The sequence below is a fragment of the Balaenoptera acutorostrata genome, chromosome 1 (assembly GCF_949987535.1).
Source record: "Balaenoptera acutorostrata chromosome 1, mBalAcu1.1, whole genome shotgun sequence".
NCBI classification, from domain to species: domain Eukaryota; kingdom Metazoa; phylum Chordata; class Mammalia; order Artiodactyla; family Balaenopteridae; genus Balaenoptera; species Balaenoptera acutorostrata.
Window position 1 is genome coordinate 12,620,841 of NC_080064.1, and position 280,108 is coordinate 12,900,948.

General features: G+C 46.8%; 7 protein-coding genes and 1 pseudogene across 18 annotated transcripts; 3 read left to right on the forward strand and 5 right to left on the reverse strand.

Annotated features, from left to right (window-relative positions):
• Nucleotides 1-31,385: 31,385 nt before the first annotated feature.
• ARHGEF19 (Rho guanine nucleotide exchange factor 19) lies at nt 31,386-49,332 on the reverse strand. Of its 2 annotated transcripts, XM_007174993.3 has the most exons (19): nt 49,145-49,332; nt 48,757-48,913; nt 48,349-48,439; nt 47,710-47,841; nt 40,750-41,193; nt 40,047-40,328; nt 39,764-39,872; nt 39,612-39,688; nt 39,031-39,293; nt 38,047-38,207; nt 37,787-37,939; nt 37,412-37,541; nt 37,192-37,266; nt 36,928-37,017; nt 36,591-36,751; nt 34,489-34,647; nt 34,090-34,169; nt 32,390-32,494; nt 31,386-31,973 (listed from the first exon to the last, which is right to left on the reverse strand). In XM_007174993.3, the coding sequence occupies exons 5-19, from the start codon at nt 41,162-41,164 to the stop codon at nt 31,816-31,818; spliced, it is 2,418 nt and encodes an 805-aa protein (XP_007175055.2). In that variant the 5' UTR covers nt 41,165-41,193; nt 47,710-47,841; nt 48,349-48,439; nt 48,757-48,913; nt 49,145-49,332; the 3' UTR covers nt 31,386-31,815. The 2 variants fall into 2 exon arrangements, with proteins under 2 accessions (XP_007175055.2, XP_057392029.1); XM_057536046.1 differs by lacking the exons at nt 47,710-47,841; nt 48,349-48,439; nt 48,757-48,913; nt 49,145-49,332 and having other exon boundaries at nt 40,750-42,328.
• A 10,139-nt stretch (nt 49,333-59,471) lies between these two features.
• CPLANE2 (ciliogenesis and planar polarity effector complex subunit 2) lies at nt 59,472-66,477 on the reverse strand. Its single transcript, XM_007174994.2, has 6 exons — nt 66,316-66,477; nt 65,813-65,935; nt 64,327-64,479; nt 63,600-63,724; nt 63,162-63,298; nt 59,472-62,922 (listed from the first exon to the last, which is right to left on the reverse strand). Exons 2-6 carry the CDS (start codon nt 65,922-65,924, stop codon nt 62,673-62,675), a joined length of 777 nt encoding a protein of 258 aa, XP_007175056.2. The 5' UTR covers nt 65,925-65,935; nt 66,316-66,477; the 3' UTR covers nt 59,472-62,672.
• An 11,320-nt stretch (nt 66,478-77,797) lies between these two features.
• Nucleotides 77,798-169,358, reverse strand: FBXO42 (F-box protein 42). Of its 5 annotated transcripts, XM_057549789.1 has the most exons (12): nt 169,096-169,358; nt 158,468-158,547; nt 138,668-138,772; nt 124,698-124,964; nt 121,461-121,577; nt 111,415-111,549; nt 87,574-87,727; nt 86,645-86,755; nt 85,201-85,297; nt 84,663-84,719; nt 83,868-83,984; nt 77,798-83,352 (listed from the first exon to the last, which is right to left on the reverse strand). In XM_057549789.1, exons 4-12 carry the CDS (start codon nt 124,945-124,947, stop codon nt 82,237-82,239), a joined length of 2,154 nt encoding a protein of 717 aa, XP_057405772.1. In that variant the 5' UTR covers nt 124,948-124,964; nt 138,668-138,772; nt 158,468-158,547; nt 169,096-169,358; the 3' UTR covers nt 77,798-82,236. The 5 variants fall into 5 exon arrangements, with proteins under 5 accessions (XP_057405772.1, XP_007175057.1, XP_007175058.1 ...); XM_007174995.2 differs by lacking the exon at nt 138,668-138,772; XM_007174996.2 differs by lacking the exons at nt 138,668-138,772; nt 158,468-158,547.
• On the reverse strand, nt 97,999-98,805 carry LOC114236813 (ferritin light chain-like). Its single transcript, XM_057549805.1, has one exon. The coding sequence runs from the start codon at nt 98,583-98,585 to the stop codon at nt 98,058-98,060; it is 528 nt and encodes a 175-aa protein (XP_057405788.1). The 5' UTR covers nt 98,586-98,805; the 3' UTR covers nt 97,999-98,057.
• Nucleotides 169,359-170,614: 1,256 nt separating the features above from the next.
• On the forward strand, nt 170,615-171,714 carry LOC103010751 (40S ribosomal protein S3a-like; annotated as a pseudogene).
• Nucleotides 171,715-185,907: 14,193 nt separating this feature from the next.
• SZRD1 (SUZ RNA binding domain containing 1) lies at nt 185,908-212,899 on the forward strand. 5 transcript variants are annotated; one of them, XM_057527738.1, is made up of 5 exons: nt 185,948-186,022; nt 194,181-194,238; nt 206,020-206,069; nt 207,817-208,071; nt 209,705-212,899. In XM_057527738.1, exons 2-5 carry the CDS (start codon nt 194,236-194,238, stop codon nt 209,805-209,807), a joined length of 411 nt encoding a protein of 136 aa, XP_057383721.1. In that variant the 5' UTR covers nt 185,948-186,022; nt 194,181-194,235; the 3' UTR covers nt 209,808-212,899. The 5 variants fall into 5 exon arrangements, with proteins under 5 accessions (XP_057383709.1, XP_057383715.1, XP_057383739.1 ...); XM_057527746.1 differs by having other exon boundaries at nt 186,007-186,022; nt 207,820-208,071; XM_057527726.1 differs by lacking the exon at nt 194,181-194,238 and having other exon boundaries at nt 185,908-186,022.
• A 610-nt stretch (nt 212,900-213,509) lies between these two features.
• Nucleotides 213,510-236,446, reverse strand: SPATA21 (spermatogenesis associated 21). Its single transcript, XM_057530921.1, has 9 exons — nt 236,414-236,446; nt 235,525-235,991; nt 234,694-234,782; nt 231,529-231,666; nt 229,242-229,313; nt 229,006-229,123; nt 215,172-215,347; nt 214,179-214,356; nt 213,510-213,662 (listed from the first exon to the last, which is right to left on the reverse strand). The coding sequence occupies exons 1-9, from the start codon at nt 236,444-236,446 to the stop codon at nt 213,605-213,607; spliced, it is 1,329 nt and encodes a 442-aa protein (XP_057386904.1). The 3' UTR covers nt 213,510-213,604.
• Nucleotides 236,447-253,965: 17,519 nt separating this feature from the next.
• NECAP2 (NECAP endocytosis associated 2) lies at nt 253,966-268,514 on the forward strand. Of its 3 annotated transcripts, none has more exons than XM_007174998.3 (8): nt 253,966-254,096; nt 257,033-257,133; nt 259,416-259,520; nt 259,606-259,687; nt 260,670-260,778; nt 263,008-263,185; nt 266,361-266,445; nt 267,260-268,514. In XM_007174998.3, the coding sequence occupies exons 1-8, from the start codon at nt 254,005-254,007 to the stop codon at nt 267,306-267,308; spliced, it is 801 nt and encodes a 266-aa protein (XP_007175060.1). In that variant the 5' UTR covers nt 253,966-254,004; the 3' UTR covers nt 267,309-268,514. The 3 variants fall into 3 exon arrangements, with proteins under 3 accessions (XP_007175060.1, XP_057408957.1, XP_007175061.1); XM_057552974.1 differs by having other exon boundaries at nt 268,275-268,514; XM_007174999.2 differs by lacking the exon at nt 266,361-266,445.
• The last annotated feature ends 11,594 nt before the right edge of the window (nt 268,515-280,108 follow it).

The following is a 280,108-nucleotide window of genomic DNA, read 5'->3' on the forward strand; positions in this document are numbered from 1 at the left end:
TGTGCTGAGACAAATCTGGTGGGTGAATGAATGAATGAATGAGTGATGGGTCCAGCAGACCTGGACTCTGCCATTTAACCAACTGTGTGGCTTTGGGCAAGCCTTATAATCTCAACTGCCACATCTGTAAAATGGGCATAATAATAATAATGGTTTCCACCCTCCAGGACTGCTGCTGGGATTAAACGAGATTATACGTTAAACCCTTAGTGCAGTGTCTGGCACAGGGTGAGTGAGCGTTACATTTTAGCTACTGTTACCTTTATAATCAAAAGTCACTTGAAAAAGCCAGCTGGGCACTCCCAGGCAAATAAATCGTCTCACCCTGGAACAGACCTCAGCTCTCACACTGGGTTATAATTACTTCCTCACCTTCCCTCTCCTTTAAGCAGGGGGCTCCTTGAGGGATAGAAGCCCAGTTTTATTCCATCCTGCCATGCCCCATGGAGACTGGCATACAGTAGGTGCTCAGTAAATGTACCTAGTACCACGCAGGTACTAGGACTCCATCTTTTTCAAAGGAACCCACTCCCCAGTTGCAACCGCAAAGCGGGACTTGAAGTTCAGCTTTTCAGGCGAGGTTTTTGGGGTGAACTTGCCTGAGCAGAAGTGTTACTGAGCTCCCCTTCGCCATGAGATGGTCAGGGAAGGGGAACTTAGATGTGGGCTCCCTCATTTGGACGGGGGCAGTGTGGGAGGAAGCCCTCCCATAATTGTGGGGCTTCCCCCATCCCCAGAGTTGGGTCAGAGGATGTGCCGCTTCCTTTGGGACTTGCTCAAGCTTCCTGGGATCCTTTGAAGTGGGTTCCCTGCAAATCCTGCCTGTGGGGCCTGGATAAGGGGCGGAGCCTCCGGGTGGGGTGGGACCTCAGTCGGGAGGAGTGGCGGGAGTGAGGTGTGTCCCTGATCAGTGTCGCTTGGGCGCGCATCTTCTGCCTGCTTCGCACCTGGATTCAGAGCCCCCTTCCTCCTGCTCTTGGCTCCCGGACGACACCCCTCATTCCTCTTGGCCTCCTTTTCCCCATCTGGCCACATCCTCTTTCCCTTCCAAACTCAACTTAGGCACCCCCCCCACCCCAGAAGCCTTCTCTGATCCCCGGACCACTGGCCTTTCTCCCTTCTCTGAGTGCCAGTCCTTAACCAGGTGTTTTAAAAAATCAAAGTAGGGACTTGGGTTAAGACTCCAGGCTCCCAATGCAGGGGGCCCGGGGGCCCGGGGTTCGATCCCTGGTCAGGGAACTAGATCCCGCGTGCTGCAACTAAGACCCGGTGCAGCCAAATAAATAAATAAATATTAAGAAAAATAAACTATTAAAAAATCTAAGTAAAAGCAGAGCCCATTTGTTGAGCCCCGATTATGTGCCAGGCCCTGATCTAAGAGCTTTGCAGCACCACCTCATATATACACAAAAGCACTCTGAGAAGCAGGGATTCTACCCCCATTCATTCTACAGAGAACAGAGTTTCAGAGAAGTCAGAGTCACTTGCTCAAGGTCAGGAGCCTGAGGGGGCAAAAGTATCTCCAAAGCCCTTGCTGGGACCACCCGCCCTCCCCTGACCAAGTCATAGCATGGCCACTGAAATGGAGTCTTAGGAGATCAAGTCCAATCTCTGTATTCTACAAAGGAGGAAACTGAGGCCACAGAGGGGAAAGAACTTGCTGGAGGTCACAGAGACTGCGTGAAGACTACAGCCCTGGTCTTCTGACTCATAGCTCAGTGTAAACACCTTCTCACTAATTACTTCTCTCTCTTTTTTGGGGGGGGGGATGGGGCATGAGGCATGTGGGATCTTAGTTCCCCAACCAGGGATGGAACCCGTGTCCCCTGCAGTGGAAGCGCGGAGTCCTAACCACTGGACCACCAGGGAAGTCCCACTAATCACTCCTCTTGACCTTCAAAGGCTATCAGCTGCAGGGAAGGTGCCTCATCAAGACCTTTGGCATAAGTGAATTTGGATACAGGAATAGGGCAGCCCTGCCTCAGGGCTTTTGCACCTACTTCTCCCTCTGCCTGGATCACTCTCTCCCCCCACTCAGTTTTCAGGGCTGGCTCTCTCACCTCCTTTAGCTGACCACTCTATTTAAAATAAAAGAGCAACACCGGCCCCACCCCTGGACTCCCTACTTACTTCCCTTCCTTGCTGTTTTTCTCCATCTCACTTACCACCCGCTGCCATGCTCTACATATTATTGTTTATTTGACTATTGTCTGTCTCCCTCCCCCACCCCACCTCCATTAGTGTGTCAGCTCCCAGAGGGCCGGGCTGCTGCCTGCCTTCTTCATGGTGTACCTGCCCCAGCAGTCTGGCCTGGAGCTTTGTGGCATGAAGGAGCCCACAGTGTGGTAGCTTCACAGCACAGTGTGATCTGGGCTAGCTATTTCTGTTCTCTTTCCCTCACTTTCCTCGTGGGTACCTTGGGGGGAAACAGTGGCTCCCCCACTTAGAGAGGTATGAAGATGGCCCAGGCTACCATCTGGTGCTCAGACACACCCAGAGGCCCAGGACGCATTCCAGAGACAAGGACTAATGGGACTAATGGGGGGGTTCCTGCTGCTGCAGAAGGTGGGGTGGATGACCAGGGGCCCCAGTGGATTTACCTGAGTTCCAGGATCCTCTGCTGTGGCCCTGGGGTGCTCAGACCTGCCAGGTGCTGTTCCTACATTATCTTATTTCATCCTCACAACAGCTCCTGTGAGCAGCATGTTCCCCATTTCACAGACAAGGAAATTGAGGCTTAGACAGATGAAGTGACCTGCTCAAGTCACAAAGGCAGGATCCGAATCCAAGCCCGTCGGGCTCCGTGGCCCCCAGTGCTAACCAAGGGTCCGGAGGTCACTCCTGTCCTTTCTCCACCCTGGTCTGCTCCCTGCTCTGTGTTCTGAGGGTCCCCCTGCCAACCGGAGTCCCCTGTGCCGATGTGGCGAGGAGGATCCGGCCGTGGCTGGCAAGGGGCTGAGGGTACACTTCTGGCTTCCCACGGCCACCATCTCCTGTGAGGAGCATCACCTCTCGAGCTTCTGTTTTCTCCTTGGTCAACTGGGGATAAAAATAATACAATACCCACCTTGTGGGGGAGCCATGAAAGTGTAAACAACTCTCTCGGCACAATGCCTGGCACATGGCAAGTCCTCTGCAAATGTCAGCAGTGATCATTTTTACTGCTGACACCGTATTTGGGGGCCCAGGTGCACAGTACCTGCCAGGCACCACCCCCCTGCCTGAGTCCTGTCTGTTTGGCCTCAGACCTGGTGGAGGCTCAGAGGAGGAAGGGAGGAAGGGTAGGAAAGCTGCTTTGTTTGCTTTCTGAAAACCTCCAAGTCTGACCCCAAGCCCCTTTCCACCCTGACACCACTGACAAGCACACAAGGCTTCATTCACCGGGAACCCTGCCCTAGGTCCCCTTCCCACCATGCCCTGGATAAACCCAGCAGGACCCTACTAGCCCCTGAGGGAAGGGCAGGGACCCCACACTCCAGGCCTCTATTCTCATGCCCATCACCAGGCCTGTGCGCTCACATGTTTACACACACACTGAGAAGTACTGTGAACACAGCCATGGCCCCAATACTGCATATGTCTGAACACACACACACACACACGCACACACACGTCTCCAGGGACGCAGGTCTAGGGGGCTCGGTAGGGACAACCTTGGGACAAGACAGGAGCTCCTGACCCACCCCACCCTTGCCCCTGCTTCCTGTCCTGTCTCCCTCCATCCGTCTAGCCGTCTTCATTAACCAGTCCCAGCAGGGCCTTGGTCACTCCTCAGCTATCCTCCCCATCCATCTACCCATCCATCCACGAGTCCATCTGTCTGTCCACCTGTCTGTAGCCAGCCCAGGAATGAGCATCCATCCTCACCCAGTCCTCTGCATCATCTGTGCCACAATCTCCCCAGCAAGACCCTGTCCCCTCTCCCAGCAGGGTCTCTCATCACTCGTCCACCCCCCACCCACCCCTCCCCCACTCCTCATCTGTCTCCCTCATCTGTCAGTCTGTCTGTCCCTCTATCCATCCTTACTTCCTTCCTTCCTTCCCCAATGGGCCCAGCCCCTCACAGCCCTCTCTGTGTCCCATCCATCACTTCCCAGACAGCCCTTCCCAGCCACGTAGTCACCTCCTGGCAGCTCCTGTCTGTCTATCTTTCCACCAGCCCATCCATCCATCCATCTGTCTGCCATCCCATCCATCATGCCCCAGCCACTTGTCCAAACTTGCCACCATTCACATCTTCCCTGGTTGGACCCCCTGAGGTGCCCCCAGCAAGCCCTAGGTAGGGTGTGTGTGTGTGTGTGTATGTGTGTACAGACACACACATGCTCACATCGGTAGATAGCTCTGTGACCTCTGACACGTATTGTGTTGAATCCTGTGCTGAGCATGAGGGGACCAGAGACTTGGACACAGCCCTGCCTTGAGAAGCATGTGTGTGTGTGTGTGTGTGTGTGTGTGTGTGTGTGTGTGTGTGTTGAGTGTGTGTGATTGTGTGTGGAAACTGGGAACCTTGGTGGGGACCTGGAGGGTGGTGGGCTATTTTACTGTGTATTCTTCCTGTTGCAGTTGACAATTTCACCATATGCATCAGTGACCTATTCAAAAATAAGTACATAATATGAAAAAAAATCCAACCTCTATTCTTATCTCCTGACTCCTTAAGAGGTACTTGACCAGTGCCCCCAAGATTGGGGGCCCAGGCACCCGCCATCCCTGGCGTCCCAGACTGGGGCCACCCATCCATCTCCATCCAAGGGCACTCTCCCTCCTCTCCAGCTTCCGAGAGACAGAGACGCCCTAAGACAGAGGTGGAAGCTGCGGGAGAGCCCGGAAAAGCCCGGAAGGAGCCCGGGCCACGTGGAGAGGAGAGAGCCGGAGAGGAGGCCGGAGAGAGGGGAAGGCGGAGCGAGACAATAGCCGGGGGCCGAGGGGGTCGGGTGTCGGACTCCGGTTCCCTGAGGGGCCGGCGCCCACCTGCCCGGGAGCGGGGCAGTGAATTAAGGGGCCCGGGGCGGGGAGTTGGGGTGAGGTGGGGGGCGGCACGGCCCAGCATCCCCCGCCCCCGCGCCCGTCTCGCACCCCGCCCGCCCGGGCTGCCAGCCCCGCAGGTGCAGCCTTTGAGGGTTGCCGCGTGCAGTTTACAGCCGGCCCGAGCCCATTCCCCGCTGCGAGGAACCGCCTCTGCGCCTCGTAAAGGGGTCGGGGGCCCGGGAGGGGCGGCCCCCGTCGCCATGGAAACAAGGGCGGCCCTGGGGACGGCGACAGGGGACGGGGCATCCCGGCCCAGGCGCTCCGGTGCGGTGCGAGCTTTGCTCGTTCTTGCCTTCGAGTCCCAGCCGCTCCTCCTCCCCAAGCCTCATCACCCCCGCCTTTAAAAGTGGCCTGGGGCCTCACTGGTGCTTCACAGCGATAATAATTAGTAATAAATCACAGCGAGATTCGCTGAGTTTTATCTGTGTGCCAGGCACTAGGTTAGTGCAGCACATCCATTTCCTTTTGTCCTCGCACCAGCCCTGTGCCGGAGGCAAAGGAGAAAACTAAGGCTGGCAGAGGTCTGCTCCAGGTCTCACAGCTGGAAAACTACCTCCTGGTTCTGGTCTCAGTTTCCCCATCTGTAAAAAGGGAAGGTGGGACGGGGTTCACCAGCTGACCAGCCAAGGGCAGGAACTAGATCACAGACTTGTCTGGGGGTGGTGGGTCTGGAGGGCTGCCTGTAAAATCCTGACTTCGAAGGTCTTTAGAGGGCATGCAGGCTCCGGTTTGTCCCAGTGCCTGCGAGGCACACCCACTCTCCCCACGTGCCCCACGTGAGTCCCGCCCCTGTGATCCCGAGTGGGTCTCTCCAGGCCAAGCCCCTGGAGACTCGAGAGAGGTTTGAAGGGACCCCCCCAGCTTCGACATTCGGAAGAGACTTAGGTCATCACGAGGGTGACTTGGTATACTGCCTCCCCCCTCTGACTGGGTGTTGGGGGGAGGGAGGGTAGAGGGGGGTTCCTGCCTCTCCCATTAGACCAAGTGCTCCTAAGGGCCAGTACACCTCTGCCACTTCCCCAGGTCTGTGGTCACCAGAAATGTGCAGACCCCAGTGGTTGAGGTGGTTGACTATGTCTGTCCATGGCCGAGCACATCCCAGGGGTCTGCCCCAGCCCCTCCCCCTGCCCCTGAGATCTGGGCTCCACAGGACTGTGTTCCTGGTGAGGAAGCTGCAGGCTCCACCATGGAAACAGACAGCCTCGTCCGAGACCCCCAGACCCTTCCCCAGCACAGGCTTGGAAGGGGAGAAACGGGCCCAGGGGCCACCTCCCAGGTAGTAATCACACCAGAATTATCATCCCTTCTGCTTAGGGAGCTTCATGCCCAGCACGTAACCAACAGTGAGCTGGTTATTTTCACGCCCATTTTATGAGTGGGGAAACTGAGTTCAAAGAGGGACAATCACTTGACTAAGATCACCCCCTGAAAAGTGGCACCCCTACTCTTTCCCCTCACACCCTGCTGCCTCTCTGTTTGTCTCCCAGCACACCTCATACTGACTTGGAACTGACTGTTGACACGTCATCCGTCATCCGTCATCCGCAGTATTGGGTGAGCACCTTGAGGGAAGGGAGGGAACAAGGTTTGGTTTGGTTTTGCTTTGTTTTAAATCTGAGGCCCCAGTGCCCAGCTCAAAGCCTGGAACAAAGCAGGTTTGTGGATCACAGCTGATCGTATCTGTTCTCTTCCACATGCCACGTAGGTGCTGCTGCCCCAAGTCAACCCAACCAGTGCTTACTGAGCATCTGCTGTATCCTGGGCACTTTACACATGTCACACTTGGTATAGATCATCTCATGGCATCCACCCCCTGCCCCGTGACCTCTCAGTGACTATTTGCACTTCCCCACTTTACAGATGAGGAAGCCAAGGTTCGGGGCAGTTGACATTTGAAGCCAGATCTATGTGTCTCTCACACACAACCTCCCCCTGGCCAAATGGGCATTAACCCAGGAGAGAGGGCAGGGGGCACTGAGCCTGGGCACCCTGCCTGGGGCATGGCTGACTTAGGGGTCCACCCCAGAGACAGAATGCTGCTGGTGGGGGGTGAGGGTTCCCTCTGCGGTCCTGGAGACCCTGCCGCAGTCCCCCAACTGCGTGTACTTGTGCGTGCACTTGTGTGAAGGCTCACAAGCAAGGGTGTGTGGGCACATTGCATATGAGTTGGGGGGGTTCTAAGCAGGGCCGTGTGGGCTCATGTGGGTGCCCACGTGAGTGTGTAAGGATGCGTAGGTGCCCACGTCTGCGTGTCCCAGAGTAAGGGAGCGGGTGGGGGAGGGAGGTGCCAGGCATGCGAGCTGTTATGATCCTCATTTCACAGTTGAAGAAACTGAGGCTCAGGGAGGTGAAGGGACTTGCTCAGAATCATACAACTAGCATGTCTGTCTGCGTGTGTGCACAGATGTGCGTGTCTGTGCCCGGGTGTGTGTGTGTGCATGTGTGCGCGCGGTGGGCAGGGTGGGGTGGGACGAGGAGGGAGGGCTGCCTGCAGCTCCAACCCTGTAATAGAGGCTCCCTGTCTCGCCGGGGCCTAGAGGAGCAGCGGTAGTAACTGTTTTGCACAGCGGATCCACCTCATGTCACAGCCCGAACCTGTGCCTCGGGGCCAGTCTGGCAGAGACCCCCCCTCCCCAGCCTGGGCCTGATCTCAGGCTGATCCCTGGTGAGGGTAGGGGTGTCTCTGGGCCCTGCCCTGCCTTCCTCGCCTCCAAATTGGCCTGACCAGGCCCAGCAGGTGAAGGGGTTAGACTCCAAGCAGGCCTGCTAGTTCGCAGCCGTGCCCGCCTGCCTTCCTCTGCCCTCAGACTGTGAATCCCCCAGGGGAAGGGCACAATAGGTCCTCCAGCAGTTGGCGGGGTGCTTTTCCAGGAATGGCCTGTGTGCCCTCTCCTGAGACGAGGAGCTCCCTGAGGGCAGGGGCTGTGTCTCTTTCATCGGAGGAGTGATATTCCCAGGGCAGGGGCCAAGCCTTCCCCCATCAGACAGGGACCCCCGAGCCCAGCCCATCAGCTCAGGGTGCACATCTCAGAGGACGCCCCACAGACACGGCCTCTTTCAGCCCTGGCCTCCCAAACCATTGTCATCTGTTCAAGTCCCCTCCCCCCAAGCCTGAGAGGGGAGGCAGGGCAGGGGGCAGCAAGTCCTCAGACCCGGTTGAGGCCTCGGACAGTGGGGCATAAACTGGCAGGCAAGCTGGGAATCAGACCCACTGCCCCTCTCCCACCCCACCCTGTCTCCTGCCCCCGCCCCGGCTCCCACGGACTTTGACCACCCCTTCCTTCTCTTATCAAACACCACCAAAACCAGCCATTGAAACTCCTGGCCTCCTGACCCCGTCCCCCATGTGCCCCACCCATCTGTCCCATCCTGTCTCCCATTGCCCACAGCCCGCCAGTTCCGTTCCAAGGGAGACCCGGCGGGGAGCAGAGCTGGCACCGTGAGGCCAACGTCCGAGACGACGCTAAGTCCCGGCCCTTCTTGGCCCAGGCTCTTCCCACCACCACTCTTGTTTCTCCTGGGTGCGCCCCCCTCTGCCCTCCGGGTGCCAGTGTGGGGTGGGGGTGGGGGTGAGGGTGGTGCCCAGGGGCATTGCCCATAAAGATAAAGGGAATCTGAAGGCAGGCACCGCCAGGAGATCAAAGGCTGGCCTGGAGGGTGAGGCCAGCCAGCGGAAGTGACTTGTCCCTAATCAAGAGCAAATAGCACTGAGGAGGACGTGGCGGGGCCCCCCCTTTCCCTTCCCCCTCAGGGCTTGGAGAGACCCTCGCTGATCCCAGCAGAGACGGGAAACTGAGGCCCCAGAGCGGGAGGGGCTGGTCCAGGCGCACGAGGCCAGGCCTGGGGGAACAGGGGATCCCTCCCGACCGCCCTGCACAGTAAGCAAGGCTCTGAGTCACAGGCCTGGCCCTGCCCTTTGCTCACTAAGGACCTGGCTGCCCCTCAGTTTCCCCATATGAAACATGGAGGATAAGGATATTGAGTCAATTTTATTAGAGGAGATACGAGACCTGGCAAAGCAGCCAGCACGGCGCCCGGCATATGGAAGGCGATACGGAAAGCACAGATGCCCCCGCTCGGGTCTGAAGTCCTCACTCTGGGCCCTGAGCTCCACTGACCCAACTCCTTTGCAGGGAGCCTCTTAGCTCCCCACGTGGGACTCAGCCCGACTTCCCCGACTAAGGCATCTCCCCCCACCCCCCTCCCCCTGCAAGGGAAGCAGCGCTTCCTCCTCCCCTCCTGCCACCACCTTCCTGGTGACGGGGGTTTGCTGGGAGTGACAGGGCTGCGCGGCCTGCTGACTCAGCGCCTGGAGCTGGGACTTGCTTAACAACCAGCACAGGCCTCGGGCAAACAGAGCCGCGGGCCGCCACACCCGCACCACAGGAATGCAGTGGCATTCCTGGGGGTGCCTGCAACTGGGGGGCAGGTCGGCACCTTGCTCTGCCACCTTGGCACCGGGAGGGAGGAGGGGGCCTCAGACAGAGGCGCAGGGCCTTACAACCGCCCAGGCCCTGGGGCCAGCCCGCTGGGATCCCAGCCCACAGCTTGGTATCTGAGACCGGGGACCAAAGTGAGGTCATGAGGCTTTGAAATCTTTACGAACTGTGTGACCTTGAACAAGGCCTCTCTGAGCCTCAGTTTCCTCATCTGTCAAGTGGGGGGAAAATGATTCTGGTGCAATTGCTGTGAGGATTGGATGAAAGAATGCAGGTCCAGGCCCTAGCACAATCCTGCCTCACCGAAGGATTCAGTGAAGGGTGCTCTCAGTCATCAAGCCCACATCGCCATGGCAGAATGAGGAGGTCTTCTGGCTCTGGGGCCCTAGAAGGAGAATGAGGCCCAGAGAGGGATTTTTACCTCCCTGAGGTCACACAGCAGGGTAGAACCTCAGGGCCCAGCTGCCCATCGTGATGCTCCCCTAATCCTGTACACCCACCCAGAGCCCTCACTATTGAGACCCACACTCCATTCTCTCCCAGGTGAGTCTGAGTCCCAGGTCAGCGAGGACCCCCAGGCCCCACTCCTCACACTGGCCGGGGGCAGACCTGGTACAGGAGGCTCTGGGTGGGGAAGCCCTGGGCTTTCATCTCCCCTCATCCTGGCACTCCGTCCTTGTGCGGTCCCCTGTCCCTCCTCGGCTCTTCTACCAGGCTGGGCAACGTCCAGGCGGCACTGCAGCCCCCGTTCCCCAGCGCCCCCCTCAGGCGCTCCGGGGGGGAAGCTTCCAGGAGACCCCCTCTCTCCTCCCTTCTGCCAGCTGGTGCGTCCTCCTCTCTCTGCCTGCCTTTGTCCTTTTCTCTGTCTCTGGAAGAGGCCACAGGACAGGGGTGTCTTAAGCACAGAGGAAACTTGTTTCATGAAAAAAGCCCTGAGTGGGAGCTTGGTCACCTGGATTTGAAGCCTGGTTCTGCCTCCGACTTGCTCTGTGAACTTGGGCAAGTCCCTTCCCTCTCTGGCCTTCCAATTCCCATCGTTACCTACACTGCCGGTGGCCACGAGGACTATGTGAGATCAGGGGGTGCCCAGCACATAGTACGGAGTCCCATGTGAGTGCCCCCAGCTCCTCCCCAGCGCCCCCAGCCTCTCACTGCCTCCTTTAATCCCCCCAGATCTGCCTGCCTTTGATACTCCTGTCGGTGGCTGAGCCAGGGTTCTGAATAGGAAGCTGAGGGCTCCCAGGCTGCGGGGAAGCAGGCAAGGGCAGAGCCTGCCAGGCCTGCCCACGGGAGGGGCTGCGGGCCCCTCGCCATTCACCACTAAGCCTGGATCCGGATGCCTTTGTGCCAAGAACAAAACCCCAGGGATCAGTTGTTCTCAGACCTGCCTCTCTCAGCTCCGGAAGGGACAGGAGCCTGGGCCTGAGGGTGGAGGGTGCCCCCTCCACGGGCCCTGGGATGCCAGGGGGCGGCTCCACACCCCAGAAGCTCCCCACTGTCCCAGGGTGTGGGGCTGCGGTGGGTGAGCAAATCCAGGTTCAAATCCCACATTTTACTCATTAAGAGATTTGGGTAAGCGTGTTAACTCCTCTGAGCCTCGGTTTCGTGATCTGTAAGGTGGACGGATGTTATAATGGCTCCAACCTCATGGGATGTGAGGATTAAATGAGATGCTGCGTTCAGCGCTTGGCAGTTTCTGGAGCCCTTTAGGTACCCTACAAACGCTAGCTGCTATCAGACTAGCTTCACTCCTGCCTGGGTCCCTGGGGCTTAGGCCAGATCAAAATTTGGGGTCTGAGTGCAAAATATGTGCATGTGAGATGGAGGGGCTCTGAGCAAGCCTGGCCAGGTGTGCTGGGAGACAAGGCCCCCGACCCACCCCACCTGCTCTTCCTCGCATAATAACCTCCATGGTCCCCATGGCACACGGCTCACTCCCAGCCAGGTGCCCTCGACCCAGGGCTGCAGGGACCTGCGACGTGTCCCTAGAGAGGAGTGGGGGGAGGGCCTCTGAACATCTGGGGATGCGGCACCCCTGCTGACCAGGCCCCAAGTTAATGCTGAGCCTGAACCTGTCCCTTCTCCGGCCTTCCTCCTGGCCGCAGTGCCCCGCCTGGCCCTCGGACTCGGGCCTCATGGTGGTTGGTTGCTCCCAGCCCGGAATGACCGCGAAGCTCTGGCAAGGGCAGCCCCCTTGGGGGGATATCCGGGAGAAGCCTCAGGGGCCCTGCCTGCTCAGGGGTCCCTCCTGGGCCCCTCAGGCCTGAGCCGTGCCAGGGGACGAGGCTCTGTGTCAGAGGTGGCTGAGAGCAGAGCCCCAGGCAGCTATGACTTGAGTTTCCCAGGCAGGGGGCCAGGAGGCCCGTGGGCACACTCTGCCTGGGGCCTGGGCTCCGGCCAACCGTCAGCAGCAGAGATTGTTGGGTCGGTTTTATTTTAAACAAAAAAGAACTTTGAGTGGAAACATGTGTCTCTTCTTCTCCCCCTCCCCCTCTCTCCCTCTCCTTCTCTCTCCATTTCGTTCTCGAATATTTCTCTTTTGGGGGCCTCCCTTTCTCTGTTTTTCTCTCTCTTGCTCTATTTCACTCTGCCTCCCTGCCTCTGTCTCTGTCTCTGTCTATCTCTGTCTTTCTATCTCTTGACTTCTCTGTCTTTCTCCATCTCTTTCAGGGGTCGGGGGTGGTACCAGACTCCCTCCCTTGGGGTGTGGCCCAAGACCCAGCATCCCACCCCTCCCTACAGGTGCAATCCCCAGGGGGTGCCGTGGAGGGCTGAGCCCCCTCCCCTGGTGTCTGAGTAGCTGAGGCTCCAGGACCCAAATCCTCCACTCTCCTGCTGTCGGCCCCTCCTCAAACCCCGGCTTCCCCCAGCTCTGTCCCTCTTGTGTCTGTTTTCTATACCAGGCATCTAGACAATCATGCTGCAGCTTAAAACAAGTTTTCAACCACTGGTCTGGTCCAAACCACCCATTTTGCTGCCAGAGAGAATGGTGTCAAGGGGCGGGGGCGGGGGTGGGAGGGACCATGAATTGCCCAAGGCCACACAGGGAATTAAGGGCAAAGCTGAGCAGACCCAGGTCCCCACCCGCAGGCAGCATCACCTACATCTCAGGAAGGGGAGTGTTCCACCCCCAGACTCACCTTCACTCCACTTCTCAGGGCCTGGGGCTTGCAGGAGGGTGGTCACCAGCAAGAGGGAAATTGCAGGCCTTGGCTGGTCACCCTTTCCCCCCAGGACAGCCATGTTCTTGGGCCACTACCTTCCAGCCGCTTCCGCCAGTCACCAGGTAGCAAAAAAGAGACTGGCCATCCAGGGACTGGGTCCAGGTCCTAGCTCAGCCTCTGAGTCCTTGTGCGACTATGAATATGACCTTTCCCCTCCCTGGCCTCAGTTTCCCCATCTTTGCAGCAGAAGGCTTGTCTTTGCCATAGGTCCCTTTCTGCCCTAATATTTTGTTGTGTTCTCCTGTTCTTTACAAAGAATCTTTTAGAACACCTGGCCAGGAATGCAGTCTTCCCTCCCAAAGTGAGAAGGACCCTTCTCAACATGATCAGCTCCCCTTAACTGCCAGGCTCACTGCCCCTGGATGCAGGCACCTTAGATGCCAAAACCAAGAGGAGAGATGCAGAGTGGGGCATGGCACCGTGGTCTGGTACCCCATTGTCAAAGGAGGGCTCCCTTGGGTGCCCAGGGTCCTGCCAGCACTCAGGTAGGGATAGGAGGGGCTGCATGGGTGGTGGAGGGGAATTCCTCCCCCCTCCCATGGTACAGGAATTAAGCCAGGGTAAAAGGAGGGGATTAGCCAGACTCGGGCAGGTGAGCCTGTCTTTCCAGCTTTGGGCAAACTCTGTTGTCGCCACTGAGCTGCTCTGCCCACCCCCTTGCGCCACCCGTTTCTGGAAGTGGCCCAAACAGAAGGGCGGGGGGGCTTCATGGTCACCTCCACTGGGCAACCCAGGAATCCTTGGGCCGGGAATCAGAAAGGAAGGATAGGCTGCCCAGGAGGCCAGGGGTGGGAAGGGGATGAGGTGCCGGTCTCCCACAGCTGAGGCTCCTGGCTGCCCTCTGGGCCCCCTCAACATGCCCCAGCCAGGGCTGGAAGGTGGGACCTTCCACAGTCCCCCCCAGTCTTGTTGATCTCCCGGCCTCTGGGTTGGAGCGTAGAAACAACCCATTTCATCCTCACGACAGCCCTGCAGGTAGGAACCATCAGCACCTCCACTTTACAGACGAGGAAGATGAGGCACAGGAAGGGGAAGAGGCTGGCCTGACGTGCTAGAGCTGGCTCCTTCTGGCTCAGGGAGAGTGGGTTGTTAAAATTTCATGAATTTTGTGAGCCAGGTTTCATGGGTACCTTGAAATAACTGTGAGTGGAAGTATCTACACCACAGCAATCAGCAAATGATGCAAACCAGAGCATTTTTTTTCCTCCTTTGAGAGGGCCAGTTGGTAAACATTTACCAGCTCACCACTGGCTGGAGGCCACAGCTTTTATAATGTCTCAGGAGGGTCCCAAGTTTAGAAAGTTTGAGAGCTCAGCAAGACTGCTCCCTTGTCTCAAGATCTGTGACAGGGCTTCCCTGGTGGCGCAGTGGTTGAGAGTCTGCCTGACAATGCAGGGGACGCGGGTTCGGGCCCTGGTCTGGGAGGATCCCGCGTGCTGCGGAGCGGCTGGGCCCATGAGCCACAATTACTGAGCCTGCGCGTCTGGAGCCTGTGCTCCGCAACAAGAGAGGTCGTGATAGTGAGAGGCCCGCGCACCGCGATGAAGAGTGGCCCCTGCTTGCCACAACTAGAGAAAGCCCTCGCACAGAAACAAAGACCCAACACAGCCATAAATTAAAAAAAAAAAAAGATCTGTGACAGATCTGAGCTTGTCTGACTCCAAAACCAAAGAAATTCCTTCCTTCCTTCATGATGCCAAGAGATAGCTTCTCTTTCTACTCCACCATGAGCAAGAGACTGTCCTGGCTGTCCCTTGGGGGCAGCGATTAAAGGTACTGCAGGGTTCAAGGTGCTTGGCCAGTATGCCCTGCCCTCTGACACCATGCGATCAATTCCATAAACATTTACCAAGCACCTCACTTAACCTCCCTGAGCCTGTTTCTTCAGCTGCAGAATGAGGCTCATCCACCTGACAGCATTCATTCATTCATCCATCCATTCATTCAGTTAGTGGCTCCCATGTGCCAGTCAGGTAGTGTCTTGAAAAGATTGGGATCAGCATTCCTGCTCTGAGCCGTGGCTCTGCCTCTGCCGTCCTATGTGACCTTGGGCCTCAGCCTTCCCATCTGTACTTTGACATCGTCTGTAAGGGTTTCTTCCAACTCCCCCCCCACCATTTCAGGGGGTGTTGCAGGGTCCCAGGATAGGCTGTTGGTGAAGCAGCTGGAAGCGATGGTCATCAGGGTAGCTAGCCTGGCTGAGGACATAAAGGCAACAGCGGCTCAAGCCCTGGAGACAAAACACCCATGTCATTTACACCAACAGTGGTCCGGGTTTCTGTCTACTTGAATGGAGAGTTCAGAGAGCAAGGAGTTGTGGGATACTCAGGCAATACTGCCCGATGGGGCAATAACACAGTAACAGCGAACATTTGATGAGCACTTAGTCTGCATCAGGGTCTGTGCTAAACACGCGCTCTAGATCTCATTTAACCTTTACAGACTCGCAAGGTGGGAACTCGTATGACACCCATTCTGCAGGTAAGGAAGCTAAAGCCCAGAGCGGGGAGGTGACCAAGATCACCCATTTATTAAAAAAGTATTTATTGATAGCGATTTATTGTTTCATAGGGACAGAGTTTTCAGTTTGGGATGATGACGAAGTTCTGCAGATGAATAGTGGTGATGGTTGCACAACGATGTGAATACACTTAATGCCACAGAGCTGAATACTTAAAGATGGGTAAGATGGTCAATTTTTCATTATATGTGGTATATTTTACCACAATAAAAACTCAACTAAAAAAGTATTTATGGATCTCCAACTATGTTCCAGGCATTATGCTGTATATCTTGGACACCAGGGAACAAAGCAAATGATTACCTCTGCCTTCGTGGAGCTGACATTCTATAACAGTGCCGTCCAAGAGAACTTTCTGTGGATGGAGTGATGGTTGGATGGCAGTGTTCTATATCTGCTCTGTGCCATGTGGTGGCCACTAAGCCACATGGGGCTACTGAGCACTGGAATTGTGGCCAATGCCCCTGAGGAACTGGCTTTAATTTTATTTCATCTCAATTAATTTAAATGTAAATAGCCACCTGTGGCTAGTGCCGACTGAACTGGAAGGTACAGTTCTCAAAGGTCAGTCATAGGACAGGTAAACGGTAGAGCTGGGGTTAGAACCCATGTTTGTCTAGCCTGGCTTTGTCTTCTTCAAGCTTTTCTCCACTGTGTGTCAGCAGTGTGGGCCTCCTGCATCCGAATCACCAGGGAAGCATGCCCCGAATTCAGATCCCCGGGTTCTCCCTCAGATCCACTGAATCAGAAAGTCAGAGGATGGGGCCCAGGAGTCTGTATTTTTTTCGAGGTTCCTGGGTGATTCTGAGGCACAAGAGTTTAAGTTTGAGACCCACCACACTACTTGTTCAAGACTCCCAGCTGGGGAGGGTTTGAATTAGGTCTGACCTGTGCTGGGCCTCCTCAGCCAGGCCTGGGCCTGCCCAACCTGGCTAACCCAGTAACTTGTTCTGGCTACCAGCCTGTGATTCCCTGAAGAGCGAAAAGATTTGGCCTTTCCATACTCTCTGCGGAGGAGCTGGGGAGGGCTCCTGAGCTCCCTATCTCATGCCCCAATCTCTGGGTTCCCCAGTCAGCCAGCTCAAGGCTCGGGCCCTAGCTGGTGGGCAGCAGGAGAGACAGGCTTGGCCCAGCTCCCCAGGGCAAACCAGCCTGGTCAAGTAAGGGGAGGAAGGAAGCAAAGCCAGGCCAGGGGCCAGTGGGGACAAGGGTGGGAGGTGATGCGGGCCTCAGGAATTTGAAAACAAACATTTAGCCAGCAAAGGAAGAGGCTGCTGTTGGTTGCTGAGCTAGGGCGGGCCCAGTTCCCTCCCTCCCGAGGCAGGGGTGAATCCCATCCCTGCTGACCATGGCCCCTGGCTGGAACCAGTGCCTGGGGAGTTTCCACTCACCAGCAGGATGGGAAGGTCTTTTGGGGGGTGTGCCCAGACACCAGAGCATCCTGGCTGGAGTAAGGAGAGGAAGCAGCAGAGAGCAGGGTGCTGGCAGTACCCAGGAGGAGGCCCAGCAGCAACAAGTTGCCTCATCAAGCTTTTATTGAGCACCCATGGTATACCAAGAATTCAGAGACTAAAGCACTGCCCTACTAGAGAGGGAAGCAGGCACAGGGGGAAGATAATACTGAGGGAAGCCCAGGAGCCTGTGGGCCCTCTACAGAGCAAATCAGAGAAGGCTTCCTGGAGGAGGTGGCACCTGAGCTGAACCCTGAAGGACTCATTTTGCCGGGGCAGAACAGAATCATTATTCTCACCCCTCCCTTTCCCAGAGCTAGCACTCAGTGAATGGATGAGTGAGTGGCCAGCAGATATGTGGAATGAATGAATGAATGAATGAATGGACAACCCACCAAATAATGTGAAGTCTGAAGTCTCAAGGTCCGGATGGCAAAATCCAGCTTCCCACCACTCAGCTATGAACTCTCCTCCTAGTCCTGGGGCTGTGCTCCCATTTGGTATCCGGAGACTCTGGAGCCAGCCTGTATGGGTTCAATCCCAACTCGGTCACTTACCAGCTGTATGACTTGGGATAAGTTACTTAACTTCTCTGTGCCTCCATGAAATGGAGGTAGTAAGACAGCTTACTTTTGTGAAGACTGAGTGAGTACAGACAAGGAAAGGGTTAGAACAACGCCAGGCATGTAGCGAGAGCTACGTAAGTGTTTGCTAATATTATTTAGGCATTAGCTTATTCATTAATTCACTCACTCACTTATTCATTCACTGATTCACTCTATTCAATCCACCACTCCCTTCCCACTCCTCCCTCTTCACTGGTCATTTGTTGAGCAATCCCGGTTCCCAGGCTCTCTCCCCTTCCTTCCCAGCCCCCCTTGCCAGTCCTGGATGGTGCCCACCACACTGCTAATTACATAACAACTTCACTAATTCCTCCCAAACCCGAAACAAACAAGAAGACGCTGTCTGGAGCAGGGGTGCCGTGCTACAACCAGAACCAGGGTGTGGGCACTAAGCCTACAGCATGGGTTCCTTGGCCGGGGGCCATCACCTGGAGCTGCCCCGGAGAGGACCAGGCCTCCCCCCCGATTCCCCACACAAGGCAGTCTTGTCCGCTCTCCTCTTGGACAGGCTGGATTCTTCCAAGTCCTGACCTCGCCCAGATGGTGGCCTCTGGCCGTGCCCATTCCCTGCCCACACCTCAGGCTCTGCTAATGCCAGGAACCCAGAGCTGGCTCAGGTGGGAGACGGAAGCTCGAACCCATTTCACCAGTGAACCATGGAGCTGTATGATGAGCATGATGATTGATGCTGATGGAGTGAGGTGGGCGAGCAGAAGATTCCACAGCTTCCTTCTCCCCCACAGGCCCTGGGAAAACAGGTCATGCTGGAGGAGAGTCTGTGAAAACCATTCATTCCCTGAACACCTCTTGCCTGCCGTCACCCTCTGGGCCCCTTCTATCCTTTGAACAGTAAGGCCCAGTGGGGTGACAACCTGCATCTCATCAGTGAGGAGGAGACTGAGGCTCAGAGAGGTAAAGGGACTTGCCCAAGATTACAGAGCCGGTAGGTGTGGTCCCGGAATTCAAACCCAGGTCTCCTGACACCCCCTCCTACTCCAGAGCGAGCAAGTCTGGCATCTGGGAAGTTGGAGAGAGGCTGGTTTGGGGCATGAGGTGACGTTTGGGCTAGAGGTTGGGGCAGGAGAGAAGGAGAGCGAGAGAGGCAGGGCTGGTTGCCAGGTAGGAACAATGGTACAGGGTGGGTAGCGGGAACCTGGCCAGGTCCGGGGCTCCTGGGCAGGCCCTGCTGGGCCCTGGAAGCAACAGGTTCATCCCGTAGAGCTGCCAGGGTGATACCAGCCTCAATCTGCTGACTCAGCGATTGCATTGGCCTTTTCCTGGAAACCAGCAGACTCGGCGGGGGTGTCCAGGAGGGAGGCACCTGTTTGGGAAAGGGGGGGTTTGGGCCCCCCGTCCTTCCCTGTGCTCCTCCCCGAGCCCGTCCACATATCCTCACCTCCAGGTGCTCTAACTGCACGCTTGGACCCCAAACCCACCCCCACCAGCCCGAGTGGATGCGGGGCTGAATCCAGGGTGCCACTGGGGCCCTGAGTGACCAGTGCCACCGGCCACTACCTCAGCCGAGAAATACAGCCTTCCAGCACATGTCCACCCCTGCCTTCGCAAAGCCTTGCTTCACCCCACCCTGCGGGGGGCAGGTGTAGACAGGCATTGAGGCAAGGTGGATGTGACACCATTTGGTGCCACTCTTCTTTGGCGGATATCAGTGCCACTCTGCCGTGGGTCACAGCTTGAGGGGCATCAAAGTCGGGTTCGAGGCATCCCACTGCCCGCTGGGCACAAGACTTTACCTGGGGGGTCAGGAGCACCCCCAGTCCACAGGCAGGAGGAGGGAGGGGCAGGGGGCCCAGCAGGGCCAGTCACAGGCACTTGTCACGCCCTGGAGGGGATAATAGGATCAGGGGCCCAGCTGCTGAAACTGCATCATTCCCACACCGAGGCAGGATGTGAGCAAAGAGAGGGAGGGCAGAGGCTCCGGGAGAGCCAGGCAGAGAGGCTGAAGCCTGGCTGGGAAGCAGAGAGGGCCTGTGGGCATCTCAGTATCTTCACTTCTCTCTGAGGCTCGGTGGGCTCCTATTCATACAGGGGTGTGCTGGTGAAGGATTAACAACCAGCTCTGACGTAGGGTGGCGACAGGGATGGGGGGCAGCTGGTTTCAGTAGTGTAAATACGCCCAGCATGGCTAATTTCCAGCACCAGCTTGACATCACTGAACGCAGAGCTGGGAAGAGCTGCTCCTGAGTGCCCGTCTGAGTGAACCGTGGTACGACACTGCCTCACGCTCCCCATCCCCATCTGCCCACCTTGCAGAGCTGCTGTGAGAACCCTGGTGACTGGTGGACATGCATGGGCTTCCCGAGTTGGGAATTGCTGCAGAGCTGGGAGAAGGTGGTTGTTATAACAAAGGGCTTCAGGGAGTAGGCCCTGGGTCAGGTGGGTCTGGGTTCAAAGAGGCTCTGCTTCTTATTTGCTGTGTGACCTCACTTCCTCTCTCTGAGCCTCTGTTTCCTCCTTTGAAAAATCTGGAAGGTATACATAGAACCTGTTTGGAAGGTTGTTACAGGGGTTAAGGAGGTAAACAACATAGATGAAATGACAAACAACATTTAGTGCCTGGTGGTGGTGATTTTACTGTCGCATTATGCAGCCAAGAACTTGGCATAAAGATTCAGACATCCCAGGGCCAAGTGGGTGGTCTCCAGAGCCTCTGGAGATAAGCATCTTTCAGTCTTAGGAATTCTCCCTTCCCCTTTACTCCACCTTCGGGGCAATCTCAGAAGGAACGGGCTCTGAACCCAGCTCAGACACCCACTGCCCACATACATGTATTCAATAAGCCTTAAGCACCCCTGAGTGCTTGGCCCATGCTGGGACCGCTGAAGGAGTCAGAGTGCACGGCCCTCAAGGTGCCGACCGTCCAAAGGGAGCATGGAGAAGGTGACGTACCCTGTGATGCTGATGCCGTGGATTCCAAGGCTATGGGGGCAAGAAGAGGGCTCCTGACCCAGCCCTGGAGTCAGCGGGGAGCTTCCTGGAGGAGGGTGTCACGACCAGCCACCATCTTGCTTGTCAGACGTTTTCCTCTCAGAGCTGAGGTCAGGACTGGGCATGTGCTCCTATTTCCCAAAGGCTGTGCCATCTCTTGCCCCCTGCCCAGCCCGCTGCTCTGTGCGCCTACCCTCCAGCACACAGCTAAGCATCAGGAGGGCTCAAGACCCAGGGATGTGAGAAGTGGGCAGGGCACCACCCTCAGGACCTCTGGGTCCCAGTCCAGGGCTCTGCTGCCCTATAGTGGCAGGACTGAGAAGTACTCTGCTCCCTCTAGAGCAGCGGTCCTAACCTTTTTGGCACCAGGGACCGGTTATGTGGAAGACAATTTTTCCACGGACGGTGGAGATGGCGGGTGGCGGGAGATGGTTTCTGGATGATTCAAGTGCATTATATTTATTGTTCACTTTATTTCTATTATTATTACATTGTAATATATAATGAAATAATTATACAACTCACCATAATGCAAGATCAGTGGGAGCCCTGAGCTTATTTTCCTGCAACTAGATGGTCCCATCTGGGGGGTGATGGGATACAGTGACACCCGAAGTGTGTTGCTTATGTCCAGTCTACTAGGTAAGATGAGGCTTAATCGTCACTTGCCACTCAATGATAGGGTTTTGATATGAGTCTGCAAGCAATTGATTTATTATGGTCTCTGTGCAGTCAAACCTCTCTGCTAATGATAATCTGTATTTGCAGCCGCTCCCCAGCGCTAGCATCACTGCCTCAGCTCCACCTCAGATCATCAGGCATTAGATTCTCATAAGGAGCGCGCAACCTAGATCCCTCGCCTGCGCAGTTCATAGTAGGGTTCACGCTCCTATGAGAATCTAATGCCACCGCTGATCTGACAGGAGGTGGAGCTCAGGCGATGCGGAGGGCTGTAAATACAGATGAAGCTTCGCTCACTGGCCTGCCACTCACCTCCTGCTGTGTGGCCCAGTTTCTAATAGGCCACAGACCGGTACTGGTCCATGGCCCAGGGGTTGGGGACTCCTGCTCTAGAGGAAACTAGTTAATGAACAGCAATCACTTTTTAAAAAAATGATGATGATGATATTCATCACTTTACAATTTGTAAAGTACCTTCTCGGTCAATCATAGGCAGCAGGGGGAGGGTGCAGGATACTGGACTGAAATCATATGGGATTTAAGTCCTGAGTCAGGTTCCAACTGGTTATGTGACCTTGGACAAGTCATGTCACCACTCTGAGCCTCATTCACTCTGTAGAATGGGTGACAAAAATAGGGTTATTGTGGGAATTCCCTGGCAGTCCAGTGGTTAGGACTCCGTGCTCTCACTGCCAAGGAGCCGGGTTCACGGGACATGACCAAAAAAAAAAAAAAAAAAAATTAGGGTTGTTGTTAGGATGAAATGACCTTATGCCTGGCGCATAATTTGAACTGAAAACAAAACCACCATAATTGTTATCATAATAACACTTGCCCAGTCTGCCATATATCCTGCATATATCATAATGCTTTTTGTAAAGTCCTTTTTCAAACTGTCACCTCCTTTAATCTGCATTATCATTCCAATTTAACAGGGGAGGGAATTGATCAAAAACAGGAAGTAACCTGCCTAGAGCATCATGGCTTATAAGTGGTAAAACAGGACTCAAAGCCAGGGCTGCCTGACTCCAGCTCCTGTGCTCACTTCCCCACACCCTGCTTTGGAAACTCTAAAGCACCTTAAAGTTTCCCGAGTCCTTATTGCCTGATTTAAATAAACAGGCACAGCCTCTGCCCCCTTCAGCCTCTTTCTCCACCTTCTCCCACACCCACACCAATGCCAGGTGGGCCTAACAGCTGACCCTTTCTCTCCTTCCTGACCAGGTCCCTGGCCCTCAAGGCAGCTCATGAGCCAAGGGCTTGAGAGTGGCTTCCAAAATTCATCGTGTCCATACTCCTGCACCCCACCCAAGCAGATGACTGTTCATCCTGTTCTTCACGCTGCTCAGGGGAGGAGATTCCATAACTCCACTTCCTCCACCCGCCCAGGTGTTTGTTACAGTTCCCACAGCTGGGAAGTTCTACTTTATGTCTAACCAGAGTCCTTCCTGCTGCAGTTTCAGCCCATTTCCTTTTCTTCTTCCTCTGAGGAGTGTCAGAAATATAATCTTGGGAGGACACTTGAGACCCAGAGAGAAGGACCCTGGAATGGGGAAGGATCACTCAGGGACAGGAAGTGAGAGCTGAGCCCAGGTTCAAATCCAGGTCAGGGCAGCAACAGTGGCTGAGCTGGTCTCCTGGTGCCCAGGGCAGCCTCACCCACAGCCTGAGGACACCTGTGCTCACCCCCTGCCCCACTGCCACCATGTGGCTCCTAGCAGGGGGGTGGTGTGGGAACCAAGGGGCAGAGCGGGTGCGAGGGGACACAAAGAGCTCAGGCTCAGGAGTCACGTGGAGCTGGGTTCGAATCCCCTCAAGCTCCTCAACAAACACTTGCTGAGTGTCTCCTCTGTGCCAGGCGCTGCATGCAGCACTGAGGCCACAGCCAGGGTCCCTGCCTTCGTGGAGCTCACAGTCCAATGGGGGAGTGACAGTCAACAAGTCAATAGATAAATAAACAAGGAATCCCAGAGTGGCAAGAGGGGAGGTAGGGAGACCACGTATGCCACGGTGATCACGGAAGGTCTCCTGAGGAGGTGGCATTTGAGCCAAGTCCTGAATAACAAGAAGGGGCCAGACCTGAATATCTGAAGGGAGAACACGCCAGAAGGAGTGAGCAGCCAGGGCAAAAGCCCCGAGGTTGGAATGAGCTTGTAGTGTAAAGACCAACTAGAAAGATGGACAGGGCAGCGAGCCTGCATGGGGTTCTCGTCTCTGGACTCACATGGTGCCTTTCTCTCTCTTTTTTTTTTTTTTTTTTTTTAAGGATTTTCTTATTTATTTATTTATTTATTTATTTATTTATTTTTGGCTGTGTTGGGTCTTCGGTTCGTGCGAGGGCTTTCTCCAGTTGCGGCAAGCGGGGGCCACTCTTCATCGCGGTGCGGGGACCGCTCTTCATCGCGGTGCGCGGGCCTTTCTCTATCGCGGCCCCTCCCGTCACGGGGCACAGGCTCCAGACGCGCAGGCTCAGCAATTGTGGCTCACGGGCCCAGCTGCTCCGTGGCATGTGGGATCTTCCCAGACCAGGGCTCGAACCCGTGTCCCCTGCATTAGCAGGCAGATTCTCAACCACTGCGCCACCAGGGAAGCCCCTCTTTTTTTTTTTAAAGAACTTTTTTTTTTTTTTTTTGGCCGCACCTCGCAGCATGTGGGATTTTAGTTCCCTGACCAGGGATCAAACCCACGCCCCCTGCAGTGGAAGTGTGGAATCTTAGCCACTGGACCACCAGGGGAGTCCCACGTGCCTTTCTCTTTGAGTGTCAGTCTTTTCTGTAAAATGGGATCAACAATACCCACTTAACATGAAGATGGACATACAGGCCTTATCCCAGGGCTTGGTAAGTGGTCAGTAAATGGTACCTGGTATATATATATATATATATTTTTTTTTTTTTTTTTAATTTATTTTTGGCTGCGTTGGATCTTCGTTGCTGTGCGAGGGCTTTCTCCAGTTGCAGCAAGCAGGGGCTACTGTTCCGTTGCAGTGCGCAGGCTTCCCATTGCATGGCCTCTCTTGTTGTGGAGCTCGGGCTCTAGGCGCGCGGGCTTCAGTAGTTGTGGCACACAGGCTCAGTAGCTGTGGCTCGTGGGCTCTAGAGCGCAGGCTCAGTAGTTGTGGTGCACAGGCTTAGTTGCTCCGCGGCATGTGGGATCTTCCCAGACCAGGGCTTGAACCCGTGTCCCCTACATTGGCAGGCGGATTGTTAACCACTGTGCCACCAGGGAAGCCCGGTACCTGGTATTTCATCATTGCTCTAATAACAGGTTCATGGGTGGCATCCTTCAGGGTTTAATTTCAACACCATGCCCCAGACCAAAACTATCCACACCATGCACACGGGCTGCTCAACCATTCAGTGAGGTGTTGAAGTGTTTTTGGTCTTGTCCAAGTGTACTGCACTTCACAGTTTATAAAGCATTTCCTCCCATCCTTCCATTGCCCTGCAGAGTTAGGTGGCTGTGGAAATCTTTGGAGTCACTGGATGGCAGAGTGTCTGTCTGTCCCTGGCCCACAGCAGGTGCTCAAAGGATTTCAGGTCCAGGTCCTGCCACTCCTGCCTCCATGATGAACTTTCAAATTCCAAAGGCCTTTCTTACCAAACTTCCTTCATCTGCAGAAAGGATCATTTTCCAGCCACATAGATTTCTAATCCTGGGAGGTTCTGAATCACAGCTAAGCTCTGTTGGAATCAGAAGCTGAGCCTCCATGTAAACCCAGAAAAAATACTGGAGCAAGAATGATCCTTGGACCCTCTCACATGGAAGCAAATCAGGAGCAGGCCAAAGTCAAGGTCAGGTCAAGGACTCGAGCCACTGACTCCTTCTCTCTTCCTGACAGGAAACAGCTTCTCCTCAAGCCGCTGGTTCCCAGAGGAGGGCAAATCCTGGGTCTCTGTGCTCTGCTGTGTCCTTGTCCTGCCACCTCCATTTCAGCTTTTCAAGTTGTAGCTTGGGTGACACCACCTCCAGGAAGCCTGCCCTGATCCCTTGTAAGAGCTGGCTGCTCCCTTATTTGCCCACCCACAGCCCCAGGGTTCCTCCTACCAGGGTAAAGTTTCTGCTGAAGTTTAACTCACTGGTATAAAGTACACAGATCTTGAGTGGTTAGCTCAGTGGATTGTCCCCAGATGAACAGCCTGTATAAACAGCATCATCAGACTCCTCCCCAACAAGTTACTAGTCCTGCCCCAGGGCATCCCCACCCTCACCTCTACCCCTCAATTAGTTTTGTCTGTTTCTGTACTTTATACAGAAACAATTATCTAAGAAGTCCCCTTTTGTGTCTGGCTTCTCTCTCTCTTTACGCATAGTTGCAGATGGTTTATTCTCATTACCGTTCCAATGTGAACGGTAATACTCATAGCATTCCCGTGTGTAACTAGACCAGAATTTATCCATTTTACCATTGATGAGCATTTAGGTAATTTCCAGTATTTTTGTCAGTTAATGAATAGTACTGCTAAGAACATTTTAAATAGTTCGTGTTTTGGGGGGCACATGTGTACAGATTTCTGTTGGGTGTATATGCAAAGAAAGAAGCAAGGGACCTCCCTGGTGGTCCAGTGGGTAAGACTCTGTGTTCCCAGTGCAGGAGGCCCAGGTTTGATCCCTGGTCAGGGAACTAGATACCGCATGCCACAACTAAAAAAGATCCCGCATGCTGCAACTTAAAGAAAAAAGATCCCGCACACCGTAACGAAGATCCCACATGCCGCAACTAAGACCTGGTGCAGCCAAAATAAATAAATAAACAAACAAACATATATATATATATATATATATATATATATATATATATATATATATATATATATAAAACCAACAACAACAAAGAAAGAAGTGAAATTACTGGGTCATAGGGTGGGCATGTACTCGGCTTTAGCAGATGCAGCCAAACTGTTTTCCAAAGTAGTTGTGCCAGTTTACACCCTGCCAGCAGAGTAAGAGAGTCCCTGCTGCCCCACGTCCTGGCCTACTCTCAAAACTGTCTGGTAGCCCCCGCACTGCATCTGTTCACTTGTCTGTCTCACCGATTAGGGTAAGAGGAGGCTGTCCGAGCCCACCTGGCCCACAGGAGACACAAATGAGAGAGAGGAGAATGAAGGGGATTAGAAAGAAGCACAGAAGGGGACTTCCCTGGCAGTCCAGTGGTTAGGAGTCTGCACTTCCACTACTGGGGGCCCGGGTTCGATCCCTGGTTGGGGAACTAAGATCCCGCAAGCCACATGGTGTGGCCAAAAAATAAACTGTAACAAAATTAACTCTAAACAGACTGCAATAGGGCTTCCCTGGTGGCACAGTGATTAAGAATCTGCCCGCCAATGCAGGGGACACGGGTTCAAACCCTGGTCCGGGAAGATCCCACATGCCGCGGAGCAACTAAGCCCGTGCGCCACAACTACTGAGCCTGCGCTCTAGAGCCCGCGAGCCACAACTACTGAGCCTGCGCTCTAGAGCCCGCGAGCCACAACTACTGAAGCCCGAGTGCCTAGAGCCCCTGCCCCGCAACAAGAGAAGCCACCGCAATGAGAAGCCCGCACACCTCAACGAAGACTAGCCCCCGCTCATCACAACTGGAGAAGGCCCGCGCACAGCAACGAAGACCCAATGCAGCCAAAAATAAATAAATAAAATTTTTAAAAATAAATAAACAGACTGCAATAAGTTAAACTACATTTAAAAAAAAAAAAAAAGCACAAAGAGGGAGAGAGGGAGAGAGAGGAGGAGGGAGAGAATGAACAAAGAAAGGTGAATATCTCTGTGCTGTGGGCTCTATGCTGGCTGCCCCGGAGGTAAGTGCCTGCTGGGGCTGAAGCTTTGGCTCCTGGTTCACCCTGAAACCTCATTGTGCCCTAAAAATGAACAATTGAATAAGTTTCTTTCTCAATTCATTTCAGGATAAAGTCTTCTAAACAATAGGTTCAGAGTTTGGGAACTATTGGGAGGGGCGGAGAACAGCAGGATCCCCTCAGTCACTGCAGAAGGGGCTTGGCACTGGGTGAGAAGCCTTTGAGATGAGCTCCTGGAAGCCCATGGCTTGGACACTGGCTGAGCAGACAGCCTCAGGGGCCAAAACCCCTGCCCCAGACATGCCCACCCATCTCCTGTCCTGCCCAATACCACCCCCACCTCCCTCCGTCTCCTGCAGCAAGCAGGGGCAGGGCCCTGGGTCCTTGGCCAAGGCCAGATGCCAGGGCAGAGCCTACTGGGCAGAGGTTCCACTGAGAGAGGGGCTCCCCCAAGATGACTTGCCTGGATATACCTCCTGAAGTAGACCCCATGGGACCCTGTGCAGCCTGCCTCTCTGCCCGGCAGCACGGCCCCAAAGAGAGCCACCCCCCACCCCCGCCAGCCCCCAGCAGCCTAGCCCAGACTCCGGTGTCAGCCAGATGTGCCAGGGCAGGTTGAATGAGAAGAGCTTGTTTCCTCTGCTTTGCCAACCTGGTGCCAACCTTGGCTATCGCCCTGCAGATTCAGCACTGGAAGAAGCAGAGAGGCCGTTTGGTCTTTACTCAGTGCAGGGAAGTCCTGTTCCTGGACTCTCCGAGTTCCTTAAATCCTCAAGAAACAGAGGCCTCGGGCTTCCCTGGTGGCGCAGTGGTTGAGAGTCTGCCTGCCAATGCAGGGGACACGGGTTCGAGCCCTGGTCTGGGAAGATCCCACATGCCGCAGAGCAACTGGGCCCGTGAGCCACGATTACTGAGCCTGCGCGTCTGGAGCCTGTGCTCCGCAACAAGAGAGGCCACAATAGAGAGAGGCCCGCGCACCGCGATGAAGAGTGGCCCCCGCTTGCCGCAACTAGAGAAAGCCCTCACACAGAAACGAAGACTCAACATAGCAATCAATCAATCAATCAATCAATCAATCTTTAAAAAAAAAAAAAAGAAAGAAACAGAGGCCACACCACCTCACAAGGGCTCCCATGTCTTTATGCCACTCTGACAATAAAAGCCACCATCTTTTGCAGTTTCTTATGGACCAGGCACTGTGACAACCTTACATACTGTATTTCACAGTGGCTCCGTGAAGTAGGTACTATTATCACCATCCCCATTTTGCAGAGGTGGAAACTGAGGTTTACAGCCATTATGCATCTTGCCTAAAATCACATTTTGTGTGTGTGTATATATATATTTTTTTTTTTTTTTTTTCCTACCTCTGTCTGATGAAAGGGCCTAGAAACAGTGACACCTCAATAGCAATGAGCACATCCAGTGCCCAGATCTTAGTTTCTAAACACCACTCTTCAGTAAAAGGAACCATGCTCCTTAGAGAAATGGGTGATTCTGGTGCTGAGAAAGGGAAAATACAACATGAACCTGGAGCATCTTGTGCCAGAAAGTAAGGAAATGCTCAAAAAGAAAAAAAAAAAAGGATGGGGGATGTCACAGACACAGGAGCTAATCTGACAGAGTACCCAATGGCCAAAGCTGGAACAATCTGAACAATAAAATAAATAACTTAGTATTGAATTATAACCCAAAGAATAAGATAGATAAAGGCATGGGTCCATGCTGATAGAAATAAATGTGGTGGTGGGGGGGAGGTGGGAGGAGGAAAAATCTTCCTAACAGAAGAATTCAAAATAATATATGTAGATATAGCTTCCAGGAGGTGGAGTATGGCTTCCCCCCAACTTGAGTGTGGGCTCCACTTGCTTCAAATAACAGACTGTGAAAAGGAGAAAATAGTAACTTCACAGTGGAAAAGGCTGGCAGACTCCAACTCAACCATGTAATCAAGGTTAACACAACCAGTAATAAGTCACGGGGACACCATGTGCCTCCCGGGATGATGTGACAAGAAGGGCACTTCACCTCCGTGGTCTTCTTCCCCCAAACCCACAACTCCTGCTCAGTCATGAGCATCATACAAACCCAAACAGAGGGACAGTCTAACAAAATACTGACCAGAACTCCTCAAAATTGTCAAGGTCATGAAAAACAAGGAAAGACTAAGAAACCGTCACAGACTAGAGGTGTCTAACGAGACATGACAACTGCATGCAATGTGGGAACATGGACTGGCTCGTGGAACAAAAAAAAGGACATTAGTGGAAAAACTGGTGAAATCGGAAGAAATTTTAGAGTTCAGTTAATAGTCATGTACCAGCGTTGGTTTCTTAGTTTTGACAACTGTTCCATGGTCATGTAAGATGTTACCATTAGGGGAAATTGCATAAGGGGTATACAGAACTCTCTGTATAATCCTGCAACTTTTCTGTAAACCTAAAATTATTCCAAAGTAAAAGCTATATTTTTAAAGCTCATACAGGGGGGCTTCCCTGGTGGCGCAGTGGTTAAGAATCCGCCTGCCAATGCAGGGGATGTGGGTTCAAGCCCTGGTCCAGGAAGATCTCACATGCCACGGAGCAACTAAGTCCGTGTGCCACAACTACTGAGCCCACGTGCCACAACTACTGAAGCCCGTGTGCCTAGAGCCTGTGCTCTGCAACAAGAGAAGCCACTGCAATGAGAAGCCCGTGCACCGCAACAAAGAGTAGCCCCTGCTCACCGCAACTAGAGAAAGCCCACGTGCAGCAACAAAGACCCAACGCAGCCAAAAATTAAATTAATTAATTTAAAAAAATCATACGGGGGACTTCCCTGGCAGTCCAGTGGTTAAGACTCTGCACTCCCAATGTGGCCAAAAAAAAAAATCATACAGGATATAAATGTATGAACCAGCATTCAAATTCAAATATGTCTGTCCCCTTAGCCCATACACTCCACCTTCCCCGCACCATCTCATGTTAGAAGGTCATTCCCAAAGCCTTCTTCATGGGTCTGAGCTTCTTCCCCTCTGCCCACGTTTGCCCTCTCGGACCACCCTAACTCATTTGTTTCCTTTGCCCCATGACCTCCTCTTGAGACATGAAGGATGCTCCTATCCCCTCAGGTGTGTACACATCTCCAAGCTCATTATTCCCAGGTCCTTCCACTCTCTTGGGTGACTTGGGTTTCAGTGAATATTGGCCTCCCTAGCACCTACTCCTCCTTTGCAGCAGCCATCAGATTCCACTTGGAGATCCATGGGGTTCCAGAGAATATAACCTGGTTCCAGAGATAAAGCACATTACTTAGGCTAGGTCTATTAGCACACACCATCCCTTGGCCACTGTGATCAGCCCAGAGGTAGCAATGTGACCCAAGCAGGTCTAAAACATCCCAGGACTTTGACAGGGAATGCTGGGACAAAGACGATTCTCTTCTTCCATGTTGGATGTAAATGAAGAAGCCCTTGGAAGCCTTAGGATGAAGACAATTATAGGGACAACAGAGTAGAGAAATGGAAAAAGCTGGGTTGTCAGTGACATCAATGAGCCACTGGATCAAGCCTTGCCTGAAGCCCATCCTGCCACTACACTTGTCAGTTGGCTGAGAAATGTCCCCCCGAAAAGATATCCACATTCTAATCCCTGGAACCTGTGAATGTTATCTTATAGGACAAAGGCAGAGGAGGGGGGTTCTTTGCAGATGGGATTTAAATTAAGGATTATAGGATGGGGAGATTATCTGGGTGGGCCCCAAATGCAACCACATGTATTCTTTTTTTTAAAATTTATTTATTTTATTTTTGGCTGCGTTGGGTCTTTGCCGCTGCGCACGGGTTTTCTCCAGTTGTGGAGAGCGGGAGCTACTCTTCGTTGCAGTGACCAGGCTTCTCATTGCAGTGGCTTCTCTTGTTGCGGAGCATGGGCTCTAGGCTCACGGGCTTCAGTAGTTGTGGCTCGCAGGCTCTAGAGCTCAGGCTCAGTACTTGTGGCGCACGGGCTTAGCTGCTCCACGGCACGTGGGATCTTCCCAGACCAGGGCTCGAACCCATGTCCCCTGAATTGGCAGGCGGATTCTTAACCACTGCGCCACCAGGGAAGCCCCAACCACATGTATTCTTATAGGCGGGAGGCAGAGGGAAATTAGACAGACACACAAAGAAGGCAATGTGACCACGGAGGCAGAGATTAGAGTGATGCGGCCACAAGCCATAGAATGCTGGCAGCCACCAGAAGCTGGAAGAGGCCAGGAACAATTCTCCCCTAGAGCACATCTCCTCTACAAGACAGAGCACAGCCCCGCCAACACCTGGATCTTGGCTCAATGATACTGATTTCAGACTTCTGGTCAGAATTGCGATAGAATAAATTTCTGTTGTTTTAAGTCATCTAGTTTGTGATAATTTGTTAAAGAAACTGTAAGAAAAAAATCCAAGAACTAATATATTCTCTTTAATATTTAAGACTATTTGAATCTGATATTTTGTTAATTTTGGCCAAAAGCAGTCTAACTGATATACAGCCCCTCTCTCACCCTCCTCTGGTTAAGAGGTGAACTCTACAGAAGGGCGAATCCCCAGTGGGAGGTAGCCAGAGACCCTCCTGATCTTTAGCTGGGGAAATAGGGCTGGGGTGGAGGCAGCACCAAAAGGCTCACAGACTCCAAGCAAAGGCATTACGGGACTTTATTTACAGACAGGTCACAGCAACCAGGGCCCACACAGGCTCAGGCCAGAAGACTCCAGATACATATACATGTACAGGTCCCAGCACCCATCAGCACCAGAGCCATTGCCAGCCAGGTCCCTGCCAGAGGGACCAAGAGTCAGGCAGTGTCAAGGGCAGGAAAGGGAGAGGGCCCCAGTCCTTGCCAGATATCAGAGGTCACAAGTTGTGGCCTCCAAGCCAGAGGAAGAAACTACCCTCGTCCCTGAATTGTGGACACTGAGGAACATGAGGACAGGGGAGACCCCTTCCTGTGTCCAGCCTGTACTCTCAATGCCAGGCCTCGGAACAGAAGTCCCAGCGACAGCAGCTTGGGGCATGGAGACACTGCAGGCCCCCTCCAGACCTGTCCAGGAGCCGGGCGTGGAGCAGGTGTCCCAGGCCATGGCTGCCCATCACACGGGGGGCTCCCCCAGTTTGCTGGTGGCACTTGTGATCCGCTTATTTTCCCGGAGGTTTCGGAGGCGGGCACTGAGGCTGCTGATCTCTTCCACGTAGGCCTGGGGCACCCACCCTTTCTCACCATCTGCCAGGCGGACCCCCTCCAGCCAGCCTAAGGGCACATAGGCCAGGAGTTGCATCAGTGGCATCAAAGGAACACCTGGGCTAGGTCTGCGAGGAAACACCTAGGCCCTGATACAAGCCTCGTCTGCAGCCCTGGGGCCGAGGTGACATGATCTCAGCATCCCCCAGATCCAGGAAGGAGCATGCCTCTAGCAGACTTGTAGATGAACTTCTGACCTGTTTTTCCTGACATCCTCTGAGAAGGGATTTCCCACTCTCCCTCACCAGTTACTCTCAATCCTAATCTTTGCAAGCAGGAAGTTCCTCCTCTTGTCTAGCTTGATTCTTGCATGCTGTGGTTGATCAACACTTGCATAACCTTTTTCCTGTGCAGTCTTAGCTATCTAGCTACTTCCTGCCCACCGAAGCCCCATCAGGGCAACCTTCCCAGGAGGCCCCTCTCACCATCACTGGTCCGGGTCCTCACTGCCAGGATGTCAGTCTTCTCCAAGGTCAGCTCGTCTGGCTGCAGTGCCTTGTATGTCCTGACACACTGAACCTGGGGGCGGTCTGAGAGCCCAAGGGAGAGTGAGGGAGTCCCCAGGGTAGGATGGGGCAGGGGGAGGCAGGGAGAGGCAGCAGGAGCAAATAAGGGGTGGGAGGGTAGCCTCTGCTGCTGCTTTTCCTCTGTCCACCCTGGCCACTCTTTTCTCTGACCCTAAACACAAGTTCTAGGTGAATCCAGTCTCTCCCGGCTTCAATACTGCTTCTGTGCCTGGGCTCTTATCTCCCCAGCTCAATTCCATACTTTGTTCCTGACTTCCTGGTCTAACTGCCCCCAGAAAGCCCCCACAAAACAGTAATGGTCCCTTTGTATGCCCCCTCATGCTACTCTGGTGCCCTCTCCAGTCTCTCCTTCTCAACTGAGATTCAAGCCACATCACTCCCCCATTTATAATCCTCCAGGGCTTCCCGCTCCTCTTGGAATAAAATCCAAAGTCCTCCCCACAGCCTACAAAGCCCTACACAGTCTGGTGTTGCCCCCCTTGCTAACCTCCTCACCTCCCTCATCTTCCCCTCTCTCCTTCGCTCATGAAGCTCAGCCATACTTGTCACCCTGCTGTCCCTCAAACACTCTAGGCTCCCTCCTGCCTCAGGGCCTTTGCACTGGCTGTTCCCCCTTCCAGGAATGATTTTCCCCAGATCTTTTCATGGCTGCCCCTCCCCATCCTTCAGGGGCCTTCCCTGACCACCTTCTTGGAGTGGGAAGTTTACCTTCCAACCCAAACAGGACCTCTAGCTCAAGTCAGAGAATCAGCTCCAGTCCAGGCCCTCAGCCCCTTCTACCACACTAGGTGGGCTGGGAGTATCGGGAAAACCACAGGCCTTGGGGCCAGACCAGCTTATTGGCTGTATGACCTTGCAGGTTACCTAACATTACTGGGCCTCAGTTTTCTCAGATAGGAAGAATGAATCTACCTAATAGGATCGTCATGAGGATTAAATAAAATAAAGGCATATACAAAGCCCCTAGCACCCTGGCACATGGAAGGTACTGGGTGGAAATGAGTTCCCTACCTTCCCCTTCATTAGCTTAGCCTTAACACCCTCTCTCAGAAACCTTCCAAAGCTACCTGGTACCCACTATACCAAGATGCTCTCTGATTGGGCTGCACCCTAGCTTACCAGCCTCATTTCATACCCAGAGAAGCCTCTGGATCAACAGAGCAGGTCCCTCATCCTACCACCCCCACCCCCGTGCCCCAGCCACTCTGGTTTCCGTCCTCTTTGCAACTGATGCAAAGCTAGAGACAGACCTGGGTTCCAGTCTCAGCTCTGCCACTTAATAGCTGAACTTGGACAAGTCACTTTACCTTTCTGAATCTGTTTTCTAACTTGTAAAATGGGGACAAAATGGGAGGATGTAAAAGGCTATGCCATCTCCAGGGTGCTACCTGTGCACGTGGAGGTTGGTCTGTCCTATGTCAAGCCTACCCATCCTTCAAGCTTTCACAGAGCTGCCCCTGCCTGCCCCAGGCCAGTTGATCTCTCTTCGCACTAGCCCCGCTGGCAACAGGACACCCAGGATTGGAGGAAAGGGGAGAGCAATGAGGTACCCAGCCCAGGGAATGTGGCTCTAGTGGGGGTAGGGGGCAGGCTGTTACCTTCCCCCTCGCTGATGGCCTCCTTGTCCTCCTGGGGGCTAGAGGGGCACATGGCTGAGATCCATCGCTGCTTCTCACTTCTAGGGAGAGGGGGGCTGAGTTGTCACAACATGCAAAATGCAGTCTCCCAGGGCCAGGGTGGTAAAACCGGAGCTGGGAGAACTGGGTACGATGTCCAGACCTGGGACCCAGGATCAGGTCTTCTCTACCCCAGAGCCCATCCACGGCCCTGTTCCCAAGCCGGTGCCCCACCCAGCTCTGAGCGTAAGAACAGAACAGGTGCAGGACACCCTGGACGCCAGCTCTGCCCATGTCCAGCCTTATGCCACCATCCTGAAGCCAGAGATAAAGGCCTTGTGCCTGCCGGGGGGTCCTCTCCCCATACCCAAGCCCACTCACTCTGTCCGGGCCCTCAGTAGGAACTGGTGCTTCGTGTGCTGCCCATGGAGGAGTTGAAGGAGGAACACGTGGCCAGGGATGCCCTGGAGCTTCAGGCTCAGGTCCTTCACCTGCAGCTCAGCCATCTTGGCGTGGACAAAGACAGCGAACTTCCCCAGCCTGCAGGACCAGAGGAGGCGAGGTCAGCCTGGCCCCCACCCTCAGGACGAGGCGAGTTCTGATTGGAAGAGAGGAGAAGGGGGTCACCTGTCCCTCTAGGACCCTCCTCAAGGAAACTTGGCTGCACAGGGCACCGCTTCCCTGGCAGCCAGCAAAGTCCCTAAAAGGAACGGGGGCTCCATTCTTGCTGGCTCACTGACAGAGGTGGAAGGTGATGGAGACCAGTCCCCGGCCGCCAGGCACACTTTCCACTTCTCTCTGAACCTCTTCCTGGAGGCTCTGTTCCAAAGAACCAACTGGGAAGCTCCCCTGATGAGATCTATGGACTGTTTTGTGTCTGACTCTCTAACCGGTAGAGAAGCTGAACTTTGTCTCATTTGCCGCTGTATCCCAGCGCCCAACACTGCCAGGCCCACTGTTTGGGTCTGATAAACCCCTGTGGGAAGGATGGGTGGGTGAGTGGGTCAAGGATGTTCCATAAATTCCTTCATCTCAACCCACCTAAACAAAACCAGTATCTCCTACCCCAAACCAGGTCCCTTCACTGTTCCCTATTCCAGTGAAAGACGCCACCAAGTTGCCCAAAACTTGAGAAACTCAGTCCTCATTCTCACCTCTTTCCTCCCTCTCCCCCGACACCCAACCAGCAGCTGTGTTCTATCTGTCTATCTCCTTATTGTCCCCAGAATCCAGTTATCCCCAAGCCCATTACCACTTCTGGAGCATCTACTCTCATCTGGGCAGTTACAAGAGCTTCTGGTCTCTGCCCTTCCAGCCCATTCTCCAAATTGGCCAGGAGTAAATATCACTCCTCTGCTTAACTCCCCATGTTCCCTATTGCCTTCAGAAAGTCTAGCTTCTCTGCCATGACTTTCAACATCCCAACTTCCTTCTCCTGCCCTTCCCCTCTACAAATCCAGCCATACTAGGCTTCATTGTCTCCCAAACATACTCTGCTCTTATACCCTTCTGTGACTTGGCTATATCCCCACAAATTCCTCTACCTGAAAAACTCCTACTTATCCTTCAAAACCCAACTCAGATGTTCCTTCCTCTGTGAAACTTTACTGATTCTCACCCCACACCAGGGGATACTACAGTATACTACCCCCTTCCATAAAAACCCTGAACAGGTGGTTATCAGGATGTATTTTCACTGGTCTGAGAGCTCCTACACACTTTGGAGGGCCCAGTACAGAACAGGGATTCAGTGACGCTTCACTGAGTGAATAAGTAAATCAGCAATGAACTCTTTTCACGGCATAAGATGTCCATCCTTTTCATGGCATAAGATGTCCCATCCAGCCTTAAGGCTTACTTCATTCCAGAAGTCTCTCCCTCATCCCAAACTTATAATAATCAAGGCTAATACTGAGTGAATGTTCATTGTGTACCAGGCACTCTGCTAAACTCTTCACATATTATTATCACATTGAATCTCCCTTCTATTTTACATATGGAAGACAGGATAGTACAATATTTAAGAGCCTGGGATCTGGCATCAGACAGACCTGGCCTCCTCCTGGCTCCTGCACTTACTAGCTCCATGATCTTGAGAAAAACAAGGGAGACTACTTCTCAGGAAGATGATTAGAGGATTAAAGGGAACAATCCACATAGCATGCCTGGAACAGAATACGCTGTCAGTAAATGTTGATTATTATCATTATGACTTAGGGAAGATTGGGACTCTAGGGTTGTGCTTTTAATCTCTGCTCCAATTAGCTGAAGCTCAGAGCAGCTTCAAAGTTCTTGGCACACAGTTCAGCCCTTGATTCTCAGGTCCAGAAGATGGACTTGCCCTAGCTCTGCCTTTCCTAGGGGAACCTCCAAGGCTCAGGGTGCCCTGGCAGCACAGCCTGTCAGATGGACTGATTGTGAGCCCATTGGTGGGGAAGAAGAGAGCTCCACTCTCATCTACACCCACCCCCGCCCCGACTCACTCTTTCCTCCGGGAGAGCAGCAGGCAGTCATTGAAGAGGTGCAGGTAGACCGCCTTGCTGGACAGCTTCAGCTTGGCAGGGGGTGCTGCGGGCAGTGGTGCCAGCTCCACCAGCTCCCCGTGCCGAACCAGCCAGCGGGCCTGAGAGATCAGCGGGAAGATCTGGGAGGATAGAGGAGGCGAGGGGGAGCACAGGTCAGGCCGGGGGCAGCAGGGCAGAGAGCACAGGGCAGGCGATGGGAGGGCTGGACAGTGATGAACTGGCTTGCAGCCCCCAGGGAAGGAGGAGACAGGGCTGCCCCTTCGCGTGCCCCATCCTATCAGCTGAGGTCATGCACCTTGCCCTCAAAGTGGATCTTCTTGCTCAGGTGGATGAGCTCCTCTGTCCTCTTCATGGACTGCACACTGGCATTGCACTCTTGCACCAGCTGGGGAGACCGGAGGTGGGTCACCTGCAGCGCCCCCTACCCCGGCTCCCAGAGCCCAGCCTCAGGCTGCCACCTGGGGACCAGAGACTCTGAAGGCTGGGGCTCCTTTAGAGGCACACAGGGATTCCGGGGAGGCCCCTGGAAGCCAGACATCCCCTGCCCTGCCGAGCTCACCTCCTTGAGTGCATTGAAGGCCTTGGTGGCCATGTCTTCGTCTTCTGAACCCTGTGCTGTCCGCTTCAGGATGTTCTGGAGGGTGGAGTCAGCGCCATGAGGCAGGCTGTGACCTCTCCCAGTGACCCTGCCCAGCCGTGGGTGCCCGGAAGGGGCTGTGGAGGGCACAGCAGCATCTCCCCCACCCAGCCCTCCCCACAGCCCGGTGCCCTCTAGGTACCTCCACCAGCATCTTGAGGCGGGTGATCCTCTGAAACGGCAGGATGAGGAAGGAGGTGAGGGGCAGACGCTGGCACACGGGAGACTCCTCCAGGCGAGCCAGGATGCTGGGGAACTTGGGGTTCTCCAGGCTGGAAAATGGGGAGAGGGGAGGGTCTGCGATCACAGGTGACCCTGAACTTCTGGATCCACGACTCCAGCCACCCCATTTGTCCTTGAGGTGCCTTCTCAGGTCTAGCCTTCTCCTGGCCACAGAGCCCTTTTCAGGTACCCCTCCCCTCCCAGGTCACCCTTCCTCACCCAGTCCTCTGCACCTACTGCTGCCTGAGACTCCCCTATCCTCCCCCACCTCCCCTTTCAGAGCCCCCAGCCCTACAGCAGGCGCTGGTAGGTGCGCTCCTGATAGGCCTGGTTGGTGACATAGGGCAGGTAGACGCGGCGGAAGGCCGGACAGTGGTGCAACACAACATCGCACACGCTGAAGCGCAGGACATCGGCCTCCAACCGCTGCTCCAGGTCCTGTAGGAACCTGAAGGGTCAGAGAGGGGTCAGGGCCAGCACCAGGATGAGACCCCAGATATGGGAGCCCAGGCTCAGTCCCTGACTCCCGGCGAGGCCAGACCACCACTCCCTCACCTCTCGCTGGTGCTCTTGACCTCAGGCAGTTTGGAGAACAGCCACTGCTTGTCCTGCACCCCCAGACACTCACTCAGCTCGGCCGAGCCTAAGAAGTGGCCTACGGCCACCGACAGGCTGTGGATGTATGAGGCCTCGGACGTAATCAGCTCAAATTTGGCCTGAGTGAGGGCGGACGCAGGGTTGAAAAGGCGGAACCAGCCCACGCTGAATGCGCTCGCTTCGCCCACCACGCACACCCCAAGCCCTGGACACCACCTCCTTAGACGTAGCTGCACTCCCCTGTCTCCTCCCCTTCTCTAGCCTCACCCCGGATCTGGCGCCAGATGGGGTTCGGAGACACGCCTCCTGCTTCGTGCGATTGTCCAAACCCTACTGCAGCCCTGGTTTGCGCCCCTAGCTCCGCCCATCCAGCCGGGCCCTAGTCTTCTGGTGGCCCTGCCCCTCCCTGGTGCGCCCTCCCATTAGCCCCACCCTCCCGCCGACCCCGCCCCTGCTCTTCTTCTCGCCTGGTCCCGCGCGCACCTTGCGTTTTGCTCTCTGCATGGCTCCCCCCTCCCAGTCCCCGCTTTCAGTGATCTCTGTCATAAGGCCCAGCCTGATTCCGCCCTTCCTCTGGCCCTGCCCTATCCTAGGCCTCGCCCCGTTGACACCGCCCCTCCATCGAGCTTCCACACTCGCCTTTGGCTCCAGGGATCCTGCGTCCTCGCTCGCATCCAGCCTCACCTGGTCGTGTTCTAGACTCATCTTCCCCATTGACAGCCCCTCTTTTGTGGCCCCTCTTTCCCCGCTGGATCCCATGCCCACCTACTGCAGTTTATAGTCCCGCTGGCCGGGTACCCCTGCGGCCCGGGGCGCCGCAGAGTCCGCGGACCACCTACTCCTGACCCCGCCCCTTATGTTGCCCCGGCCTCTTTGGGCCCCAGGACCGCCTCCCACGGCTGGCAGTCCCGCCGGCCCCGCCCGCCGGGTCCCGGCGCCCACCTCCTGCAGTTTACAGTCGCGCAGGCTCAGCGTAGCCAGGACGCCGCTGCCGCGCACGTCGGGGATGTCTTGCCACAGCGAGAAGGTGGAGCCTCGCGCCGAGCGCTGCGCCCGGAAGGAGCTGCTCGGGGAGAGGTTGGCGCGCGGCGGCCCGGGCCCCTCCTCCGCGCCCTCGGCCTCGTCCCCCGGGCCCTCCTCCTCGCGCTGCTGCCGCCGCAGTTCGCGGGCGCTGGCCACGTCGCTATATTCCTGGTAGAGGACCGCTGGGCGGGGAGAGGGGCGGGGGAGGGCCGTGGGGCGCCCGCCAGCCCTGCCCGGCTCTTCCCAGGCTCTCCCGAGGGCCCGCCTCACTTAACCAGCCTTTCCGATGGTTCGGATAGCGGGACTCAGTGAATTCATTAATTCACTCACTCATTCCGCAAACACTACTTGAGCACCAACTCCGTGCTAGCCCCTGTGCTGGATACTGAGAGTTCAAGTCTCTCCCTCTCACAAGAGCCCTACCTCTCAACTCTCCAAACCCCAGTTTCCCAGTACACCAAAGCCCCCAGACCCTTCCTCGGTGACCCCCTCCCACGTACAGTTAAGGAGGAACCGTGACCGGCGACGCTCGCTGGCGCTCCTGGAACCCGGAGCCGGCTCTTCCTGCGCATCTAGCCTAGGAAAGGGAGTGTCAGGGCCCTTCTTCACCTGTACCCCGCCTCGGACCCAAGGCCGCGGTGGGAAGTGGTACCTGGGCTCGGGCCAGCTGCCATGGCCCCCGCTCAGGTCAACAAGAGCCGGCATCGCCATGGCGTCCACCCGCATCTCTACACTGCGCGACTCTCTTCCAGACGCTTTCCCTGGAGGGGGCAAGAGCTGAGGGAGGGTGGCCCCAAGAGTGGCGCTGGGCACCGGGGCACCACCACACTCCAGCTGACCAGGCCCCAGTCTCAGGTATCCAGTGAGCATGAGCTGTGCCCCACCCCGCGTCTGGCTCTTGGGCTGTTCTTAGGGCCCAGGGGAGGAGGCTGTACCTTCCCGGGCAGCTCCAGGGCCTGACCCTGGGGTCAGTGCCCTGGCTGCTGAATTCCGTCCCAGGCGCAGGGAAGAGTGCAACCGGGTCATCAGCTCAGAGGCTGAGAAGCGCCTCCGCTCAGGCCCCTCGAGGCCCACTCGGGTGGGCCCAGGCAGCTCCAGCGGCCTAGGCTCCCCTGTGCTCGGGGCCTGTTCTGTCGCCTGGCTTGGCTCCAGGAAGACAGCATGGGCCTCAGGGCTGCCAAGGGCCTCTTCTTGCTGGTACACCCGCATCTTGCGCCCTGCAGGGGGGGTGGGGTGAGAGAGCATAGGCTGGCATCCACTGGGGTCTCTCCTCTCCTCGCTGCCACTGCTCTGTGGCCCTGAGCATCAGGGGGACGTGCCTATGAGAAAGGCCAATGTTTTTGCCAGGATCTTTCCCCAGAGTAATGGGATCAACAAGAGGGGCAGAGAGAAAGCAAAGTGCCTGACTGCAGTCGGCAAAGGGTGGGCAAAGGACCGGGGAGCCCAGGCCAGCCGCTCACTGTGTAACCTCAGACAAGTCACTTGCCTCCCCTGAGCCCCGGTTCCCTTATCACTAAAATCTATCACTTGTCCCACCTATTTGGTGAATTTGGGGGCTTAAGGGTCCTAAAAGAGCCACCCAACCTCTTCCCCATCCTCTCCACCAGGCCACCACCCCCCTCACCCTGACTGACTCACAGGCTGACTTCTTCTCCGAGCCATGGCTGGCTCGGCGCTGTGGCTGTAGGTGCTGGGGACTCCAGGGTCCCTCCAGAGCTGGGGACTGGGCACTAGGACAGTGTGGCCAGCTGCCAGCCCTGCTGGGCCGCATTCCCCCACTGGTAGAGGTCTCGGTGTCTGGGCCTCCTGGGGATGGTGGCCATAGCAGCCCTTGGAGAGGAGCAGGGGTCCCCAGAGACCAGCGGCTGCCAGGTGCCTGCAGCTCCTCTGGAGCGACGGGGAAGAGATCCAGACACACAGGGCTTGGGGGCTGCAGGGTGGGCAACTCCACAAAGGACAGACTCTCCTGCTGGCACACAGCTACTGGGCGGTGGGCAGTGCCAGGTGGCCCAGCCAGATGGGACTGGAGGGTGGGAGGTGGCCCACAGTCCATTCCTCCTTTGCTCTGCCACCCACCTGGGCCTGCAGGGGAGAAGGCATCAGAGCGAGACACAGGACAGCAGGGCTGGCCAGTAAGCACCATGTCCTGGAGACCTGGACAAAGCCTTGTGTACACACATCTGTACAAGCACACACACACCTTATTATACAGAAACAGCTAATGCTTACTTGGCACTTACTGAATGACAGGCCAAGTACTTTACACATCTTATTTCATTTAATCCTCACAACAACCCTGAGTTGATGCTATTATTAGCCCCTTTTTATAGGTGACGAAAGTGAGGCACAGAAGTTGTTATTTGGTAAATAATGGAGCCAGGATTCAAACCCAGGCAGTCTAGCTTCTGAGTCTGTGCTTTTAAGCACCTTGCACATTTCCTAACTCTCACTGACATGCAATCAGACATACAGATACACATTGTCACACAAACCCATGTCTGCTCCATGCATATCCACACACATTTTCTTCCAAGTATACACATTGACATACATACTTTCACAGACATTTCTAATTCGCAGGCTCACACATTCACACACACTTTTTTATACAAGTACATATATTCACTCAGACTTTCACAAACACATGATGACCCATCAGATATTTACATATCCACTCAAGTTTTCTCACAGTCCTGTTCCATTCACAGTCACACACCATGATGCAGATACAAACACACAGGCCCAGAAATTCTTGCTTTGGTGTTACCAAACCTCCCCTCCCGTGCCCAGATTGTAGCCTTTAGCGCTGAGTGGTGCCCACACCCATGCCAAGCTGGCTGGGAGGGTCACACACCGGCAGGCGGCCCACCACACAGATCAGACTGGGCCCTCCCAAGAGACGGGCAGGGAAGTGCCCCAGCCCCTCAGCTTGGGGTGAGGGAGGGGCTCTTCCCTACCCCAGCTCCCAGCCCCAGGATCGGGCCAGGCTGAATGGGTCCTCTCTGGGCAGGACATCGTCCCGAGGGAGGCTGCCGGAGCCTCAGGACAGGTCTTCTGATCAAGGGGTCTGAGCCCCCCAGCCCTTGCCCCGTGGCCCTTTGCTGGCTGCCCTCCTGCAGCCCCTCACCTCTCCAGCCAAGGCCCACTGCTGATGTTGTTCGGCTGCTCCGGCAGGGGAAGCCCTCTCTCTGTCCAGCTGGCTGGGGGAGATCCCACCCAGACAAAGAGTTTGATTCATCAAACCCTGTGGTAAGGCAAGCGGGTAGGGAGGGAGGGAACAGGCAGCGGGCTGGGCGGGGGCCTACCCTAGCCTGGCCTCGCTGTGGGCAGGCTGGGCAGCGAGGAACCCCCCAGAGGCCCCTTCAGGCCAAAGGGGCAGTGCCCAGCCTCACAGGGCCAGGAGACCCAGGAGACAGAGACTGAGAGACCGAGGGACTGAGACCTGGAAAACTGAGACCCTTTAGACAGCAACCCCGAAACCAAGACCCCAAAGCACTCAAAACCAGAAAACCACAGACGCTGAGACATTCAGGGACCCAGAGATGGAGACACAGAGACAGAGACACTGAAAATTTCAGACAGACCAGATATTCAGAGACAGATGTGAAGCCTGGAAAAACTCGGGGAGACAGACGGGCAAATGTTTCATGCCCCGCAGGATTGCCAGTCTCATGGGGAAGCCAAAAATGACAACATTTACAATCCAGGTTGGCAAGAGCCAACCCAGAGGAACCGTCAGATTAGGGTGCTGGGCTCCGCTCAACCCGGGCATTCGAGGAAGGCATCCTGGAGGAAGTAAGAGTGAACTGTTCTGGCTGAAATACCCAAGGACCCAGTCCACAGAGATAGGGAGAAAGCCTCGGCATGAGAGAAACAGTGACAGTGTCAGTGACCCTGGGAGCGAGGGCAAGAGGGGAGGACCCAGTGGAGGACAGCTGGATCTGTGACTGGCTCCCACTCTCCGCAGTCCCTCAACCTGCTTCCCCCTGCTTTCTCATCCCCTGCCTGGAGTACAGGTAGGGTGGCCGCTCCTGAGGAACAGTTACTCCTCCAGACCCTCCCCACAGGGAGCAAGTCTCTCCTTATCTGGTAAATGGGACGGTCATGCTTCAAAACGCTAATACGAGAATTAAGAATAATGCAGAGGGACTTCCCTGGCAGTCCAGTGGTTAAGACTCCTTGCTCCCAATGCAGGGGGGCACAGGTTCAATCCCTGGTCGGGGAACTAAGATCCTGTATGCCTCACGGCGCAGCCAAAAAAAAAGAATAATGCATATCAAGCATCTATCACATAGTGGGAGCTTTGCAGTTGATAGTCATTCTTCTGAGTGTTATTAGTTTTTCTCTAGTCAGAGGGATGGCTTCGGCCATCACAGAGTTAGGGAAACTGAGGCAGTGAGGGTGAGACACACCCTATTTTGTAGGAGCATGTGGCAGGAGACACAGGGGACCACTGCCCACCAGACAGGTCTCTTTCTCTGCTGGAATCAGAAGTCCTTAACACAGAAGTCCCACTTGCTTTTGTGGGTACACATGTGCAAGAATACACACATGCCTCTGCTCCTTTGTAATCTGGGAGATTCTCTCCACTTGGGTTCTGGAAGCCCCTAGAGGGCAGGGAGGAACCCCCTGCCCTTGTCAGTTGCAGGGATAAATGAGCAAAACGTGGAACCCTTGGGGCAGGAGCACCCCCAATTTAAAGAAAAAAATTTTTTTTTTGGCCATGCCACGCGACATGCGAGATCTTAGTTCCCTGATCAGGGATTGAACCTGTGCCCCCTGCCGTGGAAGCGCAGAGTCCTAACCACTGGACCACCAGGGAATTCCAAGGAGCACCCCCTATTAAAGCCTCCGAGGAGAAGGCTGGGTAAATGGAGGGGGTGTGTAAGGCTTCCTCAGGGGACACAAGGCTGGAGGCAGGTCCCTAGGGAGGAAGTCAGGAGTGGGTCAGCCTCCACCTCCGTCCGGGCCAAGGGACAATGAGAATGACCCATGTAGCCAGGATGCCAGCCCTGTGGCCTTCCATGGATGTGGTCCACTCAGCCTCAATGCTGGGGACCAAGGAGGGGCAGAACTATGTTCATAGTGTTTATAGCTTATCTCTGCTAGAAAAAAAAGAAAAAAAAAAAAAAACCTCAGGAAGAGACTGGCCCCAGGTAACAGAGGGACATTACCTGCCCAAGACATTGTCACAGGATACTCTAGTGCCCACTAAGCAAGGGTCATTCTGAAACCCACAGGGGAAAACCCCTGCCAACATTCAAGGCCCTGCGTTGACACTGGCCTTAGGCAAATCATAGCCTGTGCCTGGGCCTGAGTGTGCCCATCTGTAGAGTAGCCCCTAGGGCCCCTCTCAGCCACCCCATCTAGGAAACTTTGGTCATCATGAGTATCTCTGCAGACAGAGAAGGATGGGCAGGGCCAGAAAGGGTCCCATCCAGTGAGCACTGCTAATCACATGGACAATGGGCCCACTTGGCAAGGCTGGCAGGGAAGGCCCCTGGACACTACTATGGTCCGGAGAAAGCACCTCTGACCTCCTGTGCCCAGCTTTTCCCGTCCCCCTCCCTGGTGCCCCCTGCCCTGCTGCCCGAGGAGTAGGGCCCTGCCAGGGCCCCTCTTCTCCTTAAGGGGCAAGGCCAAGTGGGAGGTCATGACTGGAAAGGGAATCCAGGCCAAGCAGGCTGTGGAGCCCCAAGAGGCCATAAGTGTGTGGGAGCCAGGATCAGAGGCCAGGCAGGCTGCACAAAGGACTCACTTGGGAAGACTGGCGGGAGGAGGATGGGGTTTTGCTGGCAGCCAGGTGGGGCCCTACCTCAGCCAGGGAGCTCCGTCCAGCCTCCAGCACGGTCCAGGGCTCCAGGACACCCTGGGAGCTCTGGGGTTGCAGCCGGGTCCTCAGGGGGCGATGTCAGCATGGCCCCTGAGCCAGGCAATGCAAGCTCCCGGGTATTGTGTGGGGCAGGGAGAAGGGGAGGCAAGGGCGGAGGGAACCTCGCGGGCGGGCAGGCGGCTGTCTCAACGTGCCTGCTCCCCGCCCCCCTTTCCCAGAACCGGTTTGGCCAGTCTGAGGTACAAGAGGGGGGCTGGAACAATGGGAGTCCTATGCCCAGGAGAGGCTCTGAAGGACCCCAGACCGACATCCTAAAGATGGGGGAGGCACTGCTTTTCCTCCCAGGGGACAGACAGGTCACCCCTCTTCTGGAGCTTCCCAAATGTGAGATGTGCTCGGGGGGCTTCTTGGGGCTGGGGGGCATCCTGGGAGTTTTGCAGAGAAACTCCCAAGCCTTGGTCTCCTCAGGGATCCTGAGAACTCTGCAGTGTGCTGATCCTCTGAGCCTGCTATAGCATCTATAAAGGGATCACTCATCTCTATGGTTGGGAGACGGAAATCGTGGAAGGTGTGATGTGACACACCTGGCACCATCCTGGCCATCCTCCCAGCATCACAGCTCCTCACGAATGATCTATCCTCCCCTGCTACCTGTAGTGACCCACCCTCACCATCTCCAACAGCCTCCTCCACCAGGCTTTCCGGACTCTAGTCCACACTGAATGAGCCCTCAAAAAACCAATTCAATGTTCCGAATGGATAAAGAAGATGTGGCACATATATACAATGGAATATTACTCAGCCATAAAAAGAAACGAAATTGAGTTATTTGTAGTGAGGTGGATGGACCTAGAGTCTGTCATACAGAGTGAAGTAAGTCAGAAAGAGAAAAATAAATACTGTATGCTAACACACATATATGGAATCTAAAAAAAAAAAAAAAAAAAAAGAGGTTCTGAAAAACCTAGGGGCAGGTCAGGAATAAAGACGCAGATGTAGAGAACGTACTTGAGGACACGGGGAGGGTGAAGGGTAAGCTGGGCCGAAGTGAGAGAGTGGCATGGACATATATACACTACCAAATGTAAAATAGCTAGTGGAAATCAGCCGCATAGCACAGGGAGATCAGCTCTGTGCTTTGTGACCACCTAGAGGGGTGGGATAGGGAGGGTGGGAGAGAGACGCAAGAGGGAGGGGATAGGGGAATATATACATATAGATGTATATGTATATATGTATATGTATATATATGTATAGATGTATACGTATAGATGATTCACTTTGTGATACAGCAGAAACTAACACACCATTGTAAAGCAATTATACTCCAATAAAAATGTTAAAAAAAAAATTCAGATAGCCCAGTGGTATGCAATCTTCGCATGCCTTTTTTTTTTTTTTTTGGCCACACAGTGAGGCTTGTGGAATCTTAGTTCCCCGACCAGCGATTGAACCCCGGCCCTGGCAGTGAAAGCGCCCGAGTCCTAATGGACCACAGGGAATCCCCTTCGCATGCCATTTATTTGAGCAATTGGTAATTGCCAGACACTTAATATGAAGATGTATACAAATACTAATACTCATGTTGCTAATAACTCTTATTGTACACTCACTGTGTGCCAGGCACTGTTCTGAGCACTTCACATAAAATCATTTAATATCCACCACAAGCCTACAAGATAGATACTGTTACTGCTCCTACTTACCAGATGAGGACATGAGACTTGTACATGTTAAGTACATTATCCCATTTAAATCTCTCATCAGCTCTATGAAGTCCCTATCTTACAAATGATGAAATTGAACTTGCCCAAGGTCACACAGCAAATAAAAGTCAGAACTAATATTCAGACCCAGGTCTGTGACTCCACCACCAATCTGTGTCCTTAACTACTGCCCAGTACTGCCTCCCCAGGCTTTGGGGAGGATCTGGTGAAAAGCGTGTGAAAGTCCATTGGGAGGTGTCTCAGCTGACCTAACTATAAACACTTTTATTATTATTGACACGCTACAGGCCTTGATGAGCATACAGGGCAGGAGGTCCACGCCCAGACCCTAATGAGCTCTCCCTTACCAACCGCTGACCATTCAGTTCTGGGAGGTTAGGTCCCTTCACTCCTTCATATCCACTTTGCCCCCCAGAGCACAGTCACATAATGAGGAGACACTGCACAGAGTGGTTGGGGACCAGGTGTCCGTGGAGAGGTGGCACGCTGGGGCGCAGAGAGGTTTATTGTCGGCGTTGCACGTAGAGCGGGACACTGGAAACATGAAGAGGGTGGCAATGCAGGACTAGGGGTCTTCACAGAACCCTAGCCCTCTCATCCCAACTCCAGGGTCGACCTTGGGGCCGCTGGCCAAGGTACTGCCCAGACCCCTAGCTGGAAGCAGAGGACCCCAAAGGAGGGAGGATCCTGGGGGAACTAGGGTCTTGGAAGGGCAGTCTCTCCTCACTCGACCCTGCGTCCTGAGCTCTGGGGACAGCGCCCTTGCTGCAGTGGACGGAAAGCAAGGCTAGGTCAGGCTGAGCAGGAGGGCCCTCCAGAGCAGAAGCGACAGTGGTGGAAACAGTGTAAAAGAAGGGGCGTGGCATGCGCGGAGCTGGATGAAGAAGGAGGCCAGGCGAAAATTTGAGGGCAAGCGGACAATCCTCCCCCTGGGCGAGGCCAAACAAGAGGGCGGGGCAAGAAAGCTGAGCATAGGCCTGGGGGCAGGCAGAAGGGCGTGGTCAGGGGGTGGGGCCAGGGTCCGTGGGCAGCGCTAACCGAAAGTAGCGTCTCCCTGTTGTCCTCCAGCGCCTGCTTGGCCAGGTAGCGCTCGCGCTTTATCTTGGTAGCCAGGGCGGCTGGCACGTCGGGCACGAGCCAGGCGATGAGGCCCAGGAAGAACACCACGTGCTGGGGAGAAGGAGGGGCCAAAGAGAAGGACTGCTTTAGCAATCTTAATCTGCCGAGAGTTTATACTAAGTGCAAGGCACTATTCTGAGGGTTTCTGGGTATTCATTCAGTTAATCCTCACAACAACTCTAGGAGGTGAGTAAATTACTTCTCCTGTTTTACCTGTAAAGAAACCGAAGCATAAAGAGGTTGTCATTTGCCCAAAGACACAGAGGTATAATTCGAACCCCTTAACACTAGGGACCCTGTTAGAATCAGAGCTAGAGAAAAAGGATCTTGAGCAAAGCTGGAAGGAGCTCCAGGGCTGTTGCCAACAGATACTAATAGTAGTAGTCGTGACATTAATTCACTGAGCACCCACTATGCTGTGCAAGTACTTGCCACTGAATCTTCATAGCGACCCTATGAAGTAGATCCTATTCTGTGATATACCCCATTTACAGCCAGTCAGCCGCACAGCCTGAACTTGGACCCGGGTCTGTCCGACGCACAGATGGCTGAGCCTACCTCGAAGGCGATGATGAAGCCCAGACGCACAGCCAGCAGCTTCCAGTAGAAGAGGGTGAGATTCCTCTGAGCGTCGCGAAAGCCCTTGTCCCTGGGTTGAGGAGGGCGCGGGGTCCCGCGAGGTTCTCGACTCCGCGACCGGCACTCCCAACCCTCCCCACCCTAGAGCCTGGCCCTGACAGGTTAGCAGTACCCTCAGCCAGCCCTGCCCTCTAGCCCGCCCCCTAGACTCAGCTTCCTGCCCTCCCAGTTAGGCCCCGCCCCACCCCTCCCACAAGCTCACTGCCCCGCCTCCAGATTCAGCACCCCGCCCCCAGCCAGGTCCAGCGGGTCCGCAGGCTCAAGGCCCCGCCCCTCCCAAGCAGGCCCCGCCCCACCGCGCTCAGCCCAGGCTGGTGGTTCTCCCACCTGCAGGGCGCGTGGTTGCCCTAGGCAAGGTAAGCAGGGGGTGCGGGCGCCAGCATGAAGTTGACAAAGCCGCGCAGCTGGCTGTGGTGTTCTTACTGGTACAGGAGACGTGGCAGGAAGTCCGAGGTGAAGGCGATGAGGAAAGCCTGCAAGGGGCCTTCACAGGAAGGCCGTCCCGCCTTTCAGGGCCCAGTCTCCTAACTCATGCCGCCCAGGTCCAGTCCCACTCCCGCAGGCAGGAGCCTGTGCCCGAGGATTCTAGCCTTCTGCCCCTATTTCCCAATCTCTCACCCTGATTTCCAGCCTCAGCCCCCATTTCCCTATTCCCGAGCCTCCTCCCAGTCTCTGATCTTCATTTCCCCCTCTGACCCTGTATTCCCCTCCTTACCCCCCTCTCCTCACATTCACGATGACAGAAAGGTAGGCAATGGCTTCAAGCAGGAGCAGCCAGATCCCAATGCCCTGGGTCCGCTCAGCCACCAGCCGCCAGTACTCGCACAGAACTTCTGGGTGTCCGGTCGGATCTCCACCCAGTTGCTGAGCAGAGCAAACAGGGGTGCCGGTGGGAAGGCTGCCACGAAGATGGTGATGAACCTAGACCGCAGCACTGGAGTTGGGGAGTGTCGGGCCTGGGGTCACCTCCCCTGCTGGGCCAGGCCCCCAGGAACCCTGCTGGGCCAATGCTCACCCATCTCCAGGAATTCATCAAACTGGCCCTTGAACTCAATGAGCTCATAGTCCTGCTCCCAGCGCCGCTGCTCCTGCCTGATCTGGGTGTCCTGCAGCCCGGCCAGGTGTCTCTTCTGCCGCCAGGTCTTCAGCTTCCTGGGACCAGACAACGCCATTTCTATCCTCCCACTCCCTTAAAGATAGGCACCATGATTATTCACACTTTACAGATGAGGAAATGGAGACTCAGAGACCTGGCCCCAGGCTCCCCAAGTTGTAAATGGTGCAACCAGAGCTCAAGTCCTGTTTGTTAGACTCCAGAGTCCAGGGCTCTTAAACTCTGGGCTTCCTACATGGCCATTCTCGGTCTCTGAAAGCCCTTCCCCAATCTAAAATGCTAATAGAAAGCCCTCCTCTTTCCTGTTCAGCATATCATTTAATCCACTCAACTCTCTTGGAGAGGTATTATTGTCCCCATTGTACAGGTGAGCAAACTGAGGCTTAGAGAGAAGCAAAGCCAGAGCTTACAGGAGGCAGAACTAGGACTTATGTTCCGGGGTCCTGACCCCCATGGGGGGGCAGTTTCTGCTTTGCTCTCATATAGGCCCCCTGCCCCAGCCTGACTAGGCCCAACCCCCAGATCATCCCCTGCACGCACAGCACAATGAACTCCTGCACGTTGCTGACCAGCTGTTTGCTCACTGTGATGATGAAGAGCTGTTGAGCAAGCTTGAGAAGGCAGCCTCCAGGCTTGCTGTGATTGGCAGACACACAGCACCTTACTCAGGGCTTAGGGGCTGGCCCCCTACTCCTTGGAGGCCCCAGAGGCAGATCCTGCCCTGCCAGACCTGACGGTGTGATGCCCCCCACCGTCCCTCAAGAGCTGGCCCTCTAAGGATACTCACGTCCTCATTCCACATGCCAAGCAGCCTCCCATGCTCACCAGGGTATCCCACAAACCTGTAGGCCCACCACATCTGTTGGCAATGTGCCCTCCCCTTCTGGAGCTAGGCCACAGCTAAACTCCACGCTGAGGCTGACCTCTCTCCCCGCCCACCCACTGAGAGATAACTCTGGTGACTGGGCTGCTGGGAGGCCTTGTCCCACCGCCCCCAACTAGGCTATGTTCCCAAGGCCTGTTGGGACCATGGCCCGTATCTACTGCTCAACCCATGAGAAGTCAATTGGGTATTTCTGGCCCAGGAAGAGGGAGTCATGCTGCTGGTGGGGGGAGGGGTGGTTCTTTTGGTGATTCTCCCTCCCATTCCTGCCAAATGACAATGGCAATTACACATTAACACCACCTCCTGGGAGTCTAGCCCTTGAGGACTCCTGACCCATCCTTGTTAAAAACTGGAAGCTCCTAGAGGGAAGGCCCAGCTCTGGTTCATTTCTGTGTCCCTAGCATCCAGTCCAGACTGCTCAGTGGAAAGGCTACCACAAAGATGGTGTTGAAGGCAAATGTCAGCAATGGGATGTTGAGTGAATGAATGAATGCAGGTGTTAGAGTTTCACATTTACCCAATGATGCATTGGTATATTACAGTTGAGAAAATTGAAGCCCAGGGATTTCCTTGGTGGGGCAGCGGTTAAGACTCCATGCTCCCAATGCAGAGGGCCCAGGTTCGATCCCTGGTCAGGGAACTAGATCCCACATGCATGCTGCAACTAAGAGTTCGCATGCTACAACTAAGGAGCCCGCGAGCCACAACTAAGGAGCCTGCCTGCCGCAACTAAGACCCAGCACAACCTAAATAAATAAATAAATATTTTTAAAAAAAATTGAAGTCCAGGGAAATCAAGGACCAACTTCAAGGTCAAGACCTTGGTAGAGACAAATCTAGAGGCTCAAGGATGCTGCCACTCTGCTGGCAAATCATTTGAGAGTCGACAACCTTGGTGCGGGGTGGGGAGTCCTCACCTGCCTTTGAAGAATGCCACAAAGAAGGGAGAGGAGTAGATGGACTTCCCTGGCGGTCCAGTGGTTAAGACTCTGCACTCCCAGTGCAGGGGGCATGGGTTCTATCCCTGGTTGGGGAAGATCCCACATGCTGTGTGGCATGGCCAAAAACAACAAAAAAAGAAAGGAGAGGAGTAGAAATTGACAAACTGGAGGATGAAGACTTTAAAAGTGAAGGCATCTTCATGGAGGGTCTGGGCTCTGTGCATCTCTGGGCAAAAGGCAGAGCTGGTCAGAGTTTTATTGAGTGTAAGGGGGCAGGCCCAGCCCATTGGGTCAGCTCATATGCTTCTGTCCCCAATCCACCTTCCCCTAAGGCTGACCATGCCCCCCTGGCCACCTTCATCTGAGGATGGCTGAGCAGGCTGGGGACACCAAGGTGGGAGCTGCAGGCTCTGAGATGCAGGGAGCCCTGCCTCAGGGCTCACAGTTCCCAAGTGATGCCAGGACACCCCTGCGATCCCCTGCTCTTACTCATCCCACCTGGTGAGCTGCTCAGCCAGTGAGGTATAGACCTGGCCCAGGAGGAGGATCAGTACCAGGTAGAGCACAGTGCTGCTGATGTTGGCAATGTTACTAGCCTAGGCAGAGTGATGGCCATCACCTTGAGCCCAGCCACGTGGAGAGGCAGAAGGAACTTGAGGATGCCCCCGTTGTGCCCGGAGTCTGAACAGCGGTCCTACCCTCCATTGCTCCAAGGGGCACTCACTTGGGTCATGAGCACAGAGTTGGCCGTGTGGAACATTGCAATGCTGATGATGCCGCAGTAAATGATGACAGACACCAGGAAAATCATCACCACACAGAGCTGGGGGCCAGCAGGGAGAGCTGTCAGAGCTGGAAGGCAGGTCCACCAGGTCACCAGCCCACCCTGCAGGGCACAGTCCTTCCAGAGCAAGGGCCCAACGCCCCCTCACCATGATGAGGATGGCTGCAGAGCTGGTGAGTAGGCAGGGAAGACGGGTGCAGGGTGGGAAGTAGGGCTCCTTCAGGCCTGTCACTGGGTTCTGGGCCATCTGTGGGGCCAGGGCAGCAAACTCTGGATGTGGGCACTCGTATCAGAGGGGGCAACAGAAATGTGCATCCCAGGGCCCAAGGGTCTGGGTGTCATGACCCTGGGGTGGGGGAAGCCTCCTGCCTTTTCCTGTTTGCACAGGGAGCTCTGGAAATGCAGGAATGAGGTCTGATTCATTTTTGTTTCTGCAGGGCCTTTTTTCCCTAGGGCCTGGCTAAGAGCCTGTGGATGGATGGATGGATAGATGGATGGATGGATTGGCGGGTGAGTAGACAGAGAAGTAAACAACAAATGGATGCACATGTGGGAGAGGGCTAGATAGTCTGAAGGACGGGTGGCAGTAGGTGGACAGGTGGGTGGGCAAACTAGACAGGCAAATCTCTATAAGTGAGTGCACAGATGTGTGGGTAGATGGGCAGATGGATGTATGGATGGATGGATGGCTAGGTGGAGGAGGACATGAGGGTGTGGTTGGATGGATGATGGACATGAGGATGGATGGGTAGATGGATGGATGGGTGGATGAGTAGATAATGTATTAGTTATTCAATAACTACTAACTGACCACATACACTCTGCAGTAGATACTGGATATGACATGATGAACAAACTGGACAAAATCTAAGTCCCAACAGAGTTTACAGTCTAGTTGGGGAGATGGACATTAGATAAATGAACACAAATATGTACTTGTGAATAACTCCTATGAAGGAAAACTGGTCTTCAGGGATGGTCACTCAGAGGAAATGACATTTTAGCTGGGACCTAAAAGATAAACAGGTGCTAAGTAAGGGGAAAATGAAGGGGAAGCATTGCAGGGGTTGGGGAGGAGACTGTGTGCAGAGGCAGGGCCACTCTTTGAGTCACATGAGTTGTATAATTCACTGCTCTAAGAGATGCCATTCACAATGACGTTGTTACTTCAGTTTTTCCTTCCTGCTTTTTCAGTCCTCCAGAACCTGTTTAACCAATCAATACCTTATAATAAATCCTCTCTGTTGAAATAACTAGTCTGGTTTCTATCTTCTTGTCAATCCTAACTGTTGGATGGATTACATTATGGATATTTGGACAGATGGATAGGTGGAGAGATAGATTTGTGATTCATAGATTCACCCATCAAATGTTTAATGAGCACTTTCTATATGCTAGGGGCTGTTCTGGGCCCTAGGGAGACAGCAACATCACACACAAGGTCTCTGGAGCTCACGTTCTAGCGGCAGAGGACAGACAAAAAACAATAAACAAGAAAATGTAGTGATAAATGCTGTGATGAGATTAAAACAGTGATAGGGAGCTTCTTTAGATTGGGTGATCAAGGAAGGCCTCTTTATTTTTATTTATTTATTTATTTTGGCCACCCCCCTCACAGCTTGTAGGATTTTAGTTCCCCGACCAGGGATTGAACCCAGGCCCTTGGCAGTGAGAGAGCGGAGTCCTAACCACTGGCCATCAGGGAATTCCCAAGAAAGTCCTCTTTAAAAGGGTGACATTTAAGTCAAGATATGAATGACGAAAAGTAGGCCATATAAAGTCTGGAAGAAGAAGATTCTAGCAGAGAACAGCCAGTGCCAAGGCTCTGGGGTGGAAATAACCCTGTCCTATTCAAGGAACAGCAAGGAACCAGTGGAGCTAGTGGAGGAGAACTAGGCAGAAGCCAGATCACACAGGGTTGTGGGCTGCTGTGAGGGGCTTGGATAGTTTTCCAAGTGCATATGAGAACCCACTAGAACGCTTTGAGTAGGATAATTCAGGATGTGATTTGTATCTTCAACAGATTGCCCTGGCAGCTGGGAATGGATTGAATGGGGGCAAACATAAGAGCAGAGAGATATATTGGGAGGCTACTGCGGGGGTTCAGGTAAGAGAGAATTGTGGTTTGGACTGGGGCTAGGGGGTGGGGAAAGTGAGGGTGGCAGTGGAGATGGAGAAAAGCAAACAGATTCAGGATCAATGATTAGATGTTTGGATGGACAGGTGGATGGCTAGATGGGTGGATGAGTGGAACGCTTCTCTCCTTCTTCCCTGTTTCAGGAAGAGTTTCTCTTTGAGCCTCTAAATGCCTCTAGTATTTAACCTCACCAAACCTTATATCATCCTGATGTCAGGGGAGGGTGGAAAAGTGACCCAGGAAAATTGTAGGGAAGAGCCAGATTTGGATCCTGGGATGCTGGATTCCAGAGTCTGAGCTGTTCCCAGCATGCCTTATGGCCTCTGAGAACTGCGGGAAGCAGAGTTCTGGGCCTGGAGGGCTGAGCTGGGCGTCAACTCCTCTTCCTGGAAGTCACTGCAGTCCCAGTGGTGGGCCAAGGTGGTACTCTTGTGCTCCCAGTGCTCCAGGAAGGTCATGGCCCAGAAGGACAAGAAGATGCTAAAGAACACAGTTCCCAGATGGTCAAAGAGATAGCCCAGCTGCAAAGGAGGGAGAGAGGACACACTGCAGAGGACACACTGCCTTCCCAGCAGCTAGGCCCAAGGTGCTGGGTCCCAAACACCTACCCATTCCCTTGCTCTCTTCCCTGGCTCACCTTGGCCATGGGGCAGATCTCGGAAATATTCCATGTGGCACAAGTATCCATTCCATGTGTCACAAATTTTCCATGTGGCACAGGGTGAGCACATGAGGAAGGAACTCCTGCTCGCACAGATCTCCTCCCTATGAGCAAAGAGTACCCCATCCTGGGAGGGTCTATCCTCAACCAGCCAGCTGACCCAGCCCATGCAGCTCATCCCCCCAGCACTCCCAGTCACTCACGCTGGTACATTTGTGGCCATGGTGACTAAGCCAGAGGTAAAGACCAGGGTACCCAAAAGAGCAGCAGTCAGCAGCCAGGCTGTATAGGTGACAGAATGCGGGGGGACAGAATGCTCATGAGCCCCCATCTCCGTACTCAACCCCAGCTCCCAGCCCTCACCCCCAACACCAGATGCACCAACCAGGCAAAGTAGATAGCTACCTTGTCCCCAAAGTCCTCCTGTATGTGGTGCAGGGGCTGGTACTTGTGCCAGCACCCTCAGCAGGCCCAGTATGAATAGAGCAATTGTCGAGGGTTGAGGTCTGCACCAGGCACCTGGTACCCGGGCAGATCACAGGGGCCCCAGGGAGAGGAATGGCGAGAGGGCTGCAGGGAAGTCCCAGAATTTTCTCCTGATGCCCCTGCAGTGGAAGAAAGCTGGGTTTGTGTCATCTCTACCTCACGCAGTGGGAAGGCTGCAGTGTAGACTCCCTCGGTCAGCAGACGGGCCATGCCCATCTCTGCACGTTTCTGTTTCCCATATATTGCTCGGGCCAGGATCTCTGCCACCTGCCAGAAAGAATTCTGGCATCAACTCCGCCCCTGTAAGGTCCCAGCTGGACCCTCCCCAGGCAGTTGTCTCATCACTTGGTGCCTCTGGGTGCTGGAGAAGTAGGAGTCATGGGAAGCCCTGCCCAGGAATCTGTGAGCAGAGCGGGGGTCAGAAGCTGAACCCTCCGCCGAATGCGAGACCTAACACGATAAGAGCGCAGTCTCTAGGCTGGGGACACAATGATAAAACGTGCCTGCTGGACTTCCCAGTGGCACAGTGCTTAAGAATCCACCTGCCAAATGCACGGGACACGGGTTGGATCCCTGGCCGGGGAAGATCCCACACGCCACGGAGCAACTAAGCCCGTGCGCCACAACTACTGAGCCTGCGCTCTAGAGCCCACAAGCCACATCTACTGAGCCCGAGAGCCACAACTACTGAAGCCCGCGTGCCTAGAGCCCCTGCTCGGCAACACGAGAAGCCACCGCAATGAGAAGCCCGCGCACCGCAACGAAGAGTAGCCCCCGCTGGCGGCAGCTAGAGAAAGCCCGCCTGCAGCAACGAAGACCCAACGTAGTCAAAAATAAATAAGTAAAATAAATAAATTTATTTTTTTAAAAAAAAGTGCCAGCTGCTAAAACCGGAAGGCCCTTCTCCCCACAAAGCTCAGCCTGGGCTGGGTGTTTTGCAGCCAGGTGAGCATCTGAGGGGCATTGAACGGGTGGGAAGCCGGGGAGAGGAGCCAGGGACGGGAAGCCGCTCAGGCACGGCCTGAACCCCAGGCTGCGGAAAGGACAAGCCTGAGACCTAAAGTGAGTTAAGCAGGAGTTGTCTCCTTGGCAAACCAAGGAGGAGCAACGGAGCCTCGATTTGGCTAAGCCTGAGGCTGGCGCCCCTCCCCTCTGCGGGAGGCCCCGCCCACCCGAGACCACTCGCCCGCTCACAAGTCCAGCTTGGAGCGGCGGAAAGTCCAGCTGCTTATTGGGCACGTGTTGCTGCAGAGATTGCAGCAGGCGAAGGCGCCGCAGTAGCTGCCCCCTCCGTCCGAGTCCGGGTTACGTCGGGCCTGCGGGACCAGGGCAGGGTCACCGGTACCTGGGAAGACTCCGCCCCCGGGCTGACCTCGCCCCTGCCCATCCCTCCCACCTACAGCGGCACGCGCAGGCTCAGTTCCTCCGCCAGCAGCTCCCAGGGCGCACAGCTTGGCGAAGTACACGGCGAGGGCGCGGCGCTTGGCGAGACTGCACTCCTTGGGGGGCCGGGGTCTCCGGATGGACCAGACCCCGGAGCCCCTCCTCTCATGATCCCGCCTGGGAGTGAAAGATCCCGTTCCGCGCGCGCGGACCCTTGGCCGCCTTCAAAAGCTCTTTGATTTGCGTTTCCTCGTTTGAAATTCAAACGAGGGGGGAACTAGCACCCTCATTTTACAAACGTGGAGATAGACGCTGAGTAGGCCGGCGTCATACAGTAGTGGCTGCTGGTTCCCATTTATTGAGCACCTCCAATGTGCAGGCCCTGGGCTGAGCGCTTTGCACACTGGCCAGTTTAATCATCACAGCCCCTCTATGGGGCTGACGCTACGGTAAAGCCCATTTTACAGATGAGGTGCTGAAGTCGCTTGCGCAGGTCACAGGGCTCGTTAGGGGAGCCCGCGCTCGGCCTCGGGGATTGAGCCCGCGCAGCCCGTCCCCGCCGCGCTCACCTCCTCCAGGAGCAGCCCGGCCGCGCGCAGGTTCCTCTGGAACTTATCGCGCCAGCTCCGCTGCAGGAGTCGCTGCCACCACGCCCGCCGCGGGGGTCGCAGCTTCTCCTCCCTCACGAGCAGGAAGTCTGTCCCATCGCGGGGGCAGAAGGGCAGTTGGGAACGGTCTGCCCCATCCTACCCCACTTCCACCCTGGGTGGGGAGTTGGGGGCTGGGTTTATCAGTCCCACTAAAGCCCAAATTAAAGGAAATAGTTCGTGGGACTTCCCTAGAGGTCAGTGGTTAAGACTCCGCGCTCCCAATGCAGGGGACCCGGGTTCGATACCGCATGCCGCAAATAAAGATCCCGCAGGAGGCAACGAAGGTCCGCGTGTCACAACTAAGACCCGGCACAGCCAAATAAATAAAAATAAAAAATAAAGGAAATAGTTCGCGCCACAGCAAGAGCGACTGGGCTTAGCTCAAAGGAGGAAATGCCCATTGCAAAAAAAGGACCAGAGATGCCACGGGATTCCTCGCGGAGGTAAGACCTCTCTTTCCTCCCTGTAAGAGAGGGACTGTGGGTTGGCTACTCTGGCTGCCTGAGTGAAGCGGTGAAGTGGGGCTAAGAGTCCTGTCTGGCCCCAGTCTCACCGATTTCGGTTTTCCAGTCGCGGAAAAAGTTGCCTCCGGAGTCTGGGACACAAATGCTGCCGCGGGACGCGCAGAGACGGTCGTCCTCTGGTCCTTGTCCTCGGCGCCATCGCCGTCCTGGGCGCAACAGGACCGGAGTGCCGGTGAGAGGACCCCGGCGAAGATACAGGTGCCAGGAACTTCTCCACCCGCCCAGCTGGGCCGCCCCTCCTTCCGCCCACTCGCCCGCCCGCCCGCCCACCTCTGGCTAAGTATAAAGTACAACAATGGAGGCGCTGTCGGCGCGATCTGCGACCCTTCTCCCTCTTCTCCACTCGCTCTCAGCCCCAGAAACACCACCACTACCATAAGTAACAACAGCGACAAAGACAGTAGCCAACATTTGCTGGGCCCTTAATTCAGTGCCTGGCCCAGTACTAAATATTTTACACGCATTTACTTGTTACAACTCAAAAGAAATGAGTGGGTGCTCTTGTTATCTCCATTTTACAGATGACACAAAGGAATTAAAGTGAACAATCCAAAGTCACAGTTCTTCACCTTCCTTCTGGGCCACGGTCCCAAGCTTCAGTCGGTCCCCTTTGCTCCCAGGAAACACCCCTTCTTTCTAGAATAGAATTGAATACCAACTCTCCCCACTTCACCTCGCCCCCACTGGCCCAGCCTCTAGGTCTGAGGTCACAGGGAGGGAGGGGCCCCCCACCCCCTTACTCCCAGCTTGGGCCTCTGGGGATTTGCCTCCACACAGCTCTGACTTGTCTTGGGCCCTGAGCCCCATGCCACCCTCTGGGCACTGCTCCCCCAAGTCCGTTTCATGGCACGGGGTGGAGGCTGGGGGTGGTGTCATGTCTGGCACCAGGCTGCCCTGGGAGTAAGGAGATCCAGGGCAGCACCAGGGAGTCCCACCCCCATTCTGGACTCACCCAGGGCTCTGGAGGCCTGCCCAGCAGCCTTTGCAGATCTGGCTCCTGCATCCCCTTCCTCATCCTGGGAGCAGGCAACTTGCCTGGGGTTCTCCTTGTTGTCCACAAGGCCAGGCTTGGCTGGTGGCTGGCAGCAGGCAGGAGCTTCACTTACCAGCTCACTGTGGCCTGGGAAGGATGGGGGAAGGAGAGGAAGAGGAGAGGGAGGAGGGAGCGAGGCACCAGTACCGTATTTCCCCTCCTACAGGCAGCCCCAGGCTTCTGGTTGGAAAAGCAAGACCAGGTGGGATCGTGTGAGGGGCTGGACCCAGAAGACACCACTGGGGGATGAGGGGAAGGGACAGTCCAGGGGAGAGGGGCACGGAAGGCTAAGAGCATCAGGGCTGCTCCATGGCTCTGCAACCTTGGAGAAACGCCTGACCCTCTCTGGCCTCAGCCTCCCTATCTTAGTCCATTGGACTGCTACAACAAAAAACCACAAACCGGGTAGCTTACGAACAACAGAAATTTATTTCGCATGGCTCTGGAGGCTGGGAGTCCAAGATCAAGTCGTCACCACTGTCCAGTTCTGGAGAGGGCCCTCTTCCTTGTTCACAGCCAGCCCTTTTTCTCTGTATCCTCAGATGGTGGAAGGGGCTAGGGAGCTCTGTGGGATCTCTCTTATTAGAGCACTAATCCCATTCATGAGGGCTCTGTCCCCATGACCGAATCCACTCCCAAAGGCCCCTAATACCATCACACTGCAGACTAGGATTTCAGTGTACCCATCTGGGGAGGACACAACCGTTCGGTCCATAGCACTCCCCCTCTGTAGGAAAGGGGCTTGGGGAGGGAAGAAGAGGGGTCTGGGATGTCCTGACAAACAGCACCAGGGCTGGGCTGCAGCACATACACACCCCCACCCCTGGAGAAGCTAGTCCCTCCTCCCACCAGCTTCCCTCTAGAGCCCTGAAGTCTGTGGGCTCCAGGGCCCGGAGGAGCAAACATGGCTACCCTCTTCCCAAGGATCCCCTCTAAGTCAGGGCTCACCCCTGACCCAGCCTGGGGGCATAGTCACTACCCCTTCCCTCCAGGTAGCCCCAGGGCCTACAGAGGGAGCAGCAGGGTATTTGCCTTTGAGCTGTTGTGAGGCTTAACCTAATGGTGGAATTTCTGGCACCAAAATGGGGAGAAACCAACTCCCCGACTTCCGGTGGCCTCCGGACATGCCACAGAATGGCCTCTGTCTCCAAGACCCTGAGAGAGGAACTTTATCTGGAGTCTGGACCCTCTCCTGTGCAGGACCTACCACGTGATTGGTGGTGTCCAGTGGAAAACTATTGAAAAATTATTAAGGATTTCAAGATGGCAACAGCAGAGCATTAAACCAGGTGTGGGCCCCCCAGTGCAGAGCCCTGTGGACTGCTCAGGTGCCAGGCCCACAAAGCCGGCCTGAGTCCGTGTGTGTGCGTGTGTGCGTGTGTGTGTGTGCACACATTCTCTTCTCATTCGCGCTCCACGACCCTGCCCAGAGTCCACTCTGCGGGGACAGCCACCAGCTATTAGGAGAATTATGGCTCTGCAGCTCCCTCCTCCCTCAGGCTTCCAGTTCTCTGCACTTCGTGGAGGCCTCTAAGGGGGTAGCCTACGAAATACTAAAGTGGCACTGGGCCTGGGCTCTGAGGGGCTGAGAAAGCAGCGCTGGGATGGCAGGTGGCCGGCTCCAAGTCTTAGCACTGTTGTGGTCCCCACTTTGTTCTTACTCAGGGAGAAGGGAGTTGTTTACCTCTTGGTTTGGGGTGAAAGTGGGTGAGGGGTCGATTCTCTGACTGGAGCAGTGCTAACCAGTGCCAACCAGTGCCCTGCTCTGCTGTGGGGAGGATCTAGGTTATTTCTCCAGAGCAACCTCTGGCTCTTGGCTGAGCTGGTGCCCAGGAAGGATGCTGAAGCTTTAAGGCCTGAGATAACTGGCTGGGACGTGGGGTAGCTGGTGCCCACAACACACACGGGTATCCATAGCTGGAAGGTCACATTCCAGCCCAGAGGCCACCTTTGCTGGGTCCTGCCTTGCTCTGCCTGGTGGGTAAGGTCTACTGGAGCTAAGAACAGAGGGAAATGGGCCAAAGCAGAGCTGAAGGCAGCAGTGGGACACTCTGTGGCCCGGGAGCAGGAGTTGGCCGGTGGGCTGTGCAGGCTGTGAGGCTTGGGTCCTGCCCAGCAACATTCCTCCTCTGGGACATGGGCTAAGCTCAGGTCTCAGCTCTGAACCTGAGTTGGGGGTAAGAAGGTGCTAAAATCAATGCTTTAGGCCCTGGAAAGGTTGACAAACCTACAGGCAGTGAGTGCACAGGGTGGACAGACTGACAAGCAGTGCCACGCAGGCCATCAGTAAGCGAAGGAGCGTAAGCCAGGGAGAACATGCAGGAGCCTCCTGTGTGTGCCAGGAGGGAGAAGCAGGGCAGCATTTTAGGGCAAGTACTGGTGTGTGTGGGCACATGATCATGCGCGTGAGTGTGAAGTGTTCAGAGCTGCTTTCTCGAAAGGGGGCTCTGAGGGTCAGCTGGCTGACCTGGGCATCCAGGGCCCTTCCAGCTGGGTCAGACTCAGGCCGGCTCTCTGCCCAGGGGTCCATCTATGGGGCTGGAGAGGGTGTCACCGGGGAGGGAAAGAAAGTATAAAGGCCGGCTTTATAAATAAATGTATAATTTATTATACATTTATTATACAAAGTATAAATGTGGCCCGCATTCACTAGTGTCTGGCTGATGGGGCAAGGGCACAAGGTCACTCACCTTCCTGCTCCTGTCCTTGCTGGCCTCCTGCCAGCTCACGCCCTGACCCCCCACCTGGCCCAGTCCCTGCCCAGTGATACTTTCTGGTTCCCCCAGGCTGGCAGGGCCCCTGTCCTAAGCATAGCTTGACAGTTTCATGGTCAAAAAAAGGAATTCCAGAGTGAGGTGCTTGCCTCCTTGACACACAGGTGGACTACATTTCCCAACTTCCCCCGCTGCTCTGTGTGACCATGTGACTAAGTGCTGGCCAATGGAATGTGGGCAGAAATGAGGCACACCGTCCTAGGCCAGGTCAGTAGAAACCTGCTGGGGGACCTTCCACCCGCACTCATCCCGTCTGCTGACTGGATGTTGATGCCCCAGGACAAACTGGGAAGAAACTCATTGAAGATGTCAGAGCCTGGTTCTCTGAATCAGTGTATAGAGCAAAGCCTCCACACCCACCTTCACCTCCACCTGAGGTGAGACATAGAAAGAAAAAAACTTTTCTTAAGTTAAGCCACTGAGAGTTCAGGGTTTACCTGGTACAGCAGATGGTGTTACCTCAGCTAACACGTACAGGCTCTGACTGAAGTCACTTGAGGTCCAGGGCCCAGCTGAGGCACCCCCTCTCCCCAATCACACTCCACGGTTGCTGCAGAAGGGGGAAGGGCAGGGGGAGGCTGGGGAGATGCTTGAGCCCTCAGGCCTTGCGCATACAGTTCCTCAGTTTCGGGACAGCCAGACGCCCTCAGACGGCTGCCCTACCGAGCCTTGTGCCCCACCTCACTGCCAAGAATTCCACAAGGAAAGTGCTCTGGGGGCGGGAGCCTTCTCAGGCCACCATTCTCCCTGACTAGGACCCTCTGGCCAGTCCTCGGGATGAGATCAATATTCCTGTCCCAGCCTTGGGCCCTGGGTCCTGCTCTGGGTCACCTGAGGGTCAGGAGTGCCCACTCATCATGCCACCACCCCTCAGCTGGGGGGGTCCTCTGGGGGGTTGGGAAGCAGGCCAGCTGCCACCTGGTCCTGGTGCCACAACTGCTCTGCCAGGCCGTTGAGCATGTGGGCAATGTCGGCCAGCCCAGCCCGCCCATCCAGCGTGCGTCCATCTGCCAGCCGTCGCCCTGGCACACTCTTCACCCGCAGGAGGGGCAGCTCCCAGGCCTGCCGGAAGGCTGTGAGGTCACGCTCAGGCACGTCCGTGTGCATATACTGGTCAAATCTGGAGGAGGGTCAAGGAGCCTGTCCGGGCGCCTCTGCTTACCACCCCATCAAACCCAGCTTTCTCCCTCCTCCCTTGCCCCCCACACCCAGGGTCTGGGGGAGGCCCTGTTGCAGCCTTTAAGGTAAAGCCCATGGGGCTGGACCCCATAGCTGGGCAGAGGCAGGCTGCCTGACACCCTTGCTCCGTGCCTTGCCAAGTGTGGCCTCTGACAGTCCTGGGGGCCACCCAAAGGATACTTGGAGCCGATGACCATCCTGACCACACCAGGGGCCTCGCCTGCTACTCGGGCCAGCTGTCCAGGGAGGTCTTCAAAGGAGGCACGGTCAGTGAAGGAGAAGAGGAAGAGGAAAGCATCTGTTTTCTCCTGGCAAGCCTGGGGATAGAGAGGCTGATGAGAGGCTGATGCGAGGCTTGTAACCAGAACCTGTCGGCTGCAGGGCCCTGAGAAGTCTCAGCACCATCCCTCCTTTCACAGACTGGGAAACTGCGGCCCAGAGCAGGGAGTGGCTGGTCCCAGGGCAGAGCTCTCCCAGCCCGGGCAGCATCCTCAGTCCATTCATGCCCACTTCTGGCTCATGCAGACCAGGCAGGCCAGGCTCAGACGCCTGTGCTCAGAAGCCCACCTCAGGCAACCAGCCCCTCCTGGACCCACCCAGGCCCACCTTCCTGCTCACCGGCAGCATGTGATCAAACTTTTTGAGCGCAGACTCCCCGCAGTCCCAGAACTCAAAGCGGAACATGACAACACGGTCGCTGGCCTGCAGCTTGGCCGGCCAAAATACCACGGTGGTCTGGATGCCTGGGGAGGCCGGGGTCAGTCACTCAGCATGGGAGAGGTGGAGGTGGAGAGGAGTAGGGGGCCCAGAAGGAACAGGAAGAAGATATGTCCCTACCTTAATGGGTCCTCAGTCTGATGGGGAAGGCATAGTCCCTGACATGGGAGAACTCTCAGTCCTATGGGGGAAACTGCCCTGCCCCAGAGGAGCCTCCAGTCTACCAGGGAGAGGCAGCCCTAGCCCTAGCCGTGACAAAGTATTTTCCTTCTTGTGCACTGGGGAAGCCAAAGGTCCCGGAATACTCTCAGATATTGCAACATGATGGTCAATCAGCATCCAGTGGAAGGAAACAAGAAAGGAAGATCACTGTTTTCTGAGCACCTACCTTGTGCCAGCTCAATGCTAGGCATGTTACCACCACTATCGCTAGTACCAACCCCACCACAACCCCAAGGGGTTGGTACTATTATCCCTTTTGGACAAAGGAGCCAATGTAGGTTCAGAGAGGTGAAGTGACTTTCCAAGGTTGCAGAGTAAACGGTAAGGCTGGTTACAAATCCTAGCTTATGTGGTCCAGGACAAGTCTTTTCTCCACCCCAGGGAAGGCCTCCTAGGAGGGACTCACCAGTGGTCTCGTGGTGCACCACGGGCACCTCCAGGCCAGCCAGCTTGGCCACCAGCGCTGTCTTGCCCACACCACTCTTCCCAGACACAAAGATCTTGTAGCTGGCGGTGTCAATGGCCACAGGCGGGGGCAGCACTGGTCGCTCGAGCAGCCCTGGGGCAAGGAGGGATCCAGGTGGGGTCAGGGAGTCAATGTGCACTTGCCCCATCATACCTTGGGTGTACAACCTCATCTCTCAGGGCTTTTTCAGTGCCAACCAACCATTCCCTATACAGCACTCATGACAGAGGCCTGGGATACAAGCAGCATCCCCGGAGGAGAAGCTCTGCTGGGAACACCTGTGCTCTGTGAACTGGGGCAGTGCCTACTCCAAATAACACCATTTTTCAAAAAAAGTTTGATGCATGAGATGATTTTTATTATTTTATTTTATTTTTTGCCGCACCACGCGGCTTGCGGGATCTTAGATTCCCGCCCCCCCGACCAGGGATCGAACCCAGGACCCGGCGGTGAAAGCACTGAGTCCTAACCACTGGACCACCAGGGAATTCCCTGATATGGTTTTTATTAATACTATCACATATCCTAGATTTCCCACAGGTAAAAGAAAGGTTTTTCCTAATTCTCTCCTCAGTGGAGAAATATCAGCAAAAGTATCCTTAATTAACATAAACTCCTTAGAATCAATACAGTGAGATATTTATGAATGTTTACTTATTTATTTATTTATTCTTTTTTTTTTTTTTTTTGGTCCCACCGTGCAGCATGTGGGATCTTAGTTCCCTGACCAGAGACTGAACTCAGGCCCACAGAAGTGAAAGTGCCGTGTCCTAACCACTGGACCGCCCTGAATGTTTTTAATTTAAAACTTGCAAAAAATAAAGCCTAAACTATGATCCATCTATAGGCGTAGGACCTCAAAGTCCTAAATTGTGGGTTGCCTGTCACTCTCTGGTCTTAAGCCTTCCGGTGTTTTGTCTCTCCTGGCCAGAGCTGGACTCCTGCAGCCGATGCCAGGCCCCTCTGCTGGCCTGTCAGCTGACCTTGCCTGGGTGAGTTAACTTCACCCTGGGGAACGTGAGTGTCTTATCCTGGAGACAGCAGGATATGGAAGAGGCTTGTCTCTACTCACTAGGGGATCTTGCACAAGTCTGCAACGTGCTGTTGAGAAGGTTAACTTGGAGTCCATTGTATAAAGTGCCCAGCAGAGGGCCTGCCACCAGGTGAGGCCTCAATCAACAGCCTCTCTGGTGATAGTGGTTCCTGGCAGGGTTTTGGCTGTTTCCATGGCTCTGATGACAGAATTAACTCTAAGGAGGTTTGGGGGTGGGGACCCCAGGATAGGGCTTCTGGGGTCCCCAAGGTTGAGGAGTGCAGTGGAGCAGGCACTCACTGCCCTGCTTCTCTGCTCCAGGCCCCCCACCACAGGGGACACTATTCTCCCCAGGGAGTGGCAGGTGACAGGCTGGGGGAGGGGGGCACTTACCAAACACCCGCCGTCGGTTCTTGCGCAGGATGCAGGCCAGGTACTCCTTGCCCTCGGCGCTCTCGTGCCAGTCTGGGACAATCACTGAGCCTGGGGCGGGTAGTCTGGCCATGGCTGGGCCACCTGACGGGGAGGGGAGATGGTAGAATGCTGAGAGTAGGGGATGGGAGAGGGTAACTGTTCCAAGCTGTACCTGTGAGGCCTCTTAACCTGCCCTCAGACTCCCCCCTGGAGCCCCAGCTCCCTCCCTGGAGGACGGAGCAATTATGGAGCCCCACCCTTCTCATTATTACGACTAACATTTTTGGAATCCAAGCTCCCTTTCAACATTCTGAGGGGTTACACACCCCCGTCCCCGTCTTATCACCCAGAAGGTGCAATTCCATAGTCCTTTCTCCTCCGTATTGCTCCCTGGGGGACAGCCATCCCATTATTGCCCCAGAGGGCATTTACACAGTCCCTAGCTCCCTTGTCACCTCCGGGGGGCGGGGAGTCACACAGACCTGCTTCTCCTCTGCCTCCTGGATCCCGACTCCCAGGCCCACCCAGCCCTCACCATCAGCAGTCCCCGCGGGCGAATGGGCCCGGGTGGAGACCGCCCCTTTAAAAGCCCGCCCAGAGCTCCCGCCGCCCAGCACGCGGGGTCAGCTTCCGCCCTGCTTGCGTCCGGCTTCGGCTCAAGCCGCCAGCCCAGGCGCCGGTGCTTGAGGCGCATGTGCGGAGGCTGTTGTCATGGAGACGCGGGGGGCGGGGTTGGGCTGCCGGGTTCCACGTAGGTTTGGTCTCTCCTATGTGTGCAGCCACTCCGGCTCAGAGACACCCTGGACAGGGACTTGCCCTCTGGGCCGTGGATCCTCTTCACATTGCTCAGTCCCAGCCCCAGTCTTTCCTCCAAAACTTGATCAAATCCCCCTTCTCCAGGAGCCTTCCGTGCCTCTTTGCTCCTCAGTTTCCTCTTCTATAAAGTGGAGGTAAAATACTATTACCTCCTAGGGTTCTTTACAACACTGCCTGGTCCATAGCAGTGCTCAATAAGTTTACTTATTATTGTTGTTACTTATTCCTGCTCGGCAGGAACTCGATATGAATTAAACACCACTGGCTTCACAGATGGGCAAAAAGCTGCTGAGAGATGTCAACGGACTTGCTCAAGGTCTTAAAAATGAATCAGAGGCTCTCCAGTCACTCATTTATTGATTGATTGATTGATATCACTCATTCAACAAATAATAACTGAGCGCCTACTGTGTGCCTGGACTGTTCCAGCTGCTGGGAATACAATGGCAACAAGAAGTCCCTGCCCTCCTGGAGCTGACATTTCAGCACTGAGGCCATGAGCCCTTCTCCACCGTTCCAACACTGGGCACCAGGCCTGTTACCCTGAAGATTTCCAACACTGGGCATCAGGCCTGTTACCCAGAAGATGGGTGCTCAGTAAATGCCCATTAGTTGGATAGGACGCAAAGTGGGTCATTACTGACGGGTTGTCTATTACACTGTCTTTTTTTTTTTTGGCTGTGTTGGGTCTTCGTTACTGCACGCAGGGTTTCTCTAGTTGCGGCAAGCAAGAGCTACTCTTCGTTGCAGTGTGCAGGCTTCTCAGTGCGGTGGCTTCTCTTGTTGCGGCTCTAGGCATGCGCGCTCAGTAGTTGTGGCTCGTGGGCTCTAGAGCGGAGGCTCCGTAGTTGTGGCGCACGGTGTCAGTTGCTCTGCGGCATGTGGGATCTTCCCGGACCAGGGCTCGAACCCATGTCCCCTGCATTGGCAGGCGGATTGTTAACCACTCTGCCACCAGGGAAGTCCTCTGTAAGTTTTGTTTTGTTTTGTTTTGTTTTAATTAATTAATTTATTTATTTATTTATTTTTGGCTGTGTTGGGTTTTCGTTTCTGTGTGAGGGCTTTCTCTAGTTGCGGCGAGCGGAGGCCACTCTTCACCGCGGTGTGCGGGCCTCCCACTGTCGCGGCCTCTCCCATTGCGGAGCATAGGCTCCAGACGCGCAGGCTCCGTAGTTGTGGCTCACAGGCCTAGTTGCTCCGCGGCATGTGCGATCCTCCCAGACCAGGGCTCGAACCCGTGTCCCCTGCATTAGCAGGCGGATTCTCAACCACTGCGCCACCAGGGAAGCCCTCTATAAGTTTTTTATTGAAGGCCAACTAAGTGCCAGACAGTGGGGGCTTTACCGAGGTTAGCTTGTTTACTTCTATAAACAAACTTGTGGAGTAAATATTATCATCCTTCTTTTCTTTTACAGATGAGGAAACTCAGAGACAACGGGATTGTCTGAAGTCACGCCATACAGGTGGTCAGTGGGAAAACTAGGCTCAGAACCTAGGGTTCCTGGACTCTGAAGGATGTCTCTGTTCTGCCAGATTGGGTCTTGTGTTTTTAAAACTTTGACCCCAGCCACTAGGAGGGCCATTCCTAGTAAAGCTGAAAGCAGCCAGAGGGCCATGAACCCACAAATCATTGAGGTCCATTATGAGTCCCCAGGGGGGTAGAGGGGACAGGGCACTTGCCCGCAACTTGCTTGCACTGCAGCTAGGCAGAAATACAACAAATAACCATTCCTACAGGATTCTGCAGCTTGAAACCATTGCCTGTACTCCCAGGTCACTCAGTTCCCCTTCCTGCAGTTCCTAGCGCATCTGCCAGAGTTGGGGTTAATCACAGCTGTGTGGAGTTCTCACCGTGGACCCCGAGTGCCTCAGTCACAGGCCTCAGATCTGATTTATCTCTGGGTTTCCAGACTTCACATCCAGCCCTGTCCAGGCTTGGCTTGTGGAGGGCTTAGGGAGAGTGTGAGGAAAGGGAGCAACTCGACAGAGTGAGCTTACTAGTTAACCTGGAGGCCAGGTAAGGTGTGAAGTCCTCTTGGGCACAGAGAAGGAGGCTGGTGGTCAGAGGAGCTAGTGGCCAGAGGTTTGGGGGAATCAGTCTTCACTGCCCTCAGGAGCTCATGGAGAAGACACTTCAGTGAACATCAGGAGCCTGTTCAAAACATGGATTCTCGTGCCCCGACCCCCAGAGGTTCTGCTTCAGGGGGTCGGATGGGTCTGTGAGCCTGAACATTTAACAAGAGCACTGGGCAGTTCAGAAGCTGGGCTCTGCAACAGTCGGCTTGGGCACCACAGACGGGGTGGTGTAAACAACAGAAAGTGTCTTCTCACAGTTCTGGCAGCTGGAAGTCCAAAATCAAGGTGCCAGCAGGGCTGGTTTCTGGTGAAGAATTTCTTCCTGGTTTGCAGGCAGCTCCGGCCTCACAAGGCCTTTTCTCTGTTCATACACACCCTTGGTGTCTCCTCCTCTTTTCATAAGGACACCAGTAATATTGGGTTTAAGGCCCCACACTTATGACCTCATTTAACCTTAATTACCTCCTTAAAGGCCCCACTTCCAAATAAGTCACATTGGGGGTTAAAGCTTTAACACGCGGTGGGGGTGACGCAGTTCAGTCTGAAACAAGGCCCAAAGACCTCACTGAACACGGTCACCACTGCTCGGGACAGGAAGCCAGTCGGGGGTTGCAGCCTGGAAGTGGGGTGGTTGGAATTGTGTTTCAGAAGGATGCTGTGAACATGGTCTAGTGAGTTCCTCTCTCCTGTGCCTCTTTGACCACTAAGTTGTGTGTCCCCATAAGGATCTCCTCTTTGGGTCTCAAGTGAAACGGGTGGGCCATCTATCTAAAGGCCCTTCTAGTGTAGAACCTTCTGATTAATCCACTCATTTTTTTCATGGTTTGGCCTTCTCCCCAGATTGAGCACCTCCTGGACAAGGCTCCACAAGGCCTCGAGAGGAAGATCTGTCAAGGCAGGGATGCAGGTGGCCCAGGAGGGCAGACACACACAGAAACCTGAGGACCTGGAGGGCAGGGGTGGGGGTGGGTGGGCCGCCCAGGGAGTGTAACTGGAGAAGGGACACCATCGGCTTCATGTTTCCATCTCTTGCTCGGATGCTATAGCTGCTTCCTTCAGGGCTTCCTTGATTGCCCTCGGGGACACCACACAGGCACCAGAGTGATCTTTTTGCAACATAAATTGACTACTATCACACCCATGAGTAAGTCTTCCAGTAGTTTTCACTGCGCTCAGAATAAAATCCAGACTCCATGCCTTCCAGGCCTTCCGTGACTGGCCCCTGACCACCTCTCGCTTTCATTTCAACTGCCACGCTCTTCCCCTGGCCTACTGCACTCCAGCGACTCTGGCCTTTTCCTGTTCCCACTTAGGGCCTCTGCATTGCATCCCACCCCCGGAAGCCCTCTGCACCACCCCAGTGCCTCACATGGATGACTGCTCCCTCGCTCAGGTCTCCTGCACAGAAGCCTTCCTCCTCTACACTCAAGGATATGCCCCCAGACCCCTGGCTCACTTTCACATCGTCCTCTCTTGATCCTGAAATTTTAAAACGTATTGTCTGTCTCCCTCACCTAGGACATAAGCTAGGATAGGTGCCTTGTCTTTTTGTTCTGTTATATCCCTGTATTAATTTCCTAGAGCTGCAGTAACAAAGTACCACAGACTGGGTGGCTTAAATAACAGAAATGTATTTTCTCAGTTCTGGAGGTTAAATATCTGTGATCAAGGTGCTGGCAGGGTCAGTTCCTTGGCGCAGCGGTCCCCAACCATTCTGGCACCAGGGACCAGTTTCATGGAAGACAATTTTTCCACGGACGGTGGGAGGAAGGGATGGTTTCAGGATGATTCAAGCGCATTACATTTATTGTGCACTTTATTTCTATTATGTTGTAATATATAATGAAGTAATTATACAACTCACCATAATGCTGACAGAAGGTGGAGCTCAGGCGGAAATGCGAGCGATGGGGAGCGGCTGTAAATACAGATGAAGCTTCGCTCGCTCGCCCGCTGCTCACTTCCTGCTGTGCAGCCCGGTTCCTAACAGGCCATGGACCGGTACTGGTCCGTGGCCTGGGGGTTGGGGACCCCTGCCTTGGAGGGCTGAGAGGGAAGGATCCATTCCAGGCCTCTCTCTTTGGCTTGTCGGTGACCATCTTCTCCCAGTGTCTTCACATCGCCTTCCCTCGTGTTAAGTCCCTGTCCAATTTCCTCTTCTTATAATGACACCAGTCCTACTGGTTTAGGGCCCACCCTTAATGATCTCATTTTACTTTCATCACCTCAGTAAAGACCTTATCTCCAGGACTTCTCTGGCAGCCCAGTGGTTAAGACTCTGCCGTTTTACTGCAGGGGGTGGGGGTTTGATCCCTGGTTGGGGGACTAAGATCCTGCATGACGTGTGGCCAAAAGAAAAAGAACTTATTTCTAAATATCACATTCTGAGGTACTGGCGGTTAGAACTTCAACATATGAACTTTTTCTAGGGTGGGGGAGACATAATTCAGCCCATAATAATCCCTATTACTTAGAATATGTCTGAAATATAGTAAAAACTTAATAAAAATGTGTTGACTGATTGCCTGGCTATGGCTACAACATGAAGAATGGCTTGAAGGACCAGTTAGGAAGCAGGGCGAACATTCCAGGCACGAGTGGAGGAGGACATGTATTTGTCAAATATTTATGAGCACTCTGGGTGCCAGGCCAGACACTGGGAAGACAACAGTGAAAGAGATACAAGCCTTGCCCTTGTGTATTCCACATTCTGGCGGAGACTGGTAAGCAGGGCAGTAGGGTAGAGAGGATTCTAGTCGGCAGATTGAAAATGTCCAGATTACCTTTGAATACAGGATTTGGGGCTGGAGCTGCCAAATCATCCCCAGGGAGTTCTTTTTAGGCTGGGATGTGACAGGCTTGTGCTTGGTGGCAAGGCTGGTGTCCTTGACCTGGACAGCCTCAGGTCAATCGCCTGCTTAAAACCCTCTAACAGCCTCCCACTGCACCTGCTGTCCACACCCCTCCCTCACCATGGCCTCCAAGGCCCACCTGTGCACTCTGCCTCTACTCGACACTCCAGCCACATTGGCCTTGCTTCTCCTCCTTGAACTTGTCAAGTTCACACCAACCTCAGGGCCTTTCTTCCCGTTGTTCTCTCTGCATGGAATTCTCTTCCCCCCATCTTCACATGGCTGCTGTTTCTTACATTCCCGTCTCAGCTGAAATGTCACCTCAGAAAGGACGCTCTGATGAGCCCAACCCCATCACATTCTGTCACATCCCATTTTTATTTTCTTCATAGTATTCATCTGGAATAATCTTGCTTAGTTGTTTACACATTTGTCTGTCCCTTCTCCTGACCCGCCACTGAAATGTAAATTCCACAGGGCAGGGGCAGGGTCTGGAAGTGCCCCTTACAGTGGGTACCATATATCTGCTTAATGCAGGAATCCACACTGGCCAGACACCTCCTCCTCCAGATACTGCTGGCCACCAGAGGCTGATGTTTCTCCCTCTCTGTTTCTAATCTCTCATCGCTGCCACTGTCTGGGTTCGGGCACCCATTCCTGGGCTCTGCCTCTCGTCCCCCATCTCCAATTCATTCTCCGGTTCTCTCCACTCCAGTCACACTGACCTCGAGGCTCTGGAGGGGCCAGTCACACCCGGGTCTCTGTGCCTTCGCACAGGCTGTTCCCTCTACTGGAAGACCCTTTTCTTTCCTTCCTCCAGCACTTGCCAGAATCCCTCTCATCCTTGGCTCTTGTGGATCCCAAGCACTTCATCTGACTCCTCTCCTTCTGTTTGGAGCAAGTACAAGTTTTTACCTCCACTGATTCAGACATTTGAGAAATAGAGCTTTGTTTCCTCGGACTCAATTTAATCTGTCTCTGCTATGCAGACATTTTAATCCAGCAATCTCCTGGCAAACTTAAGTTCAGTGATTCCTCATTCCTCATACAGCTTAAACACTCAGTCTTCACAAGGCTGTTCCTTTTCATGCCCCCCTCCTCTGGCCCTGGGGCTCGTGTTCAGTGGGGTGGCGGGGAGGCACTTATCCAAGTGCCAGGGAAGCATGGTGGAGTGCGGGTGGGGTACACAGCCCTCAGACGTCATCCCTCCTGGGCCTTTCTGGGCCTCCTGCTCCAGAGAGAACTCTCCTCTGTACATTTGCCATGGCCTCATCCATGCTGGTGTCTGTCAGAGGTGTTCTCTCCTCCCACTGTAGATCCTTCCTGGTCATGAGTTTCTGTCCCTGCTACATCTGAGGGGATGACCTCTGGTCACTCTGCATTGTCCTCAGCCCTGAATACCGGCTCCTCTGGACATGCCAGACTCCCCACAGCTTCTCTCACCCTTCCTGGAGCACAGGGGGTCTGTCTTCCCAGTCTGAGGCCTGTAGGCCTGCATATTCTGCATTACTGACTGCCAGAGGCCAGGCCTGGGCCCCCCCGACCTGGGATCTCCCAGAAAGGCTCGGTCCTCATCTGCCCTCTGCCTCAGTTTAGCAGGGTGAGGCCAGGACAAGGAGAACAATTTCCTAGTTCTCTGGCTTCTTCTCAACTGTCCTGCCCCCTGCTGGCTGTGTTGGTTGTTCTACTGACTTCACCTTCTTCTCATCTTTTAGTATGACATAACTGGACTGTCTTTTGGCCTCAGAAGCTCAGGATTTGTAGTCTTTGTTCAGCCAAGGTGACACGCCCTGGCGTGTGATGAGGTTGTGAACTCCTCCGGGGGCAGGCCTCTTTTTGATTTATCTGTGCCCAGTGCCTCAGGGGTCAGTCGACGTTCAGGGAACGTGTGCTGAGAATGAGTGATCCCCAGGGCAGTCCTGGGCCCTCCCGGCCTTGCCGATGAGTGGGCAGCAGCCCAGGTCCCAGGGCCCCAGAGCAGGAGCTTCCTTCTTCCTCCCAGGCTTCTGTCTGACAAGGCCTGGCCCTCAGCCCTCCTTCTCTTCCCTGCAGTGGGTGCGCAGACAGGCTCCCTGGTGGGGGCACACTCCGCCAGGCCTCTTAGGCATTTAAAACTTCAGCTCAGCTTTGTGCATACTGACAGGGTCCGGGCCCAGAGCCCAACCCCATGGGGAAAACGCTGGCTTTCCCACAGCTGGGGGCTGGAGCAGAGAGGGCAGGCCGGCCAGCTTCGGGATGGTGCTCAGAAGCGTGGCAGAGGCCAGAGAAAGGGTCCTCCCCAGGTTTTACCAAGAGAGGTGGAGGAGAAATGGGCAATTTTCTCCTCTAGCCCATTTAGTTTCCTTCTCAAGACTGCTTCTGAGAGTGTCAAGGAGGACTTGAAGCCTTTCACAGGGTGCCCCCAGGTGGCCTTTTGAGGAATCACACCCATGCCATAGACCAGCAATTATTGCTTGTTCCAGCTAAACTGCTAACCTGTGAAGCCAGCAGCATCATAACCGTTTTAGCTGAGGCTCAGAGAAGTGGGATGACTTGCCCCAGCTCAATGAGACAGGAACAGCTTTTGAACCAAGGTCTTTCCTGGTCCAAAGTCTGTGCCTATGTCCCTGTCCGGCAGCCTCTCTGGGAAGTTCTAAGTCCACAGAACCACGTCTCAAGAATTAAAAGGGCATATAGAGGTCCCTTGGTGTCATTCTTGATCTGATGCATAAATCGTCTCTGTCATCTCCTCCCATGCAATTTACCCGTCTCTGCTTGAATACTTCCATCAGTAGTGAAATCATCACCTCATAAAGAATCCACAAGAATGCTGGACTGCTTTTGTCAATGGTATATTGTGGGGAGAAGGGGATAGTTACGGCCATTGAGAGCAGAAGGCAGACTTGCTGGAGATGCTCCTCTCTTCCTGGAAGAGGTGAGAAGGGTAAACCCCAGTCACCTGTGGTGACACTACAAGCAGACCAGCCTGCAGGATTTCGAGCTGATGCCTCCTGTACTACCCGGACCTGAGGATGCTCACAGCCTGGTCTTTCCCAGGTTCCCCGGATGAGGGTGATGTGAGGCAAAGTCTTGGGCTGACGAGCTAGCTCAGGGTAGTAATAGCACGGGCAAGGCCTTTGTCTCCTTGTTGGAGTCAGTGATTCCTGCACTGCTTCCCCACAGGGCCAGCTGGAGAAGAGCTGTAGAGATGCGGGAAGCAGACAGGACAGTGTGGCATTGCCCTTTCGCTGGCTGGGTGCTGTGATTCAGACCCAAATGTACACAGGCCTGTGGCCCTTTAGTACCGAGGCAAGTGGCCAGGGAGTACTGTGCTGGGACTGCACGGGAAGGCAGTGGTTGCCAACTCCTGCAAGGCCTGGGGTTGAGTCACGGCTCTTCTCTGCGCTATGTTCTCCTTGACATTAAGGTTTCTCCTCAGATTGGCAAGTTCCCTCCTCTCTGCTCCACACATCCTCTGATGTGGGGTCAATCACACTGCTGTCTTCATGCTCTGACCCTTCCAGAGCGGGAGGCTGCTCATCAGTAGTTAGGAGCATGGCCCCTGGCACAGACGGACTGAGTTAGGAAGCTGTCAGGGAGCCTTACGGGACTGACCCATCCCGAAGGCTGGGCATGTGGGGTCTTCCCAGACCACCGATCACCACTGGCACCCTACCCACCGAACATCACCTCCTCTACAACATCCCATAGTTTGACTATCCAGGCAATGCTTGAATTCCTCCAGTGATGCCACACCGGTTCCACTCATTTACATAGAGCTCTGATGGTACAAAGTTCTTCCCAATGAGCCTTCTCTAGAACTTCTACCTATTGGACCTCGTTTAGCCCAATAGAGCCATAAGGAGCAAGCCCAACCCTTCTGCAAGGGCAACTGTGGAAGCATCCAAAACAATCCTTCTATCCCTACCACCACCAAATCAATAGCTGCCAGCACATGGGCCCTCTGTACCCAAGACCCTTCCTCACACCATGGTCTAGTTTGCTACATGCCTCAAAGTACAGTAAACAGAACAGAAAGCATCAGACCACGTTGTTAGAAATGGAAAAGTTTCATCTTGCAGCTTGGGAAACACAACTGTGCAGACAGGATGAGACCTGCAGGCTTACAGCACCTGAGCCTGGGATAAGGTTAACATTCAGTATGCACTGAATGAAAAGAACATAACAGTGCTTGGCGCAAACACCCAGGGGTATAAGAAACTGGCACATACTCAGCAAGTGGCTTCAGGGCTGTAGCCCCCCCACACTCCTCCTAGGCTCCCACACGGGTGGGCAGACTCATGTCATCAGCCCCCAAATGATACTAAGTTTGCCTTTTTTTTTTACCTACATGAAAACTTGTGTCTTTCTCTTCCTTTATCCTTTAAATGTAGGAGACACAGGAAATTGACCTAAATCTGATGGAATCTGACTTCTTTTGAATGTTTTTTAAAAAATATTAATTAATTTAGATATCTATTGCACAAGAAACACCTGTGGTTACTACAGAATATACATAAGCAAAACAAATACTAAAATTAGCTATAATTCTACCACTTAGAAATAAGTCTGAAGTGGGTCTCTTGCAGACAGCATATATATGGGTCTTGTTTTTGTATCCATTCAGCAATCCTGTGTCTTTTGGTTGGAGCATTTAATCCATTCACGTTTAAGGTAATTATCGATATGTATGTTCCTATGACCATTTTCTTAATTGTTTTGGGTTTGTTTTTGTAGGTCCTTTTCTTCTCTTGTGTTTCCCACTTAGAGAAGTTCCTTTAGCATTTGTTGTAGAGCTGGTTTGGTGGTGCTGAATTCTCTTAGCCTTTGCTTGTCTGTAAAGCTTTTGATTTCTCCATCAAATCTGAATGAGATCCTTGCCGGGTAGAGTAATCTTGGTTGTAGGTTCTTCCCTTTCATCACTTTAAGTATATCATGCCACTTCCTTCTGGCTTATAGAGTTTCTGCTGAGAAATCAGCTGTTAACCTTATGGGAGTTCCCTTGTATGTTATTTGTCATTTTTCCCTTGCTGCTTTCAATAATTTTTCTTTGTCTTTAATTTTTGTCAATTTGATTACTATGTGTCTCGGCATGTTTCTCCTTGGGTTTATCCTGTATGGGACTTGCTGCGTTTCCTGGACTTGGGTGGCTATTTCCTTCCCCATGTTAGGGAAGTTTTCGACTATATATAATCTCTTCAAATATTTTCTCTCTCTTCTCCTTCTGGGACCCCTATAATGTGAATGTCATTGTGTTTGTTTGTTTATTTTTTAATGGCTGCGTTGGGTCTTCATTGCTGTGAGCGGGTTCTCATTGTGGTGGCTTCTGTTGTTGCGGAGCACGGGCTCTAGGCACGCGGGCTTCAGTAGCTGTGGCCCGAAGGCTCTAGGGCACAGGCTCAGTTGCTCCGCAGCATGTGGGATCTTCCTGGACCAGGGATTGAACCCGTGTCTCCTGCATTGGCAGGCGGATTCTTAACCACTGCGCCACCAGGGAAGCCGTCGTTGTGTTTAATGTTGTCCCAGAGGTCTCTTAGGCTGTCTTAATTTTTTTTCATTCTTTTTTCTTTATTCTGTTCCACAGCAGTGAATTCCACCATTCTGTCTTCCAGGTCACTTATCCGTTCTTCTGCCTCAGTTAATTCTGCTATTGATTCCTTCTAGTGTAGTTTTCATTTCAGTTATTGTATTGTTCATCTCTGTTTGTTTGTTCTTTAATTCTTCTAGGTCTTTGTTAAACATTTCTTGCATCTTCTCGATCTTTGCCTCCATTGTTTTTCCGAGGTCCTGGATCATCTTATCATTATTCTGAATTCTTTTTCTGGAAGGTTGCCTATCTCCACTTCATTTAGTTGTTTTTCTGGGGTTTTATCTTGTTCCTTCATCTGGTACATAGCCCTCTGCCTTTTCATCTTGTCTATCTTTCTATGAATGTGGTTTTTGTTCCACAGGCTGCAGGATTGTAGTTCTTCTTGCTTCTGCTCTCTGCCCTCTGGTGGATGAGGCTATCTAAGAGGCTTGATGGGAGGGACTCCTAAGTGTGCCTTTGAATCCAGGCAGAATCCTTCAAGAGCTAGAGGCTGAATTCAACTGGCAAACCAAAGAATAAAGTCCAAAGGGAGATGAAACTACTGAGACCATTCTGACCTGATTGATGGCAGCAGCTGCTACGTACTGCTCTCGAGGCAAAAGCCTCAGAGGTTCTCATGGTGACATGTAAAAGACGACTCAGACAACTGTAGACATGCATAATCTTTAGTATGGCCATGCTCCTAACAATTTACACACATTGCCCAGCACTTCATTCAAGATCATGTATATTCTTCAAGGGCTAATTATAAATAACAGCCATTATTTATTAAGCATTTATTATGTGCCAGGCACTGTGCTGGTGCTCTTCATATACAACTTTAATTAATCCTCATGGTCCTATAAAATAGAAACTATATTTATAGATAGGAAACTTGTATCCAAGATTAAGTAGTAAATAGCGGAAGGCAGAATTAGCCACAGGCCTATAGGGCTCAGGCCTGTGTTCTGAACCCCCATTTGCTATGCTGTTTCAAGACCCGGAGGCCCTGTGTCCTCATCTTTGCTTAGGAGGCCAGTGACGGCGTAGATGTCATCCTGGTCCCTGGGCCGCTGCTCCAAGCTCATCACCTCTCTTGGGTCTCCAATGCAGGGTGGTACTGAGACTCTGAAACACTGAGTCCTTCAAGCATGATGGAGAGAGCTGCTTTATTAAATGACGTCCTCAGGGACGGTCAACCCTCCTAGAGGAGGAGTGTCTTTCCAACTACCTTGCTTCCAACTTCAATCTCCAATTGCTTTTTGTCACAGCTTGCTTTCTTTCCTTCATACTAATAAAACAGTTAAGACAATTCTATCCATTTTGTTTTATTTGTTAAACTGCTAAAAAGTCATTGGGGAAAACATAAACAAAAAATAAAATCGACAGAGATTTAAATATCAATGAAATCAAATCCACTTTTCATTCCTACACTGTTATGTGCCTAAAATGATCATCTCAGGGTAAGCCACCCAGGACCCCCGAGCTGTATGGGAAACATCACTCACAGCACCAGCTTCGTCAGGGCACAACAGGTGTGCACTGACATGAACCCTGTTGGTGGGAAGGGAGCAGAGCGAGGAGAGAGAGTACAGTGGAGCCAATGCCTAAGGGTTGCTTTCATTTGACAGTGAACATGGTGGAGGGAGCCACTTACTGGTGACCATACAGAACATGCCTTCTGCAGTTCATGGGGAGGCTGCATGGGGTACAGGCTTTGAAGTTCGGCTTCCTTGCCCCTGCGTGTGTTCAGATCCTCCCCACTGACTTGTGTGCTGGTAAGAGACCACAGATAATGCAAAGCAGAGCACATCACCATACCAGGATCACTACAAGGACAAGGACAGACAGACAAACCAACCAGGAACGTCACTCTGAAGAAGCAAAGCAGAAGGAAATCCAGAAAAATAAAGTGAAAGGAAAAGGAAGCATCCCTTTGTTCTCCATCAGCTGGTGGCTTTCTGTCCTCCAAAGTCAAGACTTCAGTTGCTTTTCTTTCTTCTTCCTCTTCTTCTGTTTTAAAGAGTTTGGACACAGTTCCTAGGATAGTTCGTGGTTTCAGCTCTTGATAGAAAACTCAAACGTTAAAATGAAATCAATCTCTAGAGGGCTGGGAAGAGAGTAAGCCCAGTATTGCCTTACAACTAAAATTTAAGCCTGTTTTGATACCAAATGTGTGCTTCCAAATGTACGGTGGGTGCGGTGGGTGGGTGGTGGTTTGTGGAACCCACCACCGAAGTGTAGCAGCAGGGCAGAAATATGAGCAAAAACACAGAACCCTCTCTGCTGCAGAGCCTGCAAAATGAGAAAACAGGAAGCTCTGTTCAAGAGGACGGGAAGAGACTAAAATTCTCACGACGTCAATGAGGTGGCCAGTGGAGTCAATGTGAAATGGGGGCTCTCAAAGGCACACTTGCAGGAATGGAAGGGGGTTAAAGCTTCAAGTAGAAACAAAATGTATTTTAAATACTTAAATATTGATAAATATTTACTTTAGGTGCTCCTGAGGGTTTAAAAAAATATTTTGTCTCATTTTCCTCAGTGAATTTTAAGACAAAATTGGCATCATGTCAAAACCAGAGTTGTGGTTAAATCTGATCTGACTGAAGCATCCATGGCGCTGTGGAAATGGTCACCTCAGCTGAGACGCCTGAAGTTCCACTGCATGGGGCGGCTTCACAAGGGCCCGAGGAGACAATCACCTTGACTATGTTGAGTCACTCTCCCAAGATACACGACCACAATGCCCAGGAGCCACCAGGACCAACACCACCAGGTGCGGAAGAGGCAGATTTTTCTTAAAGAGCTGTAAACAGACCGTCTGGTTCCAAGTGGCATGGGTAATACTGGGATGCCACGGAGTCCCGAGGAGCCAGGTTACTTTCTAAGAGAATCATCATCTCTGTTGCCTGCCTACTTGGGGAAAGTAGAAGGAATCAACAAGTTAACAGCTGGCTTAGGAAGGCCACAGGACAAAAGGAAAGATTACAAAGTTGAGATTCTGAACTTTCAGGCTTCCAAATACTTTATACTTAAGTAGGAACTGAGTTTGGAGGCACTGTCCATGCACAAATGCAATGTCATAAACAAGGTTCAGCAATAGCAATAATGCCAAAATTGCTGATCTTCTAGGCTAGCTTTCTCTTGTGAATAAGGACCCCCACATGATCAAACAGTCTTTGCCAAAGAAGGACTGGCAACAGGCCCAGAGCAGAGAGTCTGGAAAGCTAAGTGCTGAGCTCCGAGCAGTTGGACACCACAGTAAGTAGGCACATGGTAGTTTCCTCATCTAAGGGAGCACACAGAGCAGTTTCTGGAACACATACCCCTCCCCGTGAGCTGGCCCTTTCCTGGGCTTGGCACCAGGGGCGCTTTCCCACCAAGACCACATTGTAGAGCTAATGGCTAGGGGAAAGGATTTAACATGACGTTAACAGGAGAAAACAGACTTATCAGACAGACTGCTAAGAGCTGGCTGACAGCCAGGACCCAGGGCCAGCTGTAGCAGGCTTGCGCTTGGGAAATGCTAACAAGAAAAAGGGGAGTGTGGGGATGAGAAATGCAGTGTTTTGAAATTTAAACCCTAAAGGCAAAATAAAAATCCTCTTTCTACTGATGAGAAATCACCAAAAAAATCCACACTTAAGTGGTGCCCATGTCTCCTATGTCCAGGCCATGGTTTAGAGACTGGTAACTTGTAATTTCCTGTGTCAACCAAAAAAAATGCTCTGGTTGGTTATACCTTATCTCAGAAATGACATGAAAGTAAAAACCCAAGCCTTGTTTGGGTGACAGGTAAACAAGACAATGACAAAGAAGGAGCTGCTCCCCAGGTCAGCCACACATCAAAGAGGCCAAGCACATGATATTCAACCCAATCACCAGTCAATAGCCAGGCAGAAAAATGCAAGTCGCGAACAAGGGCAAAAATCATTTCTAGAAGGAACTGCTATTGGGATTCTCTCCCAAGATCAATTTCCACATTCTATAAACATGGATGGGTGTGTCCAATGTGCTTTAGAAATGAAAAGAAGCCCATAAGGTAAAACAGTATCTTTTGACGCTTCAAGGATTTCTCATGATACTGGCATCTCAGAATTCCCTACTGGTCCCCTAGTGACACCAGAAAAAGGATTCCAGAAATATTTCTAAGAGATTTCTCTGGGCACCCAAGCTTAATAAAGGAAAGTGCGAAAGGTTTTAGGGCTTAAAAAAACCCACATATTAAAGAAAAAGAGGGAGGGAGGGGTGGGGAGGGAAGGAGGAAGGAGGGAAGAAAAGCAGCCTATAAATAGAAAAGGCAGCCTCTGAGGATCAGGTTTTAAGGGAAAGAAAAAGAGAACAAATGTGGTTTTTGGCAACTGCAACGATATATGATTGTCAGAAAATTCCACAATCAGACACCAGAATGTTTTCTGAAACATGGAGGGAGCAAAGACCAATGGACACTAGGTGTTTCTGCATAAACTTTGTTTCACGATGATCCCGGCACACAAACGTGGAACAAAATCCCTTGTTGGGTAACTTTCCTCAGTCACGAAGAGCAGAATAGGGCCAGGCATAGGGCATTACTGCAAAGAGAAGTTTTCACAGGTCCTCTGTGGGCGGGGCAGGGCGGGGAGAAGAACAGTTTTCTACAGGTTACTTTTACCCTGCCAGCCCCTGAGGCATGGGAATCTGAAACCTCTAGTCGTGCGTCTTACACATGCCCTTTCTTTTCCTAACTCTAAGAAGGCCAAATAAGATTTACAGGTGGCTCTTCAGTTTCTTTAGGAAGGTTCTGGTATTAATCTATTCCCTAAATTCTTGGTCTAGTTATCAGCAAAGTAGAAAAAGGCAGCACAGCCTCTGCTAAAACACAGCAACAATTTTATCGGAACCAGGACGGAGATCTCTCCCTCTTTGTAAACAGTTGGCTATATAATATATATTTATATAATTCTTTTCTTAATGGAGATTTGATCCCAGCCCGGAGTGAGTGAGGTTGGGAATTGGGGTTTGGTTTATGAGAGTAATTTTGTCCTTTGTTTTCTCAATTCTCAGTCCAAAGGCTTGCACGCTGGAAAATTCCACATTAAAAGCCACCGGCAGGGAAAGGGCTCCAGAACAGATTATCTCTTCGCCCGCACGAAGTACAAGGCGTTTGTTTTTGGATAGTACTTCACATTCTGCTTCTTGTCCATGAGTCCCCCAAAGATGATGAGCTCACCCCGGCCTTGCACCACTGTATGCAGGCTGGTTTCGGGAGGCCCAACCACAGAACTGCTGTTAAATACTTTCCACTTGACTCGCCCCTTCTCCTTGGTGTCTTTAATGTCCAGCACGTACATCTGCATGGGCTTGCAGTTCATACTCTGGTACAAGGGTTTGCCAACGTTTAGGGACTGTGGAGGGTGGTGGCCCAGGCGCCGGGCAATGGGAGGTAAGGAATGTCCGTCTCCTTGGGCAGGCCCTGGGCGGGGAACGGGCACTGTTTCTCCACTGCTCAGGTTCTGGCTCCCAGGGGAGCCTGGAGAAGACCCCAGAGGAGGACTTAGTGCTGCGGAGGCTGTGGGGCCTTTGGACGACATTGCTTTGATGGCTTCTAGGCTCCGACGCAGGGCACCTGGGGAAACGGCTCCTGCAAGGGCACTGGCCACGTGCGGCGGGGTATGCACACCATTTGTCTGTTCAGGAGGGTGTCTCAAACTTCCCCCAACTGTTCTGTTGTCCACACCATCCATATGACTGCCACTGGAAGCAGGTTTCGGATCCCAGTTCAGATCCATTGATCCTAATCTTAGATCTTTCTGATCTGGTAGTGACCCTCGTCGGGGGGCCAAAGAAAGTCCCATTTTTAGGTCATATCCTTCAGTGGTAGATGGAGTGCTAGGAGATACAGCCTGTACAGGGCTGTCCAAGGAAGAGCCGCCTACAGCTGCTGGTCCTGGAGATAAATTCCCACCATTGAGGATGGGAGAGCCATCTCCTCTGGCTGGGGAAAGGCTTCCTTCTCGGGAACTTGAGGGCGTCTGTCTTTGCGCTCTGGGCCTCAGTGTTCCCCAGCGGCCATTAACACAGGGAGCTTCATCCATACTCCTTACCGGAGACTGAGAGCGGTATTCTCGAGGTTCGGGAACTAGGGCTGGAGGATTGGCACTGATAGGTGATGGGCGAGAGTTCAAACTGGGGCTGAGTGGGGCTCGCCCACTAGGAGCCTGGCTGAAGACCACCACGCACTGCCCTACCTGGAAGACAAAAAACCTGTGCTCAGTTCTGATCGTTCATTTAACCATCAAACATTTTATCACGAGCATCTGGGATGCGCCACGTGTTCTGTAGGTGCCTGAGATGCAGAGATGAAAAGAATGCAGTCTGCCCTCTAGGCTAGATGTGGGGATAGACATGGGAACAATTTGTTGCTACAGGGAGACATGTGCTACCATTTGAATTATCTCTACAGAATAGGGGTAGAGCGGAGGAAGGAATCAAGTATTTGTTTGGGGGACCCTGGGGCAAGTTTTAGAGACAAAGAGATGCTTAAAGCTGGGGCTTAAAGGATAAGTGGGGCCCATGTTAAGTTTTTCCATCTAGTGGCTCATGTATGTGAGAAATACCCAAAAAGCTATGGTCAATGTCCACCTCTTTTGTGACATCAAGGGGTTTTCAATTTCCATACAGAGTTGCTTGGAAATCTGATGAGTTAATCTGGCTTTAGAGTTTAGGACCTCTCCTTCTGCTGGCCTGTCAGTTCCCTACTTACTCGGCAAGCTGGATGGCACCACAGTTCTGGGGCCCCATGGTCTTCATTTTCTACCTTGAGTGGTTGCCAGGCCCAGGGACCTGAGTGCATGTGCAACAACCAAGCATCCTTGAACAGCTGTAAGAGAAGCACCAACAACAGGACTCAGGTGTGGTACATGTTACAAAACACATACACACACAGAGCTGGAATCTCAAAGTTGTGCTGTCTGTCATAGAGTGCGTGAATTCTTCAGAAAGAATAGCAAAATCTCTAGCCATTCCTTCATTCATATATTACCACTGGCCTGGCACATGAAATTGTACTTGTGACCCCACGAATCAATTTTAAGTGGTTTTGAATTTTGCCTGTGGTTTTATGTGTGTGTGTGTGTATCTGTGTGTGTGTACACTGATGGAAAGGGTAGATAATACATATCCAGAATGTCTGAATCTGCATTCTTAAATAAATTCCATGTGAACTCTGGCCATTATCCACCTGCTTTTCTGTCCCACCCCTCCTTGAAAAAATGACAGCAGCAAACCTTATAGCCCAAAGACTAAGTGGGAGTTAGGAAGACTTTAGATATGAATATTCAATAGACGAATGTCTCTGATGAAAAGCTTCCCCCTGCAAAAAGAGAGTGAAGAAAAAGGCCAGAAAATACAAAGGCTACATACCCAAAGTGGAAAAGGTATTTTCTAAATAAAAATGCTACAGAAATGGCCTTGTACACTTTTACAAGACGAGACAGGGGAAGCAAGTTTTGAATACTTAGCAGCATGTGCATGGGAACGCCATACCAGCAATACTCACAGCATTGGGACCGCCACACCCTCCAAGGATTAAAATAGTTGCATCATCTATGACAATCTGGGGAGAGGAAGAAATTTAAAATAAACCTACAAAGACACAGGCATCTGACCTCCTATACTTCAGTGGTAAATGAAAATAGTCTACTCAGCTCCCAAATGAGAGTATTCTATTTACCATAAGATCTCCATTACCCAAACCATGTCAATTCTGATCCTTGTAAACAAATTACTGATGATTCACCTGAATGGATTCTTTGTTGATCAAATATTATTAACACGAGAGTGCCAACCATATAAAATGCAGGGTTCTCTTGAAAAATATAAAAGCAAAGTAAATGCTTTCAGGAAAGGCATAATATAAAGCCAACAAAAATAATTATAACCCATTAGAAGTTGAAAAATAAATACCAGCAAAAAAGAATGATAAATTCTCTTTGGCTTATGTATGTTGGCATCTTACCTGACTCCCTCCTCCCTCTCCTGTCCTAACTGAAAGATGCTACAGTGTTTGCTGAATAGTTATTTTAATTTCTGAGCACCTGAGATTGGCCACCTCGAGGATGAGGACTAGGGCCGGAGATGTTCGGCTTGGACCACGCCCACTGCTCGAGGTCAAGGACCCAGACATCGTTGCTCCTATAAGACAAGGACAAAAGAATGAAGCAGTTGGGAGCTCTCAGGGACGACAAAAACTGATATAAATGAAGTTACATTCATAAGGATGCCCCCCAAAAGTGCCATGCTCATAGTTAGCACTCAACTATATTTTTCTTCCCCTCCTTTCCCTGGAAAGGAGACCTTCAAACCTTTGCTCTTTCCATTGACCCGTAAGGCCTCATTTGAGTCATGTCTGTAGCCAAACAATAATACCTAAAGTAAGAGTTAATTAATTGGTGATAGCAGGAAATAGATACTAGTCATGATATAGTCTTTCAAAGGCAAAACCCACAAGGAAGAGAAAAAAATTATTCAAAAGGCAGTTCCATCATTGTCCAGGAGATAAAGATTTATTGACTTTGGCTATAAAAGGTAATTTCACCATGGCTAATGAAAGCTGCAGTTTTATCAAGGACAAATTGGCATCTCCAACCCTCAAGGGACCAGTATGGCAAGGACAGACTCCTAAGTGGCAGTCTCTATTTTACGGTCCCCTCTCTATGGTCATTTTTTCACACATAGGAACACAGGAGTAAGAGCTCCAATACCTAAAGCCCTAAACCCTCTCATCTGGAGGGTAGAGCTCACATTGTCTACTCCACACTGTTTTAAAATAAGAAGATGGAAGGTACCCTAAGGGGGAACAGGGTTGGATCTGGAATGGTTTTATTGCTGACGGCTCATCAACTTCCATTTCAAAGCACAGGGGAAATGACCACTACTGCTCCTAATGCCAAAGCAGATACCTAGTGATTCAGACAGACTGCTCTGGGTCTGGCCTGAGCTGGCCAGTTGTGGCCAGAGGTGGAGGACAGTGGGCAGGGAGAACCACCTCACAGAGGATGTCAGGCTTGACACAGTTTTCTTGCCCTTACCCATTCCCTCAATCCATCCTATTTGGAGAGTGAACCATTTCCACCTGTCCTGTCAATCTACCTCTCTCCTTCTCTAAAGCCCCAAGGGTTACGAGCTGGGCCATAAAGGAGAAAAGGAAAAGTACTCTGCTTCTTGGAAGGTGGCCTTCTGTAGGCACAGGTAGAAACAGACAAGGTGGAGGCCCCATCAGAACTGGATCCCACTGAATTGAACCACATACCAAACAAAACAGAGATTCTACATAGCCCTGATTCTATGGAGCGAGTTTTTCAACTTATTGGTCTATGACTAGAATCAGAAAATGGAATACTAGGGCGTGAGATAATTATTTGGATTAATTAGAACCATGTTCAGGAATACTGACCCTGACTAGTTTACTTTTCTGACCTAGTTTACTTTTCCAGGAGTATTTACGTTCAGGTTGATAGCGAGCAAACCAAATATACTTACATTTGCCGGGATCCTAGGGAGCCACCAAAGACAATCATTTTATCGTCTATCACACAAGAAGAATGGCCAGCCATGGGAGGCGGGCCATGGGTTGTCACAATGCAGTTCCACCTAATATAAAAAGACAGGAGGAAGCCAAGAAGTCAGCCCCTCTGCTTCTGGTCTTATGTGTTTAAGGTGGAAAACAGTAAGCAGGCATCCATTTAAAATGACAATCCTATCACCTTCAGTAGAGAAACTGTCAGGATAATAAATGGAGGATGGCACAAGGTATTTGTGCCTTTTCTACGAATCTGCTAACGTTATGTACACTTTCAACTTCTCAATGTGTATGGCTTGGAGGTAGAGTGATGAGAAAACAATGACAAGGGATTCCATTATGGTTCCTTAGCTGCTTCGGCCTAGTTTGCTGAAGGAACACCACCTGCTATTTCTTCCTAGAGGCCTGATCTGATCAGTAGCGGCTGCCAAGAGCCCTGTACTAAGTAGTCCATTACAAGGAACAGAGGTTACTGTCATTTAAAAAAGACAAGTTTGTAAAACAACTGGGAGTCAGTCTTGGGGACAAAGCAGGGAGTAAAGAATCATCTGGATCCATAGCACTCCTGGGGAATCAGTAGCCAAAGCTGAAGAGCTCTCTATTCTTCAACTGTCTCATTCATTTTTCTTGGAAGAGGAATAAATGTCTTCTACATTTTCTCTTTGGAATAAGTGTTCTTAACTTCAAGTTCTAAGGGGTCCTGTAAACCCTCTGAAACTGCAGGCAAAATCTGTGCATATGTAAAAATTTTGTTTTTCTGGGAAAAGAGTCCAAAGCTTTCATCAAATTCTCAAAGAGATTCCTGGACACACAAAAAAAGATAAGGAATCCAAACATTTTAAATCTTCTACTCCAGATTGAAAGGATGGATCTTATCTTTGTGGCTTACCAGTTTTTAGAGGGTGAGTAAGTATGTATTTCATCAAAGAACCTCTCTGGTTGGTGTAGGGGGTAAGGGCTTGGCCGTGTCCAACCACCAAACAGCACCAGCAGGTCCTTGTATACAACCAGAGTCGCGCCAGCTTTGGGGGAAGGATAGGACCCTGGGAGAAGTCAATAACAGCATGGTTAGGATTCAGGGCCTCACAAAAAGCCATAAGTAGGCTGTCTATAGATCACCTTTTCCTGGAAGAGTGGCAAAACAGGAACCAATACTACAAAGCATAAAGGAGAAGAGGAGACAAAACTGGGTTTGCAGGTCTGAGAGAAAACCATCACCAATTTATACGTCTTTTATAACTGAAGTAAAGAAACCTGAATTAGAGGAAAGTTAGTCTCTCTCAGGCTTAGTTTACTCACTTGAAATTAGGGATGAGAGTATATATCTCATAAGGTTGTTTTGAGTATTAAACAGTATATTCAAAGCACCTAGCACAGTGCCGGGCACATAGCAGGTACTCAATAAATGTTGACTCTCCTGTCCATCCCTTCAATAAGCTTAACAGAGATCACAAAGGAAAGCATGTAAAGGATCCGGGGAGGAGTATATATAGAGGCTAGATACAACTTAAAAATAACTGCTAACAAACATAGGTTAAAAAAAAAAAAAAAAAAAAGGAGGCAGAATGCAGTTCTCATTTGTCCTATAAGTCAAATGTTAACATAGTGACCTTTGGGACCCTAGCTATGGGCCTCACTAGCACAATGGAAGCAGACTTTCAAGGCTTGATATGAAAGCATTCCAATGAAACTGCAGCCAAGAGTGGCTACTAAGGCCCTCCAGGCTGGACCTCTGAGCTATGATGACCAAATTTCAAAACAATAGAAATCTGGCTTATGCTGGAAAACTTTACGGCTAACAAATGTCCCACAGGAGCATCATTTTTCAGAGCTTCTTGTCTTTGAAACAATAGCTATTTCTCCCAATCCCTTACTCTACCTGCCACCTTTAGTTTGCTCAAGACCAAAGTAATTTGTCTCATCCAGCATTTACTGATACTGGAATATTAAAAATAATTTTTGTTGTTGTTAAAGCTATAGGATCTATTTTTCAAAGGAAATCTTAAGCAGAAAGAATCCCAGCAGTAGATTAACATGATAGCTGTTGAGGTGCTCCAATTTAAGTGGATAACTTGGCCTCCCCCTTCAGCAAGGGGTATGGGAACACAGTTTGAAAAGCCCTGCTCAGACTGCTTTAATGGTGTCGATTACACAGTCCTGAGGTTGAGAAGGTGGAGAAGAGGACTGTCTTCCCTGGGATGCAACTTAAGAGTAACAACATGAGGAAATTCCCTGGCAGTCTAGTGGTTAGGACTCTGTGCTCTCATTGCTGAGGGCCTGGGTTTAACTCCTGGTCAGGGAACTAAGATCCCACAAGCTGCGTGGTGTGGTTAAAAAAATAAAAATAAAAAAAAGAGTAACAACATGATTTACTAGGAAGGTACCAGCACTCAGAATATGGAGTGAGCATCAGATATTTTGAATACTTTTCTAATAGAACACACATCAATCCAGACCAGGATCTGACCACAGAAACAAGTCTTCTCTAGGAATGGTTCTTGCTGAGATACTAGGTGAAGTATTCCATGAGTCAGTTCTTGCTATCCTCATATCTCACAGGAATCACGACTAAGGGGGCTACTCATGATATGTTGTCTTTCATACAATCTCATGATTTCTGGTTAAAAACTTTTGCCCTCCTAGGAGGAAGCTTCCTAGCCCAACTAGAAAGCCTAACTAATACAACAGTCTAGTTAAAATGCTAGTGTTACCCCAAAATGATTTAATTTGTGAAATACCAAACAAAGCTTCAAGTTCTTGCCCCTACTCTGGAACTCCTAAGTACTGTGAAAAAGTTGGAAAAAGCTAATAAAATATGTAACAGACTTCAGCAGAGTAGTAGCTTAAAAACTTTCCAGACTAAAATTTGGATTTGAATTTGAGATACTGGAAATCCCGGCTTTTAAATTGAGTGTATAAAGTGAAGAAGCAGAGAATTCCCTGGTGGTCCAGTGGTTAGGATTCCGTGCTTTCACTGCCGAGGGCCCAGGTTCTATCCCTGGTCGGAGAACTAAGATCCCGCAAGCTGCGAGGCACACCCTCCCCCCACAAAAAAGTGAAGCAGCATACCAAGGTTCCCCCAGTAAGCAAAACATGGAAACAAACAAAAATAGGATTTTGAACTTAAAATGAGCAGTTTGTATCAAAAGAGTTTAAGTGCATATGCTTTCAATCAGAAATTGCATTTCTAGGGATTAATCTAACAAGATAGCTGGGCAAATGAAAAAAGAAAAGATACAAGGATGCTTATTTGCAGTGTTTAAATAGATCAAGGAATATCCATATAAAAGAGTGGTTGTGAAAATTAAATGACTTAAATCACATAATGCATTTAGGACAGTGCCTGGTATTGTTATTATCATTGCTAAAGCAAATTAATACGACGTTAATACCAGGTCAGTTGGCCACAGACATCTGATGGTACTGCTTTCTACATGGCACAAAGTTTATGAGAACAGAACTGAACTGGTGGACATATTTAACTACTACAATACGATTAGAGTATTCCTGGCAGAGTAACTATTTAGCTCAAGAAAGTACAATAGAAATGAAATTGTAACTGATGTTACATGATGTGAAAGGGAGGTCATCCCAAGTCCCAGAAAGGTAACTCAAATATACTGAATTATGATTTGGAAACAAAAACCAATGGTTAACATGATAAGACTAGTTAGGGTTTGCTCTTTCATGTGTACTATATATTTCCTATAATATCTTTTGAAATAAATGACCAATACTTTATGAGGCAAGGCAAACCAATGTTTACCACTGCTGGGTGTAAAGAGATTACAAATGTAGTATAAGAATACATACCTCTTAAGGGGAAAAACTAGTCATAGAATCAAAAAGAGTGTTTGTAAAACATAACAATATGTAAAATCAAATCCAAGTAAAGACTATACTTTAGACCTGCATGCCCAACACAGTCACCATTTAGCCACACGTGCTAGTGACTACTGAACTGGAAGGTACAGATACACAACATTTCCATCATTACAAAGACAGTACTACTTTAGACAAAGGATTTTAACTTTATAAATTCTATGCCTATGCTTACAGGGTATGGGGAAGGTGGTAGGGATGGATGGGTGACCTGATTGACTTTTAAGAGAAATTACAATTACTGCTACTTAAAACTATTACTGGGACTTCCCTGGTGGCGCAGTGGTTAAGAATTCGCCTGCCAATGCAGGGGACATGGGTTCGAGCCCTGGTCCAGGAGCTGCCACATGCCGCAGAGCAACTAAGCCCGTGCGCCACAACTACTGAGCCCGTGTGCCACAACTACTGAAGCCCGCGTGCCACAACTACTGAAGCCCGTGCGCCTAGAGCCCGTGCTCTGCAACAAGAGAAGCCACTGCAATGAGAAGCCCATGCACCACAATGAAGAGTAGCCCCCACTCGCTGCAACTAGAGAAAGCCTGCGTGCAGCAACGAAGACCCAACGCAGACAAAAATAAAATTAATTGATTAATAAAAAATAAAGTTAAAAGACTTTAAAAAAAAACCTATTACTGCTGCTACTAATGATAATGACTAATATTTACTGAGCATTTATTATATGCTAAGCACATTTCTAAGTACTCTGCATGTATTAAGTAATTTAATCCTTCCAAAACTCTAGTTTTACCTCCATTTTATGTTTGGTTTTTTTTTTTTTTTTTTGGCCGTACCACACAACACGTGGGATCTTAGTTCCCAGACCAGGGATCAAACCCGTGCCCCCTGCAGTGGAAGTGTGGAGTCTTAACCACTGGACCACCAGGGAAGTTCCTTTATTTCCATTTTACAGATGAGAATGCCGAGGCATAGCTTATACTCATTCTCTAGATTGTTCTTCATGCACACAGATACATTCCTTCTGAGTAGTTACCACAAACAAGTCAGGCATCTCAAAAGGTCTGAGTGTTTCAAAGCTGAAAAAGTTCTTTCCTAAATCTTTTTTTTTTAAGTTCCTTTGTACTAAAATTTTTTTTTAAAATTGAAATATAGTTGATTTACAACCTAAATCTTAATTAATTAAAGCCACAGACCTAGAACAGACAGAGAGATAAGTAAATTGAACAGAAGGCTATTCTTAGGATCTCTTTTTCTCCACAAGGCTCTGGGTCACACTCTACCTCTAATATAGACAGGACCCTTTATTTGTTCTCCAGGCTCTCCAAAGAAAGGTAAACTGGGACCAGTGACAATGATAAATCAATCCTTAAGGATTATCTTAAATAAGGGCTTTCCGAAATGACTTCTCAAATATCTTGACCTTTAAGAAAGCCAAAAAATTTCCCTCTACTTCTTATCCAAAGAAGTAGGAGAATCCCCTCATCCAAAATTTCCAAGGTCTGTTTTATGTCACATATGGAAGCTTCAATTTCAGCATCATACTATCTTGACAGCTATATAGAGTCATAGTGAAAAGTTAAATTGTGCTTCTCCACCTCAATTTATAAGGAAAGTGGGGGGAAAATTACCCTACAAGAACAAATGAAGCAGGGGGGAGGGAGGGCACAGAATTCAACATACAACCTCTGTACAGTTGGTTCAGCGACAAGAGGTCAAAGATACTGGTGTGTCAAATTTTCTGTGACCCAATCATGCATGTAATGCTTACATTATTTGTTGCAAATTGGATACTTTAAAATTCTTGTTACTTGAAGAAATCAATATTGTAAAGCCTTTGCCAAGAGCCCCTAATTTTATCATTTTTAAAATTTACATATTTCCTATTTTGACATTGTTTAAAGCAAACTTCAATTCCCCTCCCAATTATCTTAATGCAAGGTCCACAAATGAAATAATGAAATGAATTAAATTTATGGTGAGATCAGAGACTGCAGAGGTCAATGAATTTTGGCAATTTCTATATCTTAAAGAATAAACAGTCTATTTATCCAAGTTCTGGAAAGCAAACAATATCTTTACCAGAATTCTTAGAAAAACAAGAAAACTCATTTTCAAATTACATACCTTTATTTGCTGTTTTAAAGTTCCAAGAAAAGCAAGCTATTTAAAGAGTAGTATTTACAAACTTTATTAAAAAACAAACAAACAAACAAACAAAATGACCATACATTATTGGGCAAGGAAAGTAACTTTTATATGGACTATCCCTAGATAAAATATCAGGTCCTAAACTTTGAAGAACTGCACCTATGTGCAAGCAATTCCTTCCATACAGTAGCTAGAATGATATCACATAGTTGTTTAACACACCCACCTATGACATTAGAGAGGGAATGAGTCACTGGAAATCTTGTACAGTATAGGGCAGTCTGACAACAGAAGACCTTCCACAGTTAAAAGGCCCATCATCATCATGGTGACAAATGATGAAATAAATACCTTTCCCTCAAGAAAACTTATAAATGAAGGTTTTCTACTCATTAGGACCTTTCTCAGCCTGCCTTCAAAATATGAGGTCACTGGGGCTCTAGACAGTCTAAATATCATTGTATCACAGAAGTGGAGTTAGAAAGGGTGTCACTCCCAAGTCGGTTCCCATCAAGCACCACAGGACCAAATATGCCCACGTCAAACTTGGACAGACATGTTACTTAAGCCCGTTCCTCCCAGAGCTGATGGTTATCCTCACAGGCTTCTTTCCCCAAACACCAAAGGCCTCTAATCACACAGTAGATATGATCAATGGAGCAAGTTTCAAAACAAGACACAAGCCAAAAAGGCATCTGTGGGAAACTGGATAATCAGATAGGCACCCTATACACAGAACTAACATTCCCTAAAATCGCTAACTGGCTCACATGTTTCCCAAGATTCCTATGAAATCAGAAGAAATTTTCACATATGAAAGACAGTGGTAGAATTACAAGGCATTCTCATTTACTTTTGCAAAGACGATGGTAAAACAGTGAAGCGATGCCAAATTCTGGTTTGGTTTCTATGCCACTTTCCCACAACTGTAGTGTCTACTCACGTAGACCCTAGCACTAGAAGAGAAGCGTGATTGTTTGATACAAGATAAAACAAGCACCCATTCTAATTGGGGGTGCCTGTATTTTATGCATGACTAAAAAGTTACTTTTACTTCTCCATACTGTGAGCATTATTTATTAATATTATTGGTTTACTATTCAGATGTCATAGTTACCATTCCCCTAGAGCTGTAGTTCTCAAACTTCAGTTGTATCAGAAGTAGCTGAAGGACTTGTTACAACACAGATTGCTGGGACCCATTTCTGAGTTTCCTATTTAGTAGGTAGGGGGTAGGGTCCATGAAGTTGCATTTCTAACAAGTTCCCAGGTGATGCTGATGTTTGGGGACTAGACTTTGAGAACCATGTTGCAGAGAGTTAAATAATCCTTGGGTGAACCTGTTAGAAAATGCTCGAAGATGACCTTAAAAGGGCATGTGGTCAGCCTTTTGACTTTTTCCCCAGTTTATATGATTTTCCTTAACATTGAATCTATCCAGACTTTTTCTGTGCATACACTCTGTTTATGACTATATGAACATGAGTCCAAAGTGGGTTTTCCCTGCCAAGTGCTTTGATTAAAGGGGTGCTGAAAGGAACTACCTTAACATTTTCAATACACAAATATTTCCTTGGTCATCCTCATCTACATGTTACTGAACCTACACTCTGCAAAATAAATAAATGGAAAAAAATTGTTCCACCTACTGCTTTCAGACAAGTCACTTTAAGACTTATTTACAGGGGGCTTCCCTGGTGGCGCAGTGGTTGAGAATCTGCCTGCCGATGCAGGGGACACGGGTTCGAGCCCTGGTCTGGGAAGATCCCACATGCCGCGGAGCAACTAGGCCCGTGAGCCACAACTACTGAGCCTGCGCGTCTGGAGCCTGTGCTCCGCAACAAGAGAGGCCGCGACAGTGAGAGGCCCGCGCACTGCGATGAAGAGTGGCCCCCGCTTGCCACAACTGGAGAAAGCCCTCGCACAGAAACGAAGACCCAACACAGCCAAAAATAAATGAATAAATAAATAATTTTTTAAAAAAAACCTTATTTACAGCAACACAAGTGACTTGCTAATAGTTCTCCATGACTCTGAAAATAGAAAGATCTAATACTAGGAATTAGGTACTTATAAGAGGTAAAGTTTGAAAACAAGAAAACTATGAGCATGAAAAATTTTACCATGGGAGACTCACTAGCATGCCAATTAATCCAGAAGAAAAGCACTGGACAAAAAAATCTCCACTTCGCTCATGGAATTACAGAATGCTTTGGTGTGTGATTTGCTTTTTTAAAAAGGGGGTCTAAATTGCTTCTTAACTGGAAGTCAAAAACTTTTCCCTGGATGCTTTCAAATAATTTTATTTTGTAGTAATGATGCCAAAGGGGACATTAAAGAATGAATAATGGGACTGAGGTTTCAGGTCATACTTTCCATCTCATATGAACAACTCTTCACACGCACTCACTTTCTCAGGGTAGGTCCAATGAAAAGCATTCACTCGCAGCTCCAAATGAGGTACACTTGTCCATCCCACACAAAACTGGCCTTTTTTTTTTTTTTTGAAATAGGAACACACTGTCCTTTATTTGTGTTTCTCAGAATACTGTACAAAAGTGGGTACTTTTCTGTGGTAGTGAGGAGCCTGAGTTGGTGTGTGTGTGTGTGGGGGGGAGGGAGTAGAGGGAGATGAATTTTGCTGATAGGACCCAAGCCGGGTCTTGGGAAGTGGACCAAGCCCTTGGTGTCATTATGGTAGTGTGTGAAGTGACTGACCTTGATAGCAAGAGTCGGAGGTCAAAAAGAATAATTTGGAGAGGTATTTCCCAGAACACCACGTTAGCATCTGAAATCAGAAAACCTACAGGGCACAAGAAGATAGGCTGGCACTTATAACTTAGGAAGGAAGAGACCCTTTAAAGAAAAGCTACTGGAGTTATAATTTAACTGCTTACATCTCTAAACTGGTTTGATTTTATAGGTAATACTTTGTATTCAGAACAAGAAAAGCATGTTTCATGGTTTTATGATTTGAGGAAGGGGGAGACAAAAGGAAAACTGAGAAGAACACAATTCATGAGTATAAAGTCTGTCTTGGGCACTGTAAACACCTTGAAGACTAATAACTATCCAGAATGGTCTCCAAAGTATGCAGCCAGGACCACAGAGGTTCTATCTGGAACAGATACCACTTTCTCTTCAGCTAATGAAAATGTTTCCAATTTAACTTCAATGTGGCCAATAATAATTATGTTGAGTCTCCTCAATTATTTACATGCCCAGGGAAGATACAAAACTATAATGCCTATTTTAAAGAACAAAGGTAGGAGATAAATATAAAGTTATTCTTTGGCAAAGTCACTACAGAACCCCTAAACTCCTGCTTTCCAAGACTTGATTCTAGCCAGCTGTGCTCTTTAATTCTAAAATAGGGACTTAAGTTAGTCACCAAGGACATGGTACTGGATGCAAAAGAACTAAGTTCTTCTAGACATGGCTTTCTTCAGGACCAGCACATTCCTTCCCATGCTGGGCTAAAGACCCTCCTAGGGGAGGGAGGGGTGAATGGAGAGGGACATCCTTTATCTAACCTCAATCTGAGCATTTAGTACACTGCTGAAACTATCCATTTAGAATCTCTCAATAAGATTATATTATTATATTATCCTAGAGAACAGGAACTATTTCTCATGACAATGTTTGCAGAACTGAACCCATCCAAGGAAGCTGAATGGTTATGGATCCCTTGTGGGCTGGGATGAGACCTGGCTCCAGTTAATCACAACCTACCCTGGAGGTATCAGTGTGCCTTTCAGCAGGGGAAAGGTCAAACACTTCTTTAGGTGTTCCCCTCACAGTCCAATTTTCTTTTTTTCCTTTTCCTATTTTTTTCCTCAGTTGCAACATGGTCAGAAAGTTACTGATTGATATCAAAACAACTCACTAATATTAGACAAAGCTTGTCTGGATCTCAGGCTTCAGGGCACACATTTTCATTATTACAATTATACCCATATCTTTAAAAACATCACTCCCTGGGTCATTTACAGAACATCCAAAACAAGAGGAACTTTTGTAATGGGCATGAGAAACTTTTAGATCCTGTATAACTATATAGGCCATAGGCATGAACAAAAAGAAATTCCCCTTTGGCACTGTTTTCACTTCTAAACAAACCCACATGAAAGACCACTTGATAAATAGGGCAGCACTTATCAGTTAAAACTAACAACATGAAAACCAGTAACAGTTCCTTGTTACCATTTTAAGTAGTCTTTTGATTCAATTTCTGGGGAAGGAGATGAGGTCCAGAGTCTGAGTTTAATCTGGTTATTTGTTAATTGCAGTTCTCAGGGTGGGAGGGTCCCCACCCCCACCCCGGGGTGCCCTTTTAAGTGGCTCTGTTTAGAAGTGAAAACAATGTTGCTAGTCATAAAGTTTCTGGCCTGGTAACAAAACAGGAAAATCCTAGTCAGGCAGGAGAGAACTAAACTGAAATATGGTATAACCTTATTTATTCTCTTCCTTAGAGGACTAAAGTTTACCCAGATTTGTGCTATGCAAATTTCCCCACTCTTCTCTCCACCAGGAGAGAATGTGTACCCACCTTAGAAAAGCATGTATTCTGGAAAAATCCCAGGATCTGAACTTTATAAATTAACAGAAAGGATTCCTTCCTTTCCTAGGGGAACCCACTGGCTCTGCTCTCATTCACATCTCCCAAGACCACCACAGATCCAGGCTGTTCCAGGATTGCATAGGGCTACAGGAGACAAGGAGAAATCACCAACTCATAAAGAAGATTAACCAGGAACGGGTCCATGAAGCAGGAAGGAGCTAACTCAACAAAGAATTAAAAGTAGTCACTTAAGTAACATCCTATGCCTTCCTCATAGCGATTAGTGCTATGGTATCTGAGCCCTGGGTGCCTTCCTACTATGAAAACAAAAAAATGGAGATGGAGATTCAAATATGTCAGTTATTTTAAGCAAAATCACATAATCTTAATAAAAACAACTGGTCTTAAAAATAAATTGTAACAAGGAATTCTGTGGCAGTCCAGTGGTTAGGACTTGGCGCTTTCACTGCCAGGGCCCGGGTTAGATCCCTGGCTGGGGAACTAGGATCCCGCAAGCCACACCGCGGGGCCAAAAAGAAAAAAAAGGTAAATTGTGAACAGAATCCTATTTCATTAGTTTACTACTTTTCTCCTCATAAATCATATTTCCTTTAAAAACCTATCCATCCATATAAGTCCTGGCTCTATATACATTTTTTTTTTTTTTTTCCGCTGCAAAAAGCTTTATTGTTTCCATTTGGTCCAAGGCTTGGGAGAGGGCTCCAGGGTGGTTAAAAAGCTGCCTAGTGGCTGCAGAGAGGGGCTTCAGGTAGAAGCCCTAACACCAAAGGGGCTCCTCAAAGGCCACTGGGCTCCGGAGGCTCCTAGTCGTGCTTGAGGGTGAGCCTTTCGAAGAGATACTCGCCCAGCCCAGCCTGGGGACCAGCCAGCCTGCGGAGGTTGGTCAGGTGGTCACCCATCTTCTTGATGAGTTTCACCTCCTCATCTAGGAAGTGGCTCTCCAGGAAGTCGCAGAGGTGGGGGTCTGTGCAGGCAGAACCCAGGGCATGCAGATCCAGAAAGGCCTGGTTCAGGTTCTTCTCCATGTTAATGGCGGCTTCCACAGCGTCCTGGGTTTCACCCCACTCATCTTGAGATGGCTTCTGCACATCCTGGAAGAGGGCGCGGCCGCCGCATTGGTTTTGCATTTTCAAGAGACGCTCGGTGCTCTCGTGCTTCTCTTCGGCCAATTCGCGGAAAAAGTGGCCCACGCCCTCCAGAGCCACATCGTTGCGTTCGAAATAGAAGCCCAGAGAGAGGTAGGTGTAGGAGGCCCGCAGATGCATGTTGACCAGGCGGTTGACGGCGGCCTCCACCTCGGTGGAATAATTCTGACGAATCTGGGAGCTCATGGTTGATCAGTAATAAGGAGTTCGGCTCAAAAAATGGTGTTGGCTGGTCCCGGTGACCGAGGACAGCTGAGTGCCTGACTCCGAAGGTTGGAGGGTGGATAGATGAGTGGCTGGCTCCAAAGGCTGGAGGGTGGTCGGAGGCTGGAGGAAAGGGCGACCCTGGGTCTGTTCTGTCCAAACACTGTTGAAGCAAGAGACAGATCCGGGGAACCGCCGAGCGCAATGGACTATATACATTTTATAACTTATTTAAACACCTCCATCTACTTTCTTGCACCACCAGTTATTTTCTTCTTAGTTCTTTATATTTTCTTCGTATTGATTTGTTTATTGTCTTATAGATCTTGCTGCTTGTTCACATCTATATCTGCAGTACTTAGAACAGCACTGGGCATAAATACTCAATAAATAAAGGCATGAAAGTGAACAAACAGAGGAATGAATGCACTTTTCAAGCTTTGGGAACTTGAGGATAACTTATGACTATTCTCTAAACTCCTTAGCTAGGACTTCAGTATATGTATAAAGATGTATTGTATATAATCTGAACAAAAACTATGAAATGTAGGTATTACCATGTCTACCTTATAGGTGAGGCAAATGAAATGCTAAACAACCTGTCTAAGGTCATCCAGTTACTAAGCAACCTTAGCCTGAAGAGATCAGATGCAAACCTGTGTGTGCTCGGCACAAAAACCATGCTCTTAATGGTACTACCACCAACTAGCCTTCCTCCCATCACTTTAGGTCATGAGGCCCTAATAATGAGCGTACCTTTAATTACTAGCTGAGTGGTCTTTTCTCTTCAAACCTCTAAAATACTTAGTTATATTATCATATCCTCCTACTTAGAGCAAGACTAAGTGAGGAGAGAACTCTCTGGGTGCTTAGTGTATCTAGAATATTCTTTTATTTATTTATTTATTTTTGGCTGCATTGGGTCTTTGTTGCTGCGCGCGGGCTTTCTCTAGTTGAGGCGGGCGGGGGCTACTCTTCGTTGTGGTGCGCAGGCTTCTCATTGCGGTGGCTTCTCTTGTTGCGGAGCACGGGCTCTAGGCGCGTGGGCTTCAGTAGTTGTGGTGCACGGGCTCAGTAGTTGTGGCTCGTGGGCTCTAGAGCTCAGGTTCAGTTGTTGTGGCACTCAGGCTTAGTTGCTCCGTGGCATGTGGGATCCTCCCGGACCAGGGCTCGAACCCGTGTCCCCTGCATTGGCAAGTGGGTTCTTAACCACTGCGCCACCAGGGAAGCCCCCTAGAATATTCTTTAAAGTTGACAAGTAGGTCTTAAGTAAGAAATGAGTGCATATGTCCACAAACAAATTTATGTAAGAATGTTGACTGCAGCTATATTCAAAGTGGAAATAACCCAAGTATCCATCAACAGGAGAATGGGTTAAAAAAAAAGTGGTATATTCATGTTATGGAATACTCACAGCAATGAAGAGGAATAAACCACTGACAGATGCAACCACATGGATGAATCTTAAAAAAAAACCAAGATGAATCTCAAAAAAATCTCTTGGAAGTCAGAACAGTGGTTACCTCTGTGGGGAGTGGTACTGACAGGAAAGGGGCACAAGGGATCTTTCTGAAGTGATAGCAGTATTTTGTATCTTGATCTAGGTGATCATCACATGGCTGTATACATATGTAAAAAAGTCTTTGAGTTATACACTTAAGATTTGTTCATTTTCCTATATGTAAACTGTCTTAATAAATTTATTGTTAAGGAAGAAAAAATGGCTAATGCCAAAGCTAATGTTAAAGCATGTTACACTGTTGTCACATGGCATCACCCACTACTCTCACCAGTAAACAGAAATACCAGCAATCCATCGTCAGAATTAAAATTCATTATGTGAGGTCTTTAAGAACACATCCCTCATTTAATATCTAAACACTCTATAACTCATATATACATATAAATCAAAGAGCAACAAACATTTCAAGACTGGGCAATGGGATTTCAGAAAGCTTACTAAAATGGGAAGAGAAAGCAAGAAAGGAACACAGTGTAAAAGCCAACAAACCACATATAAAATCCATAGCCCATAATCACTTTCAAGAGAACTATGGAAAAGAGAAAATAATCAGGGGTACTACTTGTTTGATAAGTAGAGTCAATTAAAGTATAGTTCAAGTGTTCATCTCCCAAAGAAGAGATGAGAGGTAGCTTCTGAGCTTTGAAAGGATAAAGTAGTTTTCCAGAATTCAGGCTGACATTTTTAAGTTAATAAATGACCAAACACAACTCTCACCCACCTGGGAAGAGCACCCTGTAGATTCTTTACAAAATCTCCTCAAGGTTAAGAGAGTTGGAAAACTTGAGAAACTGGCCTGATCCTGGACTGTAAACAGCCAAACAATGTGCACTGGGCACGAGTTGGTACACTGTACTGCTGAGTGTACTAGAAACCAACAGGGTCATTCATGGGGAAGGAGAAGTTAGAAATAACACAAGGACAATACCTTTTGTGTTCCCCCATACAGGACTAGCTTTCTAAAATTTCATTCAGGACACAACATTAATAAATCATACAAAATGAAGTTTATTGTGGTCATAAAACATGACGTGCTCTTGCCCGGGGTGGGGTGTGGGGTAGGGAATTATGTGGATACCTGACAATAAACAGAAACACTAGATGGTCTGAGAGTTTTACTGCACAAGGAATCCAAGAGCAACCAAAAATTGCTTGTCAAGATAGTAGGCAGACATGAACACACGTGTAGATATGAAAGCTCAGAATTCTAAGGGAAGTCACTGCTTATTCTCAATGACACTCTGAACTTCTATCTAAAGTAAGAAAAAAAAATTAGAAGGTTTTAAGAAAGGACAGGAAAGGCTCATGAGTTGGACCAAATGAATAAAGTTAAAGGATATAGAATTTCCAACATGGAAGAGATAAACTAAGGACAGATTTTAACACATTTTGGTAATCAATACATCTGGTAATCAAGAAAAGATCTGTAAGTAAGAACGAATTGGGACTTCTCCTTCACAAAGAAAATGTTAAAACACTGAGATCAATGATTTGTTTTTAAGACAGAGAAGAGAAGCTTGAAGTGTATTTGAAAGGCATGCGACAGTGTCCTCTTGCTACACAGTCTAATATTTACCAGTTGATAAGCATCCATTTCTCCCCCTTCTCCATAGACAGGTATTCTCAGAACACATTTACATATAGTGGTGATTTTTTTTAAAAAATGTATAAAGTGTTTAGATGCAAAACAACATTAAAAAGCAGAATCTAATGCCTATAAGTACACTAATACATTTTATTCTAAAAAAATTCCACATCCAGATATTTCAATGTCAGCATTGACATTTGGGACCTAAGGCAAGGGAAGGACTGGGTGATCTTCTCCAGGACAGATTTTTCTGTCAGCTGTTTTGGTTATACCTGGTGCCAGGTATCAGTCCCAGACTCCCTTCTTTCCGGGCGATATTACCACAGGCTCAGGAAAGGGCAGTAGAAAACCTAAGAGTAAGCTTTTCCACTAGACACAGAACAGAAAGCTTCATCAATGGATCCAAGAACCCTATGAGTATCATTTTTAAGGTATCATTTACACAGAAGAGAAACAGTGACACTCTGGGCAGTTATTTCTGGATAGTTCCAGCACTTTTCAGCTTCTGAGGATATTCTGGCCTTCCTATAAACATCTGATATGACCAATACTCTTTCTTTTTCCTGCCCCTGACTCCAAAAGCAGACTTTCTGCAGGATTACTCAGTGATTTTGTAAGATGTGATTTTTCTCTTCGGGAATGGTCCTAAGGAAACAAAATTATTTCCAACAGAGCTTCTGACTCTGGATAGCTGGAAGGATCTTGATTGGGTTAAGTCATAATAAAAGAGAGATTCTGTCTTCAGCATCCTCCTGCTTCCCACCAAAAAATTTAAAAAGGCAAATCATGTTGATATTTTAAAATTCTCTAAGCTGCGAAAAGGTTTCTTTGCTGACATACCCTTTGCTCATCATTCTTTCCTGACTCTGATGATAGACGTAATGGCCAGATAGCTTAGTTATTCCCCCTCAAATTGAACGCCAAGGACCAAGGGGCAACTATAAATAAAGAAAAGAGAATCACAGGAAAATAAACAAACTTTAAAAAAGAATTTTAAAAGGAGGGGAAAAAAAAGAATAATTATTATAGTGGAGAAATCTAATAAACAGTATCTCAGCCAGGTGATAAGGTTGACATCAACAGTGATAAATCATGTTGACAGTATGTACCCTTGATGGGATGTGATGAAAAGGGCACTATACCACTGTGGTCTTCTTCCCCCAAATCCATAACTCTAGTCTAACCATACGAAAAACATCAGACAAACCACAACTGAATGACAGTCCACAAAATACCCCTAAAACTGTCAAGATCAACAAACAAGGAAGTCTGGGAAACTGTCATAGCCAAGAGGAACCTAAGGAGACATGAAGACTAAATGTAATGTGTCCTGGATGAGATCTTGGAACAGAAAAAGGACATCAGAATAAAAAAATAAGGAAACGTGAATAAAGTATGGACTTTAGTTAATAATAATGTATCGATATTGGTTCATTAATTGTCATAAATGTACTATTATGACTAGATGTTAACAACATGGAAAACTGGTTGTGGGAACTCTGTTCTATTCTAAAATTTAAAAGTCCATTTAAAAAGTAAAATTGATCATGTGAAACTAGCAAACTATAGAATAAAATAAAACTACTCACAGCATGTCATAGTAGGAAAAAACACAGACTTTAGAGACAAAATCTTGCGTTTCAATCACTGCTCCGTCACTTATTGGTGTGTGATCTTAGGTAAATTATTAGGTGATTCTCTGAGCTTCAGTTTCCTCACCTGCAAAATGGGGATAATAGTAGTGCCAACCTAGTTGGGTTGGTTTGAAAGTTAGGTAGTATGTATGAAGAGTCTGGGGCAACCAACACCCAAAACCTTTCTCCATAATCATTTCCTCAGAAAGTAGGCTATTCCTAACTAGGGTAACAGGTAGCTAGTTCTATAAAGAAGCAGCTAAGAGAGCATAGAGCGGCCATTCTTAACAACAGTTAGGGAGTCCAGTTTGGCACACACCCACCTAATAGACTGTGACAACAAAGTGAGGTCACAGTTTGCACAATAAGAAAGCAAGAAGATTTCGCAGCGATCCAGGGTTTCCAAATTTAGCTAGGTTTAGAATCAACTGGGACATTTTCTTTTTTAAAATGCAGATCCGCCACTCTATCCCCAATCCCTTGAGAACAGGTGAGTGACTGTTATGAGGCTGAGGAATCTATATTTTTAGTAAGTTTCCCAGGTGATTTGCTGTGTAGTTTTAGGAACAGTGGTCTTATCTTTTCCTCTTTATACAGTGAAGGAAATCGAGGCCCAGAAAATGCAGACGTGATTAACTTCAAAAGCAAGTAGCTCAGAAGTAGCAAGGTCAAGATTAGAACAGGCATCTAGTACGTGTATCTCGGACCTTGATATGTTTTTCTAAAGCAGAGGGCCTGAACCACAACCCATCACTTGGAACTCCACGCGTGACTAAAAGGGAAGAAACTAGAAAGGGGAAAAAAAAAATCCTTGGGAAAGAAGATTCTATGGGGAGAATGTGGTAGGAAAATCAACTGTGCTCCAGGACTAGAGCTGACAGGCTAAGCTTTAAATCTTTACCTAACATTTATAGGCTCTCCCAAAATTTATAGACTCTCGTAACTTTGGAGAGTTTTAAAACTGAAATTTGTTCCCCTTTTGTAAATGGGTGTGAGCTAATGTTTAATAAGTTTTAAAAATCAGAACAACAGTCCAATATTAAATGTAAAAATTTCTACTTGAAAATTTCTATCTTGATTTCAAGTAACCAAAAAAGGCTGTGACTTATGACATTATATATTAAACAGATGCCAAAATTAGCCTCGGTTTGAATAAAGGGTATTTTAGAAAGAGTGGTTCAAACATTAGTCTTTTGAAGTACCTGTCCTAAGAACTGCTCATTTGCTTTGGGAAGTGAACACAGGCTGAGTCAAACAAAACTGACTAAGAGTGAAGGTGTTACCTTAGTACAATACCAGAAGTCGAAACATTCAACTTCCTAGAACCGCCTGGCAAAGACTACAATGAATATAACTGTACATTCATAATCACCAGCCACGATTCCCAAGGGCTTCTGTTCTGTTCCATTCTTAATTATTTTATCTGAGTGATGAAGCAATCAGTAGAGAACTTCCACCAGCTCCCACATCTACCCATCCACCAGCATCCGTAACCTGATATTCCTTCTTGTTCCTTTGGATAAAGGGTCAATGTTCCTATCCACAGTCAAGCCCTCCACCTGTATAGTAGATCCTGCCTTTGTCACTATTTGAAGACACTGTCCTAGCAATTAATTCTTCCTCTTGATCCAAATCAATTCCTCCCTCTAGAAGATCATTCCCATCAGCAAATAAACATGCTGTATCTGCCATCTTAAAAAAAAAAAACAACTCTCAATTCTACATTCATCTCTACTTAGCACCTCACTTCCCTGCTCTCCTTTATAGTAACACTCTTTTAAAAAAATTAATGTATTGTTCATACTTACTATCTTCAGCTCCTCTCTTCCCATTCTCTTAAAACCATTCCAAGTAGGCTTCATCCTTACCTCTCATTGAAAATACTCTTTATTAAATTCAAAGTCAGTTCTCAGTCATTATATGACTTGACCTCTTAGCTGCATATGACATGGTTGACTGTTTCCTCCTCTTCTGGAAACACGTGCAAGTATGGTAGCTTCCAAGATGCCACATTCCCCTGGTTTTCTCATACCACCGCCCCCCCCTCAACCTTGCTCTTTTTCTAGTGTTTTGCCATTTCCCCCTCCTCCCTGATTTCCAAATGGTGGAGTCTCCCAGACTTAGCCTATCTTCACTTACTCCCTTGGTAATCTCATCCAGTCTCACGGCTTCAAATCCATCTACATGACTCCCATTTGGCTATCTAGACAAAAATCTCTAGCCTGCATTTCTCCCCTGAACTCCAGACACATACCTTTTTCTACCTGGATGTCCTAATGTGCATTTCAAACTTAACATGCTTCAAACTGAATCTCTCATCTCTCCTGCACTTTGCCAACCCTGGCTACCCACAGTCTAACTCATCTCAGTGAATGGCAACTCTATTCCTTCAAGTGCCCAGGCTAAAAATCTTTACAGCCATCCTTGACTCCTCTTTCTCTTTCACACTCCGTATCCAAACCGTGGGCTCTATCCAATGCATCCAATTTTTATCTTTCTGCTAACACCCTAGTCCAAATCACCATCATTTCTTGCCTAGACTATTGCTACCATTTCTTAACTGATCTCCTCGCTTCTACACTTGCCATCTGACAGTCTTCTCAGCAACCTAAATCATCAGCCATTTCACTCAAAGAATATGACAAAGTCCACGAAGTCCTTATAACAGCCAGAAAGCCTTATATGTAGGACACCCTCTCCTCCATTATTTGTCCAACCTCTCCTAGTACAGTCTCCTTTGTTCACTCTGTTCCAGCCACACAAGATTCTCACTATCCCTTGACTGTCCCAAGCACACTCCCACCTCTGAACCCTGGTTATTCTTTGGAATGTTATTATTCTTTGGAATGTATTATTCTTTGGAATGTTCTTTCCTTAGATATCCACATGGTTCACTTCTTGTATCCATCAGGTCTTTGTTCTGATGTCACCTTCTCCATGAGGTCTACCATGATCCCCCTAGTTATAATCTCCCCTATTCCTCATCCCCTTTACTATGCTATAGTTTTGCTTCAACAGCATTAATCATATTCTAATATATTATATTAGGTACTTGTCACTTTATTTTATTTTTAAAATCTATTTTTATTTTTATTTACTTTTGGCTGCGTTGGGTCTTTGTTGCTGCACGCGGGCTTCCTCTAGTTTCGGCAAGCGGGGGCTACTCCTCTTTGTGGTGCAAGGGCTTCTCGTTGCAGTGGCTTCTCTTGTTGTGGAGCACGGGCTCTAGGCGTGCGGGCTTCAGTAGTTGGGGCACACGGGCTCCAGTAGTTGGGGCACACGGGCTCCAGCAGTTGTGGCACACGGGCTCAGTAGTTGTGGCGCACGGGCTTAGTTGCTCTGCGGGATGTGGGATCCTCCTGGACCAGGGCACGAACCCGTGTCCCCTGCACTGGCAGGCGGATTCTTAACCACTGCGCCACCAGGGAAGCCCTGTACTTGTCATTTTAAATATGTCTTCCCGCATTTGAATTTAATCTCCAGTAGGATTTTTTGTCTGTTTTATTCAGTCATGTATCCCCAGCATCTAAAACAATACCAGGCACAGAGTAGGCAATCCATAAATATTTGCTGAATGAACAAATGAAGGATGAGAGAAGAATTAACTAAGCAAAAGGACTGTACTGTCATTTAAGGAAAGTCAAGCCCTCTATTTTAAATGCCAAACTCCCCATAACAACTAATTACTTGATACCATCACTTAAATGTTTAAAGAGGTTGAAAAAAAAAAAAAAGAAACCTCTTCCAAATGTTTCTTCTCCATTTCAGCAAATGGCCCCACTACCTACCTAAGTGAACAAACCTGAAACATAAGTTAGCCTTGACTGACCCTCTCACCCTCCCATATCCAATCCATCAAGAAGTCCCCTCATTTTCAACACAAAAATTCAGCTCAAATTCATTCACTTCTCTTTAGCTCCACTGTTAGGACTCTAGTCCAAGCCATCACAGTCTCTCACCTGTACTATTCTGATAGCTTCCTACCTGTTCTCTCTGCTTTATTTTCTTGCCTTCTTTAATCCATTTCCTAAATAGCAGCAAAAGTGTTCCTTAAAATGTAAATAGGATCATAATATTCCTTTGCTTAAAATCTCAAAATCTCACAGACTATGGTCTGTGAATGATTTGGCTCCCGTCTATACCTCAACTCCATCTGTGCCACTCTACCCCTTGCTCATTATGCTACATCCACAAAGCTCTGTTTTCAGTTCCTCCAATATGTCCTCTTCTTTGTATATGCCATTATCACTTCCTTCCACTCTGCATCTTTCATATCTCAGCAAAAAAGGTCGTCTTCTGTTTAAAGTAGCTCTCCCCCTCTTATTCTGTATCTCATTCCTCACTTCCTTCATAACTGTTTTTTTTTCTTCCCCATTACAGTATAAGCTCCATGAGGGTAGGGGTCACCTACCCTCATGTAAAAGGGAGGAGGCGGTAACTCACATAACTCCAAAATGTCAGAGAAGTACTGTAGGTCTCTCTCAACTGTAAGAGCTGTCATTCCAGCACTCATCACCACCATACTCCCTCCAGATATTCCCTCCTTCTATCATTTCAAAAGGAATGCAAGACATGGTTTCATTGGCAAATCACATTAATTCCAACTGCTATGGACTGAATTCTGTCCTCCCAAAATTCATATGTTGAAGTCCTAATCTCAGTGTGATGGCATATGGAGACGGGAGCTTTGGGAGATAATTAGGCTTAGATACTCTTATAAAAAGAGGAAGAGGGCTTCTCTGGTGGTGCAGTGGTTGAGAATCTGCCTGCCAATGCAGGGGACACGGGTTTGAGCCCTGGTCTGGGAAGATCCCACATGCCGCGGAGCAGCTGGGCCCGTGAGCCACAACTACTGAGCCTGCGCGTCTGGAGCCTGTGCTCCACAACGAGAGAGGCCGCGATAGTGAGAGGCCCACGCACCGCGATGAAGAGTGGCCCTCGCTTGCCACAACTGAAGAAAGCCCTCGCACAGAAACTAAGACCCAACACAGCCATAAATAAATAAATAAATAAAAAGAAAAAGAAAAGAATTAAAATTAAAAAAAAAAAAAAAAAAAAAAGAGGAAGAGATACCAGAACTCACTCTCTGCCGTGTAAGGACACAGCAAGCTCACTAGCTCTCTGAAAGCCAGGAATAGAGCCTTCACCAGCACCCTGATCTCAGACTCCTAGCCTCCAGAATTGTGAGAAATAAGTTTCTGTTGTTAAAGCCCCCCAGACTTTGGTATTTTGTTATGGCAGCCTGTGCTAAGACACCAACCAAAATGAGATGCTCCAGTCTCATCTGCAATAAAACCAAATACACATGTAAAAAGATACCTGATACAGTAGCATTCTTTATCAAGATTCTGCTCGTAACCCAAACTGTTCCACTGTTTTTTGATGCTCTTTTCCAAAGAGCTACACTTTTGAAGACTGACCACTGTTAAAACTATCACCCTAGATACCCATCACTTGCAAATACTCAAATGCTAGAAGACGTCACATCTGGTACCAAAGGGTGGGGGTAGCACCCTCCCCTCAGCTACCATCTAACTTACCCACCACCATGCACTAAAATGGGTGAGTCAGGCACACCAAGACATACCAACAACTGTGTTTTATTCAGAAAGACTCACTGATGTTTCAGTTAGGAAGTAATTTTGGTTGCGACTCATGACAGCATATAGAAACATTTCCCCAGGCAATCTTCCCATGGGATTTCTGCCTACATGAGAATCTCATAGGACTCTTTATTAAATTACTGTGTTGTTTTTTTTTTTTTTAAAGTAGACTTTCAAGAAGCTCAGTTTCCCCCCCTCTAAAACTAGGCTCTAATTGTAGATTAGAGTGAAGCAGAAACTAGATTCTTTGAGACATTTTGTTAGAAAATTACTTTTAAACATTCAGGAGCTAATATGTTTTATAAAAGGGAACAGTCTAACATTTTTTTTTTTTTAATGGCGATTTTTTTCTCTACTGAGAAACTTAAGACTTGGGTAACATTGTATGTTTTAAAAATCAGATCCCGGGGACTTCCCTGGTGGTGCAGTGGTTAAGAATCCATCTTGCAGTGCAGGGGACGCTGTTTCGATCCCCGGTTGGGGAACTAAGATCCCACATGCCGCAGGCCTACTAAGCCCGTGCCGCAACTAGAGAGACCGTGCACTCTGGAGCCTGCGTCCCACAACTAGAGAGAAGCCTGCACGCCACAACTAGAGAGAAGCCTGTGCGCCACAACGAAGATACTGCACCGCAATGAGAAGATCCCACGTGCTGCAACTAAGACCCGACCCAGCTAAAAAAAAATAAATAATAATAATAAAAAAAATTCAGATCCGTTGTAGAATCTGAATTACAAAAAGTCAGTTACTTCTCTGATACTTCTACCTTGGGGATTTCAAAGCATTGCCTTTAAACTTAGTAGTTAACAACAACAACAAAACATCCCATGTCTATCTTATAGGGAGAAATAAGGAAAAATAAGCAAAGTAGATGCCAACAGGCTATGAAGGTCCAGAGCTCCACGTCTACGAGAAAGAGCAACACCCATGCCAAATTATCAAAGGCATAAAGCTTGGTTACAAACAGAGGAAGGCAGTATTTGTATTTTGTGACTGGAACATCAAAGCTACTCTGAAATGGGGCCTGGACAACAAGTGCAATGGCAGTAGGATGTTTAAGCCAAAAAGACCCTCTGCATTTTAGAATCTGTGATTCTAAATTTTAACCAATATTGGCATTAAGTACAATAAAGGACAAAGTGCTAGAAAAGGAAATGCTCCGAAGTACAAAATTCTGAAGGCTCTAAAATACTACTAATCTTCAAAAAATTTTAATGATTAACATCTCTTAATCATTCCAATAATCTAAAAGAATTTCATCTGTACAAAACCCAGCCCCACTTGTGACTATCCACTGTCAGTATGTTCCTCCCTCCTATATCTGCCTATTGCAGAGGAAAGAAACAGGAACTTACAGCTTTGGGGAAGCAAAATGTAGCTTCTTCTCATGAAATGATTTTAAGCCCCTGGCCTAGACATTCACAGTAGTCATTACAGAAATAAATGAAACATAAACCAGCTTTCCCGACCCATTTAGAAACAGAATCTTCTGCTCCTCCTCCATATTTCTCCCAGAAAGATATGGTAACTTGTTCATAGTTACATGGAGAACTGGTGATTTTGCCAGGAAATGAAACTCATGTCTCCTCACTCTTAGTCCAGTGACCTTTCTAATACACCATGTTGTCTTCCGTTCAGTAATCAAAGTAAATCAAGACCTAAATAAGTATGGAATCTGCCCAAGGGATACCCAAGCCTCCTTAGTCCTAGAGTGAATTCCAACCTTGAAAAGCCAATGAAGAATGTTTGGGAAGAGCTTGCCAACAAATCTAGCAGAATACTTTATACTCAGTGGACTCTATTTCTCCATCACACCAGCCCCTCCAATCTTATAACTGTGCCTTTTCAAACTGTCCCGCCTCGTGAGTGCAAAAACAATTTGTGTGTGTGTGTGTGTTTCTTCCCCAAGAAAGTTTAGGTCAAAAGAGAAAATAATCTAGTTTCTTTCTGCCAGTATTTTGGCATAGTGGGACTGTGCAGGAATGTACCTACTGTGGAATCTTCCCACACTCCTGAGTTGTTAAAAGTAACCAGCAGAGGCATGTTCCATACACACCCCAAATACCTGAGCTGGCAACAACAAGATATTCAGCGATCTTAGCCCTGGGACAATAGCTTCTGTCAGTCAACTACAGTTCTCACGACTGTGCTTCTGCTCTTACTTCAACTTCATACCAAAGAACATATCACACCTGTACAATTACTTCAGAAAACCACACAAGTGAATTCACACAGTAGTACAGCAATTTTGGCAGGGTACCAATACTAATGATAAAGTATAATTAAAAAAAAATTCAAAGACCTTACACAAGCGTATTACTCTTAGCATTTACAAGCAGATTTGACAAAGGATCTGGGGCCCCAGTAATCTGTTCTTGAGACCAACACCTAAAGGATCAGGTAGAGTTTCCACACAAAGGGAGTTACCTGATAAGGAAGCAAAGATCAGCATTTTCTCTCTTACCTGAAGCCAAAGGTCGGATCCACTCTTTGCTATTTAGGTCAAGTCTCCAGAGGTCATTGAAGGCAGCATTGCAGCTGCTCTGGGTACAGCCTCCAAACACATACATAGACTGATTAGCATCATAATAGCACGCACCTAGAAAGAAAACAATAAATGAATAACTGATGTCTAATTCTGAAGCCACTCTAAACCTTAACTATAGCCCATATCTTTCAAAGATCAATTATTTCACACATTCCGCAGTTGTTCCCAGGTATCAACCTTTCTGTAACCAGCCTCCTGTCTTCAGGTTGATCAATATCACATTAACCTTTAAAATAAGGACCAGAGAAAAGCTACGGAAACGTTATGTTATTTCTGAGCACACTAAGCAAACTGACAATGATATCATTAAATAAGACAGTATAATTCTAGCAAGAGAACACAAGAATTCAGATTAAGGGTGTTCAATGAGTGAAATTTCAGCACAGCTGCATAATTAATCTAAATCTGCACCATTATCATCTAGGGCTAGGCGAAGATAGTCAGCGCTAACAGAAGTACTCTCTCCTCCCATTTCTCTCCACCCGTCCTCCTCTTATTGCTTTTGCTTTCAAATGAAACATGAGGCACAAAACAATAACAAGACTTTATATGAAAGAGAATGACAGAAAACAATTTTAAGAACCTGCTGTATGTATAAATAAATAAAATTTAAAATTTCAAAAGAAAAGAAAACAATTTTAATCAATGCCATAAAGTAACCACACATACAGAGCCAATGTAGCTCGGTGATCTCAGAAGTAGTATGGTCCCCAAACAACTGAGAGAAAAACCATGAAGGTCATTAAGCTCCTAGGTGTGTATCCAAAAGCCACCAAGGCCGACTGGTTGGTGCTGAATAGAAAACCAATGCAGTAAGTAACAGTTAAAAAGCACCAAGGTCTCTAAGAAAAGCCTTTTTAATTAGGTGATTATATACACCTCACCAATGGGCACTATTCCGAAGAAAAGAGTCAATGACTGTGAGAGGGGCTGTTCCCCTAAAACCAGAAAGACCGGAGCCAGAGTCTAGACAAGAGACATGGAAGCTAAGCTCTGCCAACCTGCTTCTCATTGGAACGTTCATTCAGCCTCTGTCCTTTGCAAAAGATGACCATGCTCCTTCCAGTCCCGCATTTACCATCTTGTATTTCAGGAAAAGGGCTGAGCCAAACTTCATTCATTTCATGCATACCACTGGGAAAAACAGACCTCTCAATGTGAAACTAGGCGAAAACAGTTAAGCGTCACATAAAAGAAAGGGGAAAGGGAAAAGAAATTCAGAGATTCAACCCACTAGTGCATGGCTTCAGTGATCACCCAGTTTATCTGTAGGTCTTGTTCAGTTTAGCACACCACTGTTTCTAAGATCGCTTCTGAACTCTGGCACCACTTATTCAAGTTCAGAAAAAGGGAAACACCACTGCTATAATTACCTCTGTGATATATACTAGCTCTGGGAATAACCCTCCTTTTTTATTTTTTCTTAACTCAGCCAACTTGATAGGCCTTTAAGGACTCTCTACACTAGGAAAGCCAAGTCCAAAAATTGGATTTGTTAAGAGATAATAAAAGCAATGTGTTCAGTCACTTACACCCAGTAATCTCAGCCAGTGGAAGGAGTAAATCCAAAACATCTGGGACTTCCCTGGGGGCACAGTGGTTAAGAATCCGCCTGCCAATGCAGGGGACACGGGTTTGATCCCTGGTCCAGGAAGTTCCCACATGCGGCGGAGCAACTAAGCCCGTGCGCCACAACTACTGAGCCTGCGTTCTAGAGCCCCTGAGCCACAACTACTTAAATCGCGTGCCTAGAGCCCGTGCTCTGCAACAAGAGAAGCCACCGCCACCGTAATGAGAAGCCTGCACACCGCAATGAAGAGTAGTCACTGCTCGCCGCAACTAGAGAAAGCCGGCGCACAGCAACGAAGACCCAAAGCAGCCAAAAATAAATAAATAAATAAAGTTTATTTAAAAAAAAAAAAAAAAATCTGACCTCTGACGCTGTGCAATAACGGAGCTACAGACTTTTCAAATTAACAAAGAAATTAAAGAAACTAGAGATGTGAAGAAATGAAATACCATTTAATCATCAACAGGCTCACATCTGCAAAATACTTAATTACTCCCAGAACTCAAACATGCTACAATGGTATATGAAGGTTTAAATGATCTTACACTTTCCACTGACTTTCTTCCTTTTTTTTTTTTTTTTTGGCTGTGCCCTGAGGCTTGCCGGATCTTAGTTCCCTGACCAGGGATCGAACCCGGGCCCCCGCAGTGAAAGCACCAAGTCCTCACCACTGGACTGCCAGGTAATTCCCCCACCCCCCTTTTTTTTCCTACTGACTTTCTTTGCCTTTGAAAATAACTTCTAATCCATATCTAAATCAGTTTTTTAATTAACATCCCAATAAGAAAGTCTATTAAGAAGTAAAATCCTGGGAATTCCCTGGCAGTCCAGTGGTTAGGACTCTGTGCTTTCACTGCCATGGCCCAAGTTCAATCACGCAAGCAGCGTGGCCCAAAGGAAAAAGAAGAAGAAAAAAAAAAAGAAGTCAAACCCTATGTAAGTCCACTGCTCATGTTTCAGGTTTGTTGAGAACTGCAAATAACAAAGGATCAAGTTAGATGACATTAAACAAACAAAAAGGATAATTACTGAAGCCACACTTTAATCTCCACTAAAGGAGGTGAGCTTCAGGAATCTTGGTCTTCTCATACTTACCTTTTTGAACTAGCTACTCCAACAAACTGGGGCAATTTTGAATTGAACTGACTGGTGCCTGGCATAAAAGAACATTCTCTTCCACCTGATAATCCATAACCCCAGAACAGAAATTAGCAATGTCCGCTGGCTTCTGAAACCTTAACTGATGTTCATTATAACAATGTTTAATAAGACAAATCCATGATTTCATAACTAAAAGAGTCAGTAGCTCATTTATGTCCCACTATTCCTCAAAGATCAACTCTTGGCAGCTGCTTCCTTCGTGTAGCAAAAAAGCACACTGCCTTTATTTTTCAAAGAGGTAGCAAACATTCTTCTTCTCTATTTGGACTGAAAACCTAGCCAGCAGCTGGGCCCCATGAGGTCCTTACCACGTGTATTTTAATCCTATACTAAAATAAGGCAATTGGCATTTTCCTGCTTCTCTTTGAGCAAACAAAGGTTTCTGGAAGAGGAAGGTACAGCCCAAACCCTATGCAAAGCTAATGGGACTGAAACGACAAGTTTCACACACTGTAGTTTCAATATCCAGCAGTCATTATCAACAAAGCTTGGAGAGGAAGGGAGTCAATTTAGGCAGCTATGTTTAGAACTCAGATATAATGGGAATGAGAAACAGCCATCAATAATACACTCAAATATTTTAAGCATCCTACTGAACTCTGTTTGCCTATTTTTATTTAAGATGCGTACATGTTGGCCTGGGTGGGGGTTGGGGACCCAAGTTCAATGAGCCTTTCAGAAAAAATTAAGAATTTAAGCAAATACCACTGCTCAAGTAAATACTTCCTTTTACCAAAGTTCTCCACCCAAACAGAACATTCTCCTTTCAGAACATCTAGACCACTGGAATGTGCTATACAAGTTACCGTTCGTAGTACGGTATGACTACTCTGCTAAGAAATAACATTGAGAATGTGATTATTCCAACTGCTAGATCTCTTCAAGCTCTCTGAAATGTGCTTGACTGCTCCACAAACAACTATTGCAAGTCACATACCTCAAGTTAAAATCTAATAATCCTGGGCTTCCCTGGTGGCGCAGTGGTTGAGAATCTGCCTGCCAATGCAGGGGACACGGGTTCGAGCCCTGGTCTGGGAAGATCCCACATGCCGCGGAGCAACTGGGCCCATGAGCCACAACTACTGAGCTTGCGCGTCTGGAGCCTGTGCTCCGCAACAACAGAGGCCACGATAGTCAGAGGCCCACACACCGCGATGAAGAGTGGCCCCCGCTTGCTGCAACTAGAGAAAGCCCTCACACAGAAACAAAGACCCAACACAGCCACAAATAAAATAAATTAAAAAAAAAAAATCTAATAATCCCTACTCGAAGACAAGTCAAATATGGACAATTACACCCACAACAAGCAAAGAGTTCCTCAGTGTTCTGAATATTTTCCTACTATATTATAATCCTCTGAAGTTCAAGATCTTCCAGTTGTTTCATATTTTCCATGGTGCCTGGTAGTCACTAGGTTAATGTTCACTGAACTCTAATTTTTGCACTTTCAGAGGTTAAATTCTCTTGTTCCCTCACTTGTCTCCAGGGAAAGGTCCTGAGGCATTTATCCCATGCTTAGAGACTATGCTGTCATGTGTCTCACATCTACAAGCCAGGACATACTTGATAAGGCCTGTAATTACGTAACTATGGAATAAGAAAGGTTGGTTATCCAGTCTGGGCCTGCTGGCTATTGCAGGAGCAAGATTAGCAAGTGTATGGAATGACCTGACCATATTTGGAGTCTAAACACTAAAAGGTTTTTCAAAACATAATGCTGGGGATTCAACAGACCCCTATGTCGATCTGAAAGGGACATTCTACCTTAATCAAGGATTGCATGATTGGCCATGCACACACTCATCAAATAACCAGGAGAACTGGCTTCATTTTACTTTCCCTGCATTTTTTTGTCCCAGACTTTTACATAAGAAAGAAGCTCTATCGCTCGTATCTTTGTTATACAATTCCACAGAATAGATGTCAACTATGAACCTGGTGTTGTGAAAGGTGCACAGATGTCTAAGACATGGAGCCTGACTGTCCTCAAGTAGACAACAATCTTGTGGAGGAGACATCATCATCGTCCTATAATTTGGCAGGTTAAAATGTATTTTTACAAGTGTTTCCTCAATTAAATTTCTTAGCAACTCTGTGGCATAAAGAGAATTTATCATACGCATTTTACAGATGAGGAAATTGTGGATTAGAGGAGCCAAGGAATTTGCTTCCCTAATCTAATGTTCTTCCTTTGCATGCAGCCTCTCTTACACAGATAATTATGGTAAAAGACAGATGGTAATAAACATTAAGAAGAAGGTATGAAGAGTGTATTAAAGGAGTATAAGCAGAAAAAGAGAAGAGCTTAATCTCCATGATGGGGAATTTGAGAGTAGTGTGAAAGAAGGTGGCTTTTGGCTTTGTCTCCAAGATGGGTTTTAGAGGTCAGGACATTTTCAATCAATTAACATGGGGCGAACAAGTCTAGGGGCGAAAGAGGAATGGGAGGGGAAGGGAAAATGAAATCAGGGCATCCAAGCAAAGCCATGAGGTAGGGAAGTTTAAGACAAACAAGGAATCTCGTGTGGGTAGAGCCTGGCTGTGTAAGGCTGCAGCAGTGAGTCAGGCTGAAAAGGTAGGCTTGGTGAATGCCAGGTGGGGTGGAAACTTCTACATGCGGTGCAAAAAGGCTCAGGCTTTTTGGCAGAGGAGTGACAAGGCTGGTTTTATGGTTCAGATTTGCAGTGTTTCCCGACAGGAGCTCCTGTCACTTTGAGAAAGTCAATTCTTTGCGTGCAGGATCATCCCATTCACCGCACATTTAGCAACCCAAGTAGGTCCTTGCCTACTAACTGCTTGTAGTACTTTCCAGTCAAGACAATAAACAATGGCCTTACACATTTCCAGATGCCCTAAGAGGTGGCACTGTCCCCAGTTTTGGAGATGGCTGCAAAGTGTCTAGACCAGGTTCAGATGAAGAGAGAAGAAAGGCAAGAAGATCGTTTAGAAAAGACTTAGGGGGACTTCCCTGGTGGTCCAGTGGTTAAAACTCCACGCTTCCACTGCAGGGGGCGCGGGTTCGATCCCTGGTTGGGGAACTAAGATCCCACATGCCACGGCCAAAAAAAGAAAGAAAGAAAGAAAAGATTTAGGAAAAAAAAAAAAAGATTTAGGAAAGATGGAATGATTAAGTCATTAAGTGTGAGTAATGGTGGGGGTGGTAAAAGGAAAGATATGAGAGAGATTGCAGAGATAGAACAGAATCAACAAGATTTGACTTTTGTTGTTGAGGGAGGGAGAAGAATTGAGGATTAATTCAAGATTTCAAGCTTGTATAATTGAGAGAATGATAATGCCATTAACTAAATTAGAGAGAGGAGAAAATTGGGGGGAAACTACTGAATTCTACTTTTGGCTCACTAAATATGAAACATCTATGAATCTGTGGCAGTGTGAGCAAAGAACTGGAAATGTGGATCTCAAGCTCAACATGAGTTAGGCACACGGAATAAAATAGAGCTAAAGGGAGAAATATAGAGAAGGAAGTTGAAGGAGCTAAGGAAAAAAATTAAAGGAATGCCTTGTTTTCAACCTATTTTGAAAACTGCCCATTCCCTGTAATAATCCTCTTCAGTTTGCCAGTTAGATAGCATGTAGAGACTGATGGAAGAAAACAATAAAGAGACAGACCGGAAGAGACAACGAAAGACAGTGAGACACCTTTTCTTGGACATCAAGTAAGGAAATGAAAATACCAAGTAAGGAAATGAAAAAAAAATTTAAGCAAAAACAAGTATCAAAACCCACCAATCTCTGAGTTTCTGTGAGCTTACTCATAGTACTATTCCTTTCTATTTCCCCTTCAAAAAACTGCCTCTATTTTGTGGTAATATTCTTTTTCGAAAGCTAGTTAACTGAAAAATATTTTTTTCCCTCTCATCAGAAAGCCACACTGTTTCTATGATAATTATTCACCCCTATTTCCTATTCTAGTTTCAATTTTACCCTGATTCATTTGATTTCCCTCACTTAGGGTTCTAAAACTACTTGTTTCCAAACACCATCCTAAAAAAAGTCCTGTCTTTAGAAATCTCGTCTTTGCTTCTCATTCCAATCATCTGTAGGTGACTGAAGTTACCCCTCCCTCAACAATAAATACTGGACCTAATATGGATCCTCCTGTAATTTCATTAAATGTTCTCAGCAAGGACTCATGTATAGTTTATTGCAGTGAAGATCAAAGTGTGGTCTGTGGACTCCTGAAAACATTTGAGACTCTTTCAAAACTACTTTTATAATAATAATAATGAGTACTAGTAGTAGTAGTAGTTGTAGAAGTAGTAATTTATTGTTTTTTTCACTGTGTCGACATGTGCACTAATGGTGCCAAAGCAATGCTGGGGAAAACTGCTGCAGCCTGTGTATGACTCAAGGTAAGGGAACTCAACTACTCTAGTGACCACTGTGTTCTTCACTACCACACACTCACAGATTAAAACAAATGAAGCCAGTTCTGACTTCACAGATCCCCCAAAGAGTCTCACAGATGCCTTCCTCCCCCAAAGTCCAGGAATCACACTTTGAGATCTACTGCTCCAGGGGATTTACAACAGCACAAAAATAGCTCCCTGAGAGAACTGAAATCACAGCAACTAGTTTGACCCATTCCTTTGATCTATTTAGATCCAATTCAAAGACAATGATGAGTTATTATTTACTGAACTCTCCTCTGGATATGAGAGTACAGCATATGGTCTGGGATAGTCAACCACCAAGAGGCCTCGAAGGATCCTCACTTCCTGGTGTTACACCCTTGGTCAATCCCTGTGTGACTTACAGGATAGAACAGAAAAGATGGTATTCACTTCAGAGATTTAGGGTGTAAAAGATACCTTGGCTGCTGTCTTAGTGTCTGTCTCTGTTTCTCTCTCAGATCACTCATTTTGTGGGAAGTCAGCTGGCAAGTTGTGAGCAGCTCTATGGAGAGGTCCATGTAGTAAGGAACTGAGTCTCCTATCAACAGTTACTGAGTGAGCTTGGAAGCAGACTCACTGGGCCCCAGTCAGGCCCTCAGGTGACTATAGCCCCAGCTGACAGATTGACGACAACCTCATGAGAGACCCTGAGCCACAACCTCCCAGCTAAGCCACTCCCAAATTCTTGCCCCTCAGGAACACTGTGAGATAATAAATGTTATCTTAAGCTGCTAAGTCTGCAGGTAATTTTTACACAACATGGATAACCAATAACTCTCCTTCCCCTCAAGAGTTCAAAATATGGCTTAAAAAAAAAAAAAAAGACACAAACATACAAGTTAACAATGAAAGACAATGTGAGTTAAGTGCCAAATTAGTATTCCAGACATAAGCTCAGAACAGGAAAATTTTTTCTGTGGGCTAGAGATTTGAGAAAAGGTTTCCCAAAGGAGCTAGAACTTCAACTGAGTTTTCAAGGAAAAGCAGGCTTCAGCTAAGTGGATGGGAATACTCTAGAGAGGAAGAATCAAGTACAGCAAAGTGACAACTTGAAAGAGGAGAGCTCTTGGGAAGAGTTGGGAGATGAAGTGGTAATTTAGAAATAAGTCAACTTAAAGAGGGTTTTAAATATAAGACTAAGTTTTTATCTTGTAGGCACTGGAGAGACACTGAAGGTTTCTTTTTTTCTTTTTTTTAAATTAATTTATTTTTAGCTGCGTTGGGTCTTCGTTGCTGCGCGCAGCCTTTCTCTAGTTGTGGTGAGCGGGGGCTACTCTTCGTTACAGTGCGCGGGCTTCTCATTGCAGTGGCTCCTCCTGTTGCGGAGCACGGGCTGTGGGCATGTGGGCTTCAGTAGCTGTGGCACACGGGCTGAGTAGCTGTGGCTCGCAGGCTCTACAGCACAGGCTCAGTATCTGTGGCGCACAGGCTTAGTTGCTCCACGGCATGTGGGATCTTCCCGGACCAGGGATCAAACCTGTGTTCCCTGCATTGGCAGGCGGATTCTTAACCACTGCGCCACCAGGGAAGTCCTGAAGGTTTCTGAATACAGAAGTAATATAACTAAAGCAGCGATTCTGAGAACTTTCTAAGTGGCTTCCCTCTCCTCTCAATGAACTTTCTTTATGTAAAACCATTAATAAATACAGCTTTTGTGGCCTAAGATAGATCACATCTCAGTCTCACTTTGATAGAGGGATATAAATCACCAATAGAATAAAATGGTATCAGGAATTCCCTGGCGGCCCTGTGGTTAGGACTCGGTGCTCTCACTGCCAGGGCCTGGGTTGAACCCCTGGTGGGGGAGCTAAGATCCTGCAAGGCGTGGGGTGCAGCCGAAAAAAAAAAAAAAAACAAAAAGAATAAAATGGCACCTACAAAAATCAATTAAAATGGAGAGTTAATTCTAGAAAAAGTCGGTGTTTCCCTGGTGGCACAGTGGTTAAGAATCCGCCTGCCAATGCTGGGGACATGGGTTCAAGCCCTGGTCCAGAAGATCCCACATGCCGCGGAGCAACTAAGCCCGTGCGCCACAACTACTGAGCCTGCGCTCTAGAGCCCGCGAGCCACAACCACTGAGCCGACATGCCACAACTACTGAAGCCTCTGTGCCTAGAGCCCGTGCTCCGCAACAAGAGAAGCCCGTGCACCACAAGGAAGGGTAGCCCCTGCTCACCACAACTAGAGAAAGCCTGCACACAGCAACGAAGACCCAACGCAGCCAAAAATAAATAAATAAAATAAATTTATTTTTTTTAAAAATCCTAAAAAAAAAAAAAATTCTAGAAGTCAAAAACTCTAAACTGTCTATTTGCCAAAACATTTTATTTATAATTTTACTACTTAAATTTGTATTTTATAATCAATATCCTTCATGTTCAAAATTTTTGTGTGACCCTAGTCAAATTCAGTGTTTGCTGAACATACACTATGTTAAGATAAAGAGTTATTGCAAAAATTAGTGCTAAGCTCTGGCTATTCCCTAAGCAGGATCCCAGAAAAACCCTCATGTATGCCTTTCCTTTGTTTTCCTCTTACATGATGTCAAATGTTTAAAAACCTAAGCATAACACCTTGACCTCTTTGGAGTAGAGATACTACAAAAATCCAATGAAAAAGCAGAATATAAAATTATATCACAGTGCCTACAATATATTTAGGCTCATGCTCTTCCCTAAGTCTGATTGTAAAATTAATATAAACTCTTATTTAACATTTTCTTCATTAAAAAGTCAGACAAAATACAAGCCTCCAAAGTAGCTTTTGGAAACACGACCACAGGCAGGATGGGATCTGCTTTCACAGTAAATACTTACTGTGTGAGAACCGCTGAGTGATTGGGGTTCCAGGATAAGGGTAAGTCCGACTCTCCCACTGAATGTTTCCTTCCTGGACAGCCTTTATGAAACCATGATAACACTGGTGGGCTACACCTAAAGACAAAAATAACAAATGTTTCAGCCTGGACTCTTCACTTGTAAATCAAATTATTAAAACTGCATCTATTAATTGTCTTATCACTTTTATGAGACATACGTTTCTTTGAGGAACTCCAAATTTCTTTGGTTTTTTCATTCAAAGACAGAAAACAATCAGAATTTCAAAACTGGAAGAGCTAATCCTTTCATTTTACCAAGGTTAAGTGACTCCCTCAAGGTTACAAAATCAGCTCACACTTAAAATCTGCTCCCCTTTACATCATATCATGAGGCAACACATCAAAATAATTGGTGCTATTTACTCCAAAGCAAAGGGGCTGGGAGATAATTTAGTTTTGTGAGAAAAAGTGTGGTGAAACATTCTCCGGAATATAACAGCTGTTCAGTAAATATCTATGGTTAGACCATGGCAACCAAGTATTCTCCATCTTAAACAAGGAGTAATAATTAGCTGACAGTGGATTATGAAATGATGAATTTATAACTATGGAAAGCTGTTTTTTTTTTAAAAAAAAATCAGAGTTTTTACTATAATGCTGGATACGTGCCATTATATATATGTCCAAACTCACAGAATGTACACCCTATGTAAACTACAGACTTTGGGTGACAATGATGTATCAATGTATGATCGTCAATTGTAAGAAATGTACCCCTCTGGTGAGGGATGTTGAAAGTAGGGGAGGCTGTGCATGTCTGGGGACAGGGGTATACGGGAAATCTACGAACCTGCTCAATTTTGCTGTGAACTTAAAACCACTCTAAAAAAGTAAAGTCTATTTTTTAAAAAAGTGAGAGCTTTATACTTCTGGAACAATCTGCTTTCCCAACACATGAAATTACTTTCTTATTTCACAGAGAAATATTTTGAATGAGGAGTACAACCAATTTTATATATATATATATATATATATATATATAATTTTTGAAATAAATTTATTTATTTATTTTTGGCTGTGTTAGGTCTTCATTGTTGCATGCTGGCTTTCTCTAGTTGCGGTGAGCGGGAGCTACTCTTCATTGCGGTGCAAGGGCTACTCATTGTGGTGGCTTCTCTTGTTGCAGAGCACGGGCTCTAGGCGCGTGGGCTTCAGTAGTTGTGGTACGTGGGCTCAGTAGTTGTGGCCCGCGGGCTCTAGAGTGCAGGCTCAGTAGTTGTGGTGCACGGACTTAGTTGCTCCACGGCATGTGGGATCTTCCCGGACCAAGGCTCGAACCCGTGTCCCCTGCATTGGCAGGCGGATTCTCAACCACTGCGCCACCAGGGAAGCCCCAGTTATTTGTATTTTGAAAGACTGTATCATTCTTGAATTTATGTCACCTTAGTGGATCCTTAAGCAGGATCACAGAACATGTTTTCTAATGATGATCATTATCCCTTGGTTGAACTCACAGTTAAGAAATGGAATATTAAAAAGACATGGCCATTTTTTCGTTCTGAAGAACCTGGGGGCAGGAGAGGAATAAAGACGCATATGTAGAGAATGGACTTGAGGACACGGGGAATGGGAATGGTAAGCTGGGACGAAGGGAGAGAGTGGCATGGACATATATACCCTACCAAATGTAAAATAGATAGCTAGTGGGAAGCAACCGCATAGCAAATGGAGATCAGCTCAGTGCTTTGTGACCACCTAGAGGGGTGGGATAGGGAGGGTGGGAGGGAGACACAAGAGGGAGGGGATATGGGGATATATGTATATGTAGAGCTGATTCACTTTCTTATAAAGCAGAAACTAACACACCATTGTAAAGCAATTATACCCCAATAAAGATGTTTAAAAAAAGAAAAAAAAAAGACATACCCATTTTTAATGTGTGACCATACTGCCAACTACGCACTGGGGAAGTAATGCAGATTTGCAGATGTTGACATGAGGTAAGGCAGTAATGAATAAACGACAGATACATAATGATCGAGGGGAAAAAAAGCTGTCTTGGCAGTGACTTCCCCAGAAGATCTAAGACTGCAAGTACTAGGTTAAGGTTCTTCTCTCTTAAAGGAAGATCAAAATGGTAAGAATGCCAAATAAAACCTAAGAATAAATTCATATATTTGATTAGATCACCAACCCTCGTCTGTGATCCTCCACCTCTATTTTAGAGGTGAAACCATCTATTTCCACAGTGTAGGGAGCCAATCTCTCCTGAAGAGTCCATTAACTCTGCAAACAGAAGCAGGCTGTGCATACCAGTATTACCAGTTGTGAGCAGATGAGCACAGGGCCCAGAAAGCAGTTTCAACACAGCTGGTCCTTATTAGCCTTCTAGGTTGGACTTTGGACAAATGACAGGGACCCTAATCCTCAGAGAATCACTCTGATTTGAGGAAAAGATTTTAAGACTGATTCTGATCTAAAAGTTTTTCTCTCTCGTATCTCTGGCTGCTTTGTTCCCAACAGGAAAGAAAAAATTGATACGACCCTTGCTTTGATCAAAGATTATTCAACTGACTCGGTCATCTTCATTCAAAAAATGGGCCCTTTCCACCTAAAATGGAATGAAACCAAGTAACTGCTATTAATTAAAACTACAGTACAACTAGTAACCTCAACATTTAGCCAAAGTTGAAATCTTGATTAGAAAATGGAGGGGGAAAAAAAAGGAGAAACTCATTTAAAAAGTAAAAGACATACATAGGGCCTGTGCTGTTTAGAGATAAAATCAAGCAGTAAATGCTTTCATAATCCCACATCTGCCACAATTAGCTACTTTAAGCTATTCATAGTTCGCTATGAAGATTGTAAAGCAGTTATAATAGTCCTGACAATAGTAAGAGTTATATGAAGGTTAGCTATTACTGTCAATCCATATCCATCCCTACTCTACCTATTCAAGAACAATACAACTTACCAGATCAACTCCAAGAATATGCAGAAAAAGAATCCTCATTTTAAAACTGGAAATTGGATTAAATACTATGGTATTCAAGCTGTTCATAAAATTAGGTAGGATAAAGAGAAAAGAAACATGTACAGTGCTAATCATCTAACACTAAATTTTAGAACCACAATAAATTTAAGGAAGAAAAGAGAAAATGAAATTGGGAGGTAAAAATAAATGATTCAAACAAATTTTAAATAAATAAATAAAACTTTCCACTTTCCACAGTACCTTTAATAAGTCGGTACCACTGTTTGCAGACAAGGGCTGCAGTTTTGTGTTCTTGGTATGGTGAAAGAAAGGACAGGATATACTCCAAAACCTCTTCTGGCAGCTCAGACATGGACCTATTATGTCTAGTCTCCTCAACCTCCAATACTGGGTGGGGCTCCTCATCTTGCTCCATTGTCCCTTCCAGCACAGTTTCTTCTTGGTCCACAGCCATGAAACTATCATCTTCACTGTCCGAGGAGCTGGCCATGACATTCCACTTGACAGCTACAGCGGGAAAGAAACAAACATCAGTATACACTGTCTGAAGTTCTGAAATAACTCAGGCAAGGCATCCAAGCTGTTCATGATTTCTTTTAGATGCTCAGTCTGAAATCTGTCCTTTAGCACTTTCCCATACCAGTGAGCCACCTTAATTTATCAAGTACAGCTCAAATACCAAGGCCATCCCAAATATCTAATAAATCCCTAAAGGCTTCTGATGGTATTTTTTCTCTCCACTGAAAACCAGAGTGACAGCTGAGTTCTGGTATAACCATAAAACCAAAAAACTTGTTCTCAACAACTCCTCTAACTCAAGGATCTGATTGGCAGACAGCAAAGGGAACAGTAACTAGCTTCCCTTGGCCAGTAATATGATTCAAGACCTCAAATTTAGAAGAAAAAACTAACTGTGGGTCCTAAAAGAACATTCTGAGGATATTGGAATAAGAAATGACAGGTTTTTTTAAGCTTTTATACAAGGTAATTCACTTAAGAGGATAATAAATATTTCAATAACAGGCTTAACTAGCTATAATACCAAACACAAGGCAATATTTATACTAGAAAACATCATAACAGATCCAAGGAGTGAAAAACTGGAAATAATACAAATGCCCACCACCAAAAGAACAGGTAGATTGTGGTACATTCACACAACAGAATACTATACAGCAAGGAACCACAGATACACACATGGATAAATCTCTTAAACATAATACTGAGCAAAGAAGACAAAATAGTACATACTACATGACCATGCTTATATCAAGTTCAAAACTAGGCAAAATTAATTTATGTTGTTGCAAGTGAGGATAGCGGTTACCAAAGGTAATGACTGGGAGGCTCCTGGGGTAGTGGTAAAGCTTCCTGATTGGGTGATGGTTACACAGATGTGTTCAGTTTGTGAAAAATTCACCCAGGTGAACACTTAATGCACTTCTCTAAAGCTTACCAAAATAAGCCACCATAGGGCTTCCCTGGTGGCGTAGTGGTTGAGAATCTGCCTGCCAATGCGGGGGACGCAGGTTCGGGCCCTGGTCTGGGAGGATCCCACATGCCGCGAAGTAGCTGGGCCCGTGAGCCACAGCTACTGAGCCTGCGCGTCTGGAGTCCGTGCTCCACAACAAGGGAGGCCGCGACAGTGAGAGGCCCGCGCACCGCGAAGAGGAGTGGCCCCTGCTCGCCAAAACTGGAGAAAGCCCTCGCACAGAAACGAAGACCCAACACAGCCAAAAATAATAAATAAATAAATTTAAAAAAAAAAGCCACCATTAACAGTTACCTCTAGTGGAGGTTAATTAATTTTTTAAAAAATATTATGGGCATTTTTAAATGTCTTTGTGCTACCTGTATTCCTTGAATCTTCTAGGAAGAGCACAAGTTAAAACACACACAGAGGGACTTCCCTGGTGGCGCAGTGGGAATCCGTCTGCCAATTCAGGGGACATGGGTTCGAGCCCTGGTCTGGGAAGATCCCACATGCCGTGGAGCAACTAAGCCCGTGCACCACAGCTACTGAGCCTGCGCTCTAGAGCCTGTGAGCCACAACTACTGAGCCCGCGCCTAGAGCCCATGCTCTGCAACAAGAGAAGCCACCACAATGAGAAGCCTGCGCACCACAACGAAGAGTAGCCCCTGCTCACTGCAACTAGAGAAAGCCGCACGCAGCGACAAAGACCCAGCACAGCCAAAAATAAATAAATTTAAAATAAATTAAAAATAAATAAATAAAACATACACAGAGGCAGGCAATTCATTTATACTGCACCACTGATGTTTCATGCAAAGCCTGAGGTAAAAACAGTAAAATGAAGGAAATAGGGTGATTTATGTAAGAAGTGTGTCACAGGTTAGATTCTAGAGGAAGCAGATGCTCAAATAAAATTAGGAACGAGAAAGGTTTAATGGGGAGAACTCTTATGAGAAGAAAAGAATAGGATTTAGCAGGAGGAGCCATCAGACCATGAGGCAGATCTGACAAAACCTGTACAACAGAGAGCTCAGGAGCAAGGACGGCCAGGTAGAGGACTCCAGTGTTGGGCAAGAAGGTGAGGCTCTTAGATAACTGCTCTGCTCACCACCACTGCCTGCCCTGAGAAGAGCATGATCTTGTTTCCAATGCTGTGGCAGACCCTGAAAGGACTAACAGCTTTCTTTTGCTACACTCCTTACAAACGGGCAGCAAGTCATTTCTTGAAGGGGCATCTGAGTTCGTTTTATAATTTTTTAATACATCTATTCCCTTGACCATACACACCTACCCTGACCATTCACTATGCCATCCACCTTACAAATTTCCAGCATTCCCTCCAGCACTAACAAGAAGGATAAGAAATAACAGGAAGAGAAGAGTGACTCTGAAATATACTTTGGGGCCTTGAGAAAGATCTGAAATGTTCCAAAAGGTGAGGGGGGTGGTGGTGCGAGGAGAGCAAAGAAACCTCCAACCTCATCTCTACCACTCCTGTAATTCACATACTAATTATGTACAACATCTTAAAAACTGGAAGAATGAAAAAAAAAAAAACTGGAAGAATGATCACATTAAGAAAAACATGAGTCAAAACTCATGAAATTGCTCCCAACATAATTCATCTACAAAATTAGCTCATGATACTGCAATGTGTCCTAGCAAAGTGGCTGCTAGAATCTTGATGATGATGAACTGGTGCCTAATTAGAAGTAGGGGAGGGACGTCCCTGGTGGCACAGTGGTTAAGAACCCACCTGCCAATGCTGGGGACACAGGTTCGAGCCCTGGTCCAGGAAGATACCACATGCCACGGAGCAACTAAGCCCGTGTGCCACAACTACTGAGCTTGCGCTCTAGAGCCTGTGAGCCACAACTACTGAGCCCACGTGCCACAACTACTGAAGCCCACACGTTCTAGGGCCTGTGTGCCGCAACTACTGAGCCTGCGTGCTGCAACTACTGAAGCCTGTGTGCCTAGAGCCCATGCTCCGCAACAAGAGAAGCCATCGCAATGAGAAGCCCATGCACCACAACGAAGAGTAGCCTCCACTCGCTGCAACTAAAGAAAGCCCACGTGCAGCAACGAAGACCCAATGCAGACAAAAAAAAAAGGTAGGGGAGTAGCCTAAATCCTCCTAGTTGGGGGAGAGTGGTGGTGGCAGAGGGAGGGCAGCAGCAATTTCCTCCATTCCTCAAAAGTAGAGAAGTATTGTGATAGGTTCACTATAAATTGTGTTAAATAAAAAATCCTAGATAGTTAGCCACATCTGCCCTACTTTCAGTGAACTGTTTTTCCACATGCTTAACTTGCTAGAGGAAGGCCTTTCCATTTCTAGCCCGAACTCCTACCCTAAAGAGAACAGTTACATATCAAAATGACTATACTACCCAAGGCAATCTACAGATTCAATGCAATCCCTATCAAATTACCAATGGCATTTTTCACAGAACTAGAACAAAAAATCTTAAATTTTTTGCAACAAAAATTAGAGAAACAAAAATTAGAGAAACAAAAGACCCTGAATAACCAAAGCAATCCTGAGAAAGAAAAATGGAGCTGGAGGAATCAGGCTCCCTGACTTCAGACTATACCACAAAGCTACAGTCATCAAAACAGTATGATGCTGGCACAAAAACAGAAATATAGATCAATGGAACAGGATAGAAAGCCCAGAAATAAACCCACACATCTATGGTCAATTAATCAACAACAAAAGAGGCAAGACTATACAATGGAGGAAAGACAGTCTCTTCAATAAATGGTGCTGGGAAAACTGGACAGCTATATGTAAAAAAGTGAAATTAGAACATTCTTTAACACCATACACAAAAATAAACTCAAAATGGATTAAAGACCTAAATATAAGAGGGAATACTATAAAACTCTTAAGAGGAAAACACAGGCAGAACACTCTTTGACATAAATCGCAGCAATATCTTTTTTGAGCCATCTCCTAGAGTAATGGAAATAAAAACAAAAATAAACAAATGGGACCTAATTAAACTCAAAAGCTTTTGCACAGCAAAGGAAACCATAAACAAAACGAAAAGACAACCCACAGAATGGGAGAAAATATTCGCAAACTATGCAACTGACAAGAGATTAGTCTCTCTCTAAAATTTACAAACAGCTTATGAGGCTCAATATCAAAAAAACAAACAACCCAATCAAAATAACGGCAAAAGACCTAAATAGACATTTCTTCAAAGAAGACATACAGATGGCCAAGAGGCACATGAAAAGATGCTCAACATCTCTAATTATCAGAGAAATGCAAATCAAAACTACAATGAGATATCACTTCACACCAGTCAGAATGGCCATCATTAAGAAAAAAATCTATAGGGAATTCCCTGGTGGTCCAGTGGTTAAAACTCCGTGCTTTCGCTGTCCAGGGCCTGGGTTCAATCTCTGGTCAGGGCACTAAGTTCCTGCAAGCTGCACGGCACAGCCAAACAAACAAATCTACAAATAATAAATGCTGATGAGGGTGTGGAGAAAAGTGAACCCTCCTACACTGCTGGTGGGAATGTAAATTGGTACAGCCTATGGAGAACAGTATGGAGGTTCCTTAAAAAACTAAAAATAGAGCTACCATATGATCCAGCAACCCCACTCCTGGGCATATATCCAGAGAAAAACATGGTTCAAAAGGATACATGCACCCCAGTGTTCACTGCAGCGCTGTTTACAATAGCCGAGACATGAAAACAACCTAAATGTCCATCGACAGATGAATGGATAAAGAAGATGTGGTAGACATATACAATGGAATATTACTCAGCCATTAAAAAGAATGAAATTATGCCATTTGCAGCAACATGGATGGACTTGAAGATTATCATACTAAGTGAAGTCAGAGAGAGAAAGACAAATATCATATGATATCGCTTGTACGCGGAATCTTAAAAATAATGATACAAATGAACTTATTTACAAAACAGAAACAGACTCACAGACTTAGAGAATGAATTTATGGTTATCGGGGGGAGGGGGGGAGGAGGGATAGATTGGGAGTTTGGGATTGACATGTACACACTGCTATATTTAAAACAGATAACCAACAAGGACCTACTGTCAGGGAACTCTGCTCAATATTCTGTAATAACCTAAACGGGAAAAGAATTTGAAAAAGAATAGACACATTTATATGTATAACTGAATCACTATGCTGTACACCTGAAACTAACACAACATTGTTAATCAAATATACTCCAATATAAAATTTCTAAAAGTCTTTTAAAAAAGAGTACAGTTACATAAAACAGAAAACAATAATTAGATTTTTCTTGCCCCCTCTCCCACAAAAGTGTCTTTTTCCACTGGAAAAAATATCACTTCCCACAATCCTTCTTACTCTTTCCCCTGCAAGTTATCATTTTTCATCTCCCATTGACTATATTCCTTTATTTATTGACTTTCTCATATATTTAACCCTCACTCAGCTCTGAAATTCACCAAGGAAAAGAGTCCAAAGAGACAGATTCCTTGAGTTCGGCTGCATCTTTCACATTTGAATTAAATATAGCATGTGAAATACAACTGCTCCCTTACACATCTTGACAGACTGTGAGCTGAGGGTCTGCTTCTGAACAAACTGAATCAATGAAGGCTGCAAAAGGTTATTTATATTACTATTTTTTCCCAAGCAAAATACATCGGTTTGGCTCAATAAAACAACTTCTTACTCTCTTTCCAAACCTTCTCAAAGTACAATTAGCAAGCCTAAATAAAGGGACTCATACTTTTGTAATTCCAAGTTTTAAGCAATTCTCATTGTTCAACCATTTCACTGTCCATAAAAGCAGCAAACCTCATGCCCCCGAGGGCATGTTTGCTAACTTGGCTTTGAGCACAGATGCCAATGAGAACACACAGGTATGGGCTCAGATGCAAATCCTCTGTAATTACGTGCCCTGAACCAATTTGCACAGCCCTTCATTTTCATGACCATGATTAGGTAATGAAATCATCACTCATACTCCCAGAGGATATAGAGACACTTTGAAACAGTTTTTCATTTTTTCATGTCAAAAGGTGTACACTGGCCTGAGAGTCTGCTGCCAGACTCCTGAGCCATACCCAATGACCCGTTGCTGGGTCAAGAGAGATGGTACTGAAGAGAAACCATTTATTTGGCCCAGCTGTATCTTTTCCTTTGAAAAACTACTACACTATATCCAACTAAATACAAACCAATTTTTAAAACCCAAATATTTTGCCCTTCTGGAGTTTAAATTAAGGTTAAGACTTTGAGACTGGGAGATCTGGCTACTGTTTCTAGGAATAATGATCTGTTACCCAGGCTAAGTCACACAGTTAAGACAGGAAAATCTCTCTATCCGTAAGTAATGAAAGTTCCCCACCTACTTCATAAAGATTCTGTAAAGACAGCAGATGGCAACAAACTCCTCTGAACTTATTGGAGGAAACAGATTAACTTGTGAAGGGTTAAAATCGATTCAAAGAAATTCAAGATGGGAATGAAACTACTTTGTTATCCATGTAACAATCACTGCCTAGTACAACATCTGACCAGTTGTACCTTTGATTTCTACACAACTAGACATCTGACAATCCTCTTGGAGTAAACACATTTTCTTTTCTTAAGAAAATCAGAATACACTTCACTTACCTGAAAGGAAATTGAACATTTAAAATACAATCAAGCTTATTCTTCACAATTTCAAAAGGTTAAAAAATACAATTAAGGAAGAACCTTAATGATGATGGTAAAATAAAGCACTGAGACTTAACTAAAGAATGCGTAGCTGGATTGAATGGAAAGCACCCACAGTCATCCATCAGCATGAGGGCCTCTCAAGCTTCAGGGGCAAAGTAGCAACCCTGCACAGACATCATTATGAACTCATGAAGTTACCCACCCCAGCCACACTAATGGGAGCTAAACATTTTTTTAAAAAATATTTATTTATTTATTTGGTTGTGCTGGGTCTTAGTTGTGGCAGGCGGGCTCCTTAGTTGCAGCACATGGGCTCCTTACTTGCGGCTCGCGGGCTCCTTAGTTGTGGCCCGTGAGCACATGAGCTCCTTAGCTGTGGCATGCAAGCTCTCAGTTATGGCATGCACATAGGATCTAGTTCCCTAACCAGGGATCGAACCCGGACCCCCTGCATTAGGAGCGTGGAGTCTTATCCAATGCGCCACCAGGGAAGTCCCGTGAGCTAAGTATTAAATACTATCCTTGAAAATATAAAATACTGTTGAATGAAGATTTACAGACCACAATATGATCCAATCTAAGATGATAATAAGTCTTCTTCTTATTAATATACCACCATTATTATCATCATTGTACTAGGTCAAATGAAAAAGTTACAACAAGTGAAAAAATGGTAAAATATAAATCTCTACCTTCATGTACTCAATAAATACCAATGGAACCTTCATGTACTCAATAAATACCAATGGAACATTTGCTATATGTGAAAATACTGTGCTTAGATCTCATGGGAGTTATAAAAACAAGATATGACACTATTTCCTCTCAAAGAGATTAACCCAGTAAGAGCTAAAGACACATAAAGAATACCAGCACAGGACAGACTGTGGTACCAAACAAGAAGCTCTAGCAGTTCAGGGAAGGAAGAGATGGCTTCCAACTAGTATGAGAAGGAAGTAACACAGAAGCAAGGATTTTGGCTTTGAAGAATAGGTAGCATCCCAGAGAATGAAATGGGGGAAGGTGGAAAGATGAAAGATTTTCAAGTTACTGTCTCCTGTACGATATTCTTTGCCACTTACAGAATTACTTTTAGGACAAAAGGGCAAAAACTGGGCTTCCCTGGTGGCGCAGTGGTTAAGAATCCGCCTGCCAACTCAGGGTCATGGGTTCGAGTCCTGATCTGGGAAGATCCCACATGCCATGGAGCAACTAAGCCCGTGCAACACAACTACTGAGCCCACGTGTCACAACTACTGAAGCCCGTGTGCCTAGAGCCCATGCTCCACAACAAGAGAAGCCACCGCAATGAGAAGCCTGTGCACTGCAACAAAGAGTAGCCTCTGCTTGCTGCAACTAGAGAAAGCCCGCGCAGTGATGAAGATCCAACGCAGCCAAAAATAAAATAAATTTAAAAAGAATGATAAAAAAAGAAAATCTTTTTTAAAAGGGCAAAAACTTTTTTACTCGATGGGCATTTTACCACATGTACAAACTACTTAATATTTTATCTACATTAACAGAAGCTCATAATCTGGAGACTCCTTAGCTCCTGACAGTCAATGTTTTGATAAAAAAAAGTCTAGAAATAGAATAATTTGGCATAACTACTGTTGCTATTAGCAAACTGTGAGCTATTTTGACAAGTAAATTCAGAGAGCTGTTTCTAGAAAGCATTCCAAATTTAATAACAGATATCAGCTGCAGTGAGGTTTGTTCTTTTTAAATGGTTAACTCATCTCTGTGTTATCCAAGTAAGAGTCCCTTTAATGAAACAGAAAATAAAGTTTTTCCCCAAACTACCCATCAGTATACTTTCTTATCCTTTGCAATGGCTGATGTTAAATGAAAGCATTTTATGACTGTTACAGAATAGTAGCAGAAATGTACAGTTCTCAGGGCCATTCCCCATATTCATATATAGCAGCCAAAGGATTTTACTAAGTATAAATGGTTGAGAAAAATGTACTGGTTTCAATCATCAATGAAGATATTCTAGGTTCTGAAAATTCCATATGGAGAACCATATACTCTAGGTTCAGCAAAATGTTTCATGTGGTATAAAATGAAAAAAGTATAACAAAACTTTAACACTAAAATTTATATTTCGTGAGATCTTGAATTTTTAGATTTTAAGAGAAGACAATAATAATATACAAAGTATAGAGTAATTCTAATTGTAATAATTTAACTGTAGGACTTCCCTGGTGGCACAGTGGTTAAGAATCCGCCTGCTAACGCAGGGGACACGGGTTTGAGCCCTGGTCCGGGAAGATCCCGCCTGCCACGGAGCAACCAAGCCCGTGTGCCACAACTACTGAGCCTATGCTCTGGAGTCCGAGAGCCACAACTACTGAGCTGGCGTGCCACAACTACTGAAGCCCGTGCGCTTAGAGCCCATGCTCTGCAACAAGGAAAGCCACCTCAATGAGAAGCCCGCGCACCACAACGAAGAGTAGCCCCCGCTTGCTGCAACTAGAGAAAGCCCGCGCACAGCAACGAAGACCCAACGCAGCCAAAAATAAATAAATAAATTTATAAAAAATAATGATAAACAGAATACAGAGCCCAGAAAAAATAATAATGATAATAATTTAACTGTAACAGTGATTTTAAACAAAAGGCTTTCATTTGAAGTGTAGTACAAATCAGAGGAGAGTTAGAGAAAAGGTGCATTAAAAGGTGCAATTTTCTAGGCTTGGAAATTATTTTCCTCTTGAAAATAATTATTTAGGAAAGTAAGAAAATGCAAAAGGGGCAAATAACCATACTGTAACAGTAGTAAACTGTGTTAACTCAAAACTGACTGCACCAGGCTGCAGAAACGCTCAAAGCACACCTACCTCTCCCTCTGTGCTTCCACAATACTAAGTACCTGCCTTCATACTAGCAATTACTATACTGTTGTCTGTCTGCCTCCTCCTCTCCCCTCAGGGCACAAAAGAAAATAATTCTATTTCTTGCATCCATATACACACTCAGCAAAAGGCTGCTGAATGAATAAGCAAACAAAGCTTTATGAATTCATTTCAGAGTCAACAACAAAACCTAAATGTTCATTTCTAGATATTCTGATTGAAAAAACCGGAAACTTCATATCAAAAATTTAAATGAAAAATAATAAAATCACAGATTTCAGATGGTTAAAGACAAATAAAACTAGAGGGTAACAATGGGGCATAAGGGACTTCCCTGGCAGCCCAGTGGTTAAGACTTCATGCTTCCACTGCAGGGGGCACGGGTTTGATCCCTGGTCAGAGAACTAAGATCCTGTAAGCTGCGTGGTGCAACCAAAAAAATTTTTTAAATTTTAAAAATTAAAAATAAATAAAATGTATAGTACTTAAGCAAATCATTACTATTTTAAAAAAATATTTATTTATTTATTTGGTTGCACTGGGTCTTAGTTGCGGCATATGGGCTTCTCAGTTGCAGCATGCGAACTCTTAGTTGTAGCATGCATGTGGGATCTAGTTCCCTGACCAGGAATGGAACCCGGGCCCTCTGCATTGGGAGTGCAGAGTCTTAACCACTGCGCCACCAGGGAAGTCCCAAGTCATTACTATTTTTAAGATGTTCTGATATTTCTGCCATTATGTACCCTCATTCTGAAAACAAGGGAGGAGTACGCAAAACCACTGCATACCAGGATTCTCTTAGCCTTTTGGGGAAAGGTTCTATCACAATGGTTCCCAGACCTCTGAATTTCACAGACCAGCAAGTTTTTTTGAACTGAGATAGGGCCGACAACTTTTTATTTTCCCAAATAAGGCAGGAAAAAAAAAAAAAAAACAAACTACCTACCCACACCCACAAATCCTACCATCTAATATCGTCATAGTTTCATAAAAGGACGTTTAAAAACGTGAACAAGTTGGAAATCATAATCTCTGAATAAAGGCTTTTCCTTCCAAGAAAGAAAACCTTATAAACACACGCATGCACAAACCCTCAAGACAATATGAACCTGAACCAATATTTTTGGGACTACTATTTCACTACTATGTCAGGCTATTTCATTTTACTAGTTATTTACTTTGTGAAAAAAAAATCCCATAATTTAAACAAGTTATACAGTCTGAAATTTTTTAAAGGCTAATTTAAATTAAAACTCCCAGCATGCTGGGAAACCATTTCCAAATGCTAGAAAAAGAGAGACAATGATGGCTACTGGCAAGAATGCATGAAAGATGAATGTAACCTGATTTCTTTCAGAAATAGCTTAGCTGCTCTTTTGTCTCATTGGCTGGTGAATTTGTAATGCTTTTATTCTCATGTGTTTCCCCCACTAAGTTCTTAAGGTCTGTATTTTTAACAAGACTTAACTGTGGCACCTTTTTTTCTTTTAAACTGCAATGGAATATATCAAATTTTATTACTGTTATTAGGGATATTACAGTCAAACCATAGAGCTTCAAAACTTCCCATAGAAGCTAAAGTTTAAAACATAAGATGCTATTTTATGACACATTAAAAAAAAAAAGAAAAAAGAGAAAGGAAAAAAAGGAACAAGTCCAAACCTCATTCCAAAATGATCTAAGTTAGAAAACTCTTCAAAATCCAGAGGAAAGTCTATGAAATAATAAGGAAAATAAAAGTCTCCCCTGGGTTAAGGATGGTTAAAGCAATCATCACTTCATGGTTTCAGTTTTAAGAAGGGCTAACAACTTTCTAGTTCAGTCATCCACTGCAGATCTATTTCAATGGAAGGAAGAAATTTTTTTTTAAGTTTTATTTTATTATTATTATTATTTTTGGCCATGCCGTGCAACTTGAAGGATCTTTGTCCCCTGACCAGGGATCAAATCCGTGGCCCCTGCAGTGGAAGTGCAGAGTCCTAACCACTGGACAGCCAGGGAATTCCCAGAAGGAATAGCATTTTAAAAATCAAATTCATTTTACTTTGCATAATCAGCTCTGTATCATTAATATTTTCCCCAAAATTAAAAAAAAATAACAGCAATTGATTTTAAGTTTCTTTTAAATATATCAACGTATCTTATACAAGTATTTCTGCTATTGCACAGGACTTCTTGTATAGCTGATCCTTGAACAAGGTGGGAATTAGGGGCGTCTACCCTCCTCCACTCAGTTGAAATCTGCGTATAACTATTGGGTTGGCCAAAAAGTTCCTTCAGTTTTCAAGTAAAAATAAAAGACACATTTTTCATTTTCACCAAGAACTTTACTGAACAATGTATTCACCATTTTGTTCCACTACCTTCTGCCATTTTTCAGGCAACTTCATAATTCCATCTTCCCAAAACTTTTTATCTTTTCGAGCAAAGAACTGTTCCAGGTGTCTTTTACAGTCTTCCAGGGAACTGAAATTTTTCCCATTAAGAGAATTTTGTAAAGATTGAAATAAATGGAAATCTAAAGGTGCAATGTCTGGTGGAATACAGTGGATGAATCAGAACTTCCCAGACAAGCTGTAACAGTTTTTGCCTGGTCATCAAAGAAACATGCAGTCTTGCATTATCCTGATAGAAGATAATGCATTTTCTATTGACTAATTCCAGACGCTTTTCGACAACTGCTGCTTTTGGTTGGTCTAACTGGGAGCAGTACTTGTTGGAATTAATCATTTGTTTTCAGGAAAGAGCTCATAATAGAGGACTTCCTTCCAATCCCACCATATACACAGCATCACCTTGTTTTTTGGGTTTTTTAAAATAAATTTATTTATTTATTTTTGGCTGCATTGGGTCTTCGTTGCTGCGCGCGGGCTTCCTCTAGTTGCAGCAAGCGGGGGCTTCCCTTTGTTGCGGAGCATGGGCTCTAGGTGCATGGGCTTCAGTAGTTGTGGCTCGTGGGCTCTAGAGCGCAGGCTCAGTAGTTGTGGTGCACGGGCCCAGTTGCTCCGCAGCATATGGGATCTTCCCAGACCAGGGCTCGAACTGTGTCCCCTGCATTGGCAGGTGGATTCTTAACCACTGTGCCACCAGGGAAGTCCCAACATCACCTTCTTTGGATGAAGACCAGCCTTTGGTGTGGTTGATGGAAGTTCATTTCACTTGCCCCATGATCTCTTCTGTTCCACATTATTGTACAGTATCCACTTTTCATCGCCCGTCACAATTTGTTTTAAAAACAGAACATTTTCGTTACATTTAAGTAGAGAATCGCATGCGGAAATATGGTCAAGAAGGTTTTCTTCACCTAACTTATACGGAACCCAAACATCAAAGCGATCAACATAACCAAGCTAGTGCAAATGATTTTCAACACTTGATTTGGATATTTTGAGCATGTCGGTTATCTCCTGCGTGCTATAACGTTGATTGTTTTCAATTAATGTCTCGATTTGATCGCTATCAACTTCAACTGGTCTACCCTACCGTGGAGCATCGTCCAGTGAGAAATCTCCAGCATGAAACTTCCCAAACCACTTTTGACGCATTTGATCAGTCACAGCACCTTCTCCATACACTGCACAAATCTTTTTGTGAGTTTCAGTTGCGTTTTTACCTTTCTTGAGATAATAAAGCATAATATGTGCCGAAAATGTTGCTTTTTTTCTTCCATCGTCAATATTCAAATGGCTACACAAAAATTCACCAATTTTGATGGGTTTTTTTTTAAGTGCACGCTGATATGACAGCTGCCACAATACAATCTAACAAAATTGTTTTGAATCAAGTTAAAGACAACTAAGTGCTACTAGAGCCATCTTACGGAAACGCCCAACGAACTTTTTGGCCAACCCAGTAACAGCCCTCCTTATACGCGGTTCCTCCATATCCACCCCCAGATGGTGTATTACTGCAGCATTTACTACTGGAAAAAGAAAATCCCTGTATAAGTGGTCCCGTGCAGTTCACACCTGTTGCTCAAGGGTCAACTATATAAGTATTTCCTTCTTCAGAAGAAGAAAAAGTTCATACAGAAGAAGGAAAATTTCAGTAATGTATTGGATTTGGTGGTATTGACTTGCCGTTTGACTCAGCAAGTTAATTTTCAGGTATCTTTCCAACACAAACATCTATACATGTGCACAAGTGGAAGGTTTGTTGCATCTTCTCTGTAATGACAAAAACTTGCAACTACCTAAAAGTCCATTTATAGGACTTCCCTGGTGGTCCAGTGGTTAAGACGTAGCTCTTCCACTGCAGGCGGCACGGGTTCAACCTCTGGTCGGGGAAGTTCTGCATGCTGCGCAGTGCGGCCAAAGAGGAAAATGAAAGTCCATTAATGGAAGAATGGCTATGTAAATTATGCTATATCTAAGCTACAGAATTTAAAGCACTAGTATTTTAAAATGTGGGTATGCCAGCATATATTGGCATGAAGAGATCTCCAAAAACTGCAAAATAATATGATTAATACCACTTACGTTAAATAATAAATCAACGGCTGCCCATCAGAATCGTCTGAGAACTATTAAAATTCAGATTCTTAAGCCCATTCAAGCCAATCTAATCAAAATATCTGGGGGGTTGGATCCCAGGCATTTTTATTTTTAAGGGAGCACCTGAACAACTCTTTCACAGCCAGTTCAACAACAACAACAAAGGAACAAATCAAAATTGTATATCCACATAGGTATCTATATCTATATCTATATGCATAGAAAAATGATCTAGAAAGACACACGTCAAAGTTAGGAGCAGCACCTCTGAAGAGGGAAAGAAGGAGGCTTTGTCTTTTTAAAATTAATTTTTAACAGCCAAATATTGATATATCATACAGACAAAACCATAGAGAGGTACAGCCACAGTGGGAAACAGTATGACAATTTCTCAAAAAAATCAGTCAGAATTACCATATGATCCAGCAACTTCACTCCTGGATATATACCCAAAAGAACTGAAAGCTGGGACTCAAACAGGTATATGTATACCCATGTTCATAGCAGCGCTGTTCACAACAGCAAAAAGGTAGAAACAACTCAAATGTCTATCAGTGGATAACGGATAAACAAAATGCAGTATACACACGTAACAGAATATTATTTAGCCTTAAACAGGAAGGAAATTCTGACACATGCTACAAGGAGAAGCCTGAAGACATTATGCTAAGTGAAACAAGCCAGACATGAAAGGATAAGTACTACATGATTCCAATTATGTGAGGTACCTAGAGTACTCAAGTTATACAGCAAAGTAGAATGGTGGTTGCAAGGGGAGCTAGAGGGTGGGGAGAACAGGGAATTATTGTTCAATGTGTATGGAGTTTCAGTCAGGGAAGATAAAAACATTCTGGGATGAATAACGGTGATGGTTGCACAATAATGTGAATGTACTCAATGCCACTTAACTGTACAGTTAAAAATGATTAAAATGGTAAACTTCATGTTATATAAATTTACCACAATTTTTAAAAACTGCATAGGACTACCCTGGTGGTGCAGTGGTTAAGAATCCTCCTGCCAATGCAGGGGACACAGGTTCGAGTCCCAGTCAAGGAAGATTCCACATGCGGTGGAGCAACTAAGCCTGTGCGCCACAACTACTGAGCCCACACGCCACAACTACTGAAGCCCGCGCACCTAGATCCCGCGCTCTGCAACAAGAGAAGCCACTGCAATGAGAAGCCCACGCACCGCCACGAAGAGTAGCCCCCACTCACCGCAACTAGAGAAAGCCCGCACGCAGCAACGAAGACCCAATGTAGCCAAAAATAAATAAAATAAATTTTTAAAAAATTTTAAAAAAAGAATTTTTAACAAATATACATATATATTCCTAAGCAATACACTGCTTAGTTGTTAAATGTAGCTGCAGTTCATTTTCACTGCAGTGCAAAACCTTGTTGTATCAGTCATAATTTATCCTTGTTGAATGAAATCAGTTGTTTCCAATGTTTTGCTCTTATGAAATAATGAGCATTTTTTAGCTTCTCTAGAATAGTGGCTTTCAAATTTTGACAGCAACCACAATAAGAAAATACATTTCACCTCACAAATCAGTCTACCCACACATACACAGATACATAGCTAGGAATAAGTTTCACAAAATAATACCCTTACGGTAAAGTACACTGATATTTTCTATTGTATTTACCAGTTAAGAAAATCGTTGGTCAAATGCCACTAAATTGTCTTCATTCTAATGGGCTGCAAGCCACAGGCTGAAAAACAACGCTCTAGAGTACATATTTAGGAGTGAAATTGCTGGGTGTAGGTTATACATCTTTACTAGATAATGTCAAACTGTCTTTCAAAGTGACTGTTCCAATTTACACTCCCACCTGCAGTGTATGCAGCAAGTGATTTTAATTTGACTTGATTTTAAAATCATAAAGGGGCTTTAAAAGTCTAGCAAATGCAGGGCTTCCCTGGTGGCGCAGTGGTTGAGACCCTGCCTGCCAATACAGGCGACACGGGTTCGAGCCCTGGTCTGGGAAGATCCCACGTGCCGTGGAGCAGCTGGGCCCATGAGCCACAATCACTGAGCCTGCGCGTCTGGAGCCTGTGCTCCACAACAAGAGTGGCCGCGATAGTGAGAGGCCCACGCACCGGGATGAAGAGTGGCCCCCGCTTGCCACCACTAGAGAAAGCCCTGGCACAGAAATGAAGACCCAACACAGCCATAAATAAATAAATAAATAAATACTTTAAAAAAGTCTATCAAATGCTTTTGCCCAATTATTAAAGTATCATGTTTCCTGTTAGTCTATTGGTGAAATGTTATATTAATTGATTTTTTAAAATTAATTAATTAATTTATTTATTTATGCTGTGTTGGGTCTTCGTTTCTGTGAGAGGGCTTTCTCTAGTTGCAGCGAGTGGGGGCCACTCTTCATCGCAGTGCGCGGGCCTCTCACTATCGTGGCCTTTCTTGTTGTGGAGCACAGGCTCCAGATGCGCAGGCTCAGTAGTTGTGGCTCACGGGCCCAGTTGCTCCGTGGCATGTGGGATCTTCCCAGACCAGGGCTCGAACCCGTGTCCCCTGCATTGGCAGGCAGATTCTCAACTACTGCGCCACCAGGGAAGCCCATATTAATTGATTTTTTAAAAATACTTATTTATTTATTTGGCTGTGTTGGATCTTAGTTGCGGCACGCGGGGCCTTAGTTGCAACATGTGGGATTAGCTGCAGCATGCAGGATCTAGTTCCCTGATCAGGGATTGGAACCCGGGCCCCCTGCATTGGGAGCGCCGAGTCTTAACCATAGGACCATCACTGGACCACCCTACTAATTGATTTTCTAATGTTAAAACAAGCTTGCATTCCTCAGAGAAACTGAATTAGGCCACAGTTTATTATATGTTTTACAATGCTAGATTCATTCTGCTAATGTTTAGTTTAGGATTTTTGCATCTATGTTCATGAGAGACACAACATATAATTTCTTTCTTGTACTGTCCATTCCTGGTTTTGGAATCAAAATCATGCTAGTTTCATAAACTGATTTGGGGACTGTTCCTTTCCCCCCATTCTCTGGAAGAGTTTACATAAAACTGGAATTATCTGTTCCTAGAATATTTGGCAGAAATTGCTTGCAAATCTATATAGGCCTGGAGTTTTCTTTCTTTTAAAGAAAGTTTATTTATTTATTTATTTATTTATTTTTTGGCTGCGTTGGGTCTTCGTTGCTGCACGCGGGCTTTCTCTAGTTGCAGCAAGTGGGGCTTTCTCTTCGTTGCAGTGCGCAGGTTTCTCATTGCGGTGGCTTCTCTTACTGCGGAGCACCGGCTCTAGGCGCGCGGGCTTCAGTAGTTGTGGCACGCGGGCTCAGCAGTTGTGACTTGTAGGCTCTAGAGCGCAGGCTCAGTAGTTGTGGCACAGGGACTTAGTTGCTCCGCAGCATGTGGGATCTTCCCGGACCAGGGCTCGAACCCGTGTTCCCTGCATTGGCAGGTGGATTCTTTTTTTTTTTTCTTTTTTTAATTTTTGGCTGCATTGGGTCTTTGTTGCTGTGCGTGGGCTTTCTCTAGTTGTGGCGAGCAGGGGCTACTCTTCGTTGCCGTGCGCGGGCTTCTCATTGTGGTGGTTTCTCCTGTTGTGGTTGTGGCTCACGGGCTCTAGAGCGCAGGCTCAGTAGTTGTGGCCCACAGGCTTAGTTGCTCCGTGGCATGTGGGATCTTCCCGGACCAGGGCTCGAACCCATGTCCCCTGCATTGGCAGGCGGATTCTTAACCACTGCGCCACCAGGGAAACCCCTGCAGGCGGATTCTTAACCACCGCGCCACCAAGGAAGTCCCTGGAGTTTTCTTTGTGAGACTTTTCCGTCCACTGATTCCATTTCTTTTGTAATAGGACTACTTGAATTAGTTTCACTAGCCAGAATCAACTATAGCTTTTATTACCATACAATTTAAACTTAAACTAGTGACAAAACATAGATGTGAGCTACACGGATGCCATCTAAGCAATGGGTAAATGCCCTTGTACAAGTTTTATCTGTTCTGAAAACTTTCAATTTATGATGAGCCAACTAACCTCTTCTAATCTCCAACAGACGTCACCAAAAAGTCTGTTCACTTACACAGCCCCCACGTCTATGACCTGCTTCTTCTCCACTAGATTCCTTTCTTCCCCACTACATTGTACACTCCTTGAGATTAGAGACTAAGTCATATTCATCTTTGTACATCTAGCACATTAGTAGTTACCTTATCAATATAAATACTTTTTTAATGAATGAAGATCACAAGGTCCCTTACTGAAGAGCTTAATGTTAGTGACTCACTTCTGGGTTGCCAAGTGTACTCCTGAAGCGTTTAGTGTTGAAGAACTCATATCAGACCATTCTTTCACATGGCCCTCCTTGTGACCAAAAGCACATCTACTAAGACAGTTTGCCTTAGTTGGTAGTACGATATAAAATAGGTTTTTCTTCACTGATGAAGCTACTGAAATAAAAATAAATCTTGAACTACTTGCTGCACCTGAACTCCTTGCTAACCAAATGAGTCAACTAAGTATAAAACTGTAAAATGAACAATAGGGATGACACTTTAAAATGATCAGGGGGAAAATGCCAGGATATTATTCTATGACAGATTACAAATAACTGCCATCATTCAATCATAGATTCGAAGATGCCTGGAATTTTTGAAGACATACTAATCCTTATGGAAATCTGCATGTTGCCAAGGGCCTAGCTGAAAAAACAAAAAACAAACAAATAAGCAAGCCCCCACTCCCTTACCCCAAACTGCCAATTTTTAATAGTGCTAAGTCCCAGAAGGAAAACATTAAAGGGAGGCCACAAAGAATGATAAGCATTAGAATCATAGCACTGGGACTTCTGTGGTGGTCCAATAGTTAAGACTCCTCACTTCTACTGCAGGGGACGCAGGTTCGATCCCTGGTCAGGGAACTAAGATCCCGCATGCCGCACAGTGGAGCCAAAAAAAAAAAAAAAAAAAAAGAATCATAGCACTTTAGAAGTGGGACTTAAAGTCATCTTGGCCAAACCATTTTTAAAAGCATTTTAAAATTCAAGTAAAACTTACTATCCCGATCCACATTTGTCAAAACCCACAGAACTTTACAGCACAGAGTCTTAATGTATGCAAATTTTTAAAAGACTTATTAGGAAGGAGTGAGACTATGACTAAAGAATCTAACTGTATTACAAATATATAAAACAGTCATGAGTGGATGAAAAGTCGCTGACTACATGAGTGGAATCTGTAACACTAAATGCAAAAGGAACTGCATGTAAGCACTAGACTCTGCTTGAACTCGTTTCCCACAGAAACACAGTTAATTCTAATATAGCTATATATGTATAATGAAGCTGAACAATTAGTAGATGAATGGTGGATGGCAGGAGCCAAGCTTCTCACTGTTGGAGTGGGAATTTACAGACAAGTGAGGGAAGGAGTGTAGAATGATCATGCGATAATAGATCAGAGTAGAGATACAATATAGTATAGATGATTACATATAGAAATATTTATAGGGCTTCCCTGGTGGCACAGTGGTTGAGAATCTGCCTGCCAATGCAGGGGACACGGGTTCGAGCCCTGGTCTGGGAAGATCCCACATGCCGCGGAGCAACTGGGCCCGTGAGCCACAACTGCTGAGCCTGCACGTCTGGAGCCTGTGCCCCGCAACGGGAGGGGCCGCAATAGAGAGAGGCCTGCGCACCGCGATGAAGAGTGGCCCCCGCTTGCCGCAACTAGAGAAAGCCCTCACACGAAACGAAGACCCAACACAGCCATAAATAAATAAATAAATAAATAAATAAACCCAAAGTTTTAAAAAAATAAAAAATAAAAATAAAAAAAAGAAATATTTATAGATTTATATATACACAGGGGTTAGTATATACACATATATATCCTTGCACTGTCAGCTGAGAGGGCCTAGAAGCAACAACACCCCCAGTAGCAATAAGTATATCTAGCACCCAGATCCTGATTTTTTTTTTTGGGGGGGGGGGGGCTGCACTGGGTCTTCATTGCTGCGCGCGGATTTTCTCTAGTTGCGGCGAGCAGGGGCTACTCTTCATTGCGGTGCGTGGGCTTCTTATTGTGGTTGCTTATCTTGTTGCAGAGCAGGGGCTCTAGGTGTGTGGGCTTCAGTAGTTGTGGCACATGGGCTCAGCAGTTGTGGCTCACGGGCTCTAGAGCGCAGGCTCAGTAGTTGTGGCACACGGGCTTAGTTGCTCCAAGGTGTGTGGGATCTTCCTGGACCAGGGCTTGAACCCGGGTCCCCTGCATTGGCAGGTGGGTTCTTACCTACTGCACCACCAGGGAAGTCCTCTGATCTTGATTTCTAATACCATTTTCCAATAAAAGGAACAATGGCTTCTTGGTGAAATGGCAGAACTAGGACTAGGACAGGAACTATACATGATGAGCCTGAATAATTCTGTAGTGCCAGAAAGCAAGGATGTGATTCAAAAACAAAACATTTATGGGATTATATCAAAAGAACATAAGAGACAAATGAAAGAACTCCTGATGGCCAAAGCTGAAACAATTTGAGCACAAAATAAATATCCATGAGTTCATACTAATATAAATGATTGAAGAAGGGGTGGAAAAAAATAAAGAGGGGAGAGAAATCTCCCTTGCAAATTTCCAAATGATTCATGTAGATTCTCCCCCTTCCAGTAGGTGTGGCTTAATTTCCCTCATCTTCCTAATTTGTCTCCACCTAGGTAAAATTCTTATTAGCATACGATGTAGCTTGATACTAAGCTAGTTTTACAGTGGATAGAAAATAATTTTTCTTTTTTCTTTCTTCAGCTAAGACAACAAAAGAGATGATTTACTGTACATGTGTTATATTTAACCACACTGAGAACAGAACTAGTCCAGAATGTCACAGGTCCAGGACAAAGGACCAAAGGGGACTGATTTGGTATGAGCACGAAGGGTCTCTCAAATGTGGTGGAAGCAATCAGATGGCAATGGATGCTCTAGATCCACTGAGACAAGTTCTAGATGTTAGGCATGAAATCCAACAATTTGCACCAGTGTCCCTGGCCTCTGGTTTTCCTTGTTTCTGCTCCTGTGGCTTCCATGCTGCACAAGCTAGCGGTTTATCTGGACCTCTGCCTCATCTTTCTTCTTTTGTGCCTATTCACTTCTTCCTCCACTTGACTCTCAGAGCACCCAAGTTTCTAAGAAGATGGCACTAAGGCCGAGAGAGCTAGAAAATAATTTCAACCAGAAGAGTGCTGCATAAATTCATTCTTTATACCTTGGGCAAATAAAACTTTCATGTATATCTATGCCAGGAAATTCACAATGGGGAAATGAAGGTTAAAAATAAAGAAATGAAAACCAACCAGTACTTTCCATTACAAGGCATCAAGATAGCACCCAAGACCTCACTTCCAACCGTCATATGATTGACAATTTGTTTACCCCCCTAAGCGTTCCTTTACATTGGCACACCCAGAACTAGACTGCTAGTTTAAGTAGCTGACTTCAGAATTAAATAAGTAAATCACAAAACCCTTACTTACAAACTATTCTTCCCTTTGCTGAAGTGAGCTATCAACATTTATTAATATATATTCAGTTTCTGTGCAAATAAAAACTCAAAATATAGATAGTAAAAGAGCTGTATGACAAAAGCATATCAATATTAAGGAGGCAAGGCCTCAATTGACCCCTTTGAGAGGATTTTCCAAAGCTCAATTTTGATCACATTATTAAGCAAACTCTTAAGATCTTCTATTCATTTCCTTCGGGAATAGTCCTGAAATGATAAAAACATAAAATACTGATGAGGAACTCTTATTACCGTCTGTTAGGACTGAATGTTTGTGTCCCCCCTCAAAGTCATATGCTAAAGTCCTAACCCTCAATGTAATGGTTATTTGGAGATGGAGCATTTGGGAGATAATTAGGGTTAGGTGAAGTCATGAGGGTAGGGCCATTATAATGGGATTAGTGCCCTTATAAGAAGAGACACCAGAGAGCTTGCTCACTCTTTCCCCAAAGTGGTCATGTGAGAGTACAAGAAGATGGCAGCTACCTACAAACGAAAAGAAGAAGCCTCAGAATGACAACTGCTTTGCCAGCACCTTGATCTTCGACTTGCCAGTCTTCAGAACTGTGAGAAATAAATTTCTGTTGTTTAAGCCAACTATCCTATGGTATTTTGTTATGGCAGCCTCAGCTAAGACACCTTCCCTCTAAAACACCCCATAATGAAAATGTCAACAGAAGTATGTAGGAAGTAATAAACTAACATTTTCAAGGACTTCGAGGGGGGACTGCCCTGGCAGTCCAGTGATTAAGACTATGTGCTTCCACTGCAGGGGGCGTGGGTTCGATCCCTGGTGGGGGACCTAAGATCCCACACGCCTCCCCGCAGCCAAAAAAAAAAAAAAAAAAGAAATCAGGCAAACCCATAAAAAAATAAATAAATAAAGGACTTAGAGGAAATACATAGTATCAGTTACTGGTTATATCTCCTCATTTTTAATATTTAGTCACTTCTGATGCAGCATATTTTTTCCTTAGAAAAGATCCACTGATTTGGGAATGCCTTTGCTTCCCCCCAAAAGTTACTGATAAGTTGATTGATTCTGGGATAATAAGCAGATATAGGGAGGGGGAGGGAAACAAATGATATCAAAATGTCACTGCCATCTTCAGTAAATTTAACCTCACATACCGAGAGCTCTGCTTATACTTAAAAATGATATTGCATTTATAGATTAAAACTTTAAAATTTCTCCAACATAGCAGGAAAGCAGATTGCTATTATTACTATTATTACTGCTGAATGAAGGAAGATCAAATATATGTATTTCTCTCCAAAAAAAGAACATTTATGGAATAGATGAAAAGATTTCATGGAAGAAACTCTGATATAATGTCACCTGGACAGAAAGTAAATAGTTGTCCTCCTGAACCCTGGAAAATATATCTTATTTGGTTTAATTCTTCCTATCAGAAATATGAACATTTTAATAAAATGAATGAAATTACCAGGTAATATAAAATAAATATACCAGTCATTTTGAGCTACTTGTTCCTGAAATAACCTAAACTCTTTTCCCATCTCTGGTCTTTGCTCTTGCTGGCCACCCCTCTTCCTGAAATCCCTTCTCCTACTTGCCAGTATGGCAAATTCCTATTCATTATTTGAGTTCTTTCTTTTGGAGTGGATTCTCCCGTCCCCTCCAGCCAGTTAAGTATGCTTCTGGCCTTCTATTCATTTTGTACAGTATCTTCATTATCTTAGAGTTGTATAAATATTTGTTGAGTTAGGTGGCCTATAAGACCTAAGCAACATTAGATAAATAATACAGATAGTTTCTACTTTTCACCACTTCACAAGTTACAACTCTGCTCATTAATAACTTGCCTAGGGGCTTCCCTGGTGGCGCAGTGGTTGAGAATCTGCCTGCTAATGCAGGGGACACGGGTTCGGGCCCTGGTCTGGGAAGATCCCACATGCCGCGGAGCAGCTGGGCCCGTGAGCCACAACTGCTGAGCCTGTGCATCTGGAGCCTGTGCCCCGCAACGGGAGGGGCTGCGATAGTGAAAGGCCCGCGCACCGCGATGAAGAGCGGTCCCCACACCGCGATGAAGAGTGGCCCCCACTTGCCGCAACTAGAGAAAGCCCTCGCACGAACCAAAGACTCAACACAGCCAAAAATAAAAATAAATAAATAAATAACTTGCCTAATTAAAACCCATATTTCACGTATTGCTGTTGCAGTTTCCAATAAAGTCCAGACAAAGGCAAGAGCACAAAAGGCAATCAACATGCAACATGCACAGCCAGAATTTTGCTTTTAGGCAGACAATATGCTGTAAGATGTAAGATACAGCGTCTAGGAACAAGTGAAAATTGCCAATGCCAACTGCCCTTTTATATGTGTTGTATCATATTGTATTCAGATGGATACTGTGATGGCTGAAAATCTTTAATACCCTAATTCAAATTTAAGAGTCCACATTTAAAAGGGTGGAGTCAGGGAAACTAATTTCTATCTTTGACTTTCTTTAAATTTGCTATAATCTCAGGGAAGCTGATTTTGCATACTGTATCAATTGTCTAGTTTAAAAAAAAACAGGAAATGTCAAAATGCAGTATTTTGTACCATTTTTATAAAAATAAGTGAAGACTGTGCAAAATACAAATGTATTCAAAGAAAGCTTATAATATTAAATTCCAGGTAGAAAGAAATATGTGATGGTGAGATTTTGTCCTTGGAGCCAAAGGTCAACTGAATGGTCTATCCTAAACAGCTGCCTTTAAATATTCTTTTTTAAAAAATTTCATAGAAATATAGTTGATTTACAATGTTCTGTTTCTAAATATTCTTTAAAAGAAGCCCATAAATAAGAACATACTATAAAACTAAATGCCCCTAATTTCACTGCTTCACATTTACTATTCCAGATCAGCTTACAAATTCTAAAATCAAACTGACATACATTTATAGAATTCCCACCCACACAATAACATTACCATACAAAAGAAAGATAATACCTGGTTTGTGAGGAGTTATGTACTTCCCTGTTACTTCTTTTAAGCTGCAAACTATAATCAAAACTTCAGACAGGAGAAATGTTAAATGGAGAGTACATGAAGATGAACCAGACAAACAGGCATGCAGAAACATTCAACTTCTTTTACTCTTGTACAATGAAATTCTCTGGACGAAAGTAAACACCCATGAAATGGAGTTTCAGAAAGGAAAACAGTGATCTTGAGAAATTAACAAGAAGAAAATATTTGAAAAAATAAAATTACCTAATTGTATAACAAGTTGGTGGCATAACACCACTGAGAGAGAAATTTGTTCAAGTAGCTTTAAAAAGCAGTGTTTCTTACTGCATATCTTTTGTGCGTTATATTTTAAGTACCAAAAAAAATCACAAAAAAAAATAAAGCTGTATTCAGTAGTCTTACTTGTAGTAACAATAGTCATTATTTTTTTTTAAACTACTACAGGTGCAGTGTAAAGCAAATAAATAATTATGTTTACTCTGTTAAAAATCAAAAACAAAGGGCTTCCCTGGTGGCACAGTGGTTGAGAATCTGCCTGCCAATGCAGGGGACACGGGTTCGAGCCCTGGTCTGGGAAGATCCCACGTGCTGCGGAGCAGCTGGGCCCGTGAGCCGCAACTACTGAGCCTGCGCGTCTGGAGCCTGTGCTCTGCAACAAAAGAGGCCGCGATAGTGAGAGGCCTGCGCACCGCGATGAAGAGTGGCCCCCGCTTGCCACAACTAGAGAAAGCCCTCACACAGAAACGAAGACCCAACACAGGCATAAATAAACAAATACTTTAAAAACAACAACAACAACAACAAAAAAAAAATCAAAACCAAAACCAAAACAAAAACCCAACATAAAAGAGATACAAGTATAAAATTAAAGAGATAAATAGGGGCTTTCCTGGTGGCGCAGTGGTTAAAAATCCATCTGCCAATGCAGGGGACACAGGTTTGAGCCCTGATCTGGGAAGATCTCACATGCTGCGGAGCAACTAAGCCCGTGCACCACAACTACTGAGCCTGCGCTCTGGAGCCCGCGAGCCACGACTACTGAAGCCCACGCACATAGAACCCGTGCTCTGCGACAAGAGAAACCACCACAATGAGAAGCCCGCGCACCGCAACAAAGAGTAGCCCCCGCTCGTCGCAACTAGAGAAAGCCCGCGTGCAGCAACAAAGACCCAACGCAGCCAAAAATAAATAAATAAAATAAATTAAAAATTTTTTTTTAAATGTGAATACACTTAATGCCGCTGTACACTTAAAAACGGCTAAAATGGTTAATTTTGTTACGTATATTTTACCACAATAAAAAAGAAGTATATTATGAGCTAGGCCAATTTAGATTGAAGGAAGATCATATTTTATTTTTTTTTTTATTTTTTTTAAATTAATTATTTATTTTTGGCTGCATTGGGTCTTCGTTGCTACACGCAGGCTTTCTCTAGTTGTGGTGAGCAGGGGCTACTCTTAGTTGCAGCGTGCGGGCTTCTCATTGTGGTGGCTTCTCTTGTTGCGGAGCACAGGCTCTAGGTGTGCACACTTCAGTAGTTGTGGCTCGCGGGCTCTAGAACACAGGCTCAGTAGTTGTGGCACACAGGCTTTGTTGCTTCGTGGCATGTGGGATCTTCCCCGACCAGGGATCGAACCCGTGTCCCCTACAATGGCAGGCGGATTCTTAACCACTGTGCCACCAGGGAAGTCCCGACAATATTTTATTTATAGGTAAAAACTAAGGACAAAAGTTCCAAGTGGGAATTTCTGCTGATAACAGCAGAAATCCAAAGCTGAAAGCACAGCTGACTGGCACGCTAATGTAATTCTATCTCAATCAGTTATGGATCAAAAAATATAAAAAATGGCAAAGAGAAAAAGGAAACAAGATTACATTGTCATCACTCCCATGGACAAAATAAAAATAGCAAAACTTCAAATTCGTTTTAAAGAAATTTCTGAAATTTTCCAACTTCATCTTAGTGCTATTTTGATTCCTCAAATTCAGTTTACTTCTTGATGACTATATATGTTCCCCTTGGTGTCTACTGTCTCTCTGTCCCCTCATTTTGAGGTTCATTTCTCCTTTGATACCCCAAATGTTGAGGTGGACCCCAAAATTCCATTTTTGCCTTCTTTGCCCTTGCTACATTTTCTCCTTAGAGAATCACATGGTTTCAAATATGACTACTAAGAGAGCGACTTGCTAGACTGTGAGATCCTTGAGGTTACAGACTGATGTGCCCATATTCTATGCCTGGTATAAGGCAAATTCAATGAAACATTTGTTCAGAAAGATGGATGGATGGACAGAGAGATGGACAAATTAATCACTCCAAAATTCTAGGCCTGATATTCCCGAACTACCTATCTGCATCTTCTTATTTTCAATTGCCTTCTAGACAGCTGACACCAAACTCCTGTTGAACATTTTCCCAGCTACCCGCTTATCTTCCTTCCTTCCAGTTACCTGACTCAAAACCTAGAAGTCCCCTTTCATTTTTCCTTTTCTCTTTCCTCTCATATCTAATTAGTTGACAGATTTCTCTCATATTATCCCTTCCTTCCAATTACCTCACTGCTTCTTTAAAGGCCAAAATCATCTCTTAACTAAACTACTGCAATGAAGAGAATAAGCTGGTTTTCCCATTGCTTACTCCTTCCTTCCCCAATCTTTCCTTTATTTCGATTCAGGATTAATCTTCATGGTGCAAATCTAGATCATTGAGTCCTCAGTGCCAATTCTTTAATATTCAAGGTCTTTAACGTTGCATTTTTTTGTGTTTATTTTTATTTATTTATTTTTTATAAATTTATTTATTTTTATTTTTATTTATTTTTGGCTGCGTTGGATCTTTGTGGCTGAACGCGGGCTTCCTCTAGCTGCTGGGAGCGGGGGCTACTCTTCGTTGCGGTGCACGGGCTTCTCACTGCGGTGGCTTCTCTTGTTGCGGAGCAGGGGCTCTAGGTGCGCGGGCTTCAGCAGTTGTGGCACGTGGGCTCAGTAGTTGTGGCACGGGGGCTCAGTAGTTGTGGCACACGGGCTTCAGTAGTTGTGGCGCACAGGCTTAGCTGCTCCGCAGCATATGGGATCTTCCTAGACCAGGGCTCGAACCCGTGTCCCCTGCATTGGCAGGCGGATTCTTAACTAATGCGCCACCAGGGAAGTCCCTGTGTTTATTTTTTATTGTAGTAAAATACACATAAAACTTAACATTTTAATCATTTTAAAGTATACAGTTCAATGGCATTATCCATCTCCAGAACTTTTTCATCATCCCAAATGGAAACTCCATACCCATTAAATACTAACTCCCGGGCTTCCCTGGTGGCACAGTGGTTAAGAATCCACCTGCTAATCCAGGGGACACGGGTTCGAGCCCTGGTCCGGGAAGATCCCACATGCTGCGGAGCAACTAAGCCCGTGCGCCACAACTACTGAGCCTGCGCTCTAGAGCCCGCAAGCCACATCTACTGAAGCCCACGTGCCTAAAGCCTGTGCTCCACAAGAGAAGCCACCACAATGAGAAGCCCGCGCACCGCAAGGAAGAGTAGCCCCCGCTCGAGGCAACTGGAGAAAGCCCACGCACAGCAACGAGGACCCAATGCAGCCAAAAATAAGTAAAATAAAAAAAAAAAAGAACTTATTTCCAAATAAAGTCACATTAAAAAAAAAATACTAATTCCCCTCAGCTCCCGGTAACTACTATTCTACTTTCTGTCTCCATGAATTGGACTACTCTCTAGGTATCTCATTTAAGTGGAATCACAAAACATTTGTCCTTCTGTGTCTGGTTTATTTTACTTATTAACATAACATCTTCTAGCTTCACCCATATTGTAGTATGTGTCAGAATTTCATTCCTTTTGAAGGCTAAATAATATTTCATTGTATGTATATACCACATTTTATTCCATTCCATCCCTTCATCAATTGATGGACATTTGCTGTTTTCACCTTTTGGCTACTGTGAATATGTTACTATGAACACTGATATACAAATATCTGTTTCAGTTCTTGCTCTCAATTCTTTTGGACAGACACCTAGAAATGGAACTGCTAGATCATACGGTAACTCTTTTTTTTTTTTTAATTTTTGGCTGCGTTGGGTCTTCATTGCTGCACGCAGGCTTTCTCTAGTTGTGGCAAGCGGGGGCTACTCTTTGTTGCAGTGCGTGGGCTTCTCATTCCAGTGGCTTCTCTTGTTGCAGAGCATGGGCTCTAGGCGCGCAGGCTTCAGTAGTTCTGGCTCGCGGGCTCTAGAGCGCAGGCTCAGTAGTTGTGGCGCACGGGCCCAGCTGCTCCGAGGCATGTGGGATCTTCCCAGACCAGCGTTCAAACCTGTGTCCCCTGCATTGGCAGGTGGATTCTTAACCACTGCGCCACCAGGGAAGTCCCTTGTTTAATTTTTTGAAGAACTGTCTTCCACAGCTGGTACATCATTTTAAAGTCAACACAATCTGGGTCTAACCTCTCTTTCTGTGTATCTCTCCCTACTGCAGTCTAGTCCTCTATCATTCAGCCAAACTGAATCTCAGCAGAGCCTCTTCCTTCCTACCTCTAAAATCCTTTGTCCTTGCTGCTCTCTGTTTGGGAAACAATTTCCTATGTGCAAATCTACCCATCCTTTGAGGCTAGCTCAAGCACCACCTACTGTGGGAAACATTCCCTGATTTCTCCAACTAGAAGGAATCTCTTTCTCTGAATTCCCCTTATATTTCCCTCTCACTTTCTACCATATATAATAATCAGGTACACATCTTTCTCAGCAAGTATGTCTAATTCATGTATATACTGCCTTCAGCAACTAGCAAGTAGCAGACAATGGGTAAATGAATAGAATGGATCAATGACAAAGGAATAAAGATAAATTTTAAGATAAAAATAATTCAGGGCTTCCCTGGTGGCGCAGTGGTTGAGAATCTGCCTGCTAATGCAGGGGACACGGGTTCGAGCCCTGGTCTGGGAAGATCCCACATGCCACGGAGCAGCTGGGCCCGTGAGCCACAATTGCTGAGCCTGCGCGTCTGGAGCCTGTGCCCCGCGACGGGAGGGGCCGCGATAGAGAAAGGCCCGCGCACCGCGATGAAGAGCGGTCCCCGCACCGCGATGAAGAGTGGCCCCCGCTTGCCGCAACTGGAGAAAGCCCTCGCACGAACCGAAGACCCAACACAGCCAAAAATAAATAAATAAATAAATAAATAAATAAAATCAAGTAAAACTTTAAAAAAAAAAAAAATAATAATTCAAAATTTCCGATCAAGTTGAGGACTGTCAAGGAAAACTAAATCATACCTGTTAAAATCTTTTTTAAAGTGTTATCTATCAACATTTTAAATGCACAGGCCAGATGACTCAGACATTCTAGTTCTAGAAATATGTCTGAAGTAAACCTTGGCACAATTGCAAAAAAGGTGTTCTATGCAGCACTGTTTTAACAGCAAATTTAAAAAATAAATAGAAACAAGCCAAATGTCCATTCACAGGGGAGTAGACAAACATATTATGACACAGCCATAATCTTAAGTAGCTGTTAAAAGGAGATGGACAATACTCTACAACATATTATAAATTTAAAAAGCCATTTCTGCCTAAAAATGCAGAAGTGAATCTTTTTTGTATCCACAGAGAAAATTTCATTTCAAACTGTCAAAAGTAGTTATCTGTGGTAGTTTGTAAAAAAGGATTCACTTATGTGAATTGATTACAACAAGCATCTATTCTGTAATTTGTAAAAATGTCTCCCAAATTTTCAGTAAATTCAGCTTGGTTCTGATTTTTAAATGTAAAAATACATATTTAAAAGTAGAATAGGGACTTCCCTGGTGGTCCGGTGGTTAAGAATCCGCCTTCCAATGCAGGGGACGCGAGTTTGATCCCTGGTCAGGGAACTAAGATCCCACATGCTGCAGGGCAACTAAGCCTGCGTGCCACAACTACTGAGCCCACGCACCACAACTAGAGAGAAGCCCACGTGCTGCAACAAACAGCCCACATGCCGCAACTCAGACCCAAAGCAGCCAAAAATAAATAAATATAAACAAAAGTAGACTATTCTACAGTGTAATTTTATTTTATTAAAATATTTATTTACCTATCTATCTATCTATTTGGCTGCGCCAGGTCTTAGCTGCAGCACGCGGGATCTTCATTGCTACATGCCAGATCTTTATTGCAGCATGCAGGATCTAGTTCCCTGACCAGGGATCAAACCTGGGCTCCCTGCATTGGGAGCCCAGAGTCTTAGCCACTGAAGCACCAGGGAAGTCCCCTCTACAGTCTAATTTTATAACAAAAGACACCCAGGAGAGTGTGTAATATTCCTGCCAAAAATAAATATAACAAAACTAGCAATTTTTTAATATTTAGAAACAAAGTGCACAGTGGTTTAGATATTACAGCTATGTATCTTTAAGTAGAGGAGAAAAAAACAAACTCTGTATAAATGGGTGTTTTCCAAACAAAACTAAGCATCAAGGTTTTTTGTTTTTAATTGAGGTATAGTTGATGTACAATATCATATAAGTTTTATATAAGTTTCAGGTATACAACATAGTGATTCACAGTTTTTAAAGGTTATTATAAAATATTGGCTATATTCTCTGTGTTGCACAATATACCCTTGTAGCTTATATATTTTATACACAGTAGTATGTACTTCTTAATCCTCTACCCCTATCTTGACCCTCACCCCTCCCCTCTCCCACTGGTAACCACTAGTTTGTTCTCTATATCTGAGTCTGTTTCTTTTTTGTTATATTCACTAGTTTGCTGTATTTTTTAGATTCCACATGTAAGTGATATAATACAGTATTTGTCTTTCTCTGTCTGACTTATTTCACTAAGCATAATACCCTCCAAGTCCATCCATGTTGTCACAAATGGCAAAATTTCATTCGTTTTTATGGCTGAGCAGTATTACAGTGTGTGTGTGTGTGTGTGTACCACATCTTCTTTACCCATTCATCCACTGATGAACACTTAGGTTGCTTTCGTATCTTGGCTGTCATAAATAATGCTGCTATGAACATTGAGGTGCATATATCTTTTTGAATTAATGTTTCTGTTTTCTTTAAAAAAAATCAAGGTTTAATACTACAGCTAAAATTATTCAAAACTTGCCAGAATTTTTTTGCGCTCTACTACTTTAAAAAGAAAATCTATACAATAAATGGATACATCTCTAATATTGACCAGAAGAAGACAACAAAAGAATAGGGGCTTCCCTGGTGGCGCAGTGGTTGAGAGTCTGCCTGCCAATGCGGGGGACACGGGTTCGAGCCCTGGTCTGGGAGGATCCCACATGCTGCGGAGCAGCTGGGCCCGTGAGCCACAACTACGGAGCCTGCGCGTCTGGAGCCCGTGCTCTGCAACAAGAGAGGCCGTGATAGTGAGAGGCCCGCGCGCTACGATAAAGAGTGGCCCCTGCTTGCCGCAACTGGAGAAAGCCCTCGCACACAGACGGGGACACAACACAGCCAAAAATAAATAAATAAATAAATTAAAAAAAAAAAAAAAGAATACACGAAGTATGATTCCATTTATGTGAAGCTGACAAACAGGCAAAACTGAACTACTGTTTAGATACACACATAGGTGATAAAACTATCAAGAAAAGCAAGGAAATCATGAGACAAAACAGTAGTTACTTCTAAGACAGGAAATGGTTGTAATCAAAGAGGGGTACACTGGAAGTACCTCTGAGGCACTGGCAATATTCTGTCACTTGACCTGGATGGCGGTTACACAGATGTTTGCTTATACACTGCACATATTTTATGCACTCTTCTGAATTTCTCACAATATAAAAAAATCTGCCTAAACCTAACTTTTAATAGTATTCAATAATAATACGTAAATACTTCTGCAGGTAAACTTTTTTTTTTTTTTTTTTTTTTTTTTTAAAGGATTTTCTTATTTATTTATTTATTTATTTTTGGCTGTGTTGGGTCTTCGGTTCGTGCGAGGGCTTTCTCCAGTTGCGGCAAGCGGGGGCCACTCTTCATCGCGGTGCGGGGACCGCTCTTCATCGCGGTGCGCGGGCCTTTCTCTATCGCGGCCCCTCCCGTCGCGGGGCACAGGCTCCAGACGCGCAGGCTCAGCAATTGTGGCTCACGGGCCCAGCTGCTCCGTGGCATGTGGGATCTTCCCAGACCAGGGCTCGAACCCGTGTCCCCTGCATTAGCAGGCAGATTCTCAACCACTGCGCCACCAGGGAAGCCCCTCTGCAGGTAAACTTTTATTCTGAACATGTGCTCACATATTTGACGTAAAATAGCTTTAGCTAATACTCCACAGCAAAACTAACCTGCCGAAGGTAAAAAGAACAACAAAATCATTAGGAACTCAGACAAAAAGAAAATCTCTTAAGGTGCCAATGCTTCTCAAATTTTAATGTGGATCTCAAACTACCGATTCAGATTCAGTAGGCCTGGAGGGGGACCTGACATTCTGCACTCTAGCCCTGGTGATGCCAATGTTGCCGGTCCATGGACTCTGAGTACCAACTTCTTAAGAAATCATTGAAGTGCAGCTGGTGTCAAGACTAGCTGAGAGGAAAGGGAATCAACAGGTTTTAAGAGTTTGTGCCAAGCGCCTTATCTCATTTAACCCTACCTCAATTCTATCAGGGACATATTATCAGTTATGTTTTACAGATGGAAGATTATGAGGCCCAGATAAATTCATTTGCCCACAATTAGCCAGCTTTGTAAAAAGAAAAGGAACCAGAACTGGAACCCAATATGTTCTGAAGTCTCTAGGAAGGAATTCACTAAATGTGAGCAAATGAGAAGCATGGTGAAAACAGTGTTTCAGGAAGCAGAATTCAAAGCACTCAACAATTGCACGGTATTCCTATCAAATCTCTCAGCTTGCATATAGAACCAGCATCCTCACTGACACAAAAATATTCTGCAAAGAACATAATACATTTTGACAAGACGCTGTAAGAGAATGGAAATTTTCATTTCTACTTACATTTTTTTCTGGTGGTGGTCAGAGCAAAGGAATTCATGGAGGGTAAATGATGTCCTGACTACTCCCTATCTTCAGGAAACCTAAAGGACAATGGTATATGCACGTGAAGTAAATCTTGTTTCACAAGCTTGCTTGATCATTAAAAAAAAAAAAAAAAAAAAAAAATCACCTAGTAGGTACACTTCCTAGAGACTGTTTCAGAAAACAGGGATGGGTCCGGGAACCTTAATTTTTTTTAACAAGCACCTGAGCAGATTCAAGTTTAGAAAACCCTCAGCAGTACTTCTAAAACTTAACCTTATGTTCTCGTTTATAGTTTTCCTATGCCTTACATACTTTACTGAGCAATAGGTTTAAAATATGGCTAATAAAACTCTCAGAAAAATATAAAGTATTATAGCAGGAGATCTTAGAGATTATGGAGCAATTTAACCCTTATTCTACAAATGAGGAAACTGAAGTCCGAAAATTTAGGTGACTTCCTTAAGGTCATGCATTTAGTGGCAAAACAGAACCTGTATCAGCTCAATGCTCTTTCTAACACACATACCAAAATCTATTTTAAAGTAGGGTTTGTTTTTTTTTTTTGGCCACGCCACATGGCTTGTGAGATCTTAGTTCCCAAACCAGGGATTGAACCCAGGCCCCCGGCAGTGAAAGTGCCGAGTCCTAACTACTGCACCGCAAGGGAATTTCCACCAAAATCTATTTTTAAAAGATCAGCAGTAAAGCATTACTTACTGATTACCATCAAAAAGTGACTAGTTGGGCTTCCCTGGTGGCGCAGTGGTTGAGAATCCGCCTGCCAATGCAGGGGACACGGGTTCGAGCCCTGGTCTGGGAAGATCCCACATGCCGTGGAGCAACTGGGCCCGTGAGCCACAATTACTGAGCCTGCGCGTCTGGAGCCTGTGCTCCCCAACAAGAGAGGCCGCGATGGTGAGAGGCCCGCGCACCGCGATGAAGAGTGGCCCCCGCTTGCCACAACTGGAGAGGGCCCTCGCACAGAAACGAAGACCCAACACAGCCATAAATAAATAAATAAATAAATATTAAAAAACAAAACAAACAAACAAAAAAGATATTGACTAGGATGCCACCAAGGATAGAACCCCGAGATTTGTGATTAAAAAAAAAAAAAAAAAAAAAGTGACTAGTCGAACAAATCTGGCACATCCACACAATGAAGCTGCGAATATGATTAGGGATTACCTCTGTTCCAATAAGGCATAATCTCTAGGATATATTAAGTGAAAAGAAATGCTGAACAGCGTACGTAATACGGCAATCTTTTGTGTAAGAAAGGATAAAAAAGAATATATGTAGATACTTGTTTATTTTTGCAAACAGAAACACTGTAAGGATAAACCAGAAGCTAATAAAAACTAGGAAGAGGATGATCCAAGCACGAGCCATGTGGCATATCTTAGCAATTCCCCCTCTTGGTCCCAGATCTGAAAGTGGCAGCAGTGCTTGAGGTCGTGGGTGACCCCCCTCTCCATTTTCTTTAAAAGGTTTGGTAATACCATCTATCCCTTTTGTTCCCAACTCTTGAGGTAATAGTTTCGCCCTAGTTACTTTATTTATTTTTTAATATTTATTTATTTACTTGGTTGTGTCGAGTCTTAGTTGTGGCATGCAGGATCTTTGCTGCAGTGAGTGGAATCTTTAGTTGCAGCATGCAAACTCTTAGTTGTGGCATGCTTGTGGGACCTAGTTCCCTGACCAGGGATCGAACCTGGGCCCCCTGCATTGGGAGCACGGAATCTTAGCCACTGGACCACCAGGGAAGTCCCAGTTTCACCCTAGTTATTAATCTCTAAGTCACCCTGCCCTACTCTTTTTTGCTCTCTCAGTCTTGCAACCTATATTAAGTCTCCTCTATTTGAAATATCTAGTATGTTTTCCATTTTCTTGACTGGATGTTGGCAGAATGTTCTAAGGGTAAAAAGAATCACAAATAAATTTTAAATTTACCTCAGTAATTTTATTAGTAACAACATGAATACTATATTTTTATAAGTTACGTATGGGACTTCCCTGGTAGTCCAGTGATTAAGACTCCACGCTCCCAATGCACGGGGGCCGAGGTTCAGTGCCTGGTCAGGGAACTAGATCCCGCATGTTGCAACTAAGATCCCGTGCGCAGCAACTAAGATCCCGTGTGCTGCAACAAAGACCTGACACAGCCAAATAAATAAATAAATAAATAAATATTTTTTTTAAATAAAAATAAAAATCATGTATACTGTAGTATAGAACAAATAAATGTGAACAGTACTAAAAAATAAGATTTTCAGTTTAAGGAAAGACAGACAAATATAAAATCTAAAGAAAAGAACCCTGTAAAGATTCAAATTAAATTGGAAATATTAATATGAAGTTTTGATTTCTAAAAAACGTATTTTCTCTCTCTGCCCATTGGAAGGACCTAGAAATAATGAAGACCCAGTAAGCAATGAGCATTCCTAGCACTCAGATCTTGGTTTCTAATGGCATTCTCTGTAAAAGTAACTAGGTCTTCCTAGAAAAATGACTGATTTCGGGTCAAGAACAGAGAGAGTACAAGGTGAACCTGGAAAATCTTGCGAGAGAAAACAACCCAAACACCAAAGGGCACACGGCGCACGTCAAAAGGACACACAATACTAGCCTGAAGACAGTCATACTGGTGAAAGTTCTGCGTTAAAGAGACTAATGGCTGTAACTAACTGTAAAATAATGAATAAATAAAAATTCATGTGCCTACAGTGATACAGAAAATAGCAAAGAAACTCATTTGCTACCACTGATGTGACCAATTCTTCACCAAGAAAATTTACAATGAAAAGCAAAGAATTAAACAAAACACCCTGCCTTATTAGGAGAGACTTTTAGTAGTTAATTCTCAGTTGATTCTCATTTATTAGCCAGCTAATAAATGTGGAAGGAATACAACGATAACAATCATCCTTTTGCAACCTCCAGTGAAACAACTGATTCAGGCAAGGATCTCTGATGGACTTTAAAACCAACAGGTGAAAGATAGAATAGAGTAATTGTGTTGTATTAAATTGCTACCCACAGATTACTTGATCCATGTAAAGGGAAACCTTTACAATGGAAAGATCTAGGACTTGCACATTAACCAAGTGATCAAATTCAGCATCATTATAATGGCAAAAGCTGACATCAAGTGTGATACAATTTGAATACACAGTATCACAAAGGATTGTAAATTGTCAACTGTCTTAAAAGGTGATAAAGGAAGGAATTAATTGACACAAGGAAATAGTAAGACAAATCATGAATGTGGAACAGTCTACCAGAGAACCAGACTGGTCTCTTCAAAAAGTCAGTGTCACTGAGCGAAAGAAAAAAGAAAAAAACAAAAACAAATGCGGGGAAGGGGAGGAGGCTATTTTAGATTATGAAGCAAAAACTAAACAACAGCCAAATGCAATTTGAGAATCCCAACTGGATCCTGGTTCGTACTTTAGACCTTTGCGCTAGCTGTTCCTTATGTCCCCAAAACTTAGCATTAAACATTCTGCCTTGTGTCTTTCAGCCTGAATATCACCTTCTCACTGAGGCCTTCTCTAAACCAATCTCAATTAGTCTTCCCTTTTAGCTAACTCTCTTTTATTTTCTTTTAAGTATTTATTACTGTCTGAAGTTTTGTTCATTCATTAACTGCTTTCTTCATTCTCGAATGTAAGATCCTGGAAATCAGAGCCCTTGCCTATTCTGTCCACTGTAACCCTAATATCTTGAACCATGCCTAGCACACAGCATTCAATAAATGTTTTTTGAATGAATGGACCAATGAACAAAAAGGCAAGAAAGACTCAACAGACACTTAGGATCATGCAATGCCTCAGAAAGCTCATGAAGAACATCAGCCCATAAGAATGAAATGCATACACTGAATGAATATTTGAGTGCCTAATATGTAAGTACTAAATGTGCATATAAGACACTAAAAATATTACATATGAATTATACTGCATGATATATCCCTTTTAAGTATTTGGCAGGAATTAATTAGCACAGTAATTTTCTTTTTGGATATTAACTTTAACCTAATTGTGCAAGGGCAACAGTGGTTAAGTGGTGGAGCATACAGGAGATACTCTACAGAGCTGGATAGAGTAGTTAATGAAAAAAAATGTCTCCTACCTAGGAAAATGAATATTCCAGTTATAAAAATGAACATGATATACATGAGAGGCAGTGAGACTAGTCTGGCTTGAACAGACTGCATGATGGGTGTCATGTAAAATAAGGCTGGAAAGGTACAATGAGGGCCAAATGGAGAGCTTCAAAGATAAGTAAGGCAGTAGGCAATAATGAGTTACCATAGTTTCCCGATCAGAGGGGAAACATTCAGAACGTAGTCCCTTAAGATTGGTCTGTTATAATACTGTCACTTCAATCTTAATCATTTCCAAAAATTACCAAGAAGAAAAACTCAAATAACAGCAAATACTTCCTATGCAGTGTTTACCATGTGTTAGACATTTAGCTAAATATTGCACACGTATGTCATGCAGTAGGAATTGTAACTCCCATTTTGAAGATGAGGGAGGCTGAGATCATACAACTAGTAAGTAGCAGAGCCCTGGCAACAAGACTAGTTAAGAACTATAGCAGTACTTCAGTCTGCCCTCAGCTCATAAAAACCTGGTCTAGAGTCATGTCAGCAAGTGTAACAAGGAGCAGGGAAATCTAAGGGATACTGAGGAAGATAATACAGATCTACATGGCAGGATACAAAAGATTTTTTTTTTTTTAAAAGAGTATTAGCAAATGACTCCCAGTTTCATGGTTTATCAGACCAGAATAAAAGTATTCTATCTACAGAAATGGGAATACTGAGAAGGGAACTTGGTTAGTAAAGGTTTTTATGTTAAGTGAGGTAAGAGGTGAAACAATGGACTCAGTTGTGAACACGTGGACAGCTGAGTTAGAGGATATGCTCTATAAAGTCCCTGGAAAACCAAGAGGCATAAAAGAAAGATCACATCTAGATGGATTTAAGAGACATAAGGGCAGTGGTATCAAATGAAGACATGAATAAGCCCAGTTCTCCAATCAAAGACAGAAAGGGAAGCACAGGGGAAACCAGAAAACATGTATTCCTGCTACAGGTATGTCTGCATACAGGACAAGTATGCCACTGGACTACGCTATGAGGAAGCTAGGAGACAAGTTCCCCTTGTCCCAGTTTCAATGTTCCATGAAACAATGTAATAATAATGTTTAAGATTTAAGTGTTTACTATATGCTAGGCAATGTGCTGAGAGGTTCACACGTATTCCCACATTTAATTGTCCCAAAACGTGGGCATCATCCTCATTTTATAGATGAAAAAACTGAGGCTTAGAGAACCTAAGGTCCATACCCAAGGAAAGTAGCAGAACTAGGGTAGGGGCCTGGGTCTACCTGGGGTCAAAGCCTATGATCTTAATTACTATATTGAAATAAATAATTATCAAGCCAGCCCACAGAGCATATGTAAACCATTACGCTTCCTCTGTGTGTGTGTTTATACCTTGACATAAAAATTGCCGTTTTAACCATTTTCAAATATGCAGTTCAGTGGCATCAAGTACATTCACATTGTTGTGCAACCATCACCACCATCCATCTTCAGAACTTTGATCCCAAACTAAAACTCCATATCCATTAAAAGGTAACTCCCCTTTCCCTCCTCTCCTCAGCCCCTGGCAACTACCATTCTACTTTCTCTATGAATTAGACTATTCTAGGTACCTCATACAAGTGTAATCATACAATATTTGTTCTTTTGTGGCTTATTTCACCTACCATAATGTGTTCAAGATTCATTACCACTAAGTTACTTATAAGTTAAATAAAATGTGAAATTCTAACACACACATCATTATGCAGCTCTATGGGGAATTATATTCCAAAATTCCATTATGATTTATGAAACACACTTGGAAGAGAGAACTGCATTTACTGGGGAAAAAAAAAAAGGTGGGGGGAGGTAAGGAAGACAGACAAATCAAAATTTGAAGGACCCACAGGAAAGTAAAACTTCAGATTCAGTAATAAGGAAGACAGCAGCTTGCTTGATTTTGACTAGACTGAAGGATCTATCTAAGTATCTCAAAACAAAAGCTAAGAAAGCAGTCCTGCAGAACAGACTGCAAACATAACACTGCTGGATCAACCAAGAAAAGACAAGACACTGTCGCTTTTTGGCAAAACACAGCAAGACAACTAGCAAAAAAGTTTTAAAAATAAATACTGAAACAGAAGGATAAATTCCATTTTCCCTTGATTTGCATCTGAAAAACCAGCAGATGGGAGAGGCAACATTTAGTAAAACTGTATTGATCAATTTATAATTAACATCAATCTTTCTCCAAACAATGCACCAAGAGGTTCATTCTGGAAAAAAATTTCTTGTTCTCTAGATAGTAACATGAATCAAACATTTAAGATGAGGATAATAAAGGAAACACAAATTTGGAAGAGTATGCCATACCAGTGAATTCCTTAAAATAGCTGAAATAAAAGTATCCTAAATGTTAAATATTATAAGGGAGTATTAGTAGCTAAAACTGGAACTTGTTTGCCTTTATAGAAATTAAATGAACTGGGACTTCCCTGGTGGTGCAGGGGTTAAGAATCCGTCTGACAATGCAGGGGACACGGGTTCGAGCCCTGGTCCGGGAAGATCCCACATGCCGTGGAGCAACTAAGCCCGAGTGCCACAACTACTGAGCCTGCCCTCTAGAGCCCACGAGCCACAACTACTGAGCCCCCGTGCCACAACTACTGAAGCCTGCGCGCCTAGAGCCCATGCTCCGCAACAAAGAGAAGCCACTGCAATGAGAAGCCCGCACACCACAACGAAGAGTAGCCCCTGCTCACCGCAACTAGAGAAAGCCGGGGTGCAGCAACAAAGACCCAACGCAGCCAGGAAAAAAAAAGAAAGAAATTAAATGAACTACCTGAAATCTATGTATTACTAGGAGACAAGAGAAAATATGTTACTATCTAAGCTAAGTTACTGTCCAGAGTAGTAAAATTTTACAAGTAACTATTGCTTTATATAATATCTGTACATTTATCAGATTTATATATATAAACAAGCATCAAAGTACCACAGGATACTTAAACCTTTGAAGCAAAAAAGAACAGCAACACTAGAAAAAATTAAATAAAAAGCCTAGGAGAAAACTTTAGAAATTAAAAAGTAGAAACTTAATACAGGAAGAATCAGAATTCAAAGCAAATTTGCTTTCCAATACATGCCTGAGTAAGTAAGCACAAAATTAAGCTATATAGGAGTACCACTAATTTTACAAGACATTTAGAAGAATGTCACAAGAAACAATTTTAAAAATAAGCGGTAGTGTTATGAGCTTCATACTGGGCAATTTTAAAATGACTTGTCTGTAGGTCATATCTTTCTACATGTGACAACAATATAGAAGAATGAACAAACACATCACCTTCACTTTCTTGTCAACCACTACCTTAAAGCACTCATGTTCAGTTAAGATACAGATGGTATGTGTTCAATACTGCACCACTTACAGATTCTACTCAATCCAAAAATCCGCAAAATTTCTGCAATGTAGGTGACAACATGCTAAATTAATTATAAAATACCACAACACTAAGGTGAGGAACTTGCATTGAACAGAAGTTTAATATCAGAGATGCTAAGCAGCCTCAATCTACATAAATAGATTCTATAAAATAGTTTAGTATACTTCTGGCTTAAACTGTCAGCTTCACCTCAAAAGGAGAAGGACCTTCTTGTTTTACTTATTACTGGGAGACAGGAGACAGTACTAATCACTTACAGTTATTGGGAGACAGGAGACAGTACTAATCACTTACAGCTGTCATTCTAAGGGACTGACAACTAAACATTTATTAACTGAATGTGATCAAATTCAAATCATACAGTACTTTTTGTGGCAGTTTACAAAACAAAAATAAAAGCATCACCACTCTAAAGTTGTCACCACTTAGTAATCGGAGATATTTTAAATTGCAGCTGCAATGTTTGTGTTTATTGCCTGTGCCTATGACTCACTCTCAAAAAGGTTCTCCCAAGACTCTGGTGGATTTTTGAGAATGCAGAAACCATAACTGGGGCATACTGTGTGGGAAGTGTCATGACAATGAATGAATAAAAGAGGAAAAGAACTCGTGACAGAAAATTTTTAAGTTTTTATAAAAAGCAGGTTGCTCACAAAAGGCATATTTTTCTGCAGAATAATAGGAAAGGTTGGGGAAAGCCATCCTGGCTCTGAGAAGCCTTCCTTGACTCCCTTGGTTGGATTCAGTGCATTTCTTACACTACAATATATTTATCTAGTTTCTCAGTCTGGCTCCCCGACCAGACTGCAGGCAACTTGAGACCAAAAGCTGTCTTATCTTAGAATCATCAGTACCCACTTCCCAAAATGTCCAGCACACAGAGGGCTCTCAATAGGTATTTTCATAAAACTGGTTATTGAATAATCAATCTTACATTCACCTTCTATTTTACAAAGCACTTTCACAAACATTACTCTTTTGCTTCACATTAACAATCTCGTGAAGTGGGAAGGGCATTATTTAAACAAATGGCTTCTAGTTTTATATAGACTGACTAAAACAACCCTGAAATCACAAAGATAATCACATATTTGTTCATCTTTGAGATAACTTCTCCTTGGGACCTCAATATTCTTGAAAACCAAGAGGTTTTGCTAGCATTTTCACAATGGGTAGCAATTACACAGCTCTGAGTCCTACAGAAGGGTTTTAACTATATAAAGCAGTGTTACAGAAGGCTCTTCTAGAAATGAGACATTTAAGAAGCATCCTAAGCTATTTTTCCTGATCCTCTTTTTTTGTGACTCTAAGAAGGCAAGAAACTGCAAAAGGCAAAATACTGGAGAGTGAATGATGTCATGGACGTCATGAAGTTGCATCAATAGCTGATGATGATTTAGCACAACAATGCAACACATTATGCCAAGAAGTATAATGTCAAACCACCAGGATGTTTTACTGCATTAATTTCATGACTCTTTATTAGCAAATTGAAATGCAGAGTGGCTCTCCAATTGTCTAAAATGGAGAAGTTGTTGGTTTAGGTTTATGGCCTTAGCAAAGGCGCTAAGAAAATGTACAAATCTCCATGGAAAAGGCTTTAAGAAAAGAAAAAAATGGTCAAAAAATTAGCTACTATTAAACTAAACAGTTGTCATTTTAACAATTAAAAGCTTTTTGAAGTAGACAGAACACCCATGGGTCAATGTAGATAAAGTAATATATTCATACTAGGCTTGTCAAAAGCAAACAGTTACAGGATATAAAATGACAACATACAACAGAAAGGAAACCAGTCAGATTATACACATGAATACGCTCAAAATTAGGGATCTGAAACAGAGCACCACTATTCACTGTAAAAGCTACAGACTGAATCTTAAATGTTCAATTCTAAATGATGCTATTTCCTCTCAAATTTTCCTTGTCCCTTTAAATCCATGACGTCATCATTCTTAAGCACAAGCAAAACAAATTTAAGTTATAAAAGGTACTTGGTGTGTCCAAGCCAATGCTATCTCCTCAACAATTCCCCGTAGCACAACTGCAACTGAAGCCTTCATTCCTCAAGGAAGAGACCACAAGGCTTCAAACCGGCTTCCCCACTTGAAAGAAACAAAATCAAAGTCTCCAAATTAGCATTTGAACAACAACAAAAGTTGTTCTCAAAAAGGGTAAGTGTAGTACAATGTCCCTGCCAGCAAGCGAGAACTGGTAATGTGTCTGAATCTTCACGCTGAGCAAATAGGAATCCCACCACAGAAAAGTCCAAAGACTTTGGCAATTTAGAAATGAAGCTTTTATTTTCCTAATAAAATTCGGGAGATTAAGACAAAAGCAATTGGGTATTCCGAATCTTAACAATCCAAAGGTTTCAAAGGATCGAGAGGACTTCATTAGCCCCGAAGTTACTTTCCAGACACTATCAAGATCTTACGACTGTTTTTTTCTTCGTTTACAAATTGGTTCCCACCCTCCACGGTTCCCTTTGCACCAATTCTCACCAGAAGCCTTCCACGGTCACAACGTGGGCTGCTGTCTCAACCAAGGAGATCCGCAGTTCCTACTTCTCTGGGGGAACACTCAAAAAACTAAGGAGTAGGAAAGGCTGCTTGTGTTTCATTTTTAAAGCCAATTCCAAAATCTTCCTTTTGCAGCTTCAGAGATGCTGGCCCCTCGCCGCAGCCCCAATTTTGGAGGGCACCGAACTCCGGCTCCTCTCAAAAGGCGTTAAAGATTTGGGGGTGGGGTGGAAGATAATTTGACACCCCAGAGCCATCCTTACCCTGGTCACATACCCTTTCGTGGCTCCGGTGAGGGGACGAAAACGTCCGTGCTAGAGGGGAGAGGCCGGGTTCGCCCTCATCCCAAGGGCTGCCTGGAAAGGGATTCTCCTCCTCCCTGCCTAACCCGGGGAGGCCGAGAATGACTACAGCAAGGCCCCCAGGCCAGCCGGCACCGACCCCTGCGCGGGGTGCAGGGCCTGCGCCGGACCCGTGGCATAAAGGGCATAAGCCGCCAGCTCCCCGCCGCGGCCCCGGGAGAGGAAGAGGCCTCACCTGGCCCAGCCAGCGCCACGCTCTCGGGTACGCTCCGCTGGCGAAGAAGGTGAGGGAGCCGGGGATAGGACCTGAGCAGAGGCGCTCCGCCCCAGGCCGCGCTTGCCGCACTCGGGATTCCTCACAGCTGGCGGGACACCGAGCCGCTCCGAGCCGCCATCTTCCTCCACTCTAACGCTGCAGGCACCTCCGCCGCCGTCACCGCCGCCGCCGCCGCTCCTGCTGCTCTGGCCGGGAGAAGACCGCACGGAGCGCGCATGCGCCGGGGACCGGCACACAGGACACACACGCGCGCGCGCGCACACGTCAGTGCGGCGGGCCCGCGGCAGGCGGCCTATGGGGGGGCGCCATGTTGGGAAGGTACAAGCCGTGGCCCGCCGCCCCCAACCCCCACCCCTCTGGTCCCCGGGAGATTCTCCGAGGTTGGAACGCCGCCTGGGGGAGCCAAGCTGGAGTGAGGAAACGTCGCGCTTCCGCGCCCGCTTTCTTCGGGTGCCTACAAACGGCATTAGAACTGCACTCACCCTCCTCTGCACTGCTAGGGACAACTGAGTAGTTTTCCCAACGGCTTGAGTCTATGATAGATGTTAGACCAGGAATTAATTCATTTGTACCCCGAGGGCCCGATGAGCACAAGCGCTCTTGATGTCAACTGAAGGAGAGAAACTCAGTGCCTTGGTTATGCAACCGAAGCCTCCCATAATTGTGTACCAACCATTGTGTGACTTGTTACTAGCTCCATGTTTCAGATGAGGAAACTGAGTCACGGGATATATCGGTTATCTTCCCAAAGCCACATTTCTGGGGAGTTGGGGTGGGAAGGTAGGATTTGAACTCAGGCGCATCTGGTTCCCAAGCTCTTGTACTTTCCAGTGTAACTATCTCTGGTTCCAGCAAAATCCCCCTTCCAAGGGAGCAACCTGGTGTGTAGGTGAGAACCTTCATGAATTACCTGCACAGCATGTGGTCTAAGGAAATGCTAGAGATGCGGAGCCCAAGGGCTTCAGTCTTCATCCCTTGCACCTAAAAATGAAGCAACCTTGAGCTGCCAGCCCATCACCCTGGGATAAAGTGGACCTTCTGGGACATCTCTTAGGACATAGGGCTGGGTCAGAACCCAGGTCTGCTCTCAAGTTGGGAAGGCAAGATGCTATTGAACAAACTTGGGTCAACCTCACACTAGAAAGCACTAGATCTGTGTTTCACAAACTTGAATAATGCAAAGACCCCTGGGTAAACACTCATGGAATTCCAGTATGAGAAACACTGATTTAAGAAACTCAAGTCTTTCAGTTAGGAAATATCACTGCAAAAGAGAAACTTGGCAATTATAAATATAAATAAATATTAAAATTGTATCATTAAAAATCCCAAGCTTAAAAATTGTCATAGAACTTGTGAACCCCCCCACCCCGACCCCCAAGTACCCTGTAGACTCAATGTTAGAAACACTGGACCAGCTTTTGAGCACTTCCTTTTAAAAATGCAGGTTCCACCTTTTGGCTGTCTGAGCAGTACCATGGATGTCAGCAAGAACAAGCACCTTATGAAAGGCAGCAAAAAGGGAACCAAGAAGAAAGTGGTTGATCTGTTTTCTAAGAAAGATTGGTATGATGTGAAAGCACCAGCTATGTTCAATGTAAGAAATATTGGAAAAACACCAGTCATAAGAACTCTGGGGGGACTTCCCTGGCGGTCCAGTGGTTAAGACTTTGCCTTCCAATGCAGGGGGTGTGGGTTTGATCCCTGGTTGGGGAGCTAAGATCCCACATGCCTCATGGCCAAAAAAACAAAACATAAAACAGAAGCAATATTGTAACAAATTCAATAAAGAATTTAAAAATAGTCTGCATCAAAAAAATCTTAAAAAAAAACCAAAAAACCTCTGGGAACCAAATCCCATCTGATGGCCTCAGGGGTTGTTGTTTTTGAAGTGAGCCTTCCTGATCTGCAGAATGATGAAGTGGCATTAAAAAAATTCAAGCTGATTACTGAAGATGTTCAGGGCAAAAACTGCTTAATTTCCATGGCATGGATCACACCTGTGACGAAATGAGCTCCATGGTCAAAAAAACAGCAGACCGTGATTGAAACTCATGTTGATGTCAAGACTACCAATGGTTATTTGCTTGTCTATTCTCTCTTGGCTTTACTAAAAAAATGCAACAATCAGATTCAGAAGACCTCTTACGCGCAGCACCAACGGGTCTGACAAATCCGGAAGATGATGCAGACAAATGACTAGATAGAAATGGTCAATAAGTTGATTCCAGACAGCATTGGAAAAGACATGAGGCTCACCAGTCTAATTATCCACTCCATGATGTCTTTGTTAGAAAAGTAAAAATGCAGATATATATATATGTATAACAGAATCACTTTGCTGTACACCTGAAACTAACACAACATTGTAAATCAACTATATTTCAATTAAAAATTTTTTAATAAAAATAAATAAACAATAAAGTAAAAATGCTGAAGAAGTTCAAGTTTGAATTGGGAAAACTCATGGAGTTTCATGATGAAGGTAGTAGTTCTGGAAAAGCTACTGAGGGTGAGATAGGTACTAAAGTTGAATGAGCCAACTGATATGAGTCATGAGTCCAAGAATCTGTTTAAAATTCAGACTCTTAACAGTGACAAAAAAAAATCTTACTTGTATAAAAAAATGCAGGTTGCAGGGCTCACTTTAGACACTGACTCAGACTTCTTCTAAAGCTCCCCAGGGATTCTGATGTCCAGTTAGGTTTGGAACTGCTAGATTATGTTAGAACAGGTTCAAATACAGAAACCACTCCACCCTGAATCTCCTAGCTCAAAGACAGCAGGGATTTTTGTCCGTTTTGTTCAATGCTTTATCACATAATTATAGAGACTGGCACCCTGTAGGGACTCGCTAAATATTTGTTAAATGAATAAAAGAATGAATGAACTGGGAATTTGAAAACTAAGAGGGCATTCAGTCAAATATTTAGTAAGCACCTAATATGTGCCAAGCCATGTGATATGTACAGCAATATACTTTTAAATAAAACAACAAAGTCCCTGCCCTCATGGAGAGCCCAACAGTTTACTGGGAGAGACAGACAATAAACAAGTAAATAAGCCAATATAAAATTATCAATTGTGATAAGCACAAAAGTATTATTATTAAAGCAAAGACTTTAATAATAATCACAGTTGATGTATATTGTATACTCTTATTAAGTACCAAATACTGCTAAGTAAGTGCCATTGTTGAGCTTATTTTACAGATGATGAACCTGAAGCACCCAGGGATTAAGTGACTCAACTCATGGTCATGGGTAGGGTTTGAACCCAGGTGGTCTCACCTCAAAGCCTTTGCTATTGAACTCTACACAATGTTGCTTCTGACAAACAAGAGGACATAAGATTGAGGTCAGTTTATATATGGCCTGGAATATCAGGAAGAAAACTGGGTATTACCTCCTAGGTCATGGAGATTTGGGGGCAAGGAGGATATGCGATGAAATGGTGTTTTAGAACAATCTCTCTGCAGTGTGAACACACATTGGGACATGACTGGAGGTAAGGGGACAAGATATGAGGCTAGGATGAGAGGAGTGGCTATGATCTCTCTCATAAGTATCATCCAGAGTCCATCCCAACAATCAATTACTGAAATTCATTTCTTATGTTCTTACTTATTTAGAATAAATAATATATGTACATAAAACAAAATTCAAAAGGTACAAAAGGATATATAATAAATTTTAAGTCCATCCTACCACTCCCCCAGCTACCTGGTAAACCTTGCCTCTCCACCAAAGTGACCACTGTTACAAGTCCCTTATATCTTTCCAGAGATGCGTATACAAATACACTCATACACATACAAATAAATAAGCCTACAAATAGCAGCAAACTATACACACTGCTCTGTATCTTGCTTTTTTTTAAAACTTAACTGTAGTTCTTCAAGATCATTTAATGTCAGTTTATTTAGAACCATCTAAGTTAACAATTCATTCTATTCCTTTGCATGGCTGGACCATGTATTTTTAAAATGAATCCTCTAGTGATGGACATTTGTTTCCAGTCTTTTGTGATTATAAACAAAGCAGCAATTAATATCCTCATAATTTTATTTGCATATGAGCCAATGTATCTACAGGGAAATTTCCTAGAAATGCAATTGCTGGCTCAACAGGCATGTACATTTTAAATATTGGTAGGTTGCCATTTATTTCTTAACTGTCTACATAGCCCCAGCTTGGAAATCAGATGGAAAGTTTTCTCACTATGGGCTTTGCTCTTATATTCCTATCACATACCAGAGTGTTTCACGTGATAGATCAAAGGTACCTGCAGTTCTGAGTGCAAATCACTAAGCCCCAAACATGAATGGTATAACAAACATATTTCTCAAGAAAGAGAAGCTCATGCTTTAGGGTCTCTGTCAGTGCCTGTTTATGCCACTGCCTCAACTTTTGGGGCTCTCCCGCTGGAGGAAGAAACTTCCACCACTTCAATTTTAGACCTTACTTGGTTCCATCCCCTCATTTTACAGATGAGGAAGGGACTTGCCCAGGAGGCCTATGTGATTAACTAGGGCTGGCCTCTTGATTATCCATTTGGTGGAAGAAAAGCTATTTCCTTTGCAGCAACCTCAAACGAGCTCCAAGATCTCTATCTTTCTGGTCTCTTAGTAGATTCAGTCTTTTTTTTTTTTTTTAATAAATTTATTTATTTTATTTATTTATTTTTGGCTGTGTTGGGTCTTCGCTGCTGCGCGCAGGCTTTTCTCTAGTTGCGGCAAGCAGGGGCTACTCTTCGTTGCGGCGTGCGGGCTTCTCACTGCGGTGGCTTCTCTTGTTGCGGAGCACAGGCTCTAGGTGCGTGGGCTTCATAAGTTGTGGCACACGGGCTCAGTAGTTGTGGCTCCCGGCTCTAGAGCGCAGGCTCAGTAGTTGTGGCGCACGGGCTTAGTTGCTCCGTGGCATGTGGGATCTTCCCAGACCAGTGCTTGAACCCGTGTCCCCTATGTTGGCAGGCAGATTCGCAACCACTGCGCCACCAGGGAAGCCCTAGATTCAGTCTTAAGAATGCCCAACTTGGGACTTCCCTGGTGGTGAAGTGGTTAAGAATCCACCTGCCAATGCAGGGGACACAGGTTCAAGCCCTGGTCCAGGAAGATCCCACATGCCGTGGAGCACCTAAGCCCGTGTGCCACGACTACTGAGCCTGTGCTCTAGAGCCCACGAGCCACAACTACTGAGCCCGTGAGCCACAACTACTGAGCCCGCGTGCCACAGCTACTGAAGCCCACGTGCCTAGAACCCGTGCTCCACACCAAGAGAAGCCACTATGGTGAGAAGCCCGCACATCACAAGGAAGAGTAGACCCCGCTTGCCATAGCTAGAGAAAGCCCGCAAGCAGCAACGAAGACCCAACGCAGCCAAAAATAAATAAATAAATTAATTAAAAAAAGATAATTGGAGAATATTAGAAACAATTTTTTAAAATGCCCAACAAATTCCTTTGTTAAGTAAGGCTCATTGCCAAATGTAACACAATTGTAAGAAACTGTCTCCCTCTGCTGGTAACATACTGCAAATACAAAGCCTAAAACGACTTCATGACTTGCAATTAGGAAAAACTAGACGTAGGTGGTGACTGATTGATGGTCTCATCCACCTTGCTGCTGCCAAGGCTCAGTTAGGATAATTTACTTAAAAGAATGAGTTCAGAGGAGTATGTATTCAAAGTAAATATAGTTCCAGAGAGTGAACAAGACATAATCTTTTTTTAAAATTAATTTATTTAATTTATTTATTTTTGGCTGCATTGGGTCTTTGTTGCTGCGTGCGGGCTTTCTCTAGTTGTGGCGAGAGGGGGCAGTGCAACGGGCTTCTCATTGCAGTGGCTTCTCTTGTTGCAGAGCACGGGCTCTAGGCACGCGGGCTTCAGTAGTTGTAGCATGCAGCCTCAGTAGTTGTGGCTCACGGGCTCTAGAGCACAGGCTCAATAGTTGTGGCGCATGGGCTTAGTTGGTCTGTGGCATGTGGGATCTTCCCAGACCAGGGCTCGAACCTGTGTCCCCTGCATTGGCAGGCGGATTCTTAACCACTGCGCCACCAGGGAAGCCCAAGACAAATCTTTCATCTTTGAAGTTGGTCAGGCTGTTAATGGTATTAGTGATATTTTAGAATAGAGTATTTGAGCTGCTAGTGGAATAGCCATGTGAAGTGCCAATAAGAAGCCTAGCTATATGAATCGGAAATACCAGGTCAATTCAGGGCTGTAAATCAACTTTGAGAGTTACCAACAGTGGGTGGCTTACACCATGAGCATCTAAGTAAAAACAGTGGACTGAGGACAGACCCAGAGATGACCGATATTCCAGAGACAGGAAGTCATGAAACCAGAAAATTAGTAAGCATGTTACTTTAAATAAAGACTAGTAAGAGTTAATACATGACTGCAATTTATAATAATCATTAGGAATACAAATGGCAACATTTCTCAACAGGAAATTGTCACTTTAGAAAGATTAATGGTGGACTTCCCTGGTGGCGCAGTGCTTAAGAATCTGCCTACCAATGCAGGGGACACAGGTTCGAGCCCTGGTCCGGGAAGATCCCAGATGCCGCGGAGCAACTAAGGCCGTGCACCACAACTACTGAGCCTGCACTCTAGAGCACATGCACCACAACTATTGAAGCCCACATGCCTAGAACCCATGCTCCGCAACATGAGAAGCCACTGCAATGAGAAGCCCGCGCACCACAATGAAGAGTAGCCCCTGCTCGTCGCAACCAGAGAGAGCCTACATGCAGCAATGAAGACCTAACGCAGCCAAAAATAAATAAATAAATTTATTTTAAAAAAAGAAAGATTAATGGCATGCTAAAAACACAAGAAGAAACCCATTCAAAAAACCCATTCTAGGGCTTCCCTGGTGGCGCAGTGGTTGAGAGTCTGCCTGCCGGTGCGGGGGACACGGGTTCGAGCCCTGGTCTGGGAGGATCCCACATGCCGCGGGGCAACTGGGCCCGTGGGCCACAACTGCTGAGCCTGAGCGTCTGGAGCCTCTGCTCCGCAGCGGGAGAGGCCACGATAGTGAGGGGCCCGCGCACCGCGATGAAGAGTGGCTCCCGCTCGCCGCAACTGGAGAGAGCCCTCACGCAGAAGCGAGGACCCAACACAGCCAAAAGTAAACATAATAAATAAATAATAAATAAAAATTAAAAACAAAACAAAACAAAACCCATTCTAAGTCAGATAACTTGATTATAGCAGCCAAATGCAACACTACTGAATGATATGGTTTTAATACTGAGAGGCCTACAGGAACATGTCAGTGAGAATAAAAACACAAGGTGTTTGCTTTTCCTCCTGCTTTTGTGTTTGGGGAAAAAAGGATAACTAGAGAAGTGAGAATTATGTCTTCTTAAGGCAGGCAAGACACCTCCATAATGATAATAGGTCATCTTTAGAACTCTTACTATGGGTTAAGCATTTTCCTAAGCTTTTTAGCATAGTAACTCATTTAATCCTTACAATCTACCTTTTTTAAAGTATTTGTTTATTTATTTATTTATGGCTGTGTTGGGTCTTCGTTTCTGTGCGAGGGCTTTCTCTAGTTGTGGCAAGCAGGGGCCACTCTTCATCGCGGTGCGTGGGCCTCTCACTGTCGCGGCCTCTCTTGTTGTGGAGCACAGGCTCTAGAAGCGCAGGCTCAGTAATTGTGGCTCATGGGCCCAGCTGCTCTGCGGCACGTGGGATCTTCCCAGACCAGGGCTCGAACCCGTGTCCCCTGCATTGGCAGGCAGATTCTCAACCACTGTGCCACCAGGGAAGCCCCCTTACAATCTACCTCTGAAGGAGCTATTATTATTATCTTTTTTTACACTTGGGGAAACTGAAACTGAGGCACAGAAATCCTAAGCAACTTCCATAAGATCACACAGCATGTTAAATTTGGAAGTGTCCAAAGTTGAACTTTAAAGTCCAGGGTCTCCAATTCTATACTGTAGGAAAAAAAAAAAAAAACACTGTTTAGGAAGACACATAAAGTAAGTTTCGAAGGTAATGTTAATGTACGTATCTGTCATGAAAGACTCAGGAGAACTTCAGCAGTTCTGGTCATCCAGCTCAGGTGCAATTTCATCAACTAATCTTGATAAAACAACTAATGTTTTCACCTCAAGCTAGAGGATATAAACTAGTGTTAATAGATGCTTGGAATACTGCTCGATGAGCAGGAAACACTGTAATCATTTTCACTCTACCAGATAGAAATAATAAAATGTTTTATGCACCAGCGGATATTTTTTCATCCTTTTGTTACCAAGCAAGGGCTCACTGTCTAACACACATAGAAGCGAATACTATGGCACCAACTTTTGAGAAAAGAAAGCATTTTATTGTGAGTTAACCGACAGGAGGCAGGGCTCAAATCTGTCTCCCTGTCCAGTGTTCAGGGCAAAATGTAAGAAGTTAGGGGAATTTCAAACTTGGCACAAGCTTATTGGCTAGTGTTGACGGTCAGAAGCTGATTGGAATCAAGCTATTCGGGCAGCTGGAAGCTGGATTTTTCTTATTGAAGAACTTCTTGCTTGGTAAAGGGCTCCAGTGGCAACATGTCTATTGTTTGAGTTCTGTAGACTGAAGATTCTTGGTTCTGGGGTCATCCTGGAGACATGGGTTCTTGTCTTGCACATGGGAGTGCTGTCTCTGTAAAATAACTCAAGGTTTGATTAGTCAACAACCTATTTAAGGAGACAAAACCAGGGTAAGCAGGTCAATGTTTTATGTGCTGTTTTAGTCCCCCCCTTTTACTTTGTACATTCCTCAATCTTAAGGGAAATAGGGCGATGACCGCTCTAGCTGCTTCCTGCTGAGAAGGGGCATAGATTTTTATAAGAGGAATAAAATTGTTTTTGCACTGGATTGTAAATATTCATGAGTCCCACTTTGAATGCTTAAGTCTTTGGCAATCAACATGTGAGTGGGGGAGGCCTTTTTAAATATATGAGATAGACAATAAGTAAAAAATTTGGTGAGTAAAAAGATTAACCCCATGATACACAGAACTATGATTCCTAATTTTAACAGTCCTCCAAAAACAGACCTTATTCTTTGGGAACCAGTGAAAACATGTTATTTTTAACATTCTTAGTGATTGAATTTGGATTTATATTGGCCTGGTCCAGACTTCTGGGCGGAGCTGTCTACTTTCGAGATGTCCTCATCTTCTCTTCCTGACCAGGTAGAGACTTAGCTGTCCTGTTTCTATTTGAAAAGTAACTTAAGTTCAGTTAAGGGTTCACAAGTGTAATTAGGGGCCGAGAAATCAGCAGTGGGTTTCCAGGCCCCCCTGGTGTTAGGAAGGTTGGGTCCTCCTACTTCCTCCTGTCCATGGAGAGCGTGCCCTGTTTGGGAATTGTAAAGGGGACAAGGTGGGTGCTGGTTAGAAATGGGTACTATTTTTACTCTGGAGGGGTGTATCCAAGGTTTAACTCCTTTTAGCTCTACTGAAGAATGTATAACCAGAAGGACTTCATAGGCTCCAATCCACTTGGGTTGCAGTTGATCCTCAGGGCAGTAATTTTTACAAGTTTGAGGAGGACCCAATTCCCTGGGCTTATGCAGTGCACAGGAATGTCTGCGGGAAATGTTAATTGGCTAGAGGCATATTTATATACAGAAAATAAGATAGCACCAAGAGACTGTACACATTTTATAGTATTTAATTCTTTTACAATGAGATCACTTTCAAGACAGCAATAATACTTAGTCTTAAGGAAGGGTCTCCCATTAACATTTCATAAGGGCTCAAGTGGCACTTGCTTCTAGGGGCTACTCTTACCCTCAACAGGACAACTGTTAAGACATCATCTCAAGCGGAGCTGGTTTCTTGACATACTTCGGTGACTGTCTCTTTCAAGGTATGATTCATCATTTCAGTCATGAGGGCTCCATGAAGCATGTAACTTCTATTGTAGTTCGAGGGCCGCAGATAGCCCTTGAGTTACCTTGGCTATGAAAGCTCCTCCACTGTCACTTTGAATTGAAAGAGGCAACCCAAAATGAGGGCTAATTTCTTTTAGTAAGGCCTTTTTACCTAGGAAGCTTTCTCTCTCCAGCACAGGAAAGCTTTGACCCATCCTGTGAAGGTGTCCACAAATACCAGCAAATATCTATAATGTCCCATGGCTCTTGGCATAACAGTAAAGTCTATTTGCCAGGCATCTCTTGGTTCTGTCCCTCGGGTTTGCACCTCTTTGAATATTGGAGGTGGCCCGGCTTTAGGATTGTTTCTGGTGCAAATCAGGCAATTTTGCATTACCTTTTGGATGGTCCTTTGCATTTATGGACTAACAATAAACTTTTGTAGCCAATGATAGGTTGCATCCCTCCCTTGATGTAGATGAGTAATAATTCTTTCCATTAAATGTAGGGGCATAGCACTAATCCCTGTTCATTATATATCCAGCCTTCCTTGTTTGTTTGGTACTGATCACCATCTACGTCTCAAGAGTCAGCGTGAAATCCCCATTCATCATCTCTCTCTAGATCCATTTCTGAATACTGAGGCTTAAACAGGGACAGGTCCACACTTTGAATGAGTGCTAGGGTGTTTGGCTCCGGTCGCCTGTTTTGCTGCATGTTCAGCCAAATTATTTCCTTTAGCTATACAGCTATCAGTCTTTTGGTGCAGGCAATGTACTATGGCTACTTCTTCCAGCATTAAAACAGAGTTTAATAAGGCCACTCCTCTGCATGTTTAATTTTTTTCTTTCCTGATGTTAGTTGACCTCTCTTTTTCCACATGGCCCCATGTGCATGCATGACAGAGAAGGCATACTTAGAAGCAGTATAAATGGTTACCTTTTTCTTAGCTCCAAGATGCAGGGCTCTCCTGAGGGCTACGAGCTCTGCCTTCTGGACAGACATACCTGGAGGGAGGGCTTCTGCTTCTAGGACCTCCTGATGAGTTGCTATTGCATATCCAGCTTTTCGGAGTCCACAATCCATGAAGCTGTTCCCAACTGCAAACATTTCCATATCTGAATTCTCTAAAGGCTGATCAGTCAGGTCAGGTCTTCTAGAATACTCTTCTTCAATTTTTCGTATACAATCATGAACAGGTTCTTCTGTTTTCGTGTACAATCGTGAACAGGTTCTTCTGGGGAGCAGAGTGGCTGGGTTTAAAGCAGATACTTCTTTTAATATTACCTTTGGGTTGTCAAATAGTATGGCCTGGTATTTGCCCAGCCTCCCCAAAGTAAGCCAATATCGGCCCTTTTGTTCAAGTAAAAGTTGCACACGATGTGGGGTGTGCACAGTGGTAGGCCAACCCAGGGTAAATTTTTCAGCTTCTTGTAAAAGGTCACAGGTTGCAGCCATAGCCCGGAGGCAAACTGGCCATCCTTGAGTTACAACATCCAATTGTTTGGAAAAGTAAGCCACTGGCCTTCTGGCAGTATTTAAATTTTGAGTTAGCACTCCAAGACTCATGCTCTGTCTTTCATGCACAAAAAGATCAAATGACTTTCTAATGTCTGGGAAACCAAGTGCTGGGGCTGTTGAAATTTTCTCCTTGATGGTACGGAATGACTCATGGCATTTCGCAGTCCAGCTTAATGGCTCATTGGCATTTCTTTTGAGAGCCTCATATAGAGGTTTGACTATAAGTCCGAAGTTAGGAATCCAAATACGACAAAACCAGCCATTCCTAAGAATCTTCTCAATTGCTTTCTGGTGGTGGGTACATCCACCCCAGCTAATGCTTCCCTTCGATCTGGCAGCAAGTTTCTTTCTCCTTTTGATAATTCAATTCCTAGATATTTTACAGCTGGTTGAGAAATTTGTGCCTTTCCCTTGGAGATTTTATATCCCCGGTCTGCCAAAAAGTTTAAACTGAGGATTGTATTTTGGTCTGAAGCTTCCTTAGTTATACTAGCGATTAGTATATCACCCACATACTGGAGTAAGATTCCTTCATTTAATTGGAGATCCTTTAAGTCCTTGGCTAAGGCCTCCACAAAGATGGTGGGGGCATTTTTAAATCCTTGTGGAAGTACAGTCCAGCAATACTGCTGTTTTATATTAGTCTCTGGATCATTCCACTCAAAGGCAAACAGTTCCTGGGACTCAGGACTTAGGGGTATGCAATAAAAGGCATCTTTTTTTTTTTTTTTAATTTATTTATTTATGGCTGTGTTGGGTCTCCATCTCCGCGTGAGGGCTTTCTCCAGTTGCGGCAAGCGGGGGCCACTGGGGCCACTCTTCATTCCGATGCGCGGGCCCCCCATTATCGCGGCCTCTCTTGTTGCGGAGCACAGGCTCCAGACACGTACGCTCAGTAGTTGTGGCTCACGGGCCTAGTTGCTCCGCGGCATGTGGGATCCTCCCAGACCAGGGCTCGAATCCGTGTCCCCTGCATTGGCAGGCAGATTCGCAACCACTGCGCCACCAGGGAAGCCCCAAAAGGCATCTTTTAAGTTCAGAACTGTAAACCAGCAAAAGTCTCCAGATAAAGTTGTAAGCAAAGTATAAGGATCTGGCATCACTGAATGTACATCCTCTACAATTTGGTGGATAGCTCTCAAATCCTGTACAAAACGATAATCTCGGGTCTTCCCTGGTGGCGCAGTGGTTGAGAATCTGCCTGCTAATGCAGGGGACACGGGTTCGAGCCCTGGTCTGGGAAGATCCCACATGCCGCGGAGCAACTAGGCCTGTGAGCCACAACTACTGAGCCTGCGCGTCTGGAGCCTGTGCTCCACAACAAAAGAGGCCACGATAGTGAGAGACCCGCGCACCGCGATGAAGAGTGGCCCCCACTTGCTGCAACTAGAGAAAGCCCTAGCACAGAAACGAAGACCCAACATAGCAATCAATCAATCAATAAATCTTTAAAAAAAAAAAAAAAAAAGATAATCTCCAGTCCCAGGTTTTTTTTTTGTTTTTTTTTTTTAAACATTAGCTTTTTTTTTTTTTTTTTTTTTAACTTTGGGTTTATTTATTTATTTATGGCTGTGTTGGGTCTTCGTTTCTTTGCGAGGGCTTTCTCTAGTTGCGTCAAGCGGGGGCCACTCTTCATCGCGGTGCGCGGGCCTTTCATTATCGCGGCCTCTCGTTGCGGAGCACAGGCTCCAGACGCGCAGGCTCAGTAATTGTGGCTCACGGGCCTAGTTGCTCCGCGGCACGTGGGATCTTCCCAGACCAGGGCTCGAACCCGTTTCCCCTGCATTGGCAGGCAGATTCTCAACCACTGCGCCACCAGGGAAGCCCATAGTCCCAGGTTTCTGTACTGGCAGGATGGGAGTGTTATATGGGGATTGACAAGGTCGGATTAATTGGCATTTAAGAAAAGTGTTTATCAGAGGCTTTATACCTTCCTTTGCATGCCTCTTTAAAGGGTATTGCTTTAACTTTGGAGCCTGGGCACCTGGATGGAGTTTTACTACAACTGGGTCAGCCGTCTTGGCTCTTCCTGGTGTCCCATCAGCCCAAACTTCTGCTCTTACCTTTTGAAGAATTTCTTCAGGGACATCTGGTTGAGGCTTGTCTCCCAATTGTAATGGCGCAGCTTGGAGGGCACAGTCTTGACCTGGGAGTACTTTGGTGTCTACTTTTTCTGCTGAGAAACCCACTTGGTCATTTAAATTTGTTAGTACCTCTTGCCCTGATGAGGGACTATGACATCCAGGCACATACACAAAGCTGTACTTTACATGTGTTTTCTCTACATGACATTTAAGCCGTTGTAGAAAAGGTTTCTGAGAGACTTCCCCAGATACACCAGTAATGGATGTTATCTTGGGGGAGAGGGGGCCCTGTCTGTTTTTGGGACACTCCCTTTTCCAGTGCCCTTCCTGTTTACAAAAGGCACACTGTTGTGGCCCAACAGATGGATGGCCTTTCCAGCTGGGTTTTGGAGGTCTTACCCGTGGTCGTTTGTTCTCTCCTGCAGACGTCCTGCTGGGTCTTGACTGGTTACAGCTGAGCAGAGCAACCTGCCTACCTGCATTGCTCCTGCTTTCCCCAAGTTTCGTATCGGCCTTTGAACACTTCAAAAGCAATCTGGACCAACTGAGACGTTGGTGTCCATGATCCCCCTTCCAGTCGTTGTAGTTTTTTTCTTATATCTGGGGCACTCTGACTGATACAGTTTAAATTGACCAGTCCCATGTTATCTGGGTGTTCTGGATCAATATCAGTATATTTTCGGAAAGCCTCATAAAGCCTTTCAAGGAAGGTGAATGGGCCCTCCTCAGGCCCTTGCTGTACATTCTGGACCCTCTTGAAACTGTTTGCCCCTTTTTGCAGTCCAGTTATTAAACAATCTTTATAATGATTCAGCCTTGCTTGATCCCCTGGGTCACTGGGATCCCATTCTGGTTCAGTTCCAGGGATGGCTTGCTTTGCTGGAGTTCTGATTGGATTATTTGGTTTTAATTCAAGAAGCCTTTTGGCTTCCTGGAAGACCTTCTCTAATATCATGCTGCATTCCTCCGGACTGAGTAGGATACTCATGAGGGTCTCTATGTCAGCCCAGTTAGGATGAAAAACAGCAAAAATATATGTAAAGAGATTCTCCATATTCCTAGGATCATCTTGATAAGATGGCATTTTAGCTTTATAATTAAGTAAATCTATGACTGATAAACGATGATGCATGATTCCAAGTGCTCTGGATTGGCCTTGGTCATCCAAGCCTGCTGGGACCTGCCTTAATGGAAATTGTCCCGCCTACGGTAGAGTGTTCCCTGGGCCAAACTGAATACCCTGGAGGGTACAGGCAGGGGAGACCATTCCTTTGTGACCATCTGCTAAGGGCGAGTACAGAGCCAGATCAGCAGCCCTAGGAGGATTGGTAAAAGCCTTGGCACTGCCTGCAGGAAGATCCCCTTTAGGATTCGCGGGAACCACAAGAGGTGCTGAGGGAGGGGCTACCGAAGGAAGTGCCGACTGTCGGGCTACTGCAAAAGGTGCAGACGGAGGGACTAGATCGTCATTAGACTTTGACTCAGGTAAAACAGGCTTTTTGTGAGGTTCTTCCCTCTGACCCATCATTTTATCAATAAATGCCTTATGCATATTTCTCCTCTTATATAAAGACATAAATGAGTCTACATACGGGATTTCGTCCCATTTTTTCTCTCTCTTACAAAACGAGTCTAATTGTATAATAGCATTATAGTTCAAAGACCCATTTGGGGGCCATTTTTCCCCTGACTCCAGTAGCTTTTTGGGCCAGGCAGTGTTACAAAAGAAAATCATTTTCTTCTTTTTCATAGGCTTAGAGGTAAACATTGACCAACCTCAAAGAACACTTTTAAAGGGAGTGCCGTCTGGTACGCTGTTATCATTCCCCATTTTGGAAGGGTTTTTTTCTCAGGATGACCACAGCAAAATGACATAAAACAGATTCAATAAAGTTTTTCTGTGGTCATCCAATAGTTAACCCTATTAGCCAATTCCTAACAGTCAGACATAGACAAAGAAAAAACAGTCAGACATAGACAAAGAAACAGTCAGACATAGACAAAGAAATCCAAAGGCCTGGGATTCTAACCGGATCTTTTGAGTACCTCGGTGGCTATAACGTTTTTTTTGGCTGCGCTGTGCGGCTCGTGGGATCTTAGTTCCCCGACCACGGATTGAACTTTTCATACTGTCTCCCTTAGAGTGGGACTCTAACCCACAATCCTGATTAGACAATTATTGTCTAATAATTATTATTAGACAATTTAGGCACAAGCGCGTTTTAATGAGGTTACTCACCCAAAAGATCCAGGAGCTGTTTCTTTCCCCAAAAGTGAAAGTAGCGCGGAGGAGCCTGGTGCGCAGCTGCGGCGGGAAGCAGGCACCCAACAGCCGAGCCTCTAGACAAATCGGGTCTAGGTGGCCACTCAGGGTCGGTGACGAGGGCCTACACCCAGCCGGGGGCTACAATGCCTCAGCCAGGCGATCACAGGACCTTAGTTCGTTTGCGATCGCCAGGAATTCTCACCGAGCAAGGGCTCACTGCCTGGCGCGCATAGAAGCCAATACTATGGCACCAGCTTTTGAGAAAAGAAAAAGCTTTATTGCAAGGTCGACCGGCAAGGAGACAGGAGGCAGGGCTCAAATCTGTCTCCCCCAGCCAGGGTTTGGGGCAAAATTTAAGGGGTTAGGGAAATTTCAAACTTGGCACAAGCTGATTGGCTTGTTTTCAAAGCAGTCCATATATGGTAAACAAGGTACTATGGCAGATGGAAGCCGGATTTTCCTTACTGAAGGACTTATTGCTTCAGCTGGTTAAGGGGTCCGACGGCAACATTTCTATTGTTTGAGTTCCCCAGACTGAAGATTCTTGGTTCCGGGATCATCCTGGAAACGTGGGTTCCGGCCTTGCACATGCGCAGTAATGTCTCTATAAAACCCCTCAAGATTTGATTAATCAATAACCTATTTAAGGAGTCAAAACCATTTTAAGCTGGTCAATGTCTTATCTCCTGTTCCACTTTGTTGAGGTATAAAAATGTTTTCAGAGTTTTGAAAAAGCATAATCTGCAGTTTATGAAAACTACGACTTAAAAAAAAGTAATTGTTTGCCCTTAGAAAAGATGGTTCCAGGGAGGGACTCCCACTGAGAGAGAGAGAGAAAGAGGGCGGGGGAGGGGGAGAGAGAAAAATCACGTTGCCCTTAAGAAAAATGGCAACTTTCTGATTTCTCTGCCCTCTCCCAAGATGGCTTCCTGGATGCTCTTGGGCCTTGGACTGGAGCCTCTTCCGGGCTTGGCAGGGGGCGGGGTTCATTGAGCAAAGCCTTGCGTGCTGGCGCCCGCGACGGAGACGCGCCTCAGGGCGCAGGCGCGGAGAGGGGGTGGGGGGAGGAGGGAAAGCGGCGAGTAAGATGGAAGATGAGGAGGTCGCTGAGAGCTGGGAGGAGGCGGCAGACAGCGGGGTAAGGAGGAGCCGCCGCCCCGGGGCTGGGCCGGGCGGGACCTGGCGTGAGGGAAGCCTCCGGGGAGCGGGTCTGGGGATGGTTCTCCCCGAGGAAGGGCCCCGCACGCCGGGCCGGGGGCGAAGGAGAGGCCCCCGGCCCCTGAGCGCCGTGAAGGCCTCTTAAAGGGGCCGCGTTCCATTTCTCCCTCAAGCTTTGCCCGGTGCGCCTCCTTCCACCCACCACCCCCTTAGCGACGTGCGCGTCGCCCGGGGCGCCACACCCGCCCCCCAGGGCCTGTTTTCCAGGCGCCCGCTAACCCGCCCCAGGCTCCTTTGATCCTTTCCCAGTTGGCCCTCCCCCCGCCCAAAGCACCATTTTAAAGTTCATGTGCTTTGAAGAGGAGCGACACACCATGTGGGGAGGGGGTGCGCGGACCTGGGGCGTCAAGCCCGGCTCTGCAGAAGAGCAGGAGGAGGAAATTGAGTCATTTCTGGACCCCTCAACTCTGCTAAAATCCCCCACTGCTTTGCGCCATACGCCACGGTGGGCGAGTCTGGGGTTTTTTTCCTCTTTCAATTTTACTCTGAGAGCCCGCGGCAGGCTCGTCTCCCGGGGACCCCGCCGTAACGACCGAAAGCCCAGCGGGCAGCCTTTCTCCCCGAGGCCCACCCAACGATCTGAGCACCGGGGAAGGGTCTTGAAGTGTGATCGCCGGGGTCGAGGGGGGAGGGGTGCGATATGTAAAGTAGCCGCATTCCTGGGAGAGGAGGGGGAAAATGGACCGTTCGACTTTGCTTTTTGGAGTTTTGTTTACCTCCACAAGCTTTAGGAAATTAGTTTTTCCTAAGCCGAGTAGCCAGTTCCATTAGGTTCGTGTTTGATTTGGTCTTTTCAGAGTATGTGGTTCTATGATGACCCTTGTGAAGGTGGGGAGATGTCTTTTTGTCCTCCCCCGTGTTCGTGTCTGTTCAGTGCTGGCTCGAGTGACATCCACCGTGAAGGTTTGTGTCGGAAGTAGGGCGTGGAGAGCCGAGTGTACCGGGGTAGAACAACAGGACCTGGGTTTTTTTTCCCCCAAGCGCCTTTAAGGGTGCTTGTCAACGCTTGAAGAGGCCGAGAAACGGATCCTCTCCCTTAACATTTCCTTGATGTTGAAACTTTGGCGTTGAAGTTTTTCCCGGTGGTGGTTCCGCGCCTCTCTCAAGGTCTTTGTTTCCCACTTAGCATAATTGAGGATTTGAAGAATTAATTCGTTCAGAAGGTATTCGGTACAGCTCTTATGTGCCGACCATCTTTCTTGGATTTTGACTTGAGTAAGGAGAGCAATCGGAAGATTTTATAGGGAGCAACAGGTGTCAGCTAGGTATTTATTTATTCAACAGACATTTTGGAGTGTCTGCTCTGTGCTAGACAGCGTGCTTAGCAGTGACTTTGTGCCAGAGAATTTACAATCTCCGGTAGGGGCGTTTATTGCCTACCACGAATGTGAGTGAATCATTCAGAACCCCTCATGCTGCTTCCTGCAAAAAAGCTTGGCCTACAGTTTGAATATGACTCAAATGATAAGTTTCTTGAGAATCTTGTCTTTTCTTTTTTTTTCTTCACATGTTTCAAAGGGACATGAGTTTCTCATGTTAAGGAATAAGAAAATAAACAAAAATGAAGGTAGGGTTCAGAAATTGAGGATTGCTTTAGTTTTTCAGAACTGTTAAGCTGCTTAGAGATCAGCTAGCCCACTCCTGCATTTTATAGCTGAATAAACACCAGAGATGTAAGATTTAACTTAGATCATTCTGGTGCTCGTCCAGTATTGTTTGTACTGTACTTTACTAAAACCCTTTATAAGTGCCAGGTACAGAAATAGAACCCAAACCTTGTTTCATTGACATCATGAGCAGTACTGCCAAAATGCAAGTTCCCTTATATAGCTTTTATTTAATTGAAATAACCCGTAGAGGTATTACCTTCCTTTAGTAAATAAGGAAACTGAGGCTTAGGGAGTAACCTCTCTTGCTCAAGGGCACACAGATAGTAATTGGGAAGCTGGGATTTGACCTGACTCCAAAGCTGGATTCTTTCTCTAGCATTTTGCTGTCTCCCACCTGGGGACCTATGGAAAATCTGGGAGTTGGGCATTAACTTTCATTTTTCATGTTTGTTTTGGGCTTATATTTGAAGGTTCTCTTGAATTTGATTCCCTTTGCAAATTTCACAAAGGGTCTTGTAAATGTGCACTTTAGAAGGAGGGGATGAAGCATAGTGTCTGTATCACTGGGAAACCAACTATACAGCGTCTTTCAGATGTACCCCGGTTGCATATGTAAAAGTCTTAGCTTCAGGTTACCCTGTCTCTCAGCTGATATATGGTAATGAGTGTTAAATTACACATACACAACCCCTTGCAAAAAAATGAAACACCGGGATGGCAAGACTAGCAAATGGGGTTGACTAATTCTAAAAGTGAGCATTTAAACTTTATATAATTTAGAGGCAGTTCTAATCCTTGAAAGTAGAGGCTTTTGGTGATCCCTGTCCTCCAACACCACAAAAGAATTTTGCCATCATGCTAGAATTTTTTTCTTATTTGTCAGTACATGTGAGGTCATTGTTTCCTTTGTATTTTCAGAACACTCAATATCAAGTTCTATTGTGTCCTTCAGGGGAAGACTGACTTTGAGAAACACCTCAGATATTCTGTAAATACACTGCTTTTTGCTTTTAGTTAATATGGTGAACACTTATCTGATATAAAATTGTCCCTTTACCTGTTCTCCCAAGGAGTTACATCCTCAAAAAAAGGACAATTCAAAAAATGTAACTTACATTCCATTGAGGAAATGCTTCTTTAGAAATATGCTGCCTTTGGGAGAAATGAAAATGTAGAATTGAGTTAATGTTGATTCAAACTCTAAATTGTGTCCTTGTCTTAAGCACATCTCAAGGGACAAATAGCATACAGTATTTTGTAATCCTCACTCCCCCCGAAATCAGATCAGCAGTTTGCTCAAGTTGAAAAGGCGAAAAGGGCTCAGGTGCCCAGGGCACAGCAAAGTAAGGTGTTTGCAGCAGAGTAAGGATTTTATTGCAAGGTGCCAAGCAAGGAAGTGGGAGATAAGTCTCAGATCCACTCCAACTTGGTCTTTTAGTTAAGAGTTGGTTTTTTGTTTTGTTTTGTTTCTGTTTTTGTTGGTTTTTTGTTTTTGGGGGGTTTTTGGCTGAGCCGCACGGCTTGTGGGATCTTAGTTCCCTGACCAGGGATTGAACCCGGGCTCTCAGCTTGAGAGCATGGAGCCCTAACCACCCTAACCACTGGACCGCCAGGGAATTCCCTAGTTAGGAGTTTTTAAAGGGGAAAGAGAGGGGAAGCTGGTGGTTAATCATGCTCTTGTGACATTTTTTTTTTTAAAGATTATTTTCCAATCAGTTACACAAGAACTACTTTATAGCTACTTTATTTATTTATTTATTTATTTATTTATTTATTTATAGCTGTGTTGGGTCTTCGTTTCGTGCGAGGGCTTTCTCTAGTTGCGGCAAGCTTGGGCCACTCTTCATCGCGGTGCTCGGGCCTCTCACTATCGCAGCCCCTCCCGTTGCGGGGCACAGGCTCCAGACGCGCAGGCTCAGCAGTTGTAGCTCACGGGCCCAGTTGCTCCGCGGCATGTTTGATCTTCCCAGACCAGGGCTCGAACCCGTGTCCCCTGCATTAGCAGGCAGATTCTCAACCACTGCGCCACCAGGGAAGCCCTTGTGACATTTCTTAATCATAGTTCCAGGAGCCAGGCTGTCTGTGGTCTATGTGCCTCCTGCCCGGTGGTCTGTGACCTGGTGGCCTGGACGTGGAGCCTGCAAAGGTCATCCTGTTCTGAAAAAAACTTAGACTTGTGCATCAGTGATGTTATCAGAGGTTACAGTCTTCAGATATCTGGTACTCGTTAATTATTACTGTGCAAGCATGGGGTAGAATTTAGAGGAGGAAAAAGAAAAGGGAGAAGGGAAAAAGTTTAAAATCAAAGCTTTCTTAAAAGCTGGTTAATGGACTCGGGTTCAAATTTCTGATAGTTTGAAGCTTTATATTCACTTGTTGTTTAGACACACAGAAAAGATATGACCTAGTCCATCTTGCTGGTAATGAGCTAACCCAGTCCTAGGGGAAGACAGATGGTACATAAATGGAATTGGACTGGTATTTATTATAAAGCGTTGGCAACCTTTCTAATTTCCTTGCATCTCAAAAGTTGCGTTTCATTCTTTTTCGCAAGGGCAAGTCATGTAGCTAATTGGAAAGAAATGCATCTTGCGTAAGTTAAAGGATACTGGTCTTCTGGATTAAGAATTTAAATTATGTTTACTTTCTACCCTCATTGAGCTAGTCATCAAAACGTTAGCCCTTCAGCAGTACTGCATGGTATATAAGTCTCTAGTAAGGTGTCAGTAAACATGAAATACCTGCTGTATTCCAGATACTAGGCACAGCACAGTCCAGTGGAGGAGACAAGTGAGGCAGCACTTCCTTTGGCACAGACAGGGTACCGTGGCTGGGATCAGAGACAGTCTTGTAGAGAAGGTGATAAGATTTGAAGGACCAGTTGAATTAAGCAGTAGTAGGTTTGGGAGGGGCAGGTAGAATGTAGGACAAATGCACACATAGGCAAGGAGGCAGTGAGAGAAGAGAATGTAGCTTTGGGAGAGCTACAAGTATTTCCTTCTGGCTGGAGGGGGTAGGGTGTTGGCAGGACTGAGTGGAAAGAGATGAGGCCCGAGAGGTATGCGGAGAGGTATGCAGGGGCCAGATCAGGAAGAGCCTCCTTGTACTTGGTTCTGGGGAGCTTGGACTTTGTCCTGAAAGCAGAAAAGAGCTTTGGAGGCTTTTTTTTTTTTTTTTTTAGCAGAGTAGTGACATAGTTTTTAATTTAAGAATTAAGAGCTTTGATTTGCTTATCTTTCTTTAGAGAAGAGGCCATTCTCCCTGAAGTGTGGCTGCCACCTCACTTTGGGGTCTTCAGTGCTACCTGTAATTGCTGTCATCACAGAAGGTGTACAGTGGCTGTGGATAGTGGGCAAATACTAGCTATTTTGGGGCTACCTGGTGCTGATTTCCTTATGTCTGTCCTTACAGTAAAGAAGGCGTTTAAGATTTGTGGTATCAGCACAAATCTAGGTGTACCATTCCCAAAGGAACCATTTCTAAGCTATTTCTGGTCCTTTTGGAAAGATTGAGTTCTAGGCACTGATGTCTTCAGAAGGGACTTTGTATAAAGCAGTTAGTTTAGACATGATTGTGCTGAGCAGTCTGTCCCTGGGACTCTGGAGAAAGCTTTTCACTCGTAACTGCTCAGCTCTTTTCTTTGAGGCTGCATGGGGGTCTTGTTCCCAGCATGCTCTGAGTATACAAGAGAACTGCCATGGTGCTGTGGGTTGGAATTCGGAAAGTTGCTTTTCCTTCTACAACAGGACAGAATTGTGTGTCTTTCTAAAGCTTTTGGTAAAATCCTCCAAGAGAAAAGGCACTGTTGTCTAGATCTGGTGACTCAAAAGTATTCTTGGGGCCAGCCCTTTCTTTCCAGTTTCCCCCTTTACACTGTAGTGGGCCTCCCACAGTTAATGTCAGTTTCTGGCTGTATCAGTTAGCTAGCCTTCACAAGGTGGAGTGGGTTCTTTCCTGCACACTTTCCATGGAAATAGAACTTTTTTCCTGTCACGACAACTACTGACTTGTCGGTTTCCTAGGAGAAGATTGAGTTTAGCTACTTTTATCTGTGGCCAAAATGCAGAATGAAATGGGTTTTTATTTTAAGTGGTAGTTATAGAGATTTCTCTTCCTAAGGGTTTTTTAAACTATGCTAGCCTCCGCCAAGCATCCTTCTCCTTAACATCCAGCTCAGCTCTATGCAAGATAAAGGTTAAAACCAGCCACCACAGAAATTAGCAACAAATCCTAACATCAGTCTGTGTGTACATAAAGAGTCTTATCCCTGAGGGTAAGAGATTTTAAAATGTCCCTCACAGTAAGTTATCCACTCCCCACACGCAAAACTCTTTTCCTTATAAAATGAACACAGGAAATAGTCGTTCCTTTCTAAAAGGAATAATAAATATGTACAGATAAAATTGCATTCTTTGGAACTTCCCTGGCGGTCCAGTGGTTGACTCCATGCTTCCAACACAGAGGATGTGGGTTTGATCCCTGGTCGAGGAACTATGATCCTGCGTGCCGTGTGGCGTGGCCAAAAAAAAGATTAAAAAAAAAAGTTGCATTCTTCAGGGGTGTGATCCTTAGATGAGATTGTACAGGACAGTTATGACTCGTGTCTGGAAAGATCAGGACTGTCGTTACTCTTCATAGACGTTGAGAGCCAAATTACCAGCCCTCATGCTCTGGCCTTCTTGGCTTATTAAAAGCATTTGCGACCCTTCAGCTGTCAGTTCTGTTTCTGCTACCTAGTTGCACATCTCGGTGGTGAATGAATACTGCCTGTAAACCTGTGAACTCCCAGATCCCACTGGCCTTTCTGAAAGGGCTTCTTAGACAGCATCTTGAGGGCTTGTTACTGGGCAAGTGGAGTGCCTTTTTACGTTCATTATCCCATTCTGTTTCAGTGACCTAGTGAAGTGTAGGTACTATTATTCCTAGTGTCCAGGAGAGGAAATCACATGGTCGGTCTCAGCCGAGGCTTTTGGCATCCTGAGCCTACACTTAGGGATCTTTTTGGACAGTTTGTCTACCTTTGCTTCTTGGCAGATATTTAACTAGTTAAGTGCTTTAGGGTGCTTAGTTGCTAGTTCCTTTGAAGTATTGTATTTGTTTTGCCTGGGATTGACCTCCTGCTTCTGTAACCTGGATGACGAGCTAATAAATTTTGTGTATCTGAGAAACTTGAACTCGGTGCTCAAGAGCCAGAAGGACAATGCTGCTGTTAGCTGTTAATACTAAGAACAGTGACTGCAAGTGATATGCTGGTTGAAATCTTTATGTAATCTTTTTTTTTTTTTTCTGGCCTACTACGCAGCTTGCAGGATCTTAGTTCCTGAACCATGGATTGAACCCGGGCCCTTGGCAGTGAAAGTGCGATGTCCTAACCACTGGACCGCCAGGGAATTCCCTGAAATCTTGATTATAAATGGGAAATAACTTTTTAACATCTAGCCAAGCGGAGAGAGAGAATGTAAATAATTTTTGCTCAGATCTCTTGAGAAGATTGAACATCTCTGCTTAATTTTTGCTCAGATCTCTTGAGAAGATTGAACAGCTCTGCTATCTTAGGATCCCTTTATCTGTACTTCACACTGCCAGCCCTCGGGTATTCGACCTATACACTTTTTGGGGTGCACATTGTTTTTTAAATATTGAATCTGAATGCCTTTACTTGGGTCTTGATTCCTCTCAGTCTCCTCTCTTCCATAGTCCCCACCGCATATTACCTACCTACATATTGTGTTACCTGTTGTGTTTTGTCCTGCCTGCTTTATTGATTGACTTGGCCCTGGAGGCATTGTTTGCTGCCCCTCCTGAGTGTGTGATTCTAACTAGCCTTTGGTGAAGGCGCCCTTGGGTGTTTGAATAAAACCTGGTGTTGGGGGGTGGTAATAGTGACTTTGCTCTGTCCCCCAGTCTGTATGCCTAATGTTTCCTTTGGGAGAGGAGACTTGCTGTCTTCATTCTAAAAGGTAGCAGGAAAGAATAGGTTGCCTCTGCCCGTCAATGATGCACTTCCACTCTCCATGGCAGGAGAAGTCAGAAGTCTAGGCTAAGGGTTCAAGTGCCATGTCTGAGTTTTGGGCAAGTCACTACCTACTGTCAACGAAAAAATTAATCAATAGTCAGTCTAAGAAAGAAATGGAAAATTTTACTCTAGCCAACCTGATGATTATAACCCGGAGACAGTCTCTCAGAGAGCTCTGAGAACAGTTCTGAAGAGGTAAAGGGAGAGGCCAGTAGATGTGTGATTTTGGCGAAGGGGTGCATGTACTTCAACCACACATCTTGGTAGAAGGTTACTGCTGTTCACGAGAAACAGGTAATCTTAGTTAATGGTTTTAGTGCTTTCTAAGTATGGGAAGATGTGAGAAACTGGGTCCATAAAATTTTCTCCTGAAAATATCTGAGGGCCATTTCTGCCAGTTTTCCCAGAGCACAAAATACCTCATCCTGATCTTCACCCTGAATTCTTTTCAGGTGTATTGTAGGTCAGTGACTGCAGTGGCTAATGGCTTGATTCTTGCAGAACTGCATGGTAGGTAACATTCTTTATTGTATAATCCCTTCCCTTTCGGTCTTCATTTCAACCAAGGTTTGGGAGGCATTTCCTGACCAATTTGCCCCATGGTGCTAGGAATGCTCATTCCCAGGTCAGGTGAGGATTTTGTTGATAGGCCACTTAATGTGCTATTATTCGACTAGGCTCTGTTAACAGTAACCAAAAGCTTCTGGACCACCTGACTTACTAGCCTGTTATGGTCCAGGAAATGGTTCCCTCTTGTTGCTTCTTCCTATATCTAGGGTTAGACTATTACAGTCATTGATCTTACAGAACTGTATATCTGGTCAGTTGTTTCAAGTGACCTAGTCATCATTAATTTTGTTGGAGGCTCAGTCATACATTTGGTAGTGCAAAAAATTATAATCTTGTAAAACAGGTAGAATACAAGTAATAGAGCTAGTAACGTTAATAAGGTCATAAGTAAGTATTTAAGCTGAGAACTTGCATTAGGTGCAGCCCAGTATCTCCCCAGGTTGTCCGACCAGTCTGTTCTGCACCAATCACTGTGTTTAAGGAAACTGATATATTGGCATTGTACATAAAGTTCACCGAAGGTGTCTGCATGTACAAGGCAAGTGGTAGGTCATTCTGACTCCTTACAGGATTGAGAAAGGAATGTTATCTACTAAGGAGGGGCGTAGCCCACACCAGAAGAAAAGTGGATCTTTACGGTTGAGCAGGTATTTCTGCAGTTGGGAATGTGTGGTTAATGCATAATACAGGTGCACAATGCACACTAGAAGGGGAGGGAGGAGGCCCAAATGGGCAGAGGAATCTTTTGTGTTTAAATTTTTCCTGTTTTGTCTTAAAATAATTTTTATTTCATCACTACCTTTCAGCTTCGTTTTTCTCATTTGTAAAATTAGATTAATAAAATCTGCCTTGCCTGGTGATGAGAGTTAAATAAAGCATTGAGTAAATAAAGCATCATTCAAAGACAATGCTGGAGCAGAGCGTGTTGTTGCTCTGAGTGTGAGGGCTGCTCTCCAGCCATTGACAGTGTGGCCTCTGTCCCATTAGGGTGCAACAGGACTGGCTGAGGGGTCCCTTTCTTGGTGCCCCAGAGGACTAATATGTATATTGTTTACTCTAAGAGTTGTATTGCTTAGTGTTGTATGAAAAGGGAAAGGAGAAAGCAATAATAAACATGGAGAAAGGGGACCCCCATTAGACTCTGCTTCCTGTTTTATTCCAGGGGTTGGGCTCACCACCGCTACTCCCACCCCTGCCTGTTCCACTCCTTTAAGGTAAGGGACTGTGTGGATTCCCTCCCCCATGGAGACCCTCTGAAGAGGCACTGGAAGCAGAATAATACATTGTCTCAAGATGGCAAGTTACAGAGTTTCTGAGGGATACATCTAAATTGCTAGGCCTGGGGCTTCCCTGGTGGAGCAGTGGTTGAGAATCTGCCTGCCAGTGCAGGGGACACGGGTTCGAGCCCTGGTCTGGGAGGATCCCACATGCCGCGGAGCAGCTGGGCCCGTGAGCCACAGTTACTGAGCCTGCGCGTCTGGAGCCTGTGCTCCGCAACAAGAGAGGCCGCGACAGTGAGAGGCCCGCGCACTGCGATGAAGAGTGGCCCCCGCTTGCTGCAACTGGAGAGAGCCCTCGCACAGAAACGAAGACCCAGCACAGCCATAAATAAATAAATAAATAAATAAATAAGTATAAATTGCTAGGCCTGTTCTGGAAATTTGTTCCTTTGGGGCACTTCTTAGATTTAAGATCTGGACTTTGGAATTGAGCTCTGCTGTAGTCCTTCCTCAGGCACTGTGGGCTTGCACTCACCTGGCTTGGGGTGCGCAGGCAGGCAGGTTGGTGATCCCTGTCAGTCTTTATTCTGCTTCTTAGTTCCTGCGGCCACACACCAGCCACACTCCTGAACCTTTTTGCTTCCTCCTCTTGAGGTTTAGGGTTCAGTTCGCTCACTTACTAGTTGAGTAACCTTAGGCAAGTCAGTTAACCTCTGAGCGTGCAGCAGGGGTGCTGTACATCGCTTGAGTTGTGGTGAGGATTAGGGTGGTGAAGGAAGGACCTGGTGCCTTCCTTACACATACCTGTGGCAAGTGTTTGGAGAGTGCGCTCCCACCACCACTACTGTGAAGTACTTAAGGCAGCCTTAGATTTTATTTGAAACATGGAGAGTGTCACTGCCTTTGGATCCAGATAGACCCAGTTCATATTCTGGCTCCACCCCATAGTAGCTGTGGAACCATGGTCAGGTTACATAACCGCCTCTGAATTGGTTTGTAAATCATTTGTAAAATGGGGATATATCGCTAAAATCTTGTTTCATAGGATTGTTCCTTGATTTATGTGTTGGGTACTGTTTTAGGCACCCCGGACAACTGCAGTGAATGAAGTTTCTACTCTCATAAAGCTTACTTTCTAGTGCAGAAAGATGGACAATAAATAGTAAATAATATTTTATACACACACACAATGAAGAAAAATAAAACAAAGGAGCATAGAAAGTGACTGGCAGGAGTACCTTTTTTGTTTTTTATTATTTATTTATTTAAAAAAATTTTTTTTAATTTGGCTGCGCTGTGCGGCTTGCGGGATCTTAGTTCCCAAACCAGGGATTGAAACCGGACCCTCGGCAGTGAAAGCGTGGAGTCCTAACCACTGGACCACCAGGGAATTCCCCAGGAGTATCTTTTCTTAAAAACGGTCAGAGAAGGCCTCTCAAATAAAGATAGGCTGAGAGAGCAAGCCATGTAGAAGCTGCAGAAGTACATTGCAGGCAGAGGGAACGCAAGTGCAAAGGCTCTAAGGCTAAATTGTGCCTGTTTTATCTAGTAGGAATGGGTGAAAGAGAAAGTGGCAAGAGATGAGGTCAGAGGTAGCAGGGAGCCAGATCCAGTAGAGACTAGGAGGCCATGGTGGAGATTGCCTTGAAATAGGAAGCCATGTGAGGGTGTTAAACAGAAGTTAACTTGTTTTTAAAAAGGTAGTTTTGGCTGCTGTGTGTAAAATAAACTGCAGGGGCAAGAATGGAAGCACAGAGACTAATTAGGATACTATTACAAATGACCATTCAGGGGCTGTTGGTAATTTGGACCAGGGTGGTCACAGAAGCAGAAGTGTTGAGAAAATTCAGGGTACATTTTGAAAGTAGAACCAACGAGATTTGCTGATATGGGTGTGAAGGAGGCATCGAGATGAGTGCAGAGTCTTTGGCCTGATCCCTAGAAGACTGGAATTGCTGAAACGGGGTGGGTAAAGGGACTGTGGGAGGAGCAGGTTTGGGTGATTGGGTAAAATCAAGAGTTGGGTTTTGGACACAAAAGGTTGAGGTACCTTTTGAAATCCAAGTGGGAATGTCAAGTTGACAGTTGTGTATCAGTGGTTTTAAAGCTGTGGAACTAGATGAGATCAGTTAATAAGCCAGCTTGGATACAGAAGGGCAAACTCTCCAACCTCAAGGGATCAGGAGAGGAAAAGGAACCTATCTTGTTATAGGAGAAATCAAATATGGAACGTGAGAGGGAACTACCAGGAGAGTAGTGTCTGGAGGCTGAATAAAGAAAATGCTTTATGCATTCTATATATAAAAGCTTACTTCAATTAATGGACTTCCCTGGTGGCACAGTGGTTAAGAATCCGCCTGCCAATGCAGGGGAAACGGGTTTGAGCCCTGGTCCGGGAAGATCCCACATGCCGCAGAGCAACTAAGCCCGTGTGCCACAACGATTGGCTCTAGAGCCCGTGAGCCACAACTAGTGAGTCCACGTGCTGCAACTACTGAAGCCCGTGTGACTAGAGCCCATGCTCCACAACAAGAGAAGCCACTGCAATGAGAAGCCCGCGCACTGCAACGAAGAGTAGCCCCCTCTCGCCGCAACCAGAGAAAACCCGCGTGCAGCGACGAAGACCCAACGCAGCCATAAATAAATAAATAAATAAATAAATAAGCAAGCAAGCTTACTTCAATTTTTAAAAAAAATGCTTTAAGGAAGGAGCATTGAGCAGTGCTGAATGCTGCTGAGAGGTTGGGTGAAGATTTGGAATTTACCAGTGATTTTGGCCAATGACTGCATGTCTTTGGCAACTTCGACAAGAACAGTTTCAGTGGGACAGTGGGGCTTAGAGAGCTGGATTGAAGTGAGGTGGTGAATGTTACCCAGAGCAGGGCCTGAGCCAAACATTGGGCGCTGGATGAGTGCTAGTTGCTGTTATGCCAACATGACAAATAGGATCCACCAAAGTAGGTCTTGCACATAAATACACACCATGCCTCTTGGGTCCTTAAGGCACTCAGTCAATAGTTGCCGACAGATGAAATGTACAGCAGAGGCACATCTTACTCTAAGGTTAGATCTAAAGCAGTGATGTCCAACAGAAGTATCATGCAAGCCACATAGGTAATGTAAAATTTTCTAGAAGCCACATTTGAAAAGTATAAAGAAAGAAGTGAGGTTAATTTTAATATTTTTAATTTAATCCAATATACAAAGTAGTATCATGTCAACATATAAATATTGAAAATATATTAATGAGCTATTTTACACTCTTTTTTTTGTACTAAGTCTGGGAAGTCTGCTGTGTATTTGGCACTTAAAGCACGTCTCAGTTTGGATTGGCCACATGTCAAGTGCTTACCAGCCACACGTGGCGGTCACCACTGCACTGAGTGGTATAGCTGGATCTAGTGCAGAAGAGAGTGTGCCCAAAGGATTCCCTCTTCCTGGGCAGGCGCAGAGAGGTCCAGAAAGCTGTAGCGAACTTGGAAAAGAAAGCAGGAACTGGTTGTTCCTTATGAGCAAATATGAATTGTTTGGTCTTTACAGTGTACCACCCCAAAGCCCTTTGTGGTTTTCTGGTGTGCCTAAGTTCTTCCAGTTCATATCTTGCTGGCCCTAGGAGTTACAACTAATTTTATGCAGTAGCTTTTTGAGTAGTGTTGATACCAAATATGTTTTGTTTTTTTGTTTTTCTGGGTTTTTTTTTTTTTTTTTTGGCTGCTTTGGGTCTTCGTTGCTGCACGTGGGCTTTCTCTAGTTGTGGCGAGCGGGGGCTATTCTTCGTTGCGGTGCACGGGCTTCTCATTGCAGTGGCTTCTCTTGTTGCGGAGCACAGGCTCTAGGCACACGGGCTTCAGTAGTTGTGGCACGTGGGCTCAGTAGTTGTGGCTTGAGGGCTCTACAGCACAGGCTCAGTAGTTGTGGCTCATGGACTTAGTTGCTCCGCAGCATGTGGGATCTTCCTGGACCAGGGCTTGAACCCATGTACCCTACATTGGCAGGTGGGTTCTTAACCACTGTGCCACCAGGGAAGTCCCCAAATAATAAGAACCATTGCTGACTGCAGCTAAAGTAATCTCAGATGGTTTTCCAAACCTAGATTTTTTAAAAGAGAGATGGATCCATTATCAAATACCTGTCTAGATTTGAATATCTCCATTTAAGAAGTATCTTATTTGGGGTTCCTTTTTTCTTTCCCTGTATTCATGTTTTCATTCTTTCTCCCCAACTTTTTTATGCCCCTTCTCTTCTCCTTAAAACTCTAGTCCTTTAAGTTTCTGCAGCTTTCCCTGACTTCTCATGGCAGGCTCGTCCCCCCTTCATTTCTCTTTTCAAAACACTGTTGATACAACCAACATGGCAACTGTGGTTTATCTGTCTTCTCCCACCTGGCTAGGCTCTCCTCATCAGCGGGGATTGCCTTACTCATCTCTGGGTTTCCAGCTTCTAGCACATCTCCTACTTTATAGTAGGTTTTCCATAAATGCTCGTCTCCAGCTTTTTTTATCACAGTAAAGCAAAAGGAAAATGGCCTTGAGATACATTAACAAAGCGTAGACTTCCTTAGGTAGGGAGGGAGCTTTAGAACTATATCCTGTGCCCTACAGTGGCCCACGTAATTAAAGTGGAATGTTTTCCTTGCTTTGGGAGTAACAGAGGAAGGAGGAATGTTTTGTGGGAAATGGAACCTTCAAACAGACTAACCTGCATCTGTATTAAAAAGGCAGCTGATGGCCTAGCTGTGCCCTCACAGGTCTTCTTTGTCTCTCAACTTCTGATTTCTGCCTTTTGCTTTTTCTGAATTACCCGATCATGTTTGCTCAGGAGTTGAGTTGATTTTTTGAACTTGACAGTGATCCTGAAGCATCACTGTAAAATCAAACCTGGGGTGGTATGACTTTGGGTGCTTTCCTCCCTGTTGTTAGTCGGGGGAGGTAGAATAAGCAGAAGCATTGGAGACGGCCAGCCCCACTGGGGCAGGACAGTGTCACTGCCATGCCACTGATGTAGAGAAACAAGGCAGGGATGAAGCACAGAGTTACACAAGTCGATATGAAGGTTGTTTGGAAAAGTCTCTATGGATTGCACATCTGGACTTGAAATGACCAGTGGTGCACTTTAAAAGTTACAGAGACCTTTTTATCCGGTTTTAGACCAGATTTTGCTGGTTGTCCCCATGAATTCTTTTTGCTTTATTCCTGAATGAAATTGAGGTCCTCATGGAAGGAGCCAGAATTCCATCCTTGTGTGTGGTATGGAGACACCGGTGCCTTTCTGGGGAGACTGCTCTCCAGGAGGCCCTGACACAGGCAGTCTTTTAGCCAGGGGAATGGGCGCTGATATCCTGCCCCAAACTTAAAAGAGATTAGGCCCCGCTTGGGCACTTCCTGCTATGGTTGGAGTTCGGGAGCCAGAACGTACTTGGAAGGTGGTCTCACCATCTACTCCTTGACAGCGTCTTCTCTTTGCTTTTCATCAGGACCTGTCAGGCTCTGGTTCTGAGAGAAACACTTGTACTTTCAGGACTCCTATCTCTTCAGATCCCCCCAGTGGTCTGCTTGTAGATACATGCTCCCCAATTTGGGACAGCTGGACGAGACCAGATGAGCCTGTGGGGCATAGTGGTTCACAGGGAGCCCAAGACCAGTCATTATTCCTTGAATCTGAGAGGAAAATCAGAAAAGATCCTCCTCTGAAATGGAAACTGACAAAGAGAGACAAACTGTCCCGGAAAAGTCACTTAAATAGTAACTGTTGCTGATAAAAAGATGTTATTTCCTAACTCAGAGCCAAGATGTCTTAGACCTCCATTCAATACAAGATTACTTGGATTCTTTGGAGTTGTGTTGGCTGCATTGGTGACCAGAGGATCTGGGTTATCAGAGAGAGGGATGGTGTGGTGGAGCAGGACACGGTGCGGTGGGGGCCCTGGGGAGCTGGTAGCAGGAGGTCAGGCTCCGGAAAGGACAAGACACCTCCCCCCGCCCCCCAGTGTAACAGATCAGGATTTGGGTTTGTTCACTCTCTCCTGCGAGTGTGGCTAGTATGAATCAGCTTCACCATCCCTAGGTGAGCTGATAAAGTCTGTTTTTTGAGACAGTAAGCTGTAATGGTGCTGTACTTGCTGTACTTTGCACCAAGGCCCAGAATAACCTGTTTCTCTCTTCTGCTTTTTTTTCCTCACCTCTTACCTTCTCACTTTTCTTTTTTCCTTTCTCATCCGCCTCTTAGTGTTACAGGAGTGAGGCTCTCACTGTAGTCTGCCTGCCCTTGCACATACATCCTGGTCCTCTTTGTTGCCTCTGCTCCTTTTGAAGGTTGTGGCTGGGTCACGGCTTAGGCTGTTTGAGGCGTCTCCTCCCCTCCCATGCTTCCATTCCCAGCTGTCTGTTGGAGGTTCACGTGAGCATAACCATTACAAGACTAAGGGCCTCGGCAGCCAGTGAAGCTGTGCTGCTTCCCTGGGTGAGCTGAATTTGCAGATGTTGATGTCTTGTGTCGCTCACCCGGTGGCTGTGGCTGTGGCTGTGGCCTCCCCTCTGCCTCCCATGAGGACCAGCCCATCCAGAACCACCTTGCTCCCCACTGTGGCTCTTCATGACCTCCTGCCCCCATGCTTGCTTTCTTTATGGTTTCGCTTGTTCTCTCAGACCAAGAAGCATGTACCTCATTTTTGTAGAGGGGTAGTTCCACAGGAGAAGTGATACCTGTGCTTGGTAACAAGAGATCTTTTGTTTAGGATTTTGACCCAAAGAGAGGAGGCCACCCCACTTAGCAGAGAACATCATCTTCTGGAGTCTCTTCACTGCTACTTGACAAAAAATAAAGAACTTTTCTGGAAGGAGAAGCCATAGGAAATCAAACTTTCTTAGCACCTCCCCTCTGATTGCTTATGCCCTAAAACTTGCCTTGTGCCCCGGTGACACTTCCTCACTCAGAGCTGAGTTATGAAGTGATGAGCTTATGGGTTTCTTTCACTAACACAGAAGTCCTTGGTCCTCTAACACAGGAGCCTTGACCTTGGGCCGGGCCTCTGTGCATCCTTTTAAAAAGAGAAGGTGCCCTTAGATAACTAGACTCTTCGTTGGGGCCCACACCTAGATGCTTCCTCACACATTCTGAGGCCTGTTTAATTCCTTTGGGCTATTGCATCTCTGGAGGAGACAAGCATTCTCCTTGTAGTGCACCCTGTAGGAAAGTTTCCACTTGGTCCAGCTCTTCAGAGCATGAGTCTGAGAGCAGATTGATTGCAAAGCCTTGTCCAAGGAGAGAATGGACTGACTCATGATACCTGGACAGACTCCATAGTGAGATGCAGTGCCCTCTCCAGCTGCTGGCAGAGCAGCCCTCTCCTGCTTGGACGGCTCTGAGCGTGCTGGTGTACAGCTGGCCATCTGGAGATGGCCAGGATCCGCGCTCCGCCAGAGAGCTGTTGGGTTTATATCTTGTCTTCTCATCTGATGGAAGAATTCCTCAACTCTGATAAACCATCCTGTCTGACGCGATGGAGATTCATGGGAGTATTAGTTATTGGAGTGCCAGGGAGCAGTGTAGGATTCAGGGGCTATATGGAAGAGGGGATCAATATCTAATGGCTTTAGCAGCATTTCCAAGGGTTTGAGCACTCGTGGGGGTGTGGCAGCACGAGACAGGGCCTCCAGAGGCCGTAGTTCTAGGGCTGCCTCCATGATGTACTACCTTGTGACCTTGGCTAAGTTCCTTAACTTCCCTGAGCAACTTGCCCTCATCTGCCAGAGAGGGATACAAGCTACTTTGTTTATCAAACACGGTTGGTATGCCAGAAAATGAGTGTTTGGGAGTGTATTGACAGCCATTAAGCATTATAGTCCATATGCCCTCTTGAAGGGCGTCTTTCCACCCAAGCTGTATTTGCTAGGCTTGGGCAGATTCCCTGTCTTCCCTAAGACCCTAGAGAAAGAAGGAAGCGGTTTGCCTTCCTGAGAGGAAACCCGGATGGGACCTCTCAAATTCAGCCACTGTAATGTGTATTTTTCCACAGTGTTTTAAAAAATCAGCTAACGTATTAGGCCCATTTGCCTCTTATGTCTTATTTGGCCCTTACGGAGATATGAAAGCCAGAGTTCATGTAATGACGTTTAAAAATTTAGAGTTTTCCTATAAAAATCTCCTAAAATAGCAGCTCTGGCCCTGTCATCCAGGGCTTGGCTGCCTGTCTGTAGGGGGAATGAGTGTTCTTTGGTACCTCATAGCCCCCTCACCTCCTCACTGTGCTCCCTGCATATGGAGTTTGGTTCCTTGCCCGCCTGTGGAAGCATTTGATTTTGACCCTGTTTGAAGACACCTAAATCCCACAGACGTGAAACCTTGCACTTATGATGGAGAAACTTGAATAGGAAGTCTCATCTTCAGATTGGAGCAAAATGATAGTGTGGAATTTTAAAACTGCAAGTTATTTGTGAAAAGCCGGTAAAAGGTAGTGGGCATTAGACTAATGTGAAACATAGTATTTCCTCAGGCAGTAACACTGTTATTAATACAAAAATTCAGAAGAATTACATTACTGACTGTGCTGTGGGCATAGATTCTCTTTGAGTGCATGTCTGTCTGTTCACAGAAAACATCTAGGTCATTCTCTTACCCTCCGTGCACCATTTCTATTCAGTCATTAAACAGCCATTGGGTGCCAACTTGTGTTCCATGCTTGAGTGAGAGGTTTTTGTTCTTGTGGCTTCCTACCCCCTCCCTAGAGTTGATGGTGCCCTCAGAATACAGTTTGTTGTGCTTGCCTAAATATACTTTGGGTCTTTCATAAAAACAAAAAATTTTAAACACAACTCAGCATCAATCATAATGAGTGTCAGTGTCAGACTCGATTTAAATTCAGCTTCATATGGTTAGGCTAGCTTCATCTTGCTTACAGGAAACAAAAATAAGGACATGGAGAGACAAGAAGTAAGAGAGGAAAACATATTCCAGGGGATACTAACCAAAAAAAAAAAAAAACTGGCATAGCTTTATTAATGTGAAATAATAGAGTTTAAGGCAAAGAAAATGACTTCACAATGATAAACTTTAATGTATTAGAAGGAATAATTCTTGATTCTTTCTGTAGTCCATAGGTCAAACCAATCAGTAAGAATGTAGAAGATTTGAATAATATGGTTAACCAGCTTGAACTGCACAGGAAATACAGAGCATTTGTGAAAACTAGCTACACGCTGGGCTCTGAGATGGAACTCAGCAAATTTCAAAAACTTTTTACTAAGGTAGTCATTCTTAACATTTTGCAAGTAACAGACTCCTTTGAAAATCCCATCCATCTTATAAGTCAGGGTTTCTCAGCCTTGTCACTGTTGACATTTGGGGCTAGATAATTCTTTGCTGTGGGGCTATTCTGTGCATTGTAGGATTTTAGTGGCATCCCTGGACTCAACCCACTAGGTGCCAGTAGCAGCTCCCCTCCAGTAATGACAACTAAAAATGTCTCCAGACATTGCCACACGTACTGATGGGCAAAGTCACTCCTGGTTGAGAACCACTGTTATAGATCCACTCTCCAGAGAAATACATAATTTTGCATAATCCAGTAGCTGGGTGGTCTTGCCCTTGCTGGTTGGTGGAACGTTTTTTAAGAAAAAGCAGTGGGACAGCCAAGGAGCCTGGAGGTTTGGGCTGTGCTCTGTGCACAGCTTCCCTGTCCCGTGCTTGGAGGCTCGTACACGAGGCTGTGGAGGAGTTCCTGGTGCTGAGGGCCTGAGGACTCTGACTTCCATTCACTTCCACAGATGTTAGCCTTCTGTTTTGTTCTAGGCCTTTTGCTAGGTGCTACTCACAGAGTTCAAGTCCATACGAGTAAGAAAAATAGATCATAAAATATGTGACACATATGATCATGAAGGAATGTAAAAGGGAGAGCTTATGTCTGAGGAGCAGGTGATTAACTGTATGGGATCAAAGAAGACTTCAGAAAGAAGAGGTGGACATTCAAGCTGGGTTTTGCAGGATAAATGGGAGTTTGCAAGGGGGCGGAGATTGCAGGCAGGCGGATCAGCACACTGGGTTCTGGGGGTTGCCACAGTTCGGTTTTGCTGTGGTGTAGCACAGGAACAGGGACTGTGTGGGCGAGGCATGCTTAGGAGCTTGGACTGGATCCGGCAAACAGTTGAAGTGTTTTAAGTGGGGAAGTGACACAGTCAGACTTAATGTTTGGAAAGTTGATACAGGTGGCTCTGTGAAGGACTGATTGGTGACCAGGAGACTAGTTGGAGGCCATGCAAAGAACCCAGCTGAATGATGAGGTCTAGAACTCTCACCGCAGCCACGGGGATGGAGGGAGATGAACCTGCAGGGAGTCAGGGCCCCAAATCCCAGAGTCTCATAAAGGGAGGGCTGCATCCCTTACTTCAAAGGACACAGTAATGTCCCTGGTCAGAAAGGACACTGCCCTTAGCTCTGAAAATAAAGACGTAAGTTTTTATTTGAGAGAGATTTTTTTCCACTTTTTATATACATTTTTTTCCTCTAGGAAATAGACAGACGGTTGGAAAAAAAACTGAAGATCACACAAAAGGAGAGGTAAGGCTGCTGTCTGGTCTGAGGGCTCATGCTCTCTGCCGTGAGAGCTGGGCAGTCAGTGGTGTTCTCCAGCTGGCTGTTAGATACCGGCAGGTCAGGCTCCTGGGCAGCGAACCCTTCCCTTAGGGACACGGTGGCTGCGGCTTTGGCAGTGAGGCTGGAGTGTTGCACCTGCCTCCTGCCTTAGTGGGCACCCTGTGTGAGGTGGGGGGTGACAAGTCAGAAGGCTTGGGCTTGAGGCCTGACTCTGAGGTTTGGAGCAAGTTGTTTCCCTTTTTGGACATCACTTTCTCTCTCTGTGACACGAGGAGGTTGGACAGAAGATTTCCCTGGGCCCTCCGTGACTTGGTGGCTTGGGGCATTACGAGGGTATCCTGGAAGAAAAGATTCTTGGGAATTCTTCAAGACCTTTAAGGATAGCTTTTTTCCCCCACCCAGGCAGCAGAGGAAGTGGGTTTCCGAAGCAGGTGAAAGTTGACTTCAGCAGTCTGTCTTTGCCCTGGTAACCTGTCAGCTTCCCGCAGGGACAGGCGGCAGGGAGGAGGAGGAGGGGAGGGCCTCTCTGGACTTGCCTGATGGGCTGCACAGCCGTCCCCAGGGAACTGGGGGTGCCCTGCCCGTCCGCTGACTTTCCTGGCTCCCTGCCTCTGTGATCCGAGTGCTGGCTCCTTATGTGTCTGCTTATCTCAGCAACCACACTAGCGCCTGGTTGCAGCCCCCTGGCCATGCTGTCCTGTCCCACCCAAGACCTGTTCCAGCTCCCGTGGCAGCAGCCCTCCAGTACCTACTCCTCCTGACAACCACGGCTCTGAAAACAGGCCCCTGAGCGCTGTTTGGTTTTGAAGAGAAGCTAGTTGACTGCTCTGGGGAGGGTCTTTGTGGCTGTTGAGGGGTGGCCGTTCCTGCCTGGATCCCTTGTTCTCCTGTGGCTTTTGTTTCTTTCCCTTCCTGTGTCGTTTTCCTCCTCCCCTTGTGGGCACATTGCCCGATGTGCACATCTACCAGCCTTGGACAGTGCTTTTCCTTTGAGCACTGCCAAGCACTGTTTCCAGGGTCGTCCTTGACCCCAGCCCCGCCGCGTCCAGCAGACCGGAGAGCCCTGGTGAGGGAGGGGTCTCTGCTCAGAAGCTCTTCTGAAGAGACCATCCAGTGTCTGGAGTAGCTTGTCTCTGGGAGGCACAGGACACTCACCAGAGGCTGAGGCAGTTTGGTAAATCCTGTCTTGATGCCAGGCAGGGACGGCGGAGCTGGCTCCTTTGAGTGTTCGGTCTGAGCGCATGTTGTGGGACCTTGACTGGGAGTGAACACATTGCTGATCCCCAAGCTAAGGGGCTCCCACCGCACCGGCCTGTTACACGCGGGTCTGTGTAGGGAAGCTGGGGTTTTAACTGAGGCCATTGGATTCTGGACAAGAAGTGTTTTGCCACAGGGGCCCGACAGTGGTTGATGTGACTTTGACGAACACGGGGATAGAAGTCCCAGAATGAGGTGGTGTTCCTGCCCCCCTTGCCTGGGGTTCGGTCTGAGGAGCAGACCTGTGGGCTGCGTGAGCTTAATAGGCAAGGTTGCTCTTTTGAGAAACCCTTCTTGAAGAGTGAGAATTTTGATGTCTGGTCAGAGGCCAGAGAATAACGAATAGAATTCGGAGGGGGAGGGAGAGAAAAGTGGTGAGGGGTGGGTGTGGGACATGGATGGGGACTCTGTAGTCAAGGGTAGGACTTGTGAAGCTGTGTTTGCTCTTTGTCAGCAGGAAATCCAAATCTCCTCCCAAAGTGCCCATTGTGATTCAGGACGATAGCCTTCCCACGGGGCCCCCTCCACAGATTCGCATCCTCAAGAGGCCCACCAGCAACGGTGTGGTCAGCAGCCCCAACTCCACCAGCAGGCCAGCCCTTCCCGTCAAGTCCCTAGCGCAGCGGGAGGCAGAGTACGCGGAGGCCCGGAAGCGGATCCTGGGCAGCGCCAGCCCCGAGGAGGAGCAAGAGAAACCCATCCTCGACCGGTGAGTGTAGCTGGCAGGGGTGACCTGCCAGCCAGACCTGACCACTCCACCAGGCCACCTTGAGGAGGAGGAGGAGAGTGGCCTGGCTGCCTGCAGAGTAGTGAGAAGCAGGCAGAATCAGGGCTGGAACCATCGTGGCTGCAGCTGCCCACCCCGGCTGGTAGGGCTGGTTTGTTGTCTGCACTGGCTCGGGGACTGCTCTGAAAACTTTGCTGGCATGCTGCCTCTACAGGCACCAGGGGGCAGTGTGGCATACAGGGTAAAGGCATGGACTTTGAGTCAAAATCAGCCAGTTTGAGCCCATCTCTGCCACTTAACTTCTTTTTTTTTTTTAATATAAATTTATTTATTTATTTATTCATTTATTGGTTGCGTTGGGTCTCCGTTGCCGCGTGCGGGCTTTCTCTAGTTGTGGTGAGTGGGGGCCACTCTTAATTGCAGTGTGCGGGCTTCTCATTTCAGCGGCTTCTCTTTGTTGCGGAGCACAGACTCTAGGCATGTGGGCTTCAGTAGTTGTGGCACGCGGGCTCAGTAGTTGTGGCTCGAGGGCTCTAGAGCGCAGGCTCAGTAGTTGTGGTGCACAGGCTTAGTTGCTCCGTGGCATGTGGGATCTTCCCAGACCAGGGCTTGAACCTGTGTCCCCTGCATTGACAGGTGGATTCTTAACCACTGCGCCACAGAGGGAAAGTCCCTCTCTGCCACTTAACTTCTGCTTAACTTAGACCTACTTAACCCCTCTGTGCCCTTGTAGCCTAGTCTGAAAAATGGGATAATGATCGTACCTGCCTCGTCCATTTCTTGTGCAATTAAATAAGTGGGTTCTGGATGTTATCTTTTGGGTCTTACAGTGGCCCACTGTGATGTTTCTGTGAATTTTCTAAATTCTTTTTTATTCCTGGCATTTTTTATCTTTGCAGTCCTAGAGGTTGTATTATGTAAGTTTGTCACCTCCTGGTAAAGCAGTATTTGTTGAAACAGCCTCTTTCTAACTTTGAGAATCCTCCTTGGAGGATTCTCAGCCTCGGTATATTCTGGGACTTAAAGTGCTAATCTGTACCTTATTTCTACGCCTTCATTATTTTGATGGACTTCTGTTATCTCTCCTGTAAGCCTTCGTTTGGCAAAGTAGAAAAAGTCCATTTTCTTTTAGTTTTCCATAGTAATATGAGTCAACCATTAATCCCATGATTTGGAGAGAAGCAGGAGAGCAGCAGTGGCGGGTGCCAGGTCACTCTGATGAGCTCTTGGTTAGAGGTCTTTACCTTGGCCCGACCTCTGGGGAGTCTGTGCCATGGAGTTCTGTGGAAGATATGCTATCCACGGTCACTGCCTCTGTGCAGGATGGGCCCTTGAGCACTTCCTCTGCCTCCGGGTGAATGATGGCGAACCAGCCTGTGGGGAAGAGTGCTGCAGGCACTAGAGGTGAACATGGACCGTCCACCCCACCTGCTCTCAGGGGCTTCCCAGCTTGGAGCTGCACTGAGTCTGCTTGCCAAAGAAGCAGGCTCAGAGAGCCAGAGTTGGCTAATAGCCACTGTGACTTCTGCCACAGGTGCAGAATTGGTTGATTTTAAGATTTGCGGGCCTCCTTTATACCCTTTTTCAGGCCTCACTCTGATCTTCTTCCCTTCAGGCCAACCAGGATCTCCCAACCCGAAGACAGCAGGCAGCCTAACAATGTGATCAGACAGCCTTTGGGTCCTGATGGGTCACAAGGCTTCAAACAGCGCAGATAAACGCGGGCAGGGAAGGATGCCGCCGCCACCGCCGTCACCACCTCCTGGGTCGTCCGCTGCGGGTCGCACTGCCGTGGCAGACAGCTGGACTTGAGCAGAGGGAACGACCTGACTTACTTGCACTGTGATCCCCTTTGCTCCGCCCACTGTGACCTTGAACCCCATGCACTGTGACCTCCCTTCCCCCCCCTTCCCACTGTGATTGGCACGTCTACAAGGGCTGTCCCAAGTCAAGGGAAAGGGAAAGGGTGGGGGTTAGAGGAGGGTTGGGGGGACCCACCAAGGACTCAGAGTAGAGTCAGACAGTGCCACTTGGCCGCTTGGGGTGAAGCCAGTGCCAGCAATAACAGTTTATCATGCTCATTAATTTGGGATTTCAAACCACAAATGAGAACTCCCATCCACCCACCCTCAAGTGCATGTCTTCATCACTTAAAAGCAAGTTCCATTTTGAAAATATCCTTTTTTTTTTTTCTTTCCTTCCTATTTTTGTTTGTTTATACAAATATTTGATTTGCAAAAAAAAGTACATGGGAGGGGTTTTAGCAGTTTAATGAATTTTTAATTGAGAAAGGGTAGTTTGGTAGTCTACTTAAAAATGTTTCTGGGCAATCCACTAGAAACATTAACCAATAGGATTTTGGTGAGCTTAGCTTCTGTATTCCTACTGCCGCCGAGAAAAGGGGCAGGGCTCTGCAGCCCAGGACAGATGAGCACCCCATGCCTATACCTCCCTCCCCCCAGCTAAGTCCCAGAGCATCTGGGCCCTACCTGGAGACTGGGCTAGCTCTATAGGCTCAGAGAGCCTGGGGAGGGTGCCAACCCCTCACCTTTAGTATTTTGGGAGATAGGGAAAGTGAACAGACTTTCCCTTCCAAAACCCCTCAGGGTTGTTCCCTACCAGCTGGGCTTACTACTTCTAGAAGAGGGCAGGGAGTGAGGCTGCACTCCCAGGCTTTAGGAGTGAGGCTGCGAGCCTTGCTCAGTATTTTGCTGTCAGCACAAGGAAAGCCAGGAGAGAGTCTGACTCCAGGACTCTGAGCCTCCTGCCGAGTGTGGTCAGAAGGTAGGTGGGTCTTCCCACTCCAGCAAGGCTTAGAACTCTCAAGGGTCTGTGGAGCGCCATCTCTGTTGATGGCATCAGCTCAGTAACTCTACCCGGTACATTTCCCTTGTGAAATCACTGCCTTGGGAGCAGACCATTCTGAATAACATTTGGGGAAAGACAAGCTGTGCATTGTAAAGATTGGTAATGACAGACTGGTTCCCCATAGGCCTAGGTTACCCTCGACCCCTTTTTCCAGAGCAAGGGCCTGGAATGAAGGCAGTTTCCCCTCTGTCTTTGGAGCCTGGAGATTTGCGTTGGCTCTTTGAGGTGGAAGAGGCTTAGGGGGCCCAGCCCAGAGCAGCTGTGTGTGTACAATCTGGCCCCTCTCAGGCTTTCCGATCTCTTCCGTTGCACTTCGCCTTATGTCCCTCAGCCAGCCAGACGGCCTCCTTGCTCAGCAGATGAGTTTTGGAGTGGTTGGTGTGACATTTGTGATTAGGGCAGCTCGCGGTGGCCAAGGTGGCAAGCTAGGTCTTGCAGGCTCACTCCGCCTTTGGTTTGCTGGCTCTCAGCCTTGCCCTGTGGGGATGTCAGCCGGGCCCAGCAAGCCTTGGCCCACTACATCTTCCCATTAGGAGGAAAGGTCAGCTGTCGGTTAAGTCAGTAATTAGTCCATAGCACAGGCTTATAACTGTGTGAAGCCAGGATATTGTCCGTGAGCAGAGCTGGAACAAAGCTTCAGTCAGTAAGAACCCGCAGAACGTTGAATGGTGCCCACATGCTGTTCTGAGGGGAAATGACCTCTAGGAGTGGGCAAGGGAGAAGGTTGCTGCTGTCTTTACAGTTCCACTGCCCTGACCAAGTTTCCGCATTCTAAACGGATAGTGTCCGTCCCTCATGTAATAGTGGTTTCTGGCCCAAGATGAGACTCTCCTTTTCAGCTGGAGAAGGTACAGAGGTGGGCTAGGTGGGAAGGCCAGAGTGCTGATTGCTCAGCCGTCGGGACCACCTGTTCTTGCTCCACTCCTCTAGTGGGATCCAAGGGGAGGCTGGCTGATGGGTGTCTGTGGATCGAGGATGTAGTGGGGACTGATGCTCCCACCTCCCTCCGGCCAAAGATGGGGCTCTGCCCGCTGTGTGCCTGCCACCACCCATCAGCGGTCATGTCCTGGCTTCCCAGATGGAGATGTGACAGGCAAAATTTTAAAGAGAAAGAAATGAAAACAGGAAACTATTGTGTTGGGGGGAGGTGGGAGGGGAGATGAGAGAACGGTTTGGATTTTGTGTGTGTGTTTGTGGGTGTTTTGGGTTTTTTTTGTGGGGGGGGTAGTTGTCTGTAACTTTCCTTAAGTGCTTTTTTTTTTTTTTTTTTTTAAAGTTTTTAAAAGTAAGCTGCAGGCTTTGGCTTGGAAAACCCCAGGGGAGTTGAGGGGCAGAAACCTGAGGCTGCTGCCCCTTTATCTGCCTTCATGGTACTGTCCCCTTCCCCCAGCTCCTCCCTGACTCTGTGAGCCAGGCCTCAGACCTTCCAGCTAACCGCTTCCCATGAGCCACTACTCTGATGTCAGCCTATAACCAAAGGAGCTGGGGGTCTGGGCCTGGTGACCAACCCTTCTCCGCCCACTCAATCAGGGTGCTCCCCACCTGCAGGCAGGAGGCAACACCCTATCTGCTACCATCAGCCCCTTCCAGAGCCCACTGCCTCACCCCGCCCTGTCGAGCCCAGCCATACCCTGCTCTGCCCCATCTGGGGGTGCTCTGCTCAGGGATGGGCCGGCAGGGCTGCCCCAGCCTCCCTGGTAGGCAGAGACTCTGGAAACCTCTGGGGTCCTGTTTTCGGCCATGTGATCCCAGGGGTGCATATGGGCCCCTTGGGTATCTGAACAGAAGGGCATGGGAGGGAGGGCCGCACCCCTGCAGTCCTGCTCTGCTGGTCTAGCGGGTAGCTGCCCACCCTACCCCACCCCGCACCGCGGGCTCCTGAGTCGGCAGATTAAGCATTTTATAAATTGTATTTTAAATACATGTTTTAAACTTGTCAGAACCTTGTCCTCATTTCAGTTTCTGGCCTCCTAACCTCTTGCTCTGGCTGCTTGTTTAACCACTGGGAAGCTATCTCTGCTCAGTCCTAGGGAGGGGCTCTCTCTTTGAGTAATAGGACTGGGGTGGTGTATGGATTGGGGCCACGGACCCACATGCTTAGGCTCCAAGGGAAGGGCACCCCTGGGTCCTGGCACTCTGTTGGTGAGAGTATGGCTGAGGCCCCTCCCGCCCTTCCACAGGGTCTGTCTGCTTTAGGGGCCAGGGTCTTTCCCAGGTACTTCCCTTATGTTCACCATTCCCTTCAAGCAAGTGGGAAAGAGAATTCCTGCCCTTACGGGGCTCCTAGTCCAAGGCGTGGAGACACCCATCTGAGGACAGTCCCAGTTCTGTGCTTTGAGAGTGCACAGGAGGTCAAGACTTTGAACCCAGGGCCACCTCTAGCAGGACTCCTGACCCTCGGCAGGGTTTTGAGGCGAGTCTTGCTTCAGAGGCGCTGAAGCCTGAGGGAGGCTGAGGCCCTCCGCTCTGAGAGCCGAGTGGAAGGGAGAAAGCCTGGGGCCTTCCCTGGCACCAGGCACAGGGGCTGAGGTTCTTGTTGTTTATTGGCTTACCAGGCCACAAAAGCAAAATCCAGCAGCAGTCCCTGCCTGATGACCCGTCCGTCTGCAGGCCCTGAACAGCTGCCCAGAGTCAGGATTCCACAGGGTCAGTGGGTTCGAGCCGGCACAGAACTGAGCCACTTTCGGCTGTCAGAGCTGGGTTCCCTAGGGAGAGAGGTGGAAGAGAAGGGTGGGAGGAAGTGAGCCACCCCATGTGCCCAAGGGGAGAGGAGTCCTTCCCAGGGAGGTGATGGGGCCAGCAGTCGGGCTCAGAGGCCTGATTCCAAGTCCAGTGTTCTTTTATCCCAGGATGCCTGGAAGAGGACTGCTGCAGGGGAAGCTTCCCTCCACCCAGCTGCTAAGCCTGTTTCCTACTACTCCTAACATGGAATCAGACTCGGGCAAAGGACTTAAACCCCCTGCATGAGAAAGGCAGGTAGTGCTGCCGAGTCCCGGGCACAGAAAGGCGTAAGTACCCTGACTTAGGAACAGTCTACCTGGTACACAGACTCTCAAAGGTTAGTTTCTTCCCCCTTCCATCCTTTCCCCTTTTTCCTCCCTGGAACAACAGTCTCTGAGGCATCTCTTGGAAGGATGGATTCCCCTTGGGTTAGGCCAGGGACTTCATAAGGAAGGAGGTGGATGGGCCTGGGCTGGGGTCCCTGCCCTCTGGGTACCCACCTGCTTCTTTGAGATCCAGTCTGGAAGAAGAGGCTACGGGTGTCAGGGCCCAGGCTGGTGGGGGTACACAGCTCCAGCACATAGTGGCTGCCTTGCTTCTGGCGGACCGTATTCTTGTCCAGCCGCGGGCAGAGTGGGATGCAAGGCACCTGGGCATAGGGGCTTTGCAGGTTGGCAGCTGGCAAAGGTGGAAGAGGCAGGAGAGGGGAATGTTTCAGAGCACGTCCAGCCCTGGGAGGCACGCAGACCCATGTGAAATCCCAGCGTTGCCACATAACGACCTGGGTGGGTTTGGGCAAGTCACTTAACCTCTCTGAGCTTCTGCATAAGCTAGAGCTGATGGTGGTATCCACCTCAGAGTTGATGATGAGGATTAAAGGGATAATATATGCAAAGCACTCAGCTAAATGCTGAGAACAGTGTAAGGGCTAATACTTGCTTAAAAAGGAGCACAAGTCTTTGGGATGAGTCCTGGCAGAGTCTGATAGGCACACTCTAAAGACTCTAGAAAGCTACTAGCCCATCACTTGGCACACAGTAGAAGTCTACTATTATGGGGAGGCAACCTTGCCTAGAGAAAAGGGCACAGGTTTTGGAGTCAGACCTGGGTATAAACTCCCCTTTCTGACACATGCTAGCTGTGGGGCCTTGGGCAAGTTGCTTAAACTTCAGCTTTCTCATTGTGAATAGGTGGGTAAATATGTGATTATGAGGATTAAATTCTAGCACGTCTGCAAAGGGCTTAGCACAGTGAGTGACCCCAGAGGGTGCTCAATAAATGATGAGGTGGGATTGCTAAGCACTCTTCCTTCTCAGTCCAGGCTCTTGGGACCAACCTGTGCTCAGGGCTAAGGCTCAGGGGAAAGAGTGTGCGAAAGGCTGGAGATGGGTGGTGATTATCAGCCAGCTGGCTGATGGCACACAGTTAAGCCCAAAGTGGGAAACCATGTCTCAGCTCCTGGGCCTGGCTGTGTGGGCACCCAGGGCCCTCACCATAGTTCTGCTGCTTCAGCTGGCTCAGGATCCTGAGGGCTCTTCGTTCTGGGACTTCCAAGGTGTCTGCCTGCTGCAGGTTGTAGGGAAGCTTCTTCCGGGACCGCAGCCGGCCAATGGCCGGTTCCATCTCTTGGGCCTTACAGGTGCCTTCCTTCAGCTTCTTCTGGTAATAGCTGGGGAGGCAGTGCCACCCAGCTCAGCCCGGCCGTGTTTAATTCACCCTCCTCCTCCCTTACTCTTCCTGAGCCCCTGTTCTGTCTGGCCAGCTCAAGAGCAGGGCCACAAGAGATCTGGGTTTTAGTCTTGGCTCAACCATTAACTTCCTGTGACTGTGGGCGAGTCACTGCCCTGCTCTGGGCCTCAGTCACCCCTATGTAAAGTGGGGGGAAATGGTTATCTCTACCGGTCACTGGAAGTCACTTGACTTCTCTAAGCAGATCAGTCAACGTTTTTATAAGGTTAAAGACAAAGATTAAATAACAAGACCCATTAAGCATTCAGCAAATTGACTCAAGGAAAGAGCATGGTAAATGTTGCCCATGATTTCTGTCACTGGTATTTTTACTTAGATGTGCAAGTGCTTTGTAAGCCAGCTGTGCAGTTAACTTCTCCTCATCTTTCAGATTGCAGCTTAAGGGCCATCTCTTCCAGAAAGTCCTCTCTCCTCCAATAGACGAGTTAGGCTCCCACTATAGGCCCCCTGACAACTTGTACTTAACCCTATCACAGCCCACTTAATATTCTTAACTCATCACTACTTGCCTTTTCCCCACTAGACTGCAGCACCATTCATTCATTCATTCAAATATTTATTGAGTGTTTACTGTATGCTGGCCACTCACCTAAATGCTTGGGAAAGAGCAGTGCAGGAGATATTCATATAAGGTCCTTGTGTCATCTCTCAGCCCCACCTCTTACTCCAGCCACTGTCACAGCAACCACTTCTACGTGGGCCTCAACCAGCTCTGCACAGGGACAACCTGGCACAGTCTCACCTCAGGTCTTACCTCCTGCTGCTTGCTCCAGAGCCTCTCTGACACATATGCGCCCCAGAAGTGCAGGGGAGTTAAACACCTGTGTGGGGCACCCTTGACAGAGGAACCAGCAGCTGAGGTATACAGGCTCCTCTCTCTTCCCCTGACGGTTCTGAGCCACCATTCATAGTCTCCTCAGAAGAGCCTGGGGATGGTTGACTCAGTAGTACATCATTGTACTGGCTTATCCTCCTTCTGTGTTCATGTCCCTTCCCTCACTTCTGCTCCCTGGTATCACTTTCTAAATCAACTACCTAGGCACATATCTAGTAGGAGAGTCAGACCATGAACAAGTAAATAAATTATGGTACCATGTGAGGAGTGATGGGTGTTCTGAGAGAAAGTAAAAGCTGAGTAGGAGGTAGTGATGAGCTATTTTGTCCACAGTAGTCAGTGAAAGTCTCGAGGTGGTGGCATTTGAGCAAAATGAGGGGAGGAAGCAAGCTAAGTGGATATTGGGAAGAAGCCTCTTTCAGGCAGAGGGAATGGCTTGCGAAAAGGCCAGGAGGTGCGAAAGAGCTTGGTGAACTCTAGGAACAGAGGGGCTAGAGCTTGTGTGTGAGGGAGAAGGGGGTAGAAATGGGCAGCAAGATGGGAGGGCCAGACTACCTGGGACTTTGTAGGCAGTGATGAAGGGTAGGCATGCTACTCAGAGTGTCAGGAAGCCCTTAGGGCTTAAGCGGGGGGCTCTGCTAGGGCCTCTGCCTATCCCTGAAGCCTGGAATTTTGGGTTTTAATGAGCTTCACACAGAGAAAATAGAAAATGAATACCAGAGCCCTCAAATGGAGATTGGCTCTAGACCCCTGTGTAAAATTAGAACCTGAAAAGGCAACATCCTGAGTAAAAAGATGGATTAGAAAATAACTTCACCCCACAGGTGCCAACAGGACATGAGCAGAGTGTGTGTAACTTTCTCGGTCACAATTTTAAAGGAAATTGCTTGCTCTCTACTTCCTCTCCTTCCCCTTCTTGTGGGCTTGAATTTAGATGTGTTGCTGGTAAATTGGCTTAGGATTGACCTAGGGAATGGTGGAAGAATAAGTGGGAAAGAAACTGGGTGCTTGAGCAACCTTGCCTTCCTGCCTGCTTCCTCCAAGCCATCAATATGAGAGAAATAAACTATATTGTTTTAACTATAGTACATTGGGGTCTATTCCTTAATGAATACACTAATCTAGAATTCTATACCTAGCTAAACTATTCAGTAAGTGTGATGGTAGAATCAAACACTTCTGTAGACATACAAAATCTCAAAACTCTTGCCTTCCATGCATCCTTTCTCAAGAAGGTACTGGAGGGCATGTTCTTCCAAAACGAGGGCATAAACCAAAAAAGAAAAGGAAGATATACATACAGAAAATAAGAGATCTAACATAGGAGAAAGACAAAAGTTAAAGGAAGATGGTGAAGGGAGATCCCACAATGGCAGTGCAACTGCCATAGAGGACAACCAGTTTAGATTGGATCACTATAGCTTAAAAGACAGAAATTTCAAGGGCTGGCATTCCCATACCTGTCGCTGAATTACTGCCTTTCTAACCCCAAAAAGCTACTGGTGAAACATGCTCCCATTTTTTTTTTTTTTTTTTTAAAGCAAATCAAACCAAGAAAGAGTAAGCAAACCAAGAAAAAGTAAGACATGTGATCCAGTAGACAGAATTCCAGAGGAAAGGAAGAAAGAATTCCTAGAATGACAACAAACTCCCAAGATGACGGCTCTGTAGCATGCCTAAGAAGAAATTAATCCAAAAATGAGAAGAATGGAATTACTTAGAAAATGCCTCCAAGGAAAACAAAGCTCTAGGAAGGTACAAGAATTGTCAATGAATACAAAGAAAAAAAAAAAATCAAGGCAATTGTCAACTTTTAGGAAATAAAAAAAAACAAGAAAGGACATGAAATCATTATATAAAAAATGCTCAGCTATGAATAATTGTGTAGCCATAATATTAGAAACCCCAAACATTTAGTAAAATTGATAATATATTTGAATGGGGAAGGAGGAGCTGAGGGGATAGTTGTATCAGACAGCTAAATTCTTACCATAACAAGAAGTCAGTAGATACAAGTCTAAAAATCATTAACCAAAATATTGTAGTACATCCATATTATGTAGAAGTAACTGCCAAAAATACCCAAGAAGAAAGAGAAAGCCTGGAGAGGGTGTGGAGAAAAGGGAACCCTCCTACGTTATTGGTGGGAATGTAAATTGGTGCAGCCACTATGAAAGACAGTATGGAGGTTCTTTTAAAAACTAAAAATAGAGTTACCATATGAACTAGCAATCCCACTCCTGGGCATATATCTGGAAAAGATGAAAGTTCTAATTTAAAAAGATACATGCACTCCAATGTTCATAGCAGAACTATTTACAATAGCCAAGACATGGAAGCAACCCAAATGTCCATCAACAGAGGACTGGATAAAGATGATAAAATATAAAATGGAATTAAAAAAGAATGAAATAATGCCTTTTGCAGCAACATGGGTGGACCTAGAGATAATCATACCAAGTGAAGTAAGTCAGAGAAAAGACAAATATCATATGATATCACCTATATGTAGAATATTAAAAAATGATATAAATGAACTTATTTACAAAACAGAAATAAACTCACATAGAACACAAACTAATTGGTACCAAAGGGGTAAGGGGGGGGGTGATAAATTAGGAGTTTGGGTTAAAATATACACACTACTATATAGAAAACAGATAAAGAACAAGGACCTACTGTATAGCACAGGGAAATATATTCAATATCTTGTAATAACCTATAGTGGAAAAGAATCTGAAAAAGAATATATGTATATATGTAACTGAATCACTTTGCTATACACCTGAAACATTGTAAATCAACTATACTTCAATTAAAACAAAACAAACAAAAAAACCTCCCCACAAAGAAAACAAGGTCCAAGCAGCTTCACTGTAAGTTCTATCAAACCTTTAGAGGAGACTGAATACCAAGATTTCATGAACTCTTTCAGGATATGAGAACACGTAACTCATTTTATGATGCCAGCATTATACTAACAGGAACGCTAGATATCACCCAAAAAGTAAGTTAACGACCAATATCTCCTTTGAACATAGGTGCCAAAATTCTTAACAAAATAGCAGGTTGAATCCAATAATATATTAAAAGGGTAATACATTACAACTAAGTGGAGTCTTTCCAAAGAATACATTTTACATTAAAAAATCAGTTTTATCTACTATATTAACAGAATGTAAGAGAAAAACCTTGTAATCATCTCAAGATGCAGAAAAAGCATCTGACAAAATTCAACTCCCATTCATAATAAAAACTCACAGCAAACTAGAAATAGAAAGGAACTTCCTCAACATGATAAAAGTATCTACAAAAATCCTATAGCTAAAATCAAGCTTAATGGCGAAAGATTGATTGCTTCCCCCATGATCAGGAACAAGGCAAAAATGTTTGCTGTCATCACTTTTGTTTTACTTAAGGTCTTAGCCAGTGTAATAAAACAAGAAAAAGGGGGCTTCCCTGGTGGCGCAGTGGTTGAGAATCTGCCTGCCAATGCAGGGGACACGGGTTCGAGCCCTGGTCTGGGAAGATCCCACATGCCGCGGAGCAACTAGGCCTGTGAGCCACAATTACTGAGCCTGCGCGTCTGGAGCCTGTGCTCCACAACAAGAGAGGCCGAGATAGTGAGAGGCCCGCGTACCGCGATGAAGAGTGGCCCCCGCTTGCCGCAACTGGAGAGAGCCCTCGCACAGAAACGAAGACCCAACACAGCCATAAATAAATAAATAAATAAAAAATTTTTAAAAATAGCCTTTATAATGAGAATTTGGTTAAAGAAGGGGTTTCAGCAGCTTTGGCTGTAAAAAAAATAAAAAACAAGAAAAAGGAATAAATGCTAATGGATTGGAAAGGAAGAAGTAAGCTTTTTTCACAGATGACATCATTGTGTGTGTAAAAATCTTAAGAAATCTATTATAAAAAGCTACCAGCACTAATAAGTGAGTTTAGCAAGGTCATAGGATACAAGATCAATATACAACAATAAGCTATACTTCTATAATACCAGCAATGAGCAATTGGAAAATGGAAACATCTACAACAGTATAAAATATGAAATACTTATGGATATATATATATATATATATTTTAAAGCTTCTTAGCCATGAACTCTCATGCTTTGCAGAGGTCTTAACTCTCAGCACCTTATCACTACTCATGGATATATTCAACAAAACATGTAAAAGATCTACATCTTGAAAACTACAAAATCCTGCTGAAATTAGAGACTTAAATAAGTGAAGAGTTATACCATGTTCATGGACTGAAAGACTTGTTATTATTAAGATGTCATTTCTCCCAAAATGAACATATAGATTCAATGCAATCCCAACAAAATATCAGCAGGCTCTTTTATAGAGATTGACAAACTGATTCTAAAATTTATATAGAAATGCAAAGGACCTAGAATAGAACAGGATCTAGAACTCTTTGAAAAAGAACAACTTGGAGGACTTACTCTACCTGATTTGAATACTTACTATAAAGCTGCAGTAATCAAGACCTATGTGGTATTTGCAGAACTATAGACACAGGAAGAGAATAAAGAATCCAGAGGTAAACCCAAGTGTATATGGTCAATTAATTTGGGGGGGGTACCTTCTATTTATAGTGTATTTTTTTTCTTAACTAAGTTTTTTTTGATAGACTTTTTTAGATTCACAGAAAATTGAGTAGAAAGTACAGAGAGTTCCCATATACCCGCTGCCCTTCCCCCCCACACACCCACAGACTCCCCCATGATCAACATCTCCCACCAGAGTGGTACATTTGTTACAACTGATGAACTTACACTGACATATCATTATTACCATAAGGCCATAGTTTACCTTAGGGTTCGCTCATAGTGTTGTACATTGTATGAGTTGTGACAAATGTGAAACGACATGTATCTACCATTATGGTAATACAGAATAGTTCCATTGCTCTAAAAATCTGTGCTCCACTTCCCTCCCTCTCCCCTCACTCCAGTAAGCACTGATCTTTTTACTGTCTCCATTGTTTTGTCTTTTCCAGAATGTCACATAGTTGGAACTGTAAAGTATGTAGCCTTTTGAGATCAGTTTTTTTCACGTAGCAATATGCATTTAAGTTTCCTCTGTCTTTTCATGGTTTGATGGCCCTTATTAGTGCTGAATATTCCACTGTATAGGTGTAGCACAGTTAATTTTGTGTGGACTAAGTTTTCAATTCATTTGGGTAAATACCAAGGAGCATAATTGCTGGATCATATTGTAAGAGTTTGTTTAGTTTTGTAAGAAACCACCAAACTGGAACTTCCCTGATGGTACAGTGGTTAAGAATCCGCCTGCCAGTGCAGGGGACACGGGTTCGATCCCTGGTCCGGGAAGATCCCACATGCCGCAGAGCAACTAAGCCTGTGCCCCACAACTACTGAGCCTGTGCTCTAGAGCCCGCATGCCACAGCTACTGAAACCCACGCACCTAGAGCCCAAGCTCCACAACAAGAGAAGCCACCACAATGAGAAGCCCGCACACCGCAACTAGAGAAAGCCCATGTGCAGCAACGAAGTCCCAACGACGAAGACCCAATGCAGACAAAAATTAATTAATTAATTAAAAAAAAAAACCCACCAAACTGTCTTCCAAAGTGGCTGTACCATTTTGCATTCCCACCAGAAATGAAACGAGTTCCTTTTTTTTAATAGATTTATTTTATTTATTTATTTATTTATTTTTGCTGCATTGGGTCTTGCATGTTTACGTATGCATATATATATATATATATATATATATATATATAAAATATGTATGTAATGTTTTTCTACTCCAGATGGTATTGATAAAAATTAACTTGTAAGAGAGCTGTATTTAATTGGCTTAAAGAAAGGGAAAAAAAGCTTATATAAATTAAGACTAGTTAAACAAGCATATGTTATCTCTACCAGATGTTTAACATTATAATGCTATGAATTCAACGTAAGAACAAAATGTACAATTAAAGTGCATTGTTTGATGTATGTCAACCATGACAGTAAATTAAAAGTAAAAAAGAATGGAGAGAGCCATATGTTTAACTTTCTAGGTTCTTTGTCTCTGTGATTTCTTTTTTTCTTTTTTAATTTTTATTTCTTTTTGTATTTTGTCCGCGCTGTGCAGCTTGTGGGATGGTTCCTGGACCAGGAATCGACCCCAAGCCTCCACAGTGAAAGCGCCAAATCCTAACCACTAGGCCACCAGGGAACTCTTTGTGATTTCTGATACTTTACTGATTTGTCCACAAAGAAACTAATATATATATATATATATATATATATATATATATATATATATATATACACATACACACACTAATATATATATATACACACACTATTATATATATTAGTATGTGTATAGATCTGAATCACTTTGCTGTACACCTGAAACTAACACAACATTGTAAATCAACTACACTTCAATAACAAAAAAAGTTTTACAAACAAATTAGTCTTACTCTGATTATCCAATAAAAATGGAACTGATTGTGGAGAGAAAAATTCTATGTTTCAATAAAAACTATAACACACCTTTGTAGGTTGTTGAACAGTTCACTTACTTTGAGCTTTTTGTCCTCTTTATAAACTGGCTCCTGCCACTTTGTGTATTCACAAAGTGAATCAACGTTTCTAGTAATCAACATTTCTAGTAATCAACATTTCTAGTTTCCCCCCACCCTCCTGACCTGGCATCACTGAAAACTAGAACTGCCCTTTTCTCAATGCCCTGCAAGCTAAAGCGACTTAATGTAAACTTCAAAAAGAAAAAATCACTGCAACAGATCATGTATAACAACCCTGTATGCCTGCTGCTGCTGTTAGTTCACTGGAACACCCAATGCCATCACCAAAGACATTCAAACAGCAAGCCAGAAAATTCATCAGAGAGCCACCAGATAGCCTCACTCCACCATCTTTTTTTGGCCACTGTGCGGCATGCAGGATCCAAGTTCCCCAACCAGGGATCGAACACGTGCCCCCTGCAGTGGAGGCGCAGAGTTTCAACCACTGGACCGCCAGGGAAGTCCCTCAATCCACCATCTAAAGATGCTTTGAACCTGACATGTAAGAATCTCACAATTAACTGCCCTCTGGCCTCAAAAACTGAGTTTACAATTTATTCTAACCATTAACCTCTGTTTCTCTTTTGTTTCCAAAGAAATGCCCCTCATTAAATGCTTGCTAGCAGCTCACCATATAAAGGCCTAAGTTAGGTGGGTGCCCTACTCCCACCTATACCATCGCCTCCTAAAATGAGCTCCGACTGTCACTGAACTGACCTGTTCTCAGGACTAAGCGATGGATCCAAGCAAATACAGGATCATGTGCTTAGATTTGTTCTTTTCTGCTTGTTCCGATCTATGTTTTCCTCCCCCTTTCACAGATCTCTTTGCAACTTCTAACCTGACTTTTTCTCCACGGCCACCAACTCAGCTTTTAATAGATGAAACTTCTAGGGAAGTGCCAGATGGAGGAAATGAAGGCGTTTAGGACATGCCACCCCAATATGTGCCACTTCGGCATGTTGGTTATTTTGAGTTAAAGGCACTTGAAAAACAGTAGATGCAAGAAGGGTCCACTGACTTTTTCTTTCTAAAAGCAGGAGACAAAATTCCCAGGTGAAAGCTGCCCTCCCTGAACCAGGAGGAAGAAACATTCTTATCACAAGAGAGGAAGAGGGAATTTCTTGGTGGTCCAGTGGTTAGGACTCCGCGCTTTCACTGCTGCGGGCCAGTGTATACATGTGGTGTGGCCAAAGAAAAAAAAAAAAGAGTCCAGGCCAAGAGAACTCTACAAACAGACATGGTTAAAATAACTCTTATCTTCCTCATTCTGCATATGTGTATATATATATATATATATATATATATATATATATATATATATATATATATGTATGTTTGTTTTTTTTTTTTTTTTTTTTTTTGGCTGCGCTGGGTCTTCGTTGCTGCGTGCGGGCTTTCTCTAGTTGCAGTGAGCGGGGGCTACGCCTCGTTGCGGTGCGCGGGCTTCTTATTGCGGTGGCTTCTCTTGTTGCACAGCACAGGCCCTGGGTGCGCGGGCTTCAGTAGTTGTGGCACACAGGCTCAGTAGTTGTGGCTCGTGGGCTCTAGAGCACAGGTTCAGTAGTTGTGCCACACGGGCTTAGTTGCTACGTGGCATGTGGGATCTTCCTGGACCAGGGCTCGAACCCATGTCCCCTGCATTGGCAGGCGGAATCTTAACCACTGCGTCACCAGGGAAGCCCCTGCCCATATATTTTAGTTACTTTTCTACAGTTGCTGCTCTTTTTTTAACCTTGTATGCAAGCCCCTTGGCCTTGTCAGTTCTTTGGGTCTTCATTATTCTTGTCAGGGCTCCCATGTGCGTGTAAGTTAAACTTGTATGCTTTTCTCCTGTTAGTCTGTCTTACATAAGTCCCAGCTGGAAGCTCTAAGAGGGTAAAGGAAAATTTTACCTCCCCTACACACTAAATGTCATTTTTTACTTGAAAAAAGGACAAACTATGGTTATGCAGCCTTGTGTATTTTGGCGGATATTTTCTTGAAAATGGATAAAGTTAGCCCATCCTTTCAAGGAAAACAACTGACAGCATTTGTTACCTATGACAAAATTAAAGCTTTCAAGTAAAAAATTAGAATTTGGGAAAACAAATCCATTATCATGGGACTTCCCTGGTGGTCCAGTGGTTAAGACTCCGAGCTCCCCATGTAGGGGTCCCGGGTTTGATACCTGGTCAGGGAACTCAGATCCCCACATACTGCAACTAAGCCCAAGTGCTCTAGAGCCCACACACTGCAACTAGAGAGCCCGTGCACCGCCACGAAGAGCCTGAGTGCCCACGTGCCACAATGAAGACCCAGTGCAGCCAAAATAATATAAATAATAAATAAAAATAAAATTTAAAAAAATCCATTATAATAAGCATGCATCATATGCATGTTCATACACAGAATAGTTTATAACAGTCAAATGAGTGAACTGTAGCCTCACACAACACTTCTAATATTTAAAAAAAATTTTTTTTAAAGCAAGGATGACTTTATTTTATTTATTTATTTATTTTTGGCCGTGCCACGTGGCTTGTGGAATCTTAGTTCCTCAACCAAGGATCCAACTTGGGCCCCAGCTGTGAGAGTGCCAAGTCCTAACCACTGGACCATCAGGGAATTCCATAAAGACTTTTCTGACATTAGGGGTGATATTAATAATTATACGTATAATATATAGAATAACTACAATGAAATGTGTCAACATTTAGAAGATACGCAATATGTTCTAAATGAACAATGCATGTTACAAAAAGCCATTCATGGGAAAAGATCCATTTAAACTACAAAACAGACCAATAGATTTTTATTTAAAAGAGTACAAGGGTACTTCCCTGGCAGTGCAGTGGATAGGACTCTGCTCCCAATGTAGGGGACCTGGGTTCGATCCCTGGTCAGGGAACTAGATCCCACATGCATGCTGCAACTAAGAGTTCTCCTGCCACAACTAAGGAGCCCTGGAGCTGCAACTGAGGAGCCTGCTGGCCACAACTAAGACCCCACGCAACCAAATAAATAAATAAATATTTTTTTAAAAAAAGAGTACAACGAACAGTTCACAGATATGGCTTCAGATTCCATATTGCAACCAACTTTTAAGACACTACTGCTCGTTAAGTTTGGTGTACTATCAAAGAAAAATACCTCCATGATATGTGGGATATTAAGTGAAAAGGCTATTAAAATACTTTTTCCAATTACATATTTGTGTGAGGCCGGATTTCTTCATATACTTCAACCAAAACGACAGATTGCAACAGATTGAATGCAGAAGCATATAGGAAAATCCAGCCAACTTCTTTTGTTCCAGACACTGAAGAGATTCTCAATATTGTAAAGCAATGCCATTCTTCTCATTAACTTTCTTGTTTGTTTGTTTTGGAAAATATTGTTATTTTTTCATTTAAAATTAACATTAACATGTAATGGGATTATCTTTGTTAAATAAATTGATATTTTTTAGATCTCTCAGTTTTAAGTTCATATATAGAAAATATTGACTGTTTCCTAGACCAAAAAGTTTTAAAACTGCTGCTCTGGAGAAACTCTTGCCCAGGTATCCTGGAGACATATACAAAATATTAACACTGTTTCTACCATGGCTGGAAACTGAACATAGACCTAATGTCCATCTGCAGAACAAATACATATATTGTGATGTAGTCATACCAGATAATAGTATGTAGCAGTGAAAATGATAAATGATCTACAGCTATGCATAAGATAGCTATGCATAGCTATGGATGAGTCACAAATACATAACACTGAGAAGAAAAAGCAAGTAACAGAGGACTTATGAGTCCACTCCGATAGAGGTAAAAAATATGGAAAGCTAAACAATAAAGTATTCAGGAATACAAACAAGTGTGAGTCAAAATTTAAAAGTGCCACTGCAGGGCTTTCCTGGTGGCACAGTGGTTAAGAATCCGCCTGCCAATGCAGGGGACACGGGTTCGAGCCCTGGTCCGGGAAGATCCCACATGCCGTGGAGCAACTAAGCCCATGCGCCACAACTACTGAGCCTGTGCTCTAGGGCCCGTGTGCCACAACTACTGAGGCCACGTGCCACAGCTACTGAAGCCCATGTGCCTAGAGCCCGTGCTCCGCAACAAGAGAAGCCACTGCAATGAGTAGCCCGCACACCGCAACGAAGAGTAGCTCCCGTTCACCACAACTAGAGAAAGCCCGCACGCAGCAACAAAGACCCAACACAGCCAAAATAAATAAATAAATATGTAAATAAAATTTATTTAAAAAAAAGTGCCACTGCATATCCACCAGACTGAAACTAGCAAGACTGACAGTATGGATCCACACAAGATGTGGAGCAACTGGAACTCTGGTACATTGTTGATGTGAGTGTAAAATGGTAGAATCACTTAGATAAAAAAGTCTGGTGGTTTCTTGTAAGTAAAATACACCTATCCTATGACCCAGCAATTCCATTTCTGGGTATTTACCCAAGTAACAAAATATATGTCCACACAAAGACTTGTACAAAAATGTTAATAGCAGCTTTACTCATTATAACCCAAAACTGAAAACAGCTCAGAAATCTACCCATGAAAGGATGGATGAATGAACTGTGGTATATTCATCCAATGGGATACAATAATAAGAAGGAGTGAACCGTTGCTGCCCACAGCAACATGGATGAATCTCAAAAGCATTATGCTGAGTGAAAGAAGCTAGACACTAATGACATATACGGTTTGTTTCCATTTATATGAAGTTGTCAGACAGGCAAAACCAATCTGTAATGGAAAAAAAAAATTAGAAGAGTGATTGCCTCTGGGCGGGGGTGCGGTTCAGGGACCAACTGGGAAGGGTCATGAGGGCACTTTCTGGAATGATGGTAAAGTTCTGTATATCTTGAAAGGGGTTCAGGTTGCTGGGGTGTGGGCATGTGTTGAGACCCATTCAATGATACACTTAAGATCTGTGCATTTCACTGAATGTACATTATACCTCACAATATGCGGGGGGGGGGGAACTCTATACAAATATTGATCATTAGCTAATGCCATGTATGCTGAAGTATTTAGAGGGAAATAACTATCATTTACTTTGAAATGAATAAAAAAATAATACAGATCGATGAACAGATAGAGGGATAGAAGCATGGCAAAAGAAGTATGGTAAAATGGCAACAGTAGAATCTAGGTGGTGGGTATATAAATGTTCACTGTAAAGTTCCTTTAACTTTGCCATATGTATGAAATTTTCAATAAATGATAAGGGAAGAAATAAGCAGTGAAATTTTAAAACAAAAAGCAAAGGAATAAGGGTTGGTTCTTGTTAGGGAGAAAGTACTTTGTGATTGGGGTAGGGCACACAAGGGCTTCAAGATTACTGGAATTATCTATTTTTAAACTGGAGAAATTGATAGCTGGGAATTTGTTTTATTGCTTTTAAAATTATACATTTGTCGTCTTCAGAGTTATATATGTTTAGTGATTTATAGATGCCGGGAGGAAGAAAGATCTCTTGTCTTTGGGGTTTGCTAAGTTGGTATTAGTGGAACAGCCTGCAGTCATTCTCCCTCCTCCAGCCCCTGCCGAAAAAGCCTGGTCTGTTGCAGGAAAAAATGATCCAACTTTCCGAGCGATAGGGACAAGCTTCTGTGTGCTGCAAGCGAGACCAGGTGGGCCATTCTGCCTTGACCCTCTGCTTCTAGCCCTCGAATGTTCATGTTTTTGTACACAGCCGTCTCTTCCTTAGGTGAACCACTAACCACCCACTAGCCCACTCTGGCAACACGGGGAGGCTTCCACCTCGTGTTCTCTAGCCCTAGACAGGCCCTATCACATTCCCTTTCTGGGACTGCTGTATGAGTACTGCAAGAAGGTATTCCTCTTGCTGCTGAGGTTGCAAAACAAGGAGGGTATGAGTAGAGTAGAGGCTGCCGGTTGCCATCCTTCCCACTGTGGGAAGAGCCTCGCTGAGCTTGAAGCTAATGCAGAGATGAGCAGGAGAGATAAAGCCTGAATGGTATCATCTGGTCTCCTATATCCAGCCATTCCTGAGGCCCTGAGAAGTGATGCGAGCCAGTACATTCCCCTGTTGTGTAAGCCAGTTTTATGTGGGTTTCACTGGCAACTGAGAGTCCTAATTATCGAAAGTCCTCAGCTGCCAAAACGCTAGGTGCCATTTCTGTGTCCGCAACCCTCCACTCCCAACAGCCAGTCCTACTCACCTGGTGATCTCCTCTAAGGCTGCCTCAGGTAAGGCCAGCATCTCCACCAGCAGGGACAGGATCTCAAAGAGCAGAGTGCGGGGGTTTGGGGGAGCCGTGTCCGTCAGGGCCTTCTCTTCTGGGGACGTGGGATGGTGGCTGCCGTTACCACTTAACAGGCCTGGATGCCTAACGGCCCCAGCAGCCACCTGGCCCCTCCCCCCAGCTCTGAGTGCCCTGGGCTCACCCCTGCTCACCCACAGAGCAGAAGAAGCGCTTGGTGTCTGTCATCACAGCCAAGAAGTCTTCGAAGTTCACGTGGCCGTCTCCTGTGGAGGCCAGAAGAATACAGGGTGGCCAGGGGCCTTTCAGAGCAGGCTCGGGCATTGCGACCCAGGCACGGTTATTAGCATTTACTCATTGGGTTTGATTATAAAAGTAATGCATATTCAATGCAGAGAGCGTGGTGCATACAGGAAAGTAGAAGGTGAAAATTAAAATCTCCTGGGTTAGAAGCTCCCAGAAGTTCCTGGAAGCAGCAGACTGGGTTCATGTCATAGGTGTACCACTTACTATCTTTGTGACCTTGGCAAAGTCTCTTAACCCCATTAAGCCCTAGTTTTCTCATCTATAGGGTGAGGATGACCATAACACCTTTCTCATGGGAGAGAAATTGAGGCAACGTGCTCAGAATAGGGCCATGCATATAATACACGCTCATTAAATGTCAGCAACTCTTATTACAGTGTGCTAGTCTCTGCATGAGAGCATATTTGTACCTACAGTTTTCCCACTTCGGCCTTCAAAGTCCTGCTAGACCTTCCCCGTTACCTGTCTCCAGCCTCACCTGGTACCAAACTCCCTAACGCTAACCTGCTCTCCCACCAGGGGCCACATTCTTCCCTGTTGCGGGCCTTTGCGCGTGCTGCTTCCTCTTCCTAGAATTCTCTCCATCACCCTCCAACTCTTTTTGTTTGTTTGTTTGTTTTTTGTTTGTTTGTTGTGGCCGTGCAGGATCTTAGTTCCCCAACCAGGGATTGAACCCGGGCCCCGGCAGTGAAAATGCAGAGTCGAAAACGCGGAGTCCTAACCACTGGATTGCCAAGGAATTCCCTCTAACTCATTCACTTAATGCTCCCCCTTGACCATCACTTCCTTAGGGAAGTCAGACCAGTGCAGGTCAGACCCCCTGTTGGACACTCTCATAGAACCCTAGTACTTGAACCACACACTCATAAGATCTGGGATTTAACTGAAGCTCTGGGAGACAGGAACTGGCTGTTTTGTTCTGCACTGTGTCTTCAGGGCTTAAGACAGAGAGGTGCTTGGCAAATGTTCTCTGAACTACTTGACAAATTAATGAGTGGTCTCTAATTCTTAAAGCCACCCTTGTGGGGGTGGGGGGCACCTAATACTCTTATCCCCATGTCACAGATGAGGCCTGAGGCATAGACAAAAGTAGGCTGTTGCCTGGGGTCATGTAGGGGCCGAGCTGAGGTCAATTCTTAGCTTGTGCCTGAGGATTCGAGCTCAGACAGTGATGGAGGAAGCAGAGCTAACACTTAGAGGTCAGGAGCCCAGGCCCCCTACAGCTCCGCTGTGTTCCCTGCATCTAGCCAACCAAACCACATGTGATGCTTCTCACCCTGTGCCCTGTTCCCTTTGTCCAGGTTATTTCTGCCACCAGCAATGCCCTTCTTCCTTCCTCTCTCCCTGCCTAACTCCTGCTTCATCTTTCACGATTTGGCTCAGGCATCACCTCCTCCAGGAAGCCTTCCTTCCTGATCCCTTCCTCCAAGCCATCTTAAGCGCTGCTTCCTTTGGCAACTCTTCCTTCTGTGTCATTGACTGTGTGAGCACCTCCAGGGCAGGTCTCATAGGTCTTACACACGTCTTTATTCCCAGTGCCCAGCACAGGAATGGACACACAGTAGGCAGTTAATAAATATTTAGTGAATGAATAATACCAGCAGTTAATGTCTCCCGATGCATGCTGTACACCAAGCATTGTGCTCCATGCTTTGCCTGGATTATCTCATTTAATTATTTTAGCAGCCCAGTGAGATGGGTTTTGCTGTAAGCCCCGTTTTACAGGTGGGGAAACTGAGACTTGGTGAACTTCAGTGATTTGTCCAAGGTCATACAGCTGGTAAAATGAGTGACCAAGCCATGGAGGAATGTCCGATGAAGCACACGTAAAGCTCCGGAAGGAGTGATCTCAGAGATCACCTACATCTTGGGTCAGGAAATAAGTCTTGGTCATCTCTGGGTCCCCAGAACCTGGCACTGAGTAGGTACTCAGGGAGCCCTAACTTTGGGGCCAGGACCAGCTACATCATTTGTGGGGCCCAGTTCAAAATGAAAATGCAGAATAGGGCCCCTCTTTCAAAAATTATCAAGAATTTCTAGACTGTAACAGCAGCAGAGCATTAAACCAAAGTCAGGACCCTGTAAGCGCAGAGCCCTGTGTGACTGCACAGGTCTCATGCTGCCCATGAACCTGACCCTGCCTGGGGTTCAGGATGAAGCCTCCCCCCAACTCACCATCGATGTCAGCACTGCTCAGGGCATCCTCCACCTGGGCCGGCGTCACGGAGATGCCCACGAGGAGCAGGATGTTCTCCAGGCTCTGTGCATCCACCTCGCCATGACCACTGAAGATCTCAAAGTAGCTGCGGAAGGCTGGGGTGGGCAGTGGGGTTATGTTTCTACCATCCATCCCATCCGCTCCAACCAGCCCCTGTCCAGCCTTCTCTATCACCATGGCTGGGTGGAGGGACAAACTTAACTAAGAGTGAAAGCAGAGGGGTGTGGGCCCATTGACTCACTTCACTCTCTAGTACAAGGTCAGACCAAGGGCTCAGCTGGTGTGGCCAAAGCTAAGCTAGTTAGCCGCCTTCACCTTGCATCAGAACATGCCCACTTTAGGGCACCCCTGCTGTGTGCCAGGCACTGTGCTAAGCTCTTTATAGCCATGTTCTCATTTAATTCTTACAACAGCCTGGTAAGAGTAGAATGCTTATTCCCTTGTAAAAATGGGGAAACTGAGGCTCAGCGGTTAGAGGACCAGGTAGATCTTTCTGACTCTGAGTCTGTGCCTTGGCTTTGGGGCTCTGCAGTTACTTATCTGGATAGACATAGCCTCTAAGACAGCTTCATTTGTCTGGACCAGAGCACAGGACCAGGAACAATGCTGAGAAAGTCCCAGAACAGCACCAATTGATAGAAAAGTCGTGTCCTGGTCATAACGTGTGTGGTGTCTGGTTTCACAGCCCACAGCAAAATCCAGGTTAGAATCAACAGACCTAGTGATAAGACGGGCTCTGCCATTTACTAAGAAGCTGGGTTGCTGATACGAGCTAAGTTGTGCCCGCTGCCTAAACTCATATGTTGAAACCCTAATACCACCCCACCCCCATATCTTAGAATGTGATGATGTTTGGAGATAGGACCTTTAAAGAGGTGATTAAGTTAAAATGAGGCCATTGGGGTGGCCCCTAGTCCAACCTAACTGGTGTCCTTAAGAGAAGAGGAAACTTGGGCACACAAGAGACACCAGGGATGTGTGTGCACAGAGGAAAGACCATGTGAGGATACAGGGAGAAGGCAGACGTCTGCAAGCCAAGGAGAGAGGCCTCAGAAGAAACCAAACATACCAACACCCTGATCTTGGACTTCTAGCCTCCAGAACTATGAGAAAATAAATTTTAAGCCACTCATTTTGCGGTACTTCATTATGGCAGCCTGAGCAAGCTAATATAGTTGCCATGGGCAAGTCGCTGTACTTCTCTGAGCCTCAATTTTCTTATCTGTAAGATGGACAGAACAACAGTACACCCTCCCAGAGAGGTTGTATTAATTCATTGCTTGGTACATCGTAGACTCAGTAAGTCTCTGATGATCAGAACTGAAATGCGGGGAAGAGGTAGGGCTGGGATTAGGGTTGGACTAAGTGGTGAGCTGCCACAGGCAGGCACACTGAAAAAGGAAAACTGAACAGCTCTCAAAGGTGGTAAGATCATCCCAAATGCAGGGTGGTTTGGACCATCAGAGCAGGTAGCCAGCTCTTTCCTCACCAGACAGGGCTGAGTCTTGGGGACAATGCTGAGTCTCTAAGCCAAAGTGGCACATTGTCCATGAACTCAGCTCAAGAAGATGGGGCAGTGGGTGCTGGACCTAGAAAAGCCCCTCCAAAAATGACTAGAGACTTTTAATGCTAAAAGGACTGAACTTCAAGGATGGGGTCCTAGGGAACCAGAGAGCGCATTCAGGGAAGGCAGAAGAAGGGGCCGCTCTGGCCCTTCCTGGGGCCCAGACTTTGGGGAAGAGTGGAGGGTGGAAGGAGGGCACACACCTCCTCATCCAGGGCCAGAGCCAGGTGTGGCTGGGTTGCCAGTGGATGTGGATGGCTGATTAGGCCACCTCCAGAGCCCAGAGGAAGTGGCAATCACTCCTCCTCAAAGCGCAGGTAAGTGGAATCACAGGGCCCAACCCCAAGGACGATGGGGAGCAAAGGGCACAGTGCCTCGCCCAGGGTGGATGTTCAGAACTTTTAAATTTTTTGGTGGAGGTGGGATGCGGTGGAAAATGGGGACCTGTGTGTAACTGAGCAGGACCCTATGGGGCCTTCCTGGGACAGACCCCCTGCCACCTCCCATGTCCTCTGTCTGCCTCTTCTTGTTTGTAGAAAAACTTTAGCCTCCTAGGCCTTCCCCGAGTTCCAAAGAATGGATTTAATCAGAGAAGTGAGAAAATGCAGAAAGAAAGGAAAACAGTCAAACAAGACAAAATAATAATAGTTCAGACATTAAACAAAGTTAAACAAAATAATAATAGTTCAGACATTAAACAAAGTCAAGGACATTTAGTTCCTCCTCAAGGGCTATAGATAATATTCTGAGCCATGTCCTTTGAGCTGTTTTGCAGATACTGAAACCCCTACCAAGTGGAAGAAGTTAACTGTATGCTGACCACGAGCACGTAGACCCCAGACCAGTTGGAACCAGGTTGATAATGTCAACTCTCGATTATCTCACCACCAACCAATCAGAAGAATGTCCGTGAGCTGATCATGCACCCCACAACCCTCTCTCTCACCCTCTCTTTAAACACCTTTCCCTGAAAGCCATCAGGGAGTTTGGGCCTTTTAAGCACTAGCTGCCTGGACTCCTTGCTTGGAGCCTGCAATAAACGCTGCCCTTTCCTTCACCACAACCCGGTGTCAGTAGATTGACTTTACTGCGCGTGGGCAAGCAGACCCGTTTGGTTCAGTAACATGTCCAGGGCGGGTGGTCTTGTTAAATGGTGAGGGATGGTCTAGGACAGGTGGAGGCTCTGGAGCCCTGCGTCCCATCCAGGTGGCCTCTGCAGAGGACCAGTAGCGTGGGCTTGGGTTGGGGTAGGCACAAACGTCTCCAAAAACGTAAGAGCTTTGCAGGGCTTGCTCCATTCATTCAGACAGGTGGCTCTGGAACAGGGAAGAGAACTGGACCCCAAGTGAGAGGACCCAGCAGGATTCTGGCTCCCCGACCCAGTGGTGTGGGAGAGTTTGGGTCAGCCTCCTACCCCACTAGCCAAGTGCAGGGCTGGGGTGGGTACCAGGGCAGCAGCATGATCAGCAACCCCATCCCCCACCCCAGGCTTATAAACCCAAGGACTGAGCGTTCTGCCTGCCCCGCAAGGGGCTCCCCTGGCCAGGCCCGCCCTCACCTTCCTCTTGCTTCAGTGTGAGGTGCTCTTCCGACCTCTCCTCCCAGGTCTGACGCACCTTCAGGTGGCAGTGTTCTTCCAGCTCCTGCCTGCAGAGGACAGAGCCCGGGCAAAGGGCACACATCCGGCCACCCACCCCGGCCCTGCACCAAAAGCTAGGGGCGGGTGAGGGAGAGCCGGGGCAGAGGGGGTCATGGGAGGAACCCTGGGGGAGGCTTTAAGAGGTCAGGAGAGTCTACGAGTGACCCAGAGGAGGAGCAAGGCAGAGGTATGGGGAGTCTGAAGGGGGTTAGAAAGAAAAAGGGGGTTGGCAATGAAAAAGGGGCCTAGGGGCTTCCCTGGTGGCACAGTGGTTGAGAATCTGCCTGCCAACGCAGGGGACACGGGTTCAAGCCCTGGTCTGGGAAGATCCCACATGCCACGGAGCAACTAGGCCCGTGAGCCACAATTACTGAGCCTGCGCGTCTGGAGCCTGTGCTCCGCAACAAGAGAGGCCGCGATAGTGAGAGGCCCGCGCACCGCGATGAAGAGTGGCCCCCGCTTGCCGCAACTGGAGAGAGCCCTCGCACAGAAACGAAGACCCAACACAGCCATAAATAAATAAATAAATAAATAAATAAATTTTTTTTTAAAAAAAGAAAAAGGGGCCTAGATATGAAAGATCAAGAGCTGGGAAAGACAGAGAGGAGACAGAAGTGAGGGGAAATGGAGGGGGGACACATGGGAGGGAACAGACAGGTGCAGTGACAGGGACAAGAATCTGGAAGAGAGTAGCCAGGGGCCCTGGGACCAGGCCCTGATCCCAGACACCCTTTCTGGGATGGCTCCTACCGTGCCTTGGGGTAATTCAGGCTCCTCTCCCCGCTGTGGTGCAAAAGTTCTGTCCTTCTCCAGCCCAGGTCTGATGCAGGGACCGGCAGGACCGTGACGGGCACTGAAGCTGGGGCTCCCATGGGGGCAGGAAGTGGCCCAGGGGCTGGCGGTCGGGCCCAGCATGGGGCCATGGCAGGAGCCGAGGCAGGGGTCTGAGGCAGGGTCAGAGGCAGGATTGGGGCTGAGTTGCCAACCGGGGCAGAGACGAGCACGGGGGCCAGGGTCCTGGGGGACTTCCGGTTTGGCAGTGCGCGGGCCTTGGTGACCCTCCAACGCGTGGCCCCCTCCTCTTCCACCTCCAACAAGCACTTCATGAAGCCCGGCCGGGGGTTGCCAAGGTTCTGGGCCCCCGTGGCCCCTGCAGGCTCCTGAGGCTGCTTCTGAGTATGGTCCATCTCCCTCCTCTCTCCGATGTCCCTCGCCTCCTGAGAACAGGACCGGGGAGGGGATTTGGGAGGCCTCCGGCCAGCCAGATTGTCCCACAAAACTTCTCCCAGCCACCCACTCTGCAGCAGATCCTCACCCTGCCCCTCCCTCTCTGGGCCCCTGGGGAGGCCCACCTCTCTCCTGCAACCTACTAGGCTCCCACCCCATGTCCTCCCCCACCCCTGACCTGGGCTCTGCCCCTTCCTGGCTGTCTGAGCTGTGGTCTTGAGTGAGTTACTCCCTGTCTCACCACTTGTTTATTTGCTTCACTGCAATCAACACAATTTGCAATGGCCCTGTCCGTGCCTGTTGTTTGCCTGCCTGACCAGAAGTAAGTTTCCGGAGGGCAGGACCTCGTCTGCCTCTTTTATCCATATTGACCCAGCAGCCAGCTTGTGGTAGGCACTCGATAAATTCCCACTCGTTCATTCAGCAAATGCAGCACCTCCTGCATCCGTCCCATTAGAGGGATGAGCTGTCCCCTGCCCACCTCCAACCAGGCCACACGCCACGCAGGCTCCAGCCCAGCCCTTTCTCTCATTCAAAGATGTAGCTCTCACCACACACCCGCTCTTCCTAAAGTATCAGCACTACCCTCTCTGCCAGATTACTCCCGTCAGCATGAAAACATGCTGTATTATATTCCTTCTTTAAAAGAAAAAACTCTCCCGACAGTACAAAGCCTTCCAACTACCATCCCAGGTCTCTGCTCTTCCTTTAGAGCAAAATTCCTTGAAAGATTTGGCTGTACTCCATCTCCACTTTCCTCCTATCTCCAGTCCGGCTTCCGCCACCACGCCCCAACCAGACTCTTGCAAGGCGGTGGTCAGATCTCTGCCCTCCTCAGAGCCTACCACTGAGCGGTGATAGACCCAGATGACCACTCCATCCCTCTGGAAATGCCTTCTTCTCCAGACTCCCACTCAATCACCGGCTGGCTCCCTCCCTGAGTATTCGGCAGCCTCCTTCGCTGGCTATTCCTTGCTCTCGCTCCATTTCTTTCTTTTTTTAAAAAATTAATTAATTAATTTACTTATTTTTGGCCGCGTTGGGTCTTCGTTGCTGCACGTGGGCTTTGTCTAGTTGCGGCGAGCGGGGGCTACTCTTCATTGCCATGTGCAGCCTTCTCATTGCGGTGGCTTCTCTTATTGCGGAGCACAGGCTCTAGGTGCACAGGCTTCAGTAGTTGTGGCGCAGGGGCTTCAGTAGTTGTGGCTCGCGGGCTCTAGAGCACAAGCTCAGTAGTTGTGGCACACGGGCTTAGTTGCTCCGCAGCATGTGGGATCTTCCCGGACCAGGGCTTGAACCCATGTCAAAAATGAATGAATGAAAAAAAGTAGAGAGATAGACTCACACATATGTGGTCAAGTGATTTTCGACAAAGGTGCACACTCAGCAGAGAAAGGATAGTCTTCAACAAATGGTGCCGGGATGGTTGGACAGCCATATGCAAAAAAATGAACCCCAACCCACCACTCAGACCATATGCAAAAAATTAACTCAAGGTGGATCATAAGCCTAAATGTTAAACTTAAAACAATAAAACTTCTCAAAGAAAACATCAGAGAAAATCCTATGTGACTTCAGGTTGAGTAAAGATTTCTAAGAAATAATACCAAAAGCACAGCCATAAAGAAAAAGCTGATCAATTAGACTTCATCAAAATTAAGAACTTCTGTTCTTTGAAAGTCACTGTTAAGGACTTCCCTGGTGGCGCAGTGGTTAAGAATCTGCCTGCCAGTGCAGGGGATATGGGTTCTAGCCCTGACCTGGGAAGATCCCACATGCTGCAGAGCAACTAAGCCCGTGCGCCACAACTACTGAGCCTGCGCTCTAGAGCCCACGAGCCACAACTACTGAAGCCCGTGCACCTAGAGCCTGTGCTCCACAACAAGAGAAACCACTGCACTAAGAAGCCCATGCACTGCAACGAAGAGTAGCCCCCACTCACTGAAACTAGAGAAAGCCCGTGCGCAGCAACGAAGACCCAACACAGCCAAAAATAAATAAATAAATAAATAAATAAATTTATTAAAAAAAAAAAGTCACTGTTAAGAGAATGGAAAAGACAGCTCCCAGACTGGGAGAAAACATTTACATATTAACATATATTATAAAGGACTTGTATTCAGAATATATAAGAACTCTCAAAACTCAAGAATAAAAAAACAACCCAGTTTTGTAAAAAAAAGGTCAGAAAGTGAAATGACAATCCATAGAATGTAAGAAAAAATGTGTAAATCGTAGATCTGATGACAGTCTCGTATCCAGAATATATAAAGCGCTCTTACAACTCAACAATAAATTGACTAATTCAATTAAAATGATGGGCAAGGTATTTGAACAGACATTTCTCCAAAGATATACAAATGACCCATAAGTGCATGAAAAGATGTTTGACATGATTAGTCATTAGGAAAATGAAAATAAAGACTACAGTGAGATTCAACTATACACCTATTAGAATGCTTAGAATTAAAAACTGACCATACCAAGTTTTGGGGAGGATGTGGAACAAGTGGAATTCTCATACATTGCTGATGGGAATGTAAAATGGTACAACCACCTTAGAGAAAAGTTTGGCAGTTTCTTAATAAGTTAAACATACAAATACCATATGGTCCATTCTACTCCTAGGCATTTATTTGCCCAAGAGAAATGAAAGTACATGTACATATAGACATGAATGTTTCTACAAGTCTTATTTGTAGTAGTCAAAAAGTTGAAACAGGGCTTCCCTGGTGGCGCAGTGGTTAAGAATCCGCCTGCCAATGCAGGGGACACGGGTTCGAGCCCTGGTCTGGGAGGATCCCACATGCCATGGAGCAACTAAGCCCATGCGCCACAACTACGGAGCCTGCGCTCTAGAGCCTGTGAGTCACAACTACTGAGCCCACGTGCCACAACTACTGAAGCCTACGTGCCTAGAGCCCGTGCTCCGCAACAAGAGAAGCCACCGCAATGAGAAGCCCGCGTACCACAACGAACAGTAGCCCCCGTTCACCGCAACTAGAGAAAGCCCGCGTGCAGCAACGAAGACCCAACACAGCCAAAAAATAAAAATAAATAAATAAATTTATTAAAAAAAAAAAAGTTGAAACAAACCAAACGTCCATCAATAGATGAAAGAATGAAGAAACTGGTTTTTGTTTATTTCCACTGTACAGCAAAGTGATTCAGTTATACATATATAAACATTCCTTTTCATATTCTTTTCCTATATGGTTTATCACAAGATACTGAATATAGTTCCCTGTGCTATACAGTAGGACAAGAAATTGTGACATATCCATACAATGGAATATTACTCAGCAATAAAAAGAATAAAGCATTCATCCACACAATAGCATAGCTGGCTCTCAAAATAATCATGATAATTTAAAGGAGCCAGACTAAAAGAGTGGATACTGTATGCTTCTATTTACGGAAAATTTTGGGAAATACAAACAAATTTATAGCGACAGAATGCAGATCAGTGGTTGCCTGAGGCTGGGGGTGAATGGGAAGAGAGATGACAAAGGGGCACAGAAAATTTTGGGGGGGTGACAGATGTGTTTGTTTTCTTGATTGTAGTGACGGTTTCGTGGGTATACACATGTGTCCAAAACATCAAATTGTACACTTGAAGTATGTGCAAGTGTATGTCAATTATACCTCACTGAAGCTGTTTTTTTTTTTTAAAAAAAAACTTAAATCTTAAAATAAAAATAAATTAAAAGATATTTTAGGGGCTTCCCTGGTGGCGCAGTGGTTGAGAATCTGCCTGCTAATGCAGGGGACACGGGTTCGAGCCCTGGTCTGGGACGATCCCACATGCCACGGAGCAACTAGGCCCGTGAGCCACAACTACTGGGCCTGCGTGTCTGGAGCCTGTGCTCCGCAGCAAGAGAGGCCGCGACAGTGGGAGGCCCGCGCACCGCGATGAAGAATGGCCCCCGTTCGCCGCAACTAGAGAAAGCCCTCACACAGAAACAAAGACCCAACACAGCCAAAAATAAATAAATTAATTTAAAAAAAAAAAAGATATTTTACAGTCAAATAAGTTTGGAAAAGGCACCATACTCTAACCACGTCTTGCAGAGTCCCATAGTGCTCAGCAGCTAAGAAACAGATGCTAGAATATCCTAGCATTAAAAAAAAAAAAATTGAGCTTTGTTTTTGTTGTTGTTGTTGTTTTATAGTGAAAACTTTTATATTGAGAATTGGCCAGCTGGACTCAGTATAGATGATCCCAATTTTGTTGGCAACATCTAAAGCATCATAGTCAGGAGCCAGTCAAACATATGCCTTCTTCTCTCCATCAGGCCTGATCAGGGTGTGGACCTTAGCCACGTCAATGTCATAGAGCTTTTTCACAGCCTGTTTAAACTGGTGCTTGTCGGCCTTGACATCTGCAATGAACACCAGTGTGTTGTCGTCTTCTATTTTCTTTTCTTTTGTTTTCTTTTTGTTTATTTATTTTTGGCTGCATTGGGTCTTCGTTGCTGTGCGCAGGCTTTCTCTACTTGTGGTGAGCAGAGGCTACTCTTCGTTGTGGTGCGCGGGCTTTTCATTGCAGTGGCTTCTCTTGTAGCAGAGCTCGGGCTCTAGGCGCGTGGGCTTCAGTAGTTTGGTGCACAGGCTTAGTTGCTCCAAGGCATGTGGGACCAGGGCTCAAACCCATGTCCCCTGCATTGGCAGGCGGATTCTTAACCACTCCGGCACTCCAACAAGGAAGGGAAGTCCCTTGTCGTCTTCTATTTTCTTCATGTCTGACTCAGTGGTGAGGGGAACTTGGTGGCACAGTGGTCAAGCTTGTTTCTCCTAGGGGGCTCTTCTGAGGATATTTGGGCTGCCTCCTGAGCCGCAGTGTTTTGGGCCATCGGAAGGTGAGTGACGTCCGGATCTTCTTTTTTGTGTGTGTGTGGCTATGGACGCCTTTCCACACTGCTTTCTTGGCCTTCAAAGCCTTTGCTTCGGCTTTGGCTTCGGGAGGGGCAGGGGCTTCCTTCTTTGCCTTTGGCGCCATCTTCGTGAAAAGCTGTCTGAGCTTTGTTAAACCCGGCATGTCCCGATTTTAATTTTACACAGAACCCCCCATCTCCTCCAACAATTCCCTGCTCCCTCACCTCCCCTGTGGGTCAGTCATTCCATACCCTCCTGCCCAGGTCTCCATGGACATTACCTGGCGGCTCTCGGGGAACTGACCCTCCACGGTCCCTAGGTTCTGCTGGCTCCCCTGTTGGTCCTCGGTCTCCTTCCATGAGCTCTGCTGCTGCAGCCGTTCCTGTGCTGCAGGGACCCTGGAGGGCAGCACCTCCAGCTCACTTCCTGGCGTGGCCTGATCCTGGCCTGCTTGCAGCTCCCCGGGCCCTTCCTGGGGGGCCAAAGATGACTGCTTCATCCTGGGGAGAACAGACAAAGGGACACCTCAGCTCCCAAACTGGGGCAGAGTTGTACATTCTTATATTTCTTCATAGTTCCCAGAGCACCCGCACAGGGCTCGGCACACCATAGGTGCATACTTAATGCCTAGGAGAAAGAATAAAGGACTGACGTGAATTCCCCCAATCACAGACACTTTGATGTCAATGTTTAAGAGAGTTAGGATTTAATATTTTTATTATTACTTATTGCTTTTTAGAAAAAAAAAAAAGAAAAATCAGGGAGAACTGAGATTCAGAGAGGTCGGAAGACTTGAGCCTCGGGTCATTAAGCTGAAGTTGACAGGTTCGGATTTGAATCTGCACCTATCTGATCTCACTTTAATATTCTGGAGTATATCCTGCAGGCTTCTTCCTAAGGATATAGATACATATTTTTAATGGGGATTAATTTAAATACCATCTTCAATAATTACATAATTTTACCTAGTTATACTGCGAATACAATTTTGCAATCTTTTTTCAATTAACAGTATAATCTAAATTTTTCCCATGCCAATAATCTTTCATAAGCATGCTTTTTAATGAAAGTATAAAATTCTCTCTCTCTCTCTTTTTTTTACTTTTTGGCTGCACTGTGTGGCATGTGGGATCTTAGTTCCCTGACCAGGGATTGAACCTGCGCCCCCTGCAGTGGAAGCGTGGAGTCTTAACCGCTGGACCGCCAGGGAAGTCCCCTAAAATTCTCTATTTTATAGATAATCGTAATTTACTTAACCATCCCCCTATTGTGAGCATTTAGTGCACACTGGCATTTCCAATTTTCTAGCATTTAAAATAATGTGGAAATCTTTGTGCATAAAACTTTGCCTGAATATGCACTTATTTCCTAGATATTTCTAGAAATAGATGAGGGTAAAGACAGTTTTAAAGCAGTTTAAACAAATTGCCAAGTTGTGTAAGCAGATGTGTGGAAATGGTTTCTATTTCCGCCAGCACGGTGCGCAGCGCCTGTCTCAGGGGTGCTGACACCTGGCTTTGATTGATTCCCCTAATTTATCGTGTAGAAGAGATTATTTAGAGGTTTTTGGTTATAATCAAATTTAAATGATAAGCTGACCAGTCTCCCAAGTCTTTCACTTTGCCTCTCTCTGGCTCCCTCTCCATTTTCTCTTTTTTTTTTTATTTTTATTTTTATTTTTATTTTTTTAAAAATTTTTTTTTTTTAAAATAGAAAGTCTTTATTTATTTATTTATTTATTTATTTATTTATTTATGGCTGTGTTGGGTCTCCGTTTCTGCGCGAGGGCTTTCTCTAGTTGTGGCAAGTGGGGGCCATCTCTTCATCGCGGTGCGCGGGCTTCTCACTATCACAGCCTCTCTTGTTGCGGAGCACAGGCTCCAGACGCGCAGGCTCAGTAATTGTGGCTCACGGGCCCAGTTGCTCCGTGGTATGTGGGATCTTCCCAGACCAGGGCTCGAACCCGTGTGCCCTGCATTGGCAGGCAGGTTCTCAACCACTGCGCCACCAGGGAAGCCCCATTTTCTCTTTTTAAGAAGAATATATTCTCACTGTAGACAAGCTTAAAGATATATACAATATTTAGAAAGTAATAACAATAATTCCACATAAATGTGTGTTTCTGTGTCTCTCAGCCTCTCTTTTGTTCATTCTTCTATGAATTCAGTGAATACATATTTATTGCGCATCTACTACAGGCAGAGTCCCCGGCATGAGGGATGTGAGGTTAAACGAGACATAAATGGCCCTTGAACAAGACACATCACAGAAGTTTGTGGTCTAGTGGGGGAGCTCAGATGAAAGGTCAACATGAATAATTATTTAGTGTGATTCGTGCTATGAAAGAGAAGTACAGGGGCTGTGACTGGGTGGATCCACCTTAGCCTGGAAGTTGCCCCTCCCCCCCCACCACCAGGTGAGTCACAGGGGATTCTCTCCTGGAGCTGCTCTCTGGGAAGCCCCCGGCTCACCTTGGCCCCGCCGGAGGCATCTGCTCCTGGGTGCTGAGCTCCAGAGACCCCTCCTCTGATGCCTCTCTGTGTCTGGGCCCGTCCTCTGGCCCTCCTGGTGCTGATGAGGGCTGCTTCCCACTGTCTATCCCTTCAGCATCTGGAAACACAACCTAGAACGAAGATGCCCATGGCACTGGCTCAAGCGTTGGCCCATTCTGGAGGGATTCTCCCACTCTCTGGCATCATCCTGGCCTCAGGGACGGGGAGATCCCGTGCCTAACTGGGGAAGACATTGGAGAGAGGCAAGGAGGAGACAAGGGGCAGGGGGAGAGAGGCTCGGTCAGCACCGATGGTTCCAGCGTGAACCTGGAGTCCAGAGCAGTACCTGGGCCAAGGAGATGCCACTGAGGACAACTAGACAGAGTGCCCTGGGGGACTTCAGGACCCTCACAAGTTCCGAGAGAGGCTTCCACAATTTCTGCTACTTCAGAGCTCAGGCTCTGGAGCTGGGTTTTTTTTTTTTTTTTTTTTAAAGATTTATTTTTTTATTGATTAATTGATTGATTGATTGATTGCTATGTTGGGTCTTCGTTTCTGTGCTAGGGCCTTCTCTAGTTGTGGCAAGCGGGGGCCACTCCTCATCACGGTGCGCGGGCCTCTCACCATCGCGGCCCCTCCTGTTGCGGAGCACAGCTCCAGACGCGCAGGCTCAGTAATTGTGGCTCACGGGCCCAGCCGCTCTGCGGCATGTGGGATCTTCCCAGACCAGGGCTCGAACCCGCGTCCCCTGCATTAGCAGGCAGACTCCCAACCACTGCGCCACCAGGGAAGCCCTGGAGCTGGGTTTTGATGCCCATCACTCCCTAGTTGGGTGACCTTGAGTCAGTGACTTAGAGGCAGCTCCAAGCCTCGCCTGAGTCAGCAAACTCCAGGCAACCTGGCTCAATCGGTTGATAACACAAGATTGCACTGTGAGCCAACACTAAGGGCATCTACCACGGGGCAGGGCCAGTGTCAGGTGCCTCCAGGGACTTAACCCAGTTAATCCTTGACATAACACACATGAGCCCATGAGGCTCAAAGGGCTGCAGTGACATGCCCAAGGTCATACAGCTGGTTAAGTGGTGGCACTGAGACCCCATGACTATGCGCATTGGAAAAATAAATGGGCAGGTAAAGGAAGCCCCGAATGTTTACCCCAGCCTCCTTCCAAGACCCCCATTTCAGGCCCTCTCCGGGGGCCTAGGAGAAGCCATGATTTATAACAGAGGCTACACGGAGAGGGTGATACTTAATCCAAGGGAATGTTGACTTTTTTTATGGTGACATTTTTGGCTCTGGGGACACAGAAAGGAAGATCTTCTCTGTGCTCTTCAATTCATGCCACTTGGCACTTAAAAAAAAATTTTTTTTTTTTTTGATGGAAATAGGCCAAGAAGAGCAATGAGAGCTTAGGTTGCAGGCTAGGGGATGAGGAGGGTCATGGATGGAAGCTTTGAGCAGCTGTCAGGGGAATAAAGGATATAAGGGACAGGGAGGCTAAAGGCCATGGAAGTAAGTAGGCAATTCTTGTTTTGCTCACCCAGCCAGCATCTCTTTTGGTAATAAAGCCAACATTCTTTTATGGGAAAATTCCTGTCTCCATTCGGCCCATGCGGCTCAGCGGAGCCAGCTGAGTACCACCTCTGGTTCCATTATACCAAGAGATCCAGGCCACTCTGCCCTGCCATGGTGACTGGTTCAGGGATAAACATATGACTACAACCTGGGCCAATGACACTGATACCAGAGACTTTCTTCAACTATTGCAAAGAGGCTCTCCTCCTGTTGGGAATGCTAAGCCAGAGGATGTAAGATGGGAAGATTTAAGCCTGGAGTGGCCAGGGCAATTCTTGCCATTTTGCAGAGAGAGCCTGCCTGGGAATGCCACAGAGGAAGGCAGAGCCAAGAGACACTCATTTAGCACCTTGATCCAGCCATACCTGAAGTCTACAGGTAGATTTGTCAGTTATGCAGGCTGATGTGTTCTCATTCCTGCCTAATCCAGTTTGAACTGAGTTTTGTGCCACTTGTAATAGAGGCTTAATTAAAGCAGTTGGGGAGGGAAGGAAACCTGGGCAGGGGAAAGGAAAGGTGGCTGCTGGGAGTAGAGATGCACGTCCCTACCTGTCTGACTTCTGATATGGTGGGCTCAACACCAGCCCTGTTGCTGGCAGTCCTCAGGCCAGGACTTGGCTGGGCCTCTGGAGCCTTGATCCTACACTCCACGTACATCTGGGTGTTTCTGTTGTCCATTGTGCCAGGGCCAATGAGGGTACCAAGTGAGGAGCATCAAATGCTGTGTTCCCAGAAAAGAAATCCAATCAAAGTTCCCCCAAGCCCATTACCTAACTGCCTGTTCAGCAGCCCACGTGGAGTCTGTCATGCAGAGAGCCTGGCTCAGGGGAAGAGGCAGGGCCAGGCCTGGCACAGGAGAGGCATGCAGCAAGACCAGAGAGCTAGCCACATGCTTTACCCACATATTTTCCCCAATTCTCACAATGACTCTGGGGAAAAGGAGGCTCTGGGAGACAAAGTGACTTGCCCGAGGTCCAACACCAAATAGGTCACAGAGCAGGAATCAAACCATGGCCTACTGGGTCCCAAAACCCACGCACTTTTCCCTACAGCAGCATTTCCTAACAGGTGTTCTTGGGGATATTGGTCCCATGAGGTACACCACAAAAAAAAGGGTTCTGAGGCCAAATGTGTCTGGAAAGTGCTGAGTCAAAATGAAATAGGCTCTTTCCTGAAGGATTTCTCAGAGCCCTTAATATCCTAAGGTGAATTTTAAAGAGAGCTCAAGAGGGAATTCCCTGGCGGTCCAGTGGTTAGGACTCTGCGATTCCACTGCAGGGGGCACGGGTTCAATCCCTGGTCGGGGAAGTAAGATCCTGCATGCTGCACGGCGCAGCCAAAAACAAAACAAAACAAAAATAAAGAGAGCCCAAGAGTGTCATGGCTGCTGCTGCTATAGAGGAAAATCCCGTTCTTCTTGGAGCTAAGGAGTAGGAGTGGGGAACGTCTGTCTTGGGGGCCCTAAAGTCACCAGTGGCAATAGGTAGTTCACCAAAGCACCCCAACCCCCGCCCTGGACACATCCCTTTCTAAAGCCTTTCTTAGGGTCTCTACTTTTTTTTTCATATATATAAATTTATTTATTTTATTTATTTTTGGCTGTGTTGGGTCTTCGCTGCTGCGCGCAGGCTTTCTCTAGTTGCGGTGAGCGGGGGCCACTCTTCGTTGAGGTGCGCGGGCTTCTCATTGTGGTTGCTTGTCTTTTTGCAGAGCAGGGGCTCTAGGCGCGCGGGCTTCAGTAGTTGCAGCACGCGGGCTCAGTAGTTGTGGCTCACGGGCTCTAGAGCACAGGCTCAGTAGTTGTGGTGCACGGGCTTAGTTGCTCTGCGGCATGTGGGATCTTCCCGGACCAGGGATCGAACCCATGTCCCCTGCATTGGCAGGCGGATTCTCAACCACTGAGCCACCAGGGAAGCCCTAGGGTCTCTGCTTTTGCTTCTCCTATCCAACCTCCTATTTGGCTGTACTGCCATACCCTACACAAACATTCTGTTTTAATCTGGGCAGACTCCTGCGATCCTAACCCTGCAGATTCCCCAGCCTCTCTGCTCGTTTCCCACTTCTCTCTCTTTCTCCAGCACCTCCCACCCCATCCTTCAAGCTCCCACCTCTTCTCCAAGCTTCCAACCACCTTAGCCCTCTCTCTGGCCTCTGAATTCCTTTGAGGCAACATCAACACCCTTTCTACGGAGACGCCATGAACCTCTCTTTGCTGTTAACTGGTTTCTAAGGGTAAATCCTACCCCCTCAGTGAGACTTCAGGATCTTGATGTTGCTTCTTCCACTTTAAATCATGACAGGCCGGCCACCATCCACGGAGGAACCTTCTATTTGCTGGGCACGTTTGCCAACGGTATTCTAACCACTCTGTCCTTGAGGTCAGTGGGTTCAGCCCTGTTTTAACGATACGGAAACTGAGGCTCAGGGTAGCCCAGAGTCTTGTCCAATACCACACAGCAAATCTGCAGAGGAACCGGCTTCAAACCCAGGCCTGTGTGACTCCCAAGATTGCTTATCTCACCATATTATCTTGCCTCCAAAGAAGCTTAATTCATTCCCTCACTCACCCATGCAATCACCAATTGTTTAACAGACACGTGACATCAGGCCTTGTGGATACACTGGGGGTCTGGTGGCTCTCACAGTTTACCAGGGGCACAGGGGAGGTGCCCTTAACAGCTGCTGACCCGAATCCCCTCTCCCTTCTCCTTTCCTCCCAACCTTGCCTACCCTCCAGTCCTACCCTCTGGGCCTATATCCCCACAATGCAAACAAGCCTCTGCTCCCAGGTGAACCCCACTCCAGGTGCAGCTCCAGCCTCCCAAAGGACCTAGGCTCTCACCTGGCACAGAGAGGTCAGCACTGTGACCGAGCCCCTCTCTCTTTCCTTGGAGTTCCTCCCTTCTCTCCCATTAGGGCTCCCTAAGCCTTCCCCTTTCCTCTGAGCCTTCCTGCCCCAGGGGTAGATGACCCATCTGGGGGAAATCTGCCCCCCCTCACAGACCCCTCAAACACGCCCCCCATTGTCTCCATCTCAGAAAGCACAGTCTCAACCTCAGAATTCTCAGGCCCCAGTATTCCACAAGCTGGAGTTTTGAGGGGGCAGAGGCTCCAGAGGGTATCCAGCCCCCTCTCCATCCCCATCTGGAGCTTACAACCTCCGTGAGAATCTAGACGAGAAGGGGAAGCCCCAACCCTAGCAGAAAGGCATGGGATCTGAGGATAGAACTGAGGGGGGTGGGTGGCCAATAGAGACTCTGTCCCCGCAGGGCACTTTCTTCCTCACAACTTCATTGAGATTTAATTCACGTATTGTACCACTCATCCACTTAAAGTGTACAATTCAATGGCTTTTGTTATATTCACAGAATTGGACAATCCTCACTCCTATTTTAGAATATTTTCATCACCCCCAAAAGAGGCCCCATACCCCTTAGCCATCACCTCAGTCCTCCCACCCCACCCTTAGCTGTAGGCAACCACTAATCTTTCTGTCCCTATAGACTTGCCTATTCTGGACATTTCATTTAAATGGAATCATACAATATGTGGTCCTTGGTGACTGGCTTTCACTTAGCAGATGTTTTCAAGGTTCATCTGTGTTGTAGCTTGTATCAGCCCTTCATTCTTTTTATGGCCAATATACTACTTTTTTTTTTTTTTTTTTTTTTGGCCGCACCGTGCACCTGGCGGGGTCTCGGTTCCCCAACCAGGGATTAAACCTGAGCCATGGCAGTGAAAGCCCGGAATTCTAAACACTAGGCCACCAGGGAATTCCCCATTTTGTACATCCATTCGTCAGTTGATAAACATTTGGGTTGTTTCCACTTTTTTGGATTATGAATAATGCTGTTATGAACGTTTGTGTACAAATTTTTGTGTGAAGATATATTTTCATTTCTCTTGGGTGTATACCTAGGAATGGAATTGCTGGGTTATATGGTAACCCTGTGTTTAGTCCCCTGAGTAATTGCCATACTGTTTTCTGAAGTGGTTGCATCATTTTACATTCCCACCAGCAATGTATGAGGGTTCCAATTTTTCCACATCCTCACCAACACTTACTATGTCTTTTTAAATTTTTATTCTAGTCATTCTAGTGGGTGTGGGTATAAATTGGTATCTCATTGTGGTTTTGATTTGCATTTCCCTGATGGCTGATGATGCTGGGCATCTTTTCATGTGCTTATTGGCTATTTGTGTATATTCTTCGGAAAAATGTCTATTCAGGTTCATTGTCCATTTATAAATTGTGTCATTTGTCTTTTTATTATTGAATGGTAAGAACTCTTTGTATATTCTAGATGCAAGTCTCTTTTCAGATATGTAATTTGCAAAATTTTTCTCACATTATGTGAATTGTACTTTCACTTTTTTGTCCTTTGAAGCACAAAGCTTTTAATTTTGTTAAAGTCCCATTTATCTATTTTTCTCTTTTGTTGCTTGTGCTTTTAGTGTCATATCTAAGAATCTATTAGATTCTTTTTATTATAACATAAATCCAAGGTCATAAAGATTTTTCTCTATGTTTTCTTCTAAGAGTTGTATAGTTTTAGCTCATACATTTAGGTCTATAGCCATTTTGAATGAATTTTTGTACGTGGTGTGAGATAGGGGTCCAACTTCATTCTTTTGCATGTGGAATGTGGATATCTCATTCCAGCACTATTTGTTGAAAAGACTATTCTTTCTCAATCAAATTGTCTTGGCACACTTATGGAAAGTCAAGTGGCTGTAAATGTAAGGGTTTATTCTCAATTCTAGTCCATTGACCTATGGTCTATCCTTGTACCAGTACTATACTGTCTTGGTTACTGTCCCTTTGTAGTAAGTATTGAAATTGGGACGTGTGAATCTCCCAACTTTTTTCTTTTTCAAGATTGTTTTGTTATCGAGTGCCCTTTTATAAGTGGTTTCCCCATCTGAGAAATGGGGGAATTTCGCTTAGAAATATCTATGATGGCAGGAAAATACAGCAGGGAAAGATGATAAGTGACCTATCATATATATTTCACGAAGCCACCCAGGAAACTGCTCATCTCAAACCCCCACCTTGGCCCTGGACCTACCAGAAAGCACCTGGATGAATCACAGCAAGATTTTGCACCGCTGTCGCCTCCTGCCACGTGAGATGGGCTCTGTCTGAGCCTATACTCTGCCTGTTGGGTTGAACTGAATTCGTTTGGCAAACAACGTCTTTAACCTGCGAGTAGCCAGTAGGCCCAATTATTCTCGGCAGCAGAGTCTTAGAAATGCATTTCAGGCATGTTTAGCCACGTGGCTGGGATTTGAGGGTAAGGCAAGGGACTGTCTGACCTCCTGCAGCTAGAGGACAGTGTGGTTTCCCTGGGCTGGTCACTGTTTCAGTGGCTCCGCTACACAATGAGGATAACAATCCTTGCTCCGCCTACCTCACAGGGATTATTGTGTCAAGGTAACCTCTTCCAGAGAGCCTTCCGTGACTTCCCCCAGGCTGAGTGGGGTCTCTCTTCTCTTTGCTCCCACACCCCCCTGTGAGTTTCTTCCATCATAGTACTTTTCACTCCGCATTTTTCTCTGTCTCCTCCTCTCTGTTAGCTCCATGAAGGCAGGAGCTGGGTGGACCTCATCTCTGTGGTCCCATCACCCAGCACCTGGTCTATAGTCGATGTTCAATGCCCATCTTTGTTAGACTGAACTGAACGGGAAGTGCTCTGAACACATTGTAAAACCTGGCTGCCCCCTGGCACGGAGTGAGCATTCCCTTCCAGATTCATGAGAGGAAGGTGTCCTACCAGGGGCAGCTTCATGGGGAGGCCCAAAACAGTCACCGTGAGCTTCCCTGGTGATGCAGTGGTTGAGAATCCGCCTGCCAAGACAGGGGACACAGATTCGAGCCCTGGTCCGGGAAGATCCCACATGCCATGGAGCAACTAAGCCCATGCGCCACAACTACTGAGCCTGCGCCCTGGAGCCTGCGAGCCACAACTACTGAGCCCACATGCCACAACTACTGAAGCCCACGCACCTAGAGCCGGTGCTCCGCAACAAGAGAAGCCACGGCAATGAGAAGCCCGCACACTGGGCTTCTGCAACGAAGAGCAGCCCCCGCTCGCCACAACTAGAGAAAGCCCGTGTGCAGCAACGAAGACCCAATGCTGCCATAAATAAATAAATAAATAAATAAATAAATAAATAAATAAAAAACTGTCACCGTGGGCCACCTTCACACTGCTTGGCTTCCAGAGAGGAAGTGATGGAACTTGGTGCTGATGGTGGATGCTATCCCAAAGTTTAGCTCTTAAGAGCTGGTCCTAGATGCTTTCCCAGCTGAAAGTTTCTCCAACTCAAAGGGTCCAGGTGCTTTACTCCTGGGATACCCTATTTTCCCCTGCTGTTGTGCAGCACATACTGATGCAAAGACAGTGTGAAAGAGGAAACACAGTGCCTCATCCCCAAATTGCCCCTTGGCTTAGGGATGTAAGCAAATGAACACACACACACACACACACTCATTTACCCATTCATTCACTGAGCACTTACTCTGTACCAGACCCTGTGCTGCTGAATACAGGGGTTCACAAAGGCAGGGACAGGGTCCTGCATCCAAGAAGCTTGCAGTCTAGGCACTTCCCTGGCTGTCCAGTGGTTGAGACTTCGCCTTTCAACGCAGGCAGTATAGGTTCGATCCCTGATCGGGGAGCTAGGATCCCACATGCCTCGTGGCCAAAAGACCAAGACATAAAACAGAAGCAATGTTGTAACAAGTTCAATAAAGACTTTTAAAATGGTCCACATAAAATTTTTTAAAAACCTTTAAAAAAAAAGAAGAAGCTTGCAGTCTAGTGGGAGAGCAGACATGTAAACAGAATGATGAGAATGTGAGGGGACAAGATTGTCAGTGTGAGAGTGTGCCCTCCCCTCCCATCTCAACATCTCTCCCCTCCAGCTTCTAAGGGGACTTCTGTCTCTGCCACTCCAGGACTTTAGGAAAATGAGATAGGAACAAAGAACTAGGAGGAAGAAATCTCACTTCTCAATTTCTTCTTTGCTGTGCAGAATCAAGGTAATGAGCAAAGTTGAAATTAGAAGTTAAATCAATTCACGTAAAGAGAGGTTAACTTCATATCCACTGGGATGGCTATTATCAAAGGAAATGGAATATAAGTATTGGCAAGGATGTGGAAAACTGGGACTCTTGCTGGTGGAAATGGAAAATGCAGCTGCTGTGGAAAACAGTTTGGTAGTTCCTCAAAAAGCTACACAGAGAATTACCATATGGGCCAGCAAGTCCACTTCTAGATATATACTCAAGAGAATTGAAAACAAGGACTTGAACAGGTATTATTCACCAATAATTCACAGCAGCATTATTCACAATAGCCAAAAGGTGGAAACAACCCAAATGTCCATCAGCAGATGAATGGATAAACAAAATGTGGTGTATCCATTGTTGACCTGAAATAAATAGACCGCCAGAATTTCTCCAGCAAAGATGGGTTTACATGAGATCAGCAGAGAATTGCAACTCAGAGTCTGCAACAATGGCCCGCCATATCCAAGTTCTCTCAGGGCAAGGGAAGCAGAACTCTTTTATAGAGGGGGAAAGGAAGTTGGGAAAAAGAAGGATACAGTAAACAAAGAGTTCATGGCTTTTCATTGGCTGAATTCTTGCCAGGAAAGAAGAGGAGTCTTTCTTCTTCCTGTTGGGCTCTGCTATCATCCCAAGGTGTAAGAGCTCCCCATTCTGGTCTCCTATTTAATTGCGGTTTCTGTTTATTATTTTTTTTACACCATACAATGGAATATCATTTAGCCATTAAAAGGAATGAAATTCTGATACAGGCTATGACATGGATGAACCTTGAAAACATTATACTAAGTGAAATAAGCAGACACAGAGACAAATTCTGTATGATTCCACTTATATGAGGTATCTGGAATAGGTAAATTCATATACAGAAAGTAGAATAGAGAGTACCAGGGGCAGGGGGTGGGTAGCAGGAAATGGGGTGTTATTGCTTAATGGGTATAGGGTCTGGGATGATGAAAAGTTCTAGAAATAGATAGTGGTGAATGTAGTTCATGTCACTGAATTGTACACTTAAAATGGTTAAAATGGTAAAGTTTATGTTATGTATATTTTACCACAATAATTTTTTTTTTAATTTAAGAGGGTAGATCAATCCTATAATAAAGAGCTTATGAAGAGTGAGTGAAAGGAGAGAGAGAGAGGAGAGGGAAGAAGGAGGTGGAGAAAGTTTGGGAGCATTCAGTGAATTTGGGATCAGCTGTGCCCCACAGAGGACCTGGCACATTGTAAGCACTTAATTAAATATTTGTGTAATGAATGAGAGAATGGTAGAGGAGGAGAAGAGATTTTAAGAACTTGACTCTGGTTAGACATTTTTAACTCCTATAAGATTCTGTGAGAAATCCAAGTTAAGACTGGGATACTTTTTAAATTGTTTATGTTATTACTAAACTTTGCTTCTTTGAATACAACCTTTTGCTGAGTCTAGGCCACAGGGGCCCTGGACCCACAGTGGGTAAGGATAAGGGTGGCAGGGTAAGGACATCGCATTTAGCTGGTGGGACAGGTAAGGATTTCTCTAGGAGGAAAAGCCTCAGTCGCGTCTTACGAGTCAGGAGATGGCAGGACATTCAGGAAAAGCGGAGAGAAGCGGAGGCTGGAGGAGAGAGAGGCGTCAGGCTGAGCTAAGTAGCTACAGCTTTGAATCTCAGCCAACTGGACACCAGGTGTAAGTGTTGAGGCGATGGGGATGACCCACAACCAGACAATGGATTGCAGTGGGATCTGCATTAAATAAAGTTTTCTTTGCGGCCCGCGAGACCTTGTGGAAGAGAAAGCCCCCAGACAACCCCAGTCCGCATCAAATTGGCTCCTGGGTCCGTCCGCCGCATGTCTTGAGCCAGAGCCTCCAGCAGAGGGCGCGTGGGCGATGAGCGGCTGAGGCCCGCGAGCTGCCGCTCTAGCCTGACATGGGTCATAGAGTCGCGCGGCTTCCGCCCCGCGTCGGGGAAGGAGCCGGAAGTCCGGCGGGCTCCGGACGTCGAGATGGAGGAAGGCGAGTACGAGTCTGTTCTGTGTGTCAAGCCAGAGGTCCACGTCTACCGCATCCCGCCGCGGGCCACCAACCGTGGTTACAGGTGACCACCCGCCGCCGGGCCAGGCTAGCCACCACCTAACCCCTTCCCTGTCGCCCCCGACACGCCCACTGTGGGAGCTGAGGACGGCCCCGCCAGTTGACGGGCGAGGGGCAGGGAGCGGGGGGGAGGTAATGCTGCGGTTTCTTCCAGTTCGAGGCCAGAGCAGGGAGGGGGACCCAGACTTTTCGCCTTTCTCAGTCTGACGCATGGGGCTCCCGGCAGCGGGGAAGGCGTGAAAGCCGAATCTAGCGCCGAGCGGGCTGCCGGGGACGCAGGTGGACTGCCAGGGACCCTAAACGTGGTCAGGAGTGGTGGTGTCACAGACCTGTATTTTTCAGAGCGAACCGATGGCCTTGAAGGGATCCTTGAAAAGCCTTCGGGAAAGGCACTCTGTCACTGGCAGAAATCCCCGAGGGGCAGAAAGGGAGCCCAGAATCGGTCAAAAGAACCCGCCCCGGGGAGTTTTAAGCTGATGTTGAAAGCCCAGGGACCCCTCCCTGCCCAGCTTCCTTGGCACGAACTGCAGGCCTTATCACAGCCTGTGGCAGTTGGGAAGCATCCATCCGTACTTCGCTGGTGAAATGTTCACCTGAGAGGAATAAATACCCGTGTTTGTAAACGTAGAGTGTGTAGAAGGGAACACAGGAAACTACCCCACCAGAGGAAAATGGGGTTGGAAGGAGACTTCCTTTGACTTGATATCTCCTTGTACTGTTTGCATTTTGTCATCATGTATCAAAGAAGAAAAATATTAAAAGAAAATAAGATGTACCTGACACAGACAACCTGGCCTATGGCTATTTGTGCCACCGGGGGTGGGGGGGCTCTTGAAAGCCATGTTTGTCCAAGTTAGTTGGAAATACAGGATTGGCCTGCGCCACAAGAATGGTGGAGTGTCCACATACCGGGCCTCTTGTTACTTTCCAATTGTGTTAATGTGGGCTTATAGCTGATTTTTCTTTTTTTTAAATTCATTAGTTAATTTTTGGCTGCGTTGGGTCTTCGTTGCTGCACGCGGGCTTTCTCTAGTTGTGGCAACCGGACCTCTCATTGCAGTGACTTCTCTTGTTGCGGAGCACGGGCTCTAGGCATGCGGGCTTCAGTAGTTGTGGCACGTGGGCTTGGTAGTTGTCGCTCGCGGGCTCAGTAGTTGTGGCTCGCAGGCTCTAGAGCACAGGCTCAGTAGTTGTGGCGCACGGGCTTAGTTGCTGTGCGGCATGTGGGATCTTCCCGGACCAGGGCTCGAACCCATGTCCCTTGCCTTGGCAGGCGGGTTCTCAACCACTGTGCCACCAGGGAAGCCCTTATAGCCGATTCTCTAGTGAACAAATATTTTATTGAACACCTACTACATCCATGACATAATTTTAAAATAATATGATAGCAACAATAGTAATAATAACAAAAAAACATTTTGCTTTCTATCGTCAAACTGGAGATGGGCCATCAAACCAGAGGTGATCATCTGCCCCCATCCCCTTCAGTAGGATGAGTTTGGTCCCTCTTGGTCCCAAGAGATCGAGGTTACCAAGTGTTAGGGCTTGCTAGGTTGGCATAGAGGAAACTGCCAACCCCTGCACTTCAGCCTCAGAACTCTGCTTATCTTGAGTCTAAGGCCTCCTCCCGGGATAAGAGGAACTGAAACTGAGTCAGCTGACTTGTGAATCGAGAGTCTGCATTTGTGTGGCCTTCAAAACAATCTGCGTCCACAGTTAATGGTGTCTCTCCAAGTCCTGGCATATGCTAAGGGACTTCCAAGAAAAGCCTCTTGGAAACACCCAAGGTTTTTGCTTTTGGGGGGTTTTACTGAGCTGCTTTTTAGAGCTAAAATATGAAGTTAATACTTTAAAAGAGCCAAAAGAGGCCATTGTGATAGGTCTGTGGTTTCCTGGGTTTATTTCTTCTTAGGATACCTTTGAGAATATATTTCTTTTTTTTTTTTTTTTTTAATTCTTTTTTTTTTTAATTAATTAATTTATTTATTTATTTATTTATTTTTGGCTGTGCTGGGTCTTCGGTTCGTGCGAGGGCTTTCTCTAGTTGCGGCAAGTGGGGGCCACTCTTCATCGCGGTGCGGGGACCGCTCTTCATCGCGGTGCGCGGGCCTTTCACTATCGCGGCCCCTCCCGTTGCGGGGCACAGGCTCCAGACGCGCAGGCTCAGCAGCTGTGGCTCACGGGCCCAGCTGCTCCGTGGCATGTGGGATCTTCCCAGACCAGGGCTCGAACCCGTGTCTCCTGCATTAGCAGGCAGATTCTCAACCACTGCGCCACCAGGGAAGCCCCAAGAGAATATATTTCTTGAATGCTCATTCACTTATCCCACATGTCCTGTTGCTCTCCTTTTCTCTTCTACTGATGATTGCTCCCCTCTCTCCTTTTCCTTCAAGGTGGTCTCAGCGGTCCCAAATGATTGCTCTGACCACTGCAGCCTAGCAGTGTCATAAAGAAACCATGGGCCCTGGTAGCTGCTTTCTCTACAGAAAGAAAACTGGAATCCTATTTCAGAGACAGTCTCTATAATCTGGAACTGGGGTTGGCCAACTACGACCCACTGTGTTTTTGTTTGGCTCGTAAGCTAAGAATGGTTTTTACATTTTTAAGTGACTGGGGGAAATTTGAAAGAATATTCCATAATGTGAAAATTATATGAAATTCAGATTGTCCATAAAGTTTCACTGAAATACAGCCATGCTCAGTAGAAAATATTTGGTTAAAATAATTAAAGCACCCACATGCTCATGCACCATGACTACTTTCCCTCTGCAGCAGCAGAGTGAGTAGTTGGGACAGAGATCGTTTGGCTCTTCTCTCAAAAAGTTTGCCGACCCTTGGTCTGGAGCAGGCAGCCCACATGCCCTTCCCATTCCCACCCCCAGCGTTGGAGTAGTGGAGCAGGAACCTCTGGCAGAGGCGCAATGGTTTTTGTCCCTTTAGGGCTGCGGAATGGCAGCTGGACCAGCCATCATGGAGTGGCCGGCTGCGGATCACTGCAAAAGGGCAGGTGGCCTACATCAAGCTGGAGGACAGGACCTCAGGTAAAGGCAAGGGAGGTCTGCGTGGTACCACACCTCCCACTTTGTGAAGGGACGGGCGGCCCGGGCCTGGCCAAGCCACTCAGGGATCGTGGGACCCTGTCCTGGAAATCAAAGGCCTGGGCATACTTACAAGCCGCTTCCATTCCCCCAGCCTTTAGTTTAAAGGGAAGTATTTCCTGTCAAGCACCTGTTCTTTTGGGCGTCCTTAAGAAAATACTAATTTTGGAGCCCAGGGAGAGAAGACCTGCAGGTTGGTCCCAAGTAGGAAGCTTCGGAGCTTGCCTGGAAGATAAGCCAAGTGAAGACGCATAGCTCTCTGCTGCTGAGCTCAGGTTCTTAATCAGGAATTCTGCTTATCGACCAAATGGTAACCTCCCAGACTGACCACACCCATTAACTGAAAGAACTGGAAACTGTCCTTTTCAGCTCTTTCTGTGGTGAGAGTACAAGCCAAGCTGGACTGTGCTGGGGTCAGCTGGCAGTTGTCACCTTTGGTGAAATCTCTCTGGAAGTCCTGCACCACCGGGGCCTCTGGGTGAGCTGTGGAGGGCAGCGTGGCCTGGAATAGTGCCAGCCCCCGCACCCAGAGCCGGAATCGGGCGCAGGGCTTGCTCAGTCAGATGCCCCGGCATTCGGTCATTTATTTTTTCTAACATGTAGAGATTTTCCTTGTGGGGCAAATAAAATGCAAAGATTCATAGGCAAAACTGGCTGCCTCTTCTCAGATCTGCATCGCTTTTGTCTGAACTGTGGGACCTTGGGCAAGCCACGTGACCTTTGGCACCTTGGCCTCCTTTTTGGTGAAATGGGGATCACATTAGCTCCTACTTCACAAGGTTGTTGGAAATACGAAGTGAGCACATATTTATCCGAGTGCTTTGTGAACTGCAAGGTGACCCAAAGCATTGATTTGTTTTGAGCATGACTGAGCATTGGTGGCAGAGGAGTTTGAAGGGACAGCTGCTGTGGCTAGGCCAGAGAACTCTGGCTGTCAGAGTTGCTGGGATGTCCCAGGTGGTGTCACAAGGGAATGGCAACACCTGTTCTCTAGGGGCCTTGGGAACTGACTTTAAGGTACACACCTGGTGTACCAGCCACTGCTCAAAGCTGAGCCTCACCTGCAGGACCCACCCCAGGATGCTCTTAGCTCGAGGTCATGCCCACTGGGTCGTGTTCGTCTCTCACTTTCCAATCACTCCAGGCCGGAGTGTCTCAGCCTCAGCACCGGTGACATTTGGGGCCAGCTGAGTGTTGTGGTCTAAGTCACATTTAAGATATTTAGCACCATCCCTGGCCTCTACCTACTAGATGCCAGTAGCACCCCCTAAGTTGTGGCAAACAAAAATGTCACCACATATTGCCAGATGTCCGTTGGTGGAAGGGGGGGACAAATCAGCCATGGTGGAGAACCACTGCTCTAGGCTGAAGGCATCCAGGTGAATCCCAGTCCCCAGGTACCAAACTAGAGAGGGCAGAGAAATTAACAAGAAGCTATAAACTCAGGCCACCGATTTGGATTCAGTTCAGCCTTAATTGCACAGTCACCTCTGAACCATAGGATTCAGTAGAAACTGTTGGTTAAATACTTAAAACATCAACTGAGATCAGCACACGCAAAAAATGATGCCAGTCGTAAATGTTCACAGAAGGTGTGTGCTGCACTGCACCCTGGAGAGCTATAGTTAATAAGGGGATGCATTTCACAAGAGCTCCTTTTAAAAGCAATCGCTCTTTTGGCCTGAGATTAGATTAAATCCACTGGCTTCAGATTCTTCTGTGAGTGCAAAAACCCTCCCCCCTTTCCACTGGGTTCACCTGCTCCTCTAAAGGCCTGCCTCAGGCACCAGGTTTTTTTGGAAGGTGTGATCTACCTGAGCCAGGGCCCTGGGGGGGCGGGCCATGGATGTGAATGGCTGAGGCAGGTGGAATGAGTGGCCAGCAGCTCCAGCCCATCGTTCTCATGTACAAATGGAGGCCCAGCGTTGCTAGAGCTTTTGATTTTAAGAGAAGCCAGACATGTGGACTATTTTACAAGTAATCTGATTTTGAAGTGTTTGGCAGTTAAATTGAAAATGCTGAAACTGTGAGCTGGATCTGACCTGTAAGCCACCTCTGACTTAAACCTCTCCTTGGTTATATTCCTCTGTTTTCCCTTCGGCCAAAGTGGATTTGACTTGAAACCCAGAGTCAGGTTTGCCCATCTGCCTCAGGAAAAGGCCCCAGTCATGTGATAGAAATAGTCTGGGGGGGTGCTCAAGGCTCACCCTCCCTTATGCTTTCAGGGGAGCTCTTTGCTCAGGCCCCAGTGGATCAGTTTCCAGGCACAGCTGTGGAGAGCGTGATGGATTCCAGCAGGTACTTCGTTATCCGCATCGAAGATGGAAACGGTACGCATGGGACTTGGAGCTTCCTCCTCTGAGAAGGGTTTTCTCTGCCTCTGGGAAGTGGGATTGATCGTGTGTTGTCCCCCAGGGCGACGGGCGTTTATTGGAATTGGCTTCGGGGACCGAGGTGATGCCTTTGACTTCAATGTTGCCTTGCAGGACCATTTCAAGTGAGTGGTTCCAGGAGACACATACTCATGCCTCCTCCCTCTTTCCCCGGACAGAATGGTCTCCCAGGTTAGGATACCCAGGTGGTTGTGTGTGGTATGTCTGCCAGCAGAGCCTCAGGAAAACTCACTTCTCCTTCGGGGCAGGTCACCTTCTCTGCGCTCTGCCAGTCCTCATCTCTGCTTTGAAGTCATTTCCTTTACCCGAGGCGCGTCTCTGCCACCCCAGTCAGCTGGCCCAGCCTTTGAGGTGTCACATCTCTTCCCTCATCAGGCCCCTGAGCGGCCAGAGTCCATGTCAGGCTCCTTTGGCCTTTCTGGGCCTGTCCCTCCATGCTGTGATAAGCGATGCTCGGATTCCCAGGCCACTCAGCACACACCCTGGTGGTCCTTTCTGAAGCTAAATGGGCAGGAAGGACTTCTCCCCTGCCATCTGCAGGCCTCCACCTCTGGCTGCGGGGAGTGTGCAGCTGCTCTCGTGGGCCCCTCTAGCTCTTCTCTGCTCCGGGTGGCTGCTAAGAGGGGTGCTGTATGGAGGGTAGGAGACCTTTTTTGTTGCTTTCAGTACTTTCTGGGCACTTGTCCTGTCTCAACCATCTACTTTTTAAGCCCCTGGGAGGTGTGTGGAGAACTTGTCTTAGTCTTCATGCCACATGCTGAGGAGGAGATGGCCAGGTTCTCAGATTTCCTAAAGACCAGTGTTAGGACTCTCTACATAAGTGACCTCATGATTTTCATAGCAGTCTTTAAGGCATAGAGAGTTGTCATCCCATTTTGCTGATGAGGAAACTGACGTGCATGCAGCTGCTTATGCGTCAGAACTAGGATTTAAATTCACACCTAACTCCCAAGCTGCTCTCAGTTTCTACCCCGCTGCTGCAGTAAAAGCCTCATCCTGGACTGGTGGCAGGTATGAATGAAGTGAGTGCATGAACGCAGGGCAGCTCGCCTCTTCCTCACCTTTTCCTTCCTGTTCTCTCCCCAGGTGGGTGAAACAGCAGTGTGAATTTGCAAAACAAGCCGAGAACCCAGATCAAGGTCCCAAATTGGACCTAAGCTTCAAGGAGGGCCAGACCATCAAGCTCAACATTGCAGTGAGTCCCACCCTCACTTGGCTGTCACGGCCACCACACCAAGCCCAGTCCAGAGCCCATCACTCTTTTCTCACAGTTCAGCACATGTTTATTGAGCAGCTGCCCAGTGCCAGGTACTGTGCTGGGGGCAAATGAAAGGGCTCTGCTGTCATAGAGCTCAGAGTTGAGCTGAGATGGGGGGAGTCTGGGTGTGATTACAACATGGCGGGATGGTTCTACGACCTAGCGATGGATGTCTTCAGTGCCATGAGCTCCTAGAGGAGGAGTGTGCAGTCCAGAGTTAGGGGGAACCAAGGAAGGCTTCCTGGCAGAAGCGACCTGTAAGCAAGGGAAGAGGGGTCAAAGGGTGGTTCAAGCAGAGGGAACGGCATGTGCCACGCCTCTGCTTTGAGGAACATCAGTCACTTGCTGCCAGAGCTGGTGTTTCTGTCCTGGCTTTTGGGGGCTGGGGTGGGGTGTGGGATCAGTGTGCTCATCCCAAGCTGTGTCTTGGTCTGAGCCTTGAGGATTAGAAGATTTGGCAGCACTCTGGGCAGGAAAGCCTCAAGGGTGGGCACTGGGAGTCATGGGCAGCTTCTGCTGGTGGTGTTGTCCTGGCTCCCTGTGTCTTGTCCTGAGCTGCCCTACATCTGGCTTTCCCCCGTTAGCTCCTGTTGAGAAGAGGGAAAGGTCGAGCTGGGCTGGACAGCCAAGACTTGGCCTTTACCTGGCTATGGGGGTGGAGATGAGTGATTCGGGGGAACCAAGGACCCAGTGGATTTGTTTTCTGAAGAAAGTCTGTAACCCTAAAATAACGCGCTTCCTCTTTACTTACTATCTCTTTCTCCTCTTTTCTGCTTCATGCTGGTGATGGTTTGGGACCCTTGAAGTTGGCCAGCTGGCCCTTAAGAGAAAATCCAGGTCATGTCCAGTGAACTGTTGGGGATGTGAATCTCTATCTTGCTGGGAGGAAACTAACATTTAATGAGCATCAGCTGTGTGCCAGGTAGTGTTTTTAGGTACTTCTCATGTGAATTAAACATCCTCCCCTTTTATAGGTGGGGAAATTGAGGTTTAGAGAGCTTGAGGGTCTTGCCCAGGGTCGTAGAGCTAGAAATAACTGGCACAGCTGGGCTCATGCCCAGGTCTTTGAGGGCTTTTGCCTTCAGGCTGTGGTCTCAGCACGTGATTAAGCTGCTGCTCTCCTGACAGGTGGGAACCACGTCGTCTTCACCTTTGAGCTGCTCTGGTTTCTGGTTCACCTGGGTGTTCAGGTTTTTGTTTTTCTTTTTTAAATGTTTTGTCGAAGTATAATATGCGTACAGAAAAGTGCACACATTATAAATGTAGAACTCAGTGAATTTTTAAAAACCAGGTTTACTCCTACAAACTAGCCCCCAGACCAAGAAGTGGACGATTATCAGCACTCTGGAAGCCCCTCTCCTGCTCTCTCCCACAGGATGGAGTGGCCACTATGCTGACTTTGAACACCCTAGGTTTTGTTTTCAGTGTTTTATTAATTGACTCATACACTTCATACCCTTTTGTGTATGACTCCTTTCCTTTACTCAGTGTAGTATTTGTGAGAGCATCCATATTGTTTTGTGTAGTTGCTTTATTCTCGTTGTGGCATGCTCCGTTATGAGAATGTATCCCAGTATCTACCCATTTAACTGATGGTGGACATTTAGGTAGTTTCCAGTTTGGGGCTATTGCAAGTAGTGCTGCTGTGAATGTTCAAATGTGTGTCTCTTGGTGCACATATGTATGCATTTCTGTTGCGTCCATGTAGGAGTGGAAAGGCAGGGGCGTCAGTTCGTACGTTCAGCTTTAAAGATCCTTTCAGTTTTTCAACGTGGTTTTCTCTGTTTACACTTCCACCAGCAGAATATGAGTGTTCTGGTTGCTCCATACCCTTGTCAGTGCTTGACATGCTACGTCTTAGCCGTCCTGGTGGGTGTGTGATGGTATATCATTGTAGTTTGATTTGCATTTCCCTGATGATTAATGAAGTCGGGTGCTGAGTTTTTAAATTAAAAGCATTTGTGATAGCTTTAGAATTGTGATGCATTGAATACACCCCATGTTACTTCCATAACAATGGAAGTGCTGGATGGATGGCTCTTGACCATCTTTTGGTGATACAGACGTTTGGGGCCCAGGGGTCACCTTGGGCCTCCTCTTGAAGTTTTCTGATCGCAGAAGCACTCCAGCAGAACTGACTGATTCGCATTCCTCCCCTCTCTTTAGAACATGAAGAAGAAGGAAGGAGCAGCTGGGACTCCCCGAGCCCGGCCCGCCAGCACAGGAGGACTGAGCCTGCTTCCCCCTCCCCCAGGGGGGAAAACCTCCACCCTGATCCCTCCCCCTGGGGAGCAGTTGTCTGTGGGGGCGTCCATCGTCCAGCCAGCAGTTGCTCCCAGTTCAGGTCAGTGCTCGAGGGTGACTATTCTTGGTGCTAAACCTGCACCTTTGGGTTCTTCTTCCTCTCTGGCAGCTGGGGCCCCATGGCTTTCCCTCCTTCGCTCACACTTGTCACACTTAGTACCCGTGTGTGACAAACTGGAAGGTGGGTGCCACGAAGCTGATCCTGTCCACACTGGGTAAGGGCTTCCTCTCTTCCCACCACTTACCCCTTCAGGGTGTCTGTCCCCCCTGATGGGCAGGGGCTACAACTCATTTGTTGCTGTGAAATCATCAGCATGTGGGTTCCTGGTTCTCAGAGGCTGCTCATTGAGTGAGTGAGTAAGTGATGGAGACATGGTCTCTGCTCACAGGGAGCTCAGTATAATAGGAGATAGGAGTCATGGGCACAGAGACCAGACGTATGGGGACCAGACTAACTACCAGCCAGCATGATCTGGGGAGGCTTCATGGAAGAGGTGGCATTGAACTGGACCTTGAAGGAAGAAGATTGGGGCAGGGGACACTTGCCATTCCAGGCAGAAGAAGGGCATGAATAAGGCTTAGACTTTAAATTTTTAAACACTGGGTGTGTTTAGGGAGATGAAGGCAGCATAAGTATTCCAAGGTGAGTGCTGGGAAATAAAATTGGAGATTTAGTCTGAAGCAAGCTCCTCAGTGAGGCTGTTGGGTGCTGGAAAGCTGAGAGGCAGCTCCCCCAGCAGGCTGCACTGGTGCTTATTCCAGGGTGTAGGGAATGCCTTTTGGAGACACTGGAATTCCAGAAGTTAGTGCCTAGTGCCAGCCTCTGGCAGTGCTGGGATGCCAGCCCAGTCCTTCAACGTCCCCACCCTGCCTGCCCAGCCCGGCTTGATGCTCCTGGCCTTCCCCAGGCTGGGTGACTGTCACCAGCCCACTTTCTCCACACAGCTCTCACCAGCATCTTGGGGGAATGGGGGGCAGGATCCAGACAAGAAGCCTGCTTTCTTTCCCTTTTAAGGGTCATGGACATTGGCTCCCCTATCTGGAGGTCAGGCTTCAAACCTCAGCCCTGTGGGGAATATCTTAATCTCGGAGAGTGGCAGGAGTAGCAGTCAGGGAGCACCCCTGCCTGGACCCTAGGAGTTATTCTCAGAGTGAGGTCAGAGGACCACTTGCCTTGGCATCACCAGGGACAGGGGCAGGACTCTGCATACTTAACGTTATTTGTGTGCTCACTAAGGTCTGAGAGCCACTGTCTTAGGCCATCCCTCCGTTGCTGGTGCATTTTTAATGGCCAGTATGGAGTTCCTGCTATGTGCCAGGTAGTGTTTGAGGCCCTTTTGATACTACAGGTACAGCCCAAGTCCCTGCTCTCAAGGCCTTATGTTTTAATGTGTGAGACAGGCAGTTGGCATGTTTACAAACAAAATGGTGTCAGGTAATGAGAGTTGTGAATAGCTAACATTTTTTGAGCACTTACTCTATGTTCCAAAATCAGACTGGCTGAGTTCAAATTCAGAAAATTGCCTACTACTTTGTTCCTCAGTTTTCTTATCTGTAGGATGGGGGTAGTAATGATCCCTACGGTACAGGTTTCTTGTGCAGATCAGATGAGCCAATCCACGTACAGCACTCAGAACAACGCCTGGAACGTTGTAAGCACTCACTGAATGTTAGCTCTCATTTTAGAGATGTTGTCATCATTATCATCACTGCTTGCTGGGCCTGTTCTACGCCTTCCACGTATATTAACTTATTTAATCCTCAGACCAGTCAGTCTTATGAAGTAGTCACTGTTACTGTCTATTTTAGAGATAAGGAAACTGAGACTTAAGTAACCTGCATAAAGTCAAACAGCTGGTCCTGGCCTGTCTTCCTCCAGTGACTGTGATGAGGTTCAAATGAGATAATGTCCGTTGAGCACTTGGTGAACTGCAGAACTAAACTGTGGAGGGGGCCCTAGTTTTATCTGGTTTCCCAGCCCAGAGCACATTAGACATAGCAAAAAAAAAAAAATTTTTTTTTTTTTTTTTTTTGCCACACCACGCGGCATGCAGGATCTTAGTTCCCTGACGAGGATTGAACCTGTGCGCCCTGCAGTGGAAGCGTGGAGTCTTAACCACTGGACCGCCAGGGAAGTCCCTAGACATAGCAAATTGGTGGGAAGGCGGAGGGTGGCAGGCACAGGGCCTTCGGAAAAGACAGCTGGCAGCACTGGGGGAGGTGCCAGAAAGACAGAAAAGCAGGCACTGCTGCCCCATCATGCCACCCACCCCAGTGAAGATACACACAGCTGTATAACTAAAAATGGTAGAACTCTAGGCATTCTAAGCAGTAGATATGGAAAGACTGATAATGCTATCTATAGCTTCCAGAACAGCCCAGGGATTAAAAAAAAAAAAGCTGAAAGGAATAAATTAAACTTTATCATTCTTATGAAAAGTAGGTAAATTAGAAAAGAAATTAAGCGAGGTAAACAGAAAATACAAAGTAAAATGGTAGAAACTAGTTCACATATTCAGTAAAAAGTATAAACTGGCAATATATCAAGAGAAATTGAGGGATCAAGTATAATAGTGGGAGAGGTCCAAAGGCCAAAAGCCTACAGTGCAGCCCTCAGCTCCCCAAAATACTGCACACACACACACACTTGTTTAAAAAAAAAAAGAGATACACACAGATGCCCACTTCTTTGTTACTTCGGGAAGGCTCTCCCCAGCCCCTAACCAGTTTGGCTCCCAGGACTTGGTACTTGTCTGGCACAGAATTGTCTCAGCTTGTTGATGCAGACTCTGGACTGAGGACTTTATATGAAGACGACCTTGTGGTTTTGGTGGGCATTCTCCATCCAAGAGGTCAGGGCAGGAGACAGTAAATTTTAAACAGATTTCCAACGTAAACGGTTGAAACGAGGTCAGCCTCAGGTACGGGTGATGGCGTGTGACTCGCCCTTGCTGGTACCCCTCCCCTCCACCGGGTATGTGGCCTTCTGCTCTGTCTCCAGGAGCCCCTCAAGGGCTCGTAAGAAGACAGTGGAAATGTGGCTGCTTGTAGGTGTTCTGTTGCCCCAAAGCACGTCTCTCTGTGTATGTCTCTCTCAGCCACCTGGAATCTTGAGTCTGATTTCGGGGTCACTGAGACAACCAGGCGGGGAGGTCTCTGACTCCTCTGTCTCCTTCTCTTCTCTCCCTTCCCTTCGGACTTGGGGACATCAATAGGAGGTGCCACTGTGTCCTGGCCGCAGCCCAAGCCTGCCGCTACTGCCACCGCCGACATCTGGGGAGACTTTACCAAATCCACAGGGTGAGGAGGGTCACGTTCTCTGTGGGGGACTGGGGCCAAGGCTGTTTCTCTCAAAAACCTGGGAGCAAGAGCTCTGATTCAGACATTTTCCGGCCAGCCAGCGGACAGAGCCCCAGAGTGCCCACTTTGGGAGGCATGTTTCTCTCCGGGAAGGCTTTTTGCTGGTGTCCACTGCTGGGTGGCCTGGAGCCACCTTCTTCAACTCCTTCTGGTCTTTAAACCATCTCACCAAGTGCTTTGCCTTGTCACCAGTACCTCCCTCTTCCCCTCCTCCCCTGCAGCTACCCTAGGATACTGGGCTGAGAGTTAACCTGGGTTCTGGCCTTGGCCCATTGTCATGGGACCTCTGAGGCAGGGTCTCTTGCCTTTTCTGCTTCCTTAAAATTTCAAGCCTTTACTTGGCGTCAGGGTGAAAAGATGCTAAATACTAGTCACACAGTTGTTTATGTGGACAAGCTCTAGGACAGGAGTCAGCACGCATTTTCTATAAAGGACCAGGACGCAAATAGTTTAGACTATGCAGACCACGTGGTCTCTGTTCCAGCTACTCAGCACTGTTCTTGTAGCTCAAAAGTAGCCACCGACAGTATATAAATGAATGAGCATGGCTCTGTACCAATGAAACTTTACCTACTAAAACAGGCAGAGGACTAGATTTGGTCTAGTCCTGGGCTGTAGTTTGCTGACCCCTGTTCTAGAACCTTTGGGGACTGGCCTTTTGGAGCTCCTTCTGCCCAGAAAGAAGTCACATTTTATCTGCTTTGTATTTTCAGATATCTGAAATCTCCCACCCCTCCCTATCTAACCTTTCCAGGTCGACCTCCAGCCAGACTCAGCCAGGCACAGGCTGGGTCCAGTTCTGACCTGAGCGCAACTCTTTTTCCTCATAAAACTTCTGGAAAGGAGCTGCCTCGTCTGGGCGGAAGGAAGGAGGATGAAGCACTCCCTGGCCAGCCTCTGTTTGGAGCGTGACTCTCTCCTCTCCTCTTCCTTGCCTGGACTCTCCTGACAGACTGGGCGTGTTAGGCAGTAAATTGGCACCATGTCACACTGTTTCCTGGGATTCGAGTGTGCAGCCAGAACACAGGAGAAGAGTTCCAGGATCCCTATCCCTGTCTGTCCTCTTGACATGAGAGAGGCTCTGAGACTTCTTCCATCACGAAGACTCGTATTAAACACAAGCCCCTGAAGCAAAAGAAGGGGTCGTCGAGTGTGCTGCCTGGATTCAGATCAGCCCTTCTCGGGGCGGGGGGGGGGGTACAGGTGTCACGTGATCACTGTCTGGAGGGGGGCTTTCCTCACTCCCATTGGCTGTAGCCATTCCAGTCAGGTGCCTTAAGAGAAGGGATTCCTTCCTGATTTCTAGCAGGTTATAGGCTGCAGCTTGAAAGGATAATCAGGAGGGAAATCAAGAGTATTAACCAGACTTTTAAGATTTTTTTGATACTTGCTTTGCTGACGTGCTGATCTGCACTAACTCACTGTCTTTGCAAAAGGCTTGCTCCCGTAGTCTGCGCCCGCAGGGGCCTCTGAAAGTATTCCTCACTGTCAGTCGCAGGAGCTGCTCCGAGCCCCAGGAAGCAGTGTTCATCTCGGCTGTGGGGCCTGGTTTCCGTGTTTGCCAGGCCGGGCAGGCGCTGGAAACCAGGTGCGACAGTGTTTGGGCTGGGAAGTGGCAGCTGTTCTCACGTAGGTGGGGCTTTGGCCTTCCCGTTCGCTGGCAGCTCTCTGGGCTCACAGTGCAGTTCCTGGCGGACTTGGGTTTTCTCCTGGGTGGTTTCTGAAGTGCCTTGTCTGCAGACAACCTCTTACTTTCTTTTCTCCTTCAGGGACTGTACGTGACAGACAGAAGGAGTTCTGAAGCAACTGGAAGTCTAGGGTTGCCTGGTTTATAAGAAATAATTTTATCTGAGCACACCTCTAAAATTGCTTTTATCGACATACATTACCTCTTAATTGAAAGATTTCTTTTTTGAAGGGTCAAGATGATGAACTGAAAAAAAGTATTGGCCTCTTTGTGGGACCAGATTTCTAAGATAAAAAATAAATATTTCTACTCTGTCAGTGTACGTCAAAGATGGAAGTGTTTTTGGCGGCATGGCTGCCAAACCCTCCAGGATGCCTCAGCCACCTCTCGCCACTGAGCATTTGTCCAGACTTAAAAGTCTGGGGCCACGGCGACAGATTGGCCACAGTAGGGGAATTTGGCCCTGTTGCCCTAAGGCAACCAGCAATTTCCCTTCTGCATAGAAGAGACAGTCTTTCTGCCATTCTGGGACATTCTGGGCTCCTTGCCTTCTAATGTGGGAGGAGAGTCCTGCCTCCCACCAAGACTTCCCCATAGAAGCATCTTCCTAAATAGTAAGGGTGTCCGGGCACACAGAGGCCAAAAAATAAGATAAAGGCCTCGGTGCTTGTCATGTCTGTGGGTTCTGTAAGAAAGATGCATTTTTGCTGTTGGTTATAGAAATGGCCGCTCTGGCTAATAAACTGTGTAAGGGAGGACAAAGAAAATTGGAATTGAGGATCCTCATGTCCTTTGAATAAGGAAAAGGAAATTACAACGGGATTCTCAGGAGTAGTAAACTTCTTTGTGTCTGCTTCCCGTTACTCCCCATCTTCTTTATAAGTGCTTAGAGGCTAGAAGAGAGGAAGCTTAGAGTTAGAGGAGACCCTTAACCAGAAGCATATACCATTGAAGGTAAGCCCTTGGGTCCTGCAGACAGACCTGGGCTTTGATCTAGGTTGTCTACTGGTAAATGTGTGACCACGGGCTCCTTAAGCCAAATGTCACTCAGATGAGGCATATAAAGCACTAGCAGGTGCCCATCCTATAATTTGACCTTAATCACCTTGATGGAGAATCAGGTAACACATCCAGAACCATTACTCATAATGGTGCTGATAAGGCAGCTGATGAAGAAACAGCAGTCAAAAAATCTAACCTGGGGCTTCCCTGGTGGCGCAGTGGTTTAGAATCTGCCTGCCAATGCAGGGGACACGGGTTCGAGCCCTGGTCTGGGAAGATCCCACATGCCCCGGAGCAACTGGGCCCCTGAGCCACAACTACTGAGCCTGCGCATCTGGAGCCTGTGCCCCGCAACAAGAGCACGCGATAGAGGCCCGTGCATCGCGATGAAGAGTGGCCCCCGCTTGCCGCAACTAGAGAAAGCCCTCGCACAGAAACGAAGACCCAACACAGCCAAAAATAAAAATAATAAATAAAAATTAAAAAAAAATCTAACCTGAAAAGCACCTTGAGGGGTCTCTGGGGGGCAGGGAATAGTCTGGTGCTCTCCATTACCAACTGGAATCCCAGCTATGGGACCCGGGTCCCCAGGAAAACTCCCAGTACCAAACCAGGCATCTCTTCACTTAACACCCTTGACTGGAGCTTCCAAATTGGTGGGGTGTGGGTAAGAGATGGGTGTTGGGTTTGGGGATTTTGAGACTTGAGCTGCTCTCTCTACAGCAGGAGGACTTGGACATATTGAGGTGGCAGGCAGACTACAAGATGTTTCCATGATTAAATGACATAACATTGCAACATCTGTCTTGCTGGCTTTAAAGAAACCAGCTGCCGTGTTGTGTGAGTTGCCCTAATCCGAGGGTCACAGTGTCAAGGTGGCAAAAGTAGCCTCTGCCGACAGCCAACAAAAAGCTGAAGCTCTTAGGGCAGAGGTCTGCACGGAACCGGATGCTGCCAAAACCACCTGAGCTGGGAAGCAGAGCCTTCCTCAGTTGATCCTCAGGTGAGCCCCGCCTGCCAACACTGTGAGTGCAGCCTTACAGAGGACCCAGCCAAGCTGGGCCCAGACTCCTAACCCCTGGAAACTGAGTAAGTAAATCTGTTTCAAGCTGCCAAGATGGTGGTGATATCATTAGGCAGCAATAGATAACTAATACAAGAGGTGAGTGAAGGGCATTGGAGATGGGAGTCAGTGTGAGAGAAGAGTCTGGACAGGGACCTCCCTGGTTGCGCAGTGGTTAAGAATCCGCCTGACACGGGTTCGAGCCCTGGTCCGGGAAGATCCCATGTCCCGTGGAGCAACTAAGCCTGAGCGCCACAACTACTGAGCCTGTGCTCTAGAGCCTGTGAGCCACAACTACTGAGCCCATGTGCCACAACTACTGAAGCCCACGCGCCTAGAGCCCATGCTCTGCGACAAGAGAACACCACCACAATGAGAAGCCCGCACACCGCAACAAAGAGTAGACCCTGCTCACTGCAACCAGAGAAAAGCTTGCGCGCAGCAACGAAGACCCAACGCAGCAAAAAATTTAAAAAAATAAAAAGAATCCTCCTGCCAATGCAGGGGACACGGGTTCGAGCCCTGGTCTGGGAAGATCCAACATGCGACAGAGCAACTGAGCCCCTGCACCACAGCTGCTGAGCCCGAGCGCCTAGAGCCCATGCTCTGCAACAAGAGAAGCCACTGCAATGAGAAGCCCGCGCACCGCAACGAAGAGTAGCCCCCACTCGCCACAACTAGAGAAAGCCCGGGAACAGCAACGAAGACACAATGCAGCCAAAAATTAAAAAAAAAAAAAAAAAGTGGACAGATTTAATGGCTGTATGGCCTTGGGAGGTCACTTAACCTGCTCCTTGGGGCCTCACTTTCCCTGTATGTGGACGGCAGCTATTGCTTATGTACTGCTTACTCTGCGCAAGGCACTGTTCTATGCACTTAACATAAAATTCATTTCAGGCGGTCCAGTGGTTAAGACTCCTCGTCCCCACTACAGGTGGCATGGGTTCGATCCCTGGTCAGAGAACTAAGATCCTGCATGCCGTGCGGCCAAAATAAATAAATAAATAAATATTTAAAGATTCATTTCATTGTCACAACAGCCCTATGAGATAGGTACTCATCCCTGTTTTACAAGTGATGAGACTGAAGCACAGTGAGATTATGTAATTTGCCCGAAGTCACATAGCTGCTAAGTGGCAGAGCTGGGGTTGGACCCAGGCAGCCTGGCTCTAGCATCCATGCTTTTAATCAGGTTGATCTTGAGTGGTGCTGCTGGCAGGGCTGCCTAATACATGGAAGTTCCCATTCCCTCCATGTGGATTAAGAAAGCCCTAATATGGCAGGTATTCAATGACAGGCCAAGCGGTGGGGCTTTATTCCATAGGTAATTGGAAACCACTGAAATGCATCATAGACACACAGTAGGTGCTCAATATCTGTTGATTTCTCTGAGCAAGGAATGACAGGAAGATACCATCCTCTGTGGGCAGAGTAGACCTGATTATGGGTGTGTAATGCAATAAGAAAACAGAAAAACAATATTAAGAAGCAAATGTAATATTATCATAGCAAAAGACTGGAAATAGCCTACATGTCTATATTAGTTATCTATTGCTGGGTAACAATCACCCCAAAACTTAGCTGAACACATTTCTTGTCTGACACCTGGACTGCAGCCTGTGAGGGGTGTGGAGACAGAGTACCCAGCTAAGCTGCACCTGGATTTCCCACCCACAGAAACTGACACAATAAATGTGTTAAGCTGCTAAGTATTGGGGGTAAGGTGTAGACGTGCTCTCTTTTGCATAAAATGGGAAGGGGGAAATATACTTTATGTGCATAAAATATCTGGAAAGATATATAGGAAACAGCACCCCACAGGTTGCCTGCAGGGAGAGACTGGGTGACTAGGAGACAGGGATGGGAGGGATACTTACTTTTACTTTATAACGTTCTGTACTATTTGAATTTGAACCATGTAAATGTACCATCTTTTCGACAAAAGAAAATCTATGTTGAAGAGGTCGTCTGTCATCCTAACACCCAAAGATAGCACGGTTAACGTTTCAGTGTCTTCTCATGTTTTTCCTATTATATCTATATACAAGAAATATTTTTCGGGAATGCCCTGGTGGTCCAGTGGTTAGGACTCGGCACTTTCACTGCTGTGGCCCAGGATCAATCCCTGGTCAGGGAACTAAGATCCCGCCAAAAGAAAAAAAAAATTATTTTACAAACACGGGCTAATTCTGTCCTACTGTTCTGAAACTTTTCACTTAATATAACAATTTCTGGACTTCCCTGGTGGCGCAGTGGTTAAGAATCTGCCTGCCAATGCAGAGGACACGGGTTCAAGCCCTGGTCCGGGAAGATCCCGCATGCCAGGGAGCAACTAAGCCCGTGCGCCACAAATACTGAGCCTGCGCTCTGGAGCCCACAAGCCACAACTACTGAGCCCGTGTGCCACAACTACTGAAGCCCGTGCACCTAGAGCCCATGCTCCACAACAAGAGAAGCCACTGCAGTGAGAAGCCTGAGCACCGCAAAAAAGAGTAGCCCCCGCTCGCCGCAACTAGAGAAAGCCAGCAAGCAGCCATGAAGACCCAACACAGCCAAATAAATACATACATACATAAAATTAAATATATATATATATATATAAACAATTTCTCCAGTTGCTGAACGTTTTTTGTAACATTTGGAATGACTTCATAGTATTCCATTAAATGAACAACTTACATTGCAGGACATTTTGGTCTTTCTAATTTTTTGCTATTAAAGCCAGGCATTAAAAGGCATTGCAAATTAGCCTTAAGATATCTGGCAAATCCAGTTAACCAGAACATCTGTCCTCTAAGCCTCCCGGGTAATGTGGTTTTGCTGATGGTGGGCAGAGTCCAACCCAGCCTAGCACCTGGGTTCGGCAGGCACTTGGCCCCAGCAACCTGGGGTTGGTAAGTCCCAGTCACTTGTTTCCCAGTTACCTGAGTTGCAGATTTAGGACCATCCACAGTGAGCAGGTGAGCACCCAACACAACTCCCTTCTGGTGGCTGGACCTTGGAGCCCTGGGCTGGGCACCACCTGGTTATGGAGCAGTGACCAGTGGGCAGCAGCCCTGGGGATTCAAATGCCTATAGGCCAGGCTGAGCTGAGCAGAGTTACTGAGTCAGCACAGCAGGGGAGCTCAAGGTCTCTGGAGGAGGGTTGGTGTAAGTATGTGCCTCCCTGCAGCAGGATCCTGGGGCCCCCGGGGGTAGGGTCAAGGAGAGAGGAACTGTGTTTGCTGTCCCTCCCAAAATCTCACATTAGGCAGCATGGTGTAGAGGAAAGAGCATGGGTTTGGGGACTTCCCTGGTGGTGCAGTGGTTAAGAATCCGCCTGCCAGTGCAGGGGACACGGGTTTCGAGCCCTGGTCCGGGAAGATCCCACATGCCACGGAGCAGCTAAGGCCGTGCACCACAACTACTGAGCCTGTGCTCTAGAGCCCGTGAGCCACAACTACTGAGCTTGCGAGCCACAACTACTTAGCCCATGAGCCACAACTACTGAAGCCCGTGTGCCTAGAGCCCGTGCTCTGCAACAAGAGAAGCCACCACAACGAGAAGCCCGTGCACCGCAACGAAGAGTAGTCCCCGCTCGCCACAACTAGAGAAAGCCCGCGCGCAGCAACAATAGCCAAAAATAAATAAATAAAATAAATAAATTAAAAAAAAAAAGTTTTTAAAAAAACCCCCAAAAAGCCCAGGCTCCTCTTTGACAAAGATAAAACTCCCACTTATCCCCTCTGACTGGTGGGGAAACCATTGGCTGTAGGCCTGCTGCTTTTCTTTCTGGATATTTACTTTTTTTCAAATGTAAAATCATAAAATTAAATATGCTTTTATAGACAAAACCCCCCTCCCTAAGCCCTAGAGATTCAGACCTGCATCCCCCTTTTGAGATGGATCCAATGCCTTCAAGAATGCAGGGAATGGACTTCCCTGGTGGCGCAGTGGTTAAGAATCGCCTGCCAATGCAGGGGACACAGGTTCGAGCCCTGGTCCAGGAAGATCCCACAGGCTGCGGAGCAACTAAGCCAGTGTGCCACAACTGCTGAGCCTGCGCTCTAGAGCCCACAAGACACAACTACTGACGCCCGCACACCTAGAGCCTGTGCTCCACAACAAGAGAGGCCACTGCAATGAGAAGCCCGTGCACTGCAACAAAGAGTGGCCCCCGCTCACTGCACCTAGAGAAAGCCCATGCGCAGCAACTAAGACCCAATGCAGCCAATAAATAAATAAATAAATTTATAAAAAAAAAAAGAATGCAGGGAAGTTGAGGCAAGGTGAGAGGATGGACATCTAACCTATTGTTAGAATAGACAGGACACATCTGTTTAGTTTCAAAAGCATGGTTTTCTCTATGGTCTCATCCCCATCCCATGTGGAGAAGGCACCTGAGCTTGTGAGAAGGAATGGGCAGCTCCACCATTTTACCGATGAACAAACTGAGGCCAGAGTGCCTCAACCAAGGTTGCAGGACAATAAGGAGAACAAAGACATTCTTCCTACAGGTCAAGTCATTGAGGTCTTACATGGCTTGGGCTCTGAAACAGGGCAGGCATGCCCCCTCAGTCTGGTTGGGCGACGGGTCAAGCCCAGAGCTTAGGAGTTTAAGGCCTTTTTTTTTTTAAACATGTTTATTGGAGTATAATTGCTTTACAATGTTGTATTAGTTTCTGCTGTACAACAAAGTGAATCAGCTGTATGTATACATATATCCCCTTATGCCCTCCCTCTTGCGTCTCCCTCCCATCCTCCATATCCTACCCCTCTAGGTAGTCACAAAGCACCCAGCTGATCTCCCTATGCTGTGCGGCTGCTTCCCACTAGCTATCTATTTTACATTTGGTAGTGTATATATGTCATTGCTACTCTCACTTTATCCCAGGTTATCCTTCCCCTCCCCGTGTCCTCAAGTCCATTCTCTACATCTATGTCTTTATTCCTGTCTTGCCCCTAGGTTCATCAGAACCATTTTTTTTTTTGAGTCTATATATATGTGTTAGCATACAGTATTTGTTTTTCTCTTTCTGACTTGCTTCACTCTGTATGACAGACTCTAGGTCCATCCACCTCACTACAGATAACTCAATTTTGTTTCTTTTTATGGCTGAGTAATATTCCATTGTATGTATGTGCCACATCTTCTTTATCCATTCATCTGTCGATGGACACTTAGGTTGCTTCCATGTCCTGGCTATTGTAAATAGTGCTGCAATGAACATTGTGGTACATGACTCTTTTTGAATTATGGTTTTCTCAGGGTATATGCCCAGTAGTGGGATTTCTGGGTCATATGGTAATTCTATTTTTAGTTTTTTAAGGAACCTCCATACTGTTCTCCATAGTGGCTGTATCAATTTACATTCCCACCAACAGTGCAAGAAGGTTCCCTTTTCTCCACACCCTCTCCAGTGTTTATTGTTTGTAGATTTTTTGATGATGGCCACTCTGACCAATATGAGGTGATACCTCATTGTGGTTTTGATTTGCATTTCTCTCATGATTAGTGATGTTGAGCATCCTTTCATGTGTCTGTTGGCAATCCATATATCTTCTTTGGAGAAATGTCTATTAAGGTCTTCCACCCATTTTTGGATTGGGTTGTTTGTTTCTTTGACATTGAGCTGCATGAGTTGCTTGTATATTTTAGAGATTAATCCTTTGTCAGTTGCTTCATTTGCAAATATTTTCTCCCATTCTGAGGGTTGTCTTTTCGTCTTGTTTATGGTTTCCTTTGCTGTGCAAAAGCTTTTAAGTTTCATTAGGTCCCATTTGTTTATTTTTGTTTTTATTTCCATTTCTCTAGGAGGTGGGTCAAAAAGAATCTTGCTGTGATTTCTGTCATAGACTGTTCTGCCTATGTTTTCCTCTAAGAGTTTGATAGTGTCTGGCCTTACATTTAGGTCTTTAATCCATTTTGAGTTTATTTTTGTGTATGGTGTTAGGAAGTGCTCTGATTTCATTCTTTTACATGTAGCTGTCCAGTTTTCCCAGCACCACTTATTGAAGAGGCTGTCTTTTCTCCATTGTATTGTATATTCTCACCTCCTTTATCAAAGATGAGGTGACCATATATGCATGGGTTTATCTCTGGGCTTTCTATCCTGTTCCATTGATCTATATTTCTATTTTGGTGCCAGTACCATACTGTCTTGATTACTGTAGCTTTGTAGTGTAGTCTGAAGTCCAGGAGCCTGATTCCTCCAGCTCCGTTTTTCTTTCTCAACATTGCTTTGGCTATTCAGGATCTTTTTTGTTTCCATACAAATTGTGAAATTTTTTGTTCTAGTTCTGTGAAAAATGCCTGTGGTAGTTTGATAGGGATTGCCTTGAATCTGTAGATTGCTTTGGGTAGTAGAGTCATTTTCACAATGTTGATTCTTCCAATCCAAGAACATGGTATATCTCTCCATCTGTTTGTATCATCTTTAATTTCTTTCATCAGTGTCATAGTTTTCTGCATACAGGTCTTTTGTCTCCTTAGGTAGGTTTATTCCTAGGTATTTTATTCTTTTTTTGCAATGGTAAATGGGAGTGTTTCCTTAATTTCTCTTTCATATTTTTCATTGTTAGTGTACAGGAATGCAAGAGATTTCTGTGCATTAATTTTGTATCCTGCTACTTTACCAAATTCATTGATTAGCTCTAGTAGTTTTCTGGTAGCATCTTTAGGATTCTCTATGTATAGTATCATGTCATCTGCAAACAGTGACAGTTTTACCTCTTCTTTTCTGATTTGGATTCCTTTTATTTCTTTTTCTTCTCTGATTTCTGTGGCTAAAACTTCCAAAACTATGTTGAATAATAGTGGTGAGAGTGGGCACCCTTGTCTTGTTCCTGATCTTAGAAGAAATGGTTTCAGTTTTTCACCATTGAGAAAGATGTTGGCTGTGGGTTTGTCATATATGGCCTTTATTATGTTGAGGTAAGTTCCCTCTATGCCTACTTTCTGGAGAGTTTTTATCATAAATTGGTGTTTAATTTTGTCAAAAGCTTTTTCTGCATCTATTGAGATTATCACATAGTTTTTATCCTTCAGTTTGTTAATATGGTGTATCACATTGATTGATTTGCGGATATTAAAGAATCCTTGCATTCCTGGGATAAACCCCACTTGATCATGGTGTATGATCCTTTTAATGTGCTGTTGGAGTCTGTTTGTTAGTATTTTGTTGAGGATTTTTGCATCTATGTTCATCAGTGATATTGGCCTGTAGTTTTCTTTTTCTGTGACATCTTTGTCTGGTTTTGGAATCAGGGTGATGGTGGCCTCTTAGAATGAGTTTGGGAGTGTTCCTCCCTCTGCTATATTTTGGAAGAGTTTCAGAAGGATAGGTGTTAGCTCTTCTCTAAATGTTTGATAGAATTCACCTGTGAAGCCATCTGGTCCTGGGCTTTTGTTTGTTGGAAGATTTTTTTTTTTTTTTTTTTTTTTGCAAAATCATCAGAGTACACCCAGAACTGTCTGTAAATGACAGAAGACTTAAAAATGACCATGGTTAAAGATTTGATGAAAGTTCATAATAATGCAGTTGACAAGAAAATTAGTTATTTCTGAGATATACATTTTAAAGTAATAACTAGGATTATTACTTATAACCTTATACCAGAACATATAAGATTTTTAGAAGTTTCCTGTAATGTCTGAAACATTTATATTAACATATTTCCATACATATTTCCATACAAATACAAATATAAGATTTTTAGAAATTTCATGTAATGTCTGAAACATTTATATTAACATATTTCCATACATATTTCCATACAAATACAAATATAAGATTTTTAGAAATTTCATGTAATGTCTGAAACATTTATATTAACATATTTCCATACAAATAACCCAATGAAAGTTTAGTATTAGTTGTTTTGTTTGTTTTTTTATACTGCAGGTTCTTATTAGGCATCAGTTTTATACACATCAGTGTATACATGTCAATCCCAATCGCCCAATTCAGCACACCACCATCCCCACCTCACCGCAGTTTTCCCCCCTTGGTGTCCATATGTCCATTCTCTACATCTGTGTCTCAACTTCTGCCCTGCAAACTGGCTCATCTGTACCATTTTTCTAGGTTCCACATACATGCATTAATATACGATATTTGTTTTTCTCTTTCTGACTTACTTCACTCTGTATGACAGTCTCTAGATCCATCCACGTCTCAACAAATGACTCAATTTCGTTCCTTTTTATGGCTGAGTAATATTCCATTGTATATATGTACCACAACTTCTTTATCCATTCGTCTGTTGATGGGCATTTAGGTTGCTTCCATGACCTGGCTATTGTAAATAGTGCTGCAATGAACATTCGGGTGCATGTGTCCTTTTGAATTACGGTTTTCTCTGGGTATATGCCCAGTAGTGGGATTGCTGGGTCATATGGTAATTCTATTTTTAGTTTTTTAAGGAACCTCCATATTGTTCTCCATAGTGGCTGTATCAATTTACATTCCCACCAACAGTGCAAGAGGGTTCCCTTTTCTCCACACCCTCTCCAGCATTTGTTGTTTGTAGATTTTCTGATGATGCCCATTCTAACAGGAGTGAGGTGATACCTCATTGTAGTTTTGATTTGCATTTCTCTAATAATTAGTGATGTTGAGCATCTTTTCATGTGCTTCGTGGCCGTCTGTATGTCTTCTTTGGAGAAATGTCTATTTAGGTCTTCTGCCCATTTTTGGATTGGGGTGTTTGTTTCTTTGATATTGAGCTGAATGAGCTGTTTATATATTTTGGAGATTAATCCTTTGTCAGTTGATTCATTTGCAAATATTTTCTCCCATTCTGAGGGTTGTCTTTTTGTCTTGTTTATGGTTTCCTTTGCTGTGCAAAAGCTTTGAAGTTTCATTAGGTCCCACTTGTTTATTTTTGTTTTTATTTCCATTACTCTAGGAGGTGGATCAAAAAAGATCTTGCTGTGATTTATGTCAAAGAGTGTTCTTCCTATGTTTTCCTCTAAGAGTTTTATAGTGTCCAGTCTTATATTTAGGTCTCTAATCCATTTTGAGTTTATTTTTGTGTATGGTGTTAGGGAGTATTCTAATTTCATTCTTTTACATGTAGCTGTCCAGTTTTCCCAGCACCACTTATTGAAGAGACTGTCTTTTCTCCATTGTATATCTTTGCCTCCTTTGTCATAGATTAGTTGACCATAGGTGCGTGGGTTAATCTCTGGGCTTTCTATCTTGTTCCATTGATCTATGTTTCTGTTTTTGTGCCAGTACCATATTGTCTTGATTACTGTAGCTTTGTAGTATAGTCTGAAGTCAGGGAGTCTGATTCCTCCAGCTCCATTTTTTTGCCTCAAGACTGCTTTGGCTATTCGGGGTCTTTTGTGTCTCCATACAAATTTTAAGATGATTTGTTCTAGCTCCGTAAAAAATGCCATTGGTAATTTGATAGGGATTGCATTGAATCTGTAGATTGCTTTGGGTAGTATACTCATTTTCACAATGTTGATTCTTCCAATCCAAGAACATGGTATATCTCTCCATCTATTTGTATCATCTTTAATTTCTTTCATCAGTGTCTTATAGTTTTCTGCATACAGGCCTTTTGTCTCCCTAGGTAGGTTTATTCCTAGGTATTTTATTCTTTTTGTTGCAATGGTAAATGGGAGTGTTTCCATAATTTCTCTTTCAGATTTTTCATCATTAGTGTATAGGAATGCAAGAGATTTCTGTGCATTAATTTTGTAACCTGCAACTTTACCATATTCATTAATTAGCTCTAGCAGTTTTCTGGTGGCAGTTTTAGGATTCTCTATGTATAGTATCATGTCATCCGCAAACAGTGACAGTTTTACTTCTTCTTTTCCAATTTGTATTCCTTTTATTTCTTTTTCTTCTCTGATT

Bases quoted from the DNA above. Each gene is read 5' to 3' on its own strand.
- FBXO42 (XM_007174995.2), bottom strand. From the start codon at position 158,504: ATGAATTCCTTTGCTCTGACCACCACCAGAAAAAAAT. The intron at 124,965-158,467 runs GTAAGTAGAAAT...TTCCCGCTGTAG, and splicing joins GACCACCACCAGAAAAAAAT to CTGTCAAGTGGAATGTCATG. The intron at 83,985-84,662 runs GTGAGTATTGCT...CTTCTCTTACAG, and splicing joins GGTGTGGCGGTCCCAATGCT to CTGTTCAAGGATGCTTGGTT.
- CPLANE2 (XM_007174994.2), bottom strand. From the start codon at position 65,924: ATGGCCAGACTACCCGCCCCAGGCTCAGTGATTGTCCCAGACTGGCAC. The intron at 64,480-65,812 runs GTAAGTGCCCCC...TCCTTGCCCCAG, and splicing joins GAACCGACGGCGGGTGTTTG to GGCTGCTCGAGCGACCAGTG. The intron at 63,299-63,599 runs GTGAGCAGGAAG...CTCTATCCCCAG, and splicing joins AGTTTGATCACATGCTGCCG to GCTTGCCAGGAGAAAACAGA.
- SZRD1 (XM_057527726.1), top strand. From the start codon at position 185,972: ATGGAAGATGAGGAGGTCGCTGAGAGCTGGGAGGAGGCGGCAGACAGC. The intron at 186,023-206,019 runs GTAAGGAGGAGC...TTTTTCCTCTAG, and splicing joins AGGAGGCGGCAGACAGCGGG to GAAATAGACAGACGGTTGGA. The intron at 206,070-207,816 runs GTAAGGCTGCTG...GCTCTTTGTCAG, and splicing joins AAGATCACACAAAAGGAGAG to CAGGAAATCCAAATCTCCTC.
- SPATA21 (XM_057530921.1), bottom strand. From the start codon at position 236,446: ATGCAGGAGGTGCTGCATTTGCTGAATGAACGA. The intron at 229,314-231,528 runs GTGAGTTGGGGG...TGGCCTCCACAG, and splicing joins GAGCAGTGCTGACATCGATG to GAGACGGCCACGTGAACTTC. The intron at 214,357-215,171 runs GTGAGGGCCCTG...CACCTTTGCCAG, and splicing joins GCTGAAGCAGCAGAACTATG to CTGCCAACCTGCAAAGCCCC.
- ARHGEF19 (XM_057536046.1), bottom strand. From the start codon at position 41,254: ATGGTGCTTACTGGCCAGCCCTGCTGTCCTGTGTCTCGCTCTGATGCC. The intron at 40,329-40,749 runs GTGAGTCAGTCA...CCCCCCCTGCAG, and splicing joins CTCGGAGAAGAAGTCAGCCT to GGCGCAAGATGCGGGTGTAC. The intron at 34,170-34,488 runs GTGAGTGGGCTT...CCCTCTCCCTAG, and splicing joins CTACTGAGGGCCCGGACAGA to AAGTGAGAAGCAGCGATGGA.
- LOC114236813 (XM_057549805.1), bottom strand. From the start codon at position 98,585: ATGAGCTCCCAGATTCGTCAGAATTATTCCACCGAGGTGGAGGCCGCC.
- NECAP2 (XM_007174999.2), top strand. From the start codon at position 254,005: ATGGAGGAAGGCGAGTACGAGTCTGTTCTGTGTGTCAAGCCAGAGGTC. The intron at 259,521-259,605 runs GTACGCATGGGA...GTTGTCCCCCAG, and splicing joins CCGCATCGAAGATGGAAACG to GGCGACGGGCGTTTATTGGA. The intron at 259,688-260,669 runs GTGAGTGGTTCC...TTCTCTCCCCAG, and splicing joins GCCTTGCAGGACCATTTCAA to GTGGGTGAAACAGCAGTGTG.